Source organism: Echeneis naucrates, chromosome 14, assembly GCF_900963305.1.
Source record: "Echeneis naucrates chromosome 14, fEcheNa1.1, whole genome shotgun sequence".
In the NCBI taxonomy this organism is placed as follows: Eukaryota; Metazoa; Chordata; class Actinopteri; order Carangiformes; family Echeneidae; genus Echeneis; species Echeneis naucrates.
The window spans coordinates 7,900-276,830 of NC_042524.1; the positions used below are offsets into that span (position 1 = coordinate 7,900).

Here is a 268,931-nt window from a genome sequence, read left to right on the forward strand (position 1 = left end):
ACAACAGTCCCACAATATTTTTCCCCTTCTACCCACTTACGGACTCCGCTACAACAAGACTTGGGCTCTATCTCAGAACAGCAATCTGGTGGCGCGCCGAAAACATGCATGACTATCGCACGGGAAGTTGGGGTTCAAGTACACCCGCCTCCACAGGCTACCCCTCTTCATATCAATGACTTAGAATCCATTTCATTTACTTCATACGCTAAATCCAATGTTGCCACTATTACTAACGACTCTATTTCTCCTTTTTCTTCTCAATCAGAACCGAATAACCACACTACTGGACCGGCTGCTATACTCTCACCCGCTAACCAAATTCAACAGAATCTCAACGTTAATGAAAAAACAAACCAAACGGTGGACAAACACATGATGATAGGGTTGGATGAGGCCCAGCTGGCCCCCCTAGAAACCCTTTCTGAGCCCACCCAAAATAAATTAAATATACCTCAGGTATCCAACCGGCTTGAAACACAAGCAGCACTTTCCATAACACCGTTAGATTCACTGTCTACTCTGCATAACCAGCCTAGTCCCTCTAAAACTTCCTCTCACGCATCTCCCATTATACAAAGCTACAAGCCAACCTATCATCTGGTTAGACCACATAGGAAGCTTACGGATTGGTCTTTTAAACCCCGTAAACCCATAGTCATTTTTGGAGACTCAAACGTGAACCGTATCCCTCCCCACAACAATTCTGAAATTCAAATCGACAGTTATCCCGGTGCAAATTTTTATCACTTCCTTAAAATTTGTGAAAAGACACCAGTCAATTCAAGCACCAAAATACTCATTCTCTCCATTGGCCTAAATAACAAGGATCAAGACCCCAAGCAAACTTCAATAAAACAACTTAAAGCTCTGTACAAAATCCTCCGTACCACATTCCCAAATGCGGACATTTATTTCCCCATTGTCAACTTTTCAAAACAACTTACGCAAACCCAACAAAACAACTTAACTCTGATTAATAATACCATTGCTACTTATTTTCCGTTTTTGGCCGAAATCCCCCACGATACATTTAAAACTGAATCTGATAACATTCACTGGACCCCCGCAACTGCTAGAACTATTTTCACATACTGGTGCACGCAACTGAATTTAAAATTTCAATAAATCCTAATCCGGAGAAATCAAAGCATCCTCAGTTTCCCCCGGCCGTTAATAAAATCATCTCCGTGGGTAAGACTTCTGCATCGTCCAGTCCTTCTAGTATATTTACACAATCCCCCACCTTGATAGAATGCATTAAACTTCAATTGGACACAGATTCTAACGTCCTCAACCTGTCTTCTCTGTTAACACTTTCAATTTCCGAAAAAAATCTATTGGAACGCGGACTCTCATTTATTCCCCGCCCCCATAAATATGACTGGGAGGAGCTCCGTAGGGACATCCACAATTACCATAGACGCATTAAAATTTCGGATTACTTTCATAACAAACCAGCTCAGAACTCTCAATTTTTCACCGATCCTTCGAATTGGGAACCCGCACTTACACAAATCCACCCACAAATACAAAACTTAATTTTACAGGACCAGAAAACGCTCAACCGTTATCGACCACCACCGGACACTAAGGATAACTTGACCAAATTAGAACGTGTAGCACTAAAAAACCTTATCAAGAATCCTAATATAATAATAAAACCAGCCGATAAAGGCTCTAAGGTGGTTATAATGGACAGGCATCAATATTTAACTGAAGCCAATAAACAGTTATCTAACACATCTCATTATAAACCCATATCAGATACTATTCAAAATAACACTCAACTCCAGGTACGTCAAATCATTCAAACATTATACTTAAAAAAATTTATTTCCGCCAAACAACGGAATTTTCTGTCTGGTCCTAATGCTCCACGACATAGATATTTCTATCTCCTTCCCAAAATACATAAGGATCCTGCTACATGGACTTGCCCCTACGAAGTTCCTCCCGGAAGACCGATCGTCTCAGATTGCAATAGCTCCACCTACAATGTAGCCCGCTACATTGAACACTTCCTTTTTCCCCTTTCTATCAAACATCCCAACTTACATTAAAGATACATATCATTTCCTGGAATTAATTAGACCTCTTACAGTTCCCAAAACGACTTACTTATTTACAATTGACATTGACAGTCTTTACACTAATATTAACACCGATTTGGGCGTTCAAACCATCCAATCCATCTTCCAAAAATATCCAGATCCCAAGAGACCCGATGCAGAACTCCTACAATTACTAACTATTTGTCTCAAAAATAACGATTTTATTTTCAACGATCAACATTATCTACAAGTGCATGGCACAGCTATGGGTCAACGGTTTGCACCATCTTATGCCAATATTTACATGAGTGAGTGGGAGCAGGGAGCCCTGGCCAAATGCCCCTTAAAACCGCTCTTCTTTTTCCGTTACTTAGACGATATCATAGGCGCTTGGCCGCATAACCTAGATTCCTTTTCAGAATTTGTTCATATTCTAAACAATCATCATCCCGCTATCAAAATCAAATCTACAATAGATTTACACCAAATAAATTTTCTAGACACAACAGTCTTTTTTTCAGATAATAATTCAAACTCTAAACGATTGATGACCAAAGTATACTTTAAAACCACAGATACACATGCACTTTTACATAAAACAAGTTACCATCCGAAACACACTTTCTCAGGGATTATAAAATCACAAATAATCAGATTTCATCGGATCTCCTCCCTTCCACAGGATTTCGAGCGTGCAGTACACACTCTATTCACTGCCCTGAGAAAAAGACATTACTCAAAAAGATTTCTAAGGAAAATCAAAAACTCAACCTTGGCCTCCCTCGCTCCCTCTCACTCATGCTGCAATAATTCCATTGAGACCCCGAACTCTACTCCTCCATCCTTAACCACTTTAATACCCGTCAATCGCTCACAATTCCAACCCCCCTTCCGGAAACAGGGTCTGTACTCATTCCCTCTTCCCGCTTCTTCGGTTACGGTCGAAGTTCCCTCAGACTCCTTGAACAATGGACCACAAAAAATTCTCCCCCTAACTTCAACCTTTTCACACAGAATAATTGGCCTCCATAGACAGATTAAACAAAACTTTAGGAGTATACAGCAACACCATGCACCTTTTCTTAATCACAAAACAATCTCGGCTTTCAAAAAAAACCCCAATCTTCAAAACCTCTTAGTTAAATCTCTTTTCAGTTCACACAGGAAACCGTACACACTCCCAGAACTTCATCATTATAAGAACCGGAAATTCATTCACAATCCTCATAATAATAAGTCTTCTCCATCTTATGGCTCCTTTTCATTACAGGATTCTAATATTATTTACATCATTACGTGTACTGTTTGTCAAAAACATTATATAGGGGAAACTCAGAATGCTTTGGTTGTTCGACTACAACAACATCTCCGCAATATTCGTCTGAACAATATTAAAACACAACTGGTCTTACATTTCCAAACTCACAAACCAGAGAACCTGATCATATCGGGTCTGGAGACCGGTCCCCTCTGGACCTCGGGACAGAGGAAATATGCTGAACGTTCTTGGATCCAGAGGCTGGGAACACTGACACCCTATGGCCTGAATGAAATTTGTTAAACCTACCAATATGTGATGATTCTGATTTGATTTAACAGCCTTCCTTCCCTTTTTTTTTTTTTTTTTTTTTTTTTTTTCTCCCCCCTTATATTTTTCCTTCTCCCCTCCCTTCTTTAAAACCCCCCTCCCCACATTCCCCATTATTATTATTATTATTATTATTATTATTATTATAATTCTTTTTTTTTTTTTTTTTTTTTTTTTTTAATAATAACTTGACCTAATCTCACAGTCCTAATCTTAACTTTTTTGACATGAATTTGAATTCAAATTTTACTGCACCCCTAACCTTAACCCGCAACACCTTCCTGCCCTAATCTTAACTTTCCCTTCCCCCCCCCCCCCCCCCTTCCCCTCTCCTACTACCCGCCATCCTCACCCTCTCCTAACCTTAACCTCCCTCCTTCTCTCAACCTTAATCCTTTCCACACCCCTAACCTTAACCCGCTCCTCCTCCCAACCTTAACAGTCTCCCTTTCTTCATCTAAACCCCAACCCCCAAAAAAAAAAAAAAAAAAAAAAACCCTCCCCTTCCTTCTCCTAACCTTAACCCCTTTCCTTTTCTCCAAACCTTAATCCCTTCCATACCCCTAACCTTAACCCTTTCTTCCTCCTCCTAATCTTAACCCCTTCCCCCTCCTAATCCTAATCCTAACCATAAAACCCCCCCCCCCCCCCACTACCCCTTATCCTTACCCTCACCCCTTCTCCCTTTCCTAACCTTAACCTCCTTTCTCTTTTCCTAACTCTAATTCTTTCTATACCCCTATCCACAACCCCTTCCTCCCTCTAATCTTAACCATCTTCCCCTTATAAGCCTAACCCTAAAAACCCCCCCCCCCCCCCCCCCCCTTTTTTTTTTTTTTTTTTTTTTTTTTTTTTTTTCTCTTCTCTCTCCCTCCACCTTTCTCTCCCACGGTGAACACAGGCAACTCTAATAACTGACTCAACGACACCAAGACTGAAAATCGGACCATAACAAGATTAATAAATAAATAAAGTTTTGGATCTGACTGTTCTTGCCTTGCCTATGCCTGTGTGACTGCTGATATTGTATGGCTTAACATCTAGGTTCTCGGAGCTCCTCTCAGACTCGGTATCTACCCAAAGTTTTTTATCTCCCTTAATCTTATATAACTTTTATATCTCCCCTCTACTCTTATGAAATTTTAATTTAATTTGATTTCCTCTTTATTTATTGATTCCATTAAATATAATTATTTTCTTCTACACTCATTCCTTTAAACATAGCTCCACGCACACATAGGTACACACAAATTATTTCTTTTACATATCTATATATATATATAACTATATATATACATATACACACACTAGTTATTTATTATATATAGAGCCAACTAAATTTATTCTGGTGTGTTATTATTCTTGTACCTTCCGATTGTGTGTGTTTAATAGCTTTTTATCAGAGGAATATTGGAATGTCTTTGTTTTCTGTTTGATTTGCACTTTCTTATTATACATGCTCCCATTAAAAACAACTTGTCGGAGCCTCTGCATGTCTTATTATAATTTGCATGATTCTAATAATTATTACTTAATTTTAAACTTTCACTTCTTAAATGTATTGCAACATTTACCCAACCTATAGCACTTATACTCTTATACTTAATTTTAACCAGTGCTTTTCCTAGTTTGATACACAAATATTAATATTATTATTATATTTTTGTTATTTAATTTTCCTATTTCTCTTTATTTATGTTGATTTCTAAATTATTTATTCCTCCCCTTCTTTTTCTTCCCCCCTTACTGTTACATTACTGCATAAAACTCGGCCATTGGAGAGCCCAACTTTGGGTGCTGTGGCTTCTGACCGTCCGCCATCGTTCAGCAGTCACACTGGACATGTGTTCCTCCTTCTTCTCCTTTGTCCCCTCCTGGACTCGTACCCTGGGCCTCGGCAGGATGGTCCTTCACCTATCCTGCTTGGCTACAAACACAGGACTATTTGTCAACTGTATAGTGTCCCCCTTTTAACCTTTATTTCCCTGACATTGCCCACATAAAATAGAGTTGCTCTTGTTTTCCCTTCTTTGGGCTGTGTTTTTTTTGTCCTGTTCCTGCCGGGTTTCGATCCCTGTTCTCTTGCTCCTGGGGCCGTTGTGTTGCCACTGGTCCACAGGCTGCATAGATCTCATTGCATATAATGTTAACATAATCCCCAATTCTTTTCTGGATGAAAAAACCCCTCTTTTTCTTCCCCCCCTTTTTTTTTTTTTTTTTTTTTTTTTTTTTTTTTTTTTTTTTTTTTTTTTTTTTTTTTTTTTTTCTCTCAACTATTGCAGATTATGAAAAATTCTTTTTGGTAGGCCCGTGCAACTTAAATCATACTCTGATTTACAAACCCAAACCCTAACCCAACCCTAACCCAGCCAGTGCCACCAAATGGAGGTTTCTTTCTCCACAATCATAATCTTTAGCAAAATAGGAGTTCTCTTTTCCCCTTTTTTTTTTTTTTTTTTTTTTTTTTTTTTCCACCCTCCCCCTACAAATAGAAAAGCTGGGAGCTGATGTTCACCTCGCTCCCGGCCTGGGGCGTGCTGTTGGATTGTCGGGGGCGGCGGGCCTTGAGCCCTGGACTTCTGCTTCAGGTCCTGGAGCTAGCCGCCTTGGCTATTGTTCCACCCAGCAGCATGGCTCACTCACTTACACCACTCCACTTATTAACTTACTCAGGCCTGCTCCCATTCCCTAAACCAATAGGAACAGCCCATGTATTTTCCCTCCAGATTTTGAATTTCACACACCAATGGAATTCCAACAAACCAATTCCTCCCTCAGGATTGGCTCTCTGGATCCCAAAGGTGTATCCTTCCCATCATCCTTTTGAAACCTATATATACACCCTGGCTGTCCTTCCAGGCTTCTTATGCCTCTGATGAAGCAACAAGCTTGCGAAACGTCAGGCCTTTTAACTTGTTTGCACCTCGGTCGGTTCTTTTTATATTTTTAACTGCTTAACCCCTTTGGGTTTAATATTGATTTTATGATCTTAAGGAATAAAGACAAGATTTTAGCTGCTTACCAGGTAGATAGCCTGCCAGTCCTTTAACCCTTCGGCCTCACCGTTTTACAACCTTACCTCCACCTGGAGAAGGAGATATCTTTTTGCCTTTTCAAACAGGATTATACAAAGATTGGACCTCTCCGGACTTAACAGAGAAGCGAGACTGCCTCAAACCTTCTTTGAAGAATGGATTTTCAATAACTATGAGGACCAACGAAGACCAGAACTGAGACCTGCCCGACCCCAGGACTCAGGTAGGCCCTCTCCTTGTTTGCCGCTAATTCTTGTCTCCTCTTTTTCAGGAACCCACCTCTGCATACAAGTTAAATTAAATGGATGGACAGCCAACTCATCGTTCACACATACACAATTATGCACCTAGGCCTCTCATGTCTTTGTCTTTACGTTCCACACCCAGACATACATACACACATACACATACCACACAGACCTTAACCTTCTACAGGCCCCATTAGACATTCTCATACAACTCCACAGATACCTTATGAACCACCCACCCCAGAAACACGCAATTGCAGTAAACTTTATTTTAAGCTTTTTCAAGCAGTACATCACAAACAAATAATTGATAAAGCCTTAATTACAAAACAGCCTCCATTGGGAATGATGCGACAGGTGACCCGACTAACAGACTTTATAAAACCAGCTGCCCCAAATCAATTAACCCGCTCCAAAGTGGCAGACAATACTAAACAATGGATGGAAAACAATATGCAGATTCTTCAGGACCATTACTCGGATATGATTGCTAGTTCAATTCCCACACACCAGGACCAGACTGCCTTTCAAATAGCAACTGGCTGGGCTAAAAAAACGTTATGGCCCTAGACTTCAGGACACCACAATACGTACAGTGAGCCAGCTACTCGGTTTCCCGTTACAAGATTCTTTTCCCAGTAATAATTCTCAATCTGCAAATCCAGCAGGACTACAAACTGCCCCATCTCTTCCTCGACTTGTATCCAAACCAATTTCTAATCTAGTCTCCCTTCCTCCCGCTCCAGAAGGGGTCACAGAGGTTGACTTCCCGTCGCTCCCACAAGCATCAGCACCCCATAAACTTTCTCTATATTTGGGTCCGCGAACCTCTATTGTCGAGGAACTTGCATCTCACAGACAAACTAATCCTGATCCACCTCAAGATCCACCTGCTCTAGAATCCACGAATAACCCCCCCCTTTTGGATCATATCTCTGGTGATACTTTTCTATCAACCTCAATACTACCAAAAAGAGCACAAGCTCATATTACTTCGACTACTCAACTTGGTATTGATTCTGCTCCTCACCCTGTGGTTAATATGCCTCCACTCTTGGAGACCCTGCTCTCTGTGGACCAAGATTCCGGAGAGATTAATACTCGGCCTGGACCAGGGACCCCAGTTACCTCTGGATCTGGGACGTTAATTCCCAGTCACCCAATTTATCCTTCTACTCCTGTTACTAGTAGTCAAACTTCCTCTCCTACTAATATCCCACCAAAACAGCCTAATTTGGAGGCCGTGACCTTTCCCTCTCTTTCTCTCCCCCTGACAGCTTCCACTCCCCGAATTCAGGTTCTGGGGGAATGCCAGGTCTCCAGACCCTCAAGGGATCTACAATCATATGATCGTAATTCTGCTAAATCTCAATCCTCACCGGCTTTTCCAACTATACTCAAAAAAACAACAGTCCCACAATATTTTTCCCCTTCTACCCACTTACGGACTCCGCTACAACAAGACTTGGGCTCTATCTCAGAACAGCAATCTGTTGGCGCGCCGAAAACATGCATGACTATCGCACGGGAAGTTGGGGTTCAAGTACACCCGCCTCCACAGGCTACCCCTCTTCATATCAATGACTTAGAATCCATTTCATTTACTTCATACGCTAAATCCAATGTTGCCACTATTACTAACGACTCTATTTCTCCTTTTTCTTCTCAATCAGAACCGAATAACCACACTACTGGACCGGCTGCTATACTCTCACCCGCTAACCAAATTCAACAGAATCTCAACTTTAATGAAAAAACAAACCAAACGGTGGACAAACACATGATGATAGGGTTGGATGAGGCCCAGCTGGCCCCCCTAGAAACCCTTTCTGAGCCCACCCAAAATAAATTAAATATACCTCAGGTATCCAACCGGCTTGAAACACAAGCAGCACTTTCCATAACACCGTTAGATTCACTGTCTACTCTTCATAACCAGCCTAGTCCCTCTAAAACTTCCTCTCACGCATCTCCCATTATACAAAGCTACAAGCCAACCTATCATCTGGTTAGACCACATAGGAAGCTTACGGATTGGTCTTTTAAACCCCGTAAACCCATAGTCATTTTTGGAGACTCAAACGTGAACCGTATCCCTCCCCACAACAATTCTGAAATTCAAATCGACAGTTATCCCGGTGCAAATTTTTATCACTTCCTTAAAATTTGTGAAAAGACACCAGTCAATTCAAGCACCAAAATACTCATTCTCTCCATTGGCCTAAATAACAAGGATCAAGACCCCAAGCAAACTTCAATAAAACAACTTAAAGCTCTGTACAAAATCCTCCGTACCACATTCCCAAATGCGGACATTTATTTCCCCATTGTCAACTTTTCAAAACAACTTACGCAAACCCAACAAAACAACTTAACTCTGATTAATAATACCATTGCTACTTATTTTCCGTTTTTGGCCGAAATCCCCCACGATACATTTAAAACTGAATCTGATAACATTCACTGGACCCCCGCAACTGCTAGAACTATTTTCACATACTGGTGCACGCAACTGAATTTAAAATTTCAATAAATCCTAATCCGGAGAAATCAAAGCATCCTCAGTTTCCCCCGGCCGTTAATAAAATCATCTCCGTGGGTAAGACTTCTGCATCGTCCAGTCCTTCTAGTATATTTACACAATCCCCCACCTTGATAGAATGCATTAAACTTCAATTGGACACAGATTCTAACGTCCTCAACCTGTCTTCTCTGTTAACACTTTCAATTTCCGAAAAAAATCTATTGGAACGCGGACTCTCATTTATTCCCCGCCCCCATAAATATGACTGGGAGGAGCTCCGTAGGGACATCCACAATTACCATAGACGCATTAAAATTTCGGATTACTTTCATAACAAACCAGCTCAGAACTCTCAATTTTTCACCGATCCTTCGAATTGGGAACCCGCACTTACACAAATCCACCCACAAATACAAAACTTAATTTTACAGGACCAGAAAACGCTCAACCGTTATCGACCACCACCGGACACTAAGGATAACTTGACCAAATTAGAACGTGTAGCACTAAAAAACCTTATCAAGAATCCTAATATAATAATAAAACCAGCCGATAAAGGCTCTAAGGTGGTTATAATGGACAGGCATCAATATTTAACTGAAGCCAATAAACAGTTATCTAACACATCTCATTATAAACCCATATCAGATACTATTCAAAATAACACTCAACTCCAGGTACGTCAAATCATTCAAACATTATACTTAAAAAAATTTATTTCCGCCAAACAACGGAATTTTCTGTCTGGTCCTAATGCTCCACGACATAGATATTTCTATCTCCTTCCCAAAATACATAAGGATCCTGCTACATGGACTTGCCCCTACGAAGTTCCTCCCGGAAGACCGATCGTCTCAGATTGCAATAGCTCCACCTACAATGTAGCCCGCTACATTGAACACTTCCTTTTTCCCCTTTCTATCAAACATCCAACTTACATTAAAGATACATATCATTTCCTGGAATTAATTAGACCTCTTACAGTTCCCAAAACGACTTACTTATTTACAATTGACATTGACAGTCTTTACACTAATATTAACACCGATTTGGGCGTTCAAACCATCCAATCCATCTTCCAAAAATATCCAGATCCCAAGAGACCCGATGCAGAACTCCTACAATTACTAACTATTTGTCTCAAAAATAACGATTTTATTTTCAACGATCAACATTATCTACAAGTGCATGGCACAGCTATGGGTCAACGGTTTGCACCATCTTATGCCAATATTTACATGAGTGAGTGGGAGCAGGGAGCCCTGGCCAAATGCCCCTTAAAACCGCTCTTCTTTTTCCGTTACTTAGACGATATCATAGGCGCTTGGCCGCATAACCTAGATTCCTTTTCAGAATTTGTTCATATTCTAAACAATCATCATCCCGCTATCAAAATCAAATCTACAATAGATTTACACCAAATAAATTTTCTAGACACAACAGTCTTTTTTTCAGATAATAATTCAAACTCTAAACGATTGATGACCAAAGTATACTTTAAAACCACAGATACACATGCACTTTTACATAAAACAAGTTACCATCCGAAACACACTTTCTCAGGGATTATAAAATCACAAATAATCAGATTTCATCGGATCTCCTCCCTTCCACAGGATTTCGAGCGTGCAGTACACACTCTATTCACTGCCCTGAGAAAAAGACATTACTTCAAAAAGATTTCTAAGGAAAATCAAAAACTCAACCTTGGCCTCCCTCGCTCCCTCTCACTCATGCTGCAATAATTCCATTGAGACCCCGAACTCTACTCCTCCATCCTTAACCACTTTAATACCCGTCAATCGCTCACAATTCCAACCCCCCTTCCGGAAACAGGGTCTGTACTCATTCCCTCTTCCCGCTTCTTCGGTTACGGTCGAAGTTCCCTCAGACTCCTTGAACAATGGACCACAAAAAATTCTCCCCCTAACTTCAACCTTTTCACACAGAATAATTGGCCTCCATAGACAGATTAAACAAAACTTTAGGAGTATACAGCAACACCATGCACCTTTTCTTAATCACAAAACAATCTCGGCTTTCAAAAAAAACCCCAATCTTCAAAACCTCTTAGTTAAATCTCTTTTCAGTTCACACAGGAAACCGTACACACTCCCAGAACTTCATCATTATAAGAACCGGAAATTCATTCACAATCCTCATAATAATAAGTCTTCTCCATCTTATGGCTCCTTTTCATTACAGGATTCTAATATTATTTACATCATTACGTGTACTGTTTGTCAAAAACATTATATAGGGGAAACTCAGAATGCTTTGGTTGTTCGACTACAACAACATCTCCGCAATATTCGTCTGAACAATATTAAAACACAACTGGTCTTACATTTCCAAACTCACAAACCAGAGAACCTGATCATATCGGGTCTGGAGACCGGTCCCCTCTGGACCTCGGGACAGAGGAAATATGCTGAACGTTCTTGGATCCAGAGGCTGGGAACACTGACACCCTATGGCCTGAATGAAATTTGTTAAACCTACCAATATGTGATGATTCTGATTTGATTTAACAGCCTTCCTTCCCTTTTTTTTTTTTTTTTTTTTTTTTTTTTTTTTTCTCCCCCCTTATATTTTTCCTTCTCCCCTCCCTTCTTTAAAACCCCCCTCCCCACATTCCCTATTATTATTATTATTATTATTTTTTTTTTTTTTTTTTTTTTTTTTTTTTTTTTTTTTTTTTTTTTTTTTTTTAATAATAACCCGACCTAATCTCACAGTCCTAATCTTAACTTTTTTGACATGAATTTGAATTCAAATTTTACTGCACCCCTAACCTTAACCCGCAACACTTTCCTGCCCTAATCTTAACTTTCCCTTCCCCCCCCCCCCCCCCCCTTCCCCTCTCCTACTACCCGCCATCCTCACCCTCTCCTAACCTTAACCTCCCTCCTTCTCTCAACCTTAATCCTTTCCACACCCCTAACCTTAACCCGCTCCTCCTCCCAACCTTAACAGTCTCCCTTTCTTCATCTAAACCCCAACCCCAAAAAAAAAAAAAAAAAAAAAAAAAAAAAAAAAAAAAAAAAAAAAAAAAACCTCCCCTTCCTTCTCCTAACCTTAACCCCTTTCCTTTTCTCCAAACCTTAATCCCTTCCATACCCCTAACCTTAACCCTTTCTTCCTCCTCCTAATCTTAACCCCTTCCCCCTCCTAATCCTAATCCTAACCATAAAACCCCCCCCCCCCCCCCACTACCCCTTATCCTTACCCTCACCCCTTCTCCCTTTCCTAACCTTAACCTCCTTTCTCTTTTCCTAACTCTAATTCTTTCTATACCCCTATCCACAACCCCTTCCTCCCTCTAATCTTAACCATCTTCCCCTTATAAGCCTAACCCTAAAAAACCCCCCCCCCCCCCCCCTCCCCTTTTTTTTTTTTTTTTTTTTTTTTTTTTTTTTTTTTTTTTCTCTTCTCTCTCCCTCCACCTTTCTCTCCCACGGTGAACACAGGCAACTCTAATAACTGACTCAACGACACCAAGACTGAAAATCGGACCATAACAAGATTAATAAATCAATAAAGTTTTGGATCTGACTGTTCTTGCCTTGCCTATGCCTGTGTGACTGCTGATATTGTATGGCTTAACATCTAGGTTCTCTGAGCTCCTCTCAGACTCGGTATCTACCCAAAGTTTTTTATCTCCCTTAATCTTATATAACTTTTATATCTCCCCTCTACTCTTATGAAATTTTAATTTAATTTGATTTCCTCTTTATTTATTGATTCCATTAAATATAATTATTTTCTTCTACACTCATTCCTTTAAACATAGCTCCACGCACACATAGGTACACACAAATTATTTCTTTTACATATCTATATATATATATATAACTATATATATACATATACACACACTAGTTATTTATTATATATAGAGCCAACTAAATTTATTCTGGTGTGTTATTATTCTTGTACCTTCCGATTGTGTGTGTTTAATAGCTTTTTATCAGAGGAATATTGGAATGTCTTTGTTTTCTGTTTGATTTGCACTTTCTTATTATACATGCTCCCATTAAAAACAACTTGTCGGAGCCTCTGCATGTCTTATTATAATTTGCATGATTCTAATAATTATTACTTAATTTTAAACTTTCACTTCTTAAATGTATTGCAACATTTACCCAACCTATAGCACTTATACTCTTATACTTAATTTTAACCAGTGCTTTTCTTAGTTTGATACATAAATATTAATATTATTATTATATTTTTGTTATTTAATTTTCCTATTTCTCTTTATTTATGTTGATTTCTAAATTATTTATTCCTCCCCTTTTTTTTCTTCCCCCCTTACTGTTACATTACTGCATAAAACTCGGCCATTGGAGAGCCCAACTTTGGGTGCTGTGGCTTCTGACCGTCCGCCATCGTTCAGCAGTCACACTGGACATGTGTTCCTCCTTCTTCTCCTTTGTCCCCTCCTGGACTCGTACCCTGGGCCTCGGCAGGATGGTCCTTCACCTATCCTGCTTGGCTACAAACACAGGACTATTTGTCAACTGTATAGTGTCCCCCTTTTAACCTTTATTTCCCTGACATTGCCCACATAAAATAGAGTTGCTCTTGTTTTCCCTTCTTTGGGCTGTGTTTTTTTTGTCCTGTTCCTGCCGGGTTTCGATCCCTGTTCTCTTGCTCCTGGGGCCGTTGTGTTGCCACTGGTCCACAGGCTGCATAGGTCTCATTGCATATAATGTTAACATAATCCCCAATTCTTTTCTGGATGAAAAAACCCCTCCTTTTCTTCCCCCCCCCCCCCTTTTTTTTTTTTTTTTTTTTTTTTTTTTTTTTTTTTTTTTTTTTTTTTTTTTTTTTTTTTTTTTTTTTTTTTTTTTTTTTTTTTCTCTCAACTATTGCAGATTATGAAAAATTCTTTTTGGTAGGCCCGTGCAACTTAAATCATACTATGATTTACAAACCCAAACCCTAACCCAACCCTAACCCCTAACCCTAACCCTAACCCTAACCCTAACCCTAACCCCTAACCCTAACCCTAACCCTAACCCTAACCCTAACCCTAACCCTAACCCTACCCCAAAGCACCGGCACATCCTTAGCTACAACTCACCAAGTCAACCATGACATAACCCTAACCCAATCTGAGCCATCGCCACGACCAGCCAGTCGCCACCAGGGGGCCTCACTGCCAAGCCCAAGCCCCCAAAGCACCGGCACATCCTTAGCTACAACTCACCAAGTCAACCATGACATAACCCTAACCCAATCTGAGCCATCGCCACGACCAGCCAGTCGCCACCAGGGGGCCTCACTGCCAAGCCCAAGCCCCCAAAGCACCGGCACATCCTTAGCTACAACTCACCAAGTCAACCATGACATAACCCTAACCCAATCTGAGCCATCGCCACGACCAGCCAGTCGCCACCAGGGGGCCTCACTGCCAAGCCCAAGCCCCCAAAGCACCGGCACATCCTTAGCTACAACTCACCAAGTCAACCATGACATAACCCTAACCCAATCTGAGCCATCGCCACGACCAGCCAGTCGCCACCAGGGGGCCTCACTGCCAAGCCCAAGCCCCCAAAGCACCGGCACATCCTTAGCTACAACTCACCAAAGTCAACCATGACATAACCCTAACCCAATCTGAGCCATCGCCACGACCAGCCAGTCGCCACCAGGGGGCCTCACTGCCAAGCCCAAGCCCCCAAAGCACCGGCACATCCTTAGCTACAACTCACCAACAACTGGGACCCCTTAACAACCGAGGAAGAAACCCACCCTACCACCCTTCGTACCCTAACTTCTCCCACCATACCACCGGTTATCACTCCCCCTTTATCTCAGACCATGAAGACCAAAAAAACCATAGAAACTGTAGCCCAGATTCACCACCCTACCACTCAGTCCCCCAACTCATGGACATTGCAACCCATCAACCCCATCACCCACTCGAACGTTTCAGTACAACTATCTGACAATATCTCTCCCATTCCCACACAGGTTGATGTTGCTGGTGCCGAGGAGGACCAGGCAAGGCAGTGGACCCCCCATGATTCAATGGCACTCATGATGAAAGGGTCAAATAAAGTCAACCATGACATAACCCTAACCCAATCTGAGCCATCGCCACGACCAGCCAGTCGCCACCAGGGGGCCTCACTGCCAAGCCCAAGCCCCCAAAGCACCGGCACATCCTTAGCTACAACTCACCAACAACTTCTTGCACCCATTTCTCCCTTCCCCATATTCTCTACATATCCCCAACGAGACATCCAGGACTCACCTCTCCACTTATACTCATCTGACCCTACGTGCTCCACTGAGGGACATCCTGCTGCAACCTTAACCCTGGACTCGGATCAACCTACCCAGCTAGACTCCTCCCCTCCCCAAGAAACCCACAATCAATCATCATTCACCACCACCAGCCCTTCAGCCTCAGCCCCCACTACTTATCCTCCCACCTACAAACCAGTACATCACATCGCCCGTCCCAGTAGAAAAATCCAAGACTGGCAATTCAGATGTAGAAAACCAATAGCCATCTTGGGAGACTCCAACATAAACCGCATCCCTGGACACAACAACCCCATGCTACAAATGGACAGCTACCCCGGAGCCAACGCCTATCATTTTTGGAAAATCTGTGAGAAGACCATCCCTCAACCTACGGTAAAAACTCTCATTTTTTCCATTGGCATTAACAATAGGGATCAGGACCCCAGACAGACCACCCTTAAGCAGTTGAAGGCCCTTTTCCGACAAGCTAAGTCGACCTTCCCCAACGCTGACATTTACTTTCCATTACTCAACTACTCATCCCATCTCACCCCGACTCAACAAAACAACCTCAAGTTAATTAACAACACCATGGCTACTTACTTTCCATTTCTCACAGAAATTCCCCACGACACTTTTAGGACTGAAAAGGACAACATACATTGGACAACAGACACTGCTAAGGCTATCTTTTCCAACTGGTGCCAGCTATTAAATTTACAATAAACAACACAAACAACCTGGACGACTTACTAGCACAACCAACCTGTACCTTCTATGGACTTCCTAACTCCTATCCCCTTTTTTTTCAAAAAAACAAAAAAACCCCCTCCCCTTTCCTCACCTTAACCTCACCCCTTCCTTCCAATTCTAACCTTAACCCCCTCCCTTCTCCCAATCCTAACCCTAACCCCTCCCTTCTCCCTAATCCTAACCTTAACCCCCCTCCCTTCTCCCAATCCTAACCCTAACCTTTCCCTTTTCCCTAATCCTAACCTTAACCCCCCTCCCTTCTCCCAATTCTAACCCTAACCTTTCCCTTTTCCCTAATTCTAACCTTAACCCCCCTCCCCCTTTCTTTATTCTTTCCTCTTCTTTCCCCAAAAGCAAAACCTAAAACCCTCTTTTTCTCAGGACTTTGGAGCAGAGCAGGAGAGTGAAGACATTGATTCCACAGGCCTGGGCCCACCGTGCCGGGAGACCCTTTAAGATAACTCTATCCCCTCCTCCCTACACGGTCTTCTCAAGCTTGTGCCTGTACTTTTCCCATCGCACGGATCCCCCACAAAACCTCGGACCCACTAATAGCTCACCAGCTAAAACCCATGCTCTGCCCCTGGCAGACCAGGGTTCGATTCCTCATGAGGACAAATAAATTCTTATCAACTCACAGGAGACTCATTTCATTTTTTACTAATCTTTTGCATGTTCGTTATTTTCTTTATATTATAGCACTTATTTGCATGTTTTTTATATATTTTATATCCTTTTATATCTTTTATGATTGTTGGGAACTCCCTGTTTTATAGCACTTAATTTTATGGTTTGTTTGTTTGTATTTTTAAGCACTTATATTTTAGCACTTTACTAACAATTTTAGCACTTACACCCAATAGTTTATTTTACATCTCCTGTCTTAAGTTAAAATAGAATATTATTTAAATATAATCCTAATCTCCTCACTAGGATCCGTGCGATGAAGACTGGGATGTTATCCACCTACCTTAACTTCACTCAGGACCCATCCCAGTAAACTTGCTAAACTTCTCCCGACAGGTTCCTCCTCTTGCTCTGCTGACTTGCTCTGTCTGGGGTTCGAACCCGGGTCTCTCGAATGGAGGTCAGCTCCCCTTCCCGCTCCACCACCTTTCCGCAGGTCAGTAGGCCAGTGCACCTTAGTTTAATCAAAACACTTAACCCTAACCCAACCCCAACCCTAACCCTAACCCTAACCCTAACCCTCATCCCTATTCCTAACCCTAACCCTAACCCTAACCCTAACCCTAACCCTAACCGCCATAACCCTAACCCTAACCTTAACTCGCGCCATAACCCTAACCCTAACCCTAATTTGGCTCTAGTTACTAACCCTAACTAGTTATAACCCCAACCCTTTTTCGAAAACGACACTTCAAAATAGGTACCAAATGACTCCAAATGCTCCGAAACGTGCTCCTAACCACTTTCTACCTGGTGGATTTTGGCCTCCGCACTTGGTCAAATTTTCCTTACGCTCGTATCCCATTCGTTCCCAATGGGAACGTCTAATCGTCTGTAACTCCGGAACCGAACGTCCTAGACGCTCGGGGGTGGCGTCCGCCAGACATAATTCGGGGGCGCTGAACGCGCTGGTCCTGGTCCCGTGTCTCTACGACCTTCCGTTCCCGAGATATGACCTTGTCGTAACGGGAAGTGACGTATCTCCCGAACGGAAGATCCTACGGACTCGGGGGTGGTACCGTTGGAAAGGGCGTACCCGAATTAGTGGGGATAGAGCTTGGTTTCGTGTCTCTATCACCTTCCTATCAAAAGTTATTCAAGAATGTCTAATCCTCAAATGTCTAATCGTGGTAATCATCCCTATTCCTAACCCTAACCCCTAACCCTAACCCTAACCCTAACCCTAACCCTAACCCCTAACCCTAACCCTAACCCTAACCCTAACCCCTAACCCTAACCCTAACCCTAACCCTAACCCTAACCCTAACCCAACCCTAACTCTAAACCCTACCAATGCCGGTGCCTGCAGTCCATGTGAGGCGTCATCTCTGACCCCCCCACGCCTATGTGATCAAAATTCCTTAATTATCAATATTCTCTCTATTTCAATCAGACGGCTTATTGCCCTAACCTTAACCTGGTCATCTCCTTGACCAAGCCCAACCCAGTCACTTATCCTAACCTTAACCATTTCATAACCCTGGCCCTAACCTTAACCCCATTTTATTGTAACCCTAACCATAACCCCATCTGACTGTAACCCTAACCTTAACCACATTTGACTCTAACCCTAACCTTAACCCCATCTGACTACAACCCTAACCTTAACCCTATTCTACTGTAACCCTAACCATAACCCCATTTGACTGTAAACCTAACCATAACCACCTCCATCTGTAACCCTAACCTTAACCCCATCTCACTGCAACCATAACCACATCGATTTACGAATCTACCCCTAACCCCACCTGACATTTCTGGGTTCGGCTTGGTCCCCTGTATTCAGATCACTCAATCCAGTTCCAGTGTTTAATGTCTTTTTCATATTGTCACCTCATATTCTTGTATTATGATGTTCAACAATCATTGTGAAAAATCTTTTTTGTATTTTCATTCATATGCTAATATAGGAACGTCAGAGTGATCTGGTACAGCATTATTATGAATATTTTTCTGCATAATTATCATCATTCAGTTCAATAATGTCACACTACAGATTAATTTCAAAACACTTTATTTTTTTACAGACAAAAAAACGGGAATACTTACCACGACCCTACATAATTTCTATACTTACCTGTTTAATTTATATTTATGAGCACAGTATCTTCAAATATTCATTTACAATTTTTTCCTTACCTGTTCATATTTTACAAAGCCAATTATTACTCACCTGTATATTGTTTTATCGTCCCTCATGTCCATATGCAATGTTGTACCGGGAAATGTTGTTACCCTCCCTTCCACCAGACGGCAACAATGAGTTTCTTTACTCACCTTTAACCTCCCTGACGCCGCGGCTTTTAAAATTTAAACACCGCCGGCTTTATTAGTCTCATTCCTCTTCTCTCCTGCCGATCTGGAAACACGGGACAACATTCCTGATGACAAACCTCCACATTGTATAGGTCAGAATTCGTGTTCTATTGCCTGAAGAAGGTCTCATTCTATGACCGAAACGTAGCGCATATCCTGTACGTAGTCCTATTTGTTTTTTGTTTTATTTTTGAATAAATACTTTTCCGAGGAGAAACCTTGTCCTCGCCGGTATTTACTTACCTTTTTTAGAGTGTTGTACATTCTCCCCCGCTATTCGGGAAGACTTTTCACACTCATTAAGACACGTACGGAATGTTACAACACGAGAGGGACGATCTCTGGACCGTAGTCCGTTACGGTCGCCGCAAACGACTGCCGCAGAGCGCCGCGGCCGCTCAACGCTCCGGCTCCGGCCAACGGCGGATCTCCAACGGCCAACTCCGCCCGGACCGCCACTTCATTCAAGTCTCCGCACACCGGACCGAGAGCCGACACCGGATTCCTGGAACACAACAACACACACGGGAAGCGGTTCGGCCCGCACACAGAATCCAATCAGATGACCCGGACTTCACAACTAAGGTCCGTATTCTCCATAGGGTTATTATTGCAACACATCATCTGGTCAATATTTCAACGGATCAGGCTCCACCCACCATCAGCCGTATGACACAGACCTTGGCCGCATTCATCAGGCCGGCGTTCCCCACGGAGTCTACGAACCTCCTCATCCAGGGCAACGCCATGAACTGGGAACACACGGCACTCCTGATCCTGAAAGAACATTATAACTCAATTATTGAAAAAGAAATTAATGACCTGATGTTTTTCAAAAATCTTGACTGGCACGGCCCCTTCCAGATCGCCTCCATTTGGGCCAAAAGGAGGCTGGGCCGCCGCCTAAGGGCCGACACCATCCCACAGGCTGAGGCCATCATCCTGGCCCAGCTCTCAGACCAAGTCCCACCAACACAATCCATAACCACAACACACAACAATAAAGTCTCTCCCCCCACAACCAATAACAACCCACCTGCTCCAGCTTCCACTCCACCCCCCAGACCTTCCAGACCTCCCAGACCTCCTAGACCTCCAAAAGCCCCAGCGCCTCCAGCACCTGCATCCTCCAACAGAATTTCTGTTGGCACCTCCACTCCTCCTCCAAGACCTCCCCCACCAGCATCAGCACCTCGTCCTAAGGGAAACAACCACCACCCCCCTCCCTCATGCCCCCCCCTCTTACCTGGAACCCGTCCTGCTGCTCCAACGGCGGCTGCTCCACCTGGTCCATCTCCACGTCCTCCTCTGGCTCCTTCACGGCTCCTTTCTTCCAACTCACCTGTTCAGGTTTCCAAACACCGACCCACCAGGCACATTCACACCACTAAAAAAATGAGGGACTGGGGCCTCACAATCAGACAGCCCGTCCTGATCATGGGGGATTACAACCTGGCCCGTTGTCCCTCATTCAAACACCGCGATTTGCAGATTGACAGTTATCCGGGGGCCAACTTCAGACACGCAGGGGCCATCATCTCTAAAGCTACCTGCTCCCAGGCCCCACACACAATCGTTTTGGCCTTTGGCCTGAATCACAGGGCCCAAAAAACCTCATCCTTTGCCACCAAACAGCTCCAAAGGGCCCTGAGAGCTACGAAGAGGCACTTTCCTCAGACCCGGATCAAGGTGCCTCTGATTAACTTTTCCCAAGAGCTCCCACAAACACAGAGGAAGAACCTGGAACGTGTGAATAAATATATTGCACAATATTGTGATTTCATTCCTCAGCTCCCAACCTCCAGGTTCAGCACTGAAAAGGACAAAGTGCACTGGTCCAAAGAAACGGCAGAGGCCATGCTTCACCACTGGGTGGAGCACTTGGACCTAAAATAAATGTCTCTTGTGACCTATTGTACATAATTCCTTGTATTCTGTGTTTTAAGTGCTACTTTGTGATGACCTTGTGATAACCCAAATTTTTCTACTATTTGGCCCCAAATTGATACCTTTTCAGGAATACAGAACACCATTAGTTGTCTGTAATTATCTCTGCCTTAAAACACAATTCGGCCTTAATCAGACCCCAAGACAGAGAACAACGGGGACCCTAATTTGTAGATTTGGACATTTATATCCACAAGGCCTTATGGGGGATAGGAGGGATGCTTCGCGGGACTGTATGGAGTGTGCACACAACCTTCCCCTTCCCCTTTCCCATTTCCTTTTTCCCTACCCCAACCCAACCCTAACTCTAAACCCTACCAATGCCGGTGCCTGCAGTCCATGTGAGGCGTCATCTCTGACCCCCCCACGCCTATGTGATCAAAATTCCTTAATTATCAATATTCTCTCTATTTCAATCAGACGGCTTATTGCCCTAACCTTAACCTGGTCATCTCCTTGACCAAGCCCAACCCAGTCACTTATCCTAACCTTAACCATTTCATAACCCTGGCCCTAACCTTAACCCCATTTTATTGTAACCCTAACCATAACCCCATCTGACTGTAACCCTAACCTTAACCACATTTGACTCTAACCCTAACCTTAACCCCATCTGACTACAACCCTAACCTTAACCCTATTCTACTGTAACCCTAACCATAACCCCATTTGACTGTAAACCTAACCATAACCACCTCCATCTGTAACCCTAACCTTAACCCCATCTCACTGCAACCATAACCACATCGATTTACGAATCTACCCCTAACCCCACTTGACATTTCTGGGTTCGGCTTGGTCCCCTGTATTCAGATCACTCAATCCAGTTCCAGTGTTTAATGTCTTTTTCATATTGTCACCTCATATTCTTGTATTATGATGTTCAACAATCATTGTGAAAAATCTTTTTTGTATTTTCATTCATATGCTAATATAGGAACGTCAGAGTGATCTGGTACAGCATTATTATGAATATTTTTCTGCATAATTATCATCATTCAGTTCAATAATGTCACACTACAGATTAATTTCAAAACACTTTATTTTTTTACAGACAAAAAAAACGGGAATACTTACCACGACCCTACATAATTTCTATACTTACCTGTTTAATTTATATTTATGAGCACAGTATCTTCAAATATTCATTTACAATTTTTTCCTTACCTGTTCATATTTTACAAAGCCAATTATTACTCACCTGTATATTGTTTTATCGTCCCTCATGTCCATATGCAATGTTGTACCGGGAAATGTTGTTACCCTCCCTTCCACCAGACGGCAACAATGAGTTTCTTTACTCACCTTTAACCTCCCTGACGCCGCGGCTTTTAAAATTTAAACACCGCCGGCTTTATTAGTCTCATTCCTCTTCTCTCCTGCCGATCTGGAAACACGGGACAACATTCCTGATGACAAACCTCCACATTGTATAGGTCAGAATTCGTGTTCTATTGCCTGAAGAAGGTCTCATTCTATGACCGAAACGTAGCGCATATTCTGTACGTAGTCCTATTTGTTTTTTGTTTTATTTTTGAATAAATATTTTTCCGAGGAGAAACCTTGTCCTCGCCGGTATTTACTTACCTTTTTTAGAGTGTTGTACATTCTCCCCCGCTATTCGGGAAGACTTTTCACACTCATTAAGACACGTACGGAATGTTACAACACGAGAGGGACGATCTCTGGACCGTAGTCCGTTACGGTCGCCGCAAACGACTGCCGCAGAGCGCCGCGGCCGCTCAACGCTCCGGCTCCGGCCAACAGCGGATCTCCAACGGCCAACTCCGCCCGGACCGCCACTTCATTCAAGTCTCCGCACACCGGACCGAGAGCCGACACCGGATTCCTGGAACACAACAACACACACGGGAAGCGGTTCGGCCCGCACACAGAATCCAATCAGATGACCCGGACTTCACAACTAAGGTCCGTATTCTCCATAGGGTTATTATTGCAACACATCATCTGGTCAATATTTCAACGGATCAGGCTCCACCCACCATCAGCCGTATGACACAGACCTTGGCCGCATTCATCAGGCCGGCGTTCCCCACGGAGTCTACAAACCTCCTCATCCAGGGCAACGCCATGAACTGGGAACACACGGCACTCCTGATCCTGAAAGAACATTATAACTCAATTATTGAAAAAGAAATTAATGACCTGATGTTTTTCAAAAATCTTGACTGGCACGGCCCCTTCCAGATCGCCTCCATTTGGGCCAAAAGGAGGCTGGGCCGCCGCCTAAGGGCCGACACCATCCCACAGGCTGAGGCCATCATCCTGGCCCAGCTCTCAGACCAAGTCCCACCAACACAATCCATAACCACAACACACAACAATAAAGTCTCTCCCCCCACAACCAATAACAACCCACCTGCTCCAGCTTCCACTCCACCCCCCAGACCTTCCAGACCTCCCAGACCTCCTAGACCTCCAAAAGCCCCAGCGCCTCCAGCACCTGCATCCTCCAACAGAATTTCTGTTGGCACCTCCACTCCTCCTCCAAGACCTCCCCCACCAGCATCAGCACCTCGTCCTAAGGGAAACAACCACCACCCCCCTCCCTCATGCCCCCCCCTCTTACCTGGAACCCGTCCTGCTGCTCCAACGGCGGCTGCTCCACCTGGTCCATCTCCACGTCCTCCTCTGGCTCCTTCACGGCTCCTTTCTTCCAACTCACCTGTTCAGGTTTCCAAACACCGACCCACCAGGCACATTCACACCACTAAAAAAATGAGGGACTGGGGCCTCACAATCAGACAGCCCGTCCTGATCATGGGGGATTACAACCTGGCCCGTTGTCCCTCATTCAAACACCGCGATTTGCAGATTGACAGTTATCCGGGGGCCAACTTCAGACACGCAGGGGCCATCATCTCTAAAGCTACCTGCTCCCAGGCCCCACACACAATCGTTTTGGCCTTTGGCCTGAATCACAGGGCCCAAAAAACCTCATCCTTTGCCACCAAACAGCTCCAAAGGGCCCTGAGAGCTACGAAGAGGCACTTTCCTCAGACCCGGATCAAGGTGCCTCTGATTAACTTTTCCCAAGAGCTCCCACAAACACAGAGGAAGAACCTGGAACGTGTGAATAAATATATTGCACAATATTGTGATTTCATTCCTCAGCTCCCAACCTCCAGGTTCAGCACTGAAAAGGACAAAGTGCACTGGTCCAAAGAAACGGCAGAGGCCATGCTTCACCACTGGGTGGAGCACTTGGACCTAAAATAAATGTCTCTTGTGACCTATTGTACATAATTCCTTGTATTCTGTGTTTTAAGTGCTACTTTGTGATGACCTTGTGATAACCCAAATTTTTCTACTATTTGGCCCCAAATTGATACCTTTTCAGGAATACAGAACACCATTAGTTGTCTGTAATTATCTCTGCCTTAAAACACAATTCGGCCTTAATCAGACCCCAAGACAGAGAACAACGGGGACCCTAATTTGTAGATTTGGACATTTATATCCACAAGGCCTTATGGGGGATAGGAGGGATGCTTCGCGGGACTGTATGGAGTGTGCACACAACCTTCCCCTTCCCCTTTCCCATTTCCTTTTTCCCTACCCCAACCCAACCCTAACTCTAAACCCTACCAATGCCGGTGCCTGCAGTCCATGTGAGGCGTCATCTCTGACCCCCCCACGCCTATGTGATCAAAATTCCTTAATTATCAATATTCTCTCTATTTCAATCAGACGGCTTATTGCCCTAACCTTAACCTGGTCATCTCCTTGACCAAGCCCAACCCAGTCACTTATCCTAACCTTAACCATTTCATAACCCTGGCCCTAACCTTAACCCCATTTTATTGTAACCCTAACCATAACCCCATCTGACTGTAACCCTAACCTTAACCACATTTGACTCTAACCCTAACCTTAACCCCATCTGACTACAACCCTAACCTTAACCCTATTCTACTGTAACCCTAACCATAACCCCATTTGACTGTAAACCTAACCATAACCACCTCCATCTGTAACCCTAACCTTAACCCCATCTCACTGCAACCATAACCACATCGATTTACGAATCTACCCCTAACCCCACTTGACATTTCTGGGTTCGGCTTGGTCCCCTGTATTCAGATCACTCAATCCAGTTCCAGTGTTTAATGTCTTTTTCATATTGTCACCTCATATTCTTGTATTATGATGTTCAACAATCATTGTGAAAAATCTTTTTTGTATTTTCATTCATATGCTAATATAGGAACGTCAGAGTGATCTGGTACAGCATTATTATGAATATTTTTCTGCATAATTATCATCATTCAGTTCAATAATGTCACACTACAGATTAATTTCAAAACACTTTATTTTTTTACAGACAAAAAAACGGGAATACTTACCACGACCCTACATAATTTCTATACTTACCTGTTTAATTTATATTTATGAGCACAGTATCTTCAAATATTCATTTACAATTTTTTCCTTACCTGTTCATATTTTACAAAGCCAATTATTACTCACCTGTATATTGTTTTATCGTCCCTCATGTCCATATGCAATGTTGTACCGGGAAATGTTGTTACCCTCCCTTCCACCAGACGGCAACAATGAGTTTCTTTACTCACCTTTAACCTCCCTGACGCCGCGGCTTTTAAAATTTAAACACCGCCGGCTTTATTAGTCTCATTCCTCTTCTCTCCTGCCGATCTGGAAACACGGGACAACATTCCTGATGACAAACCTCCACATTGTATAGGTCAGAATTCGTGTTCTATTGCCTGAAGAAGGTCTCATTCTATGACCGAAACGTAGCGCATATTCTGTACGTAGTCCTATTTGTTTTTTGTTTTATTTTTGAATAAATATTTTTCCGAGGAGAAACCTTGTCCTCGCCGGTATTTACTTACCTTTTTTAGAGTGTTGTACATTCTCCCCCGCTATTCGGGAAGACTTTTCACACTCATTAAGACACGTACGGAATGTTACAACACGAGAGGGACGATCTCTGGACCGTAGTCCGTTACGGTCGCCGCAAACGACTGCCGCAGAGCGCCGCGGCCGCTCAACGCTCCGGCTCCGGCCAACAGCGGATCTCCAACGGCCAACTCCGCCCGGACCGCCACTTCATTCAAGTCTCCGCACACCGGACCGAGAGCCGACACCGGATTCCTGGAACACAACAACACACACGGGAAGCGGTTCGGCCCGCACACAGAATCCAATCAGATGACCCGGACTTCACAACTAAGGTCCGTATTCTCCATAGGGTTATTATTGCAACACATCATCTGGTCAATATTTCAACGGATCAGGCTCCACCCACCATCAGCCGTATGACACAGACCTTGGCCGCATTCATCAGGCCGGCGTTCCCCACGGAGTCTACGAACCTCCTCATCCAGGGCAACGCCATGAACTGGGAACACACGGCACTCCTGATCCTGAAAGAACATTATAACTCAATTATTGAAAAAGAAATTAATGACCTGATGTTTTTCAAAAATCTTGACTGGCACGGCCCCTTCCAGATCGCCTCCATTTGGGCCAAAAGGAGGCTGGGCCGCCGCCTAAGGGCCGACACCATCCCACAGGCTGAGGCCATCATCCTGGCCCAGCTCTCAGACCAAGTCCCACCAACACAATCCATAACCACAACACACAACAATAAAGTCTCTCCCCCCACAACCAATAACAACCCACCTGCTCCAGCTTCCACTCCACCCCCCAGACCTTCCAGACCTCCCAGACCTCCTAGACCTCCAAAAGCCCCAGCGCCTCCAGCACCTGCATCCTCCAACAGAATTTCTGTTGGCACCTCCACTCCTCCTCCAAGACCTCCCCCACCAGCATCAGCACCTCGTCCTAAGGGAAACAACCACCACCCCCCTCCCTCATGCCCCCCCCTCTTACCTGGAACCCGTCCTGCTGCTCCAACGGCGGCTGCTCCACCTGGTCCATCTCCACGTCCTCCTCTGGCTCCTTCACGGCTCCTTTCTTCCAACTCACCTGTTCAGGTTTCCAAACACCGACCCACCAGGCACATTCACACCACTAAAAAAATGAGGGACTGGGGCCTCACAATCAGACAGCCCGTCCTGATCATGGGGGATTACAACCTGGCCCGTTGTCCCTCATTCAAACACCGCGATTTGCAGATTGACAGTTATCCGGGGGCCAACTTCAGACACGCAGGGGCCATCATCTCTAAAGCTACCTGCTCCCAGGCCCCACACACAATCGTTTTGGCCTTTGGCCTGAATCACAGGGCCCAAAAAACCTCATCCTTTGCCACCAAACAGCTCCAAAGGGCCCTGAGAGCTACGAAGAGGCACTTTCCTCAGACCCGGATCAAGGTGCCTCTGATTAACTTTTCCCAAGAGCTCCCACAAACACAGAGGAAGAACCTGGAACGTGTGAATAAATATATTGCACAATATTGTGATTTCATTCCTCAGCTCCCAACCTCCAGGTTCAGCACTGAAAAGGACAAAGTGCACTGGTCCAAAGAAACGGCAGAGGCCATGCTTCACCACTGGGTGGAGCACTTGGACCTAAAATAAATGTCTCTTGTGACCTATTGTACATAATTCCTTGTATTCTGTGTTTTAAGTGCTACTTTGTGATGACCTTGTGATAACCCAAATTTTTCTACTATTTGGCCCCAAATTGATACCTTTTCAGGAATACAGAACACCATTAGTTGTCTGTAATTATCTCTGCCTTAAAACACAATTCGGCCTTAATCAGACCCCAAGACAGAGAACAACGGGGACCCTAATTTGTAGATTTGGACATTTATATCCACAAGGCCTTATGGGGGATAGGAGGGATGCTTCGCGGGACTGTATGGAGTGTGCACACAACCTTCCCCTTCCCCTTTCCCATTTCCTTTTTCCCTACCCCAACCCAACCCTAACTCTAAACCCTACCAATGCCGGTGCCTGCAGTCCATGTGAGGCGTCATCTCTGACCCCCCCACGCCTATGTGATCAAAATTCCTTAATTATCAATATTCTCTCTATTTCAATCAGACGGCTTATTGCCCTAACCTTAACCTGGTCATCTCCTTGACCAAGCCCAACCCAGTCACTTATCCTAACCTTAACCATTTCATAACCCTGGCCCTAACCTTAACCCCATTTTATTGTAACCCTAACCATAACCCCATCTGACTGTAACCCTAACCTTAACCACATTTGACTCTAACCCTAACCTTAACCCCATCTGACTACAACCCTAACCTTAACCCTATTCTACTGTAACCCTAACCATAACCCCATTTGACTGTAAACCTAACCATAACCACCTCCATCTGTAACCCTAACCTTAACCCCATCTCACTGCAACCATAACCACATCGATTTACGAATCTACCCCTAACCCCACTTGACATTTCTGGGTTCGGCTTGGTCCCCTGTATTCAGATCACTCAATCCAGTTCCAGTGTTTAATGTCTTTTTCATATTGTCACCTCATATTCTTGTATTATGATGTTCAACAATCATTGTGAAAAATCTTTTTTGTATTTTCATTCATATGCTAATATAGGAACGTCAGAGTGATCTGGTACAGCATTATTATGAATATTTTTCTGCATAATTATCATCATTCAGTTCAATAATGTCACACTACAGATTAATTTCAAAACACTTTATTTTTTTACAGACAAAAAAACGGGAATACTTACCACGACCCTACATAATTTCTATACTTACCTGTTTAATTTATATTTATGAGCACAGTATCTTCAAATATTCATTTACAATTTTTTCCTTACCTGTTCATATTTTACAAAGCCAATTATTACTCACCTGTATATTGTTTTATCGTCCCTCATGTCCATATGCAATGTTGTACCGGGAAATGTTGTTACCCTCCCTTCCACCAGACGGCAACAATGAGTTTCTTTACTCACCTTTAACCTCCCTGACGCCGCGGCTTTTAAAATTTAAACACCGCCGGCTTTATTAGTCTCATTCCTCTTCTCTCCTGCCGATCTGGAAACACGGGACAACATTCCTGATGACAAACCTCCACATTGTATAGGTCAGAATTCGTGTTCTATTGCCTGAAGAAGGTCTCATTCTATGACCGAAACGTAGCGCATATTCTGTACGTAGTCCTATTTGTTTTTTGTTTTATTTTTGAATAAATATTTTTCCGAGGAGAAACCTTGTCCTCGCCGGTATTTACTTACCTTTTTTAGAGTGTTGTACATTCTCCCCCGCTATTCGGGAAGACTTTTCACACTCATTAAGACACGTACGGAATGTTACAACACGAGAGGGACGATCTCTGGACCGTAGTCCGTTACGGTCGCCGCAAACGACTGCCGCAGAGCGCCGCGGCCGCTCAACGCTCCGGCTCCGGCCAACGGCGGATCTCCAACGGCCAACTCCGCCCGGACCGCCACTTCATTCAAGTCTCCGCACACCGGACCGAGAGCCGACACCGGATTCCTGGAACACAACAACACACACGGGAAGCGGTTCGGCCCGCACACAGAATCCAATCAGATGACCCGGACTTCACAACTAAGGTCCGTATTCTCCATAGGGTTATTATTGCAACACATCATCTGGTCAATATTTCAACGGATCAGGCTCCACCCACCATCAGCCGTATGACACAGACCTTGGCCGCATTCATCAGGCCGGCGTTCCCCACGGAGTCTACGAACCTCCTCATCCAGGGCAACGCCATGAACTGGGAACACACGGCACTCCTGATCCTGAAAGAACATTATAACTCAATTATTGAAAAAGAAATTAATGACCTGATGTTTTTCAAAAATCTTGACTGGCACGGCCCCTTCCAGATCGCCTCCATTTGGGCCAAAAGGAGGCTGGGCCGCCGCCTAAGGGCCGACACCATCCCACAGGCTGAGGCCATCATCCTGGCCCAGCTCTCAGACCAAGTCCCACCAACACAATCCATAACCACAACACACAACAATAAAGTCTCTCCCCCCACAACCAATAACAACCCACCTGCTCCAGCTTCCACTCCACCCCCCAGACCTTCCAGACCTCCCAGACCTCCTAGACCTCCAAAAGCCCCAGCGCCTCCAGCACCTGCATCCTCCAACAGAATTTCTGTTGGCACCTCCACTCCTCCTCCAAGACCTCCCCCACCAGCATCAGCACCTCGTCCTAAGGGAAACAACCACCACCCCCCTCCCTCATGCCCCCCCCTCTTACCTGGAACCCGTCCTGCTGCTCCAACGGCGGCTGCTCCACCTGGTCCATCTCCACGTCCTCCTCTGGCTCCTTCACGGCTCCTTTCTTCCAACTCACCTGTTCAGGTTTCCAAACACCGACCCACCAGGCACATTCACACCACTAAAAAAATGAGGGACTGGGGCCTCACAATCAGACAGCCCGTCCTGATCATGGGGGATTACAACCTGGCCCGTTGTCCCTCATTCAAACACCGCGATTTGCAGATTGACAGTTATCCGGGGGCCAACTTCAGACACGCAGGGGCCATCATCTCTAAAGCTACCTGCTCCCAGGCCCCACACACAATCGTTTTGGCCTTTGGCCTGAATCACAGGGCCCAAAAAACCTCATCCTTTGCCACCAAACAGCTCCAAAGGGCCCTGAGAGCTACGAAGAGGCACTTTCCTCAGACCCGGATCAAGGTGCCTCTGATTAACTTTTCCCAAGAGCTCCCACAAACACAGAGGAAGAACCTGGAACGTGTGAATAAATATATTGCACAATATTGTGATTTCATTCCTCAGCTCCCAACCTCCAGGTTCAGCACTGAAAAGGACAAAGTGCACTGGTCCAAAGAAACGGCAGAGGCCATGCTTCACCACTGGGTGGAGCACTTGGACCTAAAATAAATGTCTCTTGTGACCTATTGTACATAATTCCTTGTATTCTGTGTTTTAAGTGCTACTTTGTGATGACCTTGTGATAACCCAAATTTTTCTACTATTTGGCCCCAAATTGATACCTTTTCAGGAATACAGAACACCATTAGTTGTCTGTAATTATCTCTGCCTTAAAACACAATTCGGCCTTAATCAGACCCCAAGACAGAGAACAACGGGGACCCTAATTTGTAGATTTGGACATTTATATCCACAAGGCCTTATGGGGGATAGGAGGGATGCTTCGCGGGACTGTATGGAGTGTGCACACAACCTTCCCCTTCCCCTTTCCCATTTCCTTTTTCCCTACCCCAACCCAACCCTAACTCTAAACCCTAACCCTAACCCTAACCCTAACCCTAACCCTAACCCTAACCCTAACCCCTAACCCTAACCCTAACCCTAACCCTAACCCCTAACCCTAACCCTAACCCTAACCCTAACCCTAACCCTAACCCTAACCCTAACCCTAACCCTTTTCCCTAATTCTAACCTTAACCCCCCTCCCCCTTTCTTTATTCTTTCCTCTTCTTTCTCCAAAAGCAAAACCCAAAACCCTCTTTTTCTCAGGACTTTGGAGCAGAGCAGGAGAGTGAAGACATTGATTCCACAGGCCTGGGCCCACCGTGCCGGGAGACCCTTTAAGATAACTCTATCCCCTCCTCCCTACACGGTCTTCTCAAGCTTGTGCCTGTACTTTTCCCATCGCACGGATCCCCCACAAAAACCTCGGACCCACTAATAGCTCACCAGCTAAAACCCATGCTCTGCCCCTGGCAGACCAGGGTTCGATTCCTCATGAGGACAAATAAATTCTTATCAACTCACAGGAGACTCATTTCATTTTTTACTAATCTTTTGCATGTTCGTTATTTTCTTTATATTATAGCACTTATTTGCATGTTTTTTATATATTTTATATCCTTTTATATCTTTTATGATTGTTGGGAACTCCCTGTTTTATAGCACTTAATTTTATGGTTTGTTTGTTTGTATTTTTAAGCACTTATATTTTAGCACTTTACTAACAATTTTAGCACTTACACCCAATAGTTTATTTTACATCTCCTGTCTTAAGTTAAAATAGAATATTATTTAAATATAATCCTAATCTCCTCACTAGGATCCGTGCGATGAAGACTGGGATGTTATCCACCTACCTTAACTTCACTCAGGACCCATCCCAGTAAACTTGCTAAACTTCTCCCGACAGGTTCCTCTTCTTGCTCTGCTGACTTGCTCTGTCTGGGGTTCGAACCCGGGTCTCTCGAGTGGAGGTCAGCTCCCCTTCCCGCTCCACCACCTTTCCGCAGGTCAGTAGGCCAGTGCACCTTAGTTTAATCAAAACACTTAACCCTAACCCAACCCCAACCCTAACCCAGCCAGTGCCACTGACCTGCACCTTTCTTCAATACTTTACCTGGACCACCAGCACTAGCCTCCAACTCATTCTACTCATTCTGTTATCCCATCCGTCCCCTTCAAGCACCAAAACTAAATAAACTTCTGTTCTTCTAAATCATCATGAACTCTGTTAAAGTCTCAATATAAAAGGTTACCCTCGTCCGCAACTGCCACCGCCGGGACTTGAACCTCCACCTGCCAGTGGAAGACTCTGAGCCCAACCAGGTGAGCTATACTCCAGCCAGAACAACACAACATTACCACCCTCTTCTTCTTTTTTCTTCTTTTCTCTGCCAAAAAACAACCAATCAGATCCTATACCCACTTTCCCTCCAAAAAAGGACCCACCTGATCCCCTTTACCAATCAACACATGACACACCGTCTTGGGGGAGGGACTTACCCCCCCCCCTCCCCCAACACCATATATACACAGCAGGAGCCATTACTGAGTATCCCCTGAGGAAGCAACACAGTTGCGAAACGTCGGGACCCCGCTCCTCTGCGTAAGATTTCTCTCCTTTTTATTGACAACACCTTTATTGGTTTTTAAATTGTTTTATTTGACTCCCTTTTTTTTAATCATTAAAGTTAATTTTAAATTTTAATCATTGTGGAGGGTTCTGCCCAGCTTGAACAAGCTGAAGACCCCAATTTTCCACTTTTATTTTGTCCACTTTTTACTTACCTGGAACCATACCCGGACAAACATCAACCAATTCTTTCAAGCACTGGAGTTTGTTGCAAACCTCAAACAGGGACACAAATGGACTTAAAATAACCAGTGGCACTACAGCCACCGGTTACCAGAACTGCCTTTTCTTTCCTGTGGTTTGTTTCTTCTCTCTCCTACCAAGTTTCAGGTGGAACCTCCACAAAGCCATTTTGGACTCCACCTGTTAAAAAACAAGGACAACAGCTTCAACAAGGTAAGAACTCTCCACATTTATGTTTAAACTTTTTAGAGGGAATCCCACACATAGGAGCGGAGCTCAAAATGGCTCCTCCACACACCAACCACTTACACAACCACGTACACATAACACACATTTCACCCCCATACTCAACCATCCACCAGATCCAGAAACAAGGCAAACCAGCAAACAATATTTCAAGTTAATACAAGCTGTACACCACAAATCTATAATGGACACAGCTGAACAAACCGGCACATTCCCACCCGGAATGTTACGCCAGATCACCCGCCTAACAGACTTCATCAAACCATCTACACCCACACCAGAAACACGGCTGAGAGTACTAACTAATACTACTCAGTGGATGCAGAACATCATCTCCATCCTACAACAACATTACCTTTATACAATAATTAACACACACATAACTCATCACAACCCCATAGCATGGCACATAGCCACTGGTTGGGCCAGAAAGCGATATGGCTCCAGGCTGACAACAGACACCTTGAGGATTGCGGAATCCTACCTACAAGCACCCCAGAAGACCACCATCATCACCCCTCGGTCTGACGACAATAGGAAACCTTCTACGGCCACAGAAGAACAGTTTCCACCTCTGCCCGCGGCTCACCAACCTATGGACCAGAACAGCACACCACTGACCTCAGCTACCTCCACTCCAACGCAGAAGGCCCGCAGAATCACCTGGGACCCCTTAACAACCGAGGAAGAAACCCACCCTACCACCCTTCGTACCCTAACTTCCCCCACCATATCACCGGTTATCACTCCCCCTCTATCTCAGACCATGAAGACCAAAAAAACCATAGAAACTGTAGCCCAGATTCACCACCCTACCACTCAGTCCCCCAACTCATGGACATTACAACCCATCAACCCCATCACCCACTCGAACGTTTCAGTACAACTATCTGACAATATCTCTCCCATTCCCACACAGGTTGATGTTGCTGGTGCCGAGGAGGACCAGGCAAGGCAGTGGACCCCCCATGATTCAATGGCACTCATGATGAAAGGGTCAAATAAAGTCAACCATGACATAACCCTAACCCAATCTGAGCCATCGCCACGACCAGCCAGTCGCCACCAGGGGGCCTCACTGCCAAGCCCAAGCCCCCAAAGCACCGGCACATCCTTAGCTATAACTCACCAACAACTTCTTGCACCCATTTCTCCCTTCCCCATATTCTCTACATATCCCCAACGAGACATCCAGGACTCACCTCTCCACTTATACTCATCTGACCCTACGTGCTCCACTGAGGGACATCCTGCTGCAACCTTAACCCTGGACTCGGATCAACCTACCCAGCTAGACTCCTCCCCTCCCCAAGAAACCCACAATCAATCATCATTCACCACCACCAGTCCTTCAGCCTCAGCCCCCACTACTTATCCTCCCACCTACAAACCAGTACATCACATCGCCCGTCCCAGTAGAAAAATCCAAGACTGGCAATTCAGATGTAGAAAACCAATAGCCATCTTGGGAGACTCCAACATAAACCGCATCCCTGGACACAACAACCCCATGCTACAAATGGACAGCTACCCCGGAGCCAACGCCTATCATTTTTGGAAAATCTGTGAGAAGACCATCCCTCAACCTACGGTAAAAACTCTCATTTTTTCCATTGGCATTAACAATAGGGATCAGGACCCCAGACAGACCACCCTTAAGCAGTTGAAGGCCCTTTTCCGACAAGCTAAGTCGACCTTCCCCAACGCTGACATTTACTTTCCATTACTCAACTACTCATCCCATCTCACCCCGACTCAACAAAACAACCTCAAGTTAATTAACAACACCATGGCTACTTACTTTCCATTTCTCACAGAAATTCCCCACGACACTTTTAGGACTGAAAAGGACAACATACATTGGACAACAGACACTGCTAAGGCTATCTTTTCCAACTGGTGCCAGCTATTAAATTTACAATAAACAACACAAACAACCTGGACGACTTACTAGCACAACCAACCTGTACCTTCTATGGACTTCCTAACTCCTATCCCCTTTTTTTTTCAAAAAAACAAAAAAACCCCCTCCCCTTTCCTCACCTTAACCTCACCCCTTCCTTCCAATTCTAACCTTAACCCCCTCCCTTCTCCCAATCCTAACCCTAACCCCTCCCTTCTCCCTAATCCTAACCTTAACCCCCCTCCCTTCTCCCAATCCTAACCCTAACCTTTCCCTTTTCCCTAATCCTAACCTTAACCCCCCTCCCTTCTCCCAATTCTAACCCTAACCTTTCCCTTTTCCCTAATTCTAACCTTAACCCCCCTCCCCCTTTCTTTATTCTTTCCTCTTCTTTCTCCAAAAGCAAAACCCAAAACCCTCTTTTTCTCAGGACTTTGGAGCAGAGCAGGAGAGTGAAGACATTGATTCCACAGGCCTGGGCCCACCGTGCCGGGAGACCCTTTAAGATAACTCTATCCCCTCCTCCCTACACGGTCTTCTCAAGCTTGTGCCTGTACTTTTCCCATCGCACGGATCCCCCACAAAAACCTCGGACCCACTAATAGCTCACCAGCTAAAACCCATGCTCTGCCCCTGGCAGACCAGGGTTCGATTCCTCATGAGGACAAATAAATTCTTATCAACTCACAGGAGACTCATTTCATTTTTTACTAATCTTTTGCATGTTCGTTATTTTCTTTATATTATAGCACTTATTTGCATGTTTTTTATATATTTTATATCCTTTTATATCTTTTATGATTGTTGGGAACTCCCTGTTTTATAGCACTTAATTTTATGGTTTGTTTGTTTGTATTTTTAAGCACTTATATTTTAGCACTTTACTAACAATTTTAGCACTTACACCCAATAGTTTATTTTACATCTCCTGTCTTAAGTTAAAATAGAATATTATTTAAATATAATCCTAATCTCCTCACTAGGATCCGTGCGATGAAGACTGGGATGTTATCCACCTACCTTAACTTCACTCAGGACCCATCCCAGTAAACTTGCTAAACTTCTCCCGACAGGTTCCTCTTCTTGCTCTGCTGACTTGCTCTGTCTGGGGTTCGAACCCGGGTCTCTCGAGTGGAGGTCAGCTCCCCTTCCCGCTCCACCACCTTTCCGCAGGTCAGTAGGCCAGTGCACCTTAGTTTAATCAAAACACTTAACCCTAACCCAACCCCAACCCTAACCCTAACCCTAACCCTAACCCTAACCCTAACCCTAACCCCTAACCCTAACCCTAACCCTAACCCTAACCCTAACCCCTAACCCTAACCCTAACCCTAACCCTAACCCTAACCCTAACCCTAACCCTAACCCTACCCCAAAGCACCGGCACATCCTTAGCTACAACTCACCAAGTCAACCATGACATAACCCTAACCCAATCTGAGCCATCGCCACGACCAGCCAGTCGCCACCAGGGGGCCTCACTGCCAAGCCCAAGCCCCCAAAGCACCGGCACATCCTTAGCTACAACTCACCAAGTCAACCATGACATAACCCTAACCCAATCTGAGCCATCGCCACGACCAGCCAGTCGCCACCAGGGGGCCTCACTGCCAAGCCCAAGCCCCCAAAGCACCGGCACATCCTTAGCTACAACTCACCAAGTCAACCATGACATAACCCTAACCCAATCTGAGCCATCGCCACGACCAGCCAGTCGCCACCAGGGGGCCTCACTGCCAAGCCCAAGCCCCCAAAGCACCGGCACATCCTTAGCTACAACTCACCAAGTCAACCATGACATAACCCTAACCCAATCTGAGCCATCGCCACGACCAGCCAGTCGCCACCAGGGGGCCTCACTGCCAAGCCCAAGCCCCCAAAGCACCGGCACATCCTTAGCTACAACTCACCAAAGTCAACCATGACATAACCCTAACCCAATCTGAGCCATCGCCACGACCAGCCAGTCGCCACCAGGGGGCCTCACTGCCAAGCCCAAGCCCCCAAAGCACCGGCACATCCTTAGCTACAACTCACCAACAACTGGGACCCCTTAACAACCGAGGAAGAAACCCACCCTACCACCCTTCGTACCCTAACTTCTCCCACCATACCACCGGTTATCACTCCCCCTTTATCTCAGACCATGAAGACCAAAAAAACCATAGAAACTGTAGCCCAGATTCACCACCCTACCACTCAGTCCCCCAACTCATGGACATTGCAACCCATCAACCCCATCACCCACTCGAACGTTTCAGTACAACTATCTGACAATATCTCTCCCATTCCCACACAGGTTGATGTTGCTGGTGCCGAGGAGGACCAGGCAAGGCAGTGGACCCCCCATGATTCAATGGCACTCATGATGAAAGGGTCAAATAAAGTCAACCATGACATAACCCTAACCCAATCTGAGCCATCGCCACGACCAGCCAGTCGCCACCAGGGGGCCTCACTGCCAAGCCCAAGCCCCCAAAGCACCGGCACATCCTTAGCTACAACTCACCAACAACTTCTTGCACCCATTTCTCCCTTCCCCATATTCTCTACATATCCCCAACGAGACATCCAGGACTCACCTCTCCACTTATACTCATCTGACCCTACGTGCTCCACTGAGGGACATCCTGCTGCAACCTTAACCCTGGACTCGGATCAACCTACCCAGCTAGACTCCTCCCCTCCCCAAGAAACCCACAATCAATCATCATTCACCACCACCAGCCCTTCAGCCTCAGCCCCCACTACTTATCCTCCCACCTACAAACCAGTACATCACATCGCCCGTCCCAGTAGAAAAATCCAAGACTGGCAATTCAGATGTAGAAAACCAATAGCCATCTTGGGAGACTCCAACATAAACCGCATCCCTGGACACAACAACCCCATGCTACAAATGGACAGCTACCCCGGAGCCAACGCCTATCATTTTTGGAAAATCTGTGAGAAGACCATCCCTCAACCTACGGTAAAAACTCTCATTTTTTCCATTGGCATTAACAATAGGGATCAGGACCCCAGACAGACCACCCTTAAGCAGTTGAAGGCCCTTTTCCGACAAGCTAAGTCGACCTTCCCCAACGCTGACATTTACTTTCCATTACTCAACTACTCATCCCATCTCACCCCGACTCAACAAAACAACCTCAAGTTAATTAACAACACCATGGCTACTTACTTTCCATTTCTCACAGAAATTCCCCACGACACTTTTAGGACTGAAAAGGACAACATACATTGGACAACAGACACTGCTAAGGCTATCTTTTCCAACTGGTGCCAGCTATTAAATTTACAATAAACAACACAAACAACCTGGACGACTTACTAGCACAACCAACCTGTACCTTCTATGGACTTCCTAACTCCTATCCCCCTTTTTTTTTTTTTTCAAAAAAACAAAAAAACCCCCTCCCCTTTCCTCACCTTAACCTCACCCCTTCCTTCCAATTCTAACCTTAACCCCCTCCCTTCTCCCAATCCTAACCCTAACCCCTCCCTTCTCCCTAATCCTAACCTTAACCCCCCTCCCTTCTCCCAATCCTAACCCTAACCTTTCCCTTTTCCCTAATCCTAACCTTAACCCCCCTCCCTTCTCCCAATTCTAACCCTAACCTTTCCCTTTTCCCTAATTCTAACCTTAACCCCCCTCCCCCTTTCTTTATTCTTTCCTCTTCTTTCCCCAAAAGCAAAACCTAAAACCCTCTTTTTCTCAGGACTTTGGAGCAGAGCAGGAGAGTGAAGACATTGATTCCACAGGCCTGGGCCCACCGTGCCGGGAGACCCTTTAAGATAACTCTATCCCCTCCTCCCTACACGGTCTTCTCAAGCTTGTGCCTGTACTTTTCCCATCGCACGGATCCCCCACAAAACCTCGGACCCACTAATAGCTCACCAGCTAAAACCCATGCTCTGCCCCTGGCAGACCAGGGTTCGATTCCTCATGAGGACAAATAAATTCTTATCAACTCACAGGAGACTCATTTCATTTTTTACTAATCTTTTGCATGTTCGTTATTTTCTTTATATTATAGCACTTATTTGCATGTTTTTTATATATTTTATATCCTTTTATATCTTTTATGATTGTTGGGAACTCCCTGTTTTATAGCACTTAATTTTATGGTTTGTTTGTTTGTATTTTTAAGCACTTATATTTTAGCACTTTACTAACAATTTTAGCACTTACACCCAATAGTTTATTTTACATCTCCTGTCTTAAGTTAAAATAGAATATTATTTAAATATAATCCTAATCTCCTCACTAGGATCCGTGCGATGAAGACTGGGATGTTATCCACCTACCTTAACTTCACTCAGGACCCATCCCAGTAAACTTGCTAAACTTCTCCCGACAGGTTCCTCCTCTTGCTCTGCTGACTTGCTCTGTCTGGGGTTCGAACCCGGGTCTCTCGAATGGAGGTCAGCTCCCCTTCCCGCTCCACCACCTTTCCGCAGGTCAGTAGGCCAGTGCACCTTAGTTTAATCAAAACACTTAACCCTAACCCAACCCCAACCCTAACCCTAACCCTAACCCTAACCCTCATCCCTATTCCTAACCCTAACCCTAACCCTAACCCTAACCCTAACCCTAACCGCCATAACCCTAACCCTAACCTTAACTCGCGCCATAACCCTAACCCTAACCCTAATTTGGCTCTAGTTACTAACCCTAACTAGTTATAACCCCAACCCTTTTTCGAAAACGACACTTCAAAATAGGTACCAAATGACTCCAAATGCTCCGAAACGTGCTCCTAACCACTTTCTACCTGGTGGATTTTGGCCTCCGCACTTGGTCAAATTTTCCTTACGCTCGTATCCCATTCGTTCCCAATGGGAACGTCTAATCGTCTGTAACTCCGGAACCGAACGTCCTAGACGCTCGGGGGTGGCGTCCGCCAGACATAATTCGGGGGCGCTGAACGCGCTGGTCCTGGTCCCGTGTCTCTACGACCTTCCGTTCCCGAGATATGACCTTGTCGTAACGGGAAGTGACGTATCTCCCGAACGGAAGATCCTACGGACTCGGGGGTGGTACCGTTGGAAAGGGCGTACCCGAATTAGTGGGGATAGAGCTTGGTTTCGTGTCTCTATCACCTTCCTATCAAAAGTTATTCAAGAATGTCTAATCCTCAAATGTCTAATCGTGGTAATCATCCCTATTCCTAACCCTAACCCTAACCCTAACCCTAACCCTAACCCTAACCCTAAAGATAATTTTAATGTGGCCCTAACCCTAACCCTAATTTGACTTAAAATATAAACCTAACAGTAATTGGACTCTAACCCTAACCCTAACCCTAGGTGGTATCTAACCCTAACCCTAACCCTAATTGGATTCTAACCCTAACCCTAACCCTAATTTGGACTCTAACCCTAACCCTAACCCTAGGTGTTATCTAACCCTAACCCTAATTGGACTCTAACCCTAACCCTAGGTGGTATCTAACCCTAATTGGACTCTAACCCTAACCCTAACCCTAATTGGATTCTAACCCTAACCCTAACCCTAATTGGACTTCTAAAAATAAAATAATTAATTATAATGATAAATCCCCAAAATTTGAACTAACCCTAATTGACCTGTCTAGCTCCACCCAGATTCCGGACTCGAAGCCTAACTAAATTTGGACCTGACACTAACCCTAACCCTAATAGCACGCGAACCTGACCTATCAACCCAATTTGGATGCCCGCTGCCTAGTCATTCATTGCTCCTGGGATGAGGACTGCCCCAGTGAAGCCCAAATAGAGAAAGTAAAAATTGCCCACGGGAAGAAGCATACCCCGAATGAGGCCAAGTCGGACTATGGTAGTGCCGAGGCTAAGGAAAGAGGAGATGGCAGGATAGTGAAGCGAAAAGCGAGGGGGGACGAGGAAGAGAAGAATAAGGAAAGGAAGAAAGAAAAGAAAATGTAGTGGGATGGAAAGGAAGAAGCAGGAAGGAGAAAAAAGAGGGGAAATATGATTATAAGATGAATAATAAATATGATTAAAAATTAATTAAAAATTGGATATATATTAAAAACAGTAACTTGGTGATCTATACTCACCCGGGGACTCACCTAAAAGAAAAACAGAAAAAACAGAAAATTAATACAAATATACTTACCTGGAAACCTGTGAAAGAAAAATTAAAATAGAAAAAATTATACTCACCTGAATTAATTACCTGGATACTTACCTTAAAATTTACCTGAAAAAGAAGAAAAAACAAGTTAAAAACAGTTATAATTGGAATAAAATTACAAGTAAAACTAAGTAAAAATATAAAAAGGACTAAAAATTGGGTTAAAAAACTATGTATAAAAAATTATTGATATAAATATGAAAATTGATATTAAAATAAGGCCTAAAAATAATTAAAACTATAAATAGTATCATCCACAATTGATTTACATTAAAATTCTATAAAAAAATCTATTAAAACCATTGGAATACAAAAGAAAAAAGAAAAAAACTAAAACCGCAAATTGGAAACTAAAAAACACATTCGGTAAAAACAAAACTTAAGAAACAGCCAAAGTGGGAGGAGTCAGGAGCGTATATAAGGAGAAGCGGCTCCAGCTCCTTCATTTCTTTTTTGTTTTCGGGGGGAGCACACACCTTAGCCTGAAGAAGACCTAAATCAGGTCGAAACGTCGCGGCGGTGTGTGTTGGGAATGGCCTTTTTTTATGGGATTTATTTCTTTTAATTATTTTATTCGTTTTTTATTATGATTTAATTTAAGTTTAAATAAAATAATAAAAAAACAAAAAAACAAAACACGACTCAGTAAGGGGGACCAGGGGGTCCCTGGGAAGTGCGCGTGCACTAAGGGACCATCCCCCAGGGGATGGCGCCCTTCTCTTTCCCAAAACCTAACCCCTAACCCTAACCCTAACCCCTAACCCTAACCCTAACCCTAAACCCTAACCCTAACCCTAACCCTAACCTCCTCCCGCATTTCAGTAGGCCAGTGCATCCTAATTTAACACAAACCATAACCCTAACCCAACCCCAACCCTAACCCTAACCCTAACCCATTTCCCTTTTTTTACTCCTAAACTTAACCCCATTCCCCAATCTGCTCCTTCTCCTAACCTTAACCCCTCCCCACCCTGCACATCTTCTTTCATTTCTCAAATCATCTCCGTTCATAATCCTAACCCTAACCTTTTAACCCTAACCTCTCCTAACCCTAACCTCTCATTCCCCTACCCTAATCTGGGTCTGTATCCTTTTCCACCCCCCCACCCTAACCCTAACCTACAGGCCTCTCCCTCCCTTCACCCCAACCACCTTCCTCCTCCTTCTTATCCTAACCAGTCCTCTCTGTACCCGAATCCCAACCCTCACCCCCCTATCTCCGGAGACGGCCCCCCATCACACCGTATACACACACATACATCTCATCACTCTCTTCCTCCGTCACCTCACCTTATCCCCTTTGTTTCTACATTTTCACATAGAATCACAGCCCTACACCGTATTATCAAAAACAATTTCTCGACTCTCCAGTTACGACACCCGGCTTTTCACAGCCACAGAGTCATCTCGGCATACAGGAAGCACAGAAACCTCCAGTCTATTCTCACCAGAGCAAAATTTTCCGATCATAGACCCACACCATCATTACAACATTCTCACCATTATAGAAATAGGAAATTTATTCACAACCCCTACTCCAATGCCTCATACCCTACAACAGGTTCTCTTTCCATCGCCACCACCAATGCCGTTTACATTATCACGTGCACCCTCTGCAATAAGCATTATATCGGCGAAACTATGCACTCTATTCACACCCGACTCTCACAACATCTCTATAACATTGGGGAGGGCCGACTGGCCACTCCACTGGTCCAACACTTTCAAAATCACTCTCCAGATCACCTCATTATTTCTGGACTGGAAAACAAGGACTCTTGGAGCACCGGACAGAGGAGGAGAGCAGAGCGGATTTGGATCCGCAGGCTCGGAACCACCGCACCGGGAGGCCTCAATGCTGCCTGAAGCCCACCAGGCCTCAGGCTCCTGGTGCGATCGTCCCGAAGCCGGGCCCTCAGCTCTAGCCACAGGGATCCTATTTTTTTTTTTTTTTTTTTTTTTTTTTTTTCCTTTCAAATAAAACTCTTCTCAAAACATATCATGTCTGAAGATTATTCCATATTACATTCCATTATTGCTACATTGTTTTTAGATACTGGACTAGGACCATATCCTGACTTGCATGCTCAATTAATTTATTATGTCTTTTAGCACTTATTTTAATTACCTGCTCTTTTCTTTTATTATAGCACTTATTATATTTTGTATATATTTCTTCTCTCTATATATATTTTCTATAAATATATATATATATATATATGGATATGTGTGTGTGTGTGCCCAATTATAGCACTTATTTTTATTTTATTTATTATTAAGTTTTATTTTTTTTAATTTTTAAAAAAAAATTTTTTATGGCACTTACTTACCCCCCTTTTTTTTTTCTACTATGCATGTTTCTACTTTTTAGCACTTATCTTTGCATGTTTTTCTTGCACCTCATTTTAGCACTTACCTCCTTGCTTTCAGGATCATTCTCCACCGGTTCCTTATCCAGCTCCCCCTTTTTAGTCCGTTACACATCCTCCATTTTGTGCAAGCTCGTCCTCCATTTTCTTCCCTGTGGCCCAGGAGAGCTTAGAGCCCTGCGGTTACCCCCCATTGGCATTCATTTACATACATTCACCAGAATCAATTTTATTTTATTTATTCATTATTTTTTACACAGATACACAAACAATAAATTGTCTACGTTTCTGTCTTCTTCCCTCCCCTCTTCCTGGAACACCTTCCCCATTGTTGGCTTCGTCCGCTGTGTTGTCCTGCCCGGGGTTCGAACCCTGCTCTCCCGGTTGGGAGTCCTCGGCCATCCTCTTGTACCACGCCACCTGACCTCTGTTAGGTGGCACTACCATCCCACTTCATTATAATTTCTCAATTTTTTTTTTTTTTTTTTTTTTTCTTTTTCTTTTTTTCCTCTCGCTCAATCTCTTTTCATCACCAACCAGTTTAGTCGGCCAGCAACCTAAAATTAAATCCATCCTATAACCTTAACTACCTATTTCTACGCTCTTTATTCAGGATTACTTCCCACTGGCTGCTCTTCCAGTTTTGGAGCTCTCTACATTTCCTTTATTTTATACAAGTCTGTCCTCCTTTTTTTTCCCTGTGGTTTTGGAGATTTTGGATTCCTACCGCTACCCCCCATTAGAACTTATATACATTCACCAAAATTAATTGGTTTTATTTTTATCCTACTCAGTCTATACAAATACACACATAATAAATTCCTGGGGTTCCTGGGGTATCTTCCCCATCATGGGCCTCCTCCTCTTCCTCTGCAGAGTTGCTCGGTCTGGGGTTCGAACCCTGCCCTCCCGCTCGGGAGTCCTCGGCCTTCCTCTTACGCCACGCCATCTGATACCTGTTGAGCCTTCCACCACCATCTCATTCTCACCATAACTTCTCAGGAACCTCTACCTTCGCTTCGCCCCGCCCCCCCTCTTATTTCCAACCAGTTCAGTCGGCCAGTGCAACATAAATTTAATCCAACCCACAACCCTAACCCAACCCCAACCCTAACCCTAACACCCTAACCCCCAGGGGATGGCGCCCTTTTCCCTTCCAAAACCTAACCCTAACCCTAACCCTCCTCAATCGAGGACAGGCTCAGTTTTCCCGCCCTAACCCAAGTCTGAGTCTGTAAAACAAGCAGAGGCCATGATCTTAGGCCAGCTAGAGGACATAACACATAACACTCGGTCCACTAACACAGACCCACACACACTGCCCCCCTCTCCCCCCAACCACAACAGAACATCACCTCACTGCAGTCTCTTCCAGAGAGGGAATCCATAATCTCAACCAGACCAGTTCCAGGACCACCACCGGCCGCCAAAAGATCCGTGGGCACGTACACTCCTCCTCCACAGCCTCCTGCTTCCCGGCAGCCTGCTCCTCCAGCAACATCACCGGTCTCTAGCCTACTGCAAGCAGCACCAGAGTCCCTGCCGCCGACCAACAACCCACGCTCATCTGGCTATGAGTTACCTGAATGTAAGGCCTGCTCTCCACAGCCAGGTGAGATCAGCCCTGAGGACCGGAGCACACCACTCTCCGTGCTCCCACTCTTCACTCCATCCCCAGTAGCCACACCAGAGACCTACCAGACGCATGGTCACCCCTACAAAGATGAGGGACTGGGGCCTCAATGTGAAAAAAGATTCCTCATCATAGGGGATTCAAAGCTGGGGAGATGTCCTGCATTCAGGGACCAGGACCTCCAGGTTGACAGCTTACCAGGAGGCAGTTTCAGACATGCAGCATCCATCTTGGGTAAGACTAATTGTCCCACAGGCATAGCCCCACATGCATAGCTTTTGCATTCAACCACAGGGGCCAGAAAGCCCAGACCACAGTCCTCAGGCAGCTCCAGGTTGCCCTGAAAGCAGCCCCGAAGGCACACATCCTGGTGCCGCTCATTAACTTCTCAACTCTTTCCCAGCAGGACAAATTAAACTTGGACAGAATAACTAAATTCATTGCATTACACTGTGATATCACCCAGTGCAGGCCTCTGTCCTCGAACACAAGGGCTGGTCGGAGTGTGCACAGACAAAGCTTTGGCATGTCTCCTTACCCTTCTCCCCCTAACCCTGGTCTCTGTTTAAATGTAATAATGGTTAACGCTAAAGCTAACATTCTTTACAGACTGACAGAAAATCAGTCCCTAAGCCTATTACACCAAATTTCATGTAAAAATCAACCATTTAAAAACACACAAGTAACATTGCAGAGTGACAGAATGTTCTCTTTTCATAAAACAGCAGCTGGCTGTTCTAATGAAACATAACAAACTGGCTGCTGACAATATACAGAGTTTATTGGTCAGCAGGTTGACATCAAGTTATGGATGAATGTCAAAATTAAAAATTAAAATTTTTATAGCTTGACCTGATGTCTCTTTGCTGCTGTTAAGACGGAGAACACCTCAAAAGACTTTGGCCTGCAGTGGTAGTACTGGGAAGGAAATGAAGAGTTAATGAAACATGTTCATGTTTGAATCCAGATGTGAATGTTTAGCACATTTTCCTAGTATGCTATCAGTTAGCCATGTTAGCAATGATTGTTGAGTTTAACTTTGTGGACTTGATTGGGAGTTAATGTTCTGTGTTTAAGGTCTAACTTAAACACATACTGTGTTGAGTCACATTGAAGATGTATAACTGGCTAATGACTGACGTAAAACACATAACCTGTACATCTCATGTTCATGATCGCGGGCCACAAGCACGCCCTCAAAGTTTAGTTTATTACACCTCAGTCTATCTGTCTGTTAGTCACCAGCTTCCTGTTTTCATCTTTAGTAACTTTGTTCTCATCAATAAATTTCTTTGTCTTTGTTAACATGAACCCGTTCACAGCTACAAGGGAGAATTATGGACTCCTGTTCCTGAGTTTCATAGAATAAAATCTGGCCTACAGAAAAAAAGGCGATAGGGAGCTTCATCATCAGTTATTTCATCCATGTGACAAGCAGCTGTGTGGGTGTCAGAAAGACGTTGACCTGAACTCAGCCAGATGAATGCCAGGGACACTCAGTGAGGAGCCAGGACACAAAAACAAACTAAAATTAGTTCTCAATAGGGAGGACACAAACACCCCACCACCACCACACACACACAACAAATGGCTCCATCATTTTTAATCAATTAAATTCTTTAATTTTATGTTTCATTAAAGATGAAGAAAACAATGATTTATTCATTTATTCATCCTCAACATCAGACTGAGGCTTTCCTCACTGAAACAGAGAGATCAAGCTAAACCATTAACTGAACAACTAATGACATGAGGCCAAGAAAAACATTGTGGCGTGGGAGGGGGTCTTTTGACCACTGGACAGAAAAGAGATGACAGAGAGAGACAGAAAAAGAGGTGGTGCTGACTTCTTCTTAAAGTCACTTATTAAGTTCAGTCATTATTTTTTTGCTGCTCCACTTTGCTCTCCCTTCATCCCTCCACCTGTCCAGTCCTCCACCCCTTCACTCATCCATCAGCTGGCAGCCTGTAAGTACGTTTTCACTCATTTACTGTGAAAATCCTCTTTCATTCTGTTTTCATTCAGCCACTTTAATCCTTTAAGAACTTTCACCAGACCACCATTTATAGATTTCTGTGTAAAAGTGTAGCTGCTAACTCCAGCAAAAGGTGAGATATTAAAGACATATCACAGAAAACTGCAGATTTATCAGGGAATACTTATCAGGGAAGAAATTACATGAGCCTGGATAGTTTTGGAGAAAGTTTTGAGGAGATTTGAAAGCATTTCAATGTTTTACTCTTTCTCTTATCAGTATAACTGTTTACCTGTTGTTTGCTTTGGGTGGAATTGAAGCTTGAATCTTGAAAACATCTGATAAAATCCTCATTATTGTTTATGAAGTGAACATCTGTGAGAGGAAAACATGAACAAACTCTTTTAATTGTGAAGATTTAAAAGTTAAAATATCAGAAGGAAACTTCCAGAATCAGAAATGGGCTTCGCTGACCTGCTGGAAGAGGTAAGTCCATGGCTGATATTCTCTGTCATACAGTATGATTACCATGTTAGTCAAGTAGACCATGATGCAGCTGTCCCCTCCACCCCTCCCCACCAGGTGGGAGGGTTTGGTCGGTACCAATGGCTCCATGTCACCCTGATCAGTTTACCTGGTCTGATGTTGGCCAGTCAGAATCTGCTGAACAACTTTGTCTCAGGAACTCCCGTCCACCACTGCAGCCTGCCGGCCAATTTCAGCCTCTACAACCTGTCGCATCATCAGCTGCTGAACGTATTCATCCCTTTGGACTCTTCAGGAAATAGACTGGACCGCTGCAGGAGGTACAGGCTCTCTTTTCTCTCTGTGTTCAATGCATCAATTGATAAACTTGCACTGACATAATTTCCTGTTCCACCTGCTGCTGTGCAGGTATGCAGAGCCTCAGTGGCAGCTGTTAGCTGCTAATAACTCAGCTAACATCAGTCAGCTGCAAACTGAAGAGTGTGTGGATGGATGGACGTTTGACCACTCTGAGTTCCAAGCCACCACTGTCTCTGAGGTAGCCAGAGGGACCTTGGCCTGGTGCCCTCGGGTTAATTACGTTTACTAAGGTGATGCTCGTTACAGTTGCTTACACTGACCCTCTCCCTGTTTGTCCCCCTGAATGTGCCTGTCTGTCAGTGGAATCTGGTCTGTTCTCTGCATCCTCTGAAACAGATGATTCAGACCATCTATATGGGCGGAGTCTTGGCAGGAGCCATCATCTATGGCGGCCTGTCAGACAGGTAAGACACACCTTTGGTGAGCTGGTATATGTTTCCTGTATCCAGTCCAGTACAGTGTGTGTCTCTCTCTGTCCTTTAGGTTTGGGAGGCGCTCTGTCCTTATTTGGTCGTATCTGCAGCTTGGCATTTTTGGCTGTAGCTCTGCCCTCTCTCCCTCATACTCTGCCTACTGCATCTTTAGGTTCCTGAGTGGGATGGCAGTGTCTGGAATCATCCTCAATGGAGTCTCACTGAGTACCTGTCTACCTCCATATCTGTCTGTCTGGTTTCCTGTCTGTCTGTCTGTCTGTCCCTCATTGATCCTGTCTGTCTTTAGAGGTGGAATGGATCCCAACCAAAGCCAGGACCTTAGTGGGCACACTCACCTCCTTCTTCGTCACCTTCGGTCAAATGATCCTGGCAGGACTTGCCTATTGGCTGAGAGACTGGAGAAAGTTGCAGGTGTTTGTCTGTGCTCCACATTTCCTGTTCTTCGCCTACAGTTGGTCAGTGGACAATTTGTATAACTGCTTGCTCTCTGATTGTTCAGATCATTCTGACCTGTCTGCTCTCTTATTGGTCAGGTGGTACTCAGAGTCAGCCCGGTGGTTGGTCCTGAACCGTCGCTCCGAAGACGCTTTAAAGAATTTACACAGAGTTGCTCGGATAAATGGAAAACCAGAGATGATTGACAAGTTAACATTGGAGGTAACCTGCGTGTCTTGTTGCCTGTCCACCTGTCTTTGCTGCATGTATGAAGATGTATGCCAACCAATCAGCCGGTGAAATTGGTGCTATGTGACCTGCAGGTCCTCAAGTCCCACATGAGTAAAGAAATTGAGTCAAGTCGTTCGTCATTCACAGCGTACGACCTGCTGAAGTCCAGAGGGATGAGACGCATCTCCATCTGTCTGATTGCAGTCTGGTGAGAAAACAGACCGAGTTACATAAGTCACCTGATTCCACCAACTGTACTTACCTGTATCAGTTTATTACCTGCATTCATTCATTTTTTTTCTTCTATCTTTATAGTCTTTGTCATCACTTTTTCCAAATGAGCTTCACACATATCTCTACCTGCCCACCTGTCCACCTTTCTGTTGCCCATCCACAGGTTCTCCACCAGTTTTGCATATTATGGTTTGGCCATGGACCTGCAGAGGTTCGGGGTCAGTCACTGAGTTTTCATTATCATCAGCATTCATACATATTACACAACTTCCTGTCCACTTCAATCACCAAACAAACCTTCCTGTGTTTGTGTTGGGTGTTCCAGGTAAGTATCTACCTGATACAGATCATCTTTGGAGCCGTAGATCTCCCAGCCAAACTGCTGGCTCTGGGCATGCTCTCTTACCTCGGGAGGCGAATCTCTCAGGCTACCTGTCTATTTCTGTCAGCCATTATCATCTTTGCAAACATCTTGGTCCCTACAGGTGAGGAGTGCACAAAAATAATAACACACACACCCACACAAAAATCATACACCAAAATACACACAACAAAAATACTCACTAATACTTTTTTCTGACCTGAACTGCACTGGTTGTTTTTGATCAAACTTGTCAAAATCCAGAATTATGCAGCAAATAATATCTGAATAGCCTTTCTGACTGTAACCCTGGACCCCCACAGACATGCAGGCTGTCAGGACCACTTTGGCATGCCTTGGTAAAGGTTTCACCTCCGCATCTTTCACCACGGTTTACCTTTACACTGGAGAGCTCTACCCCACAGCCATCAGGTGAGAGTGTGGCTACTAGTTCAAATCCTGTTGACTGTACTAGAACAAGGCACGTAGAGGGGAATCTGAGCCACCGATGATGTGTGTGTGTGTGTGTGTGTGTTTCCAGGCAGACAGGAATGGGCTTCGTATCCACCATGGCAAGGGTTGGCAGCATGGCGGCACCTGCTGTTCTCATCCTGGATGAGGTGGGATCACTGATACAAATGTCCTGTTAAAACTCTTTATCCTCGTAATCCATCAACTCCAGTAATGTGAGTATTACTGGAGTAGTAATACAGAGCATCTTGTCGTAGCTGACAGAGTGTGACTCATTAATGTCATTCGGAGATAGCAGAAGACAGGAAGTATTACTAAAAGTCAAAATTTTCCAGGTATTCCCTGCTCTACCTAGTATTGTGTATGGGGGAGCAGCAGTTTTGGCTGGATGCTTCGCATGCTTCTTGCCAGAAACACTGAACATCCCACTACCGGACACCATCGAGGATGTGGAGGGGAAATGGTGAGTTTATGGCAACAGTTAGCTTTATTAACTCCTATTGTACAAGTGCAAGGGTTTCTTTTCTTGTTAGGAAGGAGAAAAATGTGGAGATTATAATTGTTCAGAATGTAACATGTTAGCTTAACCTAGCTAATCCTTCTTGAGTTTTAAGGTTAGCTGTTCACTGTAATATCCTGTCTCTCAGCAGCAGTACACTTTGGTTCATAATCATATTTCTACAAATCATTTTGTTTTTAACTGAAACAAGTTTGGACAATTGTAGGACAGTGACCCTTCCGGAGTCAGCCCCCCAAACTTTTTGATTGTTTTTGGAGTTATCAGGAGTGGTGGTGTGGCTGTGTCCATTTTATTAAAGACCCAGAAATACATCAAACTTACAAATAAATCTCTGTTTTGTCTTCTCAGAAGTACAGAATCAGAGACCTGGTGTTTGAATAACACTTAGAGAAACTTATTCTGGGCTTCAGAATAAGAATCAGTCGAGTAAATATATAAGACTGGTGTCCAGGAGCTGGACAGAGTTAGAACTCAATATGGTGAGAGATTCATTGTGTTGCTCTCCTGCCCCATGCTGGTCCTGCTGGAACTGGTTCCCAGTGCAGGAAACTAAACTTTAACTGGTTTTAACAAAAACTTCAAACCATCTTCATGGAATTTTCCTCTCCATTTAATCTAATCCACTATTGCTGAATTAAAGCATTGTTCAAAGTTATTTCATACAAAAGCTTCTCATGCTTCTTTTTATCCGTGAATATCATGTGCTCAACGAATACATTCAAATAATTCAGGTTTATAAAGATTTCTCACCAACAAAAACACAGTTCACCTAACGCTATAACTCACTGATCAGTGATAAATAACTGTGCGGTTTGTCTTGTAGGTCTGGAAGAAGCCCTGTCTCTCAAGATAAAGAGGGCATTTCCTTCCATGAGGAGGTTGTCGGTGTTTTGGAAAGGGGCGTGGCCTTGAAGGAGCTAAAGGAAACAGAGGCGACCGGCCTCAATGCCCTCTGACCTGTCAGACGCTGACTAGTCAGGCCACATTACAGCACCTGAGCCAATAGAGGACTGTGAGAACATTAACTCATTACTATGCTTAGTTACTGACCAATCATTTTGTTTAGATTTCAAAACACCCATATTACCCATGAACCTTAGGTCCTGCAGCTGTGGGGAGAGAGATGAATATGAGTTTGACTTTAGTTAAGATATCACTCAAGTAACTAAATTCACCACTGACCCAGAATTTAGAGTTGACAGACAGTTGTTCTATAGATTGTTAGTGCTGCCATACGGACAGCATCTGACTGTTTTTATTGGTTCATTAGTGAAAAGAATCATGGGAAATTATGAAAATATTTTCTGGATTTTGACTTTATCCCAACAGTTTCGAACAGAATTCAGGATCAACAAAAAATTAATGACGTTAGAATTGATAATGTTCATCGAATTTTTCAATAAAATACTACTGCAATGCTTTGATGCTGTGTTTACAGCTCAGCCAATCACAGTGCATGAGCGTGTGATGTAATAGCAATGGGACAGTATAACTGCAGAATTTAACTTCACTATTTGGATTAATTGATGATTAGAAACATGTAACTGACTCCAGACCCTGCAGCAGTTCAACCAGCCAACGGGAGGTGAACCTCACACTGCCCACAACAACAAAGGACAGCACCTTGCCCAACACAGCACAACAGGGGCCTGAGGTTTCTGAGCCCCAACTCAGTGGGCTTCATACTGATCACTAAGACACGACCAATCAGAAAGCCAGACTCAACCTCGACCAATCAGATAGGTCGACTCCCAGTGACAATCAGACAGCTGGAGTCATGGATTCTTAAACGTGAAGGTCTCTATGTTTAATAAGTTGAAGATAATCATCAAATATTATATTGATGGATCAGATCATCATTAAGTTTTAAAAGCTTTTCCTGTAGAGATCTGTCATTAATGAGCAATAATCAATCAATAATTTGACTGCAACACAAATAAAACGGATCAATATCATTCACACGTTGGCTGGGATTGGCTCCAGCACCCCCCATGACCCGGAAATGGAAATGAAATTCTGTGAAATAGTGCAATAAGTTGTGCAAAAATTAAGAGGGAATATGAATCTCAGCATAGTTGTTTTTAATTAAAAGCTACACCTTTTAGAAGTTAAAGTGCAATGAAAAGATATGTCAACATGACATATAAAACATAATAATAATAATAATAATTCATATTTATATAGTGCTTTTCATAGTACTCAAAGATGCTTGAGACATTGCCCACAGCTGCTACCTGTCAAAAGCCTCCAAGATCATCGCAGACACAACCCACCCCAACCACAGACTGTTCACCCTTCTGCCCTCAGTCTGCACCTCATCTTGAAGAGGTGGGATTTGAATTGAATTTAAAATGAGGTCAGTGGGTCGTAGTTCCGGATGTCAAGGGGCAGAGAGTTCCAAAGTGTTGGGGTGGCAATGGCAAGGGTTCTTTACATTTGTTATTTATCATGGTATAACGTATCAATTTCAAGCAAACCAGCTCATAAATAAAAAAACATTGATTTGAAGGTGACAAATGAGCTTAATCAATAGCCTTTCAACCTTCGACTGTGGAACATGCCCGGTTACTCCCGCTGACTTTGTGTCACTTATTTTTGATGCTTCTATGTTCACTTCCGTGTTGCTACACAGTCACTGAAGGCCTTCAGCCTTTCATGAATGCTTCATTAAAAAAATGCTGAATCAGTTAATAGATCTCATTCATTAAACATTGAACACACTCAATTTTTTATTTCAACTGCAATAAATAAAAGGTTTTCTACACACATCACATTTTCCTTTTACAAGATGCAATGTACAATTCTTGCTCAGAGACATGCCTTAAGATATAAACTGACACCAAACACCGTGAAGGGAGAACCTGCTCTTTAGTCAAGACTGTATTGAAGTCTATGGGAAAATGTCCCTCCTCCTCCGCAGTAAATGTTTTCCTGATGAGTTTACAGTCTCAGTCTGAAATACGAAATGATGTTTAATTTTTCAAATGACGCTCCATTTAGGGGGAAATAGACCAGGAAGGAAGGGAGGGGTTAGGGGGCGGGGCTACTGTGTAATTGACAGACTGCATCCCCCAATTGGGAGTACAGAGCAGGGCACTGAACAGCTGGAGGATGAGGCAGAGGAAGAGGAGACAGATTTTGAAGGTTGTTTTTGAGTCACCCATAAGATCTGATACAGTTTTATTTTTTCAATTATTTAGTAAATGGTGAATGCTCAGGAAGTAGTTTCTTTGAAAGTTCTAGATGTTGATATTTAACTGGATTAATGTCGCCTTTTTGCTTTCATCGTCTTATTGAGTACACGTTGATTAATCATATAATGATGAGCTGTGTATTGATCTTCACCGCCTTTGTTATTGTTTCTTGGAAAGGTAAACGCCCCCTGGCGGCGGCCTGCAGACTGACGCACTGACGGAATCACCCAATCAGAGACGAGGCTCTGCTTTGCTGTGTTTGATTGACACAGAATGCAGCCAACTGCGTGCGCCTGCGCAGAAGGCCCGCTGTGGGAAGGTGGGGCGAGGCGCCGCTCGGCAACACAGCGGAAGAAAATGGCGGCCGTGGCTGCAGAGCCAGGAGCTGCGGTTGTTCCGACAACAACATCACCCGCGAGGACGGACGACGAGGGTCCGTCAGATCCGGGCCCAGGTGGCCCCGGACTCCCAGAAGGCCTGATAGAGTCCAGCGGGCCGCAGGAGTCCGGGCTGACGGTGGAGCTAGTCGTTCCCCGGATGGAGGATGGTGGGGACGGGGAGGAGCGCCGCCATGTCAGGCCGGAGCTGGAGCCTCCGGCGGGAAAACCTCTGTGTGAAAACATCGTTACCGACGAACTGATCAACAACTTCCCCGTAGACCGGATCGGCATGGACCGGTTTTCGCCCGGGCTACCGGCGGACCCAGAGGGCAGCGGGATCGTGTCTGTGTACCGCAGCATCCTCCCAGACCCGCAGCTCTCTGCCGTCTTTCTGCACTCCTTACCGGCTCCGCCACCCGTCACCGAGGCCGGCCTCTCTTTGGCCGAACCGGCGGAACCGACCACCAACGTAACGACGGACCGGGCCGAGACAGCGGGCCGAGACAGGGGTTACACAGTTCTGGTCCAGCCAGAGCTGAGGCCCGGACCCACCGAAGACGCCATTTTGGACGGTAACGCTGACCGGCTGTCGGTTCCGGGATGCGCGGAGGGTTTGAACCCGGACACCGGCTACGCTAAAAACTCCGCGGGGACCGAGGAGATGCCGGGCCTGCGGGACTCGTCTCCACCCTGTCGGTCCCCCAAGAGGCGACTGATGGCGGACACCGTGAAGCAGGAGGAATCCTCCCGGCCTGAGCCCGGACCTGAGCCCAGTGATGATGCCCCTTCACTCGTGTCTTTTCAGGATCTGAGTCCCGGGTCTGAGGTCCGGGTGTCACTGGATCACGTCATCGATGACGCGCTGGTGGTTTCCTTCCGGCTGGGAGAGAAGGTCTTCTCCGGAGTGTTAATGGACGTGTCCAAAAGGTGCACCTTTATTCTAAGTTCAGTGAACAGTTTCTCATTGAATTAATTAAATTCTCTCTCGTAAAAAAGTTAAGAACTAACCTGTCCGTCAGGTGTCCATCTGTCCAGAATATTTAACTGTTGACTGGACAAAGTCAAACATGAGACACCTCCCCTGGCACACTGGGATTTAAATGTATTAAATTGTGATTTTTTTTTTATTTATTTTTTTAATATGGAAATTATAAAATCAGCTGATCAGTTAATTGTGACAGTGATAAATTGCCTCCATCCTGTTTGGTTAAATCAGTGCGGAGGTTTTTCCGGCAAAAGGAAGAGGCTCAGTTCGATTTTTGTGGAAAACAGTGTAGGGTGATTCTTCAAATCACTGAACGAAGAGCATGTACAGTGACCAACATGTGTTCTGTGGACTGAAGCAGAGTTGATGCTGGAATCAAGGTTCAGAATCATCATATCTTTTCAGATGTTTGTCCGCTTGCCCGCTTCACCCCTACAATGTTGATATGTGTCAGCAGTAGTTGCAGTGTTTCTTAGTGTGTGTGTGTGTGTGTGTGTGTGTGTGTGTTGTGTTTAGGTTCGGACCGTACGGTATTCCCATCACAGTGTTTCCAAGACGGGATGACCGGAGTCGACCTCAGATGTCTCTACACTCAGAGCCCATCACCAACGACAAACAGGAAGAGGTCACAGTCGGCTCCCAGCCCCCTCCTCAGCCCTGGACCTCCAAACCACCACCTCTATTCCAAGAGGGTGCGCCATACCCCCCGCCCCTCTTCATCAGGGACACCTACAACCAGGCCTTACCTCAGCCGCCACCTCGCAAGATCAAACGCCCAAAGCGGCGCTATCGCTGTGAGGAACCCACTTCCATCATGAATGCCATCAAGCTCCGCCCCCGACAGGTGCTCTGTGACAAGTGTAAAGGTGTGGTGGCATCAGGAGGGCAGAGGGAGGCACGGCGGGGCCAAGTAGATCTGAGGGGCGAGGAAGCATCTCGCCGGCGGAAGCAAGCTGACGGGCCTATCTCCTCTGAGGTGAAACGCCTGAGGAGCGATGACAGGGGAGGACGAACTACCACAGATAAACGCTCTACATCAGGGATCTGTGTGTCATCTTCATCCTCATCTTCCTCTCGTCGTGTCCTGAGAGGCGTCGCATCGTCTTCATCTCCGTCATCATCCTCATCCAGTCACATGCGTCTGAAGCTGAACTCTAAGAAAAGTCTGGCAAAAGGGTCTGCTGCTGATTGCTCCAAAGCACGGCAGGTTCTCAAGAAGCTGGCAAGAAGTTCACAGCCTCCGCATCGCCGGCCCAAAGACCAGAACCAGAGTCAGTCTCAGAGCCAGGAACGCACCAAGGCAGTGACCCGAGCCGCTGCCCTGCAAAACCACAACCAGAAGGTCCACTTCACCCGACGCCTGCAGCACCTAGCAGGCACCACCAGTTCAAGCTCCCTCCCACCGCTGCCACCCAGAATGCGCCTCAAACCCCAAAGGTATCGTACTGACGACAGCCAGACACCCACCACCCCCCAACCCAAACAGATCACACGCTCCTCACCCCAGAAATCTGTTTTAATGTCTGTCCCCGCATTGGGCCCAGTGCTGTCCACAGCCCCCCCATTTCCCTCAACCACAACTTCTCTTCCAATGACCCCCCCGAACTCCTGTGCAATAAGTGTCACTATTGAGACACAGGAGTTTCATTCTGCAGGGGAGGAGGGTTCGGATCAGGGGGGGAGGGGTGGTGAAGGGCAGGAAGTCGAACCGCCTCTTCCGCCATCCTCCCTGGATTCGCCCCAGTCAGAGTGTAGCTCCACAAAGACCTATGACCCCTCACCCTCCTCCTCCCCCCCTGCTCATGCACCACCTTCCTCCTCACTAGCTCTTCCCTCCCCCCCACCTGTGTCCCCCATCAACCCCCCCCCTACAGCTGACATTAAGGAGACACTGGCAGGCGGTGAGGAGGAGGAGGAAGAGGAAGGTGGCGAACTGAAGCGGCGTCGCAAGTCTTCCACATCCTCCTCCTCCTCCTCTTCGTCGTCATCTTCCTCAGTTTTCTCCAAGTCGGTGTCCAAGTGTTCTCTTCCCGACGGTCGGACCGTGTGTGTCGGCGACATCGTCTGGGCCAAGATCTACGGTTTCCCTTGGTGGCCAGCTCGTGTGCTTGGCATCACGGTGGCACGGCGTGGCGATACAGGGCTGGCCGTGCGGCAGGAAGCACGAGTTTCCTGGTTTGGCTCCCCTACGACTTCCTTCCTGCCGCTGGCCCAGCTGTCACCCTTCCTGGAGACCTTCCAGTCGCGTTTTGACAGGAAGAGGAAGGGACCGTACCGCCGTGCTATCGCAGAGGCTGCCAGTGCTGCCAAACAGCTTACACCCGAAGTTCGAGCTCTGCTCACACAATTCGAGACGTAGCATTCGTCACTGTAATCCCGCCCCCCACGCACACACATGTCTGTCTGTCAGAGACTCATACCGACAGATGAACAAGCTCTCTTCTTCCTGTTTGTGATGAGGGGGTGGTGCTTCTGTTTTACCAATCAGCATAAGAAAAGAGGCATTCATGGAGGTTCTTGTTGGTCCGTCAGCGGGAGCGTTTCCCCTCGCCATCACCTGTGGTTCATTACAGGACATCAGTGTTACAGCCCTGATGATGTCACAGTGATGTTTAGTTGACAGACGTGTGAGTGATGTCACTTTTACATCAGTAATTTAATTAACGAAATCGTAGAATCAACACTAAGATCAAGTGGTTGAGCTCAGGCTTCTCCTCCTCTGAGTCACATGTTCCTCTTGTTTTGATTGGATGATGTGTCAAGTTCAGTCCGACCTTTTGTCTTTGATGCTCCAGCAATGACGGAGTGAAAAGCTCATGTGTCCCTTCCTATTTAGCATCTTGGTTGTGCTTAACATCCAGACTGAGAACTTTTCTGTTTTTGAAAATTTCAAGATAAACTGTGAAACAAAGTGTTGACCAAACTGAGGCCGGAGGTCCCAAACAGGGTCCAGAGCTTAGTCAAAGAGGTCCAGACTGTTGGAGGGTTCAGGTTCAGCTCCAGGTCTGAAACCTTACAATGATTGGTCCATATTAAGTGAACAATACAGCAGCTGAAGTGTCCCTTGTTCTCCGATTGGTTCTGTGTCTTCTCTAACGCGGCCCATGCTGGACTGAAAGTGTCTCAGATCAAGTCCCTGTATTCCTGTCTCAGATCAGGTCATCGTTGTCCTGTTTTCAGTCTCTTTGAACCTTTCTGGACTCTTCCTCTTCATGTTTGATCAGACTCTTAATCACTGATAAAAGTCATCGATCAATTGATCGCCTTTCACCTGCTCAGGGTGTTTCATTGATTCAAAGTGACTGCTGCTGTCTCACTCTGACATATTTAAATACTGCTAACCTCAAGCTCATGTTATAGATGTTCTATGGAGACAAAGGTGCTGATGTCTCCTTTGCTCTGTGTTTTGACCCCAGCCTCAATTTGTCAACAGACAGACTGGTAGGACACACTGACTGTTAGACAGGACAGCTGCTGCTCTGCTCTCTGATGATGATGATGATGTTGATGAAGGTGGATTTTCCTCTCTGCTGTTTGTTGTCTCAGCTGTCAGACTCTTTTTACCGTCTGTTTGCAGATCAGAGATTCTGAACTAAGACTTAAGATAAAGCACCGTCTGAGTCGACCTGTGTACATGTTTTTCTGATGTTTTAAATCTATTAATAAACTGTCAAACTTCTCTTTGAATCATCGTCGTCATTTAAACTCTTCTGTGGTTTCACTGTAGTAGTGTCTTCTGTGGTGGTTTCACTGTAGGAGTGACAGCAGTGCCTTGCTCAGCAGCACGCTGGCAACAGACTTCAGATTTTCTCACCTGCAAACAGATGTTTGGTAAATAGGTCTCCAGTGTTGATTCACCAAAGCGTCACAGCACGTTTGAGATTTTACACATTTTAGACACAACCAACTAATGAATAAGCAAATGTCAGGAATCATCTTCATCCTCAGACCTGAGACCAGAGTGCAGACTGAGTCGTGAGTCCAGACTTGGACTCTTGGACAGACTGTTTTGCTGGGATGAGGTAAAAATAGACTAGGACTATTATCAGGGACTGACTGAATACCGAATGGTGAAATCAGGGATTGGCTCCCTGAAAATACTCGAGGGTACTACCTTAATACTGAAAAAATATAAAACCCCTAATCAGCTGTATTATGGAAAATGCAGACAAGAGGTGACCAGATCTAAAATCAAAGACGGTACCAGCGCAATCCTGGGACTACAGTCTGGCTGACTTCCTCTGGGTGGTCTTTGTCAACTGTGGTCATGTGACAGGAAGGTGAGTTTCACAGAAGAAGGAGCAGGGCTGGTTGACATCATGGGACAGGAACTAAAATCAGTTGTCCACTTTATTACACAGTGATGATGATGTAATTGGTCACTATTATTCAGATGACAGTGGATCATATTGATGATATCATCGGTGACACCTGTCTGTCTCTCTCTGCAGTGCATCTTTGAAGAGCTGCTGATGCTGAGGATCCTGGGATATAACTGGCTGAAACCCGAAGTCCTGGCAGCAGATGGTCGATTACATGGACTTGAATAATCAGCTATCAATTGTTGATCTGAAACGTTTATATTTCTAAAGACAAGGAAACATGTTGATCAGTTTGATCAATCAGTGTTTCCATGGATACCAGGTTCATGTAGGTGACCACGTGTTTGCGTCCTCCAATCAGTAATCTGATCAAGAACAATCTATCAGTGGTCAATCAGCTCACAGATGAAGTTTTTAGTTTTTACCTGGTCCACCTACAGGTGTGCCCTGGTCTCCATGGAAACAGGAAACAACTGTTGTCTCTCACTGGTCGATCTTCAGGAAGCTAGGGTCCAAATTAATTTTTACAGACTTTACTGCTACACCTGAACACGCCACTGATCCTCTGAAAACCACATGAAAGGACACACCTGAGGCTCTGCCCCCCCAAGGACACACCAATCTTGTGCAGTTTGAAAGTTTTTATTTGAGGACTGAGACATCAGTGCAGAGATGGGTAAGTATATGTTTGCCTAGCTTAGCACAAATACTGGTAATGGGTGGAATTGCTGGCCTAGCATAGCACAGAAGGATTGACAGCACGTTTGTTGCTTATTAATCATTCTTCATTTTCCTGATCACCTTTGAGTGGTGTCTGGGCCATCGCTTCAATGGACATGACCAAACACATGAACCAAGCGTGATAGTTTCCTCTCTGACCACATCAGACCTTGTGACCTCTTCCATTGAGGTCATAAGGATTTTGAAATCCAGTTTATTTACAACCGGTGGAAGATCCAATTGTCCTTTCACGGCAGCAGGAAGTGTTGAGAGAATATAACCAGTGGAGCTGAGCTATTAAAACAAGGAGGAGTCAAAATGAAAGACCAAGCAGAGGGCAGAGGTCACAGATTCATCTGTAGTGCGCCATAAAGTGGGAGGGGCTGCAGTGATAGTGATGATGATGATGATCTGAGATAAACACAGTTCAGATAATCAAAAGGATCAACAAACAGCTGCTTTAAATGTTGCTGCAACAACAAATTGTGAGATGGCTTCTCAAAGGTCTAGTGTTTCCTAAGGTAAAGGAGATAAGATAGGAAGCATGAAGGCTCCTTTCCTCAACTCTTGTCATAGCTTTTTCACCACAGGCCTGATCCTGGTTTTGGGTCTGATTCTTATAAATCAGAAATTATTTTTGGTGGGGAGTTTGGGCCCCTCCCTCAAAATACAGCCTCCAAAATAATAAAAAAAGCAAGCTCCACTTACACAAAATGATGGTAAATGAATTTATATTTATTTTAATTTAATCTGGTGAAGCATTCAGGTGAACTCAGGTAGTTCAGATTGCTCGTGATGATTAGATAGAATGCATCCAGAATTCATTGGCTTCACAGACCTGGGTTCAGGTCCAGGTTTAGAGACAGTCTCTGGTTTAGACATTGATCAGATGTAGTTTCCAAGAGGAGTTTGTATCCCAGAGGAAACGATGATAGCTGAAGGATAAAAAGTTGACGTGTTACATGAAAACAACAGAATAAAAGTGTTTTCTCTGTGTTGGTTCAACAATCTGAGGCCATGACTCAGCCTTCAGATAGTCAGAGGCTTTTATTCTAAAAGGACTCTTTGACTTCAAATTTAAACCCACTACCACACTGAGCACCTCAGAAGCAGGAGGTGTGAACAGTCTGAACTGGTCTGATCGGGTTTCTGAGGATAATTTGAAGTGTGTGTTATATATTTTTAGATCTTTAATCTGAAGCTGATGCAAATATGTTATTACAGAGAAATTAAAATTATTATTGTTATCATTGTTGTAATATTGTGTGCAAACCACAGATGATCCTTTCAATAAACAGGCTGCATGAGTGAAATAGTTATTTGATTGGGTTATTGTTCAGTGATCAGAAATTCTGGGAATTAGTTCACTACATTATTACATCAGTACTCAGACATTATTACTACATTATTACTTTGGTACTCAGAAATTATGTTATTACAGTAGTGCTAAGCAAAAATTACTACATTAATACTGCAGTACTCAGCCATTAATATTAGAAGTACAGAATAGTTATTAATGTATTATTTTTTCAGTATTCAGTAGTTAACCCTTAGCCTAAACACTCAGTAGTTAATATTACATTTTAACATCACAATCACCAACATCATCATCACCACCACCACCATCATCATCATCATGAGAGATGAAAGTCAGACTTTCTACCTTGGCAATAATCAGCAATTAATGATCAACAGTCACAGATTGCAAAACTGGGAACAAAGTTTCTGTCACGTTTCTGTGTGTGTGTTCGTGTGTTTGTTTGTGTGTGTTCGTGTGTGTGTGTGTGTGTGTGTGTGTGTGTGTGTGTGTGTGTGTGTGTGTGTATGTGTGTATGTGTGTATGTGTGTTGGTTAATCATCTGTTGTCCTCTGGACTTTTACCTCAACCCTAAACTCCTCTCTTATTCCCTCCTCAGCTTTCAGATGTTGATTGTTCAGACATCAAACAGCTGCAGGTGAAATGGAGAACAACCATCAGGTAAACACTACTATTGATTACTGATTGTTAATTGATAATTATCTCTGAAATTGGTAAGAAGTGACCTAACAGGTGATGGACAGGGAGACAGGGGACCCGGTTCCCTCATTCACAGTAAATTAACTATTAAAGAATGTGATTGTTTTGTTTTTTATTTGTCATCTCTAATGTCTGACCTCTGTCCTTTTAAGGGACGGGGCAAAGTGAAACATGACCTGTGTCATATTAGATCTGCTGCTTTACCCTCACACTAGGTTTTCAAAATAAAAGGTCCAAAGAACAAGTTTTAGAAATAAAGTATTATAGTGTGGACAGAGCCAGTCTGGTTGGTCTGGTGACATGATTACCTGGGACCTGACAGAAGCTAGTTAGCTCCATCGTTAGCTTCAGCGCTATAGAGATGAGGTTGACCAGGTGAGCTCAGGTTTTCACTCAGATCCACAGAACACTCTACATTTCTTTTTCTGCTTTTTTTAATATTTCATATGTTGCTGTGATAACACCTGTGTGTTTGTCCAATCAGACTCCTGATTACGTGGCAGAGAGGCGGACTCACAAGGCAGACAAGATCGACCTGCCAAAGAGAGATGACAGAAAAACTGCACTGACAATGGAAGTAAAGGGGGCAGGATCAGACATGATTTATACGATTGAAGATGTTCCTCCTTGGTACCTGTGTATTTTACTGGGACTTCAGGTGAGACTGGGATTATATTTTATTTAAACTGGGATTAGATATCACTTAATCTGTGAATGAACTGGGTCATTCGGGTTATCCTGGGATTGCTGGGTTTAAAACTGGTCTTCTTTGGGTCTTCAAATCATGTAAAGGTGTGGATGGACGCACAGCAGGTATAGGTTTGGTAGTGCCAATTTGGGGTTTGATGATGTCAACTGTGACCTCTGCCAATCTGTTGGCAGCATTACCTGACGTGTTTTAGCGGGACAGTAGCCGTACCGTTTCTTCTGGCTGAGGCAATGTGTGTTGGTCGAGACCAGAACACCATCAGCCAGCTGATAGGAACTATTTTCACCACCGTGGGGGTCACCACCCTGATTCAGACCACTGTGGGAGTCAGGTAAGGCAGACCTAATGCCGACTCCCAGATCTAGCTAAACACATTTTTCCACTTTTCTTTCTGACTTTTTTCTGTTGTCAGACTTCCTCTTTTTCAGGCGAGTGCGTTCGCTTTTCTCATCCCTGCTCAGGCCATTCTCAGTCTGGACCGCTGGAGGTGTCCGAGTGAGGGTGAGACAGGCTGTCTGTGTGTGTTTGTCTGTCTGTCTGTCTGTCTGTCTGTTCATAATGTGTTCATTTCCTTGTTTCAGATGAGATTTATGGGAACTGGAGTCTTCCTTTGAACACTTCACATGTCTGGCAACCACGAATCAGAGAGGTAATCAAACAGACGAATGGACAAACACACAGACAGACAGACGGACATAGACTGACGGATGGACAGTCAGACGCCTCTCTCAGAGCAGACCAGGCTTGTCCAGTCTGTTGTGAAAGAACCTGGCGGTCCTTGCAGGACCTGTTCAGTGTGCTGAGTCCAGATGGGATAAGGATGTTTTTATGTCCATCTTCAGGTTCAGGGCGCCATTATCATGTCCAGCATAGTGGAGCTACTGATTGGTCTGTGTGGGTTGCCAGGTTTGCTGTTGGAGTACATCGGCCCACTCACCATCACCCCAACTGTCTCACTAATTGGCCTGTCTGTCTTCACTACGGCTGGAGACAGAGCAGGGTCTCACTGGGGCCTGACAGCACTGTGAGTCCCCAGTCTGTCTCTCTGTCTCTCTGTCTGTCTGTCTGTCTGTCTTTCTCAATAAAAAATGTTCATCCTTGCAGGTGTATCTTGCTGATTGTGCTGTTTGCTCAGTACCTGAGAGAGACGTCACTTCCTGTTCCTGTTTACACACGAAAGAAAGGACTGACATTCACCAGAGTCCAAGTCTTCAAGATGTTCCCTGTAAAAATGACACACACACATACACACAAACAAACAAACACTTGTACAAAAGATAAACAGGTGATAATGTCATTGTCTCACAGATCATTCTCGCTATCATGTTGGTTTGGCTCGTCTGTTACATCCTCACACTGACCAACCTTTTGCCCAGTGAGCCTGGTCACTATGGACATAGAGCCCGGACTGATGCCCGTGGTGACATCATGACTTCGTCACCCTGGTTCAGGGTCCCCTACCCCTGTAAGTCAGCCAATCACAGGCCTGGAAACACTCTAAAAAGAAGAGACCATTTATCTCCAGTCACTGATCTCAAATTGGTGATCTCAAATAGAGCCGGATAGATCAGTCACTTCCTGTTCCTGCTTCCCCTGCCTCTGATAGGTCAGTGGGGGTTGCCAGTGGTTACAGCTGCCGGAGTACTAGGGATGTTAAGTGCAACCATGGCAGGAATTGTGGAATCAATTGGAGATTATTATGCCTGTGCTCGTCTGTCTGGTGCCCCACCTCCTCCTGTCCATGCTATCAACAGGTGATAAACACACATGCACACACACACACACACACACACACACACACGCGCACACCATAACCCTAATCCGTTTCAGGGGAATCTTCGTGGAGGGTGTTTGTTGCATCATTGCTGGTCTCTTAGGAACTGGAAACGGCTCCACATCCTCAAGTCCAAACATAGGTGTTCTGGGCATCACCAAGGTAACTGATGTTTTAATTGTTCAAGATCTCCAGTATTTGGTGAGGATGTTTGAATCTCTGACCCTGTGTGCAGGTGGGCAGCAGGCGGGTGGTACAGTATGGAGCTGCTATCATGTTCTTGTTGGGATCAGTTGGGAAGTTCACGGCTCTGTTCGCCTCACTGCCAGATCCCATCCTGGGAGGAATGTTCTGCACACTGTTTGGTGAGTCACAGGAAAGCATTGTCATCATCAGATGTGTGGGCCCCATCAAATTAACCCAAGTGTACTCCTCAGGTATGATCACAGCTGTTGGTTTGTCCAACCTGCAGCTGGTGGATTTGAATTCGTCCAGAAATTTGTTCGTTCTTGGCTTCTCAGTGTTTTTTGGTCTGACGCTGCCGACATACCTGGACTCACACCCTAACTCCATCCGAACAGGTGAGATCTGACAGGTTTAGATCTGAAAGGTGTAAATCAGTTGTCTGTAAGACCGTTCTGTGTGTTCAGGTCTGGTGGAACTGGATCAGATCCTTACAGTTCTTCTGTCCACTGAGATGTTTGTTGGCGGGTTTTTGGCTTTTTGCCTCGACAACACAATACCTGGTAACATATTCACACACTCACCTAATGTGAGCAAGTGGAAGTGTGTGTTGATATTTTTTTCTTCTTGGTCAGGTTCCAGAAAGGAGCGAGGTTTAGTTGAATGGCAATCTTCCTCTGCCTGCTCCTCCTCTTATGATCTTCCTCTGGGGATGGCTGTGATCAGACGGACTATATGGCTCAGATGGTTTCCCATCAGTCCCTCCTTCAGAGGTTTCAGGGCATCTGGCAACCCAACAACACCTGAAGAACAGGAAGGAGGAAGTGGCAGCGAGGCAGAGGAAGCTGCTGAAATCCACATGTCCAGCACCAAGGTGTGATTGTGATGTCATCAGCCACATCTATCAGGTGTCAAATGTTTCTCTTCAGTTATCGTTTTTCAAAGTGATCGGAGGGTCAAGCCCAGTCTGATCACATTGAAGCATCATGTCGCAGCCTGTCACCATGACACAAGACGTACAACATGCCAAATGGCTGTTTTATGATCCTTGTCATTTCAGTCTGTAGTCAAGACTGTCATGGAAACCTGACCATCTTTGGACCATAAACTGAAGGAACTGCTGTGCAGAACTATTCAAGTTTTTTGCCTTTACAAGTTTTTCATTTCCACTGTTGACAAGCATTGGAGGGATTAGTTTGGATTCTTTGATAACTCTTTAAAGAGTTTATTCTGGACCTGCTCTGTGTAAAGAGCCTCAATGTAACTCTGTTATGATGTGGTGCTTTATAAGTAGATTTAATTTGAATTGATTTGATTGACCTTGTCAGAAAAAAAGACATATTGTTGTGAGATGAAAGAAATGATGACAACAACTCTGTTAATTTCAGCGTAGTTTATTTGTTTGGTGAATAAAGATGGCTGCTACAGAACCACCATGTCAAACACCAGATTATCAGAGGTGAGGTCCACTCAACGACCAATCAATAATCTATAGAGATGGCATAGTTTCATGTGTGACTTCATTCATCATCACTATCAGGTGAACCTGTTACAATACAATGAGCTGCTAGATTGTTTGTTATTGTGTATTTACGTATCATCAGAGAGTGATGTCATCACACTGGCTGTCATGGTGCTGTGTATGTGAAGTCACCAGATGATGAATGCAAGGTGAAGAGGAGGGAAGGGGGCCGTACTGGGACGGGAAGGCCACGGTTGGCTGGAGTTTCATCACTGAGGTGAAATGGGTAGTCCCCATCTGTAACAGGGGATGGGGGGGGGTTATGACAACAGGGGTAGAGCTAATCCCCATATGTAGCATTAGGGGGGAACAGCCAGTTGAGACCCATGTCGTGGCGGAGACAGGGGTTTTAGCAGATGGGGCAGGGTTAGTCCCCATCTGCAGCATTGGAGGGGCTGAGTTCACAGCAGCTGTGTTGGGACCAACACTGGCTGTAGGGAAGAAGACTTGGATGAACTGACCAGTTTCTGGGTCCAGCAGCATCTTTTTTTGCAGCTGGGGGGGACTAGCCACACACAAGCCCCGCCCATAGTGCTGTTGAAACATCAAGTCACAGGGGTTGGAGCCTCTGAGCGCAGCTCCAGGTGCAACAGCAGAACTGCAAATGTCAACGAGGAAGTCACCTCCTACTTGTGCAGGTAAAAAACCTTGACACAGAAATGGCAGCTGCTGCATCGTCTGCGTGGTGAGGGTAACCATGCTGCTGTGTCCATTGTGGTCTCCTGTAGTCCTGGTCTCGTGAGGCAGTGGGAGACTCATATAGCAGTCTGGCTGATCCTGAGTGCTCCGGTTCTCCTCAGATCTCCGCTGGTGTAGAGACGGGGCAGGTAGAGGGGGCTGCAGCTGGATCTGAGTGGAGCTCAGGGGACAGTAGCTGACCCCCCCTGGGTAAGGGTGAAGGATGGGGAGGCACATGGAGGAGGGGCTGGGGGGTGCTGGGGGAAGCCTGATAGGTTCCACACAGGAGGGACAGCTACTCTGGGGCTGAGAGCAGAGGCTGGGGCCCCTGGGAATGGATGAGCACTGAGGGGGAGGAGAGGCCCCTGCCTGTAGATATCTCATTGACTCTGACTGGTTGACCGGAGAAGTGACATCATCTAACCTCCTTCGTGGGATTGGCTTGCCGTCTTTGCCTTGCTGTGGGTTGCTATGTTTCATGTCATGTGATTGGCTGTGAAATTCAGCAAGTTTTTTAACATGTCCACTGGGGGAATCAGTCTTATGGTGGCCTTTGAGCTTTACAGCCCACTGATATGAGCAAGGTGGGCTTCCATCCTCACCAATCACATCAAAGGTTGGTTTGTGGTTCTCAGGTGTTGTTGCTGTGGGAAACCTGAGTTTGTGGGTGTTTTTCACCAAACTCCTCATGTCTCTCACCACATGAACTGGGCCTTTAACACCCCCCTCGCCCTCCCCCAGTTCCTGCTGATTCTCAGGTGTGGGGGAGTCAGATTTCTTCTTCAGGTGTGGATTGTTGGTGCTACTCTGCTCCACCTGCATCTTCTTAGAGAGGACGCTCTTAATGATGCAAGACGCCAATTTAGTTTTTGTTTCATCCAGAGAGAAAGATTTTAGCAGGCGATTCCCTCCAGCTGGAAACCCTGAAACCACAACCAGGATCATAGCAGAGCCTCAGACCAGGTCAGTGCAGGTTTTCATTTGCAGGTGTTCTTACCTTGACTGGCCCCTGCAACCAGCTCCTTGTAGACCTTATAGCTGTAGACATCACCACTGTTGGTCAAAGGCGTGTGGAAAGAGGAGGGCATACTGTGCTGTCGCAACAAAACATCAGGGCGATGACGAACAGTTGGACAGAACAGCTCAATGCCTGACACCTCACTGTTTGCTCCTAACAGTTCAGCAGATTCATTCTTCAAAATCACCTGGACACACGTGAACAATGGGACAGAGAAAGAGACACAGGTGAAGGAATAGATATGAAAACAGGCCGCTGGACAGCAAGTGATAATACCTGCAGTTTCTCATTCTTTCGCTCTTTGCTGATGAGATCAATGTCCTTCCTCTTTCTCAGTTGTATCTGTCGTTTTGGAACCATCTTTAGCCCCTCCCCCTCATGACCTGACACCTGCAGAGGTGGAAACACAAGAAAATCTGAATAAAATGTTCCGTAACAGAAGTTTGATCAAAGGTTGTGCTCTGAAGCTGATGGTGATTAAAATCAGCTGAAGTCAAACAGCATCACATCAAATTAATTTGAAAATAAAACTCACCTTTGTTTCCATGGTAATGTCAACACACTTGAAGTTGCTCTCTGTCTCTGACTCTTCCTCTTCTGATGTGAGGATGACGGAAGGAGAAAAATGGAGGAAGAGATCCTCCTCTGACCAGTCACTTGCACTCCCCTCTTCTTCCTCCTCATTCCCCTCTTCCTCAGAGCCACGGGTGGAGGAGATGTCCAGATATTTGGCCTCTGATTGATTTGTACAAGTGAACTCACAATTCTTCTCTGCAGGAGCTAGTGAACGTAGCGGAGGGATTTGTGCCTCAGAGTCATAATAAGGCAGCAGGTCAACTTCAGGGCAACGGTGAGTGCTGAGGAGGATCTTCCTCCCTCCTCCTCCTCCTTCTGTGCCGCTCATAATTTGGTTGTTTTTGATTCCAGATTAAGTCCAGTCCCTGGAGAATAATCCATCAAAAACACAGTTGGTCAATTAGTTAGTTAGTGAAGATTTTGAAAGTCTTCTTACCTCAAATGATCTCAATGATTCATCCAACAGGATCCAGATTACCTGTCAAAGATGTAGTTTTAGAGATCTTCTTACAGAGATCCCAGCCCAGATCCTGTATCCAGGTCCAAAATAAAAGTTAGTCCACAACGAGGTCCAATTCAGGTATTTTGGTCCAGTTGAAAGATTCGGCCTACAGTTGTTATAGAATTTATTGTTGGTCTACGTTCTTCTGCACTGTTTTTGTATTCTAGTCCATTTAAGCAGGATCAGAGGAAGTCTGTGTGTTCTACTTGTTTCAGTCGAATCAACACCACCGTCAGTCTGATTAACACAGACTTTTTTGCATGAGAGAGTGGTCATATGGGATGAGTGTTGCTGATAGACTGCAGGTCCAGAGAGAGAGAGAGGCGGGGAAAGAGACACAGAGACACACAGGGAGAGCGAGTTGGTGTCAGACTGCAGATTTCTATTTTCGGAGGTGACTGACAGACAAGGCTGCAGCTGCACCAGGACTCCCTCCACCCGGAGCTGGACTGGGGGGGTGAGGGGTCTTTTGGTGGGTCCATGACACCAGATCGGACACGGTCCAGCCAGAGGACCTACATATATCTAAATCTAAAACAGAGTTTTACCGAATACAGAACCAGAACAGACCCAAACTCAAAACCAAAACCAGAATCTGAATCAGAACCAGAACCAGAACTAGAATCAGTACCAGAATTAGACCAAGACCCAGAATCAGAACAGAAACAGTCACAAGCAGTTGAGCAGCTTGTTCTTAAATCAGCACAAAACTGACGTTAAATGGCTGATCTGGGCTAAAACCAAGAGCAGATGGTAAGAAACTGGTCCTATCCAGTGGCCTGTTGTCCTCTTCTTCTTTGATGCTGTGGACTGCTGGTTCCTCATATATACGTTGGAAGGGCAGGGTGGGGGCAGTCTGCTCCAACAAGGCTGCTCAGATAAAAGTCGGTGAGGTTTTTCTGGACTCCTGTTGGTAGAAATGTGAGCACAAGATCTTAGACAGGTCACCAGGCCACTTCCTGGGACTCCCTGTGGTCTACCCGGGTCACTGATGACGTCACCTCACAGGTCTGCACAAGAAGAAACAAATTAGAATCAAATTAAATAAATAAAAATAATAAAAAATAAAAAATCCAACCATACACATCAGTTGAGAACCAGCAGGTGGCGGCAGCTCCCCGGACCGTCAGTCTGAACACCGGTGAAGAAGAAAAGGGACGCTGTGGCTCCTGTTGTGGGCAGTTCCTTTGGTTCTGGACTCTGTGGGTCCTACTGCTTTGAGAACTGGTCCCGGATCAGATGCCGGACTTCGGGTTCAGAGCTCCTGCGGTGAGATGTCAGTTTTTGTCTGAATGTGTAAGTTTTGTGCTGAGACCGTGTTGAAGCAGGTCTCGGGTCAGTCTGAATAAACTGCATTTCAACAGAAACCGGTTCATCCCTGTTTCCGTTAACCTAGTGTTCCCTCGTGAAGCTAGTTAGCCTTACGCAAAAAAAAGAAAGTTAGCCTCATGCTAATAGCTAGCAACACCGCGACGGCTGCTTTACGGCAAACACCCGTTAAATACGGAAGCGGAAGAGAATGAGAAGTGCGCATCATAAAACGGAGCTGAGCTGAGTGATCGACACTGATCGATGAAAAAAAAATACCTGAACCGTCTAGTCTGAGCGGAGGAGAGATGATTAGGACGGGCACAGAGCTGAGGATCATGTTTAGCCCGGGGCGCGTGCGTCTGGTCCAGGTAAACACTCACCTGTAAACAGCTAACAGCAGGTCCTGGAATGTCCTGGAAAGTTTGTGACGTTCTGATTTAAAAGGCCCCTTTTGTCGAAACGGTTGAAGTTTCATAACGTGGATATTGATGAGTTTTTATTTAATAAAGGTAAATGTGTGTTTAACTTCTTGTCTTCTGAACACCTGTCACACCTGTTATGGTGAACAGAGCCTTTATTGAATCTCACACAGAATAAATCAGTTGTCCTGCCTTTGGATCCAGCGTCATGACATAATCAGATCTGTGTCCACTCCAGGAGGAGGCTGTGGTCCCGGGTCTCAGGGTTCTGGTCACCGGGGCAACAGGTCTTCTGGGTCGAGCGGTCTGCAGGGAGTTTCAGAACAATGGCTGGTTGGTTACTGGGACCGGATACAGGAGGGCTAGGCCCCGCCTCCTCCGGTGTGATCTCACTGATGAAGATGCCATCAAAGGATTACTGCAAGAGTGCCAGGTAGGTACAATTTACTACACCATACTGTAGGGTTAGTGTGGGTCAGTCTGGGTTATACTGGATTGGGGTTAGTCAAGGCTAATTGAAGAGGCTAATTTTTCACTGCTGTAATTAATGAATTAAAGATTAACAGGCTTTAATGTCAAACGTGAAGTCAACCACGAGTCACAGATTTTCCATGTGATGTCTGATGTCATCGTCAACATGATGACAGGATGAGTACTTGACCTGGTCCTTGTTATCAGGGCTGTGATGTAGTCTGTCTCTGTCCCAGCCTGATGTCATCGTCCACTGTGCAGCAGAGAGACGTCCAGACGTGGTGGAGAGACACACTGAAGCAGCTGTCAATCTCAATGTACATGCCACAAGCACGCTCGCAAAGGAGGCAGGTGAGTGGTTACGTGATGCTACACCCGCTGCATTGGCCCAGAACTGACTCTCAGGATAGTAAGTTTAATTTGGTCCTGAACAGTCCTTGACAGGCATCACCACATAACCACCTGTCTGTGTGCAGCTCTCTGTGGGTCTTTCTTCCTGTACATCAGCTCTGACTATGTGTTTGATGGGAGGAATCCTCCATACGGAGAAGATGACAGTCCCAACCCCCTGAATGTCTATGGACGAAGTAAACTGGAAGGCGAGAGGGAGACAATGCGCCACTGTCCAGGTGTCTGTCTGCCTGTCTGACTGTTTGTCTGGTTGATTGTCTGTTTCTAACCCTACCTGTCTGTTTGTCAGGAGCAGTGGTGCTGCGTGTGCCAGTCCTGTTTGGGGAGGTGGAGTCGGTGATGGAAAGTGCAGTGACATCTCTGTGGCTGAAGGTCCAGGAAGTGACTGAGAGCTGCACTCTGGATCACTGCCAGCAGAGGTTTCCCACTGATGCCCGGGACGTTGCCGCTGTCTGCAGGAAGCTGTCTGAGCGAGCCAGACAGGTAGCTGTCTATCCATCTCACTGCCTTTCTGTCTAACATCTCTCACTGTCTCACTATCTGTCTGTCTCTCAGGACCCGTCTATCAGAGGAATCTTTCACTTCTCAGCAAAAGAGCAGATGACTAAATACGAGATGGCCGTCGCCATTGCTCAGGCGTTCAAGCTGCCATCCAATCACCTCATACCTGTAAACAATGCCAATCGATACATTCAGTAATATGTGAAAATATTACAATCAATACGTTAAGTTATATAATCATACCTTAAATAATTCTGTAACGTGGAAATTGTTAGTCATGCAGAGTGAAGTATTTTGATATTAATAATCACTGTCTCTGCAGCTGACAGAGCAACCAGCGGTGGCAGCTCCTCGTCCAATCAACAGTCAGTTAAACTGTTCCCGCCTGGAGCTACTGAACCTGAGTGTAGAGCCGCGACCTTTCACCTCTGCTGTCATCGACTGTTTGTGGCCCTTCACCCCTGACAAACGCTGGAGACAGACCGTCTTCCACTGAAAGGCTGGGAGTGAGGCAGACGGGCAGACAACCGTTAGCTCCTGAGTTTTGACTTTAGGCTCCAATCCGTTTGTTAATGTGGAGACAGATCAATATGTTCTCTGTATCACATATAGAAGGAGAAACTGTGTTTGCGTGTGTGTATTTGTATGTTCTGAGATCAGACTGTTGTGGCTTCATTATATGTTTATTTAAGTTCATTTATTTTCTAATCAGAGGTTGTTGCCTTGATTCTAATTGAAAACATCTTAAGTCCAATAAAACTGAAGTAAATGTGCCAGGACAGCATTTTTTTGCTGATTTTACTGAGATTCTGTTCTCATTAAACACATGAAAAATTGACTCTTTCCTCAGCTTAACAAACTTCAGTCTCAAGGACAGTAGAAACATTTCACAGCCTGCTGGTGTTCAGCCAAAAGAAAAATATCATTGATTAATGGTTTCACTTCTTTGTGAGGAAATGGTTAGGCAAAAAATGTGTATTTTACTTTTATTGATTCTTAATCTGAGGGACAGAAATAAAACACACCATCAAAAACTGCATTTAATTGGCTCATAATTTGAGTTCACTTCTTGTTGAGCCTCATTTTCCAATTAAACTAACCTGATAAATGCAAAGATATTATCATTGAATTATTTCCCTCCACAGAAACTACAATGAACTTTTTTCTACACTTAAACGATTCCTGATTTGGAGTAAACGTTTGATTTTATTATTGAAATGACATTCGTTTCCTTCGGGTGACGTCCGGCAGGAGGCGCTGATCGAGAGCACCTACCGGAAAATCGCATGAGAAAAAGATAACGCTGCACATGCTCAGTCACTGTCACGGCGAGCACCGTTGGTGAAGATGGCTGCCCCCATAGACCTGGAGCTGAAGAAGGTACAGTTTGCCTCTCCCTGTCCTCCTCACCTCCTAACTGCTCAGCGTCAACAGATAATTGTTATCACGGCCAGCTAACTGTTATAATTGATTGTTTCCCTGCCACGTGTAAATGGCAGTGTGTTGTTGCTAAGTGTTAGCTTCGGGTTGAATTGTGGGTTGTAATGGTCAGCACACAGGTAAATCACCCTGGTAGGGTTAGGCTTACCTAACCCTACACCTCAGCCTGACTACTACCCATTGACGTCATTCAAGAATACGTGAGGTCGGTTTCTTCTTTTAAAATGGCAGCAGATAACCCACTTATAGCCTTTCATGTGTTCGTCGCCTCTTCTTCCGCTCTGCTTCCTCTCTCTGCCTGCTGATTGTTGAAGTCTCAGGGTCAGGTGATCAGACTGGTACTTCCTGTCTCTCCAGGCCTTCTCTGAGCTGCAGGTGAAGATGATCGACACACAGCAGAAAGTGAAGCTGGCCGACCTGCAGATCGATCAGCTGACCCGCCTCCAAAAACATTCTAAGCTAACGATTACCGAGATCTCCGCGCTGCCCGACAATACGCGACTCTACGAGGGAGTGGGACGCATGTGAGTCTCAATAGCAGCCAGCATCTTTTCCAACAAGTGTCAACAGAAGATGTGTATACAACAGGTGTAGACAGGCGTGGAGAAGTGTGAGGCATGTATAGGTGCGAGAGTGTCTGAGACACTGATTTTTAAGGTTTCGCTTCAGTAACTGATCGATCAATATTTCGTGTCTCATTCAAGTGTCTGTGTTTCAGATTCATCCTTCAGTCAAAAGAGGAGATCAATAATCAGCTAACGGACAAACAGAAAACAGCTGATGATAAGATCAAAGAACTGGAGGTACAAAAATACAGACTGACACTGACAGCAGAGGTCATTGATCTACTCAGGAATGATGCACACAATCTGCTGCTTGTCCTGATCAGCGATCATTCATCAATTATTCACTACTAACTAATAAAGTAGCGGTTCAGATGTGTGTGAGAAACTGACTGTACGTTTTTGTTAATTCCAGCAGAAAAAGGTGTACCTTGAACGCAGCGTGAAAGAAGCTGAAGACAACATCAGAGAGATGCTGCTGTCAAGAAGAGCTCAGTAATCAATAATCAGTAACATCCCAGGGACTCCTGTTTTTTTGTTTGTTCCTTCCCATTAAAACTATTGACAAATGACCCAGACTCTAGATCCTCTATGGGGTTGGGATTTCAACCAATATTTTTTTCACCCTTTTCATCAGCAGCTTTATGAATCTGGCTCCACTCAGAAGGTAAACTTTATTTAATTTTGAAACAATAGCCTTTCGCCACATGCTGCTGTGACATCATCACTGTCTGCGATGATGTCATCTGTTGTTGTTGTTGGGGTTCTGGACAAAGTTGATGGAGTAGGAGCCAGTGTTCTGGTCCTGGTTCACCTGGAAGTTGTTGGTGGAGAGTCCAAATGGCCTCAGGATCATGTTCCCCAGGTCCTTCAGCTTACCTACGGCACATTATACAATGTGTTACTACATGTTACTACACATAATTACACATATTACATTACTATATAGTCAGATATGATGCACAACCCCAGAGACTCAACCTAAATAATTTCAAAGGAAAGTGTTTCAAAGTTACAACACTTAAGACCCTTGAAAACTGTGCTCTTGTTGTGAAAGGATAAGAACATGACATTTTCCCTAAAAGTTGTGATTTTTGAAAATATCTTCACATGTTCAGAATTGGTTCCACTGACTGAAGAAAGACACTCTTATGAGAGATACTCAGAAAAACAAGAACTAACTACAAACATGCTCTGAATGTTTCCTAATTTTCCTGATTAAAAACTGTGTAAAGCAGAATAACCAAAGAAAAGTTCCTCTCGTGTGTGGGTCGTTCTAGAGCTGATCTGAAGTTTCTGTCTTTATCTGATCAGGGGTTCTGCTCATTCTTTGGGGCAGTAATGATGAAAAATCAGCTCCAAAGCCTTGAATGAGGGTACGCAAGAGCTTATTTTTTAGTTTAAGGAGGGAGAACAGAAAGAAACCATTGACAAGGGTTAACAATCAACACATAGATTTTTGATTAGTGGTCATACTGATCAGTTCATGAGCTGTGGCAGCAAGAAAGTGTGTGGTGTGTTCAGGTATAGTACGCACTGATCATCTCCTCCTTCAATTTCTCATTTCTCTCCTGTATCTGCTGAGGTAATCTCTGAAAGACAAACCAGTAGAAGGGAAAGACAGATTCAGAGCTAGACAAACAGGCAGATCGACAGGTGGATATACTGCCGAGGAATCAGTGAACTCACCATGCAGGCCTGCCTGGCAGTGGGCTGGTTGGGGTCTTGGTCCAGAACATTCTTGTAGTCCTCAAGAGCTTCATCCAGCTTCTCTGATTGTTCATAAAGCTCCGCCCTCCTCAGCAACGCACGAACATAATTTGGATTCAGCTCTATTGCTACAGTGACCAGAAATAATGAACCAATACCATCATCAGTCCTGAACGAAAACTCTTCATTTAATTTCAGAACCCGAGTGTCCACATTACAACTATTTACGCCCATATCATGATCACATAGTGATTATTATTCATTTCATTTTGTTCAGTGTTACACTTTTCTTGCTTTAGGAATGAAACAGAAGAAATGCAATTCCTCACCTCTGGTGCAGTCAGAGATCGCCTGATCCTTCACTTCCTGATAGGGAGACACTGTTAGCATCGCGCTACTATCACTGTCAACATCCTGCTACTGTTAGTATGAATACAAAGTTTTACTGCTGGCATCCTGCTGTTATCACTGTTATATTTGTTAACCTCTATCTCAATCTGTGAATAATGTGGGCTGTTTTATATGTAAAGAGCCTTGTTATAACTTTGTGATGATTTGGCGCTATACAAATAAATCTGATTTGTTCTGTGGTTAGAGTGCTGTTAGCATGTTGTTACCAGGTGCAGTCTTGCAGCAGCTCTGTTGGAGAACAGGACTGCTCTCTCTATGCTGAAGCAAACAGGACACAAGTGCAGTGCTTCAGTGTAGCTGCTTTCTGCCTCCAACCAGTCTGCAGGAACACAGTTAATTTGTTTACACCGGTTCACATGGTGGATCATTTACTGGTCTACACTGATACTAGTCTATACATACCCCCAGATTTAAACTGGCTGTTTCCCCTTTCCTTCAGAGTTAGACTCTGCTGTCTACGACTCTGGAAATAACAGGAGACCAAGAAACAAGGTCACAAGCACAACAGGTGGCTTATAGGGACATTGCTCTGGATGTGAGAACATAATCAACAGAAAAGACAAAGACATTTACATTGACTCGTGTGAGACACCGCCTTCCAGATGTTGACATGTCAGGGAGTTTAGGACACTTACCTCCTTCTCTTCCTCTGTAAGATCCTTCTCCACCTCCCTGAGGTAGTCGTCATCAAACTCTACCTCCTTATTATTCTCCTCCTTTATCTCTGAATCGGAATCCTCTTGCGTGTCGCCATGCTCGTCCTCCTGCCGCCTGTCGCATGGCTCATCCTCCTGTTGCCGTGGACTTACTCTGACTGCAGTGTCTGTGTGCTCTCTTATGTCAATTAGTCTCTTGTTGTTAATGTGACATTGTTTCGACCGGTCTGCAATCTGTCGGGTCTCCTCCTCCTGCCCCCCTGTGGGGTCTGGAGGCTCCAGAGTCTCCTGGCAGTCATAGAAGTCCTCCTCCCTATCTTCGTGGTTTTCAGGGGCTCCGCTACATCGTTGTTCATCTCCCAGGCTGTTCATATTAAAGGCCTGCAACATAGAATCAGTACAACAAATCATAACTAAAGGGGCAAGACCAAGTCCTGAGACTTCAGGAGAGAGTCCAAATCCTGAGTCCTTTTTAATTCACTCTCACTACTCTTCAGTCTACCTTCGAAATCTCTGATTAGTCTGACCATCAGAAGATCGTCTTCACTTTACATACATCTCAGAGCCACATCGGTGCTCTCATTCAAACCAATGTTGAAGCGCTGGCGTTACAACAATTCTAAAATGTTCTGTCACTCTCTGCATTGATTTCGCTTGTTAGATGTCCAGATTATACTTCACCGTTGGGTCTATTTTTTCATTTAAGTGTCTCAAACTCAGAGTCTGCACCAACTGAGCCTTAAATCTGCAGAGTCTCAAAATTAGTTTCTGAAACAAATCAACGACCGAAACAGCTAACTGCTAACAAAAGCCAAAGATTAACAAATCATTCGTCACAAATCAGTATGACGTAGTCTCCGTAACTATTTAAACGAGGATGAAATGAGAGACACAATAAAAACATGAGATTTGTTTCCTCACCTGCTAACACCTTTAGCCGACAGCGAAACCAATTACGTCATTTCCGGGACGAAGACTCGCTTCTTCCTCTTTTACTGCTGTTTTTTTTTTTTTACTTAATTTAATATTAGCATAGATGATCTCACTGTGGAAAGCAATAAAGAAAGGTTTTTTATGTGTGAACTTACACTTGTGAATGTGAAATTTAGCCAAAAGAATGATGGGATTGATAATAAATGTTTCATTGGAGTTTGTCGTATTTCTATTAGTCAAAGAGACCAAACAGCACATCCCTCCAAAACAGTTTAATCAATATTGTTCAATATTGTTTGCAATAAAATTACAGATATCGATCCAAAAGCTTTGAACAATGGGGCAGTGCCAAAATAAACGAGTAACTGTTTCAACATTCACAGAACAGAAAGTGCATTTTACGTCAACGTGCCTCTGTATAAGGCCCTGCTATTATTGATGTGATCTGACTTCCGGCTCCACTGAAAAATGTAAACGTCACTTCTTCTTCTTCTTCCTTATCTTGTTTTACGGCGGTTGGCATCCAGCTTGATGGTGCATTACCGCCACCTTCTGCTGCGGAGTGTGGGTAGGACTGTAAGCTTATATTCTTGGTCCCCATATAGATAATTTAACACACCGTGTTACTGCTGTATCATTGTGATGTGGAAAAATTACTTCAGAAAGATCGCTAGCTAACGCGCTAATGCTAGCCGCGAGTGACGCCACTAAGTTAGCTCAGGTATATATTTTAGTGTAGCTGGTAAGATACCATGCTACCATCATATTTAATGAGCGAGATTAAATATGATGTCAGGTTGTAATGGTATTGTTCTGATCTACTTTACTGTGTACATAATGTCATTTATTTCATTGTGGTTATTTAAATACAGTTTTAGTTGATACAGTTTATTTACAGTTAAAAAGATAAATATTGAAAAGAAAAAAGCTTTTGAAAAATAGAAATACTGCTAATATAGACAAATAAATCTTTGTTGAAATACAAGTTCATGATGAATAATTGTGTTAAAATAATATTTTAAGTGGGACAGTGTGTACTGCATCTGGTAATGAATATGCAGAAAATCAGAGTAGAAGTAGAAAGTCATGTGATGAATATGGACACAGTAGTAATGGAAATGCTCCATCTTCTCATATAGAAGAAAGGGCACTCTTGCTTTATTTGACTTTTTATTTGAAGAAGCTCTGTTTGAATTTAATATTCTTTTATGAGTGCAGGGGGTTCATCTCTCCTGATGTCCTCTGTAGGCAGACTTTCAAACTGTTGATTCGTACACTTTGAACATTGGTTGTTGCAAGAGTCCTATTAATTCCTTGATATGACCATGGCATTCTTAGAAATATGTTTGAGTATCTTTATGTTAGCTTTGTGGTTGAATTCGCTGGGACATACTGTTCCAGTCAGGTTTGGAACGGTCTGGAAATTTGTCCATTTATGATTATTGATTGGATAGTGGAATGATTGATTTCAAATTGTGCTTTATATCTCCTCTCAGATTCACAGGCTTGGACCCTGTAATTGCTGCTCGCAGCTATATTTTATTTATTTATTTATTTATTTTATGAAACAAAAGAACACAAAGCAGCAACAAACCAAAAATAATACATTTATCCTTTCTATGAAAAACCAAATTCTCACCTTCTTCGATATTGGGTTAAAGTTGGGAATGTAAACTAAGAAACTCTACAAACATAAGGTTAGTACAACTGATACGATGATATAAGTGAGCACAATTTCTTAACTGCTTTTTACTAACCCTAACCCTAATATCAGTATGTAACATAATGATCATGTCAAGAAACGTATTACCAAGGCTTATTATTAACTGAATCACATGCTTTGTGGAAGTCCAAGAATAACATAAAATCATCATTATTAATTAAATAGCTATAATCAATGAGATCCAGCACCAAGCGGATATTGTTATGGATAGATCTCCCTTTAAGAAAGCCTGATTGTGTTGAGCTAATGATTTTGGAAATACCTACTTTAATCTTGTTGCAAAACAGTTGTAAAAGTCTGTGTTTAAGAGTAGTGGGTCTTACATTGCTTAAAAATTTCTTATCTTTTCTAAGTTTTATTATCAGTTTTATCATGGTTTGTTTCATTGTTGGCATTAGTTCTTTCTGATAAATTCATCCTGTAATAGCTTGTAACAATAAGATTTTTATATCTTCCCAAAAATTTTTATAGAGGTTGGCTGTTTGTCCATCTGGCCCACGTTAACGGTCAGATGCCTTCTTTTTTATTGTGCAAACAAATTCAGCAATCCTTAGCGTTTCACTACACATTTCCTTAAAATTTTCATCAATTGCGGGAATTAAATTACTTTTCTTGTCGAAGAAAATTGTGACACACCATTACAAGTATCAAGATTTTTTTAAGGGTTCCCTGTAAAAATCAAAAACTTCTTTTGTTAAGTGTGTGGGTTTTGTACATTCTTCTCTAAGTGATTTGATGGCTTTCAGTATAGTTAGTTAGATCGTTTCAGTTGATGCAGTTGTTTCTTCCTCTGGAGACATACCTTTTAATTTCTTGTCCATGTGTTTTCTTTCATGTGTATCTGTTGGTGCTGTCCCTCAATCCCATTTGTGTTTTGCCAGCTGTTTCCATGGGTGGAGCACAGTCATGCTCACTAAACTTTTCCTTGCTTGCTGAGCTTTCATACAAAAGGCAATGTAGAGTGGACTAATAAGCTAAGTGGACTAATTTTACATCGGGACTTTGTTGAGGAGCTCAGAAGAATGCAACTGCTTAACATGCCATCCCCTTACCTAAAGAAATTAATTCTGACAGATCTTCTGCTGAGTGACAGCAGTTACCAATGTCAGCCCATTTTGCTGACCCCTGAGTCTGAGCCATGCCCCCCACAGCACTTTAATGTGGCTCATTGCAGTAGGATTATAATTATTAATGAGTGTTGTGCCTGTGGTTATTGTTACTGTTAGAACTACAAAATTCCTTGGCAGAAATTTTGAGAGTGACTCGGGGGGCTGCTGTGGGGATGTCGATTCGGCGCAATTCCAGAAGCATGTATACCTGCCAGACTAATCTGAACAAGGCGTTAGGAATTGACGAAGCCCTTTGGATAAGAGGTAAAACGTCTTTGACAAAACATAAATCCTGAGTTCAGTTGCTTTCGATTCAATTGTTGGCCGGATATTACTATGACCTGTGTGAATGAGAATATACACAGACATATGTCTTTAGACACACGTCTATTTATTTCAGACATCTACTGTATTTCACACATACACCCTGAGACAATAGTGTAAAAACTTACAAGTGCTTTCTATCTGTTGTGTGTGTATATCTCTGTGTGTCAGCTGTTTCTGTTTATGTCTCTTCATGTGTTTCTGTGTGTAAATTTGTGTATCTGTGTGCATTTGCATTATTTGTGTGAGTGCGTCTGTATATATGTGTGTACGCATCTTCTGATAGTCTTTATTTTAATCAAAAACCCCTTCAAATGAGCACGTAAGCACAGTGCAAAGACAGTGAGATTGTTTTGAAAAAATCCTTGGATTACATTATGTTCAATTGGGACAGAAACAGGTGTTGCTGTCGATCTGGGCCCCTCCGTTTAAATTTGGTAAGGAGCTCACCTCTCAAAATCACATTTAATGAATCCAAAAAAAAAAAAAAAAAATTGCAAAAAAATGATTTGTCTCCTTTGTACAGTTTGGCCGTGAGCTCGAGTTTAAAATGAAAATGATGGTCATTTTTTCACGCTTCTATCACTCTAGTTAACGAGCAGCTGTGTGTCTGTATATCACTCTCTGTGTGTGTCTGTATGTCAGTCTGTGTGTGTGTCTGTATATCAGTCTCTGTGTGTGTCTGTGTGTGTCCTGCAGTCTAACACAAATGTCAGTAGTAACAGCTGATCAGCAGTCTGATGACATCACTGACTGCAGCTGTGTGTCTGAGCTTGGATTGCATCATCCTTCTCAGAGAGTCCATTGGAAAACAGGTTCATTTCTGTCGGAGAGCCTCTCACTCTGAGGCAGTTTGTGACAAAACGGTAACTCCTATCAGAAAACTGAGCAGACGCTGAGCACCACAGCGTGGTACATGGGGGGTAATAGGAGAGAGGAGGGGTGAGCATGTCCTTTAGAGGGGCACAGTTCAAATTTGGTTTGTCTGACTGTTAAAGTAAAGACATTTTTCAAGAGAGGACAAGAATCTCTACTACTTTGGAGAAAATGACGCGCATACCTTAAACTATGTGTGTGTGATAGTGATTTACAATTTTTTTTTTCAAGAATTATCAGGCCATCAACACGCTAACTGAAGTGTCCTCCACTCTAAGCCACCAACATTAATTACAATAATAATTACACAAAGAAACAAACAGTCATCAATCAATTTAAGTACAAGTTTTGATTCGGGGTTCATTGCTGACAACTAATCAGCTTCATCAGGATCCTGATTGGTGCACAGAATTCATAGACATCCACTTTATCCAGGTGAGCCCCGGCCACTTCAGAGAGAAACACCCTCATTCAGAGGATGAGGGAAGGTGAGGTGGCACGCCGAGTCTGGATGATCCAGGATGTGAAAGCGGAGACTCTAGCATAGACTCCGGGTCTCTGAGGACGTGCACAGCCAATACCAAAGGAAATGACACCTGTCAGGAGCCAATCAGAGAGCAGCATGTTTTCAAAAAGGGAGACTGATGGTCATGTCATCTGGGAGTACAGGTAGCTCATCTGTTGTATGTGTGCTCCACTGACCAATCTGAGTCCAGTGCCCATCATCCAGACACATCAGTGGACCCCCAGAGTCTCCCTTGAAACAACAAACATGTTGAAAAGTCATTCATTGAGCTGTGTGTTATCACTGCAGTCAATCGACAAATCAGACCACAGATCACACAGATAACTTCTTTCTGCAAATCCGGAAAATTGTCAGCCAAATATGAGCAACGGTGTTCTAACAGAAGGGTTAGGGAACCCTGACGATAGTACTCTGGCAGTTGTTCTGTTCAGTCCAGGTTAGTTGTTACCTGACAGGAGTCGATCCCTCCCTCTGAGTATCCTGCACACAACATGCTGGATGTGATGGTGTACTCAGGTAACTGACGCTGACACTGATCCTGAACCATTAGTGGGACTTGAGCCTCCTGGAGAATGTCAGGGAGAGAACCTGAGAGGGACATGGGCAGCAACAGACATGTAGAGCTTTGTGTGACCTTGTGTCTTTGAACAATTTTTTGTCTTTGTGTCTCACCCTGCTCAGCAACTCGTCCCCACCCTGCAATGAAACACTTCCTGCCTGGCATGATGTCCTGACCTTCAGCTGGTAGACAGACTGGCTGGATGTTTTCTGGAAGGCAAAAATCTCTTCGTGAGGACATTTCTGTTCTGTCCTTATCTGATCTGATGTCTTGGTTTGTCTCTGGAATGTGAGGCTTACATGAAGCTAGCATGAAACTTTTGTAAAGCCCAAGTGTAAAATCTTGGTCACACTGATATGATTATAATAGAACATTGGAAACATTTATTTTGTTATTTTGTGTGTGTGTGTTGTTACTGACTGGTGAAATTGACTGGCTGCTGCAGATGCATCATGGCAATGTCAGCCTGTTTGCTTCGTCTGTTGTATTCTCTGTTGATCACAATGTGATCTACTAGGCGGGTCTGGACATCTTCAGAGTTCATATCACTGTGAGCGTGAAGGCCGAGGACAGCAGACCAGAACTGGAGGTGAACGTTCTTCCTGCGGAGGAGAGCCTAAAGTCACTTTCTCTATGAGGAGCACAGCAGGTCATCACAGTCCACATCACATGATGATGTGGACAGGTGTGTGGGCAGATGGTGGCGAGGTTAAAGGTGCCCCGCTCAAACTCTGATGGGACTATATAAAAAACAATAAGATATCATTTGTGATTTGAGTCTCACCCATAGACACAATGTGCAGCAGTTAGCAGCCAGTCACGGCCAATCAGTGAGGCTCCACACACATGACGGCCCCGCCACTGAAGAGACACAATCCAGGGCCACGCTCCCTTTACAGCATCAGTGCCGCCCACCACCCGGACTTCACCTGACAGGTAACAACAAAACACACAGTAACTTGCCCCAAACACAAAATCGCGCCAGAAAACAGAATTCATTATCAGAATTCATTTTCTCACCTTCACCAGGTTTCCTCTGTTCTGATTGGTCAGGGTTAGGGCTAGGGTTAGGGTCCCTCACTCGTGCAACATTAGAGACTTGACCACAAGCTAAAACAGACAGTCCACTCAGTTTTGAATTTTCAACCGACTCAGTTCACCCAGTTAGGAACAATTTTTAAATTAACAGGAAGTTGGTCTGAGCTGTTCAGCGCTGTTTTATGAGTGTACTCACGTTGGTCGTTACAAGTCAATAAAATCACGTTGTCACAGGTTTCACTGTAAAAAAATCAGTCATTAAAATAAGTTACTGTGACAGTTTGACTGTTCTTGGGTGTAGCTGTGAATCTCTCTCTGGTTCTCGCTCGCTAGTCTCTGTGCTGGTCATGATTCTGGTCATAGCTCTGTGGTTGTGCCTCCTTCTAACTGTAGCTGAAGTCCTGGTTTTGAGAACATTACAGATCAGTTCCTGGTCCTATTCTTTGTTACCTGACAGTGGTTTCCAGGGTGCCGTTGTTGGTGACTTTGATTGATGTGAACGGTGAATCTGATGGCAGAGCTGGCAGCAGCAAGCCCATTCCTGTCCTGCAGAGAGCAGTATACAAGTGTGTGGACAGGTGTGTGGACAGGTGTGTGGACAGGTGTGTGGACAGGTGTGTGTCTACAGGTGCCTTACCTGTGTCCCAGGTACTGACAGGTGAAGTCAGACAGTCGATTGGTCCAGGTGTCGGCACACACAGTGAACAGTTCTGAGTGCAGCTGAACTTGAAGTCTTGATCCGTTTGCTTCCAACACAACTAACATACAAACACTGACTGTTGCTTGGAAAAAAACAAACAAACAACAACTGCTGCGCTGTAACTCACAGCAGCCATTCATCAGCCCAAATGTCGAAAGGCGCTCAGGTAAACGCATTACAATTCAACATGACACAATGTAACCACAACTTCCTGGGTGTGCTTATTGAGATCTTATTGATCCTAGATTGATTAACACACTCACCACAGTATGCTTCATCTGAGGCGTCTGGGCAGTCGATCACAGCATCACACTGACTGTTACCATGGATACAATTTCCTGTCCGACATTGAAACTGTCCAGCAGCACATGGAGCTATTCAGAAACCATAACAATCAATCATCATTAATATTAATTGACAACCCATTCTGACCTCAGGCCTACCTGGTGACCCCAGGTTGACCCCAGAGGTGAAGTTCGCTCTGAATCCTCGACCGTGACCAGAGTCGTCTGTGTAGAACCACACTGTCATTTGACTGGTTGTTGAGAAGAGGTCGCGGGCGTGGCCACTGTCTGTGAGAACAGCTGGAAAAAAGAAAACAGTTTAACCTGAAGATGAATCACAGTAACAGTTGAGGACATAGCAGAATAGGATTCTGGGTAATCACAATCTCACCCAATAAAGTGGAGTTAGGCCCTGCCCCATCCCGCACTTCTACGACATCAAAAGTTGCCTCAACATCAAAGTCCATGAAGTGGAGCTGGATGTTTAGACCTTCCACAGTGTGAAGAGTCCACAGACCTGCAGAGTATCATGAGCTATTGGCATCAACACACGGGTGACAGGTAAGGTTCAAACCAACAGGTGAACAAAAGAAGGAGGAGAGGACATGCAATAAAAATTGAAACAAAAATACCAGATCTGAGGAGTGATCAAAGTGACTAAATGGACATTAGTGAATATTAGCAGGAGGCAAACATAGATTTTTGGAGCAGAAGTTGCGATGGAGATGATCAACAGTGTTTAGTGGGAACTAATAGGAACTATTAAAGGGGCAGATAATAAGCAAGAACACAAAGCAGAGATGATTCAGCACCTACAGGATGAAGAGGGCAGGAGGGACAAGCCCAGACTACCAGAAAAAACAAAAGCAGTGACATATAATGTTGAAAAAAATTCCATAGAGACGGTTTGAATCAGTGATCACCTTCCTAGCAACAAACTTTCAGCCTGCTCTATGTGCCCTACAGATAATATCCAACTAGGTCAGTGAGCGGTGATAGCTATCATGTCTTTGGGGTCATCAGGTGGGAACCTCCTTTCACCGGTGTTTCGTCTAGTTAGGCCCACAACACCTCCAGAAGGCTAGACCGTGAACACTGGCGTCCCAGAGTCACCTCCTAATGCCAGCCATCACCACTCCTCACACAAAGACAACTATCTCAAACAGCACGACTATCACCTACTCTGACCTCTCTCCAACTGCACCAGTGAAAGCGGGGTGGGGATACAGACCCTGGTTCAGGTAGGGGGCATGAAAGTATAGAGGGTGCAGGAGGTGGAGGCAATACATAACAGTCAGTGCTCGAATTTACTCCTTTTGGTAATCCTTTTGAGACTTGATATTGATTGTTCTAATTTGGACATTGGTTCCTGGTAACAGGGTGGTGCCCCTGAAATTTGCTACCTCCAGTATATATATGCTTAAAAATCAATCAGTTTCATAATCATTGATATTAATTGCCAATCTCCAAATTGCTTGCACAAAAATTATACATTTTGAGTTATTTATTTACTAGCCTCAATTTAAGAAATGGAATTATATAGGTGCAATAGTAAACTTTTTTTTTTTTTTCCATTTATTTACATAATAATTCTGCACACTAATAGGTGCCCAATAACTGTGCACACATTGATATTCTCTGAAAGAGAAGAAAGGCTAAACCTCACTTTTACTTTCTTAAATATTCAGGTTTGGGGTTTATTAATATTTTGGATTGACTGAAAGCACATTAGTTATTCAATGATAAAATAAATTTTCCAAATAATTTGCCGAATAATTGTCCACACACTGTGGAAACTAACTTGGAGAGATTTGAAAGTGAAAAAAGATTCCAAAAACAAAGCAGTTGTTACAGTTGATTGAGAAGCGGCTGCATTTGATTGTGGCCTACTGTCAGTTGTAGGTAAAAGCTGTTGAATTTTGGCTCTGATTGTTATGATTTTATTAGTAAAAAAGCCCATAAAATCATTGCTGCTAAGAGCTGAAGGACTCGGTGGTTCCACTGAGCTGTGACTGTCAGCCTGGCTACAGTACTGAAGGAAACTTGGAGTGTTCTTGTTGTCTTCTATCAACAATGAATAGTCTGAGCTTCTGGCAACACACAGAGTTTTTAAATATGTTTTTAAGCTCTCTTTTTAGGCTAAGTAAAATTCATCTGCATCATTGGACCGCCACTTCCTTTCCCATTTTCATGGTGTTTCCTTTAAGGCTTAAATTTGAGGACTATACCAAAGTACCAGCCTCCTCTGTTTCATTACTTTCTTTTTCAGAGGAGCCACAGAATCGACATTTGAACACAGTGAGGCCATTGAGCTTTTCACAAGGTCATCAGACTGTGTAGGGGAGAAGTCCACTGACTTCAGTTGTGGCAGTTCAGCAATTGATGTCTGAATAGTCTCCTTAAATTTGGCCACAGCATTTTCAGACAAACATCTGCTATAGCTGAATTTATTTCCTCACAAGAAGTAAACAGTGTTAAGGCATTACAGTACTCACACTGAGCCTTGTTTCCGTAGGAATGTGGGTAGTTTGGTGAACTTAAAGTGGAGTTCGGCTCCCAGAGTTCAAAAGGTCCTCCACAGTCAGCTGGACCAATCAGAGCAGAGGGGGTGGAGTCAGCATCCAAATTATAAGTGTATTTACAAAATGACCACATTTGTTGCATGTTTCCAGATTTTTAAAACTTAGTCTTTCAAAAACAGGCAGAATAAACAAATGTATTTATTATTGCAGAATGAGAGGATCAAATTCCAGAGAGGTTTTAAAGGTTAGTTTTGATTTTGTCCTATTATTTGTATATTATTAAAGGGGGCATGGTCTCATGGCTCACCTGGTAGTGGGGCCATGGTTGTGGGAAGTGGAACTTTGGTTGGTTCAGGGGGGGCAGGACCACAGCTACCAGAAGTCAATGTGATGTCATCCAGAGCAATGTCATTCCTCAATCCTTCATTCTTCAGAGCTTCAAACACCACCTGAGGTCAGAGGTCAACTGTTAACAATCAATCACTGAGTGATGAGGGTCAATAAACTCAGTGGCATCACTGACCTTGGTCTCAGTCGTGAGGTTGAGGGTCACCTGGCCGTAGTTCCAGCTGTCACCATAGTTACCATCTCTTTGGAAGACCACAGCAGGAAGCAGCAGGATTCTGAGGCGGTGAACTTCCTCCCCAAACATGTGGTACCTGCAGACACATTTTCTCTCCTTTTATTAATTGATTTACAGCTTAATTTTCCTGTTCATATTTTGCTTCCGTGTTTATTTTTTGGTTATTTTTCTTTGCGTGTTTTTTTACATGTTAGCTGGTGTGTTTCTTGGTTGTTTATGTGTTTTTTCTGGTTATTTACCAAAAGCTCAGACACACGGGCTGCGTGGATGGAGTCAGGGGGAGACTGTAGATCCTGAAACTCTTGGTCCATTGGCCGGGACTTGGAGGTGTGACGATGTAGAAACCTGACAGATGGATCAATAGTATTGGTTCTGACATAGTGATTGCCTTACAACATGGCTGCCCTCTTCCTAAACCTACCTGAGCTGTTACCCAGCGTGTGGTCAGCGCTCGGTCCGGTGAGAGGAGGAAACGTGGAGCCGCTGGTTCGTATCCATTCTCCATCATCGTGGTCCCTCCACTGCCTCCAGAAACACATGCCTGGCTCAAAGGTGCAGGTCAGCTTCTCGTGGTCTGGAGGCAGGGAGTGAAAGAAACACCATCAGCTGCACGTTCACTCTTAACACCCGGCATTCTGTGCTGCTCTTACTAGTCAGGCTGGACATGTTGGCAGCACTGTAGGTGGCCTTGAAGCCAGACAAGTTGTTGATATCATCAGAGATAAACTCCACTGTGGATTGTTCGGTCAGCAGCCACACAGTCCCAGGAGGGGAGGAGCCTGAAAGCTCAACTATAAATCATATTCAGATGATTACATCACTTCCTGCATAGTTGTGGCACTGTGAATACGATTGCTCATTGCCCCTGATCCTTACACTACTCCTGATCCTGGTCATAATCCCGGTCCTGTGGACCTCACCTGTGAGCACTTTGAGGGCTCCAACTCCTTCATAGAGTTTCACAGTGTCAAAGTTTTCTTCTGTTTCAAAGTGATGGAAACTGATCTCAACCGAAAGTCCTGGATCAACCCTGAAGGCAACACAATTTACTTTAAGTGTGTTTGTGTGTCTATATTTGTGTGTGTCCATGTGCATGTACCTGATAATCCAACGACACATACTGCTGCTATTATACGTCTCTGAGTCGTGTGACCTGAACGAGCCTCTTGGTCCCCTCAGCACGAACTGTCCATCACATGATGTCGCTATGGATACAAGTGTCATGACATCATCAGTTGTTAGGAGGAGGAGTGGTGACCCTTATTGATGACATCACTGACCACAGCGAGCAGCATCTTCATCAGAGGTGTTGTCACAGTCATCGACACCATCACAGAATTGATTGATGGGAATGCACATCAATCCATCAGTGCAGGAGTCCTGATGAGGAGGACATGTGACTGTGGACAGGGGAGGCAAAGCCAAGACCATGAGGACAGATGAGACTGATGATGGTCAACATGAAGACCTGACCCATTCTCACCTGTGGGAGTGACCTTCGTCGGAGTGACCGTTGTCTCATCCAGTTTCTCTGCACCAGGACGTTCATATGTTATCCTTGAATTAATCTTACTCTGAACTGAGTGACCTATGACTTTATACATGCACATAAACACACACACACACACACACACACCTGTGATCTGAATACTGTTTCTGTCAATCACCAGTCCTCTGTCCTCTGCCGCCTGAAGCCCCGCCCCCAGCTGCTGCTCCACTTCCTTCACATCGATCAGCTCATTAAACCAGAGGTTAAAGGTCACAGCCACACTGCCTGGACTGAGGACAAGGATCAATAAACACATAAGGAAACATCAGTCGATCAAATGTAGCTGAAAGATAAATGTTCAAACTAATCGAATAATCAAACAGTCAACAGTTGTGTTGTTGGGAAACAGATGAGTCAGCAGTTTTTTGATGTTGTTGAGTCTTGATTTGTAACTTTGTTACAGATGAATCAATATGTTTTTGATTGATTAGTGACAATTTGATTATTTGGAACAAATATCATTGTAGGTATCAGACCTGAAGTTTGACACCTGACAGGACCTGTAGATCCACCTAAGGTCAGAGCGGGTGAGTGCCTCCGACACCTGTCAACCAATCAGAGGTCAGACTGCTCTGTGAAGCCATCAAAGTTGATGAAAGTGAGCAGATTAGTCACAGAGTTTTGTCCTCCAGAGAACATCACTTCTGGAGGTTGAGTCCTTCAGAATAAAAGCTGCTGACATAAGCAGGGGCAACGTGCTTCCTATCTTCCTGTTCCCTTTCAAAGTTAAAGTCTGATCTCACCAGTTGCTGGACATCAAAGGCCAAAGATTTGAAGGTCCGACTGCTGGAGTTCCTGAGCTGTTCTGAGAACTCGACCCCCTCTGTGATCCGCATCTGGCCCTTCAGCAACACTGGCTCAGCAGCACCTTGAACACAACCATCACAAATGATCAATGTCAGCTCCTGACTGAATCACACCACACTAGGTAAAGTCCAGCCTAGACCGCCAAACCAGACTGGACCAGATCTAGTCTAGTCAAGACGATATCCAGAATAGTTTCAGACCATGACTGGACGAAACCAGAGGAGATTGTAGGTTACCTTCAGGTCTCAGGCTGATCCATGAGACCACCACAAGTGCAACGCAGCAAATCAGTAACAGGCAGATAATGGTGCAGAAGAAGAACTCCAGGGATGACAAGCGGCGTCGCATACTGACAGCTGTAGGATCGATCCATTAGTCCATCAATCAATCAATCAAACAATCAACAGCTCAGAGCAGTAAAATCACCTGTTTGGTGTTTAAAGACACAACATACAGACCAGCTGAATCCAATTCCTGTAATCTATGAAACCACCTGCTGAACGATCAACACTAGGACCAGGATCAGGATCAGACCCGCTGCATTCAAAGCAGATCTGCAAAGTGAACTCCAGGACCTTGATCACAGCCCTCCGTAAGTTTCTCTGACCTGTGATAAGTTTTTATTGAGCTTAACATAATTAATGACTAATTATCCATGCAGCTGATAATCAGTTCAGGTCCTGTAGGAAAAAAACACATATGGAGTTGTCACATGTTGTTATGTTCTGTTGTAGTGTGTTGTGTTGTGGTGTAACATCATGTAGTTTAAGTTTGCGTGCTGACTCGAATACTCTGTTAAGTGTTAACGAGTTAACAAGTTAATTACAGCCTTGATGACCTCACCTGTCAATCAAACTGTAATAAATCTTCAAATAATAAACAGTTTATTGGGTCTCCTATCTTGTGCTTCTATCTTTGTTGGGACACTCCTCACCCTTTAACCTGAAACCGAGTCCGAATGACAGCAAACATACGTCCCCTCTTGTACCATTCACATGAACACACACACACACTGAGTCAGCTGTTCACTTCAGTGTAACATTGAACAACAGTTAACCTGTCAGGTGATCTGTCCCCACCCCCTGATATCACCTCCAGCAGGCGAAGAAATCAAACATAACACACTGATGAGGGAAACATTTATTACAACAACAAGATAAACAAGTAAATGACAGAGAAGCTTTGAATATCTAATCAAATAAACATTTTGATCTGGAGTAGACCTGATCTAATGTGATTGATTTGATTAAATCTGAATTGCAGAGAAATCAAGAATCCAATCCATGATTAATCTTTAGACTGTGAGCAAATGGCGTTCCTGTGCTTCATCTCCAACTGAAGCCGTTAAAGTGAGCAAACTGAAGTAAAGGGAGACTAAACAACATGCTGATTGAGGATGAACCTGCTCCACCTGGATGCTCCTCAGCCACGCCCATGTCTTTTTAAATAAAGGTTTCACTGCTCTACCTCAGCAACATCACATCAGCTCACACTTCACCGACTGATAAAGTAAAAGCAAGGAACAGCAGAATGGCACTAGGAAATGATTTTGATCAGACGAGACAGTCAAGACAGCTGGTAGATGTTCTTCATCATAGGCTCCTTCTCCTCTTCATCGTCACAGAGCTCTGAGGGGGTCCGAGCAGGGGGTGTAGTCAGGTTTCCGTATAAACTGTCTTAGCAATGATATCATCTTGGGTTTTTACCTTTCTGCTCTTCTCTCTTGAGGGTTTCTACTGCACCAAGCCCATCCCGCTGTTCCTCCTCCTCCTCTTCTTCTTCCTCTCTGTACTCATTGATGTTCCTGTACGTCCGCTGGCAACAGAAGACCATGGGACATTTTCATGTTCAACTGTCAATTTGGTTCTATTCAGCAAACTACTAGCCCAGGCTCAGGCCAGACAAACACTCTGATTGGTCCTCACCTTTTGGCTGTTACTTGTAGATGAGTCACTGGTGGAGGGGAAGAGCCTGTTGACAAGCTGTCCAATCATTTTGAAAGTCGGTCTGTCCGTTGGCTCCAGACTCCAGCAGAGAGTCATCAGCCGATACCTGACAGGACAGATGTGTTAGCCTCAACAAAACCTATGAACAATAAAACTTGTCTGTCTGTTGCCTCACATCTCTGCTGGGGCAAAATCCGGCTGAGCCATGTGGCGACCATCTTTGATCATCTTGTAGAAGTTGGTATCCACAGCAACATTTGGATATGGACTCTTACCTGACCAGGTAAGCACAAAGAGTCACTGGTGAGTACACTCAGAGATCTTTGCTGTCCTTGATTCAAATGAGATCGTGGAGGAGTAGGTGGGCGTTCACTTCAACAATAAACTAATGTACTTATAGTACTTGCATTTTTTTACTTGTACTCTTGTATTTTTTTATACCTGTGGTTCCTGCTGTGACAAGGAATTTCCCATACGTGGGATAAATAAAGTACGATCTTATCTTAATCAGCTCTGGATGCAGTGATCTCCATAACAACTCATAAGTTACTATAGAAACGCAACAGAACTCAATAGAACATGACTATATCAGTGTCTCATGTCATAATCAGTAATTAGTTTAATTGCTGTACTGTCACTGTCTAATTTGGTATGGTTACCCAGAGAAAAGATCTCCCACAGTAGGACTCCATATGACCAAACGTCGCTCTGGACGGTGTACACACACTGAAAAATGCTCTCTGGAGCCATCCACTTCACTGGCAGACGAGCCTGTCAAAATAAAACCCACAGGAAGTGTCACAAAACCTACATGAAACGGGGGTCAGTGTTGTCGTGTTTTACTGTTACAGAGTGTTGAGACACAGACGTTTCCCTGAACGATGTAGCTGTCATCATTGCAAATATCTCGTGCCAAACCAAAGTCGCAGATCTTTGCAACGCAATGATCAGTCAGCAGGACGTTTCTCGCCGCCACGTCTCTGTGAATACACTGATAAACAGGTAACATCATCAGGTGAGATCAACAACTGACAACAGTTACGGGTTCTTGTGTTATCTTGTGTCCTTTCTCAATTGTGAGGATGTTGCTGCTCGTTATGTTTACTTACATTTCTGGTGGACAGGAAGTCCAGACCTTGAGCCACTTGGTATGAAAACCTCACAAGGTCACCAACAGATAGGCCATCTGTCTGGACACCTGAGAGAAATACTGAGAGTTAGAGAGGAGTGAACCAAGCTCAGTTGTCCAGGTGTGTTCAGGTGTGTTCAGTGTTACCCTGCTGGGTTTGTCCTGGGCTCAGAACTGTCATCATCTCCTGATACTCTGAACAGCATGAGATCCCGCTGTCACTGAAACACATGATTGGACATCAGCAGTCAGGTGGAAGATGAACAGCTGATGAGGGATGATGTCATCATTACTCTGTGTTGATTATACAACAACTATAAACTATACATGGTCAGTGGTAAAATTAGATCACGCTGTTATACCTTTTATAAAATTATGATCATTTACATCATCATTACATTTACATGATCATTAAACTATTAAACTAACATTTGAAACTATTTACTGACCAAAAAAATCATTTAAAAACTTGATTTATGAGTATTTAAAATGTCTGAAAAACTTTTATTATGTGGTAAAATAATGATGACTTCAGACCTCCTAAGCCGGCTGCTCTGAGCAGCCACGTTCTTGTAGAAAACCTCCTCCTCCACCACATCCACAGTCAAAATGGACGTCATGAAGTCCTGAGCATGAGCCCGCAGGAAGTTCAGGAGGTCGCCATGGCTACAGTACTCTGTGATCATCAGCATAGGGCCTGGGGGTGAAAGGTTAAAGGTCAGAGGGCTCAGTCTGTTGATTCAGGACATTAATTTAATTTCATGGAATTACAAAGTAAGATAATACATCTTCATTAGCGGTGATGTCACAGTATCTGCAGGGGGTATGTCTGACCAGTTCCACCTGCACTGATTAATGTTATCTATTAGAGCGTCATCACCTCCTCGAGTGCAGGCTCCTAGCAAGTTGACAATGTTGTCATGGTAACCAAGATGACTGAGGATCTTCAGCTCCGACATCAGAGCTTCACGTTCCTCTGAGTGAGCGCTTGCTGTTAATGAACACATAATGCCATCTCGTTAGAACAGTAGAATGTCACGTCATGATGCCGATGAAGATGATGATAACGAAGGACTGACGTTTGAGCATCTTGACAGCCACTCTGGTGACATTGTCTTCCCTGCCCAATCCGTATGCTGTCGCCTCAACGACCTTCCCAAATGCCCCCGAGCCCAAAACAGCACCTAATTCCCAGAGAGGTCAAAGGTCATGGATGGAACACAGACTGTTCACCTGAAGGATAGATGGTGTGTTTGTTTAACAGACAGTGTCTGTTTCTAAAAATGAGCTGAGTGAATGTACATCATGGTCAGATTTGGGATTTGTACCAAGGCGGAGTTTGTCTCGAGGGAACTCCCACTTCTGGTTGTATGGCAGCTGGACAGGGTCAACAAAGCTGTAGTTGTTTCCGTCTGTGCTCTCAATGATTTTCCAGCGAATCTCATATCTGGGTTTCTGCAAGAAGAAGAGTGAGAACATTTACCATTTGGGGCTACATCATCAATGATCTCTTCATCCCTTGTGTTTTAATTTTTCAAAATGCCTCCACATATTCAGAATCAAATAAAAAAAAAACTCAGAACAGCTTCTCACTCTGACAGCTCAAATCTGAACTAACTTTATGCATCAACGTATATATATATATATATATATATATACAGTACAGGCCAATGTTTTGGACACACCTTCTCAATCAAATGAATAGGAAAGTGTGTCCAAACTTTTGGCCTATATATATATATATATATATATATATATATTTATATAAAAAAAGTTATGGCGGTACCAATTACATTGTTTCAATATACTCTAATAAAGTATTGATACTAATTAATAAATGGAAATAGAAGCTCATGTGTTACTTCCAAAGCTTTTACTGTAACTTAGTCCAGGGTTTTGTGCTCTCTCCAAAAGACAATGCTGCATACTAATGCTCGCATTTGCTTTGTACTACTGGCCGCCATCTTGGACAGCAGTTTATAGCAAATCCGCTTGGACAAAACTTCATCATTGCACTGCCCTGACCCTGCATCGCCAGAGACAGGGTTTTACATCATGATTTTCAGACCCATTAATTGTGTAAACATTTTTACGTAAATTAATCATGTAAATGAATTAATCAAGATGAACTCATTCATTTTGACAGCCCTGCCATCAACATTAGGGCTGAAAGATCTGATTCTCCAGTTTGAGGAAAAACAGGAAGACCCATCATGGAGGAATAAAAGCTCTGAAGACCAGCTGATGGAGAAGCAGGAGATACTCCCTGTCGGTTCACAGTTTTAATGTGGATCTAGAAATGATGAATGAACTAAACCAAGTACGTAAAAACCTGAATGACCACCAGGTTAGATACCTGAAGCTGACTGATCAGAAACAGGATGGACTGTCATGGTGAAAGAGAAGGCGTTCACTCATTAGGAAGGTCTTACCCGTTTCCACAGGTAGGAGACAACCAGCAGCAGCAGGAGGACAGCGGCAGCGCTCAGAGCTCCAATCAGAGGCAGAGTGAAAAAACTCTCAGGTTCTCTTCTAGAACCTGGAAACACAGCCACATGAAGCAAACTGAGGAGCGTTTCCAAACAACCCTTTACAAACAATAAAATGTCTTCCTACTTGACGCACGCGGTCTGAAGACATCACGTGATTCTCCCATCTTATTGTGGGCGACACATTCCACAGTGACATCATCACCGGCTGACAGTGGGAGGTGTTTGATCACCTCTTCTACATCCTCCTCCTGTGTGGTCACATTAGCCACCAGATAGGTGGAGATGTTTCCACACCTGTAAACAAAACACTGAAGGTTAGAAAATGCTCAGGACAGAAAATGCACTGCTTTGCCATTTTGTGGTACATACGTGTCTTGGACCCCTGGGCAGATGTACCAGAGGATTGTGGGTGGTGGATATCCAGAGCTTGTGCAGATCAGAGTGTCATTCTGCCAACTGACCTTAGCAGTTGTTGAACCTAAGGGAAGAACATTAATTTAGATATTTTTAGATATTTTATTTAAGAGGATGATAGCAGATCATTTTAAATCAAATCAAATTTTATTTATATGGCGAACAAAAAAATCTTTGGTCTAAACCAAACTCCCTCGATACACTGATTTAAAGACCTTGAAGAAGTTCCTTTTACGGATCACATGATGATCGCTGAGGAGGAGGAAAAATAAAAGCTGGTTACCGTAGATTCTGAGGTCAACACTCCGGTAACCGCTGAAGTACAAGTTTGAGAAGTGAAAGGAGTATCGACCTCGATCCTCTTGACGGACACGGTGCAACAGCAGGCTTGCCTCTGACCTAAAATATTAAGAATATCATCTTAACTACTTAAATTCATGTTAAATTCTTATTGCTGGAACCAGTTTATCCAACTTGTAATCATGATAACGTCTGTTAATATAATTATAATGATATAATTATAATATTAGTCTGTAGTGACTATTGTGCTTGTCTCTAGTTGTAGGGTGTTAACCTGTAGCCATTAGCAGTGTAGCTCTTTTGGTACACTGTGTTGTTGTTGTTAGTGTGTGTTGTTGTTGTCCAGTCCTGGTTCCTGATTGGAGGATATGCCTCTATCACAAATGTCATCTTCACATCTTGGCCTTCATACGCTTGCACTGTGACACTGCTGGTGGTGTTCTCACTGCTAGCACCAATTAAATCTGCTTCTTTGGTGTTGAGCACATTAGTGTTCTCATCCGAGGAGCCACTGCGAATGTCAGCGCCTGCTTCTCCATGCTCCTCCAATGGCATGTTGCTCACATTAGCAAACAGGCCCTTGATCTCAGTGGGTTTGTTGTTTGTATTCGCATCCTGTATTGGTTTCAGATAGATGATCAGGTACGGCCGTTCTAGTGAGGAAAAGAAGCGAATAAATAAACTTATCATTCTGTTCATATTTTTTGTTAGCTTGCTCCAACAGCTTTACATTTTCTTTCTTACTGACTTAATATCATAAATCCATATCATGTCCTCACAAGTTAGTTTTTGTTTTATTAGTTATTGTCTTGTTTTTATGTGTCTTGTTGTTAGTCCTCTAGGTCAAAGTTGAATCTGGACTAAGCAGACTTGTAAATTCATGACATTCAAGACTTTTGATGTCTCATCCAAGAAGCTTCATCATTGTTGACTGATTGCGGGGGACAAGGAATTTACCCCAGCAGGATGGTTAGCAAGAACATTGATACCTTGGGAATTTTCATCTTGTCTTTATATTAGATCAGACTTGTGTTTTCTTCTATATCGAAAAAAGGTGTGTACATGTTGTTATCTTGACAGTTTCGATGGTAAACTTCCATCTTCTTCAGAAGCGTCTCACAACGTCACATGTGACGTGCCTTAATTGGAGATCTTCCCAGGCACAGCCGCTGGTCGCTGGAGCAAGGTAACAACAAGTACACACCTTTTGTCCGATATAGAAGAAAACACAAGTCTGACATTGATAGCTGATTGATTGATACCAGTTTCTGTCATGGTTTGTTGCTGGTTTGAAGAAAACGGGGATCTGATGTTTGCTGTAGTTTCTCTGATACTCCAGACACATGAAGAAGGACAGTGCTGATCAATCTGGTCCTCCATCAATCACTGTGGTGGCCATTTCTGGATCATGTGATTTCTATCATGAAGCCTCTTGGATGAAATGCTTTCAAGAATCAGCAACTAAATCCAGTTATTCTAGTTTCAGCTTTTTTACAACCCTAACCCTTTTTTATTATTTGATTGTCCTGATTATGCCTTATGATCTTATTATCTTCTTTTTTATTTAATTAGCTTGTTTTAATTAGAATCATGATTTAGGACCATATCTTACGTAGAACTCTGAGATGTGTTGTTCCCATGGCAACTCCAGCTTCGTTCGTGGCCTTACAGTTGTATTGTCCACTGTGGTTCAGACTAACAGCAGGAACAGTCAGAGTATGGTTGATGAACAAGCGGTCGTTTACGTAGTGATGGCTTAAGGACACATTCAGTGTCTGAAATGAACAAAACAATTACGAACATCAAACGGTTTGTAAGGATGACAGACACACAGATGACCTCTGATGTCTTACCTTTATATTCAGGTGTGTCCAGGTGACATAGTATAAGTGAGATGGGTTACTTGTGAAACAAGTGACCTCAAACCTTTCTCCTTCCAGACGGACAAATTCATCCTGAGAGACAGAAAGGGAGGGAGGACAGTCTGCAGACAGAAAGGTGGACAGACAGGGAAAAAGTCAGATGGAGGCAAGTAGAACAGGCAAGTCAGAGAGTGAGACAGGTGGGCAGATCTTACTGGGTAAAACCAACAGTTGGACAGCTTTGGATCTAAACTGCATCCCATCCTTCCAGCCCGAACAGACATAATGTCCCTTGAATGATGTCTGCAGGTCCTGGATTAGGGCTCCTGTCCGGGGGTCCAGGGTCACAGTCATGCCCTTGGGCAGGGTCTGCTTCCTGTTCGCTGCTTGGAGGGTGAGGTTTCTCACAGATGGGTCAGTCAGCAGACACTTGAAGAGGAAGTCCTGGCCTTGTTTCGCCTGGAGGACACCATAAGGAACGACGAATACACTGTTGGGGTCGGCCTCATCTGACAGAAAGGGATCACTGTTAACAGGTGAGTCCTTAACATCTACCTGTCAGAACCTTCAGGTGTTTTTCCACAAGATTAACCTAAAAATAAAAAAACTATAAACTACCTTTGACATACAAGTGGATCCAGGTCTCCAGGTGGTCCAGGTCCTGGTCAGAGTACCTACAGCGGTAGGTCCCAGTGTGTCGAGGGACTGAGCTGTTGACCACCACCGGGTTTGGTAGGTTGTCCTGGTGAAGACGAAACGCGGTACTGGACCAATGGATTGACTTGTTTCCATAGCAACTGAGGGAGAAGGTGGAGCCAGCTTCCAGAACCACCTCAGCTTGTTTTGGTTGGAGTACGGAGTTCAGAAGGATTGATGGAGCAGCAGGAACATCTGAAACAAAGGAGCATGAAAGATAATTTCAACAACAACAGTGAAACACAACAGGATGAAGGAAATCAGCACTGAAACACACAAACAAAACACACTGGATAGAGGATACACAACTTTATTTAGAGTCGAATTACAAAATCAATAATATCCATTTGATTGACAACAGAATGAAATTAATGAAATAAATCAAACTGATTGGATGTGAGACATCCTTCAGAAGAAGTGTTGAATATCAGCACAATGCAGATCATTCTGATTGATTTACTGACAACATGTCTTGTGTTGAAGAGTTGACAACAGTCAACTAAACCATAAAATCACAGGTGAATAAGTACAGATTGGTTACATTGGCAAGCTCAATACACATTTCACTGCCATTACAAGCATTTGATTGGCTGCCAGACAACCTCCAGATCTCATTGGCTGGTAGTAGCAGGTTTCTTGGTTATGTCTTGCAGGTGAGTGGCAATTCGGGATGTCTGCAGGAGTAAAGCCTGATGGTTCTCAACCAGCAGACTCTGATGACGAGCCACATTCTGCAGATCCTGGATCTGCTGGGAGCTCTGGGGACACAAGATCCAAGTGAGATCAGTCAAAGCAGGTCTGACAAGTCACGGTCATCTTTCCAATTCAAACTAAGTTTTGAATGGACTAAACAAAAACCAATCTACACTAAACTAAACTAAGCCTTGGATAGACAGAACCAGTCTACATTAAACTAAATTAAACCTTGAATAAAAAAAATCAAATAACAAAACTATTCAATAAACTATACTAACTCTTGAATAATCTAAACCAAACTAAATTAGACTGAATTAAAACAAACTCTACTTAACCAAACATTTAATTAATTAAACTAACCCTGAAATAGAGTAAACTAAAACAAACTGACTAAACCACATGAAACTGGACGAAATCAAACTAAACTCAAATTTAAAATAATCTAAGATACATTAAACCAAAGCTAGGATGTATTAAAATAAAGTTGACTTACCTGATTTCCTAGCATGCCGAGCAGATAGACCACCTGGACCTGATGCTTTGCGACCTCCTTCTGGGTCTGGACCAGCTGTGTGAGCAGATCCAGAACCCTGTTCCTCCATGTGGTCTCTGACTCCTGGTCCTGGACCAATAGCTCAGGCACAGGGCTCATATTAGTGTGTTCATCATCTGATTGGATGGGAGACTGGGCAGCGCCCATTGTCATGGCAGCAGGTGGATTGTCATGGTGATCACCTGCGGTGAAGATGACTGAAGTCAAATCTTCAGGTTTTACACACACAGGATTCCTGTTCCTGTGATTTTCACAATAAGAATTGGGGTGTTTTTGGTCTGATTGACGATTGAAGAGTATCAGCCAATGACTGAGGCCACACAACACCTCGGCAATATTTGTAGTCCTGTCCTCCAGATAACGTGATTCAGTCCACCCAAAACTTTGGTCCAGATTGAACTGTGGGTCCAGTTTCCCACAACTATTGGATGAAAAGAGTGGGAAGCCCTGAGCCTATTCTTTAATGATTGGAAACAGGCAGAAAAGAGAAGAAGAATAGGAAGAAAAAATAGAATCAATGATGTTATGAGCATCTGATCAGATTATGTTCAGCAGTAGACTGATCAGTGTGTTGATGATCGCTGATTTGTTGAAGCCTCATGTGACAGTTGAATATTCAGTTTCTGAGAAAAATGAGAAGTGAAACTGCCCGTGTGTCTGTGCGTGTCTGTGTGTGTGTGTATCCGTGGAAGTGTGGGTTTCTTTGTGTGTGCATGTGATACTTTAACTACACAGGATACTCTTACTGTGTAAATGTAGGAAGTAATTTTATTCTGATACTTTAACTGCAAAAAGTACATAGAAAGTTTTAACACCAATAGGTCTGTGTCTGGTTTAGAAAAGATTCCTGTGTGTGAGGGGCCAACCTCAGAAATTCAGGAAACACATTTTCTACCACAGACACACACACTCTGGGATAATGGGTTTGAAGGGTCTTTTCTCCCACTTCCTCATCTCACTTCTTCTTTGCCGGTGACTTACGGCACAGTGGAGGAACTGGTTACCATGGTAACACTTTACAGCCACTCTAATAGCATCTACAGTGGTGGTGTGATTAGCTGATCTCTGATGGGGGGTCACAGAGCAGCTGATCATTGCTGTTATTTCTATTGTTATTCCTAAAGGCTGTTGTTGCAGTTTTATTTACGGTGGGTTGTGTTTTCATTATTTCTGATGATTTAAGCAATTCACCACCAAAACAGATTTTAAAACCTCAAATCTTCAGGAGGAAGCTCACAATGACAGCTGTTCATAAACACAGTAAATGTTAGTAACACTTGTTACTGTTTGTGTTTGACAGATGTTTGAGCTGCTGATTATTAATGATGATGTCGTTAATGCCAGATGATGTAAACCTGTTAATGACTATGATTGTGTTATAATACATGATTATAATTAATATCATTGATGATTGATCCTGAGTCAGACACACTGTAGCCTTCAGTTATAGTCATTGATATTTTATAAGATCCATCATACCTATCACAGAGAGCAAGTAAGAGAGAGAGAGAGAGTAAATAAAAACAGTGAACTGTTTTCTGACCGTTAGCGAAGCAGCAGCAGCAGCTGAGGGCGATCGACAGCAGCAGAGAATGGACCAACATCTCTCTCTCTCTCTGTTGTTGTTGTTAGGGTTGAAGTTGAACTGAATCTGACTAAAGAGACGAACTTCCTCTTCTCTACAACACCCTGACCCCCCAACTCCTCCCACTCTGTCCTCCTTCAGGTCTCTGATAGCTTGACATTCATCAAGAAACACTTTGTTTTATTGTGATGTATTGTTATGTGTCTGATGGAAGGTTATGTAGAGTTATGTTGTATGTTGTTGTTAAAGTTGTGTTGTTGAGTTGCAGCTGGTTGGCTCAGTGGGAGCCACCTGACTTGGAGGTGGCAGAGAGGCTACACTCTCAGTCTGAGGGTGGCAGGAGGAGGGGGGTGGGGGGTTGACTCAGAAGGAAACAGATGGAAGAACATTTTCAGACAATCAGCAAATTTTTCTGTTTCACAACAGGCTGGAAGAAAAACTGGGCAGAAATACTTTAGAGGAACCTGACAGGGCGGAGCTTAGTGAGGACACCTGACAGCTTCATCAGATTTGGCCAGAGACAACAGAAGTGATGTCCACTTTTGGATGCGTTGCCTCTGAACCCAGATTTTGGAAACAGACTGTGACTTCGAGCTGACAGATCAGAGATACAGTAAAGTCCTCCTCCTTCTTTTACATCATTTCCAGTCTGTTTGTCACTGATTGGTTTTTGCTTTAAACTGACAGATCTGAGCTCATCGGGTCTGAAGATTCTGTCTTTTCTGATTTTCATCACTTTGTGTTTATTGTTTCTAAAAATGTCACCAACTCTACTCATCTTCATCTGAATCAGTTCAGACTCTGTTCTCTGTAATTGATAGAAGCCCAAAAAACAAGAAGTAAATAAAAACACACTGAAATATTGAGATAATAACACCAGAATAACCAAAGAAAAGTTCAATACAGTTCCATGCATGTGTTTGGCTGTGACATCACCCACTAGAGCCAATAGGACCAATCAACGTAGAGACCTGACTGTAGATGTCACTATCAAAGATGGAGGAGGAGAATCAAGAGATAGAAAGACAAGATCTTCAGAGGATCTTCACCATGTTTCCTGATGACACCAAGCAAAGCAGTGACCTCTGACTCCTGGTCTGATTAATCTATTTACTGAAAATGGACAAAAAAATTACAAACTCAAACTACTGCATTTTGTTTATTTGTCTAAATAAAGTTCAGTTTGTTTATAAAGAGTCTCGAAGAAACACAAAGCAGAAAAAAAAGACACACAGAGATGTTTACATTCCAATACAGGACTTACTGCTTCAACAGGAAGAAGAAAATGAAGAATAAACTTTTCTGTTTGTGGTCAAGTCTGGTTTAAAAATAAAAAACCTGACAGTCTGTACTGAGGGAAAACTCATCAGCCCAAGTCATTCTGTCAGACATCTGCAGCCTTCACAGGAAGCTCTCCTCCTCTTCCTCACGACTGCAGGATGAAGCAGGAGACTTTTCCAGGTCTGGTGATGTCACTTCCTGTCCTCCTGATGCTTTCTGAGAGATGGCATCAGAGGGAGGAGCTGAGTGGGGGGGGCTGCAAAGGAATCATCATCATCATCATCATCGTCATCAATCTACTCACTGTATCTGTGTGTGTGTCTGTACACGTTTCTGTTATCATACCTGACTGCGTCCAGCGCAGAGTTGCTGCTTGTTTCTATGGTAACATCAGAAGTTGAGATTATGTAAGCATTGTGGGAAGGGTCTGTCTCCTCTGGCTCCACTTCCAACTGGTGAACTTTGACCTGAGGGATGGGACTTCCTGTTCAGAAAAATGGGCAGGGTTTGAATTCAATTTGCTTCATGTTGTGTGTTTATGTGAGTGTGTTCTGCAGATTTTGCACTCTGTATGTTACCGTGTGTGTCCTTCTGATCCTCAGCAGCTCGGAATTGAACAGCAGCTGGACTGTAACCTCTCAGGAAGCTTTCTGTCAGTTGGACGTAACGCTAAACAACAACAACATAGATTTTTTCTTATATTTGCTTTGTCTATTTTCTGCATTTTTTTTATGTGATTTTATTTAATCTGTACTATTCTATTGTTTTTAATTGACTTTGACTCAGTAAAGTATTCTTGAATATTCTTAAAACCATCCTAGAAATAAAAGGTATAATAGTTTTAATAATCATAATAATCATTATCATTATTTGGTGTTATTGATATTATTTGGTGGAACATTATTAGATCTTTACCTTTTTGTTTGCTTTGTGCTTTTGGCTCCAGTATCTCAACATTATTGTGTTAAAGTGTGATGTGTAGCATCAATGTTTATATGTTTATACACATGAAGACAAGAAGACCAGGGGGGTATTCCAGGTAAGAGGTTCAACAAACTCTGAGTTGACCTACTCTGAGATGGGGAAACTCTGAGTATCCAGTTCAGTCAACTCTGAGTATGTTCACCTTGAGTTGCGCATGTGCACAACCTCTATAAAAAGCCATCATCAATGGAGCCCCGATACCATAAGTCACCATGACAATCAAGAAAAAAAATAGATCTAATTATTTCAACCCAATGGAGTTGGACGTGTTAATGCAGGCCTATGGAGAGTATGAGCACTGTAACACCTCCGCAGCAGCAAAGGAGAAACAGCATGAGAAGAAATTACTACCCGAGCCAACGCATACATTTGGATGGACTCTTCCATTGATTTTACATTTAACCGTAAGAGATGATAACTCACAGTTATAAATATAAATGGGAATAAACCCATGAACACATCATAAATGTTTACCCATTTTTATTGAAGTAATTCAAAAAGTGACGATGCATACACGAAAGAAATAAAATCTACTACTTTAAAAAAAGAGATTAACATATGAATTCTGCTGAGCCAACAGAGAGAAGGCAGAGGCCCAAAAAAACGAGTGGAGCCGCCACCACCTCTGACAGAGGCTGAGGAGCTGAGGGCACCCCCCAGGACCACATCAGATGCAAGTGTACACTTGTGTCTTTTAAAAAATAAAACTTATATAAAAAATAAACTTATATATATATATATATATATATATATATAAAACACTTCTTGTATATATATCTCCGCCCCTCCAACAGTTCAGCCTCCGACTGAAACTATTGAACACCCGGCAGCTGTAAGTATTCCAGACTCAGATCTGGCCTCAGATGGCTGTTCGAAATATTCTGAAACATCACAGGAGGAAGATGATGAAGAAGAAACGCTGTCTGCTGCCACAGGGAGAGCACCAGAATGTAAATCATTTAAAATAATAGAATATAATTTTTAAATCCTGTTGACTTCCTCTTTGATGTTTCTTACTGGTTTGTGTCCCGGAAAACAACATTGGGAACAGAGTTACTTTTCTCACAGCTCGACACACCGTCATTTGTGCTCTCTGCTGTGCTCTGTCATCTCGTGTGTTGTTTCCACTGTTCTTCTGCTATTATTTCCTAATTCACTCGATTAATCAGACAGCAAATTATTTTCACACCAACACTATGTTTAGAAGTCAATATCTCCCCTTTCTCCAAAGGTTATAACCGGTTCTGCTCCTCCGCTAATCAAACTACCCGATTAGCAATGTCCTCTAGCTCTCTGTCTCCACTCTCTGTTCCTCCTTCTCCTCCTCCTCTCCTCTCCTGTTCTCTGTGCCTCATGTGTAGTTATTCTTCTGCCTCCTTTTATGATAGTACCTCTTATCATAGATTTAGGATGATGGTAGAAATGGAGGCGAAAATTAATGAGTTAGAATCCCGGCTCCGCACTTTAGCTAGCCCCCCCCCCCCCCCCGTAGCCGGTGCGGGCCAACCTAGACGAGCTCATACGGCAGCTAAGATAGTTCCCCCCCCCCCCCCAGTGGCTCCCGAGCAGCCGGGATCTAGTCAGGGCGGCTGGGTGACTGTCCGAGACAAGAGGCATAGTCGTAGGCAGCAGCCCCCGGTTCACCTCCAACAGGTTCTCCCCTCTCAGCGACACACCCGCCGAAAAGCTGACGCTAGTGAAGGTGATTCTATTCTGAGGAACGTGAAGTTAGCGACACGGGCGGCCATAGTGAAGTGTATCCGGGGGCCATAGTGAAGTGTATCCGGGGGCCACAGTGAAGTGTATCCCGGGGGCCACAGTGAAGTGTATCCCGGGGGCCACAGTGAAGTGTATCCCGGGGGCCACAGTGAAGTGTATCCCAGGGGCCATAGTGAAGTGTATCCCAGGGGCCATAGTGAAGTGTATCCCAGGGGCCATAGTGAAGTGTATCCGGGGACCAGAGCAGGCGACATCCAGTCTTATCTGAAACTGCTGGCTAAGGGTAAACGTAAATATGATAATATTGTTATTCACGTCGGCAGCAACGACACCCGACTTCGCCAGTCGGAAGTCACAAAAATTAATGTGGAATCGGTGTGTACTTTTGCTAAAATGATGTCGGACACTGTAGTTTTCTCCGGCCCCCTCCCCAATCGGACCAGTGATGACATGTACAGCCGCATGACGTCATTTAACCGCTGGCTGTCGAGGTGGTGTCCCGAAAACAACGTGGGCTACATAGATAACTGGAAGTCTTTCTGGGGGAGACCTGGTCTAATTAGGAGAGATGGTGTCCATCCCACCGTGGACGGGGCCGCTCTCATTTCTAGGAATATGGCCAATTTTATTAGAAATCCAAAACCCTGACAATCCCGAGTCGAGACCAGGAGGCAGAGCCGCAGTTTAACACGCTCCTCTGCGCCTCAGTCAGAGCGGTCATCTGCCGAGAATAGAATAGAGTCTCTGTCTATGTTTAGGTCTATAGAAACTGTGTCTGTCCCCCGACCACCTAAATTTAGACAAGTTAATAAACCCAAATTAAACAGAAGAGGAGCTAAAAACAAAAACCTAACTGAAATTAAAACAGCCACAAAGTCAGTCTCAAATAACACTGCGATCAAATGTGGACCGTTGAACATTCGATCATTATCATCAAAATCTCTACTAGTTAACATTCTCATAGCTGATCACCATATTGATTTATTTTGTATAACTGAAACGTGGCTGCAGCAGGATGAGTATGTTAGCATTAATGAAGCTACACCCCCCCATGTTAACTTTCATATTCCTCCTACCACAGGTCGAGGAGGGGGGGTGGCTGCAATATTTCAGTCAAGCCTATTAATCAACCCCAGACCAAAATCTGGCTGCAGGTCTTTTGAAAGCCTCACTCTTAGTCTCTCCCACTCGGACTGGAAAGGTGAAAAACCAGTTCTGTTAGTTACAGTATACCGTCCACCTGGTCCGTACTCAGAATTCCTATCAGAGTTTTCTGAGTTTATATCAGAGTTAGTACTCAGTACAGATAAAATCATTATTCTGGGAGATTTCAATATACATGTTGATGTAAAGCGGCAGCCTTAGTTCTGAGTTTCTTTCCCTACTAGACTCAATTGGCTTTTCCCAGCATGTGAATGAACCCACTCACTTTTACAATCATATCCTTGATGTTGTTCTAACATATGGCATTAAAATTGACAAGTTAACAATTCTTCCCCAAAATTCTCTCCTGTCTGACCATTACCTTATTACATTTGAGTTTACTTTAATGGGCTCCACAGCATTGAGGAATAAATTCAGCTATAGAAGATGTTTATCTGAAGCTGCTGTGGCTAAATTTAAAGAGAACATTTGGTCATCATTCCCAACAATGCCATATCTAAATTCAAATGAGGATTTCTCCCATACGCAGGTTGATGACCTTGTGATTAGCACTATGGCCACACTGTGTTCGAATCTCGACAATGCCGCCCCTCTCAAAAAGAAAGTATTCAATCTGAGGAGGCTTGCTCCCTGGTATAGTTACCATATCCGTGCCTTAAAGCAGACATCAAGGAAATTAGAAAGAAACTGGCGTTCCAGTAAGTCAGAAGAGTCTCACAGAGCCTGGAAAGACAGCCTAAAAACATATAAAAAAGCTCTCAGCAGTGCTAGAAGTTCATATTACTCAGCACTCATAGAAGAAAACAAGAACAACCCCAGGTTTCTCTTCAGCACTGTAGCCAGGCTGACAGAGAGCCATACCTCAGTTGAACCAGTGATCCCCTTAGCTCTAAGCAGTGATGATTTTATTAACTTTTTTACAGATAAAATTCTCACGATCAGAGAAAGAATTTATCAGCTCTTGCCTACGTTAGATAAAAATCTTCTACTGAATACAGCAACTCCTGAATCAGCTGCAATGCCTCTTTTACATCTGGAATCATTCTGACCTCTGAATCTCTCAGAGCTAGCTTCTATAGTTTCATCATCCAGACCGTCAACCTGATCCAGATGTTTTGGCAAACTATAGACCCATATCGAACCTTCCATTTATTTCTAAAATCATTGAGAAAGCTGTAGCAAAACAACTACATGAGCATCTGGATGGGAACAGTTTGTTTGAAGAGTTTCAGTCAGGATTTAGAGCCCATCATAGCACAGAAACAGCGCTGGTTAAAGTCTCCAATGACATTCTAATGGCCTCAGACAATGGATCAGCCTCCATACTTCTCCTTCTAGATCTTAGTGCTGCATTCGACACCATAGATCATAATATTTTACTACAGAGGCTGGAACATGAAATTGGAATTAAAGGAACTGCACTAAGGTGGTAGATAGACATCAGTTTGTTCATGTTAACAACAGCTCCTCCTCATGTACTGTAGTCAGTCATGGAGTCCCGCAGGGTTCGGTACTTGGACCAATCCTCTTTATGCTTTATCTGCTTCCTCTAGGCAACATTATCAGGAAACACAGCATCAGCTTCCACTGCTATACAGATGATACTCAGCTGTACTTATCAATGAAGCCAAATGAAGTCACTCAGATAGTCAGACTGCAGACATGTCTTGAAGACATAAAAGTCTGAATGACTGGAAATATTTTACTTCTCAACTCTGACAAAACAGAAGTTATTGTACTCGGTTCTAAGCACCTCAGAAAAATACTAGGAAACTAGGAAAAGAGATCACATCTCTCCTGTTAGCCGCTCTTCATTGGCTGCCAGTAAAATATAGAGTAGAATTCAAAATCCTTCTGTTAACATATAAAGCTCTTAATGGCCAAACTCCATCATATCTCAGAGAGCTCATAGTTCCTTACTGTCCTAGTAGGCCACTCCGCTCTCTAGATGGAGGTTTACTTGTGGTTCCTAGAGTCTCCAAGAGTAAATCTGGAGGCAGATCGTTCAGTTATCAGGCTCCTCTTCTGTGGAACCAACTTCCAGCATCGGTCCGGGGGGGCGGACTGTTTAGTAATTTTCAAGACCAGGCTTAAAACTTTCCTGTATGACAGAGCTGATAGTTAAAAAGTTAAAGTCCTCTCCTCTTTAGCTATGCTGCTGTAGGCCGAGGCTGCTGGGGGAAGGACTGAGCTTCTCTCTCTCTCTGTCTCTTTCTATGCGTTGATAAGAACCATCCTTCTTAAAAAACAGTTTCACCCAGTTCTAAGCATTTATACTGCATTTACTAACCATGTTCTGCCAAAGTCTCTGTCTCTCCCTGTTCCTCTCCTCTCTCTCCCTGTCCTCATCCTGCAGGTGGTGACTCATCACCATCCCATGTTCCTGCAACACCTGCTGGTCCCATATTTCATGAATTCTGTACTACAGCTCAACTCCATGAACTTCATGCAGCAACATGTTCCTGCCTACACCCCCTTTCCTGCTCATCGGGGGATCTGTTGGGTCTCTTTAAATAAATTTATAAAGAGTTTGGTCTAGACGTGCTCTATATGTAAAGTGCCTTGATGTAACTTTGTTATGATTTGGCGCTATACAAATAAATCTAATTTGATTTGATTTGATTTGGTTTGATTTGACTGTTGTCTTTCCAAAGTGCTCTGCATCACTGATGTTGTAAAGACAATTACAGTTTCAAAAAAAAAAAAAAAAAAAAAAAAAAAAAACTTCGCCTCACATAAAATGTGCTGTGATTTGATTACACGTCCACGGTGTGTGAGGTTGGTGATGTGTGGCCGGAGAATTTTATTGAGATAAATGACAGATACTCCTCAGGAAATGCCAGGACATCTAATCTTGACACGTAAAGCATTTCAAATTACTTGGCTATAGATATCAATCAGATTGGGAATGAATGGGCAATCCAAATCCAACAGCTGTCTTTGTGTGGGAGGAGACAGGTAGAAACTCGGTTTCATAAAGAAAACCTGCCAGCGAGCAGGTTCTGTTCACAGAGTCTGTTATCATGGTGATTGACTCAGAGTTTCAGATACCCCTCTTTCTGGAACCAATAATTCAGAGTTTCCCTGATCTCAGGATTAACATACTCAGAGTTTTCACATGACCCGCTTTCTGGAATACGCCTCAGGTCTGAGGACAGTTTGTCCCCTGACTAGCTCAGGGAGTCCAGGACTAGGAGAGAGATGCTGATGGAGGGAAATAAGGACAGATGACAGAAGACTGCTGCTCACATTAAAGGACAGAAATGAGTTTGTACCTTCTTGATGTTGTCAGGCAACATGTTTCCAATGGAGACGACGAGCGACGAGAAGGAAGGTCGAGATTCCGGGTTTTCCTCCCAGCAGCTTTTCATTAGCTCGAAGCTGCAGACAGAAAACAGTCAAACACTTAGGCTATGTACAGTGTTAAATACCTATGTTGCTGTGTTGGGTGTCACAGGTTTTTGTGCCATACATGTTATGGGGAGCGCGCTCAGGTTGTGTCATCCTGTGGCCTCTTTTCAGGGCAGAGTAAAATTTCTGGGTCACTGGGAGGTCGGAGTATGGGCTGCCACCTGGGATAAAATACACAGTGTTTTATTGCACTGATGCAGATACAGACTTGTATTTGTCTCCGAGTTGTCTCCTTGATCCCGGTTCTGCCTGAGGTTTCTGCCTCTTAACGGAAGTTTTCTCCGCTCATGGCAGATCTGTTGGGTCTCTTTAAATAATCCAGGAGTGGTGATGGCTGGCATTAGGGGAGTGCCTTTGGGATGCCAGTGATCTCTGTCTAGCCTCCTACAGGTGTTGTGGGACTAACTAGACGAAGGGTTAGGGTTAGCTATCACTGCTCACTGGCCTAGTTAGATATTATCTTTAGGACATATAGGATAGGGTGAAAGTTTGTTTTTAGGGAGTTAGTCACTAAGACTGGTCCATTTTTTTTGTAGCACAAGTTTCCTCTGAACTATTTGTGTTTATGTGGATGTATACTGGGCAGACCGGTTTACCCAGAGAGAAGATCTCCCACAATAATACTCCGTAGGACCAGACGTCACTCTGAGGGCTGTAGATGTTCTGGAAGATGCTCTCTGGTGACATCCATTTGACTGGCAGGAACCTCTGAGCAACAACACAAAGTATCAGCATCGACAACATGACCTTGCTAACTGTCACAGTTCATGAACTGATTTAACTTTTTAATTTACGTTTCCTCTGGTGACATAGTCCTGGTCCTTCGTCAGGTCTCGAGCTAATCCAAAGTCACAGATCTTCACCAGCTTTCCCTCACAGACCAGAACATTCCTCGCTGCCAGGTCTCTGTGGACACACTGAGAGACCCAGAACACAGGAATCGATCGATCAGCTGATCCAACCGCAGAAACGCACAGAATTTAATAGTGGCTCCTACGTTTCTAGAGGAGAGGAAGTCCATGGCCTGAGAGGTCTGGTAGGAGAAGCTGAGCAGGTCACTGAGACTAAGGACAGAAGAGTCACTAAGGAGGAGAGAGGATGCCTCCTGCTGGTCTACAGGAGAAACGCAGGACAAGCGATGTCAGTGAAGCAGCTTATTAATACATAATACTAGGTATAAATTATTAATACAAAGTGTTGAGCAGATTAAGATGTTTTTAAAATGGCAATTCAGTCATCTGACTTAATTCCAATTGAGCATTTTTGGAAGGAACTTTGATAATTGACTCTGGAATAATGGATATTTCATTAATGTCTGTATTTCTTGAGTTAATACCAAAGTTTGATTTGAAAAAAGCTCACTGAAAATAACTAAAATGTTGCCGTGTTTAGGACTTCCTTGTAAACAGGGCTACAGTAAATATCTGCTACAGACATGACTTGTCCTGTCTCTGTCACCTGGTGGTGCATACAGTGTCTCGTAAACTGCAGGTTCATTGTCAGCATATCTGAGTTCCTGCATGGCGATGTACTGAGCGCTCTCCTCTTTGGTCATGTCCATGTAACCTCCATCACTGTCACTGCAGGGCGAGAGAAAGCCACACTCAGTACGGAGAGAGAGAGAGAGGGGTTCACGTCTGGGCAGAGGTGTGTGTTGTCACCTCTTTGTGTGTCTGTCACTCTGCTGGAAGGTGTGTTTATTCCTCTGCAGGTACATCACCAGGTTGCCATGGCAACAGAACTCCGTGATCAGATAAACAGGGCCTGGCCAGGTAGACATGTAAGCAGACAGATAAATGGTGAACCCTTAACATAGTGAATGTAGAGTTCAGCAGCAGGATTAGTTCACCTCCTCTCGTGCAGGCTCCCAGCAGGTTGACTAAATTCAGGTGAGGACCAAGATGAACCAAGATCTTCAACTCCGACATCAAAGACTGAACTGCTTGGCTGTTTGCTACACAGACACATGTTGCGAATAGCCAATAAAATATAGCCAACAAACTCAATCAGTCAACTGAGGAAAAAAAAACATTCACGCCTCAGGGACTCTCTTCAGACATTAATCAGCTGTAACACGAAAAACTGATCCAACACTCCAATATTCACTCTCAGGTTGAGACAGACAGGTTCTGACCGATGAAGTCATAAGGAGACAGACAGGTACATACGTTTGACCATCTTCACAGATACTTTGGTTGTAGAATGAGAGTGGCGCAGACCAGAGACGTTTGCTGCCACAACACGACCAAACGCACCTGAGCCCAACACCTGCCCTGGAAATGGGAAGATAGCAAGGAGTGAGACAGGGAGGGGTGAGATGAGGAGAGGATGAGGTGTATTACCCAGTACTATGCTGCCTCGGGGTATTTCCCATGTGACATTGTAGGGTAGATGGGTGGGGTCGAGGTAGGTCAACTGTCCATCGGGCTTCATAGACTCAATCAGCTTCCAACAAACTTCATGATGAGGTTTCTGACCAACAGGAAGAGATGAATAATTCCTCAGGTCACCAAAAATAAAACACCCTGGAAGTCACACTCTCATGTAACCACACAACTGCAGTACTGACTTTCCTCCAGAGGAGGATGAGGATGATGAGGAAGAAGATGGCGATGACAACCAGGACCAGGACTGCTGCTAAGACTGCAACCTGAGACAGGAGAGCTGGATATAGGTAGAGAGACCGTGAATGTTATTTTATAAAGCACAGAATACCATTTCATGATGTAGATTGTAATACAGACTGTTGTTGTGTTTTGACAGTACCACAGCAGTGTTGTGGTTTTGCAGTAGTTGTTGTACTTACGGGGTTTCGGGACTCTGAGGTCTCTTACTTGGCGTCCTGCTGAGTTATTGACTTCGCAGCGAACAGCTGACAGAGAAGAGAGAGACTGGACGATCAACACACTATTTACCTGTACAGGTGAGAGAGAGAGCAGCTTACTTCACTCATAAAGACCAGAAGATTTTCATGACATAAATAAATAATAAAAAGGGCTACTAGGAAAAATACTGGCTGTGTTAGTACGTTATAACGTCTAATCTATAATGTTGACATGTGAAACTTCTAAAATCTGACTGGCTCATCATGTTGACACGTTCCTGACAATGACATCTGTGTTCCTTAAATCAACGGTGATGTCATAGAGTCACATTCTGTATCGATGCAGTCATCTCATGTTTCATGTCCAACGTCCTACTGGATCACAAAGCTCTCTGCTCTGTCCTCAGATGTCCAGTATCCTCCATTTTCAGTCACTGTGGAAGAGCTGCAGGGTTCTAGTTCAGGTCTGTGGTTCATGTCTGGGGTTCAGGTCTCTGTATGCAGTTCTGTCCTGAGCTGACGTAATGACAGTGTGTGGACCTCTGAGGGTCTCTGGACTCGAATGGCTCTAAAAGCTCTCAGATGGAGCTCAGTCTGTCTTATCAGTCAGTTTGTTTCATACAGAAACTTCTCTGAGGGACCGAACGAGTTCTGTTGGTCTCTGAAAATTCTTTGTCTTCTGAGGATCCTTTGACACTACACTCAGAGCTCCATGATGGTTGGCCTCTTTTCTGAGAGCCCTGATTGGTCAGTGGGTGTGGCTTTTATACTCAGTGATCTCAGTCTCCAGCATAAACTGCTCTGGAGCAGGTTGGTCGTTCAGCATCAGTTACCACGGTGATATATTCTGATATGTGATCCAGCTTTACAGAACCAGAAACCCAGAAAGCCAGAATTTAACCTGAGTTTAGCTCACAAACACTAAACCTTGCTTTGTAGTTCAAAACCTCAGTGAGAGAGAGATTACCTTGTATTAACTCTCCTAACCTCTAATGATGTCAGTGATGACATCACTTTTTACCTGGGTGACTCCTCCCTCTTCATGCTCAGTGATGTTCTCCTGCAGGGATATGCCCTCCGATGCTGCTGATAGGCTCCTCCAGCCACCAGTCACATTACTGCACCTGTAGGAGCCAATGTTACTATGGCAACACATGTATTTGTCAAAGTGTATTTACCTTTGTGCGCTTTTACCTGCGTGAGCTGTGACAGGTGTACCAGGTGACAGAAGGGGGCGGAGCTCCTTCACTGACACACAGCACTGCCTTACTACTGACCTCTGACAGAGATGTAATCCTTGGGGGTGCTACACACACAGACACATGTAAAAACACACATAAACAGACATGCAGGTAAACACACACACACTGTGACATCTGTCTCTCTCTGACCTTTGACCTCCAGTTTGAAAACAACTTCATCAGTGTCATCATCGTTGAAAACAGCTGCAGTGTAACTTCCTGTTTGATCCAACTGGATTTGAAGCAGCGTCAGTGTGCTCACATACCTGCACATCAGTCAGTCAATCAATTCATGTATTAACCCTTGACCTGAGCTTGATCTCCATCTTGACCTCTGACCTACCTGCTGCCGGTCAGGTGTGTGGTGCTGATGGAGGTGGTTTCCGTGTTAACAGTCTGGTTGTCTTTGGACCAGAGGACAGTGGGAGCGGGATAGGCATCAACCTCAACACTGAATTCCACTGTGTGGTGGACGAGAGACGAGACGTTGGTCTCACCTGAAGGCCAGAGGTAGACATAACCTCGATCTGCCGAGAGAGAGAAAGAGAGGGCTTGTGTTTCAGTGTGTGTCTTTATGTGTTTCTGTGCGTGTGTGTGTACTCACCCAGTACTGTCACTGTGATGTTCTTTGTGACTCTTCTTCCCTCCATCGTCTCCTGAACTGCACACCTGTAAGGACCTACAACACCATCTCATCACATCACCATGGCAGCAAGCAGACACTGAGCTGATGTGGTTCATAGTAACTGATAAACTTTAATTCATCTAACAATCAGATGGGGGGAACCTGAGTCTGCCACTGTTGCCATGGAGATGTTAATGAAGGATCGAATTTGTTTGGGCAGGAAGTCAGTCAGTGGTTCAATGTCCTGTAAGACAGGTAAGAGTAAAAGCAGACAGACAAACAGACAGAGCGACACACACACAGAGAGAGAGACCGAGAGACAGAGACAAAGAGAGAGACAGATAGACAGACAGAGAAGTACCTGTCTGCGGGGAAAGTCCCAGGAGAAGAACACCATGTCTGTGTCTTTGACAGTGCAGTTTACAGTGAGAGCTTCTCCCTGTTTGAGGACACTGCTGGATGCTGTCAGGTCCACATCCATCACTTTCGGAACTGAGACAGAGACAGGTTTATCTAATCTGATCTAATTTAATCTGATCTAATCCAAACTGATTGGAACAGATTTTACCGACGATGCTGAAGACATAATACACCTGGGACTCCCTTTCCTCGCCATCACGGGCAGCCAAGCACACATATGACGTGTCATTCAGTCGTCCTGTGAAGCCGCGGCCCGGTTCATATGTTGTCCCAGTAACCAGCGTCCTGCCAGGACGTTCGTACAGCGAGACACTGACCATCGGATCCGACACCACACAGGGGATGGTAGCTTCCTCTGCCTCCTTCATGACCACACCTGAACCAAGCGGGAGGAACCATTCATCTGGACCTGGGGGGACAGGTGGGACACATCAGGAAAGGTCTCACAGGTGGGACAGACATAGCACAATACATCATAAAGATTGTGACCTTGTCCAGGAATAAACATGTCAATGTGTCTGCTCTGGTCGGACGATGCCTCCTCACAGGTGTACCGTCCAGAACTCCTCCAGGTGACGTTTCCCAGCTTCAGGACACTGATGGAACCCTGATCCTCCACAACAACCCCCTCCCCCTGAGAGTCTTGGGGCAACCGCCACGCCACCTGACTCCAACCCGAACACACCTGAGGACATGCATGGACCTGAATACACCTGAAGAGACAGACAGGTACCTGAACACACCTGAAGAGACAGACAGGTGTAACTAACCACAGTGAAACTGGAGGTTTCATTCAGGAGAACTTCAGAAGTTGAAGGCATGAGCTCAAGAGCAAGGTCACCATCAAGATGAACCAGGAGCACACCTGCAGACAGACAGGTGGACAGAAAGACAGGTTGACAGATGGACAGGTACCATTCTAATTTAAAGCCAATAAAGTTATTTGCCTACCAAACAGGAAGTGGAGCAAGTCCAGACATCCTGCCCCATGCATCATGGCTGCTGGTCCTGACAAATGCAAACACAGAGAGAAGCGATTTCCAGATTGAAGTCCGTACATTTTAACTAAATATTTTAACTCCACTACTATGAGGAACAATTTCAGCTGCTGGTCGCTTGGTAGTGCTCTGCTGCAGCACACTGAAGTGTCTGTACTTTAAGTCAGTGCTGAGTCTTCGTCTGTTTCTGAACTTTGATGGTTCAAACAGACATTAACACACATTTGTGTGTGTGTGTGTGTGTGTGTGTATGTGTGTGTGTGTGTGTAATGTGTGTGTAATGTGAGTCGACCACTGAAGAAAAACAGCGAGGTATTTCCTGTGGGCAACATTGAGGATGACGGCCTCAACCAATCACAGCTCAGCTGCTCTGAGGTCAGTTACTCCTGCAGGACAAAGTAATGATGTCATTGATGATGTTCCGGATCTGAGGCTGTTCTAAAGTTTGTACTGACGACATCTCATCCCGTTCACTGGACTCTGAGGACCTGAAGACCACCTACAGACCAGGCTGTAGGTGAAGGCTGTTTTCTGTCTCCTGACTGGTGATGATGTCAGTGACCTCTAACTTTCAGACTGAGACAGAAGATGAAATTAGACTCAAAAAGGCTCAGAAACCCAAAGACCCAAAAACCCCTTCTCAAGACTTAAAGACATAAAGACCCAAAGACTCTGCACGCAGACCTCAAAGATTCAAATTCAGGAATTAATTCCAGTGACACAAGTTGAATCAGCAGAATTTTTTCAGACGCCAGCTGCTACAGTAAAAATTACTGTGCGAAATGAAGAAAAGACATCCATTTTGTTCAGACCTGCTGATACGGCTCCTCTTCCTCCTCTTCTTCTTCTAACGGGTTTCCTCTCTGCTCTCTTCTCCTCTTCTTCATTCCAGACAAACAACAAATGGAAACCAACAGACGGACTCACAGTGGGAGAGAGAGAGGGAGAGAGGGAGAGAGAGCAGTCGTCTGTTTTCAATCTGTGCCCCCCCGCCCCCACCAGGAAGTGAATCAGGTCCAACACATAAAAAAACCTGTGGAAACTCTTTAAAGGTCTTGTATGTGAGTCTGTATGTGTGTGTGTCTGGGTCTGTGTGTATGTGTGTTTGTTGATATTGTAATATTTACCACAGACAAACAGACCTTTGGGGCAGCTCATGAACCAGCAGAGTTAAATATATTGAATTAAGTTAACCTAATTATTTTAATTAAACACATTAAACATTTCATAGAATTAACTAACAGACACACAGAAAAACACACTCAGACACACACTCCTACATTCCTGCAGCAGGTTCAACTGGTGACATTTCTCTGACTTCACTGTAAAAAATGTTTTGTTAAAACATTTTGACATTAAAGAACATTAAGTTTCACTGGACCACACACACACACACACACACACACACACACACACACACACACACACACACACACACACACACAGAGACAGACAGAGAGACAGACAGACAGACAGACACATACAGTGTTGATTCTACAGTGTCATGTTTATGAGCAGACATAAATCGGAAGCAGGAAGTTCAACATGTGACTCAGAAGCAGAGAAGTTTCAACAGAGAAGACGACAGGTGAGACCACAGACAGGTAAACAGGTTTACTTTATAGTCTTACAGTGTAAAAGGCCTTTCACATTGAGGTTCAGACTGATCCCGATCATACCACAAGAAGTATTCAATAGTGATTACTTCCATCTTTAGTCCATTTAGCATTTTGTGTTTTCAGGAGCCCTCCACACTGGGACTTGTGTCAGGTCCACCTGTGCAGGTGTCAGCCTTGGGGCCTTTCTGTCCTGGGTGGTGGGGGGCCCGGCACTGTGCCGTAGAATTGGTTCTCTGCTGTTCTGGTGTGGGTTAGTGTGGCAGCGCTGTCTCATTGTGTTGTATTGACTTGTGTGTTAGTGTGAATGTGTGGGCAGTTTTTTTCTCTTTATAATTTTACTTGTGAAGCACTTTGCTTTGCTTACTTGCATGAAAAGTGCTGCATCAATAAAGTTTGGTTTGAAGGGCCATCCAGTGTCTTGTGACCTGATTGGTCAGATTATTGGTGATACATTAGTGATTAGTTATTAGTATCACATCAATTAGCTTCCACCAAGACCCTGAAAACTGATTCATGTCTCTTCACAGGATGACTCCGCCTCCTCCTGTCCCAAAACCTCGAGCTCGATACATCAGGGACAGTCTGAGCTCCACTCCCTCTCTGGACAGGTGTGTTCACACACACACACACACCCACACAATCCCACACAGACACTCTCAAAGCTTGATGGGGACACTGTTTTTGTGTTTCAGAAATGAAAATATTCAAGTGGATTCTTCTAATGACATTCACCTGAGCACAGGTATACACACACACACACACAGACACACAGGTAAGGGGTCACCATTCTTTGGCTGACCTTTACCTGCTGCCTGAGTGACTCAAAATGGCGATTATTTTGACAGCTGTCTGACCGGTTTGTTCCAACATGTTTATTGCTGATGGTTTAAAACCAGTTTGACTGATGACATCAGCGGACGTCACCAGAGTCTCTCACTCACAATATCTTCATGCCGCTTTTACTCTGGAGATTGTCTGTCAGTGACTGTTCTCAGGCTTTTATTGTGAATGTTTCTCCAGTAAGCATACAGTTATTATGAAAGCTGTGTTGGTTGAGGGCATTTTGAGCCCTGGTTTAGTGTTAAGGACACTAAAGGAATTGTTATGTGATGTCTGCTGATGATGTCACTGTATCCTACTCTTCAGATGAAGGTTTTCCTCCTCTTCCTCCTCCCTCTGGGCCAGGTGGGGGCGTTGGCTTCCCAACTCTGTCTGGTGTCACTGACCTCATTGCTAACAACATCCCATCACTTGCTGGAGTTGTTACCACCATCAGAGGCGCAACCCCCCAGGTTTCCACCACCCCCTCTGCCCCCTCCTCCATAGACAAAATGGCTAACATCGTAACCCACATACCTAGCTTGGTGGATGCTGCTAGCAGTGTGGCTAGCCCTGTGGCTTCTACGTCTGCTACAAGTCCCCTCTCATCCACCACACATGCAGCCGCAAGCACTGTTAGCTTAGATAGCATCCTTAGCTCTCTCGCTAACATACCCAGTTTAGCAGAGATGGCTAACACTGCTACAAGCTCATCCCCATCAGTCCTGCCCCCTCCTTCCAGTAAACCCCACCCACAGTCACTTCCACAAATTGATCTTGCAGGAAACCCTCATACAGGTAAGTCCATCCGTCCATCACTATGAACTGAGCCACGATACCACTTATGTTTAGCTTTGTTTCTAAAAACCAACACAAAGTAGATGTCCCTGTGACCTCCATTACCATTGAAACAGACACACTGACTCCTGATTTTCTGTCTAACACGTCCAGATATTCCGGTGCTGTCACAGCTGGTGATTTCATCTTTGGGCCATAATGCAGGAGCTTCCTTTCCCCCAGGAGGGGAAGCTGCAGACAACAGAGATCCAGGTACAAAAGCAGTCCAAGTCCTGATGGTCTATGTCCAGGTGCCAGTTTCTGCTGGTCTCAGTGTCACTGCTATGTATTCCTTATAGAAGATGACCTGTATGTCACCATGTTGGCTTGTTGGACAGCTGAGGAGCCTGACACTGACTCCTCCAATGAGGAGGAAGAATCAGGGGTTGGCCCCACCCCCTCCAGAGTAAATGAACCAAAGGAGGGAGACCCTGCTTCAAACTTAAGGATAAATCCTAACAGGTATGTGAACAGTCTACAGAAATACAGAAGGTGCTGCGGGTGCTTCTGCTAACTGACCTCATCCAGTCCTGCAGATCGCATCCTCCCCACCCGACCAGCCCCGCCCCCTCCTCGTCCTCCTGCCCAGTCACAAAAGCCTGGAAAACATGTGATAAAGAAGACTCCAAGGTATGATACACACCAATACATAGTCTGTTCTGTTCATATCTGGACTCGTCCAGGCCACACATCCATTTGTTTTACCCAGGATGCATATTGTCCACACTTTGACCATCTAGTGTAGCCTCCAGGACCAGCTGCATGGTCAAAGGTCAGATCAAGGGTCACTGTGGTTTGTTTTCGTTCTGCAGAGCTGCCACAATCAGAGTGTCGAGGAAAAAGGGAAGCAACATAAGTTCCCCCCCACTGAGTGCCGTGGTTCGGTCTGGCTGGTTGGATGTCTGGAAGGGTTTCAGGTAATGCCATCATCTTCGTCATCACCAGAAACCCTGATAATGGATTGCTGTCTGATGGGTTGATGATGGGTGGATGATATCCTGGCAGATAAAAACACAAATCTTTTGTCTCTAACAGACACAGTGTTTTATGGGCAACATTGGACGGACAGTTGATGTCTCTGTGGAAAAAACGAACTGTAAGTGGACGTCTCTCTTGCTGTTTTTCTGTCTACCTGGATGTCTCACTGATTGTCTGTCTGTCTGTTTTCATTAGGACCGGTTCAGTGAAGTCTTATTTCATGTGTCCAGCATCACTAATGTGAGGAAACAAGACAAAGGAAGATTTTCCATTTTCTTCAGAAAGAAACATTATGACTTCATGGCTCATAATGATGGTGAGATTTCAGTTGTCCTCTGCTGTCCCCTGCTGCCCCCTGCTGCCCCTGCTGTCCCCTGATGTGTCCCCTTGTGTCTCTGGTTTCTCAGAGCTTCAGGATGGTTGGGTCACATCTCTGGTGGCTTCCAGGGGCCAGCCAGGCCCCGCCCCCCCAAAACTGCAGGGTCAAATCACCATGAAGGACCCACGGAGCCGTGTCTATGCCGCCATCTGGGGTCAAAACCTCTGGATCTACCCCAGTAAAGACAGCTATCAGTTGGGCGTGGCCTCTTTCTCTGTCCCCCTGAACGTGGCCTCAGTCAAAGTGACAGGAAAACACTCGTTCAGCCTCATCACTCCATTTAAGAGCTTCAGGTACGTATCTGTTTCCTTGAGGTTTCCTGTCTGTATCAGCATGATGTGAGATGAGCCTTCTTCTTTCAGCCTGTCTGTGGACTCGTCCAAGGACCTGTCCCTCTGGTTGGACAGTTTGTCCGTGTCCATCCAGAGTGCTCTGTCCTGTAGCCAAGTGGCAACACGTCTCTTGGAAAACCCTGACAACAAGGTGTGTGGGGACTGTGGCTCAACCAATCCTGAGTGGGCTTCAGTCAACCTGCTGCTTGTCATCTGTCAGGCCTGTGCAGGTACAGGAGCCTTTAATCTGCATTCTATATAAAGCCTATAAGGGGACGAGTCTACTGGTTTGATTAATAAGTTAGATTGCAATGAAGTCTATGGGGAAATTTTCCCTCAGACCAATCAGACTGAAACAGCACTTTATCATTTTATAGCATTTTATTTTATAGTATTTTATCATCGTCACAATGTCCAGTGATACCTGGACACACCACAGGAGGAACTGAGCCTGGGAAAGATAATCATATAGCATCTCTGAAATGCTAACATTGCTAAGGCTGCTAACAGGGTCTGTTCTCAGGTCAACATCGATCTCTGGGCAGTAAACTGTCGAAGGTACGCAGTCTGATGATGGACAGCAAGGTCTGGACTGAACCACTGATACAGGTGAGGGGGGACCATTGATGAAGTTGGGGGAGGGGTCACTCATGCAGGTGAGCACTGATGGAGATATCCCTTCAATCCACCAGCTGTTTGTTTTGTACGGCAACCGGCTGGCCAATCAGGTGTGGGCTGCAACAGTGCCAGCAGCAGAACAGCTGCTTCCTGATGCATCTGATGAAGAGAGGTCAAAGTTCATCCTCGACAAATACAGCAGGGGGCGCTACAGACGAGTCCACGCTCTGACATCCTCTGCCTCTCTGATGGACCAGGTGTGGTTAGATCAGTGGTCCACAATGTTTTCTGTTATACCCCCCTACGAAGCGGTAAAAATACCCCCTCCTCCCACGCATACACTACGAAGTATCGTAGCATAGTATTTTTTACTGGCAGCCAGTGAAGAGCAGCTAACAGGAGAGATGTGATCTCTTTTCCTAGTTCCTGTTAATATTCATGCAGCAGCATTCTGAATCAACTGAAGGCCTTTTAGAGATTTGTTTGGACATCCAGATAGTAATGAGTTACAGTAGTCCAGCCTAGAAGTTACAAATGCATGGACTAGTTTTTCTGCATCATTCTGAAAAAGGATGTTTCTGATTTTCCTAATGTTTCTCAGGTGGAAGAAAGCTGCCCTCCTGACTTGTTTTATGTGAGAGACAAAGGACATGTCCTGGTCAAAAATTGCTCCAAGGTTTCTTACAGTGGAGCTGGAAGCCAAAGTGATGCCATCCAGACTGATTAAATGATTAAATAGCGTTTCTCTGAAGTGCTTAGGGCCAAGTACAATAACTTCAGTTTTGTCAGAGTTAAGGAGTTAAAAATTTTCGGGTCACCCAGACTTTTGTCTTCAAGACACGCCTGCAGTCTGACTATCTGAGTGACTTCATTTGGCTTCATTGATAGCTACAGCTGAGTGTCATCTGCATAACAGTGGAAGTTGATGCTGTGTTTCCTGATAATGTTGCCTAGAGGAAGAAGATAAAGCGTAAAGAGGATTGGTCCAAGTACCGAACCCTGTGGGACTCCATAACTGACTACAGTGCATGAGTAGAAGCTGTCTATCAGATAAACTGATGTCTATCTGATAAGTGGGATTTGAACCACCTTTGTGCAGTTCCTTTAGTTCCAATTTCATGTTCCAGTCTCTGTAGTAAAATATAATGATCTATGGTGTTGAATGCAGCACTGAGATCTAGAAGGAGAAGTATGGAGGCTGATCCATTGTCTGAGGCCATTAGAATGTCATTGGAGACTTTAACCAGCGCTGTTTCTGTGCTATGATGGGCTCTAAATCCTGACTGAAACTCCCCAAGCAAACCATTCCTATGCAGATGGTCGTGTAATTGGTTTACTACTTTTTCAATGACTTTAGAAATGAATGGAAGGTCCAATATGGGTCTATAGTTTGCTAAAACATCTGGATCAAGATTTGGTTTTTTAAGTTGGGGTTTGATGTCTGCAGTCTTAAGAGCCTGAGGTACATAATTCAAAGATAAGGTCGAATTAATCAGATCTAGAAATGGCTCAATTAAATAAAAGATCTCTTTAAAGAGGCTAGTTGGTACTGAGTCTAATAGACAGGTTGATGATCTGGATGATGAGAATATAGAAGCTAGCTCTGAGAGATTCAGAGGTGAGAATGATTCCAGATGTAAAAGAGGTGTTGCAGTAGATTCAGGAGTTGCTGTATTCAGTAGAAGATTATTGTTTAATGTAGGTAAGAGCTGATAAATTCTTCTTGTAATTTTATCTGTAAAAAAAGTTTATAAAATCATCACTGCTTAGAGCTAAGGGGATCACTGGTTCAACTGAGCTATGGCTCTCTGTCAGCCTGGCTACAGTGCTGAAGAGAAACCTGGGGTTGTTCTTGTTTTCTTCTATGAGTGCTGAGTAATATGAACTTCTAGCACTGCGGAGAGCTTTTTTTATATGTTTTTTAGCCACAAATTTAGCCACAGCAGCTTCAGATAAACATCTTCTATAGCTGAGTTTATTCCTCAATGCTGTGGAGCCCATTAAAGTAAACTCAAATGTAATAAGGTAATGGTCAGTCAGAAAAGAATTTGGGGGAAGAATTGTTAGCTTGTCAATTTCAATGCCATACGTTAGAACAAGATCAAGGATATGATTGTAGAAGTGAGTGGGTTCATTCACATGCTGGGAAAAGCCAATTGAGTCTAGTAGGGAAAAAACCCAGAACTAAGGCTGTCGCTTTCTACATCAACATGTATATTGAAATCTCCCAGTATAATGATTTTATCTGTAGAGTATTAACTCTGATATAAACTCAGAAAACTCTGCTACACTAGCATAGGCTGGGCTAGCTAAGGTTTGGAGCCGTGACTCTAACTCGTTAATTTTCACCTCCATTTCTACCATCTTCCTCCATCTATGACAAGAGGTCTATCTACGACAGACAAGTTCTCATCTTAGCCGGTCTTGACTACCCTCCCTTGGAAGAGTTTGTTCTTCTTCCTTCGGGGTAGAGATACAGGTGCCCCAGGATTAAAAGCAACAGATTTAAATTTGCTTTTGTTCCCAGTGCAATAAATGTGCATAACTTGCATCAGTAACTTGTACAGTAGCACTTTATTGCAGCAATTTACTGACTTAACTGCACCAGCACTCTATTCGGGCTTGCACTTTTTTGTTAATCGGGGAAATTTTATTTTACTTGACGAACAGATGTATTTCATTCATTTATTCATTCATTCCACTTGACTCATTTCCGCTTGGGACAGTAAAAAATCGGAATCGGAATCTCAGTCTAATAATTAGACATACTTATGTTACTGTGGTTATTGTGGACACATATGCAGATTTTGTTTTCACTTGCTACTTTTCACCTGTCCAGCTATGTGATGATGACACTATTTGTTCCAGAGGCTGTGTGAGGTTGTCTGTGGTGATGACATTGAGGAAACAATGTCCCTGATCTGCTCAGGCGCCAAGGTCACACAAAGACACACATACACACATGATCACAGCACAATAACACTTTAAATGATGGAGCAGAGTCCTCCTTTACCCACACAGTCTCATTGTGTGTGTTACCTGAACAGGTGTGTCAGTCAGACCTTCAGAGCCCCGCCCCCATCCTCCTGGCTGAGAGGGCAGGTCAGGCCCTGCAGACAGAACTGCTGCGCCTCAACGAGTACACAGGTACACACAGAACCACACACACACACAGACGCACACGTGAGCATACAAGGATAACAAGCATCTCTTTATCTTTTCTTTTCAGAGTTCCCACGTCACCAGCCCCAGTCAGCCATTAGGAGACCAAGCTCCACCCCCTCAGGTAAGATCCCCTGGATTTATAGTAATACCAGATCCTGCTCAGACTAGAAGCTCACATGCCAGGTCGGGTCAGGGGTCAAAGTTCAGGGATCGCAGTCAGCTGCTTTGTTTGGAGCAGATTGCGTCCATATTGTCTCTCTGTGTCCAGGTGAGGAAGAGGAGGAGCTTCATGGTAAACTGGAGGAAGATCGTTTCCTGTTCTCATTAGAAAACGATTCAGCAGCTTGTGACGTCCTCGACTTGAGGGAGATTCTATCGGTGTTCGTTAGGGATGGGTCAGTACCATGACATCCCGACACATCACCCTGAGATGTGGGACATCACGATCACTGAAATGACATCACTTCCTGTTCCTTTTTTGTGTTCAGGCCGGCTCATGAGTTTGAGATGGTGACGCTGAGTGATCAACTGATCTGTGCCGCTGATGACAGGGACGCTCTGCTGACCCACCTGATTTACATCCTGAAGGTAAACCTGACTCACTAAAGGCCAGGTCCAGGTCCAGGCCTACATCGAAGTCTCAGTCCAGCTCCGGCTCAGGTAAAGGTATACCTTAGGGTCAGTATGATTAAAGTTCTTTTCCAGGTCATTCTCCCAGGGGGCGTGTCCTATGCAGAGGTGTGCATGTGTTCTGCAGTCAGTAAAGTGTGTGTGGTAGAAGTGTGTGTAGAAGTGGGTGGAGCCTCGAGTGACTCTGATGCCTGGTTGTTACTCTGGGAGGATGGCGTCAGCGTTCATCCAATCAACAGACACTCACAGATGATTCTGAGGATGGACCTGAGTGTGCTCTCTCACCATGGTAACATCAGTCCAACTGTTGGTTTCTACGGAAACAATTCTCGATCCCAATGATGAGTCACCAGGTGTTTGTTTTTTCTTTGTCAGAGATGGCCCTGTCTGAGAATATCATCACCATGGCAACAGAAAACAGGTAAAATGAGTTAGTGGGAACAAATCAGATGATGTGTCCTTCCCTCTGATTGGCCAAATGCCTCCTCAGGAGCATCTCCTTACGATTTGAGGAGCCACACAGCTGTCAGTCCTGGTTCCGTCACCTGCGGATGGCTCTGACCAATCAGAGCTCAGCTCCACAACGTCCACCTGCAGCCAATCAGAGACCGGCTCGTCAATCTCTGTACCCGTTGATGGACATGGGGTCCAGGGGTTCAGTGCCACCTGGCATCGAACGCTGTATTTCCCACATCACAGCCCACGGTCAGAGCAGCTGATATTCATAGATGAGAACTGTCATCATGGTAACTGGTCTGATTATTGAAGATCGAGGATATTCCTGATTGATCTCTTGCCTCTAAAATGTGAAACAAATTTAACCACAAGCTCTGCCCACCAGACGACCCTGTGGGTTTGCTTCCTAGTTGCTTTTTTTTATGTGTCTCAGGTCTGACGGTGGAGGGTGTATACCGCCGTTGTGGCCTTACTGCTAAAGTGAACCGATTGGTTGATTATTTGATGACATCACCAAACTCCGCCCCACTGGAAACTGATGAGCAGGGTGTGTTGGATGCTAGCTCTGCCCTCAAACAATATGTCCGCCAGCAGCAGAGTTTAATACCGGACATACAGCCCTGGCTGCAGGCGGCAGGTCAGTCTCCTCTGTAGGACAGAGGACATGTTGGACTGTAGGACAGACAGGACTGGTCCTCTATAGGTGGAGAGGGATTCACACTGTCTATGTCTGTCTATCTCTCTCTGTCTATCCATCTGTCTATCCATCTGTCTCTCTGTCTATCTTTCTGTCTGTCTGTCTGTCTGTCTCTCAGTGATTTCAGATGACCGTTTGAGGTTCAAAGCGTACCAAAGGTTGCTATGGCAACTTCCTGATGACAACCGAGCTACCCTGAGTGCTCTGTTTGGACATTTCTACATGTAATACACACACACACACACACACATGTAAAGCTGGTGCTTGTTGTCGTTGATCAGTCAGTACCTCAGGTCTGGTTTCCTCTCCTTCAGAGTCCAGAAGTTCTCTCAGGTGAACAAGATGTCGGCTCAGAATCTGGCTGTGGTTCTGCTCCCGTCTCTTTTTCAGACTTTGAACCAGGATTTGCTCAGACTGACCAGAGAGTTTATCATCCACCACACACTGCTGTTCCTGGTAAATCCCTACAATGTTACACACCTCAGACACACCTGTAATATACCTGTAATGATTGTTTTCTGATCTGACAGACTGAGGTATCAGCGGGGGAAGAGGATCAGGTCACAGTCTTCTGATGAAAATTAAGCTGATGTGATCACAGATTCATCAACACATCAAATTATTTGAAGCAGCAGATGTTAATCAGATGTGTGAGGGTGTCTCTGATCACTTTTAATCTGTATTTGTTCCATTCAATGATTCCCACTTAAATCACTTAACTAAATGTTTAACCCTTAAATCATTAAATCACTTAACGGTAGCAGGGGTGGATGAGCAGTTGGTGCGTTTGCTGCATTGTTGTGGCATCTAGGGAACCCCCCCGTCTCCCTGTTTCCACCATGACTCGTCAAAATAAAATCTTAAAAATGAATAAAGGAGTAAATGATGAGATCATTGCCACTGGAAGGATAAGGCGTTTTATTGGTCAGATATTTGTGGTTTGAATCCCAGTGACAACAAAACTGGTTCCTCCGAATGAGGCAGTGTTTCCTATTTGTTCTGGGTTAGGGTTTCTTTTGATCGGAAGAATGGCATAAAACTGATTAGAAACAGAAAATGAATGTGCGTGGGTCTAAACACAATGTACTCGTCTACATGATTTATTCAATTGATAAAGTTTCTGTTTTTGTAACATGCTGAGTCAGGTGTTTTTCCAGCTGAGCTTTCCTTGGTCATCACACATAGATGTCTTCTGCCTCCTTAGGTGTCTCCTCCTTGACCGATGTCTCCATAGAAATAGGAGGATGACAAGGAACTGAGGAGAGCAATTAACTTTTGTTAGTGTGTGTGTGTGTATTTGTGTACGTGTATGTGTGTGTGTGTGTGTTTGTGTACGTGTACGTACGTGTGTGTGTGTGTGTGTGTGTGTGTGTGTGTGTGTGTGTGTGTGTGTGTGTACGTGTACCATAGGCAGGCTCCTCCTTGTTGCTACGGTGACTGTGCATGAACACATAAACATTTTCCTCCATTGGATCTACCGCCAAACAAAAGTAGCAGTCATCACCAAACCCAACATAAAGCAGGTGTCGGACCTCAGAGTCTCTCCGATTTGTTATTACCTGTAGTCATCGTCCTCTTCCTCAGGATGAAGAGGATGATGAATAGCGGCAGCAGGAAGAGGAGGAACAGAAGCCAGGCGAGATGTGTCTGTGTTTTCTCTGCAGACAAAGACAGTTATCAGTCAGGCCGTGGTTGATGATGTCAGTTGGTGGTTGATGGACTCACCTTCAACCTTCAGCAGGAAACCCTTCTGGGTTTCTTGTTTACCACTTTGGTCAAACACCTGGACTGTGTATTTTCCTGCGTCTTCGGCCTGGACTCGACTGAAACTCAGCGAGCCATCACTCAGCAGCTTGCAGCGTCCATGGTTACAAGTTGTCTTGTTGGACTTCAGAGACAAGAGCAGCTGGGGGTGAGTCCACCTGATGTCCCTGCTGATGTTGCTGTGGGTAAGCTGTGTCCCCAAGGGCATCAGGACACTTTCACCAGGAGAGACTGTAATGACCTCTGCTGAGGCAGCTAGGGTCAAAGTTCACACAGTGACAGATTATTTTACAGCACTCCAGGAGAACATGCTACAGGACCATGAGCTCATCAAGTTCACCTGTACAACCTAAAAACACCTGTTGAAGCTCCTAATGATGCTCTAACCCAGCGGTCCCAAACCTTTTTTGCACCATGGATAGGTTTTCATAGACTGGCCTTTAAGGTGTGGCAGATAAATGCAACAAAATAAAATTATATGACAGGCATAAAAACTGTGCTATTTTCTAAATATAATAATAAACGTGAATCCACTTTGTTAGCAGCGCCCTCATAACAGTAGTAAAATGGAAATAATGTATGTTATTTATTCTTCCTGTGCGGCTGGGTACCAAATGACCCCCGGATCAGTACCAGTCCAGGGCTCGGGTTTAGGGACCGCTGCTATAACCCACCTTCACTCGTCATCATCATCATCATCATCACAAACTGGACAACAACGAGCATGGCTGCCACTGGCAGTCGTCTCTACAGCCACAGGACTCTGCTGACTCCGCCCCCTCAGCTGTCACTCACTGTACGAAGGAAACACACACTTTCAGTGGTGGGTGTGTGTGCGTGTATGTATGTTGTTTTTTAGACTCTTACAGTTTGTGACATAAGCTCAGTTTTAGATTCAGTCTCATTAGAATGTTAAAAAGCAGCAGCAAAGTCATGTGGTCATAAAGTGCGTGTTCCTTGACCCGGGTCCAGGTCTCAGGTGTGAACCCTGGCACAGGTCCAGGTCTTAGATGTGGTCCTACCTGTCCGGGTGAGGTGCACCTTCACCTGCAACAGAGACCTTCTTCCAAGAAAAACCGAAGAAACAGATGGAGACGATATAATGGCAAGGCAGATTCCATCAAATGGACTGAAGTAGGAAGTGAGAAGAGACGCTTAACCAGCCCCCCCAACCCCCCACCGCAGTTTCCATTGGTTCACATGAAACTGAAAAGACTCACAGAGCAGCTTCATCTGTAGACCAGTTCCCCTGTCAGTCCGGAATGCTTTCTGACTCCTTTCTGCAATTTCCCGCCTGGGATAAATAAAGTATATCTATCTATCTATCTATCTAACTAACTATCAAAATCTGCATTAAAGTTTGTGACTACATTTCCAGGTATTTACTGTAATGTATGTTAAACATACATTTATAGATAATGTGGAAACATTCTCTCCTGGAAAAAGGTTGTGTATTTATGCAGTGTGTGTATATGAAGCTCTGCATACTCTATCTGTCAGATTGTAGTGGGGTTGTTGGAACGTCAGTAAGTCCCCTGTAGGAGACAGACAGACAGACGGAGGGAGGGAGGAGACAGACAGGAGGAGGAGACAGACAGACAGAGGGAGGAGACGGACAGGAGGAGGAGACAGACAGACGGACAGAGGGAGGAGACATTGACTCAGAGGAGCAGAGTCTGTTAAAAAGTTCACTCTGTTCAGTCAAACTGACTGTCTCTGTCTCTCTCAGCCTGTCTGTCTCTCAGTCAGGATGCTGGAGTTTCATTACGGATTATTGATTTTTGTGCTTCTGCAGATCAACTGTTTACTCTCAGTTTACATCAGTGACGACAAAGGTGAGACAGTACTGCTAAAATACAGATGCTAAATTTCTGCCGCTAGCGTCTTGCTGCTAACATTAAAGGTACTGTGGTCAGTGTTAATGCTGCAGTGACAGTTCCTTTCCTACATTTAATCCTCTGACTCCTTCTGTGGGAGTTGTCTCATCATCCAGACTGTGACCTCTGACCTCTGCATTAGAGTTCAAGGTGAAACACAGCAGCAGACTGAGCAATCACTAAGTAGCTTTGTGTTCTCTGTTTACCCTCCCATGGTTCACCATCTGTTCTCTGATGGTTCTCAATTGTTCTTAGGTGGATCATTGCTGTCATGATTCTCTATGTCTTTTCTGTTTTTGTAATTGTTCTTTGACTGATCTCCAATGATTCTCCATCCTTTCTGACAGCTCTGTCTTTTGTAAGGCTGTTCTCTAAATACGGATAGCGGACTGGTTCTCTCTGTCTGACTCAGGACACGTTCTTTACACATTTTTCCCATAAATCTCTTTGTTTATGTGTCTCTGGCGTTTGGGGAATGTGAAGGATTCAGATCACATTTCATAAAAATCCCTGTGTGTGTCCAAGAAAGGAACCTTTGACCTCTACGACCTCCAATTTTAAATGATCTCAGATTCTGCTCATTGTTTATGCCATTCTTACACACATCAGTTTTTCATTCAGTACTTGTGAGGACGTGACATGTTAGATTCTCTTGAAACCCAATTCTAACCTGAACAGTGACAACAAGTCTGAACCCCGCCATCATCTGAAGGCCAAAAGGTCCTCACAGCACAGAAAGGACCAAGGTACAACGTAGAAATATCACTGAGGTCATTAGTGATGAATGTGTCTTCAGCTCTGGTCTCCAGCTGGCATCATTCAGGTCTTTGTGATGAAATTGTTGTGTGAAGAGTTAAACACTGAAGTTCTTCTGTCTGTCAGATTCTCTTCGTCAGATTCTGTCAGAGTTCAGTATTGTTCATCCAATCAGAACTGACTCAGACGGGCGTTTCCTGTCAGCGTTGGTCTCCTCCCACCATCTGCACCGCAACAAAAGACACGCCCACCACACAGATGATGCACCCGCAGATGTGGATGATGTCAGAAAACAAAGAAAATCTCAGACTGACACACCTGCATCACATCTGGCCCTGCCTACAGAAAGATCATCATCCAACCAGAAAGATCACATCAACTCAAGGGGGCGGACTCACTGGGCTGAGGAGGGGGAGCTTTACTACAACCTGACAGTGTTTGGTCAGGAGCTCCACCTGCGACTGCGTCCAAACTCTCGTCTTGTTGCTCCCACCGCCACCATGGAGTGGGAGGAGTCAGGACAGTTTCACTCTCAGCCCATAGGAGACACCAGCTGTTTCTACAGAGGGGAGGTTTCCAACATGGAGGACACATCTGTCGCTATCAGCAACTGTGATGGACTGGTAGGTGCCACCCCCTCCAAAGAAAGGTTCCTTTGACATCACCAAGAGTTCATCTGCAAGGAAAATAAATAAGTCATTACTTAAATTAAACTTATCATAATGACACCGATGACGTATTAGTCAGGATCTGACCTGATCCACTGACTGACATATACCCAAGGTGACCAGGAGTCCTGCTTCATCCGGGATTGCACAGCATTTTTCTCCCTTTTTCTGCGTCCCACATATTGAGATGATGTTCTGCGTTTTGATTGGCTCTAGTTTTCAAAAGTCAAATCACTGCCACACAGACGTTTTTCTAAAATCTGGCTTTTGTCCAGTGGCTGTGAAGAAAGCAGGGAAGGCTGTCATCACGAGGCTGTTTGATGCCAATCAAACTGGGCACAGATGGGGCCAAGTGCAGTTTAACTTTTCACTGTCTTTGCTGCCAAGCTATGCCCAACAGGGGAAAACTGCGAGGCACCACGAAATCACAATGCACATTTAGGCGGAATTAATATGATGGACAGTGACCAAAATGAATCAGTTGGACAACAAAGACTGGGAAACAACTTATAATTGGGTGAAGTTGGTGTAAGGCAATGCTGTGAGTTTCTCTGAGTTATTTCTCAGTTTCACACGGAGGGGAACAGCGGAACCAGCACAACCAACCAACAGAGATGTCAGGACTTAAGCAGCAGAATAGAACTGTTTATTTATTAAGGTAGATAGACATTATATCAACATTTTAGACTACCTCGTGTCCCACACTGTCCCACATTTGGTTTGTTGGGATCTGGTCACAGTCTTAAAACTTAATTTTCTCTACTGACCATCAGGGGCGACTCCATTGGTCTTAAAGTGGTCAGATAATATTGAAGTCTATGGGAAAATGTCCCTCCTCCTCCCTTATGTTGAAGTCTATGGGAAAATGTCCCTCCTCCTCCTCAGTAAACGTTTTCCTGATGAGTTCGTGGTCTCAGTCTGAAATACAACATGATGTTAATTTTTTAGATGATACTCCATTTAGAGGGAAACAGACCAGGAAGGAGGGGATGGGTTGGGGGCACCCAATCAGGACAGAGCACAGAGCAGGTCAGATCCACCCCTCATTCTTCTGTAGCTCCACCTTCTCTTCCAAAAACTTTTTTACTGACTTTATTGACTGAAAAAATATGTCTGACAAACAAAGCAGCCAATCAGGTCATTGACAGCGGACAGGTTTAACTGGTCAATACAGCCAAACTACGGACCAGAAAATGACCTTCACACATCATCATTATACCCCTCTGTGAGGAAGCTGGTGATGCTGATGATGTTTGAAAAGCTGTTGTGTCTTAAGAGCAAAGACACAGATGGAGTGTGACAGGAAACAGCTGCAGAGCTGCAGCTTCTCCGTGTTTACATTTATATGAATATTAACATCTGCATGACGAACAAAGGTCAGAGTCACATTACTGCTTAGTTTAAAAAAAAAAACCTTTAACTTATCAAAATAAAGGACAACTTAAGCGTTTACTCTTTACTATGAGCTCACAGCCTCTTTTCTTAAAGTGGGGGAGGGGGAGGGATGATTGAATCCAGATGTGCAGGACAGATCAGGACGAGGAGGAGGAGGAATATTTTCCTGCTGATCAGGAACATTAACTTTGGTCGCTGCAGCTTCAAGTTTCCCCCAAATGGATTTTAGGGTTTATCTTGTTTTTTCCTAAGGGAACTCTTAAAGTCTGTTTACCACTGTGAGAAAATTCATGTTCTGTCTCGGACAAGTGACGAAACAACACACCTAAGAACAGATCACATGACCGACACCTTCACTGAGCATGTGTGAGCCGGTGTAAACAGGGAGCAGTTTCAGGAACAGTAGAAAAAAACTTTAATTAATTCTTCCTGAAGTCTCCGTTCTTGATGCTGCTCTCTCTCTCTCTCTGTCTGTCTGTCTCTCTGTCTCTCTCTATCTATCTGTCTCTGTCTGTCTGTCTGTCTGTCTGTCTGTCCTCTCAGGCAGGGATGATCCAAACAGGCGAGGGTGAGTTTTTCATTGAGCCGTGGGATCAACGGGCAGATGATGACCATGAAGATGAAGAGGAGGGAGGACGTAGACGGCACATTGTTTATCGTTCCTCAGCAATCAAGAAGAAGACAGCTGTCAGTCAAACAGAATCTGCCAATCAAACTGTTGATGACTTCTTCCGAGGTGAGCGGACAGGGCGGTGCAGTAGTCTGGGCATGCTCAGAGTAGGTGAAGGCCATGTTTCATATCATGTGGCAAGAAACACCTGGTCTGGGTGAGGAAGACACATCTGTCACAGGTTAAAGGAAACATGGATGCAGCGTTCAAAACCAGTTCATACCAGCTCAGAGGTTCTATGTAAATCCAGCAGTCAGATGAAAGGTGTAAATAAGGTGGAATCAGATGTTAACAAGGTAACATCAGGTGTAACAAATGGCTTCTTGTGTCCAGGTTCTCTTTTAGGTTCCCTAAACTGGAGCCAGGATCTGTCATCAAAGTCACCTCGACGCCGGCGTTACATTGAGGAGGCAGAGCTATTTAACATCGAGGTTAGTCAGATGTTGAATATCCGTGACTGTTATCTCTAATCAATAACTGTTGACCTGACACCCTTCAACCTTTGACCCCCAGGTTCTGTTAGCAGTGGATTACTCAGTTCTTCTGTTCCATGGAAGAGAAAACATCCAGAAATATCTCCTGACCCTCATGAATATAGTAAGTAAAACATGGTTCTTCTGAGGGTCCAGACAGGTTCTGAGTACCCTCTGATAGTCTGCTCTGAGCTCCATGGTTCTCGAACAATTATATCATTTTCTGAGAGACTTGATTGGTCAGCGGACGGGGCTTTATACTTAGTGGTGTCAGTCTCCAACATAACCTGCTCCAGAGCAGGCACTTTAGTTGCTCCAATGATTCAGTGTTCTGGCCTCACATGTGGGCTGAGTGTTGATCAGCTGTCTCTCTTCCAGGTGAACGAAATCTACCAGGATCATTCTCTGGGAGCCAACATCAATGTGGTCGTGGTCAGAATCATCATGCTATCACCAACAAAGGTAGGAAATTGCAGACCCAGAAGGTCGGAGGCTGTGAAAGGACTGTGTTCAGACCAGTAGAACCCAAAGTGTCCCTGGTTCAGTCCCAGGAGCTGATCTCTGTGGGGAACCCTCAGAGAAGTCTTGAGAACGTCTGTGGATGGTCCTACCTGCAGCAGAGGGAGCAGAGAGACGTTGAACACGACCACACCCTCTACCTGACCCGGCAGGAGTTCGGCCCCTCTGGGATGCAGGGTACCACCGCTTCCTGCTGACACTGCTGTCTGCCCCTCTGACCTCTAATGACCTCTGACCTCTGACCTCTGCTCTGTCTCCCAGGATACGCCCCTGTCACAGGAATGTGTCACTTACATCGAAGCTGCGTTCTGGTCCTGGAGGATGGCTTCTCCTCTGCCTTTGTAGCTGCACATGAAACAGGACACGTGTGAGACACACACTCATAACACAGTCTCACACAGACACACAGACATAACCACAGAAACAGTTTTTCATTCCCCCCCTCCGACCTCACAATCCCCCCCCAACCTCCCTATCCCCCCCAGGCTAGGTATGGAGCATGATGGGGAATCGAACGCCTGTACTGACGATGTGCCACTGGGCAGCATCATGTCTCCACGTGTTCAGGCAACTTTCCACAGATACCACTGGTCCAGGTGTAGCTGGAGGGAACTGCAGCAATACATGCAGTGAGTACTACACTGTACTATACTGTACTACGCTGGTCTGTACTGCACTGCACTGTACTTTACTACTGTATACTATATTCTACTACTCTCTACTACTCTAACTGTCTGTCTCTCTGTCTGTCTATCAGCACCTATGACTGTCTCCGTGACGACCCGTTTAACCCTGATTGGCCAGCTCAGCCTGCATTGCCCGGGTTTCAGTACTCAATGGACCAACAGTGTCGGTTTGACTTTGGCCCCGGATACAGCCTCTGCACCGCAGTATGTCAGTCTGTCATGTTTATTGGAGGTGACCTTTGACCTCCGCCCTTCCCTCTATCTTAGTTACAGTTTAGGTGAATTTATCACTCAAAGCTGCTAATAGACCCCTCCCCAAATGGTACCTCAGGAGCCCCGCTCACCGATGATGATGATCGCTTAGGCTCGGTGTGGGGGATTTGGTGACCCTTCCCTCTTCTTTGTGTGTGCAGTACACAACCCTTGAGCCCTGTAAACAGCTGTGGTGCAGCGATTACAACAACCCATTCTTCTGTAAGACGAAGAAAGGTCCGCCGCTTGATGGGACCAAGTGTGGCCCGGGGAAGGTAAGGGCACATCCACAGTTGGGATGTTGAATTTATCTTCCTCTTGGTTTAGATCTTTGTGCTAAGCTAAGCTAACCACCATGCTTGGCCTCAGTGATGTGACACACATCACCATAGTAACTGTCTCTGTTGAAGCACTGCTTCAAAGGTTTCTGCATGAAGGTGACCCCCGACCTACTCAGACAAGATGGTGGTTGGGGAACCTGGAGTTCATACGGCAGCTGCTCCAGGACTTGCGGGGGTGGGGTTAGGTTTCGGAGCAGACGCTGCGACAACCCAGCGTGAGTGAGTCATCAATCAATCTGTGACATCACCGATAACAAGCCCCAATAAGAGACCTTAACCCTTTGCTGTTCCTAGTCCAGCCAACGGGGGAAGAACCTGCTTTGGGAACAGCTACGAGTTCCAGCTGTGTGACAGAGAGGAGTGTCCCCCCCTGACGGACTTCAGGTAGACAAATTTATTAAGCTCTGCTGCGTTCTCCTGTGTTTTTCATGGCCTCACCTCTGTTCTCTGTCTTTTAGGGAGGATCAGTGTAAAGTCTGGAATCCCATTTTTGAACATGAAGGAAGGAAACACCACTGGCTGCCACATCAACACCCTGACCGTAAACTCACACACACACACACACACACACAGCGGAGATTTTATTGATTCAACATGTCAAATGTTAAATTCATCACAACCTTTTTTGGAGGGAAACTTTTCTTCCCTTTAACTCTTTGAAGTTTGTTGATGTTCCACCTGTGCAGCTGATGAGCGCTGTCGTCTGTACTGCCAGTCGAAGGAGACATCGGCGGTTGTTTCCTTGAACAGAATGGTGCATGATGGGACACCATGTTCCTACGGCGATGACTACAGTGTTTGCGTCCGAGGAGAGTGTGAGGTCTTTATTGTGTTTGATTCTCCAGCTGTTCTCTTGTTCTGTGGACTGAGTCCAGATCAGTGCTAAGCTAATTCACCAAATGTAAAACTTGCCATGCTAAAAGCTAATTAGCTTAGCATCCTGTAAGTTCATTGGTTTGAAATGAGGGGCTTGGTTGAGTGCTCTGACATTAATGTTCTGTAGCACTAGGCAATTTCCTATTCTTGTTCTGAATCTGAATTACTGATTAAATGGTTTTAACTTTGTCTCATTAATCATAAAATGAGAGATGGTCAAAACTTATTCCCTTATTCCCTGTCATATGCCCTTGTCTCTCTCTTTCTCTCTCCTGCAGTATGTTGGTTGTGATGGACAGATCGCCTCAGACCAGCAGGAAGATCGATGTGGAGTCTGTGGAGGAGACAACTCCAGTTGCAAGATCATCAAAGGAAACTTCACCCGCAGCACCAAGAAACAAGGTCAGAGTAAGACCAGGTTCCAGTACAAAGTCCCAAAGCAAGTCCAAGCAAACTTGGTTCCAGAACAAGGTCTGACGAGAACATGGTTAAAGAAGGACCACTGAGATCCTCATCATTCCTGTCCCTGTAGTAACTTGTTGCCATAGAAACAGAGACCCATGGCTCTGTGAACTGTGCTTATGTTGATCCAGCTGGTTTCACATTCAGAACAGTTTGTCTGATTCAGAACAGCTGCTGATTCTTGACTGACAGTTGTTGATCCAGGTTACCTGAAGATCCTGGAGATCCCGAAAGGAGCCCGACACCTGCTGATCCAGGAGCTTAAGGGGACTCCTCACACCCTGGGTAAGAGGCGATAGGTGTTCCTGGTCCAGGCCAACGCCAAAATCTTCTCTACTTCTTAATTTCTTTTCTTCTGTTTTGATGCAGCGGTGAAGAATGTAGAAACAGGTCACCTCTTCCTCAACGATGAAGACGAGCTCCCAGAATCCCGCGTGCTGATTGAGAAGGGTGTGGCATGGGAGTACAGCAACACTGAAGAGCAGGAGTCCGTCCAGACCACAGGACCGCTGAAATATGGGGTCTTGCTCATGGTTAGTCCATCACTGATGAAGACCAGGGGTCTGAATGGTGGAGCACAAAATTCTGATCCCTTTGATCCTCCACTACAAGTAAAAGTTGATGAGTCAAAATTTTATGAGTTAAAATGTTCGAGTTCTGGTTTTAACACAAATCCACTAGAATGAAAATAAAGGAAAGACTTGAGAACTAAAAGCACTCTATAAATTTTGCCTATTATTATTATCACTATTATTATAAATGACATTGTTCAGTTGTGAATACGACACAGTCCATCCCAGATGCCAGTGTTTTTATTACAGATAAATTTAGCTGGGTGGATGAAATAAGTGGAATCTTTTCAGGTTCAGACAAACCTTGGTGCTTCCTAACAATTGTGTAGTGTGGATTTCTTTTTTTTTCTTTTTTTTTTTTCAATTTTTTACAACTCCCTCACCCAGCTGATGGCTGCCATTCTACTACTTACACCAGCTTACTAACCTTAACTCACTTAGCTGGTTAATTATCATAGTTTTCATTTGCTAGTTTAATGGCTAACAGAATAAAAACCTATTGTAACCAGCAGACGTTGAGTAATAAAAGCCAACATATTTGCTGAGGTCTCAAGTGGCCCGGTTTTCCTGTTAAATTGTGTTTCTCCTTTGATCCTGCAGAGAAAGGTGACAGCTTGTTAGCTCAGCTTCTCAGTCATTATCTAAAGCTCCAGGAAAACACAATTTAATGGCAAAAACAGAATCTGGTCCACCTGCTGTCTGTCGCTGCCATTGTTTCTTGCAGTTCAACCTCTTCTTTTATTAGTGTGTCACTTTTATTTATGCTGGATTATACATTTCCTCTTTCATGTCAAACTCAATTGGGACACTGATGAGTTTTCCTTCTGTGAGGAATACAACATGTGGCCAAGTGAGTTTGATGAAGGAAAAATCAGCAGCTGACTTTAAGGATTATCATGAAAGTAACAAGTGCTAAAAGCTAGAAAAAAATGTAGTAGAGACAAAAGTCAAATATTTGTCTTTAAAATGAAGTTAAGTGGAAGTTCTGAGTTTCTCACAAAACAAATACTCCAGTAAAATACAGACACTGAAAAAAAGTAAATGTAATGTGTTACTGTGTACCACTGGGTCTGAAATAATTGTTGTTCTGTACGCCAGGTCCGTTCCCATGGCGACTCCAAAGTGACGGTTTCCTACAAGTACGTCATCCAGGACCAGCTCCACTCCTCGTTGGAGTCCAACCTGGTGCAGGAGGATGCCATTTTCTATGAATGGGCACTAAAGAAGTGGTCGCACTGCTCCAAACCCTGTGGTGGAGGTACATGACTATGCTGCTGGTTGGGTGCCTTGGTTACATTGGTAACACAAGCATGTTGTTAACCACAGTCTCTGGTTGCCAGGGAAACAGTATACACGGTTTGGCTGCAGGAGAAAGGCTGACGGAAAAATGGTTCACAGGATGTTCTGCTCCAACATCAACAAACCAAGAGCCATCAGCCGTACCTGCAACACTGACACCTGCAGCTCTCCACGGTAACTGGGTCACTGTCACCAAGGCAACATCTTCTATTATTTGTCCACCTGATTCAAATCATTGAGGGAAAGCGGCACAAACCACGGCCTGCAACACAACTAACACCTGTTTAACATACTTTGCATGTTATAAAAACTTAGCAGGACTTAATGAACCCTGAAGACGAGAAACTAATTATGAAGTAAAGAAAAATGCTGCAGCACCTTTAGTCCAGAAAACATGGCTCATTCAAGAAATCTTGATGTCTGTATGCCCTCAGTTGGGTGACGGGGACCTGGGAGGACTGCAGTGCCTCCTGTGGTCAGACTGGCTGGCAGCGTCGCTGGGTGAGCTGCCAGCAGGAGTCCAGCAGGGGGCAGCAGCACTCAGTGCACAGCAAATTCTGTCAGACCGACCGACCGGATGGTAAACGCACCTGTAATCGCTTCCCCTGTCCTGCTGTGTGGCGGGCTGGGCCCTGGACACCGGTATGTCCTCAAACTGAGGTGGCACTTTTGAGGTTTCTCTGTCAAGCAAGAGTTTGGACTCTCTGTCAGGGATTTCATGCCTAGGCTCTGCATCTAATCTCTTTGTTCAACCTTAAACTGTTTCATTTGAACTACCTCACTCCCATCTCTGAACTTCCTCACTTTAAATGTTTCTGGGCCAACTTGACGTCCCTTCTTCCAGGACAATCTTGTCTCTGTTCTTTTGGACTTCCTATTTGGAATACCACATAACTTGGACAATTGGGGAAACAAAAGTCCGGATCAGTAACTGATCTCACAATCTTTCTGTTTTTAGTGTTCAGTATCTTGTGGAAACGGGACTCAGGAACGTCAGGTTGCATGTTCGAATCCTGAGGGTTCAACTGGAAACTGTAGTCATCCTCAACCAATCACAACCCGTTCCTGCCAGGCCCTGTCCTGCAGCGGTAGGCGTTGCCAGTCACAGCCCATACATCTGTTCATGGAGGAGAAGAGAGAGGGATGCTGGGTTGTATTCTGTGTTTTCTGTCTGTAGTTTTCTGTGTTTTTCTGATGGTGTGTTTGTTCCCCAGCAGGTGATCAGAAGAACACAATTGTCCAGTGGCTGTCCAGGTCCAACTCAGACTTCCCAGCTCTGAAGATCTCTTCCAGTAAACCACCTCCTGGTTCCCCCTCTTCATCTTCCTGCTGCCTCTTCTTCCTCCTCCCCTTCTTCTTCCTCTTCCCTTCAGAGATGATAGTGAATGTCCTCAGATTCTTGAACCACTGGTTTTCAGATTGGCTGGACATCCTGGGATGACAACTCCTCAATTCTGCCTCACCTGGTTCTGATGGCTGCTCCTGTCTGTCCTCAGGGCAGCGTTGCCGTGGTGATCGGTCTGTGTTTTGTCGGATGGAGGTGCTAAGTCGTTACTGCTCCATCACTGGATACCGGCAGATGTGTTGTAAATCCTGCAGTGAGGGAAAATTCAGCCACTCTGAAAACTCCAGCAGTACAAGTCTGCCCAACACCGACAGCAGGTAACTGAAAGGACAAGAAGACGAGAGGTCTGAAACAAAAAGATCCACAAAGGAACTAATCGCTTCTTTAAATTGTCTCCTAGCTCAGGGATTATAACTACGGAGACAATGACCACAGCCTCCACCTCTCCTGGGCCTAACAGCACAGACGTCACAACACTGAGTGTAACTCCACCCCCCACCAGTAGGAGCAGTACTGACTTCATCTATGTGGACTATGATGATTATGATGAGTATTCGTCCTACGAGGAACCTTCAGTTCCCACTGACACAATAGTTACCATTACCAGTACTGCTCTTCCTCTTCCTCTTCCTCTTCCTCCAACCACCACAAGACATCCTAGGAAGACTGTTCCACCACATTTATTCAAGAAGGAAACGACAACTCCCACAGTGTCCACAGGGAACTCTCTTATGGTAACCAGTGATGATCCAACACTGTTGCCATTCTTCCCCGTCACACTATCTGATACAGATGACATCATCAATGCAACATCATTACCAAACAATTCTTCATGGGAGAAGAGTCTTCAAGCTAAAGTCAATCTCTCTGAACTTGAAGCAATGGCGACTTCTGTGTCATCCTTCTTCCCACTCTCGAAAAAGGAGAACAACTCAGTGGATGAGGTCCCATACCAGATTGTAGGCCTGGATGGGGACAGCAGAGGACAGCAGAACTACTTTGTGCCAAGGATGCCGCCATTTCGAGAGCGAACACAAAACAAACGTATCCAGGAGCTTCTGAACGAGAAACGACAGCAGGACCTTCTGAAGAGGACCATCAGGAACAGACAAGTCCGGACTGACACTGGACCACATGGACCCTGAGGTCTTCCTGGACTACCTGGACCCAGGGGTTTACCGGTGCTGTTTAGTCTATCATTGTCGCATGTGCAGCTTTCTCCCTTTCTGCTAACGCTAACAGAAACAGACTGTGGAGCTGAGGCCACAACGAAATGGTGACTCGTATTTTCCTGAAGGTCACAATTCGAGACCCCGACAGCTCCCGGTCCAGTGTGGTGCGAGACCATCATGGCTTCACCTTCCCAGTCTCTTTGGGTTCCACTGGTTTTCATGTTTGTACCAAATAATCCTGTTTTTAATAAAGAGTCATCCAGCAGCTGATGTCATTATGACTCAACAACATCTGGTCACAATATGGGTTCGAGAGAGAGTCTCTGGTCCTCACAGTCCTCAACATCAAGGTCCACGAGGATCCTGGTTCAGTCCAGGTCTGAATTCAGATGTTGTGTTGGAAGTGTAAACTTCAACTCAGAACTTGGGAGAAGGTGAATTTATAATATCCTTGTTCCTCTTCTGCTCTGTGTGCTGCTTTAAAATCCTCCAGGTCCTTACAAGACAAAAATATCAATAAAGTTTTTATATATTAATATTATTTTACATTTTCAGTGAATTAATTTTCATTTCAACATCTTAATGAGCCCAAATATTCAATAATATTCAGAATTTTAACCCTTTAAATCCCACAGTTGTATTTTTTATGGAAAAAACATAAAGTAATTATTTTACATATTAATAAGAAGTGGATTTTATTTGGATTACCAATCAATCTTGCTCTCAGATGGCTCCGCCCACTCTGAGGTCTCTGGCTCTTAAAGGAAGTGTTTCCCTCTACTCCAAATGTGGAGTGGAGGAATGGAGGGCTTTGTTGGATATCTTTAAATAATAGTATAGAGAGTTTGGTCGCAACCTGCTCTGTGTAAAGACCCTTGAAGTAGCTATCATAATTTGGCACAATATTAATAATTTCACTTGATTTAATTAGTTTGTAGAGGACAAAGAACTCTGCATCAAAAACTCAATAAAAATTTGATACATCACAACAAGGGAAAAACACTGTACAAAAAAAAAAAAAAAACTTCATATGGTCTGCAGTCCAGGTTCTGATAGTGTGGCTGATGATGGAAAAACTAGGTGACAATATTAAATCGTGTTTGTTTGAACGCCATGAATATGGCCTGACTGGATCCAAATCAGATGTGTCTGAGATCCACATCCACAACAGTCAGAGACCAAGCAGAGGTTCATTCGTCTTAGCAATATATATATATATATATATATATATATATATATATATTATAATAATGTAAATAATGACAAGTATAAAATCTAATAAAACCAGTGCTTTTTAGCTAAGGGTTATTTACTCTGCTCTAAAATATTTATTTTCAAAGAACCATAAGAATAATAATCAGACTGAGAGTAATATTGTTCTATTTTTATGTGTTGTGTTTAGTTTCATGGTCCTGGTCTTTACTGCCTTTAACTGGTTTGTCCTGTAGGAAATGATCAAAAACTAAATAGTAAATAATAATATCAACCCTGTTTGTCGCCTCGTGCCTGTGAGGACAGACTCAGGTATAAGGTCTTCCTGGCAGGACAAACTCCGGGAATAATACCCACAAATGTCCTTGACGGGCAGCAGTTAGCGAAGATGGCGGCCGCAGCAGTCCGGACGCTGGGCTCCACGTTGGGCAAAAACCTCCGAGAAATCCGGGTCCACCTCTGCCAGACCTCTGCGGCCAGCAAAGGGGCCAGGTAAGATCAAAAGCGGCCTTCTGTTAGTCCAAGGGCCGCCTTGACGGCGACCAAACCCCGTTAATGTCGAAGAGCACCGCAGAGATACACAACTAACTGCTAGTTTCTAAATGCTATCGGCTAACTGATCGCTGTTGGTGTTTATCTGGTGGCGTTTGTTTATTTTGCTTCAGTTTTCGTCCTGATGTGTTCAACTCTCTGAGCCATAAACAGGTCCAAGAGATGGAGCACAATAATCTGAAGTGAGGTTAAACAGAGACCTGTGGCGGGGTTTAGTTTATTTGTTTACTTTTCGACATTCGTGTTCAGACTTATCCGTCAGTGACATTACTTAGCAGCTAGCGACTAGCTAGCTTAGCCTCAAACACAGACAAAACTTCATTTTCATCCGAGACACTCGGTCGATCTACAGGAAATCAGTCAACTGATGGAGCATTCACGTCCCTGTGACAGGTGTGTTTAAGGCCCGTTTGCTGCAAGGAGGGGGATGCAATTGAACAGATGATTCTGTAGTAACTTTATTTTAGATTGTGTTTAGTTTAAGTCACAGATTAGTTTTCCCTGAATCACATTTTATTTTTATACAAAGTCTGTTTTCTTTGTTTTTCTTTCATAAGATTAAAGAAATTCTCATGATTAATTGTTTTCTTTGGGTTTTGGATCATATGTCCTGACATTACCCCTTCAGTTACCTCAAAGGTCACAGTTCAACCTTGTTCCTGTGTTTACAGGGACTTTGTGGAGCAGCACTATGTCACTCTAAAGAAGTCCAATACAGATTTCCCGATCCTGATCAGGGAGTGCTCTGGAGTCCAGGCTCAGCTCTGGGCCCGATACGGTCAGTCTGACTGCACATCTTAACACTAACCAGTGCAGAGGGTTAGGACTCTCTTGGTCAGTAAGATCCAGCTCTGATACAAGACCAGGGGCCTCATTTATAAAACTGTGTGTGGGATTGTTACTAAAAGTGAACTATGCCCAAAAGCCAAAGTTTGCATATGCCATAAAATATTCGGATTTATAAAACCCTGCGTATGCACACTTAAAGCAAACTTTGGTTTATAAATCACGGCCTTGACTACAAGTGTGCGCAGCTGTGTGGGCTCCATGTCACACCCCATACATGCCCATTTTCAACCATGAATGGTCAATGCAAAGCACCTCAAGAATATCAAATGAGACTAAGATACAAGTGTCTTGTTGTAACTGATGGCAGATACAGGAAGAAAAGATATTAAAAAAAAAAAAAAAGTAAAAATTCGGAGGCGGAAGTGGAGATGCTTGTTGGTGAGGTGGGGCACAAAAAACAATCTTTTTTTTTTTTTTTTGAGGTCAGCACCAGAATCAAAATCCAAATGAAGCAAAGCAATGCTCCTGATGACTGCAACTGGGGGGGACCCAGTGCTCCTGAACTGATGCCAATGCACACAAAAATTGCATCCTTAACTGGCATCATTCTAGTACGCCTGCAAGTGGTTGGGTGCTGACCAATACAGTCCTGCAGCTACAAAGGGAGACAATACAAGCAATCAACAACCTGACAGAGGAGTTAAGGCAAATGAGAAATGAAATGGTTGAAATAGCAGAAATATTAAAAGGCAATGTGCCAAAATGAACCTTTAATTACAGGACATCCTGACGGAGTCTTGCACCCTGTTCATATCCCGCTTGTCTTGAAAAGGGCTCTTGATCCAGGTCATCATGCTAGAGGGGGGGGGGTACCATTCCTCTGTGCCACATTGTGTAACACCCTCTTATAATGCGGCACACTTTGGCAGGATGGTAAAGAAGCCTGCCCTCCGACGCATTCAAAGCACGCCACCAGCACTTCAGGAGGCCGACGGCTGCTTTACCACTGACCGTACACGGGAATGGACCTCATTGAAGACGAGTTCCTCATTTTAAAATGGGGTGAGAACCTCTATCTGCACTGGGATGGCGTGGTTCCAGCATGCCGCCCTCTTTAATGGTGGGCCCCATTCAGCACATAGAACCAAGAGCAGTTCGCTACTGCACCCTCTGTTGCCAATTCCCCTTTTCCTCCAAACTGTGCATACACATGGGTCAAAGTACCCATTGGTGTGCGCACATTTTCCCGTCAAGTCTGGTTTTTTTGGGGGGGATTTTTTGGGTTTTTTTTAAATAGATCACGACCTTTGCGTAGAAATGACGTACACAAGTTTTAGGCCCGGTTTTGTGTGTGTGCAAAGTTTATAAATGAGGCCCCAGATCCTGTTAGTCTGTTCTTCAAACCATCCTGGTCTCTAATATCACTGAGTCGGAAGCTAGTCAGATAGGGCATGATGATGATGCTGATGCTGATGATGATTGTGATTGTGATTGTAATTGTAATTGTCACTTGCTCAGACTTTGGTAAAGAGAGCAGCATCTCCGTGGAGAACATGTCCGCTGATCAAGTGGCCAAAGCCCTGCAGACCCTGGTTCAGTCCAAACTGTAACCACCCCCCCCCCCCTTGCTGGAAGTGGTTCAGTCCTGGATGGACGCCACCGTTGTTCAGTCTGTTTGTAAATTTAATGTGATGATGTGAATAAACATAAATCTTATTGTCACTGTTTCTGGTTTTCTTTTCCATCTTTTATCAGGGGGTTTTTACGTAATTTTAGTTGCTTCTGACCTTGTTTCTTGATTAAAAGCCAATCTAAAATGTGAAGATTACCAGCTGGTCCTGGAGGGCCTTCACAGGGGGAGGAGCAGTGATCCATGTGGTCTGCAGGGGGCAGTAATGTACCATGGGACAGTTCACAGTCTAGTCAGTACTTGTCAGAACAACTGATCATGATCTTTGGCATGAGGAGGTCAAGAATCATGCAAATCATTTCATCTTTTGGTCTTCTCCATTTCTCTTCGCTGGGGGGAGCCATTTATCTGTCTGAGTGGAAACTGAACAGGAAGTGTTTTTTTTTTTTATATATATATATATGTATGTGTGTGTGTATATATATGTATGTATGTATATGTATATGTATATATATATGTATATGTATATATGTATGTATATATATATATATGTGTGTATATGTGTATATATATATATATACATGTATGTATGTATATATATATATGTATGTATGTATGTATGTATGTGTGTGTGTGTGCGTGTACAATTAGACTCACTCTGTGTGGAAGTAGTCAGTTTAGGTAGAAAATAAATATATAATAATAAATTCATTAGAATTATTTTAAATACTTAGTACTATCCTTACCAGTTAAAAAGAAAATATGTTTTGTGTGATTACAATGACGCTGAGGGAAGAGATATTTATCGTATCCAATCTCTCATAAAGCTAAAGAGATAACATTTAAAATATTACATGATATATATCCATCTAACCCTTCCGACATGAAAGATTAAATTGGAACAACAATTTATGTGGATTTTGTGAAAATGACATTGAAATGGTAGAACATATTTTCTTGGAATGTAAGCATGTTGGAGAATTTATTCATTCCTCTTCAACCACTTTATCCGTTTCCGGGTCACGGGGCTCCTGGAGCCAATCCTAGCTCACACTGGGCGACGCGTGGGGTACACCCTGGACAGGTCGCCAGTCCATCACAGGGCCAACACACAAAGACAAATAGAGACAAATAACCACTCACATGCGCATTCACACCTACAGTCAATTTAGAGTCGTCGATTAACCTAGACGTGAATGTCTTTGGATGGTGGGAGGAAACCCACACAGACAACATGCAAACTCTGGACAAAAAGGACACAAGCCGGGAACCGAACCTGCTACCTTATTGTGGGTCTACAGCGCTAACCACTACACTGACGTGCTGCCCATTTTGGAGATTCTGGACTGTATTTCAAAACTGGCTGTTATCTAAACAAATAAAAATGCACAGGTCAATTTTAGTTGGAGTACAGTTAAAGGAAGTTTAAAGTTAGACTTCTTGGTAAACAATCTAATCTCACTGGGGAAACATTCACAGATGTAAATTTCTGAAGGTAAAACCCACAACAACAGATGGATGGACGATCTAAAGATATATAAGAAATCCTTGTATACATGATGAACAAAAAGGCAGAGAAGTTATTTTCTTTAGTTGACTTATTTTCCCTTATAGAATGAGACCCTCACATTGTAACCCACATTGAAAATACTGTAATAAAAAGAAGGAAAGTTCGATTCCCGATCACTCCAAACCAGTCGGTAGCGGTAATGTATCCATTTGCCATAAAACGCCGAAAAGAAGAGGAACAGGAAGTGACGTCAGAGTCTCTGCTGTCGCACGCTAATTTGCCGTCAGATTGTCTGCGGTGGAACAGACCCGTTTTTACCGGGAAGGAGAGAACCGACCGTCCGCCGAGATGCCTGAGAGTAAGTCGTCCCTGAAACACGTTAGCTGGGGAGCGAATAGATCAAAAACAGGAAGTCCAACCAGCTGTTAGCCGCCGTTAGCCGCTATTAGCCCATGTTAGCCGCTATTAGCCCATGTTAGCCGCAGGTAGCGGCGATAAAGACTTGAATATAGAGAGAATAAAGTTTCACACTGCAACTACACACGAAATATATCAAAAAGAGGAGTCAATTGTGCTAAAATGAAAACATGGAGCTCTTAAATTGTAAACTAAATTAACTACACAGCGATTCAGTGTACAATTAGCCTAGCTTAGCTCTCCTCGGTGTTTGAGTTAATTAATGGTGTAATATAAATTGTTTATTCTCATTATAATCTGACGTTTTATGACTCAGTCAGTCAGTGAATAACTTAAATGAATTAATTTGATAGTAAAATCAACTTTTATTTATATAGAACCAAATCATTGCAGTGTTACGGCTCTTAGAGCAGGTTTAGGCCAAATTCGTTACAAAGACCCCACAAATCCTTCCAGAAGGAAACACCTGGTGAGGATTTTAGCAGAAGAAGTGATGATGAAGATTATTATTAGTGTTGAATGAGGAGTAATGGAAGCTTTTGCTGCTGTTGTAAGCAGAATTAAACCTCCATCTAAAGAGCAAAGTGACCTCTTGGGACGATCAGAAACTCTGAGCTCTCTGAGATCTGATGAGTTTGGTCATTCAGAGCTTTGTACGTTTAGGAGAAGGATTTTAAATTCTGTTCTGAACTTTACTGGGAGCTGACGAAGAGAAGCTAACAGGAGAAATGTGATGTATTTATAAATATAATCTGTAATAATCACCTGACCTACATATTCTTCAGTTTCTGTTCATTTAAATGTTGCTCTTGTGTGAGAGATGATTGCATTGTGCCCCCCTCAGTTGTCAGTGTGTTCACATCCTGCCTGTTTTCTTTATCCAGCTGAGAGTTACTCCAACCCTCTGGCCCCTGAGGGCCATGAGGTTGATGACCACAGAACTGCAGCTCAGTAAGTACTGCTGATCAGCTTGTTCATTTGTCTTTTACCTGACTGTGTATTAACATGTGTTTTCCTTCAGATCAAAACTGACCAACGATGACTTTAGGAAGTTACTGATGACACCACGGGCAGCGCCCTCCTCAGCCCCGCCTTCCAAGTCCAGACACCATGAGTGAGTGACGAAAGAGAGGAAACACGACTGGCATTTAACTTTTTTGTTGGAGAAATTACTTATGAGAGTGATTATTTATTATTTCTTTCTTCTGTTCTTTTCCCAGAATGCCAAGGGACTACAACGAGGATGAGGATCCTGCTGCAAGAAGAAGGAAGAAGAAGAGGTGAGTGTGCAACGAGTGTGTTCTCATTGTTCACAGACATCATTTAATTTATTTATTATCAGCAACTCAGTTACATGTCAATAAAGTATTGAATCTTGAAACTAAAGTTTGTGGAATCGTTAACTCTTTTCACCTCTTGATGAAGTGATAATGCCCCTCTCTGAGTCTGAACCAAAACTGACCCAAATGTGTTGTCGTTTCCATTTGTTTGATTAAATTCAATTAATTACAAATGTCTAAAGGGAAAACTGATATGAAATGGACACTGAGTTAATGTTAAAGTGATAAAGTACATCACCAGCTGCACTTCAATCACCAATAACATTAGATGATTGTGTCATTGGTTATTAACTATTGCATATTTTGTTGTTGCAGTTATTATGCTAAGCTACGTCAGCAGGAGATGGAGCGTGAGCGAGAACTTGCTGAGAAGTACAGAGACAGAGCGAGAGAGAGACGTGATGGTGTCAACAAAGATTATGAGGAGACAGAGCTGATCAGCACCACAGCAAACTACAGAGCTGTGGGACCCACAGCTGAGGCGTGAGTACAACGTTTGGTCCACTAGGGAGGTGGATTAGACCTGCTCCTGCTGTATTTATCTCTGCCTCTGCCATCATTCCTAATTTCACAGTGGTACCTTGTATTTTCCAGAGATAAGTCAGCAGCCGAGAAACGTCGCCAGCTGATCCAGGAGTCCAAGTTCTTGGGAGGTGACATGGAGCACACTCACTTGGTGAAAGGTCTGGACTTCGCTCTTCTGCAGAAGGTCAGATGAGTCTAATGTGCTTTTTCTGTGATCATTGGTCCTCTGAAGATATGACTATTCTGCTTTTTTACTGTTGCCTGTGTCACAGGTGAGAGCTGAGATCACAAGCAAAGAGAAAGAGGAAGAAGACATGATGGAAAAAGTCCAGAAGGAGGCTAAGTAAGAAGCAGACCACAGTTGTACCATTATCACTGCCTACAGCTCATTGTGATATGAACAGTATCACCTTCAGGATTAGACTGTCTGACCTTTGACATCCCTGTCTGTGTGTCAGGAAAGACATGGAGCCAGAAGAGAAGATCGAATTCAAGACTCGTCTTGGTGAGTCTGATTCTGGTTACAGTAGGATGACGCTCCAGAGGTGCGTCTGGAGCCTGGTCAGACCCTGAAGCCTGCCTAATTCCTTCCTCCCAGGTAGGAACATCTACCGCGTGGTGTTCAGGTCTGGTCTGGTGGAGAGGAACGAGCTCTTTTTGCCTGGTAGGATGGCATACGTGGTCGACCTGGACGATGAGTTTACTGACACTGACATCCCAACAACTTTGATCCGCAGCAAAGCTGACTGTCCCAGCATGGAGGTACAGACATCCCCCCCCCCCCCCCCCAGCCACATTAACCCAACTCATTGCAGCTCTTGAAATGTTCCAGTTATGTTTCTGTAGTTAGATTTATTTATTTATTTATTTTTTTGTCTCAGGCACAGACGACTCTGACCACCAATGACATCGTCATTTCGAAGCTGACTCAGATCCTCTCATACCTGAGACAGGGAACACGCCACAAGAAGATCAAGAAAAAGGACAAAGGTGACACACTCAGCTGCTGTGTGTTGAGCCTATTTCAGTAGTTTGGGGCATTGTGAGTGATTTAGGGTATTGTTGTATTTTTGTGTTTAACCATGCTGGTCTCTGAACTCTAAAGGCTGATCTGTGTCAATTTCAGGGAAACTGGATGATAAGAGAGCACCTGAGGCTGATTTGAGGTCAGAGGAGTCAGAAAATGGTCTGCAAGCAGTCACTAAACAGTCTGTACACAATCTTAGTCAGTGTCTCTTTCCTCTATCAGTATCTTTGATGACATTGGAGACTACATCCCGTCTACTGCAGCGTCCTCCAAACCTCCCAGAGAGAAAGACAGACACAGAGACAAGGAGGAGGATGGCAAGAGCAGGAGACACAACTACTTTGAGAAACCACGAGGGGACGAACACCCGGTGAGACGGGGGAGACAGGTGGAGACAGACGAGGGAGGCTGTTATTTATGCTGCTGACTTCTCTAACAGTGTTATTTTGTGTGTTTAGGTGATGGAGGTGGACACAGGTAAGTCTGTGTAATCAGATTGCTCCCTTTCCTGCAGATCAATCCTCTGATCACTGAACAATAATCTTTCCCAGGTCCTGGATCAGTCAGAGAGCAGATCAAGATGATCAATGAGAAGTTTGCTGGAGCAGCAGGCAGCCAATGGCAGAGCCAGGAGCCATATCCCTGTTTTCTGTTGTTTGGAGGGGAGAGGGTGGGGCCTGCACAGCTGTCTGCAAAAGGCTGTAGTCATTGTACAAGTGTTTTAGTAATGTTGTTGTATGGTCATAGTAGTTTTGTTGTGTAGTTTCTTTAACATGGCACTGGTTCTCAGAGAAGAGACTCAAAAGAGCAACTGGGAGATTTTTTTGGAGGATCCAACTCCTATGCTGAGTGTTACCCTGCAACGTAAGATACACACACAGACGCACACTAAGTGCTAAGTGTATGACAATGGACTTTAACCTTTGTTTGTGTTGTCCCTGTGTAGAATGGACGACCTGGCTGTGGACAGCGATGAGGAAGTAGACTACAGTAAGATGGACCAGGTAACTACAACTCCCAGGATGCAGTAGTGTCATTGAAAATGTGTGGAGTGGCAGGAATGATGTCATCAGTGATGTTGGAAGGGTGCTCTCCAAATGTTGAACAGCTGTTTTATCCTTTTCAGGGGAACAAGAAAGGGCCGCTGGGCCGCTGGGACTTTGACACTCAGGAGGAATATTCAGACTACATGAACAACAAGGAGGCCCTGCCCAAGTATGTTCACCCTGAGCACAGACTGTCAGGCTGACAAAGTGCACTTTGATTTTGAGCTCTGACTGAGGTTCTCCTTTCAGGGCTGCCTTCCAGTACGGCATCAAGATGTCTGAGGGCAGGAAGACTCGGCGCTTCAAAGAGACCAATGAGAAGGCAGAACTGGACAGACAGTGGAAGAAGATCAGCGCAGTGAGGACACACCCACACCCATACATTTAAACTCAGTGACGCAATGTATGTAGCATAAAGTTTGTGGACACTAACTTTTGTTTTCTGTCAGATCATAGAGAAAAGGAAGAAGATGGAGGCTGATGGGTGAGTTGTCGTCATAAACGCAGCCAATCAGTCTTATTTAGATATAAATAAGTATCTTTTGATTTTTCAGGGTGGACGTGAAGAGGCCGAAATACTGAAGCCCCCCCCCCCCCTCCAATTCTCATCATGGAGAGACTTGAGTGTCATTATTGATCTGTGGATATTAACGCTAACCCCTAAAATAACTTTAAACTGCTCTGTGAATAAATGTTTGGTTTGAAACCATTTAAATGTAACGTGGACAGCTTGAGGTCAAAGGCTGCAGATGATCAATCAGCTGATTGTATTTCCTGTACTTCTTTATCAGTGACTTAACGCATTTGTCAATAAAGTTGACATCAGCTTGATTTGTTTTATTAAACTCATCAATGAACATGAACTTAGTTTGCCTCAAAGTGAAATTCAACCAGATCCAACAGAACAAGCTCTACTAGGATTCCTCTAGTCTCTCCTCCTGTGATCTTCAGAGGAGTTCAGTATTTTAAGTTTCTAATTTAATGAAGATCTATAATTTTAGAAATTAAAAATAAAAATTAAGAAAGGGTGACCTTAAGGCACACACACATCTGTAAATGTATTTCCATTGATCAGTTTCTCTTCAAATCTAATTTATTTCTATGGCTCCAAATTATAAAGTTATAGATACTATAGAAAAATTGTTATAGAAAAAAGTTATAGTTAGAGAGCTGAGGGGTGTACTACGAAGACAAATTAGTGCTTTATTGAGCTATGTTGAGCCTAAAGTCAGAATTTTCCGTATCACAAAGGCGGCTCTCTTTGAAGCTGTCTGTATCACCATGGTAACTGATGCTGCCAACATAACCTGGTCTGGACCAGTTTTTGTTCCGACTTTCAGCTTAAAGTCGGCTGTAAAAAGCGCTGACTTCACCAATCACCCTCCCTGAACATGAGTTCACCGTTTGTCGAAGATCCGGTGGATTCAGGAGCTCTTTGGAGGGAGAGAGGTTTTCCAGACCAGAGTGATCTGTTGGTGTTTTCTGACGATATACTCTCTGAGCAATACAGATTCTCAGCTGAGGAAAGATGTTGTAATCTTGTTGACCAGATGGAAGTAATGGGACCAAACGAAGCCATGCATTTACAGTAATGCTACCATCAGCAGCAGTTTTTCACCCAATAAAAAAAAACAAACACCAATCTCAGGATGTCTTTTATTTATTAAAGTTCTGGAAAAGGAAAAGTCACAATTGTAAAATGGCAATCATGATTAACAAAACATTTTAAAGAACCATTTACTGCAGTACCTTCTTCTCATACTCCACTTGCTCGATCTCAAGTTTTAGTTTCTTCGTTTCCAACTTTTTTCTGTTATCAAGCTCTAGATTTCATTTATAAAGGACCCTCACATTGTCTGCTCCAACATGTATTAATAGGACATCAGGCAACAGAGATGAGTGAGATAGACTTTTCAGTTATGTTGGCATACTGTGTTCATCATTCACTTATGTGTTCTTGGTAAGTATTACTTTAAAAAGTAGACATAGGACTGAAACGATAAAACCCTTACCCCTTGTTTGTTTGTTTTTTTTTTCCTGTGGGCCTACAGGTGGAGGCCACAGGCTGAAGGGAGGGTTGCACAATGTCCTCTCCCTGTGACATTAATGAGTAAGAAAATTAATTGTTTCTATTTTAAAAGGATGAATTAAAATTTTTAGATTAAATTCTTAATCTTCTTAACCCCAAATGTGCATCTGAATACACCGAAAGTGTCTCCTCCACCTGTGAAATAGTTTAGAGAAATGAATAAAGTACATTCAACACAGCAAACAAGGATGAGAGTACATGGAAACTTTGACAGTTACCTCTGTATGGGGGTCACCAAGGGTGTGTGCTGGCAGCTTGAACAACACTAATGTGTCTCCTTCAGCTGTAAATTAGATTAAGACTTTTCTCATCTGAGAAACAATAACTATGCCTTTAGTATTTTACCACCAAAGCACTTATACATCCCCTGGACAGAGAACAGCTGCTGGGAGCTGCCAGCTCCAGGGTCTGACTGAATATCCCGTTGTATCCCCTCCATGATCGGCAGCCCTTCATTGTTTGCCCCCTCCAGTCTTTCTCCTCTCATTTTTCTTCTTGTTTGCTTCAGATAATATTAACACGTAATATGTTACGCATCCATATTCCACTAAAAGAGTGATGAACATATATCACTTTGGATTATATTTTTGTGCTTGGTCTGGATTTGCTGCCAAGACTATTTTGAACTGCTGGCACTACAACTAATAGAACACCAATTAGAAAATAACTTATCACAAATAAGACAAATCAAACAAATCTCACTTTGATTTGGCCCTAATCTAAGTGATTTTTCCATGTGTTCTTCATTGTGAGACAATGAGGGCAAGAATTAAAGTTATATAATGATATATCAGCTGTATTAACCTACATAATCTGAATTTTTTTTGTCAGGCTTCCTCTCTTGCTTTGTTTGTAGAAACTTGTTAACCTCAGTTGTTATTAAGTTGTTACTTCTCCTGGGTAGGATTAGGATTAGGGTTAGGGTTAGGATCAAAGGAGAATTAACAATTTAACCTCAAATAACTCTCAACGATTATTGTTCACCAGAGGTACTCCATACCCTGATGACTGTCGTTCACATGAGACCACGACAATGGTCAAGTGAAAGTAAAATATCTGGGTCTCTCTCAACTGTGTTTGTCAGACTAGTGCAGACTAGTAGATCAACAAGCATGAACTGATGAAGCCCCTTGGATAAGAGGCGAAACAACTTCATAGACAAATACATGTCCCGTTGTCTACGAATCAATTTTGAGCGAGACAACACTCCCAGCACCTTCAACCCCTCCTTCCCCGACTCAAGCCCTCCAGGCAGACTGGGCACAGTCCCACCAAAAAGCCTTTTCAGACAGTGACAGGGTGTCCTGCAGACACTCAATATCTCCCTGACCACAGACCAAAAACATTCATGTCATCTACAGAAACAGAAAGAGCAACAGGATGGTCAAAACTGAAGGAATCTGGCAATGACAGCCTACCGAGCCAGGTTTACATCCCAGACTCCCATTTTTAAAAGCTCAGTGTGTGTGTGTGTGTTAGACGTCACAATTTAAAAATGGGCTGGGCTTTTGACATAATTTAAACAATAAATGTTTGTTTGTTTTGTACAAAAAACGTGATGGACGAGTAACAGAGCGAATTAAAATATATTTCAATATATAATATCGATTAACAATAAGAAATATTGACCCCCTGACTGACGGTTCCCTTCACGTGACTGTTTCCCAGTTAACAACATGGCTGCCGAGGACTTGCCGTCTGAATTTGACGTCGTCATTCTGGGCACAGGTAAACACACACCTGGCTGTTATCACGTGTTCTGACCCGGTCCGTGTATGTGAGCTCGTGTTTGTTGGATCTGACAGCAGCTCAGATCGAAGAGGTCCCGAAATCCCGTTTGATCCGGATTAAAGGCTAACGTTAGCTTGGTCGTTAGCTCGCGGCTAACAGCCCATTAGTTGTCAGTTACAGTGGTGACCGGCTAACGCGGCTACTCTCTTAGCTCCTGGACACAGTGTGTGTGTGTATGTGTGTTACTGTACAGCTATCACCATAGCCCAAACCATTCAAACATTCACCCTGTTTAGTGTGTAACTGGTAACAGCACAAACACACACTTTGTGCTCTTAGTCTATCCCTGGGTTGTGTTTACTTGGGGCAGGTAAACCCCTGGGCTTCTTTGGGGTCACGTGACTTGGCTCTGAGTGCTGATTGGAGCATTATCTGCTGCGATCACAAGAGATGAAGTGTTTGTATCAACAGTCAAAGTTTGAGGTGATTGATCGATTGACACTGGATTGGTTGGATTGTGTGTGCAGGTCTTGCTGAGTCGGTCGTAGCAGCAGCCTGTTCCAGAGTGGGACAAAGAGTCCTCCACCTTGACAGGTCAGTCCTGTAAATCTCCACATTCACTGTGTCTGACAAACGCACAATAATGAAGATACAGACCCCTGCAGCAGTTTGTTCCTGCCAGGCTTTTATTGTGAAAGGTCCTTCCTCAGGGTGGAGTGACAGCTTCCTGTTTGTTTTCAGAAACAGCTACTATGCCGCCAACTGGGCCAGTTTCACCTTCAACGGCCTACTCACATGGATACAACAGCATCATGTGAGTATGATGCTGCACTCTGATTGGCTGCTGTGGACAGCATCATGTCCCTGCGAATGACCTACAAACATGGAGGATTTACAGCAAGCAGAAGGTTTTAGCATTTAGGTCCAGTGACTGCTGGATGACCAATCAGATGATTTGTGTGAGTGTGTGTGTGTGTGTGTTTGTGCACACTTGTAGGAGGAGTCTCAGCCTGAGGAGGTCCAGGATTGGTCGAGTTTGTTGGAGGAAGGGGAGGAGCTGATCTACCTGTCCTACTCTGACTCCACCTCCATCAGTAATTTGCAGGTTTTTTGTTTCACCAGGTAAATGGAGATCTTGATTGATTATTTTTTAAGTGCTTTTAGTGTGAAAATCTTTTGCACAAAGTGTTGCATCAGATCCGTGCATCATGTGACTGATGATTGACAGCAGAAGACCTGTCAATCTTCATGAGTAACCTGCTGGTGTTATCTGTTTTAGTGAGGAAGATGAGGGGGAGGAAGCTCAGAGTCCTGATCCCCCGAACACCACAGAAGAAGAAACAGCAGCGAATGGTGATGAAGATGCCGTTAAAGCAGCTTCAACAGGTTCGGTTCACATTAGTTATTGATTTATACCTGAGCCTCTTCAGTCTGAACAGTCACATTTTAATGGTCCCAGTTTTTGTTACAGTCTCAGTCCTGGATCCGTACCAGTTCTGGATCATAGGAGGAGAATCATTTCACTTCTTTTTATTCCAGACTCAACGAATGAAGATCCAAAGGACAAAATAAAGGAGGTAACTGATGGTGAAGGGGAGGGGCAGGTAAGACAATTTGGCCAGTCAGAGTACAGTTGGGCTTTATCAAATATTGTTTATTGATTGAGACCTCATATCTGATCACATTTCTATATGTTGGGTGTTTCATCCAATAGCAGACTGCTGACTCAGAGGGGGTGGAGCCAACAGCAGATCTGCCACGCCCCTCTGCTATTCAGGGCCAATCAGAGGCAAGCAGGAAGAAGATCAGCTATGCTCAGCTGGTGAAGGAAGGACGCCAATTCAACATCGACCTGGTCTCCAAGGTGATCTTTCTATCGTAACACGACAACAATAATCACACTGACAACAACATGACTGCATGAGGCAACAGAGCAGGCTGCGTGACATCCTGACCTTTGGGCCAGTTGTATTGCACTGCTGTCATTAAATAATCCAGAATCTGTTTCTCCCTGTTTCCATGGGAACACCGTCCCATGACTGCTCCTCTTATCCAGCTGATGTTCTCCCGCGGCTCATTGGTCGATCTGCTCATCAAATCAAATGTTAGTCGGTATGCAGAGTTTAAGAACGTCACTAGGATACTTACCTATCGTCATGGCAACGTGGAACAGGTGTGTATAAATTGCTGTTTTTCTGTCTGTCTCCAGACCTGTTTGTCTCCTGACATGCCTATCTCTGTACCTGTCTGTCTCTCAGGTGCCCTGCAGTAGAGCTGATGTGTTTGCAAGTCGTCAGCTCTCTGTGGTAGAAAAGAGGAAGTTGATGCGTTTCCTCACTTCCTGTCTGGAGGAGACCGAGGAGCAGCAAGGTGAGATGAACATTGTCTTCTCACTGGCGTCAGCATTTGTAGCACTGAATCAAAACCAGAGCATTATGGGTAATGTAGTCTTGTATCAACCCCACCCACCAGCTTATAATGGTCGACCATATTTGGAGTTCCTCTGTGACCAGCAGCTTGGAGACAACCTAGAGCACTTCCTGCTTCACTCTATTGCCATGGTGACAGAAGACACGCCCACAGAAGTTGGGCTTGCCTCCACACGTCACTTCCTGCGCTGCCTGGGTCGCTACGGCAACACACCCTTCCTGTTTCCTGTCTATGGTCTTGGAGAGATACCCCAGTGTTTCTGTAGGTAAGCACTAGTCTGTCTGTCTCCTCAGGATGAGTAGAGATGGCAGTGTCAGATGGTAGTATCAGTAGTAGTTTTAGTAGTAAACATGTCTGCTGTCATGTTTTGGTTTCTTTGGTTTTCTCCAGAGATAATCAGCTGGTCGTCATGGTTGCACTGATTCTCATTAGAGCAATATGTGAATATTAATGAGCAAGGTGCCGTCGGTTCAGCTCAGAAATTACTGCTCATCTAATTTCACTCTCACACACACACATAGAGGTTATCTGTTCACTGGCTTTAATGATGGACTGCTTTGTGGGAAAGAGACTGTCAAAGAAAAAGTCCTGATAATTAATATTATATAAATTTGATCAATAATCACTTTATTCTGTTTTCTTAATTATTTTTTATAATCAAAATTAGAAAAACAAAAAGTGTCAGTAATAGAATCAGTAAGCCAACCCTTACAGATCTGGTTTCCACTGAGCAGTCCGGTTCGGTTCGATACACTATTATTAGCATTTCCATTGTCATAATCTGTGAATGGTAACGAAACAGCGGACTCGTACCAACCATTATGATACCAGAATGTGGCATGTAGCGTGCAACTGGACCTGGCATTTTTAGATATACTGTGGGGAGAAACAGCTGAAGCATCCATCTTCAACTGCTTATCCAAAGTCAGCTTGCAGGGGTAGCCTTCCTTTTCCCCGGCAACCTCGGCTAACTCTGACTGGGGGGTCCCTCCCGGGTAGGAGATATAATCTCTCCACCTGGTCTTGGGTCTGCCCCGAGCTCTCCTCCCAGTTGGATGAGCCAGGAACATCTCCCATGGGAGACACCCTGTTGGTATCTTTATCAGATACCAGAACCACCTCAACTGACTCCTTTCCAAAGGAGCAGCGGCTCTACTCCAAATCTCTGAACTTGAACTCATCTAAATTTTAAAATGTCAAAGTAAAAAAGAGAGATTGTATCAGCGAGCCGCCTTTTACGGTGATCGGCCCAGGAGCTGCGTGACACCCTGCCGACCAGTGAGGCTACTGTTAGCATGGTGTTCCATTCTGAATTGACCAAACCACTCAATGGAAACACAGTTTAAGAGAACCCTTACAGAACCTTGTTCTATGGTTCTAAGATGTCATTAACTGTCATTGCTCCTGCATGCTGATTGGATGACGCCTCTGACCTGTTTCAGGATGTCCGCCGTGTTTGGAGGCGTTTATTGTCTGAGACACTCAGTCCGCTGTCTCCTGGTGGACAAGGACAACAGGTACTGACTATGTGTGTCTGTCTGTGTGTGTTTGTATCCATGTTGATGACCTAATGATCAGCTGACTGGTAGTTTGTCACAGATGACATCACAGCTCTGTCTGTTCCAGGTGTAAGGCAGTGATTGACAGCAGGGGACAGCGAATCAGCTGCAGCCACTTTGTGGTAGATAGCAGCTACGTGGCGACGGAGCAGAAAAAAGTGACCACACCCACCAGGTGAGGCCCGACAGCTAGATCTGCCAAGCTGCAGGTTTAAAAATGGATGAGTCACCCAGAGTGGGTGTGTGTCCCTCCAACCTGACACACCCACTGATGGCCACATTGCTGAGACGTCAGATTTAGACCTGGTCGAACTGTGATCAGAACCTGGTCCTGCTGATGTCTGGATTAATGATGGTTTGTGCCTTCAGGTTCCTCAGCCGAGCCATCCTCATCACCGACGCCTCCATCCTGCCCTCCAACTCAGGCCAACAGGTGAGTTTACCTGTTCCCTCCACCTGACTCCTGCAGTTAGCACCTAACACATGCTTCAGTCACACCCGTTTCCGTCAGAATGGCCTTTAGTAAATTCACTAAGTGTAGTATGATTTTATTTTGTAGTAAAGCAGGAATTGAACAGTGCAGGTAAACCCACCTCTGCTGTATCATGGTGATGTCATCACTAACCACTTGGTTGAACAGTCTGATGCCTAAACTGGTCAGAGATCTGTGTGTCCTTCAGCCTCAATGCAATATGGGACAGATTTTAATCCATCAAAACTGGAGTAGAAGAAAGAGACAAAGGGGGTGGCACTTTAGAGCAATCACGCAAGAGCAAGATAACATTAGCTAACATTAGCTTAGAAACAGGCAGATGGATGGACTGACACCCTCATTAGGTTAGTTAAATGTTGAAATATTGAAATAAGCTATAAGAATTATATTTCAGTGTGTGTGGGTTTGTTTTTTGTGTTTTTTCATTAATGGTCATTAAAGGTTTTTCATTAATGAATTTTGTCTCTTCTTGTCTTCCTCCTCAGGTTTCCATGGTAACAGTTCCTCCAATAGCAGCAGGCTTCCCAGTCGTAATGATGGTAGAGCTCTGTTCATCCACGATGACCTGCTTGCCTGGAACCTGTGAGTGTGATCTGCCAGGTGTCATCTCCTGGTCCTGGATGTTCAGTTTGTATCTTCATGTCATCTTCTCTCCCTCTGTCAACCCAACCAGTGGAGGCAGATACCCACTCCTCTGTCTGTCTGCGGTTGGTCTCTTTAACAGCTCCAAAGTTTGGTCTGGACCTGTTCTCTGTGTGAAGAGCCTTGATGGAACTTTATGATTTGGAGCCTTACAAATAATTTAGATTTGATTTGAAGAGAAAGTGATCAATGGAAATACATTTACAGAAGGCGTGTGTGTGTTTTTCAGGTTGTTTGTTGTTTGTTCTTGTTTTTTTTTTTTTTTCTTCTTCATGACAGAACCACAGTTGTTGCCATGGAGATGGCAGCTGACAGAACTCAGACTTGAGTGTTTCCTGTCTCTGTAGATCTGGTCCACCTCACCTGTCAGTCAGTTGGCTCCGCCTTTGATGACTTGTCACCAGTGGTCACCAAGATGTTCCATACGCCAGAGACAGATGACCAAGGTAACACACACGTACGTTAGTTTTATTTTTTCAAGGTTGTGTCTCTAACTAATCCGAGCTCTTGTCACTGTAGAGACTCGGCCATCCGTCCTCTGGTGTCTCTACTTCAACATGGCTGACGGTTTGGATGTGGAGGTCGAAGGTCACAACCTCCCATCTAACGTGTACCTGTGTTCTGGACCAGATGGACATCTGGGCCATGACCACGCAATCAGACAGGTGAGACGCAGGCCAGTCAACTGATTGAACCTGCCTGGTGCCATGGTTACTGGACAGTAGTATACGCTAGGCCACGCCCACCTGATTACATTAATTGTCAGTTAACTGGAGGTCAACTAATTATTTTTAGGTTTTCATTATTTTCTATTAAATTATGTTTTCTAATTGTTGTTCAACTAAGTGTGAGAACCAGAGTCACTTGACGTCCCGCCATACCATGGATCCTCTCTCCTCAGGCTCAGCTGATCTTCCAGAAAATTTTGCCGGAGGAGGATTTCTGTCCCCCAGCCCCGAACCCTGAGGATGTCCTCTATGATGGAGAAAGCCTGCTCCCCACTGGGGGGGGGGGGGGGGACAACAGCGGGTGGGGGGAGAAGGGGGAGGAAACCAAAGAGAACCCTCAAACTGAGGAGTAATATAACTCATCTCCAAACACAAAACTCCTGCAGTGGATTGTGGGTAAAAGTTGCTTTCAGTTTTTATTTTTCTGCTTCATTTTATTTAAAACTGTAAACTGACAAAACCAATAAAAGTTAAACTGTAAATTACATCTGACAATGTTTTTGATGGTTGCATCAAAACACTGGTGCATGATGGGACTCATTTAAATATCACTTATTTTGAAGGTCTCCCCTCTTGCTCACGAGCGTTTTAAAAGACCCAACAGCAAGAAAACTAGTTTTGGATATCGGCCCTGAAAATGACAAACAGTTTTTCCTTTTCGTTCTGATTGAACAATTGTTGTTAGATGCAAGTTATAAAGCACCTTAACAGTAAGTCACATGGATTGTGTTGTTTTTCATAGATTATTTCCTGTCTCCATTGGTGATGATCACTGAACACTAATAAACATTACTGAGCCAATTTAACTTAAATCTTTTTCTTCAAACTCAGTTTTCATTCAGTTAAAAGACTCATTAGCATTTCCTGCTTGACATGACATTGTAACGAGATTGAACCTTCAAGTTATTAACGAAAAAATACTGGAAACTTACTTTTAACCTGGGGAAAAAAAAAAAAAAAAAAAACTTTTCTAAAAGTTCTTCAAACCTGACATACTGACGCTGAGCGATTATCGATCAATTTAAAAATGAATATAGTCTAACTGATCAGGGCTGCCTGATGAGATTATTGAAATTATTATTGAAACTTAAGAGGGTTAGGAGTTGATGTATTGATCAGTGAACAAAGACTAAAAGCTCAGTGTTGGACTTGAATCTTTTATTGTGGTGACTCTTCCTGTGATTTACAGACGGCGTCCACGACGTCCACCCTTCCTCCTGGTCGAGTCTGATGGGATCGGAGTGACGTCCTCTGAACACACGAAGAAGAAACAGGAAGTCAAACAAACATTTTTAAAGACTTAGTTCAAAATAAAACATTTCATCCAGTGAGATGATTTTCTGAGAAACTACTAAACTGGCTTCTATGTGCATTACCAATGCGTCCAATCTTCATGCCAGACCGAGCCAGCGCTCTCAGCGCAGACTGAGCTCCAGGACCTGGAGTCTTTGTCCTACAACAAAGAGGGAGAAGAACCTTTAAGTCTCAACCTTTCCAAGCAGAGTGTCCTCCAGGTCCAGGACCTTGGTCAGGTGAGCTCACCTGTTCCCTCCGGTGGCCCTCAGCTTGATGTGCAGTGCTGTGATTCCCAGCTCTTTGCAACGCTGAGCGACGTCCTGAGCAGCCAACATGGCAGCATAAGGGGATGACTCGTCTCTGTCAGCCTTCACCTTCATTCCGCCAGTCACACGGCAGATGGTCTCCCTGGAAACAGGCCAGACCAATCAGAGTGAAGAACAGGACTCAGCTAATCAAACTGTTTACAAGTAGAAACTCATCCAGATCACAGGAAACATGCGCCTACAGGCACTTCATATTGATCTGATCACAAGCAATAGCCGATTCAACACAGTGATGTCACATGAAACAAAGAACAGGCACTACAACTGCTTTGAAGGGCACACACCAGAACAGAACCAGAATCAGCTTTGGTCAATGAATGAGGTTTAATTGGATCAGCACAATACTGAAAACCCCCAACCCATAATTTGATTAATGAATGCAATTTTCAATAATTGAAATTAAGAAATACAAATGATCCCAAAATGTCCGGGATAAGAAAAATTGATGCAGATGGAAGGCGAATACATGTGTTCTTCTAGGAGAAAAAAAAGGTATGTCTATTGTGCTATGAGGCGGGGTACAATCTACATTGGCATTGTGACAAACACGGAGCTAAGTGTGGCAAAGTTAGCCTTTCAGAAAAACAACAAACTGTCACAATTGCTGGTTGTATCGTTATTCTGCCCCCCTCAACAGTGACAAAAAAAGTTTTGAAAGTTAATAATAAATTTTATTTAAAGGCGCCTTTCTTGACACTCAAGGTCACCGTACAACACATAAAAACTTTATTTAATTTCATAATTGGTGTTGGATGATATTTTTCTTTGCTCACTTGGATAGTACGTTGATTGATGGAGTAATGTGGGTTTCTTAACCTGACAAATTAAATGGATGTATGTTATAATAAAGCAACTAGCAAATATATTTTTTGGGTGGGTCTATGCAAATGCATATGTAATATTTGTCTTTGAAAGTAATACATTCAGAGTTATTTAAGGAGTAGTTACATTTATTACACATTACATTTGGTTCCATTTATACTGTCTTGCATGTGGCCCTTTAAAGGCAACCATTATGCTGGCCCTTGATGAAAATGAGTTTGACCCCCCTGCTCTCAACTGATCACTTACTTCCCGGAGAGGTCTGTGACGTGGACAAACGTGTCATTGAAGGAGGCAAAGATGTGACAGACACCAAAGACGTTTTCTCCCTCAGCCACCTGAGGTCCCAGACTGATGACCTGCTCCTCCTTCTTCTCCTTTCCTTTACGAGGAGCCATCGTCTGAGGAAGAGGAGGGTGAAGAATTAGACAGCCACCAGTGAATCTGGCCACAAATTGACCCATGATCATCAGCTGACAATAACAAGAGAAGAAAAAACAGCTGCCCGTCTGACTAGTCCAGGGTGAAGAGCATCATGGGTAACTCCATGTTGTCAATGGAGCCACATGGACACACAACTGCCTTCCCTAGTCACATGATCACAGGTCTAATTCACATGGAGCAGCAGAGACCTCTGTCCAGATTCCGGACGTAATCTGGGCTCATTTAGACCAGATTCACCATCATCCGGTCACATGGTGCCTCCAGAGCCGGGACACCACAGGTACTAGCCTGCGGTGTCCGGGAAGACCCGGGCCGGAAAAACAAAACAGAAAAGGACTGATTCAAACTGGACAAAGATCCTAAACGGAAGAAGGAGACTGAGCCTTAGAGCTACGTTAGCCTGTTAGCTTCTGGTCCAGATTCAGATGCATCTTGAATCAAACGGCTCGGAGTCTCCTCTGAGCTGTTTGTGAGGATAAACTCGGATTCTTTTATTTAAATCGATTCATTTCCAGCTGATGCTTCCCTGCTCGGCAGCTAAGATGGCGTCGTCCCGGACAGACAGAATAACACCAAATATCTGACGTTTAGCTTCACACAGAAAAGCAATTTAACGGCCAACAGACCAGAAAATCTTCTCACACTCAGCACAGACGCGTTAGAGAAGCAGACGGCCTCCTAAAATCCGGATTAAAGAGGATGGACGCGGAGCGGGACTCACCGATGTGTCTCTTCTTCAGGCAGAAACTAGAAAGGAAGGAACTTCCGTTTCCGGGGACAAAGTTGAGCGGGAAGCAGCTGCTGCCGCCACGTGGTCTTTCACGAAACTTTCTTAATTCATTTTAAAAGTATTTAATTAAAATAAGTCACAAAGTCCCAAATAAGTCCCAACTCAAAATTTGAAAGAAAATTACAAAGTATTTAAAATGTTAAATATCATTCACATGTTCATAATTATTCGTGTTAGTATTATTCCTACCGTTATTTTTTATTAATGAAAGAAATCGGCTTTTCAAGTAATGTTTTGTATATTTTTTAATTCTTGATATGCACATTTATGTGACTATATCCTAGTGTTTTTTTAAAGGAAGCTGTCTCACTGACTTCACTCCAGTTTAATTTGATAATTTGGTTTTATTGGATAGAATATATAATGATCACTGAGAGTGAAACAGTCCAATCAGACAGCAGCTTTTCACCACCTCAGTTTATTTACAGGAACACTTTCGACACAATGCAGAAGAAGAAAATACTCAAGAAACTACAAAAGAAAGGAGATTAAAAACACCCCCCCCCCCCCCCCCCCCACACACACACACACACACACACACACTGTTGCACTCTGGGCATGCAGAATCACACAATATGACAATATCCACCACAGTAGAGAAAACTTAGTGCGCATGAAGGAGCTGATTATTGATCATTAATCATTGATTTGTTAAGTGAGATGATTGCGGATGGGAAACAGCAAAGTCCCAGTTTGTGTGACCTTTGACCTCTTGAATTCTCTTTCATAAATAGAAATTAAATGTTTTAATTAATATCAGAGTTGAAAACAGACTCAGGATCAGAGGAGCTGCAGACAAAACCCAGATCCTGTAATTAAAGTGAAAGCCGTTGGTCCGCAGGTTCAATGTAAAACATTGACTTCTTGTCACGGTTTCTAGGCAACAGATGGCGACACAAAGAGAAGATCATCTGGAGACCAAACCTTCATAGTCTATGAGAGACCAGATCTCTGAAGGATACAGAGGGATCTGCACAGGGTTAGCTCACTAGCTAATCTTAGTATAACAATCTGTTCCTAAACCAGATGGAAGTCTGGGTCTTAATAATTACAAGAATAATAAATATTCTGATTATTATCATATAAAAAATAACAATAACTTTACAAAATCCAGATCAGTACAACTTTGTTGTTTGTTAGCCTGTAAGGATTATTAGCACTTCAAACCACCCTCCACCCTTGGGTTAGAAGTTAGGGTAATGGGCCCTCAGGTAGCCAGAGGTTGGAGGTCCATGTTCTGGGCTCAGAGCTGCACCCACTGAGGTACAAACACAGGAACCATTGGAGCATCTGTTCAGAGAGTAATGTGATCAAATCTGAAGGTTCAAGCAAAACATCTAAATATTTGTAGAAAATGGCATATCTGTCCCAGGACCATGTCAGTCCAGAACCATGTCAGTCCAGGGTACTCACAGACATCTACCGATAAACGATGTATTCAGGTGCATTGAAGATGGAGCTGTTTAAAAACACACTGATTATTCTACTGTAGGAACACTCAGCTGGTGCCGTTTGGCATCTGAACGATCAGCTGACCTTTCTGTTGTGGGCAATTAAAGGTAAACACATGAGCATCTGTAATCCTGCCTCCACCCTCCACCTTTGACCTCACGGTCAGAGTCCTTCATGAGCCGAGACGCCACACGGCACCAAGATGTCCAGTAAGAAGAGGCGACACATTCAGCAGCTGCTCAGGAAATTGATGCATATGATAAAATAACAGCTGATAGAAGACAGAACTGCAGTACAGCTCTGCAGGTTAAACATTATAAAGCTCTTAAATATGATATATGCCAAATACTGAGAAGAATAATATCATCATCATAGTAAGAATCTGATTGTACAAAGTTCTACATTCTCTGACGGTAAAAAGCTGCTTGAGCCTCTGACACAATCACAACAGGTCAAAAGTCGCAGAATATCAAAGTCAGCCCCGCTGGTGTTTTGTCAGTAGGCATCTCGTGGTGCCAAACACTCAGAACTGTAGTCCACCGACTTCCTATTTATACCCCCTCAGCCGTCACCAGCTAGATCAGAGGTACAGACTGCAGTTGTTATATGAACAATCTAAAAGATTTGTATGTGGACAGATCTGTTGACATTTCTCTGTCCAGACATCACAAAGAGGGAACGGGAAGTGGACTACAGTTAGTAGAGTGTGACTCCCAGTCAGAAATGCTGACTAAACAAACATGTTGGAGTCAAAAGTGGCACAGAGAGAAACACAGCGTAGACTAAAGCCAAAACACAAAGCACAAAGTCAGGTCTGGCATGCAGCAAATCACAATGTTTTACAGGAAGTAAACACCGTCACCACAGAAGAAGAAATATGAGTTGTCCATTCAGAAAACCACCGATTTTAGAAAACATTGCTGCTGGTCCTGAAACAAGCTCCTGCTGAGGAGAAGTTCACTTATTACATCATTAAGGCTCTAAAAAAAAAAAAAAAAAAAAAAACATTGAGATGAGGTTTCACGTAGCAACCACGCCGCGAGACCAACAGGCTGGGGACATCAGAGTCAGGCTGTCCGGAGTACAGAGGCTCAGAGGAGACAAAAAGCACAAACTGCTTCTGTTAGACAACAAAGAAACTGATTATCTGGCTCATCTAATCGGTATCACTCAGATTTCCCACTGTATTTGAACTCATCACTGAATCATCACAAGTGACCGTTGGACACTTCGATGACCTCGTCTGTGACATCATCTGAATGTCCTTCTGGGACTGTGTACTCATGAGCTTTGATGGGTGACTGTGATTGGCTGTTTGAGCACTGACTCTGAGACCAGACCAGGATCCACCTCCAGGAGCCCTCAGCACCGGTTCTTCATCTTCAGCATCATCATCATCTTCTTCTTCATCTTCATTTTCATGGTTTTGTTTTCGAATCAGTTGAATCTAATTAAATTTGGGGGGATTTAAATCGTTAATCACTACTCATGTTTCCTTCCCTTTGTCCTTTTCTCTCATTTCCTTCTGAAGCTTTTTCAATCTTTCCTTTATGTCTTTTCCTTCCCTCCTCCAGCTTTTCAGTCAAAGACAGTTAATGGCACCTCTTTCGGGTCATCTCTGTATGGACACCCGGTGGGGGGGTGAGGTGGTCAGCTGGTTGGAGAGGGGGCGTGGCTGTTCATGGAAGATCGCAGGACGGAGAGTGGTGGAAGGTTGCAGACTCTCCGAGCCTGATGGAAGCAGAAAGATGAGCGTCTCTCATCAGAAGCTCAACGTGGTCGTCGTGGTCACCATGGTGTTTAGCCATGTGACATAAAACTAGCCTGGACCTGTCACTTCCCGTGCAGAGGCTCACAGCTGCTTGATTGTTAGGCCCAATCATCTGGTGATCAAGCGATCAAACCTGAGATCACATCCTGTTTCTGTGGTGCTCAGAAGATTCAGCTCACGGGGTCACATGACATCAACAAAATAACACTAAAAATAACTGGAGATTCTGATGTTGAACTTTCTTCTTCAGGTGATATGTTTGTGTTTACGTGTTTCAGCCCATGATCAGAAGACAATGGGTCTAAATCATCATCAGTAACCATAGCAACTGCTAGCCTCGGTCCAAAAATATATATATTTAGGTCTATTCTGGTGGAAACTTTGTATCTCAGGCTTGTAAACGTTTCCTCTTCAGCTGTTTTATGGTCAAGATTAAAATTACAACTCAGTTGATTATTGATGATTATTATTATAATAATTAATGTGAATGAATTGATCAGGAGGTAAATAAAACCAGCTGATGAGGCGTCACTACGGAGACACCAGGTTTCCACACATTCTCACTACCTGCACTCTGCAGCTGATTGGCTATTCACAAAGGGGCGTGGCTGAAGCAGAAGTCCAGACAAGCTGAAAAGAGGAAGCTGATTGGTTGGTTGATTGATTGATCGATGTGCAGGTCCATACTGGACTGGTTTAGTGAAGCCTCTGGTTCTGTCCCGACTCCGCCCCCGTCCCCTCCTTGTCAAACCTCTGAAACTAAATCCTGAATGTAGGTGTCAGACACTTCCTGTCAATCAATCTGTTGTCAAGGTGACGGTGGCCCATCAAAGACACGCCCCTCTGGAAGTTAACTGGAAAGAGGAGAGAGAGAGAGAGAGAGACAGGTGATAAAGAGAGAGAAAGTATTGGGGGGAGTGGGGTAGCCTGACCTTTGACCCTGATCTTACTTGCTGAGTGTGGAGGCAGAACCTGAACGGTGGAAATGGACGATCTGCCACTTCCCATCACGACGGTGCCACACTCGGGTCTCCTCTGATTGGGCGGTGCGAGGCGTCCCATTGGCGTCGATGTACTGAGTCACTCTGATGTAAGCGATGCAGGCGGCTTCGTCCCCCACCAGGTGGATATGAGGGTTCAGGATGGTGGTGTGGACCGGTTTACTGTTTTTGGACCACACTACAGACAGGCAGAGACAGTTAACTGGAAAGGTAAGACAGCCAGACCACGGCAGCCGAAGTCCAGGGGACAGGTACATGATGACATCAAGTTTGGGTCAACTCACAATTTTCAAAATAAAAGCGGTGGAAGTCGAGGCCTTCCACTAGATTTCCCAACGCCTCGGGTTCAAACGCCGTCACAGCCGGGTCACACATTTTACTGAGAGGACATATTTACAGAAAGGACAGATTTACAGGGGACGGATTTACAGAAAGGACAGGTTGTCACAATAAGGGTATTTTACATACGTGTAGCTCTCAAAGTCTCCGTTGCTGATCGCCTCAATCAGCTGTTCAGTGACTTTAATGATGTCCTGTTTCCTCACTGGAGGGTCAGGGGTGAGGGGACAGAGGATGGTATAATCATTGTATTTGTCAGCAAATTTGTCTCACTGAGACAATAAATGTTAGTTGTTTATCTGTTTGTGTGGCGTTTTGTGTGTTCACCTCTGGTGTCTTCGTCCTCAATTGTTGTGTTTGTGCTCTCAGATGATTCCTGCAAAAACCAAATTTTATATAGTCTTGTCTGATGTGGTATGATCTGGTCTGGTCTGGTCTGATGTGGTCTGATCTGGTCTGGTCTGATGGGGTCTGATCTGGCCTGATGTGGTCCGATGTGGTCTGATGTGGTCTGATCTGGTCTGATGTGGTCTGATGTGGTCAGATCTGGTCTGGTCTGGTCTGATGTGGTCTGATGTGGTCCGATGTGGTCTGATGTAGTCTGATGTGGTCTGATGTGGTATGATCTGGTCTGGTCTGGTCTGATGTGGTCTGATGTAGTCTGATGTGGTCTGATCTGGTCTGATGTGGTATGATCTGCTCTGGTCTGGTCTGATGTAGTCCGATGTGGTCTGATGTGGTCTGATGTAGTCTGATGTGGTCTGATGTGGTCTGATGTGGTCTGATGTGGTCTGATGTAGTCTGATGTGGTCTGATGTGGTCTGATGTGGTCTGATGTGGTCTGATGTGGTCTGACCTTTACTCCGTCGGTCTTCTTGTTGCCACCTTTTCCTCCTGGACGAACAAGAACAAAGAGAGAGAGCAGCAGCAGAGTGAGGCCCAAAGGAACGAAGGCAGAGAGAAGAATCCACGCCATCGTCCCGACAACTGACCCCCCAGGCTCTGGCTGACACCTCCTCACAGTGTGAGCTCAGTGGGAGGGGCAGCCACTTCCTATGTGGGCGGGCTGAGTTGGGCCATTTTTAGGATCAACTTGAGATAGTTGAGGCGAAGCTCACATTCCTGCTGGGGTGTCTGCAGATCTACAGGAGTCCAGTTGTGCTGGACGCCCCCCACCCACACAAATCAGCTGTTCCTGAGCTGGTGGGGGTTATCTTTATTATTCTATGAGTCTGTTGAAAACTATTGGAACAAACACACAAACAAATTAACAGATAAACAAACAGACAGACAAACGTTCAGTCATTCAGGTTTAACTCTGGTGGTTTCCCTGATAAATATAGATCCTGAACAACTGCTGCACACACACAAACGGACACACACAGACAGAGACACACACACACACACACACACACACACACACACACAGTGTTAACTTGTTAATCATCAGTAAACCTGCAGCTGATTGGTTGAGCCTGTCTTTAACCTTCAGTTGCTGTAAAATAAATCAGCAGGTCAAAAGTCAAACATCAAATTCGTCACAGGTCACATGACTGTCAGACAACCAACAGGAAGTCCGCAAAATCAATTTTGCGTATCAAAATGTTAATTTGACAGAGTGAATGACCTCTGACCTCAAACAGGAAACAAACAAGCTGCCGGTCTTACCAGAGAAATTCCTGGTGGCCAACATGGTGGTCAAGATCGCTCCCTGTGGGGGGGGGATAACGATTAGTCCACAACATTTCCTGTCTGCCTTCAGTAAATCTGGCCTTCAGTGATGTCATCATGATGTCTCTCTTTCAATGTGTGCTGCAGCCCATTTCCTTGGAGCTTTTTTGTGGAAGGATATCACCAGGAAGTGACATCACTGAATCAGTTATTGTTTAGCTCTTTGTAACTAGATAAAAAATAATATCATTATTGTTGTATAATAAACAACAATAAATTAATATCATAAGTCATTATCATTATTATTATTATTATCAATCAAACAAATTGGAGCTGGCCCCTGACCCCTGACCCCAGCCTACCTTCAGTTTCCTCCTGGCATTGAACTTCTTCAGACATTCGACTGTTTCCTGTCTGTGCATACAGGACGCCACCGTGGAGCGATGCTGGGAGGAAGAGTACATATCATCATTGTCATCGTCATCGTCATCAGGATAAAAATGAGCCAGTGTGATGGTGTAAGTCTCACAGAGATCCACGGATGTTTGAGCGCCTCCGCTGCTGTGATGCGTTTGGACGGGTTTATGGTCAACATCTTGTTGATGAGATCTTTGGCCTCAGGCGTCACTGTGTCCCACTCTGGAGAAGGAAACTGGGCCACAAGGAAAGGAAGGAGGGAAAGGAACACACTCTATTTTTTGTGAGGAAGACACAAACTCTGTGTATGTGTGTGTGTGTGTGTTGAGGGGGGTGGACAACTGCCACATTAGACAGAAGACACATGACCTACATCATACGCTCCAGCTTTGATCTGCTGGTAGAGACGATGCTGATCTTCGTCCCAGAATGGAGGATAACCGACCAATAGGATGTAGAGAATCACACCTGAGAGAGAACGACAGTAAAAGGCACCTGAGAGAGGACGACACACAGTAACAAAGTTACATAAAGATTCTGTCCGAGTAGAGACAGCAGAGACAACATAGGACGTCTGACCACAGGCCCAGAGGTCCACAGCTTTTCCATATGGGTCCTTCCTCAGAACCTCAGGAGACAAGTAGCCTGGGGTCCCCGCAAAACCTGTAAACACACACATATACAAATAATATATAATATATAATATGTATGTGTTAGGTGTTATATATTTGGTTTTTTTTTGTCTAAAAAAGTTCTCAAATCCTCAAATGTCAAAGTTGAATGATGAAATAAATGAGTAAAATAAAAATATCTAAAAAATGTCCCGTTGAGGATTAAGATCAGGATCAGGATCGGAGTTCTTACCGAACCAGGCCTGCTGGTCTCCCTCCACCTCGATGGCAAGGCCAAAGTCAGCCAGTTTGACCGCCGCTCCTTTAGACTTCGATGCCAAGAGAAGATTCTCTGGCTGGAGACAAACAGCACTTGCTAACATGCTAATTCTCTCTCTTTGCTCTACATTAGATATGCGAACAAAGTTAACAGGATAAAGTAATCATTAGTCCTGCCGACTGACTCACCTTCAGGTCTCGGTGGACCACGCCCATCTGGTGACAATGTAGCACCGCCTCCAAAATCTGCTGGATACAGTGACTGCACACAGACAGAGGTCAGAGGTCAGAGTTGAAGACCAGTATGTACTGGATCAGCAGCAAACGTCAAACGCAAACATGAGTCATTGCTTCCTACCTGGCGTCAGCTTCACTGTAATATTCTCTGGCTACAATGTCTTCAAATAACTCTCCCCCTGTGACCCTGGGGGGGCGACCACAGATAAGAAAATGTGATTGCACAACAACATTTTAATGTATTATGCCACAGTGAAACAATAAAACAAAGTAATATAATTATGTGTTTTTATAATTCAACATTGTCCAAACGTTTTGACAAATGTAATAACAATTAACAATTTAATACTGAAACTGCTCTCGCCTCCAATGAATTAAATAAAGAGATTAACTCGTATCAATGATCGCACAATGCTGGTCAAAAAAATCACAATCACAGTTTTTACATACAGTCCATGGTGGCCAGTCAACCTGGCTCTCCTCTCTCTTTATCAAATCAAAACATAGCCTAATACTATCTCCTGGCCTTGTCTGCATATCTTCAACCTGTCACTTCCCGATCATATCTCCTGTCTGAGTTGATGCTGGTGCTTCATGCCCAACTGGAAATCCCAAAGGTGTCAGCATTAATGTTTTTTGGGCCTCCTGGTAAACAGTGGAACCAGAGAAATATGCTAAAAAGTGGGTTCTCACAAGAAGGTCAGCTGATCACACAGCCTGTCCAAAAAGAAAAGATGTGGCAATCAAGCATGAGTACCAGTAAAGATGGGAGCTATTTTGACTGCAGGCCACTGTATGAACGTAGCCACATTATTCTTTGGTTGTTGTTATTGTTATGCTTTATGATTCAGTGTTCCATATTGTGGCAATGTTTGCATAGTGCCATATCGCTGTAGATGGACTGAAATAAAACCATTACATGTCAAGCAAATAAGTAGTTTGATACTTGGAACGACAGTGACACTATTTTATCCGAGCATGGTGAGTCATATTTCTTTGTAGCGCCAACACAAAATTAGAGGGTTCCCCCACCAAATCCTACTTTAACCACTGATTATAATATATAATCATAAAAAAAGATCAACATAAAACAACATAAACCAGAACAGTAAACAACAATGTGACTTGGAACATCACCTCTCCACATGTTAGCATCATGAGAACATTCAAACTGGACTAGACCAGGACTCACAGGTCAAAGATCAGGTAATGATGCGCCTCCTCTGAGATGCTGTCGTGGAGACGGACTGAAAGGAAAAAAAGATCAGAGTGATGACAGGAAACAGATCAGCTGCTTACTTAACAACAACAACTTCCTGTTGCTCAGAGACTTTGGAACCTAAAAATTTGGTCTGTCTGAAAAGTGCAGTACAACTGTTACAAAAGCCAAGACTGAAAACTCAACAGGCATAAAAGTCAGCAGATTTTCAGCAGACTGAAGTTTTACTGTTTGTGTTTCAATTTTGTGGTTTAACAGAAGATGCTGCCCACACACACACACACACACACACACACACACACACACAGATGAAGCCGGCTGCTGCAGTGAGGAGGAGTGGATCAGAAAAACTGATTTCTTTCTGAGTGCTCTCATATAGGTACAAGTGTATGTGTGTGTGTGTGTGTGTGTGTGTGTGTGTGTGGGAAGACGGAGGGTTTTGCTGCTTTCACCTTAGGACACTGTTGCCTGGCAACACGCACACACAGAATTACATTATGTAACACCTTCAGTATCTGTAGAGCATCACCTGCCCACACAGAGCTCTGATTGGACGTGTCTTTAGGCTGCAGTGCTCTGATTGGCCGGTTGGGCCCACGTGAAGTCATACCTAAACATCTGGTTCAGTTTTTCGCTCCGTGGCCTTTAATGTGAATTTCTACAGGAAGTGGGAGTTGAGGTCATCAGGATGTAACCAATGGTGGCCTGTCCCCGAAGAGGACACAGTCTTAAGTCCTCAGTCCTCGGTTTTCAGTCTTCAGTCCTTCGTCATTGGTCTTCAGTCTTAGGTCTGGATTATTTTATGGGATCCTGGATAATGTTTGTGGTAGAAAACTAATATTTCTGCTGCCAATCAGATCGAAGCATTGGCACAACCAATCAAAAAATGGAGATTTAATTTTAAACTCTGAGAACATGACACTTCCTGTTCCAGGAAAACAGAAGCCCTGGGAAACTGGGATGTGTGAGAACCCAATTTGTTCCAGATTCAAATCTGATCCGGATTAAAACCAAAGCTGTAGTTCAAAATCACTGGGTCCTACATTTCCCTTGATGCACTTGGATAGCATCACTTCCTGTCTTTGTACTCACCGATGTTGGGATGTTTCAGAAGACGACAGATTCGAGCTTCACGGTCCAACTTCTGATGATCTGACAGCAGAGAGACAGAATGATTATTGATCAGATATTTTCATATAGACCAATCAGGGATCAGGACCAGCTTGACCCACCTCACGTCACACACATTCTGCACCGTCTCATCCGGTCAGGCGGGTTCTGCTTTTATTGTCCCAAATCCAGGAACTGTCTGGACCTGATTGGACATGTTGGGACCTGCCAGGTCTGGTCCTTCGTGATTTGAAAGGCTGATGAAATCAGAGTGGACCAGAGACCCCAATCTGGTCCATCCGAGCATCATCATCCAATTCTTCATTATATGATGATGATGATGATGATTATAGTTATTATAGTTAGCGTGCTGACATCACACAGCTATGATGTAACAGGGATCTGTTAGTTTGCTGCAGTGACATAAACACATGCACTTCTTTGTCTACTTTGCACAGTGTTGCTAGGCAACCGAAGGAAGTCTCAGAACCAGAATAGAGATCTAAAAAAAATCAACCAAAATGAAGAAATAGCCAGCATCTTTATCAGAGAACTGAAATAAACACATTGACGAGTTGAGACGAGTACAGAGGGATCTAATGTTCTAATGACTGTGATGTGTTTGGTCCGGATGAAAAGAACCTTGAGGGAACTTTGTTCAATGATAAAATTTGATTCGATTTTTCTGTTCCAGTGTTCTAATGATTTCCTATTTCAGAGTTCCTCTGTACCAATGTTCGAATGTTCCACAGTTCCACACTCATGTTTTACTGGTTCACCGTGTCGGACCTTCACCTGTCTGCTGTAACAGCAGCTGAGGTTCCTACAGTTTTGAGGTTCTCCATGTTTGGATGAACATTCCTCTGTTTTACTGAGACAGTTCTGTGATGTGGTGTGTCTTCCTTCAAGTTCTCACCTCTGGCAGACAGCTTCTTAGTGTTGATGATCTTGGCGGCGTATTCCTGACCAGACAGAACCTTGACACAGCGGCGCACCACTGAAAATGCTCCCCTGGAAATGCAACGAGTCACATTTTCAGTCACATTTTACAGGCTTGTTTTCTTGTTGGAACAAGATCTTTATTAGAACAAAAGGCACAGGCGTTAGTGCTAATGCTCATGCTAACCAGAATTCCCGGGCGAAATTTAGTTTGTTACAAGCACACCAGGAAAATTGAAATAGAAATCTCACTAGAAATAGTAAAGGACCAATTATTATGGGTTACTTTTTATATCGTTCACTTTCTGGTCTGTGCAGGAAGGCAGAATGGAAAAGCAAAAACAAAATGTGTGGAAAATAAAAATAGGTTGGTAGATAGTATTGTATAAACAGATACATATTAAGTTATGATTAATAATTCCACTAATACCAAAGATATTAATACTGCTAATATTTGTTTTACTGTTACTGTCAACCGTAACCTTTCATACCGAAGTCTGCCTTGGTACTGTTAACGTTAGCATTGCTAAGTAACACGTAAAGTGATAAATAAAAAATTCCCTGAATGGTCTCACTGGAACTGAAGCTGCTGAGTTTCAAAAGAAAGATTTCTGGGTCTGTTTCTTCTGAAAGCTGCATCTGCCACCCACCAGCACATTATGTAAGAAACCTGGCATTATGTGTGTGTGTGTGTGTGTGTGTGTGTGTGTGTGTGTGGGCCGTGAGTGGGATGAGGTCAAAAAGGTGTTACACTATCTATCTATGTTGATCAGATATTGAGCAAAAATAATGACAATGTTTTTTTTTCAGTGCTTCTTAATTACTAAGTGTATTCAAATTTTTATATTAATTTGTTTAAATTAATGTACAGCTGTAGAAATTGGTCATGATGAAAAACCAATGTAAAGCCTAAATTCATTTAGAAAATTAGGGAACTAAATTCAGTAAATATAATAATATAATAACTTCAGTTTAGTAGATTCAATCAAAAACAACATTAGCATAAACACAGAACATGAAATATAATGATGGTCATGCTATTCATTAATAATCTGGCATTAAATATATATATATATACATGTCTTATTAACATATATTAATTAAATTACAGTTTTGTAAATAAAGAATATTAGTAATTACCACAGTAGTTGTCTCTGTTTGTTCAGATTAAAGGACGTCGATGATGAAGATGGTTATACTCACTTGCCCAGCTCCTCGTACAGCTGATACTCTTCGGTGAATCGAGTGCAGATGACTGTTGCCATGGTGGCCCGGCGGGGCGAGGGTCAGGGGGCTCCCTGTCTCTGGTCCTCAGAAGATGATGATGGTGGTGATGAAGGCCAAGAATTAGCCCTGCCTGTGTGAGGGGTGGAGGAGAGAAGACAGATGGAGAAGAAGGAAGATGGAAGGAGAGAGAGTTCTGGTCCGAGGAGGAAGAGGAGGATGGAGGGATGGAGGACAGAGCAGTGAGGAGAACAGCGTCTCTCTGTCCTGATCTGAGGGACTGAGTGACGCTTTCAGATGCTCAACCTGCCCGCCCACTCCCACTGTCAGCCTATCACAGGCCAGGACACACACACACACACACACACACACACACACGGTCGTCATGGTAACTGAACCCTCTCTGTCTGTGCTGGAAAGTATGACTGTGAGCGCTGCCAGATCCAGAGTCCAGGACTCAGACTGCAGATATTCTGGTTCTGAGTGGCTGAGCAGAAACCGAAGTTGGGGCAGCATTACTGCTGTCTGTCCTCCAGACACCAGGGGGCGCCTGAACCCTTCTTGAATTTTCATGGACAACTTTGTGCAATTTTTGGTCATTTAGCATTGACAGCTGTGACAGCTCAGGGGTCAGACTCTGGGAGACGTGGGTCAGTTTTGCCCTGAGGTACTGAATACTCCAATTTTTAGGGGACCACTGATGTGGATTCTGTCCTTGGACTGGATCAGGAGTGTCTACTCTGGCACTGACATTGTGGCATGATGGGAGTTTGTTGGACTGAACCAGGTCTGATCTCTTCTGACTCAGTTTATGGTCTTGAGGAACAGGATTTAAAGATCTGAGCTGCTTTGTGAAGTGACATCGGTCAGGACCTGGTCCAGCATTCTCTGTCTCTGCTTTCCTCCTCTTGTTCCCTGAGCATTGGCTTCCAGCTCCACTGTAAGAAACCTTGGAGTAACCTTTGACCAGGACATGTCCTTTGTCCGTCACATAAAACAAGTTAGTCGGGCAGCTTTCTTCCACCTGAGAAACGTTAGGAAAATCAGAAACATCCTTTCTCAGGATGATGCAGAAAAACTAGTCCATGCATTTGTAACTTCTAGGCTGGACTACTGTAACTCATTACTATCTGGATGTCCAAACAAATCTCTAAAAGGCCTTCAGTTAATTCAGAACGCTGCTGCACGAATATTAACAGGAACTAGGAAAAGAGATCATATCTCTCCCGTGTTAGCTGCTCTTCATTGGCTGCCAGTAAAATATAGAGTAGAATTCAAAATCCTTCTTTTAACATATAAAACTCTTAATGGCCAAACTCCATCATATCTCAGAGAGCTCATAGTTCCTTACTGTCCTAGCAGGCCACTCCGCTCTCTAGATGGAGGTTTACTTGTGGTTCCTAGAGTCTCCAAGAGTAAATCTGGAGGCAGATCGTTCAGTTATCAGGCTCCTCTTCTATGGAACCAACTTCCAGCATCGGTCCGGTAGGCGGACTGTTTAGTCATTTTCAAGACCAGGCTTAAAACTTTCCTGTCTGACAGAGCTGATAGTTAAAAAGTTAAAGTCCTCTACTCTTTAGCTGTGCTGCTATAGGCCGAGGCTGCTGGGGGAAGGACTGAGCTTCTCTCTCTCTCCCTCCCTCTCCCTCTCTCTCTCCCTCCCTCTCTCTCTCTCCCTCCCTCTCCCTCTCTCTCCCTCCCTCTCCCTCTCTCTCCCTCTCTCTCTCCCTCCCTCTCTCTCTCTCCCCCCTGCATGCACTGACAATAACCACTCTTCTTAAAAATCCCAGTCTCTCCCAGTTCTAAGAATGTGTACTGCATTTACTCACCATGTTTTCCTGAAGTCTCTGTCTCTTCCTCATCCTGCAGGTGGTGACTCATCACCATCCCATGTTCCTGCTGCCTGCTGCTCCCATGTCTTCATGAATTCTGTACTACAGCTCATCTCCATCCTGCCTACACCTGTTTGAATATCCCCTCTCCTGCTACCCTCATTCTCACCCTACACTACACCCCCCATGCCTTGCTCTCTCCCTCCCTCCCCCTCTCTCCCCCTCCCTTTCTCCCTCTCTCTCTCTCTCTCTCTCCAACTGGTCGAGGCTGCCCCTCCATCCTGGTTCTGCCTGAGGTTTCTGCCTCTTAAAGGAAGTTTTTCCTGCTCATATAAACAGTTTGGTCCAGAACTGCTCTATATGTAAAGTGCCTTGATGTAATGCCTTTGTTATGATTTGGCGCTATACAAATGAATCTGATTTGATTTGATTTGAGTGGAAGTGGAAGTGGATTGCTACACCCTCATAGTCTCCATCAGAGTCACAGCAGGAAGTCCAACAGAAGGTCCAAGACAGCTGACTGAACATGACCTCCGGGAGCCTTGAGGGGGCGTCGCCATCTAAGGAGGAGGGTGCTGCTCTTCATCACTGTACACTGGAGGGAATCATTGTTTAATCAACATTATTAACTTTTATGTTTTTTCGTGTTTTGTGTTTATGTGTTCTCTGAACCACTCTGTGTGATTTTGTTTTGGTGATAAAGTTTTGTGAGTTGAATTTCATCACTTCCTGTCATCCTCCACCTCACTGACAGACATATGCACTTCCCTTTACACTTCACAATAAAAGTCAACTCATGTTTTGCTAGTTAAATGCTTTTATTGTGAAGCAGCAGCATCTTGATTCAGACCAGCCTCATCCAGGGATGAAGACCAAGCACCTGGAACAGGGACCGACATTATCAGCTTTCTGCTCCAGACTCTGGGATTCTGGGTATTTAGGAGCATGTGGTAGTTTAGGAGGGTCCCAAGTCCAGAGTCTCCAGAATTAAGAGTTCTGAGTCTAGAATTCAGAGAATTCAGAGTCCAGGTGGAATTGAGCTCAGAACTTAACTGACCTCCTGCCTGTTCCTGACCTTTGACCTCTGCTGACAGGTTTCTTTCAAGGACACGAGGGAAACCTGTCAGCAGAGAGTTCTGCAGGACTAATAGACTCATCAGTGGGGAACTGGATCCTGTACTATTTCTGCAGATTTCTGAAGTGGTTCTAAGAGTTCTGGACTCAGCTGTCGGGTCTCAGCAATGAGTCGCTTGACACCGACCATCCATTGGCTGACCTCAGTCACATGATCGACCATCAGGGAGCGATGAATCTCATCAGCCATGTCCCAGTGACCCGACTGCAATGCTGAGAGGGTGACAGGTCAGAGGTCAGCGTTCAGGTATGTACAGAGGCAGGTGAAGAGACTTGTGTGCCGAAGGTGTGAGATGAGACAGATCACCTTGAACCAGCGTGTCCATGCGTCTCCTGACAGGAAAACTCAGTCTACCTGACCTCCAGCTGTCCTCCAGGAGACGGAGCCTCTTTGCTACATCATTACACACCTGATCCTGCAGGGAGGTCAGAGGTCAAAGAGATGACAGCGTCAGCAGTCTACATTGAGTCACTGAGCTAAAACAACATTGGCCTTTGGATCTTTCACACTCAGTTAGTCCAGACCACAGGACCAGAACCAGGACCAGCCAGAGGACGTGGACTCACCGTAGCTGTCTGTCTGCAGGCAGCCAACGCTCGATCCAATGCCAATACCACCACGTCCACGTCAGGGGCAACCTCCGGCTGCTCCGATTGGCTGCTGTCTACCTCTCTTTGACCTCTCATTGGCCCTGAGGGAGGTGGGGTTGTGGCAATGCAGCCAGGTGGAAGACAAGCTGTGGGGGTTCAGACCCTTCATATGAAGTGAGGCGACACTGGCACTCTGCCCTGAATTATGAAAACCTGTTGCTTACCTGGCTGTCCAGGAGGTGGGGTGGCCAGAGGGTGTGTGAGGGGAGGGGCAGAGGGCGGGCCTACTGCACCTTGATACCAGATAAACAGAAGATGTTTGCAACATACACAGACAGACAGGACAGCCAGGTGTGTTTTGTTCTCGTACCTGCAGCAGGTGGAGCTGCTCTCTGGTTCAGGAGGGTCCTCGGTGGTCCACGGACCTTCTGTAGACCGTACGAGAACTGAGGAGGGTCGTTCCACCCTCGCTCCTGGTTACCTTGGCAACAGAGTCAGGGGACAGTTATTTCTATGAAATCCTCACAGCTGTGCTCATTTCTCCTGGAGCCTGAACGCATCATCATTTTAAATGATTTTGACATGTTCGTCCGTTTTGTCGAGGACAATGAAGCTCTCACCGTCCAGCCAGAACCCAATAACCGTATTAACATTTCTGATAATCTACATTATTAACGTCATGATCAGCAGCTGGTCCATGAAGGCAGCTCACCTGGTTTAATGTACATGTCCTCCATGTTGGACAAATATCTGCTCTTTCCCGGACAGGAAGCTAAGCTAACGGCTAACCGGAGCGTTAGACTTTTAGTTCGTAACTATTTAACTAACTATTTAACTATTTAACAAAGTGAGCGTGGGAATAATCCGGCTCGGTGTTTCCTGAATATCAAATCAACCACAGGAACAAAAACTGCACAAATAACTTCCGCCCACATTTCAAAATACGTTTTTGAAAATCATTTAAAATTGTATGCAGACTGATTTCCGCTTGTTTCAGAGATTAACAGTTCAGAATGATCTTAGTAATTTATGAAGTTCTGAATCATTGACTGACCTATAGCAACAACAACTATAATAATTATAACAATTATAGCGTTAAACATAAAGCTTTTACTTTGTTGGACAACCTTCTCACTTCCTGTGATGTTATGGAACAGAAGTGAAAACATTTCCGGGACACGTGGCTGCAGTGTCACCTCTCTTCTGACGTCATGACCTCTGGAGAGTTTCAGGTGAGACTGTTGGTGATTAAAATTCCTTCACATTAATCAATTTTTTTATTTGAATGAACCGTTTTGATTCTGGATATTAATAAATATTTTAATTCGATATTAAATTAAACTAAATGTGAAAAAAGAGTCTGCTTCATCAACCATTACATTCTGTTTCTTTTAAAGCTGTTATCTTCATCATCCACACTAGGAGCCAAAGACAAACAGCTCTCAGGTCTAAGGACCCAGATCCTGGACCCCGGACCTGAGACCTGATCAGTAATCTGTCCATGATTCATCAGTGACATGAAATCAAATCAAAGATCAAACTCTGCTGCTTCACTGGAATAAATGTCATATTTTTACTGTGAAGGGCAAGTGAGGCAGGAAGTGAGAGAGGGAGGGGAGAGATGACATCATCGGGGGGAGGAGGGAGGGAGGGAAGCAGCATCAGCATCAGACAGAGAGGAAAAGGAGAGAGGACGGGAGAGGAGGGACAGATGAGACGAGACAGAACACACCAGGACAAGAGACAAAAAGGAGACTGATGTCCACTGAGAGAGAGAGGGACGAGAGACCCTGAGACAGACAGAGAGAGAGAGAGAGACAACAGCAGGAGGACACTTTAAGCCTGCTATCTGGGCCTGTGTGTGTGTCTGTGTGTGGGATCAGCTGGTTGGAGCACACTTGGTGGAGGGTGGAGCCATGATGGGAAAGGATTATATGTTGGCCATCATTATTGTCAACTATGACGGTAAGACATGCACAGACAAACACAGACACACAAATTGTTGCCATGGTGTAATCCTGGGGCTGGACCAGGGGTCTCGATGGGTCTAGGTCTCAGAGTCCTGGGGACAGAAGACAGTTGGGCCTGTTTGTCCTCTGTTAGTGTCTCTTTTGATAAAGTTCATGTTCAGACAACATGACAACAGGAAATGACACATGGTCATGTGGCCACGATGCTCTGACCGACCAACAGGACTGTAACTTCAAGACCGATGGGGTGAGGGTCTCTGAACAGGAAGTTCAGATTTTAGACACCTTATAAGTTTGTGTCATCATGGGCCACAGGAGGCTGATCAGGTCCAGTCAAATAGTAGGACATCAGGAAGCGATGGTCAGGCATGAAGGACCGCCCCCGGCTCGATTAGCTGATTCAGCAACTCATTAATTATTCAAGACGCTGTATCATCTTTCTGCACGTCCAGTAGTTTGACCTCTGAGGACACAATGACACAACAACAACAACACAACAACAATTCTTCTCTGTGTTGATGTCATTTCACTTTTTCTGTTCGGTTTCTTGTCTGGACTTGTGGACAACAGATGTTGACAGTTCCTTTGTGCCTGTAGACAACATCTGGACTGACCAGAACCTGCTGCTGGACCCAGACCTTCCCTCAGGCTGGAGGACCATCAAAGACTCCACAGGGACTTACTACTGGCACGTGCCCACAGGGGCCACCCAGTGGCAACACCCCCGCCTAACTGGGACGCCCCCGTCTCTGGACACACAGGTCAGGACTCAACAGAACATGTTTATGAAGTGTTGGTGCACATAGAGCCCAGCAAGAACCCGGCTGTTCTGGGTTAGCTTAGTTTATTGTGGCAGCTTAATTTAAACATGTTCTTGTCCCTCTCTTCTTCTGTGGTGTTTTGTCTCAGCAGGCAGAAGCTGGACAGCAGAGCACCTGCAGCAAGACGAATGGACCTGTAGAGGACAGGTACCGTATTTATCCTACAGCTGTGGGGACACTCAGTGACATCACACTTCACCAGGACAAACTCCATCCTCATCAGGCAATCGTATCTGTCCCTGTGCTTCCTGGTCGCTTATGAGGACGTTGTTGTTGACACTGTGTTTTTTTTCTCAGGTCTTCATGGCATGAAGACTATCTCACCAACCATGATCCAGACTCAAAGGTATGGCCACTGCTAAGACAACAACAACAACCACAGTAATAATAGCTTTAATGATTAACCATTAACTTTGTTACCTGTTCTAAACAATAAATCAAATTAAATTACTGAGCTGCACGCTTTTTATGAAGAAAGAGAGCAGCATCCATCTTGTTTATAAAGGTGCAGCGTACCCCCTGTGATATTAATGAACAGGAGATATCACATCATGAAGAGAAGATGTCAAAATCAAATAAATAATGGAACTCTCCTCTCTCTCTCCAGATTTGTGTCTACTTCTCTCGAACACTGTTTTATATTAATCTGTGGTTAATCTGATTTAATCTCTCTCTCCCTCCTTCCCTGTCTGTTTCGTGTGTCCTGATTTCCATGTTTGTCGACTCACTGACCATTCAATCTCCCCGTTGGTCCCACAGTGCTTTGCAGTGCGTTCACTGGGCTGGCTGCAGGTGGAGGAGGAGGACCTGTCTCCTGGTCGCAGCAGTCTGGCTGTCAGTAACGTCATCCAGCAGCTGTCTCACTGCAGCAGCCCAGAGCAGAGAGACAGGCTGGAAGCCTCTGGAGAGGTGAGGTGGCCGTGACAGCTGAAAACCAGCTGATTACTTACAAGCTAACATTTAGCACAATAGAGCTATTCAGACTGTCAGGATCTGGTTTAGACCTGAAGCTGGACCGGTCCGTCTGTCCGCAGGGTCAAGAGATGATGCTGGTTCTGAAGAAAGACACTCTGACCCTTTTGGACCCTTTAGATCACACCCCCCTCCACTGTCAGCCAATTGTCAACATTCGTGTCTGGGGAGTGGGCTACAATAACGGCAGGTAAGCCAATTAGATGAGGGCTTGTACTTTGTTACCATGACAACTGGTCTTCTTTTTACCAAAAGTCTGCTGGTGTCATGGATCAGGAGACACTTCTGCATGCTGAGATGAAATCAAACTCACCTTTCAGTTTGTTTCCTGTTCGCACTAACACTGTCACTCTCTGCTTCTTTGACACGCCCCCCCATCTGAACAGGGACAGGTAAATCACCTAACCTTTACCTCTCCACACTCATCCTGTCCGCCTCCTCCATATGTCAGGGTCATTTAACCTGTTGGTCACATCAGCCCCCTCCCGCTAGTCGACCACAGCCATATGACCATTGTGTGTGTGTGTTCAGGGACTTTGCCTTTGTGGCGGGAGATAAAGACAGCTGTATGCTGAAGTGTCACGTGTTTCGCTGCGATGCTCCGGCCAAGGCCATCGCCACCGCTCTGCATGAGATGTGCTCCAAGGTCAGTGGGATTGTCCAGGAGGTCAGAGGTCATATTCACAGGTCAGGTCACTGAGCAGTTCCCCCACAGACCACTAGAGCCCAGCAGTGAGTCTGTCCCACAGGCTTCCATTTAAATGTTCAACAGCACAAATCAACCTGTTTACAGTCTGGAACAAAACTGGTCTCCAGGTTGATTCACCTGTTCACGTGTTCGCAGGTGAACAAGTGAATCAACCTCAGTTACTGACAACAGCAAAGAGTAAATCTGTAACTCTCTTCCTGTAGATGATGTCAGAGAAAGCGCTGATGAGGCCGTCTCGCTCTCTGACCATGGAGAGCATTTCACCTGAGGACCTGCCCAGACAAGGTAACACACCTGTTCAGCTCCTCCACAACACTGCTCTCTGATTGGTTCTTCAGTGGTAATTTGTTGTTTCAGTGGAATTTCTGGAGGCCATGAGGCAGCAGGTCCAGAAGTTTGATGTCCAGTACATCGGTAACCTGCCAGTGTCCAGAGCAATGGGTAGGACAGAAACACACCTGATACACCTGAACACACACTTAAACACATCTGAACACGCTCCGGAACACACTTAAACACACACCTGAACAAACCTGAACACACATCTGAACACATACCAAAACACACTTGAACACACACCTGAACACACACTGGAACACACCTGAACATTGTGTATTAATCTAATTTGTCATTCTTGATTTCGAAGCACTTCCAATACACTTTGGACTGCAGCCTCCTTAATGATAGAACCGAGAAAAAGTGGATAAACAATCATAGAGTTGACCTTGACCTTGAGCTTGACCTTGTGTCTGCAGGGATGGAGGTGTTGAACCGAGCCATTGAGAGCATCATGAACTCCACCGACAGAGATGACTGGGAGCCGACAGTGATTCACGTCACCGACAATGTCCTGTCTCTGTGGAAGGGAGAGGTACCATCCTTGCCTCTTCTTAGTCTGCAGGTCAAAGGTCACCACCACACTGTTTAATCTTTGTTACCTGCTGCCAACAGGAGGGGGAGGAGCCATTATGGGAGTGTCAGGTGCGATTTCTCACGTTTCTGGGTGTTGGCCACGACAGCCACACCTTTGCCATAATCATTGATGGCGGCACGCAGCGATTCGAGTGTCACGTATTCTGGTGTGAGCCGGATGCAGGAATCATCTCTGAGGCTGTGCAGGCTGCGTGTATGGTGAGCTCCACACCCACAGTAATGTTTTTGTCCTGACTCTGATTGGTCCCTGGTTTCATGACATCATTTCCTGCAGGCTCCTCTGACCGTCCTTTCCTCTCAGGTCCAGTATCAGAAGTGTCTGGTGGCACAAACACCTCCTCCAAGGTCCAAGTCATGGCGTGCAAACTCTTCAAAGGTCAAACGGGCCAACTCCATGGATGGTGCCGCCTTCCCTCCTCTAATGTCCCGTTACCATGACAGCACCACCGCCATGATGACACCAAGAGTCACAAAGGGCAATGGCAGCAGCAGTGTGAGGAAGGGGATGATGGCGTTCTTCGAAACCTTCCGCAACAAACAAACCGCCACTTCCTAGTGATGGGGGCGGAGCCAGAGCCAGATATTAGCAGAAGTGAGAGAGACAAGAACATGTTTGCATGATGGCGAGGACACGACTGAGACCGTCGCCCCGTGGCTCTGGTAGTCTAATTCTGCCGTCTCATCACCAGCGACGCAAAACACACATGAGGTGGTTGTCACGACAACAGATCACCAGTCGCTGCCACACCCTCAAGGATTCTGGGAAACAGCATGTCAGGTGACAAGCTGCAGCCTGAGGAGGATTCTTCTGATACTGGACCTGGACCAGGACCTCATCAGGACCAGGACTTGACCTGGGAACACCACTACAGTCCTGATCCAGATCCAGTCTGGTGCTGATGCATGACTCAGCACAGAACAGGTAGTGTTCGCTGGACCTCAGTCACAGGAAGTGACATCACATCAGGTCAATTAAGACTCAAACGAGTTCACATCAATCTCATGGCAAGGAGCCCTTAAACGACCTCTGACCTCTGACCTCTGATCTCAGAGAGAGAACAATAACCTTGTTCCTGTTGACCAGCGGCAGTGACAGAGTCTGGTCACATGACAGGAGGCGGTGATGTCACAGGTTCCCATGGTTGCAGCTGTCAGCAGAGAGACCAGAAACAGGAAACATGTCAGAATAAAGTCCTAATATTTCAGATTATGATGTTTCTTCGGTAGTTTATAGGGAGCCTGACTGCTCCTGAACGCATCCTGAACGAGGTCAGTGAACACAACACAGACCAAACTTAATTTAAACAAAGAGACAGTTGGCAAAGTCAGGAAGACAGACAGAGACACACAGGGACACACAGAGACACACAAACAGACACAGAGACACACAGACATAAACAGCTGTGAGCCACAATGAGTGTGTGTCAGTGAACATTCATGTCTCTGCTGTTAATTGATAAATGAACGAACCAAAAATAAAGAAACCGATCGTTTGTGTTTTGTTGTTTTTCAACACTAAAGTTGATCGACCAGGAATCAACAGGAAGTAGCTTCATTTCAACAGAAGACACCAGAAACATCTTGATTAAACAGTAAAATAATGTTAAAGGTCTAATAACTGACAGGACATCGGGGGGCCTCTCTTCTGCTTTCATTTTGCATCATCCGTTGTTTTGCTGTTGTTTCAGTTTCAGTTCAAACACTGCGGGTTGGGGTGGTGGAGCTAACACGGAAACCCACGCAGCCCCCCCATCAAGTCTCCGTTCCAGTTTCCATGGTGATCAGCAGGAAGCACAAAGAGGCACATGCTCAAAGTGTCCAGATCCAAGCTGGTCCAGATCAGGTGCTGAAGCAAAAAACTGGATCCTGTAGGTTTCATGGTTTTTATTTTTGAAATAACATGTGACATTCATTCTTCATCCATCTGTTAGCCCAGCTTAGCACAACCACTGGAAGCAGGGGAACTCAACAGTTAGCCTAGCTTAGCACAGACAGTTGAATAGATCCTCCATAAAGATTCGGAAGCATTGTCGTCAAGAAATATAAATATGTACAATTACAAAGGCAGGAAGTCACATGGGGAATACTGAAACTGAACAGCTTTTCAGAATAAAATCAAAGAAGTATTGCGCGTATACCAGTAGCAGCTGAAGTTCCTCTGAAGGTCACCAGAGGTTATTGACAAAATCCTGTATATGAACAACCAGTTCCTACTATCAGATACTTTCACAATAGCAGTGAGCAGCTTCTCGGGAGAGGACCCATTACTGTCATCAAGGGAAGAATTTCAAAATAAGAGTGCTAGGATGATGGCTGACAACCAAAACACAGATGTGTGATAGAGTAATAATTAGAGTAATAAACATAAGTTAAAATACTTTCTACTACAACATTTATCAAATTTGATTCTCTTTTAGAGTATCTGAATTATTTTGACATGTCTAAAATGTTTTAACTTATTTCAGGAATTTATTTGTTATTATTAAATATTTCTAAAACAGTTTTGCAGAAAAAATAATGAAAAAAGAGAAAGATTAAGAAGAATGATTCAAAGCCCATTTCAAGATAATGTAGATTTTTTTGCAGCTTAGTTTTCTAATTATTTTTTATTATTTAATAATCATTTAGGTTTATCTACAGTTTGACCAGGAGCTTTAGGAGCTTTATTGATTTCATAAAATCTTTTACAACTTTTTTGGCGTTTTAGCAAAAAAAAAAGGGAAAAAAATTTATCCGTTCTGCTTGAGTTTTGTAACTCACAAAATTTTTTCTGTTTATTTGTTGTCATTTGTTTTGAAATTGCTTTTGCTCTGACACATTCACATTGCTCTCAAATCTCTCTCTCACTGGTCAGGTGTTAGCGATGGGGGTGGAGCTTTTTAAAAAGAATCTTTGAATTTTATATTTTCCTGTTGTGTTCATTTGTGATTGAAATGAACTGAAATAAATTTTACAGATGTTTTGTGTTTTAGTTGTTCATCCTGGTGTGCAGGAAACATCAGAAATGTGCAGATGTTGCAGCGTTTGGACAACAGCTGATCCAGGTGAGAAAGTCCAACATGTTCCTCAGGTGTGTTACTAAAGCTGAACAGGTGGCGGGAAACGTAGGAACCTCCTGAAAAGTCCAATCAGGAGCCCTGAGTGATGTCAGAGGTGACACCTGTGTTAGAGCGCCGCCTCCTCGCTCTGTCACAGTCTAGAGGAAGGCTCATTTCTCTGACCATTCATTGCAGCCCCTTGTCCTGCCCTCAGTGCTGTCCCATAAGCCTTTGTGAGCGGGGATATCGTGCCCAGCTGCCCTCTCATCACCGCCCCTGGGAGGAGACCTTGGTCAGAAGGAGCCGTGGGGGCCCAGGGCTGGGGTTGGAGCCTGGAGGCAACGCAGCGTGGGCTGGGGCTGATGGAGGACAGTGTCTGCTGGCTGCCGCTCAGGAACGATGAGGCGTTGGAGCCCTGCGGGCAGCGGTAGTTATAATAGGCTTGCCAGCCTTGACGCTTCCTCTTCCATTGACAGCGCAGGATCCGGATGAAGGCCTGATGACCAGAAACACAAACTCATCAGCGGCACTCAATTCATGTGTGTCGCTATGACGATAGCATGAAACATTTGACAGACCCACCGTCATCAGCTCTGCTTCCTGTTTCACTGAATTAGCCCCTCCCCTCTCTGTGTTACCTACTGTCTTCTATGTGTTGGCCCCTCCCCCCAAACTGACTCATCATGCACCTGTTTGAACTCGCGGCTGTAGCAGGGGTAGATGATGGGGTTCAGGCAGCTGTTGAAATATCCCAACCAGAAAATCACCTTAAAACAGGTCTCAGGGGGACGAAGGCTGCTGTTGAACGAACCTGAGGGCACACAAACAAACACATCAACACATGATCAGCTGGATTTTTAACCCGAAACTTGAAATTATGTTTTTTCAATCAGAAATAGAAAATAAAAGTTGTTCTGTCAAAGTTTGAACACACACACAGCTGTAACTCAGACTCTCACCACTAGGGAGCAGTGATTCATTAGTTTTCTGAGACCAGGCTGCAGACAGCATTCATCCTCTTCATCATCATCACCACACACTCTGAAGGTCTGGATTCAGAGCCTGAACCTTAAAAAGAGCTGTCAGGATTTCTGGGACTTTGTGATGTCACAACAAAGCAGTCAGCATTTAACTTCAATTTAATATTTATCGTATCGTATGATGAAGGAGTAACTTCCTGCTGGTGGTAAAGGTCTAAGAGCTTTTTACGGACCAGGAGGGGCCTTTTCTTCCTCGTTTCCTTATCTCATCTCCTCTCCTTGCTTACTTGCCTTGCCTGGGTTTATGGTTGGAGGGTCCTGGAGAATCTCTGAGGATTTGCTGAAGGTTTAGAAGATCTAGATAGAGTTCTTCTTCCTGCGTCAGATGGTGTCTGACATGCATCAGAGGCCATCAACCTCCATGGCAGGTTCTCTGATTGTGTCTGTGTGTCTCTCAGTACAGACCAGAACCAGACCAGCATTTTAGACGCACACCAATAGATCACATGATCAGTCACTTACACTGAGCATGTGCAAGTCAGTGTCAACAGGAAACAGTGAATCAGTTACAGAAACAGTAAAAAACAACTTCAACACCTGGAAAGGGGGCGGAGCCAACTCAAAAAAGGATCCTGACGGTTCATGTCTTTTCATTCAGTCATCAGTCCTTAACGACTTGCGACAAGGATCAGAACTACCTGGGACAGGAACCAAGTGGGATAGGAACCAGCTGGGACAGGAACCAGGTGGGACAGGAACCAGCTGGGACTGGAACCAGGTGGGACAGGAACCAGGTGGGATTGGAACCAGGTGGGATAGGAACCAGGTGCGACTGGAACCAGGTGGGACAGGAACCACCTGGGACAGGAACCAGCTGGGACTGGAACCAGGTGGGACAGGAACCAGGTGGGGTAGGAACCACCTGGGACAGGAACCAGCTGGGACTAGAACCAGGTGGGACAGGAACCAGGTGGGACAGGAACCAGATGGGATAGGAACCAGCTGGGACAGGAACCGGCTGGGACAGGAACCACCTGGGACAGGAACCAGGTGAGACTGGAACCAGCTGGGACAGGAACCAGGTGGGATAGGAACCAGGTGGGACAGGAACCCCCTGGATCAGGAACCAGCTGGGACAGGAACCAGGTGGGACAGGAACCAGGTGGGATTGGAACCAGGTGGGATAGGAACCAGGTGCGACTGGAACCAGGTGGGACAGGAACCAGGCGGGACTGGAACCAGGTGGGACAGGAACCACCTGGGACAGGAACCACCTGGGACAGGAACCACCTGGGACAGGAACCAGCTGGGACTGGAACCAGGTGGGACAGGAACCAGGTGGGGTAGGAACCACCTGGGACAGGAACCAGCTGGGACTAGAACCAGATGGGACAGGAACCAGGTGGGACAGGAACCAGATGGGATAGGAACCAGCTGGGACAGGAACCAGCTGGGACTGGAACCAGGTGGGACAGGAACCAGGCGGGACTGGAACCAGGTGGGACAGGAACCACCTGGGACAGGAACCAGCTGGGACTGGAACCAGGTGGGACGGGAACCAGGTGGGGTAGGAACCACCTGGGACAGGAACCAGCTGGGACTAGAACCAGGTGGGACAGGAACCAGATGGGATAGGAACCAGCTGGGACAGGAACCAGCTGGGACTGGAACCAGGTGGGACAGGAACCAGGTGGGACAGGAACCCCCTGGATCAGGAACCAGCTGGGACAGGAACCAGGTGGGACCAGACCCACCTTTTCAGTATGTTCAGTATTTACAAACACAGACAGTATCTTTTTACAGACCAGTCAGAGTCAAGGTGTAATAAATCAATAGATATTTTCCCACTCTTTATCTGAGACAGAGGTCAGAGGTCATGGGGGGGGTCATGTCCTGGGAATTCAGGAAGCTGATTGGCCGGGGACATAGAGGGCATTTCTCAGCAGCATCTTCATCAGTCATCATGATGATGATGATGAGGATGGTGATGATGGGACACATACATGACTCACACGACTCTACTGGTTCATCCCAACATGTTTGATCACAGTTCTGATCCGACACTGATTTTAAAATCTTAACCCACCACCTGAGGAAACAGACTGAGACAGGTGAGGACGTACCGATGGGCAGGACGAGGAAGAAGGGCAGCCAGCAGAGGATGAACATGCCCACGACCACACCCAGGGTCTTCGCTGCCTTCTTCTCTCTGGAGAACTTCAGCAGTTTGACGGACAGTGTGCTGCGTCCCGGACACAGCTCCTGGATCTGCTGATTCCTGCAGTGGATCCTCAGAGTCAGCTCGTTGGAGTCCTCCTGGGGATCCTTCATGACGCCAGCCTCCAGGTTCTTGGTGGTGCGTTTGGCCACGATGTAGACGCGGCAGTACATGGCGAGGATGACGGCCAGTGGGATGTAGAAGGAGCCCAGCGAGGAGAAGAGGGTGTAGAACGGCTCCTCTGTGATCTGACACTTGGTGTTGTCCTTTGAACGGGAAAACATCATCACCTACTCACCATGGTAACGAGTCTGTCCACCAGGGGGAGGAGCTAAAGCTGCAGCAGGTGGTCGACACTTTAACAAACCTACAAACTGTTAGTTGCTGACCTCGGTGTCTCTGTCACCATGGTTACTCTGCTCTCTGAGACGCATGTGTTTTTAGATTATGTCATTATATATGAAGGTGAAGTGTATTATGGGAAATGTATTTCGCATGGGGAACAAGAGGAGCTTTTTCTGAGCTTCTGGGTCAGACAGGAAGTAAAAACCGTCCGAACCAGTTTACCTGTGACGGCGGCTGCTTCCAGCCCAGCAGGGGGCCGATGGAGATGACGAAGGCGAGGATCCAGACGGCCAGCATGGCGAGGAGCGCCCGCTTCTTGGTGACAATCAGCGGATACTGAAGCGGGTAGCGGACGCCGATGTAACGGTCGATGGAGATGACGCACAGGGACATGATGGACGCCGTGCAGCACAGGACGTCCACCGCTGCCCAGATGTCACAGAAGATCCGACCAAACACCCAGTAATCCAAGACCTGCAGAGAAAGGAAGCACCTGAGACCTCCGAGGTGGTTTTCTGTGTCTTTGTGTTGTCATTTATTGCTCCTCTCCTCCTAAATCACTTTGAAATAAAACCAATGAGACAGTTTGTGTTTCTATCCTCCCCATGATTCTTTAAAAACTGACCTCCAGGGTGGCGGACACCGGCAGCACGGTGGTCCCCAGCAGCAGGTCAGCCATGGCCAGGTTGATGATGAAGCAGTTGGTGGGGGTCCGCAGGTGTCGGTTACAGACCACCGACAGGATCACCAGGATGTTCCCGACGATGGCGAACATGATGAAGGAGCCGAGCACCATCCCCACTGGCACCGCCCGGCTCAGGTCCAGCGGGGCGGCGTCGGTCCGGTTGGAGAAGTTGGAGCCCCGCAGAGAAGGCTCCGTCCAGGCGGGGGGGTCCGCGGAGGAGCCGTTCGTCCTCAGACTCATGGTGGCTTCACAGCTTCACCGAGCCGGGGGGGCTCCTTCTCGGGTCGGACCGCTGAAGGAGTCCCGGGTCACCGATCTTTGTCCTTTTATGGTCCAAATGTCGAATGTGGGAAAGTTTCAGAGAGAGAGAGAGAGAGAGAGAGAGAGAGAGACACTGACTCTGACAGAGATGGATGTCTGAATACAACACTGAGCATCAGCAGTCTTTTCATGTTCCTGAACACATCATATTGAAGTCAATAGGAAAATGTCCCTCCTCCTCTCTTATGTTGAACATTATGGGAAAATGTCCCTCCTCCTCTTCAATAAACGTTATCCTGATTAGTTTATGATCTCAGTCTGAAATACAACATCATATTCATTTTTTAGACGATGCTCCATTTAGAGGGAAAGGGGAGGAGTTAGGGGGAGGGGCTACTGTGTGATTGAGAGACTGGACTACCCAATCAGGATAGAGCACAGAGGGAGAAGGTGTTCTGGCTCAGTCCTCAGATCCTGGTCTGCTTCTCAGTGGGTGGGTGGTAAGACTTGACATGAATATGAAGTAAATAATAATAATGTTTTTAATAAATAATTTTCTGAAGATGTCATCTGTCAACCTCCTGATGTAGATCCAGTTTGACCTGGTTCATATTTCATATAGTGACATTGTCATTACATTTTCCACCTTGAATCAGTGAAACAGATTGAGACCTCAGGGACCATTTCTGTGGACTGATGGGGACAGGGGAGGGGCTAAACACACCTCAAACCCTGACAGTAAGCAAGCCAGAGTTAGCATAGCACAGTGTCAGCCTCTACTTCGTTCATTCATTCCTCTGTTTCCGGGTCACAGGGGGTTCTGGAGCCAATCCCAGCTCACCACAAAGACAGGCAGAGACCAACAACCACTCAGATCTATGGACAATTTAGAGGCCCCAGGCCGGGAACCCAACCAGGACCTTCAGAGATAACCACTGTGCTGCTATGCTGCCCAACTGGCTAACAAACAACAAAAAATATAAGATGCTAACTTCTGCTGTCTGATTCTGGCAGAGCAGATGAACTTCAGACAGTTTTAGTGATGAAGTATGTTAGAAAATCTGAAGCAGCAGATTTCAGAACATGAAAAAGAACTTGATATTTTGTGGAAAGTGCTGCTGAGACAAAATGACTCAGACTTCTAAAAGTAGACCTCCTCCTCCATCAGAGTCACAGTCTGTTCAGTTTGTCTTCATCCTTCTGTTAAGAAACTCAGAGCTTCAGAGCTGCTTTCCCTCCTCCAACTGTGATTTCACACCATCACATGACCCGGTCCGGTCAAGGTCAGTCCAGTCCAGGTGGTGGAGGTGAACCAGTGTGGACAACTTTCAAATCACACACATGTACCCAGGACAGCAATAACCTTCTGTTCATGTGTCGTGAAAGAGCGACAGTCAATCACAGTCCAGATCCTCAGGTGGGCAGAGGAAGATTAGACTAGATCACCAACTGGGCAAACTGGGCCCCAGACCTTCATCACCATCACCATCACCATAATCATCATCATCATCATTATTATAATCATTATCATCATCATCATCACCATCATGAGCACCATCCTCTTCATTATCATCATCATCATCATCATCACCATCACCACCATCATCACCACTACTTCCACTGAACTTTTCTGAAGAGCGGAGCTATTAATATGCAAGCTATACTAAGATTAGCCAGCTACTGATCAAGTCAGTCTCAGTCTTGTTCCCAGTCCAGTTGGGTCTGGTCCAGATTCTGTCCTCCCACAGTGACAAACAGCTGATCCAGACTGAACTCTGGAGGTCAACATCAGAAAACACTGCTCGTCCTGTTTCTCTTTCATCATCCTCTAAATCTTTTTTCCCATCAGCCCCTTCATCTTATCTCTGCGGTCTGTGCTTCAAGGCTTTAGGGCTCTGAGAGGAATTTAAAGTCGACTATGACACGAGAAAGGCCCATAAAGAGTCAGAGTCCAGTCCGCAGCACCAGACGGGATTACTCCGCTGTAGAAAGTAGTTCCTGACAGGTGCTGTTTATTCATTTACATAAAAATGTCTGGTTGTGTTATTCAGACAAGCTGTTACACAAATGATAAAATTATTCTTTTACTGTCTTAATGCAGAGCTCAGATTGGGTTTATGTATAAGACCTTCAGACCATGTGGACCTTTAACCCTTTCATGTGTGAGGATGGTCTTGTCTTGCTGTGTACTCAGGTGTTTGTTGACCAGTCATAGAGCTGCACTGGCAGCAGGTCCATCTTCGTTTTTAGCCTCGTCATGAATGAGCTCGAGGCCAAAACATGAAGCAGCATCAGAGAGAGGAGTGACTGTGTTTAGCAGCTTTATCGCTTCGATGTCAGCACATCTGAAGACGAGCAGGCTGATTAACAGCTTCAGCTCTGGGACCAGAAACACAAAGTCCTGCTCAGAGAAGAAAAAGAATTATCCCAACAACATGATGTTGAAAAACATCTGAACTGGACAGAAATGACGTAGATCCTTAGAGCTGAACTTCCTCTGCTGAAGATCATATTTTTAGATTCTCAAACATCTGAATTATCCTTTTAATCCACAACACAAATACATGAGATGAAGTTTTTGAGGAGATCTGCTCCTTCCCATGACCCTGTCATCACTACGTCTCACACACATCAACACACCCACTGTCTACTTCAATACATGGGGCAGCAGTGACCTTTGAGGGGCCCTGGGGCAAACATTTGTTGTGGCCCCCCCTCGCCACTGTATATGTAAGAACATTATTACCCCAGAAATCAACTACAGCTCCAGACCTGAGAGAGGACAATCAATGATTAGTAACTTCACTGTTAGAACATTGTGATTATCTTACTAGCACCATGCTAACAGCTCAGCTGGTTATCATGCTAACATTAGCTTATTAGCAGCGAAGTGATGGGAACATCATCAGAGTGATTCATTGTGATCCATCACTGAAACTGCAACAACCATGGGTTTGGATCTGTGTGTTGGGGTCTGACTGTTGGGATTCACCTGTCTGGACGCCAGCAGTTTGCTGAACCACTTCCTATTCAAAGAGCAGCAGCTGCTGTCTGGACTTCCTTTGTTTGCTCGGGCTGTTTGGATTTCTTCTTTCTCAAGTTGTGATGATCAGAAATTTAAAAAAAAGATGATATCACTGAGTGTGATTCCCTGTCCTTAGTCTGTGCATTTTCCCAGAAGGGATTTTATCTTCCTGACATTACCTGCAACACCAAACATTCAGCAGACACTTTATTTGACTAAACTTCAGCTTAACAAAAAAAAAAACAACCTTTGACCTTCAGCACATTTGGCTGTTGTTATTTTCATACATCAAATGCACTACAACTACGTAACAGCTGCTGCTGTTTGTTTTTCTGATACCAGCAGCCTCCCACAATGCACAGGGGCAGGAAGTGTATTCAAGACACTACTGGGAAAAACACCAAAGTCTAAAATGACCCACATCAGGACAAGGACTCTTTCAGGTCTGAGAACAAAACAACATGCGATGAAACAGATCAGGTCAACAGAAACCACAGAGAGTCAGAACACAATCAGAGACGGCACTTCACCTTCTGATCCGATACAAACTGAAATCAGTCCACAGGAGGAGTCTCCTCCATCAGCTGCTCTCTGATGCTTCTTCCTGTTTCCTCATTAAACTGATCAGTTACGGATCAGTCTGACTCCTTCTGTGTGTTTATCCATCCATTCTCATCCTCCATCTTTGACAGTGACGTCTAGAGTCACGTCTCTACATTACCAATGGCAACCCATGGTGACTGTTTAGTAACTGATGAATGCTGATGTATGATCTTCAGTGAACCATCTCAGGATATTTTCACTGTCAGTACATTCAGAAAATATCTGTGTTGTTTCCATGGCGACTTATTCCTGAAGCAGTAGTTTCCTCCCACAGGAGAAATGCACCATCACCAAATTTGGAGCTGCAGCCTTTTCAGTGGACACCAATAAAATCCCTGTTGGTATTAACTGACTTTAACTGCAGTGTTGGCCTGCGTTCACTGAAGAAGAGGAAGCTCCACCTCTCAGGGCACTTAGTCCTCCGCTCCAGCTGGAGCTGAGTTACGGCGGCCAGCAGCGAAAGATGAGAGGCGAACGGCAGCTGCTCTGACAGGAGCTCTGGTGGGAGCCGATGGATGATGAAGAGGAGGAGAGTGAATGAATTTGAGATGAATTTATTAAAAAGTGAAGAAGATGGTGAGCAGGTGGAGGTCAGAGGTCAGTCATGATAATGATAATGAGGAAGGTGAGATTTGGCTGGATTCATCATAATCTGAAACACACACACACAGTGTTTATGGTTCAGACTATTTTTAACCCCCTTTGAGATATCTGAGAGCGCCCATTTCTCTCTGTTTCTCTCTCTCTCTCTCTCTGGGGAACAGGTAACTTCCTGTTTGTCATGTGACCACATTGTTCATAAACTCAGTTTGACTGACACCAAACACACTGACCTGTGGTGTGTCTGTTTGTCTGTGTGTGTGTCTGTATGTTTGGTGTTTCACTAAAAAACTTCGATCCATCGCATCTTTGTTTATTTAAAGAAGCTGCTGCTCTCTGATTGGTTCTCCAGACAGTGACTCAGAGTCCGAAGACCAATTAACTACGGAACTAACTATCTCAGATTAGCATCCAGCTAATGCCAATGCTCATGTTGTTGTGATGTTCCTCAGTCTGTCCTCCTGAGACAGGAATCAGCTGATCGAAATCAACCAGTGTGACATCATCAGACATCTGTGTCTCTGTCCTGATGATGACGGGTCATAGGACACGCTGGGTGGCAGCTGTTGTCATGGCAACAGCCAATAAAATGACATCAGCAAGACATCAGCAAGACACCAGGGTAATTTCTGTTTGTCTGTGATGTCAAAAGGTCAGCTAGCAACCTGTAGGACCTTCATCCCTTCACCTCCTCCTCTTCCTTGTTGGTCTTGTTAACAGGATGTTCTGGACCACAAATAACAGTAACGCACTGTTTAGTATTAAGAGAAGAAGTGACGCTTCAACCTGACAAACCCACACACACATACACTCTCTCTGTCTCGTCCTGATCAGGTCTGCCCTCTGGTGGACAGATGGAGGAACAGCTGTGAGCCTCAGACAGTTAGCTCTAGCTAACATTTCAACACGTGTGAAGTGCTGTTGCCTGTGACGTTCCTAATGAGCGATGACGTCACCTGCTACAGCTGGTCGTATAGCTCCCATTTACTTACCATGTTTCCCTGAAGTCTGCTGCTCCAACATCTCTATGAACACGCAGCATCATGTTCCCGCTCTCGTTCTGTCGCTCTCTCTGTCTACCCAACCGGTCGAAGCAGATGGCTGCCTAACTCTATCCTGAGGGCTGTAGGGACGGATGTGTGTCTTTAAATTCGGGCCGGACTCCATCCAACTCTGTCTCCTCGTTAGTATAGTGGTGAGTATCCCCGCCTGTCACGCGGGAGACCGGGGTTCGATTCCCCGACGGGGAGGTAGAGTTTTACTTCCTGATCATGTCAACAATCAGCTGTTTATCAATAACATCCTGTTAACGTTTATTTTTTCATGACACATCACTGCTTATCCAAACTAATTGAGTTAAATTTTAGTCAGTCATGTTTAAAATGAGGAGACCTCGGTGATGAGTTCACTAACACAGTAAAACCAAAGTGATGTTGTAACTTATTTCATCTCATCTTTTCAAACCACCACAAAGTTTCTGTTCCTCTGTGTGTGTGTGTATGTGTGTGTGTGTCTGGTGACTCAGTGTCAGCTGCGTTTAATGTGGTGTGTGTTTGCGTGTGATAACAGTTTGTCAGCATTCATTATGGGGATCGCTCTGTTGCTCGCTTTGTTCTCAGGTATGTCAGTGTTATAGTTCAGTGATCAGTGTTGTTGATCACCTTAATGGGGTGTGAGTTGCAGACCGGTGATGTGTTTTCTGTCTCCACAGTTGCGTCGAGTGATGGCAGCAGGTTTTTCGGGCGAACTGGTGAGAACATCACTCTGCCCTGTAAATATAACAAGGATTACTACGGCGCTCTGTTCATCTGCTGGGGACGAGGAAAAATACCAAACTCAGGCTGCAACAATCAGATCATCTCCACTGATGGACACAGAGAGACCAACAGAGTGTCCAGCAGGTACCAGCTGGGACAGCTGGAGGACGGAGACGTGTCCCTGACTATCCTGAACCTCACAGACTCAGACGGTGGACTCTACGGCTGCAGGGTGGAGATCCCTGGATTGTTCAATGACAACAAACATCAGTTTGAGGTCACTGTCGAGAGAGGTGAGACATGTCTAAGGTCTGAGTCTGAGTCTGGGTCTAGGTCTGGGTCTTGGGCTAATTCTGGGTCTGGGTCTTAATCTGAGTCCGGGATAACTCGTCTGTTAAACTCGCTGGAACTCTTTCTGACTTTAGAAATTCACTGTGTTACCCCGACCACTGACCCCTGTCCTCGATATTCCTGTTTCAGCTCCACAGACAACAACTTCATCAGACGTACAAATGTCTACACTGCAGACAGCAGGGGTCCAGACTCCAGGTACGCACACACACATCGCTCCAAGACGTCACTTCAGGTTGTGATTGTGTTGACCACATATATATCTGCTTTCACTTCCTTGTTCTGCAGGTTACATGACAACCATCAACTTTCTGACTTCCTCGCCCAACATCGGTCTCACAGCCGAGGTGACACACACACACAGACACACACAGATGGCATCCTGATGATGCCTTTGCTGTTGTGTGTCTTTTTGACATTGGGTGTCCATGTGTGTCTCAACAGCAGGAGACCAGCAGTATGTATGTGGCTCTGTTGTGCGTTCTGCTGGGGCTGACCATTCTGGTTACAGTGGGCGGTGCCTTAATTCTGGGTGAGTGTCATTGGCTGATCAAACCATGTGATTTCATCATCATCAACTGATCATAGAGATTATTAATGAATACAGCTGATTAATTATTTTTGGGTCTTTGGCTCATTAACATGTCATGTTTCTCTGCAGCTGCAAAATGGAGGCGACAAAACAAAATGTAAGTTTCTCCTTCCTTTGTGGGGGCAGGGGGGTTACGCCACTTCATCTTCATCATCTGAGCGCTCAAACCACACTTTGATCGCTGATTGTTGAATTTCATCCACTGCCTGTCATCAAAAAATTAAACCACAAACTTCAATCTTCGGTTCAGTTTCACACAATCTGACTCAATACGTCAATATGTCAGGAAGTGATGACATCACGTGCAGACGTGAAGCTCCGCTGGCGAGCTAACGTGTTAAAGCATGATTCAGTGGAAACATTCTGTTGTGGTTAAGGACAAACTGTTGCATGTGTTCAGTGTGGATTAGCTTGATCACTGCAACCAGAGGGAAACATTAGCATTGTAAAAAGTCCACATCCATAATTCCAATATGTTAGGTAGCTGCAAGTTTGCCAGTTTGTTATCTTAGCCCTACAGCTTCCGTTCACCAGCAGAGTAAAGAGTGTAATGTACTGGAGAAGTGTTGCTTCTACACAAAAGTCAACCCTCAACAGCTAACTTAGAGCGTCAACTGCTAAAGTCAACAATTAGCTCAGTTAGCATTAGCATTTAGCAGATATATAATTGAAGTTTTAAAATGTTAATCACAGATGTTATGGTAGCCAGCAGTGCAGAAATGAGCATTGTGTAAAATTTTAGCTTGTGCTAAGCTAGCAAAGCAATAACCCTCAGCCAGTGTTGTAAGTCTTTGTCTTTGATGGGAAATTAAAACTTTTTTTTACAATGAGGAAAAACCTGAGGTTTCCTGTGTGACATTCAAACATGCCATTGAATGCCTCATCATAAATGTCAAAGTCTGAGGCGAAGCATCAGCAACCTCAACACTGAAACTCGCCCCTGATCAAACATGTCCCCCCCCTCCCGTGTTTCAGGCCTCCGCAGCCTTTAGCTTCAACTCTGCAGCTGCAGACTCCGACATCAGCCGTCGAGAACATTTATCAGATGGATGAAGGCGGAGACTATGAGTTCTGTCCTTGAATGAGAAGCTCCACCCACATGTATGGACACAGACATCTGTCACCATCAGAGACTTCAATATCATCTCCTGTAACTAACGTGAACAACCAAGAGCTCTGATGTCATGGCGACAACTGCTGAGGCCCATGGGTACTGAGGATTCAGAGCCCCAGAGACTCACACTGAACATTTACTGATGATGATGCTGTCACTTCCTGTCCTTCTTCTTAATATTGAAGTCTATGGGAAAAATGTCCCTCCTCCTCAGTAAATGTTTCCCTGATGAGTTTATGGTCTCAGTCTGAAATACAACATGGTGTTCATTTTTTAAATGATGATTTCAAATTTAATTTCAAATTGTATTTAAATTAAAATGCAACAGGCCAACAAAACCCCAAAGAAAGAATCAGGAAATGCCCCCTCCCTCCCCGACAGGGAGGACAGATAAACTGAGCACAACTCAATGCACGCAACGCACACAGATGACGCCACACAAAGTCTCCAGGGTGAAACCTTTCAACAGACAACTGTATCTGGCGGCCCAGGTAACACAGCACTGAACTGTTCTCACTAATCAGGGTTAATAGCTCAGAAAATAAAAACACACTCTGTGAATGTTTCAGAATGTTTCCTTCTTCTCCTCTCATGTGTTTGGGTTGTTTCTATCTTTATCTGATCAGGAGTTCTGCTCTTTATTTGGAGGAGTAATGGTGAAAAATCTAATTGCCTTTATTCTGTCACAATAAACTCAGACCAACTTTTGGAAATCCAGGAAACTTCATGTTTAGTAGCTTTTCTTTATGATGCAGCTCAGCAGTAACCAATCAGAATATAGATGTGCACAAAACTGTAAACATTGGCTCACCTCTAATTTTAGTTCCTGAGCAGTTCCTGTTCTCTGACATTGTCTGGTTGGGAAATAAGTAGGAACTTACTGCTGACTGCTGTAGCGGAAAAAGTTTCACCTGATCTGTTTATGGATCCTTTAACTGTGACCTGATGACGAGTGGAGACGTGTCCCTTGAAAGTCGCACAGTGCAGGGCAGCCACCGAACTAAAGGTATGCTCATGATATCCACTCTGATTGGCTGAGATCATAAAAGAGAATCAGGTGATCAGACTTTTAGACTTTTATAAATATAGAGGAGGAAAGAAGGAAATAAGGAAAAAAGATTCAGGGCTGCAGGCCAATGATGGACCAATGTTCTTTCCAGGCCTGAGAAACATCGCTGCCAACCGTAATCTTCTGCTTTGTCCTCATTGTTGTTGTGGCGCTGACGGTTTTCCAACCAATGGCTGTTGGAGCCATCATTGGTCTTCTGACAAAGTTGATCTGAGGGGACAAAGTCACTTTTCAAAGCTTTTGACCCAAAATCTTTAGAAAGCTCCTGGTGTCGTTCGGGATGAACAGAAAATCTTTTGTGAGGTTTCATATCATTTAGTTTGTGTGAGTACAGCAGGATCAGGCTGAACCTGCAGTCCCTCTACAGACCACCGGAGGCGTCCCGACATTCACTTTCTCTCAGCGTCTTTTATTCTGAAGGGCCAGGTTGTTCAGCCTCCGGGCCACCGGGGGCGCTGTGGGCACCGAAGACCGCCCAAACACGTGCTGTTTCCGGGCGGACAGACCCGATCAGGACGATAGCAGATTTTCTGATCAGACTTTCAGACCAGACATGACGAAGGTAAAGAAGGAGAAGGCGGAAGAGGACGAGTCCTCCGGAACGGAGCGGACCTACCAGGACCTGATCGCCCACCTGAACCCGGTGGCCCAACCGCTGGCCTCCCGGAAACTCAGCAAGAAACTCTATAAATGCGTCAAAAAAGGTGACGTTCAAAACAAAGCTGTTTCTTATCCGGTCCGCACTCTGGGGTTTAAGGGTACACTTTGATCTGGTCCTGCTGGGTGGACCGATGGGGTCGGTTCCACGTGGTTCCGGACCCGGACGATCCAGGTCAAAGTGTTAAGTCAGAGCTGAGTCCTGTGTGTGACTTTCTGTGGGTGCTTATCATTATTATTACTAATATCATTAATTTTATTATTAATGGTGTGTTCTGAAAAGGTTTCAGGATTAATATTCTGAAGGTCAAAGCTGATTGGACCAGCTCCAGCAACTTCCTGTTGACATCACAGCTGTTGTGTTTGAGGGTGTCATGTGTTTTGTGTGATTCCAGCTGCCAAAGTGAAGAACATCCGAAGAGGAGTGAAAGAAGTTCAGAAGTTCATCAACAAGGGGGAGAAAGGGTAAGTTGGCGGCCATCTTTGAATTTTCTCACTTTAAAGGGCCACTTCGTTCCTTCATGACTATGACTGATGACATCACAGAACTGCTGATGTAACAGAGTCTTTATCCGTCTCTGCAGGATTGTGGTTTTGGCTGGCGACACACTGCCCATCGATGTCTACTGTCACCTGCCAATCATGTGTGAGGACAGGAACCTGCCATACGCCTACATCCCGTCTAAAGTGGTGAGTGCGCCACTGACAAAGGAAGTGATGCGATCAAAATAGTAAACACACCCTGGAAATCACTCAAAAAGATTCCCAACAAGGGAAAGAAAATATCTTCATCATTCTCATATTTATGTTGTAATTTATTTGGTTTTAAATGCACCACAAGGTCACATGACCTGCTAATCAGTACGAAGAGAGAAAACTGTTAGCTAATACACACTAACATCTCTTTTTGACTTTGTTAGCACAACGTGACATGTTTAACTGTTATGGTAATGCACACAAGGCATGGTTCATCACTTCCTGTTTTGATAACACAAAGAGTCTCACTGTGTTTGACCAAGCTATGTCTCCCTTCAGGATCTAGGTTCATCTGCAGGATCCAAGAGGCCGACCTGCGTGATCCTGATCAAACCTCATGAGGATTATCAGGACGCCTATAATGAGTGTGTGCAGGAGGTGAGCTGCCTGCCCAAGCCGCTCTGAGTCACACCAGCCAATCAGGGAGCAGCTGTGATTTTTTCCACCCCAGTTTAAAGGAGCAGCTCTTGAGTTTCTGCTCCTGCACCTGATCATGCTTAGCTAGGCTACTGGTTTTCCTCTGTTTCCATTGTTTATGCTAAGCTAGGCTAGTTATAAGGTGGAGAGGATTTACAGTTTCATTTTTTCTGAAAACAAAATGTAAAAAGACTTATTCATATTTCCTGTTTTGAAGGACCTCCCCCTCAGCCAGTACAGCTTTAGTCTGATAGGTTAAAATTCTCAAGCATCTCATCAAGAACCAATTGGTCTGTTCTGGTTTCTTCATTTTTGTTGTCTGGCAAACAGGAAGTGGACTGCTGCAGAAAAGGTGCTGGTCTGTTTTGTTTTGGTTTTTTTTTTCGTTTGTTAGTTGGTTTGTGGGCGAAGGTGAGACCATGTGTCAACAGGTGAGAGTGAAGCCTGTTCACTGAGCTTTTAATTGTAATTTGATAGTTTTCTGCTGCTGTCACACTTTGATTAAAGTTTTTTTTTTTTTTTTATAAATCAGGGTTTGTTTGTTTGTTTGTTTTTTTTTTAAGAGATGTCCTCTTTATTGGTTTGGATCAGGACATGATAAAGAACCTATTTCCTGCTCTGTTTCCCTCTAAATGGAGCTTCATTTAAAAAAATGAACACCAAGTTGTATTGACAACTAAACAAGAGACTGAGACCATAAACTCATCAGGGAAGAGGGACATTTCCCCATATACTTCAATAATCCAGTCAAATAAAACTTTATTCACATCGCCCTCATTTAGTGACAGATCACCAGGTGGACAACACCAGTGTTACCATGGTTACAGACACCATGTTTAATGGGCCGATTCTGAATGGAGACTGTTCGGTGCTGATGTCACTGGATGAAGCTCTGTTGTCATTACCATCCTCCAATCACATCAGCTGCTTCCTGGATCTGATTGTAGATCAGCCACCCCACCCACCACCTGCTGGCTCCAGATGAAACAGACAGATGAGGACGAGAGACACCAGGACCAGACATCAGGAGAAAGATACCAGTTTGTGCGATAAGTGGTTGACAAAGTGTGTGTGATGGCGGTTGGAGGCAGACAAAACAACAAACAGGCTGGGGGGGGGGGTCAACTGTAACTGTAAGAGAGATTCAATGATCTGAACACTTCTGATGTTTCATTCTAAAAGAGTTTTATTGAGCTCAGCTAACGAAACATTCTGACATGAATATCAGTTTGAATGAGCGAAACACAGAGACCAACATTTAGCTCTGAATACAGCAAGTATCTGAAAATTCTGAGGAGACAATGAACTACAGGCTGCTGTTAACTGAGAAAAAAATAAACAAACCACAAAACTAATTCACAAAAACCTCCATCCTTTGTCCAGAGGGAGACTTAGTTGGAGACTTTGACAGTTGTGCCTGAGTTCGGTTGATCTGGTTCAATCTGGTCCAGTCAGGACCAGGTCTGTCTGCTCATGTAGGATCCAGCCGGGTCGGAGAGGAGACACTGATTCTGCTGACTGGAGCTCCGATTCTTTGCATTGATGAGGAGCAGCGGACACTTTGAGTAATGAGCGATGATTTCACTGACTGAAGGGAAAGACTGGACACACACAGACAGACACACCGACACACATTAGCCTGATGTTAACTGGATGGAACTTCGCCTTCATCCAGGTCGCTCTTTCAGGTAAACAGATCTGCAGGTTTCGTTAGCTCGTGAAATGCTCCTTCCTTCAGTAACACGACTGTGGACAGACAGTTAGCTGGACATGTCCACATGAGACAAAGACGGATGAATGAATTCAACACACTCAGGTGTGTATGTATACCTCCTGGGCTTTGAGGCCGGTTCCCAGCAGGAACTGCTGGTGCTGCTGTCTGATCTGGATGTTGTAGACTTTCTCCTGGTAGAAGACCATGAGGGTGAAGGGCTGATTGGCCAGCTGTCGGGTGCTGTCCCTCACCAGGTACGCCCCATCCTCGACAGAGACACACAGACACCGTCCTGGTTATTGACAGAGACAAAGGTGCAGGTCCTGCAGCTAAACCTCTGAGGATATCAAACAAGAGGATTTTCTCAGGAGTTCTGCAGCCTGCAGGTTTGTCTGGAGTTTCATTGTGGAGGGACATCATCAAGAAGTGATGTCACATGAGATGTGCTCATTGACTCACCGTGCTCAAATGTGTCTGACCTGGACCTGGACTCTGGACTAAGGAGTCTTTTGAAAAATTAATTCTATGTAAAGACTGTCAGGAGGCAACTCTTTTTCTTTCTCCCTTTCTTTTTTCTTTTTCTTTGATTTGTTTGGCGTTTTTGTTGAGATTTGATAGAATCACAACAACGTTTCCATCATCAGTGTTGAATAAAGGGATGTCCTAGTTGACCATAATATTTTATTTTAGAGACTGAAACATGAAATTGGGATTAAAGGAACTGCACTAAAGTGGTTCAAATCCTACTTATCAGATAGACATCAGTTTGTTCATGTAAACAACAGCTCCTCCTCATGTACTGTAGTCAGTCATGGAGTCCCACAGGATTCGGTACTTGGACCAATCCTCTTTACGCTTTATCTGCTTCCTCTAGGCAACATTATCAAAAACATCCTTTCTCAGGATGATGCAGAAAAACTAGTCCATGCATTTGTAACTTCTAGGCTGGACTACTGTAACTCATTACTATCTGGATGTCCAAACAAATCTCTAAAAGGCCTTCAGTTAATTCAGAACGCTGCTGCACGAATATTAACAGGAACTAGGAAAAGAGATCATATCTCTCCCGTGTTAGCTGCTCTTCATTGGCTGCCAGTAAAATATAGAGTAGAATTCAAAATCCTTCTTTTAACATATAAAGCTCTTAATGGCCAAACTCCATCATATCTCAGAGAGCTCATAGTTCCTTACTGTCCTAGCAGGCCACTCCGCTCTCTAGATGGAGGTTTACTTGTGGTTCCGAGAGTCTCCAAGAGTAAATCTGGAGGCAGATGCTTCAGTTATCAGGCTCCTCTTCTCTGTCCGGGGCAGACTCTTTAGACCAGCCTAAAAAGCTTTCTGTATGACACAGCTGATATTTTTAAGAAGTTAAAGTCCTCTACTCTTCAGCTCTGCTGCTACAGGCTGAGACTGCTGGGCGAAGGACTGAGCATCTCCCTCTCCCTTTCTCAACCCAACCAGTCGAGGTAGATGGCCGCCCCCCCTCAGCCTACTTCTGCCTGAGATTTCTGGTTGTACCATTATACTTTTACTGATGACACTTTTGCGCATTTACACCAGCAACATTTTATTCTAAAGATATTTTAGATTCAGCATTTGAAAGAATCATCAATCTCAGTTCTTTTCTTTTTTTTTTTTTTTTTTTTTTACTGTTGGCTTACCTTGTGGACTTGTTTCAAACATCCTTCAGCCTGACCCCTGGTCACCTTCCCCACATACCAGAGAGAGTCCAGCTCCTGCATCACAGACACACACAGTATATGTTGTATCTTTGTTAAAACACCAGGTCAACAGCACCACCTGCTGTTTATCACACTGAAGGACAACACTTCTGTTTTTCATTGTAGCTCACTAACTAAACACTCAAAGGAATGTTTCCTTCTTCTCCAAAGAAAAGTTCCTCTCATGTGTTTGGGTCGTTTCTCTCTTTATCTGATCAGGAGTTCTGCTCATTAATGATGAAAAATAAGCTCCAAATATCTGATTGTCTTTATTCTGTCAACACAATAAACTCAGAAACATACAGGACTGATCCAGAGACTCTGATTGGCTGTGACATCACCCACCGGAGCCAATAGGAGCATACAATAGAGACATGTCCCTAGAGGTTACTATCAAAGATGGAGGATGAGAATGGATGGATGAAGAGAAAAAAAAGAGCTGATTAGCTAGTTTGAGGAGACAACAGGAAGAACCATCATAAGGAATAAAAGCTGTGAAGAGCAGCTGATGGAGGAGAAACATCCTGTGGACTGAAGATGGTTAGTGAATAATTGTTAATCAGAATAATTATATTTTCAAAACTTTGACTTTGATTTGAATAATTTTAGTTTAAATCGGGAATGAGTTACTTCTTCTATTGCTTTAATGTCCACAGATCATTAGTTATTAGTGTTGGCCTCCAAATATACACAAAAACCAACCTGTGTGTGTGGTGCTGCCGCCGGACGGAATGATGCTCGGTCTGATCTGCCACTGTGTTCAACAGCTGTGCGTGCGCACACACACACACACACACACACACACACACACACAGTAAATGACAAAACGCCACTTGCTGTTTCTACATCATACAGCTTAAATAAAGTTTGGCTTGAATGGTCTGTAATTCATGTCGTTCTCTGCTGCTGGGCATCAGAGCTATGCTTATAGTCTTTATGCTAAGCTAACAAACACAAGGCTAACTCTCAGATAGAAAAACAAAGAGATGGTTTCCCAGAATGCCGAGTTGTGTGTGAGGTCTTACCAGAAAGTTGTTTGGGGACGCCGAGGGGGAGACTGCAAAAAGACAAAGAAAACACAAACAGATTGTTCACGTTCAACACAAAACCATTCAGACACAGATACTGAGGTTTGGAGCATTAAAGTCTAACCGCAGCTTTTGAGCTCAGGCCTGTGAATAAAGATTTATTATCTTTGAATCTGTAGTCTTGTATTTCAACATTTTCATACTGTTTATATTTTCTTCCACATGCATTACTAGTAAAACTAAATTTAAACATTAGAGCCTTTTGTCGGCACGGACAGATTCAGGTCCTTCTCATCAACATCAGGACTTCCTACTACCTGAAGTGTCCCCATAAATAAAACTGTGTGTCACATCTGATGTGAAGCAAACTTCCTGTTCCTACAGCCACTTCCTGCTGATCCCACCTGTCTCCGTGGCGTGGGGGGGGCCCAGGAAGTCCAGAGCGGGGGGGCAGACTTTTACTGGGGAGGGGGAAGGTGTTGTGTTTAGGAGCTGGAGGAGAGAGGCAGAATTTCAAAAATCATTCCAGAAATCACGATACAGATATAAAATAGCAGCTAAATGCATTCTGGGATATTTTGGTCGGCTCCTGAGAAATAAATAAAACTGAGCACAGTAAATAGAAAGGTTCAAAATAAAATACATCAATTTAATTTAAAAATAAAACTAAATGAATAATGAATAAAATATAAGTCTCACCTTCATCATTTGGTTGCTGATGAAAAGAAGAAAGGTCATAGTTCTGCATTAATTCTCCATCGTAATAAAAAATATTCAAATGTAAAATGGTTTTCCATCAAAACACTTTACTTTCTTCTCTCTTCAGTGTTAGTATTTTTTCTTGCTCTCCAATTGTTTGTGTATTTATCTTTGTATTATGATTTTAAACTTGTTGACAAAAACTCACCTCTCTCTTTGTGTCAAACCTGTTCAATGAAAGGACAGAAACATCAGCTCAGTCTCAGAACATGTGAAGAAAACGTCATGCGATGGTGGCTGAGATCTGACCTGGTGGGCAGAACGCGGGCAGATGAGTTGCTTCTGTTGATGGCACTGGAAGACGGAGGAGGGACGGGAGGTTTGGACCAGGTGGGACCGTCCTGGACATCCAACTGAGGCCTGGACCCAAAGAACACAGAAGAGCTGAGAGATTAAAATAAATTCCAGTCATCCTGCAGATTTACAGGTGACAGTTTATAATTCAATTTAAGGTGGACCCGTGATCTTGGAAAAGACCTGGATACACCCAGAATCCAACTTCCCTTCAATCATCAGTTTTTTTTAGTTATTAGTCAAATGCACTTACTTCCAAGACTGCGTCCCCGGCTAGAAGGCAAAGAAATACAGTTAAAACCATGTTGGACAGACATAAAGTCCACAGAGTCCTGGTCCTGATTACTTAACTTATTCAAGTTATGTTCAGTCTTTACAGCTCAGCAGGTTCTGATGAGTCCAGTATGAAATGTAGTTTTCTGTTACGTGTTGTTGAATAAAGTTTATTGAATGAAACACTCACCGTGTTGCGCTGAGGTCCTGTGATTGAAACAAAATCAGGTTGTTAAAACACAGTTTTTTTGTTTGCTACAGAAGCTTTAAACTACTATGAAAAAAAATTGCATTGAACTGTTTGTTATTTTTGTTTTACATTTTAAAGTTTAAAGGGTCCCTGAACACATCACAAGCAGAGTTAACGTGAAAGTGGATACTTAAATGAAATTAAAGGGCAGGAAGTGGATGATACACCTCGGATGGGGGAGGAGTTGGATCCTGAATCTCTTCCCGGTTTGTTGCCACGAAAAATCTGTGGCGGCTCTGGAGGCGCTTAAGGAAAACAAAAGCACAAAATTAATGTGACAAACGGCGTCACGTGACTCGACATACCAAACTGAAACCGTCCGGCTGAGAGAACTGTCATTATGATGTCACAACAATTAGTTTAAACTCTGCTTTCATCTTCACCACCAGGCGGTGAAGGGCGTGGTTGTCATTATGGCCCGACCGATTTATCGGCCGATTATAGCCCGTTTGGAATAATCGGTAATCGGCCAAAATTCGCCGATTGTCTCTGATATTTTCAGAAATAAAATGCGGGGATTAAGACTCGGTTTTACTTTGAAAAGACTCTTCCTGCAGGGTTAGGGTTAGTCTCTGCAACCAGAGACGGATCTGGAGGAGAGAGGTCCGCCTCCGCGGGAAATAGTTTCCATTAAACCAACTTCACGATCTCGGTCTTCTCGGTCACGCTGAGTTAACGTTTAAGCACAATGCAATATGCAAGCTAAAGTTAGAATTAGCCTTGCTACACATATTAGCCGTGCCATTACGGAATCAACCAGCTACTTCTCTCACTGAGACAAGACAGGAGAGGAGGGCGGCCAGTCGGTGAAAACGCTTCTCTGGTCCTAGTTTGATTCATGAGGAATACGTGGAATATTACTGAAAGATCAGATGATCAGTCGGTCTTCCTGTCGGCGTGAAGAGCAGTAGCCTACGGTATATTGAGCGTTCCTGATTATTATTATTTTTTAAAAGCTAATGGTGCCTAATGTTGGGTTAGGGTTAGGGTTAGGATGGTTGTCATGTCAATATGCTGCTTGATTCAGCAATAAGAAGGATTTGAAATTAGTTTTCTGCCTTTAATTCTTTGTAGAAGAGTGTGAAAGGCTCAGAAGCAGTCATTTGTTCAAAAAATAAGTAAATGTGTAGATATATTACTTAAATAAAAAAAAAAAAAATCTGCCGATTAATCGGTATCGGCCCTAAAAAAATCCACATCGATCGGGTCCTAGTTGTCCTGGTAACAGAGTTACAGCATCAGTCAATTAACATGTGACTTTTACATCAGCAGCTGACTCACCTTTTCCTGATGGTCGTCCGCTAACGTGGGGGGAGGGATCTCTCCTGAAGGCATCGCCCTGCAAACACACACCAGCTTCATTTAACACCAACAGGAACCTGACTTCAGTCCAAACACTGAAGCTACGACAGACTCACCATCCGGGGGGACGGGGCCGTCAGGGACGAGACGGGGGGCCGGGGACTGACAGCAGGGGGTGGCCCCCGAAACTGGTTATCCCTGTTATCTACAAACACACAAAATGAACATCATGTTGTATTTCAGACTGAGACCATAAACTCATCAGGAAAACGTTTACTGAGGAGGAGGGACATTTTCCCATATGGAGTGGAGTCAGAGTCCAGGTTCAAAGTTAAAATGAAATCCTCTTGATCCAGTTTAAAGGTCTGATCTGGTTTGATCGGATCACGGTCCTGATCTCAGTCGTTGGCATGTTAGTTGGTTTTTAAGATGTCTCACTGTGACATCATCGTTATTGTCATGGTTACCGATGTATTCCCCGTCTCCAATGGGCTGCGTGGGGCACAGCAGGTGGGGCAGGTCCTCCGGGGGTTCAGAGGGCGGGGGCTCGTAGTCATTGGCGTCCACGTCGTCGTTCGGAGACTCGTAGTCTCCTCCGCTGCCATCGTCATTGCCGCTGTTTGGACTCTCATAGTCGTCATCAAAATCTTCATCGTCCTGATGGTCCGAAGGAGGAAACAGAGAGGTGGACAAACGACATACAAATGAAACTACAGAGAAACTTTGGACATGCATTTCACCAGGAAACATGACATGAAATTCAGGAAGTAGTTCAAATGAGATCAGACTCACAAACTCGTCTTCACCCCAACCCTGAGCGTCCACACCGGCATCTGCGGAGAGGGGGGGGGGGGGGGGGGTTACACATCAATGAATACACAAAGACGAATACACACACACCACGTCCTACCTGGCTCCGGGTATTTGGGTGTCGTTCTGCAGAACAGAGAACAAACATCAGTTCTTTGAACATTTCAGCAGCAGCCATTGAGCGCATCACTTCCTGTTGTGTGGACCTACTTTTTCCCAAACAGGCCCCTCTTCTCCTCCTTTCGGCCGATCTCACAGCTGATCTTCGAAATCATCCTGAGGAGACATAGAGTAGGTCAGTCCCGAGTCAAGAGCTTGATCTGGTCTGATTGATCTGACTGTTTCTAAGGAAACAAAGGATCCCTTGGATTGATCACCAGGGAAACCAAACTTGTTGCTGCATGTAGTCCCTCCCTCAGAGCCTGATTGGTTCAACCACAGTCTGACCTCATCCAATAATCACTAATCAAACCTCCAACAGCTCAAACATTCATTAGTTTCAATAGCTTCATTAGCTTGAAACCTAATTTAAAACTTCACTGATGGATGACAACATGACCTTATGCATCATATGGGGGGGCGGGGTCATATAACCTCAGACCTGTAGGCGGAGTCAGGTTGAGGTCAGTACTCACGGGGCAAAAAGCTTGGGGAACTTCTGAAGGTCATTATCACTCAGGTTCTGCAGAGGAACAGAGAACGTCAGGACGACCACACCCCCTACATTAGACCTCCTCCCCCAGGTGTGTGTTGACTTACCACAAATCTGGAGCCGCTGATGTTGTTCTTCATCACCACCTTATCACAGCCAGACAGATTCACCTGGGGACAGACGGAAGGAAAGGAGGAAGGGAAGAAGGGCAGGAAAGATGGGAGCAAGGAAGGAAGGCGGGTAAAACGGAAGGACACTGTTGGTCTCACACTTCATCTCCTACTAACTTTTCCTACCTCCTTACCTCCTTTCCTTTGCTTCACCACTCTTTCCTCCCTCTGCTTCCTGGTTTTGTACATATTTGTATATTTTCCTTAACACTTTCTTTTTACACTGATGCTGGTGATGCTCTAATCTCATTGTGCTGATGTATTATGACAATAAAAGCATTCTATTCTATTTCCTGGTTTCATCCCCCTCTTTCCCTACATCCTTTCCTTCCCTAAAATCTTCTTCTGTTTCACAGATTTGCACATGCTCAGTGCAGTTGGATGGTCATGTTACCTGTGTTTTTGCGTAATGTGTTGTGTTCAGCTTATGTAGTTTTGTTCATGTTGCTGTGTCACATGACCTGTGATGTCACAGCGTGTCCAGGTCTCACCCTCTTCAGGTAATCAGCCAGCTGCTGCGGGTTCCACCCCATGACCTCTGACCTTGATGGGACTCGGTCCGAGCTCATCTTGCATCACAGACCAACCAGTGACCAGCTGACGATCACCTGACCTCTGCCTGACGACGGCGTTCACTTCCTCCTTGCAGCCTTGTGGGTCCCTGAGAATAGACTCTGCTGGTCCTGGTCCAGCGTCCTCCTTGCTCCTTTCTGGGTGACTCTTCGAGACAAAACCGCCTGTTGGTTCAGCGCCTTCAGACAATTGAACTTCCTGTCCACGCCGTGTCAGTTAGTCAGAGGAGAACAGGGAATGGCAGACTTGTCACCGTGGAAACAAAATGGCTTCCTTCTATCTTCGTCTGTGCCTGAATCTGTCTCTCTGTCGTTGCTCGTCTTTCCTCCCCCCTCCTCCTCCTCCTCCCTCCCTCTCTCTCTCTCTCTCTCTGACAGGAAGTGATGGGGGGGGGTGAAGAAGGGTGAAGGCAGCAGCCGTGACCACAGAGCGGAACAGACTATAGTGCCACAGAGGGGGTGGAGCCCTTTAACTGTTGCCTCATCGCGATGCAGACGACTTTAATGCTTTACCTCCACAGAGTTAAAGGATGAGGGCAGTAACTGCTTTGTGATATCACAAAGCAGTTACTGCCCTCATCCACGTCCCCAAATATAAGCCCCATCCACCTGTTGGTCCCCAGTTCAGAAAAGGTTACAGAGTGATGACGACGACTATGGGCTCGGTGGTGACTCAGACACCAAAATAAACTTACCCTTTGCTGGCAGTATTTACGGTAACTGCGGCGCAGTAGCGTGAAAATGCAAATAAGATTTCAACTTCTCTTCTTCAGTGAACTAGAACGTCAACAGGAAGTTCCTCCTCTGGTCCACCGTCCAGATGCTTCCCCAGACATTAATGCACCACAGTCATGCTGTCAGTCTCCTGGAGCCAGGCCTGGAGAGCCTGTGGTTCAGCACCAGGACTGACCCGGACTGATCCAGTGACATCTGCCTCTGACTTCATCAACAAGGAGCCCTCGCCTATAGAGGCTGTTACCACGGTAACAACCATGTGAATCATAACTTCCAAAGTCAAGATCTGGTCAGACACAGGTCTAGTTGAGCTCTGGTTCTGATGTGGTGAGATCATCAGTTGAAACAAAGGTGTTCTGTTTGTGGAGCTGTACTGAGCATGTGTAGATGCATCTGCTGCAGTAACAGCAAGTCATTAATCAGCAGAGTGAACTTCCTCTTCTTGTTGATCATAGTTACACATCTCCTCAGGCAGACCAACAACATGAAGATGATTACTGACCTGAACTGGTCTGAATGTCTTTCTTCAGGTTCTGTCAGGGCTCATCAGGTCTCAACCCACTATCATGGTGACATCACACCTGGTCCAGGCCAAAGAACTGATGGAACCATATGACAATGTTAGAGCTCAAATGACAGATTCCAACCCACTGAGCAGTCCTCGAAGGCATCACAAGACCCCTGATGACAAGCACCATGTTGGTGGTGCATTCACTGACTGGCAGAAAATGCAGTAGCATCAACCGGAAACAATTAACATTCAAAAGGAAACTGATCAAACTTTTCAAAATAAAATTGTTTTATTTAGTGTTTCCTGAAGACGCAAGGTTCATTGACATTCTGCTTCCTCTTTAACTTCATATTACAACTTTAATTTTTTAAAATCAGGAAGGAGGAAGAAACAGTTTCTGGTATATATATATATATATATATATATATATATATATATATATATATATATAAAAAAAAGGGATATTTTAATGATTTTGTCTTCAGGAACTTAAACACATCACTGTCAGACTCTTCACCATCTTCATGTTACAGGAAACATACAGTCGTCCACCGTTTCTCGCAGCTTCCTCTCCTGGCATCACTCTTTTTCACTCACTGTGACAGGAAGCTGCCGCAGAAAACGTCATCAGGACAGTGAGTGATGGAGAAAGCTACCAAAATAAGAGCTGGTATGAAGTAAAAAAAGTAAAAGCCTGAACCAGGACAAAGGAGGAAAGTCCAGAAGACGGCACCTGCAGCCCTGTCAGTGCAGTCTGAAGAGGGGGCGGAGCTAACACCAGCCTCCAGTACCGTTGCAGTGCGGCCCTTGGCTCGGAGCCTGGGTGCAGAGCGTCAGTGACTCTTCTTGGATGATCCAAAGCCTGAGAAACCCATCACTGCCGCCATCTCGTCATCCTCCTCAAAATCCACATCCTCCTCCGCCCGGCGCTTCCTCTCCTTCTGCTTCTCCTTTTTGTAGGCTTTCGCCTTCTCCTCCTGATGACATCACAAACACAGGTGACCTCAGCTCCTCTACAGCTCAGTGAAGGCTGTCCCTACAGGGGTAACGTGATCAGTTGACCATGATTTGTGACTGGGGGCGTGGCCCCAACCTCACCTCCTCCCTCAGCTCCTTCATTCGCTCCTCGAAGTCGTACTCCTTCTGCTTCTCCTCCAGCTTCTTCTTGTTCACCTCAAAACGCTTCTTCACCTGATCCAGAGACGAGCGCTCAACACGCATTGACATGCCCAGATTCCTCTGATCTATACACACACACACACACACACACACACAATGAAGTAACCATGGAAACAGCCGTAATGCCATCCTGCAGCTGGCCTCTGAACTCACGTTTCTTCCCATTGATGTGATCCAGGAAGTTGATGGAGTCCTTCACGACACAGTCACAAACATTACAGTAATACCTGAGAGAAGATGAAAAAAGCCAATAAGAGGGACAGGGGAGGTGACACAACCCCCCCACACACACACACACACACACAGTAATAATTACAGAATTCAGTTGTATCAGAAGAACAACTCAGACAGACCCGCCCATCTCAGCCTGAGGTGTGGTCTTCGTGATGACAATGGTCTTCCCCAGTTTGGACTCCAGGTCCACTTTATAGTCCCTGTGACGGAGGAGGTCCCGCTTGACTGGGGGAGCCGTTTTTCCTGGGGGGTGGTGAGGCAAAGACACACACTTTAGTCTTTGTGAGTCACTGAGGAAATTAAGAAATAAAGCAAACCAGGTCCAGAACCACGTTCTCACCATCTCTCCTCTCCCGATCTCGCTCCTCTGCCAGCCGTTTCTGAGCCAGATTCTCGTACTCATCTTTGTCCCACTTCCGACGGAAGTCGTTCTTACCGGACTGGAGGACGAACAATGTCCAGAGTCAGCGAAGAATACACCACCTCAGTTAGACACTAAGACATGTGACCACAGAGCAGGACCAGGAGGTGGTCTTGTCCTCATGGAGTCTGGTCACATGAAAAACCTTCCTCTTTATTTAGATGGAGGACTAAATAATACATTAACCAGAGAGAGGGGAAAGAAAAAAAAAAAAAAAAAAAAAAAAAAAATATATATATATATATATATATATATATATATATATATATATCTTTGTTTATCGCCAGTTTTATGTTCCTGTTTTAGGAGGATGTATCTCGGAATTAAAACATTTTAAAAATAAATTAAAGTTTCTGTTCATGGACTCGTGTTTTTAATTTGAAGGAAGCCCGGAAGTGTTAGTTATTACTGTTGTTATTGTTAGCGGGGCTCGTGCCAACAATTAACAGAAGACCAAACTAAACAAAGCCGGTCAGCTGTTAGGACAAATAAAAATAAAGACAAACAACGTTAGAAAACGCCGTAAAGTTTAACAAAAAACCGAAAGCCTTTAGCGTGTTAGCGGGATATCTCCGGTTAGCCATTAGCTGCCGTCCTCGGACCGGACGGGTTCCCGGTTTAAGAGACTCTAGACGGACCCAGTTCGGCTCGTAGATCAATCTGATAACCAGACAGACACACTGGGACCCTACAGCCCAGCAGAGCCCAGCGTTTATCTTTTTACACACAAAAAGAAGCCAGAAGCAAACCAGAAGCTGAAACTCACCCCGCTGCCGGACGCCATCTTGTTTCCTTAGTGACGAAGGAGTGGGAGGGGCTGGGCTGGGTTGTTTGTGTGTGTGTGTGTGTGTGTGTGTGTGTGTGTGTGTGTGTGTGTGTGTGTGTGTGTGTGTGTGTGTGTGTGTGTGTGTGTGTGTGTGTGTGTGTGTGTGTGTGTGTGTGTGTGTGTGTGTGTGTGTGTGTGTGTGTGTGGAGGGGGGGGGGTTATTGGTAACACCTGAAGCTTTTAAAAACGTGACTCCTCCGGACGACCTCAGCCTCAGGTGTGTCCAGGTACCGGAAGGACAGGGCGAATGACAATGACCTGTTTCCGTCTTTAAATTATTTACAATGATCGAAATGAAGAAACTTAAAGGGTCAGTCATTTTATGAATGAAGTTTTTTTCAGTGATGGTTTTACAATAAGTACATATATTATAATATATATTGCTATTTTCAGATTTTCTTTCAAAAAAGTTCATTTTTATAAAACAATATACAGCAAACAAAGTTTAAAGTAAATAATGTAAGAAGTGAACATGTAAGTAAGCAAAGCACCAAATTATTTATTATTAAATATAACTGTCTGTGAATTAAATGATATAAACATCAGATTTTTACTTAGTAGAGTGAGCAGAGGATTATCACAATTTTATTTCTATTCATGACATTTGAATTATGTTTTATATTTCATAATTTTTAATCAATAAAAACAACAAAGTGTTTATCTGTGCGTTTTGTGTGCTTGGGATTTATGTTATGGATATAGTTTGTAAAATTAATTAATAATAGAACTCCTTATATTGAGTAACTGAAGTGAGGAGGAAAAATTGAACATTGAAGTAGTCGACCAAAGTAGAAATACATCATATCGTCACAGCAGTTGATATGCGGCACAGGTGATCCGGCAGGCCCCGCCCCCCTCAGGTGTATCTCATTAAAAAGCTGTGAAAGCAGATCAATGGCGTCTGTCCGTGTGAAGTGAAGGCGCCAAACGTTAACTGCAAAAATGTCAACGAGTGGACCGGAAACTGCAGCTCAAAGCCCGCTACTCCACAACAGGTCGGTACCGGGAATCTGGGCTTTACACGGCACGGTGACCGGACGAGTGTGATCCTCCGGTGTCCGGTCGCAGGTGCACCGTCGGTCTTGGAGGCTGTGGTATCCTCCGTGTTTATGGTCTCAGGGGATTCCAGTAGAGCTGCAGGTCTGAACAGGGTCTGTCTGTTTCTGCTCTTATTTTTGAAAATGAGCCTCTGTCTCATGATGTCATCGTGATGCCACTGTTGAACCGTGATACAGATGGAAACAGGAAGACCTTTTGAGGAGCTTTACTGTGAAGGACTTTAGAGACAATGACCTCAGCAGGATGTGAGGTCACTGGATGTAAAGGTATTAGTTTAGACTCCCCCAGCAGACATGAAGTCACTCAGCTCAGATTGATGCAGGTTTTTAGTTCAGTTACTTCCTCTTTCAGATGTGATGTCAGCAGGTGGTCATTGGTTCACTGAGGTCAGCTGATGGTGTCCAGATGTCCATCCCTCAAACCCCTCTGGCCCCGCCCCTGTGAATGAACATGATTAGTCTTGGTGTGGGTTGTGGTCTGTGGGTTTGATCGTCTTGGGGTCCTCAGCTTCTGTTTCAGCCCCTGGTCACGTGTCTGCATGAAGGGCTGGTCGGCCACTGTGTGGAATGGCCTCCCTGATCCGCTGCTGGCCACTGGAACGTCAGGACGCTGCGCCCCTGAGCCGTGGCTCCTCCCCGGATGCAGCTCGGTCTATGACAGCCTGGTCAGGTGAGACACACCTGTTCTCGGCACAGGTGGTGCTTTTGCTGGTTATGTGGTCCTGGTCTCTGGCTGGAGGTCTTCCTTGTCTCCACAGTAATGTCTCCACGGTCCCATCTCCTCCTCCTGTGAGCGGCATGCAAGGACGAGAGAGAGTTGTCAGCAATAAACCTCGCAGGTTTGTTCAGACTCTAAGTTTTTGGGACTTGGGGACTTACCCCAGATCAGGATCTGGTCTGCATGTGGTGCTGAAGTGAACTTACTCCAGAACTGGAAGAACCCTGGTTGGTAAATCCTCCAGTGTCAGTTGGAGCTGCTTCAGGCCAGGTCTACTCAGTCCTGGGTTAGAGGTCAGAAGTCACGGTTTTCTGGTATGCTGGTCTCATTCAGGAGATCTGACACATTTGTCTCCTCAGGCCGTCCATCCTGGAGCGCTGTATCCTCAAAGTGTCGACCAGCAGCGTTGCTGTGGGGACAGATGACCTGGAAAACAAGAGGTTAGTACAGCTGAAATTAAGTCAGTCAGAACAGTTACCTCTGATTTCCACCCCCCCCAAACCCTCGCAATGTTGCTGCAGGTCCCCTCTCGGTCGCTGCCACCTCCGACTGCCAGATCCAGCCAACACCGAGACCAACGCTGCCGTTCTGAAGAGGCGGCAGAAACAGATTCAGTATGGCAAAAATACAAGTGGCTACCAGAACTACCTGCAGCAGGTCCCCAGGTGATGTACACCCAGGGGGGTTGGGGGGCGCACACACACAGGCTGGGGGTACAAACAGGCATGAGGGATGGCATCACTCTCTCTGCCCTGTGATGTCATCAGGTAACATGTTGATGATAGACCCCCTTCCTCCTCAGACACCTGCGGGACCCTAAGCTCCACCCCTCCACTCCCAACAAATACAGGAAGTACAGCCGGCGCTCCTGGGACATGCAGGTGCGTCTGTGGAGGCGAGCGCTGCACCTTTGGGACCCTCCAAGCGACAACCACTTGGACGCTGCCAACACACCGGACCCGGTGGAGCAGCTGTAAGTGGGCCTGAGTCTAATTATTGCTCCAGAGTTGGTCAATCACATCTTTTCAGGTTAGGATCAAAGATCAGAACTGAAGGTAGGTAACCGAAATCACAAATGACTATCAGACTGACATGATTATGAGGCCGTTTACAACTCAGCGTTTAATTCTGTATAAATTTATGTAAAGATTAGATTTTTAGTTTCTTAAACTTTTTTTTTTTTTTTTTGGGATCAGCTTTGAACAGAACTGATGTCTCACAGCTGCGTGTGTGTGTGTGTAGGCAGAGCCAGTTGGAGAAGATGACCTCTGACCTGTGGGAGGACAGAGGAGAGAAGCAGAGAGAGAAGGAGACTCCAGCAGCCTCTAAAGCCTCCTCTGTGTCTCCTCTGTCCCTGGAGCTACCTGGACCCTGGACCGTCTCCCCGGTAATGCTGCCAAGTTGATCGCTGATCTGAAACTAATGGTCATCTTGTCCATCTGTGGCTAGGCGTGATGACAATTTTGTGTTGTCAGGAGGCGGAGTCAAACCTTCGGCCTCTCCGCTCTCCTCCCGGACTGAGTTATTCCCTCCGGAATCAGCTGACCACTGATGACAGCATGACTGACTGGCTCCGCCTCCTGCTGGAGACTGATCACACCCACGGTGAGGTGGTGCTGCGTCGTTCCTCAGTGTTCTCGACTTCAATGTGCTTGAAGTCGAGTGGAGCAACGTCTTTGTATTCTATTATAGTTCCCTGTTTGTTTGTCACCAGAGCTAAATGATTAAAGGTCCATTTGGCCTGAAGGTAGATGTTTATACTTCATTCAACTGCTCCATTTTCATTGGATCAGTCAGAATTGTCAGCCAATCAGAAGAGGGTCAGATGCTCATTGAATACTAACTACTGATGTTTGGCAGTATTTAATCAGGTGTGTTGTTGAGGCTGAAACCAACAGGTTAAACTGGCAGGTCTGACAGGAGCTGGTCCAGATCCTGAGTCTGGAGCTCCAGTCTGATGCTGCTTTGTTTGTTTCCTTGTAGATTTGGGCTCTGATGACCAGCAGGTTCCCGTGTTCTCAGACAAGCTCCTGTGGAACCCATACTGACGGTCTCTGGACCGTGTGTGTGTGTGTGTGTGTGTGTGTGTGTGTTTTTAAAGATCACTGAAGATGTACTATGACAGCAGTGATGTCACAGGGTCTTGAATGGAGTTGGTCCTCTATGATCTTTTCACGGAGGGGGGGGGGCAATCCTCACCTACAGCCAAGGAAGTGTAATTTCCTGGCTGCTCATGAACGCCTCCTGTACTTAGCACTGATTGGTCACCTGTCACCTGAGCTAATGGAAAGCTGCTAGTTGTCACTTGTTCTGTTTTACTCCTGTTCAGTGTCACGTTGTCATCCACATTCACTCTCATGCTCCATCTCAGGCCCCTCCTCCACCTGTCTCCCATGTTTTTTCTCAAAAACACACACTGATCATTGGAGGGAAAACTTTAGCACTTTGCGTTGTTGTGAGTTTTCTTTTACTTTTTGTGTTAATGTATCTTTGCTGCTTAACTTTTGAGATCAGAGGTGGAAAAATGTGATTAATAAAGATGTAAATAAAGTGTTAACTTCAGACTAAGCTCTGGTCTTATTGAACTATTGGATGAATCCACTGGTTTGGGGGTGGGGGGAGTCACTGTACTGAAGTCTATGGGAAACTGTCCCTTTTCAGTAAACGTTTTCCTGATGAGTTTATGGTCTCAGTCTGAAATACATGATTTTGAAATGATACGCCATGTAGAGGTGAGGGGTTAGGGGGCGGGCTACACTGTGACTGACAGACTGGACCACCCAATCAAACAGAAAGCACGTGCTCTGACTGAGCTGACTTAATTTCTGTGGGTTTGTCCGTTAAACAGGCACCGCGGCAGACCGGCTGCTGTAAACAAGCTGCCGGGAGCGGACTCCATCTCCCATCAGCCCCCGCTGTCGGGCAGACGGCGGCCCGGTTGTTTTCGGTGGTTTCTGTGCGGAGGACTGAGCCTTCCCGCGCTGTGGACGTGCTGAGAGCAGCTGAGGTAAATAACGGACAGGTGATGCGGTGAGGCCCCGCCCCCTCCCGGACCCTTCCTGTTATTTATGAACGTCCGCCGCTCGTTATTATGATGTTTAGATCACCGGGAGCCACCGGACGCTGATCTTGGGCCGGACCCGGACCCGGATCGTGGGCTGGTCCCGGACCCTGCGGTGCTCGGATCCAGGCTGGTGGATACGTTCTTGGATCAGTACGCCAAGCTCCGCCGCTGCAGCCCGGCCCCCGGACCTGCTGTCCGCCGAGGTAAGAGTGCCACCCGCGGAACTCGGAGCCAAACGACCGCTTGTTTGCTGCTAGCCTGTTCGGGCTCCTCCGTCCCGCAGCGGCACGCCGCTCACAGGCCGGTCAGACCTGAGGCTGGTTCTGCCGGGAGTCGGCCCGGAGCGCTCCAGGTGTTGTCAAGAGGAAGGTGTGTGAGCGGCCGGCCGGAGGAGGCGGAGAAGCCCGGACGGCCCCCCTGATGCTCCGGTTGTTTTTGTGAACCTGCTAACGCTGCTAGCCGGTCCGTTAGCCGCCGTTAGCCGGTCCGTTAGCTGCTGCTGCTGGCGGCCGCCGTCGCTCCTGTTGGCCGGGCCGGCAGTCTGATGCTGCGGAGGGGGCTCAATGTTCAGCCGGTTAGTTTCAGAGCAAGATGGCTGAATTTATTGTGCCGACCTTGACAGAAATAACATGACATATTATTTATAGGGAGCTAACGGCAGCTAGCCCCGGATGGAACAGGGACCCTCGGGAATTGCATTTTTTTTTCCCGGTAAATGTCAGAAATTCAACATTTCTTCAAATATTCTTCGCTGAAACAGAGAAGACGCTGGACAGGCGTGCTAGCATCCCCCATTGAAAACAATGGGATGCGTTAGCCACAAGCTAGCAGCAGCCGGGGATGCTCAGCGGCCTCAGCCGCCCCGGAACTAGAGAGGCGGCTGTGAGGCCTCCGCTGCCCGGACCCCCCTCACCGGGAGCCGGGTCTGTGGCCCCTGACCTCCTGTGAATCAGGTGCCAACTGTCAGTCAGTACAGTGAGTGGTTTTCATGAATGTGACTTTAAATGTCCACACTGCAGCAGCAGTCCACCCTGTGACCTTTGCTCAGCCCAGATGACATCATCACCTGTTTCCAATAAGATTCCTCCTTAGTCCTCCAGAAAACAAAGATCTGGTTCCATCCTGGTTCTGATCCATCTGCAGAGATCTGACACAGAATTGTACTCCAGCCAGTGAGAACTTTGGGAGTACAGGTGAAGGGCTGATTTCTGGAAAACAGTGTGACTTTGCTGCTAGCAAAGTGTCTTGTTTTGGGGGCGGGCCTGAGGGTATTGACTGCTTTGTTGTGACATCACAAAGTCCCAGAAGTTTTAAGGCTTAATTTCTGAATTTGGACTGTGAAAGTTTCTGAGGTCTCAGATCTTTGAGACTGAACCATTCTGTTTTCTGGACTTATCAACATGTGACACTCACCTACATCTCCCTCCTCTCCAGGTGCGTTGCCAGGGGCAACTGCTGGCTGACTATGTCCTTGTGAGAGTGGGTGGGGCTACCTGGCCCTGAATTGGTAAGGTGGAGGAGGATTCTCAAGCAGCCCCCCGCCTCCTGTGACGGACGGACGGACGGACACACAGACGGGTGTGGCTCCCCTCCTCCTCCCTGTTTTCTTTTCCCTTTCCCACCCAGCCCCTCGTACCCAGCCCCCCACGTCTGCTGCCACCATGCTGTGGTCCCGCTGCTGGTGGAAAGCCTGAGGAATCAGATTCTGGAGGGCGACCCTGCTCAATCGGGGGACTTCTACCTGGTGAGTATAGGACACTCAGATCCAGATCAGATTGTGGACGCAGATCCCAAATCAATCAGTCCTCCTCCTCCTGCAACCCTGAGGACGGTGGTGATGCACCAGCTCCAGATTGAGACCTGACTAAAACTAATAGTAGCTGAGACCAGATTTTGACTAGGCAGCATGAGGAGGAGGTCCTGATCTTTTTCCTCGTTTTTAGCACTTCTATGAAATTCCATGACAGTGCAGTGTATGAACTGAAGTTCTTTTATGTTTTCCACCTCCTTTCTGTTCTCGTTGGTGGAGTTTCATCAAGGTGATGATGTCCTGAGATATCGGGTCATATCTGCATATCTCATATCTATCGTCAGCAGCAGTTGCTCATCATTGTCACACTGTTGTCATCATATGTGATATTGACATGACTTGTCTCTGTCTCCCAGTCCCTGCTGGACCCGAACAACCTCATAGAGTGCTGGCCCCCAGATGGCTTGATGCCTGGTGAGTTCACCTGGAGTGCCATATCCTGACCGTTGACCCCTGGATCAGTAAAAGAGTTATTCATACCTGTAATGTGTGTGTTCACAGAGAGCAGCTACTGGCAGCTCTGCCCTCCCTCCAAGTCTGGCCTGCAGGGGGGGTTACTGAGCTCTAGTTTCCCCCCTGGCCCTGTGCCCCTTGTACCCCCAGATGCCCACCTGCAGGAGGGGGGCGACCCCCTGGACAGGACCCCCTCTCAGCCACCCCAGCACCGGCCCCTGGCACCCAGCACCTCAGCATCGGAGCTGTCCCTCCCTGGAGCAGTGGCAGCACCTCCTGGTCCTGGTCCCCCTCCCCCTCCTCCCCCACCCCCCAAACGCCACTGTCGTTCACTGTCGGTGCCGGAGGACCTGTCGCGCTGCCGCTACACCTGGCGGCCCAGCGCCTCTCGGGTCTGGACTCCTGTCAGCCGGCAGCAGTGCCACGGGGGAGCTGGTGTTACAGGTGGGGGGCCAGGGGTTGGAGGAGGGGTTATAGGTGCAGGTGTGGCAGGGGGAGGAGCCTGTCCTCTCCGAGCCCCAAGCTCCTCTCTGAATTCGTCGCTGCACTCCTCGTCTAGCCCAACATTCTTCAGCCTGGCGCTGTCTCCGGACTCCCCACTGCCATGGAGTTTCCCCTGGGACCCCAGCGAGGCCGCAGCAGGGGGAGGAGCCTGCTGCTGCTTCTTCCCGTCCCCCTCCTCTTGTTCCTCCTCTCCCTCTCCCCTCCACCCACCTCCTCCTCCTCAGAGGCGTTTCTCTCTCTCCCCCGTGCTCATCAGAGACTCAGCAGCCTCCACCTTCCTGCCTCCACCCCCCGTGCAAAGCCAAGCGATGGCGCCTCCACCGAGCTGCTCAGCCACAGCCGGATCAGCTGTGGTAGCAGCAGGTGGCCCGGTGCCCGCCTCGCCCTCCTCAGCCTGCAGCACGCCGTCCTCTCTGAGGCGCAGTCTGCCACCACAGCTGCCGCGCTGCCACTCACAGCCCTGTGACCTGCTGCTGCTCAAACCGGGTCTGAAGAGACGCAGAGACCCGGAACGACCATGCGCCCGACCTGTCCTCGACTTCACCAAGATGACTCAGGTATGACATCATAAGTTCTGTTCCTGTAATTCCTTCTACTGTCTGTCAACACAACCACAATGACAATGTGTAAATGAATGAAGTGAAGACATCACTGACAGAGTCGTCTCTGGAGTCAAATTCCTAGTATGTTGTTTACACATACCTGGTAATAAAACTGTTCCTGATTCTGTTTCCTCTCCCCTAAGACGCGCAGCATTGACCCACAGTGTCTGGAGCGTGGTGGCAGCAGACTTGCCTGTGGTGGTGACATCTGCATGGGCATGGAGCCCTTCATGGGTGACTTCCGGGGCTCCTGTTCTCCAGCCGAGTGTCTAGGCCGCAGCAGCATCGGGCCACTGAGTGAGAGCGACGAGGAGTGCGGTGAGGATGATGATGACGACGATGGAGAGGAGGAGGCAGTCGAACGTGATGCGGCGCAGCAGTCTGTGTTTGAGCGGGACTGTACAGAACTGGACCTGAACCTCATAGAAGAAAACTGAGCTGTTTGTAAATGGGAGGCTGTTCTGTTTCTATTCATTGATTTTTATTTTGAAAGGATCTGAACCCCTTCCTGGACCACCGTCAACGCAATGCACCTCCTTCCCGCCAATCAGCAACGCTCTCAGGAACAACCTTCTCTCATTGGACGAGCTGGGTAAAGGAAGCTGCCTGATGACAGTAATGATGTGACCGCCCACGGTGCCACCTCTGAACCAGGATCTCAGGCTCTGAGACCCCGATCACAGTCTGGACCAGTTCACACCAACAAGCCATTGTCCGGGCCCCGCAGAGTCTAGGTGTCTTCCAATCTCTGTAACACAACTGTCTGATACTGCACTACGGCAGCATTCTGAAACATCATCACACAGGTCACACACACAGATGCACAAGTGTGTCCCTTTAACACTATAGTGACCTCAGTGTAGATCAGGGAGGCTGCTGTCATGACGACCAGGCTGGAGCGTCTGATCAGGAGTATTTATTAGTGATCACAGCACGTCAACACAAAGAGCAGAAGTTGATCATGTATTAATGGACTGACAAACTGTATGAAAATGACAGTCAGTCATGTGACCTGGTCCTGGTGATGTGGTCAGGATTGCTGGTGTTTTGTGGCGTTGCTGAAGGCAAGTGGTCGCTGATGCTGTCGTTCTCCAGAGTGTTCAACATTCCCGTGTGTGTGTGTGTGTGTGTGTGTGTGTGTGTGTGTGTGTGTGTGTGTGTGTGTGTGCGCGCGCGTGCGTGCGTGCGCGCTTAAAGTCCCACAATGTGACTCGTGTCCAGCTTGAATCCAGACTATAGCTAGCTCCTGTTCAGTCGGCCCCTGACAGGAAACTGTTTCTCAGAGAATCAGTTCCATGTAACAGCCCATATTTGTCCCCCGTCTGTGAAATTGACGTCTAAAGTCATGTGTTCACATCGGCCGCACCTATTTGCTCCAGTGGGTGATGTCACAGCCAACTAGAGTCTCTGGATCAGTCCTGTATGTTCCTGAGTTTGTGTTGACAGAATAAAGACAATCAGATATTTGGAGCTGATTTTTCATCATTAATGAGCAGAACTCTTGATCAGATAAAGATAGAAACTTCAGAGACATTAAAAAAAAATAAGCAAAACAAAAGAAAGACTCTGACTCCAAAAATGAACTAATTACTCATCTTAATCAGATATTGTGACCTTGTGATGAACATCAAAGTCCGGTCTGGACCTGGAATTCTTTCACCTGATCTAGATTAAAAGTTGACACAGCAGCTGCTTAGACCTTCGAGCTGAAACATGAAACCTACAAAAAGAACAAACCTTCACAGTAAAGATCTGAACCTTTTCCTGCCTCACTGCTGCAAAAAGGACCATGTCCTTTCACATCTGTAATATTCTTGGCCGAGACTTTACATTTCTGTTGATCATTTCAAATCAGCTTAATTTTCTCTTTTTGGGTGGCCATCTTGTGTCTGTAGCTGCAGGAGATAATCCATCGCACCCAGTTAGATGAGGCTTTAGTTCACGTGGTGATGAGGGTGGAACCAAAAAGTTGCTTTAATGAGTGTTGATCACTGCTGGGAAACATCTAGAAGGGAAATGAAACACAGAGGAAAATATACACACAACGATCCTGTTAACACAAAGTCCCAGTAACCGTCTTCTACTTACACTTTGAACACCATGAGAAATAACAACATAGTTTAAGGAAAGTAATATTTGTTGTAGGACTCTGATATTGAAATGTTCCTGAATGTGAGTAAATGAACAATGATGGTGTGTAAGTGACAACTGGCTGTGATGGATTCTGTCATGTGACGACTTCCCTCTATAATTTTCAGATATGTGATTTGAACAGAGAAAAATACAGTCATGAGGTCATGAGGCTGTCATGAACTGCTCCTCCAGGTTTCAGTTTGTGATTTCTAATTGTTTGGTGTCAGTTTTCATCACAATGTTGTCTGAATGGAGAAAGTAGTGAACGGAAAAGTTCAACATTTTGGGAAATGTTGAGGTGTGTAATGTGAAGAAATGAGTCAGGAGGTTTGCCTAGCATAACATAATGAGAACAATAAAAAAGCATCCCTGCTGGACATTAGCATGCTAATGTTAGCCACTGGCTCAAAGCACCGCTTCTCTTGTCTGTTGTAAACAAACATGTTTCTTGGAACTCTTGGTTAACGTCTCCCTGTTTCCTTATGCTAAGCTAGGCCAAACACCACGTCCCAGTCCCATATCCACACACACACAGGAGCTTTGGGAAAATCCCTCACACAAAATTACTACTGACTGTTTTTCAAAATGTTGGACTATAATGTGAAAGCTTGCTTTAAGCTGTTAGCTATTAACTAGGAGCTAGCTTGTAAGCTTAATGTGCTGTTAACTAAACTCTGACTGGATAAGTAACCAAAGTGGAAAAGAAATGTCTGAAGGGTCAATTCAACCCAAATTTAATATAAAAAATATGTCCAGAATGAATGTTCCCGTAACAGGCACACACACAAACACACACGCAGTCCCTGTACACACTCTCCTGGTTTGTTGATTTGTTTCTGTTGGTCGGTCCATAACACTCAGCATAAGCCTTAACTAAACATATTCTATTATTCTGTAAATCAAAATGTTAAAAAGAAAAAAAGGAAAAGAAACCTAATGGAGAAGAAGTGGAAATGTGAACTGTAGCTGTTAAATTTTTAGTCCTTCTGTTCATTATTTTCTGCTGTTTTTTCTTAATATTTCTAATCTGATGTCTGAGTGCCGTAGTGATGAACGCATCATGTGTGAAAAAATAAAAAGCTTCAGAGCGGAGGATGGGTGTACAAAGTTAGCAGAGAGACTCAGACTCATCTCGTCTTTTAGAAATGTTTTTTATTGTATGTGGTTAAAAGAAAAACAATGAAATGGCAATTTGAAAAGCAGTTTGTGAATAAATTAAGTTTAATGAGAATTATTTTACAAAGAAAGGGGAAAACTGGCGTCCTGTCTTTTATTATCATTAGCTGCTTTTGTCACATTAAAGGTCCATACTTTATTTTTTTAAAGTTGAGATTCCATAGGTCTGATGGACATTTTAAAGGTCTGTATTTTATTCAAACTCCTTTACTAGTCTCAGCAGGGAAAGCATCTTTTACTTTGAAAAGTACCACTTGATGGGTCTAAGTAAGACTTGGGCAGTGCTTTGGGGCACCAGCTGTTTTGTTGTGACATCAGAAGTCCTGTATGCTGTGTGTGTCAGTCTAAATGCAGGTGAACAGGTGTGTTGTAATGATCATGTGACTGCATCTCCTCTGACTCTATTTTAAAGCAGCATCAGATTCTCAGCTGTTTTCATGTCAGCCATTAACAGTTCAACCAATCAACAGACTCCAAACTTGTCTGTGAAGAGTAGTTATGTTGTCTAGGTTGCCAGGCGACAGGAGTCATGACAACCGGTGCCACAAAGAGACGAGCTGAACCTTACGAAGACCACAAACAGGACCGAATAGATCCAGAGTTCTATGCACAGGGTCAATGATGACCACGAAGGGGTATGACCAATTTAACCGACCACAAAAGACCATCTGTTGGACCGTGGGCGGTCTGGCTCCAGGATCGACCTAACTACATGTCAATAACTCAACGAAAGACTCAAACCTGAAACATGATTAAATGTGTTTATTATAAACAGGAACTATTAAAATCAAAGTGCAGGTGAAGTTGGCCACAGCCTCTGTCCAATCAGGATGGATGAACAGGTGAGATGTACCGATCTGTTGCCCCTCAGTTTTTCTCAGGGGGGCCACCTTCTGAGGAAGTGGCCTCACAGCCCTCCACCCCCCCGCCACAGGAAGAGGAAGTGACGGCGGGGGCTGAGGTGACACTGATGGGGACCACCCTCTCTTTCCCGTCAGTCAGCGCTCTCTCCCGGGGCGCCTGGATCTGCAACCGGCCTCCTACCAGGGAACAGGTGACGGTCTCGGGGTCAACGCCGTCCGGCAGGTCAAAGTCCTGCCTGAACTCCTGACACCTGTAGGAGTAGGAACCTTTCCCATCATCCTGCTTCTTCTCTGTCCGGCCGCTCACCCTCAGCTTCCTGCCCACTTGTTTGACGGACAGCTCCTCCGGGGAGAAGTCCTTGGTGTCCAGGCTGAGGGCGAAGCTGCTGCCATCCCTCCCCAGGTCCTGGAAGGTGATGGGCTTGAAGACACCAGAGGAGGAGGAGGACTGGTCGATCTCATCAAAGATCTTCTGGTGCAGCCTCTCCATGAACTCCATGTTCTGCCTCATCTCCTGCATGTGGCGGATCATCTCCTGTTCCATGTGGTAGAAGAGTGGCCTAGTCTCAGGCCACAGGCTGCGGATGGGCCAGTGCAGGTCCACCAACGGCCTCATGGAGATGGGGGACGGCTGGAAGACACTGGGACACAACATCCTGTCAAGAGTTTCTGGAGGTCTGGAGGTTTGGTTCCAGATCAGTGTTGGTCTGACTGTCTGATGGCCTGCTTTTTATATACAGAGACGAACCCTGACGGAAAGTTCCAGCAGCATTCCTGAGTGTGTCTGTGTGTGTCTCTGTGTGTCACAGTCTAAAAGCAGCCTGGTATTCCTCAGTCAGGTGTCGCCTCTCAGTTTTGTGTTATTTGTGTTGTTCATTCTGTCATCATCTTTAAACAGCAACGACAGACAGACTCAGGAAGTGAGCTTTGATACAAAATATGGACCTTCAATAGTCATAAATATGATCAAATAATATTGTATCAATAATGAATTAATATGAATAAATATTCTACATCCTGTGAATGTTTCTGGACTAGTTAAAGGTTGAACGGCTCCTGATCATCAGGTGGCATGTGACAGGTGTTGGACAGACTGGGATCAATGCCGCATCCTCCAGACCTTTTGAGTCCAGGCCATCTTGTGTACTTCATCTTCTGCTATTTCACATGAAAACTTCATGTTAAATGTCAGAGAGGCAAAATAAGATGGACCTTTCATATAAAATATACTTCTAATGACAGCTGTCAAACCCCACAAAATAACCAAAAAGTACAAATTAAAAATGGCTCACTGATGAGCCAAAAGGAATTAGCAGCAGAGGAATTCAAATATTTTATTTGTAATAGTTAGGGTAAATTAAAATTCTTTAGTAAACATTGTGTTACCAATTATACTTGATTTGAAATTAATTTGAAAAGGCAACTTCATAAAGTCATTTTCTTTGATTCCCATTCAGCATCTGTTGGTGAGAATTGCTTTAATTTGTTAATGAGGCCCAAAAAAAAAACTGTTGTGAGGTTTCATCAAGCCACCTGTTCGATATTTACTGAAAAAAGTGCAAAGGTTCTTCATTTGGATTTGTCATAATTAAAAAAACAAAACAAATGTTAAACGTAAAAATTAACCTCCTGTCATTTATGTTTCTATTCCAACAATATGCAGCAAGAATGTGAATTTTGGCGATTAGGGTTAGGGGGTTAGGTAATTAATCTGATGAATCCACAGCTACCCTAAAATTTACCAGACTCAAATTAAAAGATACTGACAGTCTTCCTTTTAATGAAAAAGATGGGCCTAAATCTAAAATGGTAAATTATATTAGAATAATATTCACGATTCTCTGCCTTAGTCCAATATCAATTCTCTGTCTATTATTCTGAAATATTAATAATTACGATGCAATCACATTTTTCTGAAGTGTAGTGAAGTGAAGTGAAGCTTCACGTACAGATTTAAAATCGACCTTCACTTGTTTTGGTTCTCGGCTTCATTTGTGTCAGTAAAATGTTGAAAAGTAAAACTCTTTGGTCACATCCACATTTCTACCTCATGTTCATGAAAAATGTGGCAAAACAGTTCATGTTCAACAGTTCATAACTAGTTAATTTGGTTTCCAAACTGATACCAAACTATCTAAATATTAGAATAAACAGCTGTTCTCCTGCTTGGTGCAAAGTCAATGTGTCTCACCTGACCGGTTCCGGGACAGGTGATTTTTGGAAGTTTTGCCCCGCCCCTTTGTATCACAGACCGTGTCTGCTGATTGGCTGCTGATACAAAACTCATTTTGACTCATTAAATTCAGTTTAACCTGATGACAAACACTGTCTGACTTAATCTCCGATGGTCCTGACCGGAAACAGCTGGACAGCAGCCCGAGCCGTTTTTAGATGTTTCGGTGTCGATCTGCTGGACTGAACGGGCCCCTGGTCCGGGACCAGCAGTCCGACAGGAAACCGTCCAAATAAGGTCTGGGGAAGTGATGACGCCGCGGGAACACCCCATGTGACGTAGAGCCAAAAAAAGAAAGAAAACCCGATCGGAGCCGTGACGTGTCCGCGGGGTTTCCGGCAATGGCGGCTGGCTCCGTTCCCGCTCTGAAGTTCACCGGTTCGGGGTCGACCCGCCCCGAGCTGGACCGGACCGGAACGGACGGGACCGACCGGGACACTTGCACTCTGAAACCGGAGACCGAACGGAGCCGCGGTGCTTCCGCCTGCAGTCACTCCGCGCGCTCACCGCTCGGGCCAAATATGGGCTTCCTCTGTGCCATAAATGGGGACGTACGTCACGCAGGAGTCTATATAAAGCCGCAGCTTCATTGAGAAAAACTCGAGTTCACTTTCAGCAGCAGCAACACGTGGAAACACCCACCGGAAGTAAACATTAGGGTCCCTGCCCGCTGATTTAGCAGCTTCACTTCCGGTCCACAGGTCCCGGACCCGGACCACGGAGCTCTTGACCCTCCAGCATTGGCTTCCTCCGGGCGCCGCAGCCCCGAGCGGTACTCATTGCAGCCCGGAGCTCCGGAGCTCGAAGAGCGGCCGTTCTGCTCGCCTGCTGCCGCCTCTGACGCTTCCTCCTCCGGGGAGATGGCCAAGGCGGAGCTGCTTCTGTCCGCCCTGCAGATCTCGGAGCCTCCGCCTCCGTCCCCGCTGGAGGAGCTGCAGCTGCTGCTGCAGAGCGGAGGCCCCGGACTGATGAGCACCGAGCCCGGGGAGTATGGAGGTGAGCACCGGACCGGACCGGACCCAAACTAGAATAATGTTAACGGGAGTGGAGCAGCTGTTTCCAGATGTTCATCAAGTCAGAGAATGAACAGCTAGAATCAGAATCAGGGGGACTGAAGTCCTTCAGGGTCAGTGTCTTGATTGTTTCTGGTTTCCTGACCTGCTCTTCTTCTCCCCCTCTCTCTCAGACTCTCTGTTGGAGCTCCCGGACCTGCAGGGCCTCACCCCTCTCACCCCACACCTCCCCCTTCTGTCCTACAGCGGCCGCTTCACCTTTGAGCCTTCGACCTCGGGGGGTGGACTGTGGGCGGAGCCTTTGCTCAGCCTGCTCACAGGGTTGGTCAGCATGGCGAGTCCTCCCCCTGCATCGTGCAACGTCTCCTCCTCTTCACCATCATCATCCTCATCCTCCTCGTTCCAGCCGACCTTCAGCTGTGGCTCTGCTGATGTCACGTCAGTCTTCTCTTCCACGCCGACCTACACTTCCACCGCCGGCTCAGACCTCCTCCCCTCCGCAGCCCCCCAACCCTTCCAGCTGCAGCCCGCCCCCCCCTCCTATCCCACCTCCATTGCCCGGCTCGGCCTCTCCCAGCCCTCCCTCGTTCCCGTGCTGCCAGACTACCTCCTTTCCCAGCAACTGGACTCTGAGCTGGACCAGGACCAGAAGCCCCCGCTGATGCAAAGTTTGAACCCTCCTCTCACCCCGCTCTCCACCATCAGAGCCTTCCAGACCCAGCTCACCAAGTCCAGCCGGGTCAGGAAGTCCCAGAATAAGATCCCCCCCCAGGAGCGGCCGTTCGCCTGCCCTGCCGAGGGCTGCGACCGCCGCTTCTCCCGCTCCGACGAACTGACACGCCACATGCGTGTGCACACTGGCCAGAAGCCATTCCAGTGCCGCATATGCATGCGGAGCTTCTCACGCTCCGACCACCTGACCACACACATCCGCACGCACACCGGGGAGAAGCCGTTCGCCTGTGCAGACTGCGGCCGGAGGTTTGCCCGCAGTGACGAGCGGAAGAGACACAGCAAGATCCACCAGAGACAGCGAGACCGGAGGACCAACAGGAGTGGCTCCTCCTCCATCACCGGAGCCTACACCCCTCCCCACCTCTACTCCTCACCCAGGGGGAGTCCTCAGGTGGAGCTCCCCGCCCCCCACAGCTCCAACCTGTGCTGACACAGGAGGTTCACCTGCCCCAGGGTGACCTTTGACCTCAGACTAAATGCTTTCTTCCTTGACTTTTGTAGTGAAAAGGTCAAAGGTCAGCATGGATACATGTTGGAGCAGAAAACGCTGAACCAATGTTCAAACAGGAAACAACTGATTTTAGAGACTTACTGTCCATGTGAGTGTAAATATGTCCAGAGTTGTGTTTCCTGTTGTGTTACCTACTGTGTAGGTTTGTGTTTGATTTCATACTTCAGGTGTTTCCTCTACAAAGAGAATTAAACTTCCTGTCAGGGCCTTTACCTGAGTGATGTCATCAAAAAACCACAAAGGACAAAGCCTGTGATCAAGGCACACAAACACACACACACACACACACACACACACACACAGACATTCTGTCTCTGCTCTACAGGAAAAAAAACAACTTAGCCCAAATATGGTGTTTCCTGTCTCTCCAGTGGAAGTACTGATGTCCATATTTGGAGGTTCCCGCGTGCTCCCAGACTGTGTTTTGTGACGTAAAAAGGATGGGCAGGAACAGCAGCCTTCCCCTCCACATGTTGAAGCAGCAAACGGGACTCTGCCCTGTTCTGAACCCGGAACCCTGCGACAACATATCTATACGTCATCAACAGGTCCTCCCACCGCAGGGGCCGGCCTCCTGGTGTCGTGTTTCTGTAGTGTAGTGGTTATCACATTCGCCTCACACGTGCAAGGTCCCTGGTTTGAAACAGATCTTTGGCTCTTGTTGTTTTGTTTTTTTTAATCAGGTAGAACTCCGGCTCTGGGCTGGTCTGGATCTGAACCTGCACTCTGGTTTACATAGAACACAGACAGCATTGGGGGTGGGGCCACAGTTGAGTGACAGATTTAGCCCCATACCTGTCAATGTTTCCACATTAGTATAGTGGTGAGTATCCCTGCTTGTCATGCGGGAGCCTGGGGTTCGATTCCCCCAGGGGGAGGACAGATTTTTACTTCCTGATCAGACATCCATTCACAGAATTTTATTCAGCTACAGCAGGAAGCACTCAACACGGACCACATGGTTCCTGAGCATCCAGATCACTGAACCGGGGTTCAGTTCTCTAGTCCAGGGTGTAGATGTTCTCCTGGACCGGCCTCCTCATCCGGATCTCATAGATGATGTGCGGAGGCTCCTGGAAGGAGAAGCTGAAGGAGGGAATGACAGCTTTTATGTTCTACACATTAAAACACACTAAAATTACACATAACGCACAAATATTAAAGCTGACAGCTGACAGAATCAAAGTTCAGCTCAGGTCCCTGAAACCTGATAAATGCATAAAAAGATGGGCTCATTTTTCCAGCTGTGGATCCAAAAGATCTCCAGGTCAGTGATCACTGTTTGAATACTGCGCTGCATTTGGCAGCAAGTGTGTGTGTGCTGTGTGTATTTTGCTCTTTCAGGGTGTTGTTCTGTCAGTTGTGTAGAGTCTGACGAGAAAATGCCCCAAAAAATCCATAAACACTGTGAAAGGTCTGATCCACCAGACTCCACTAACTCCAGGGAGACGCTGGTCCAGGTCCTGGTCCTGGTCCAGGAGAAGGACCAGCAGCTGCTGTGCGGTTCGGTATCTGGACTCTGGCAGATCTGATGTAATGAACAAAATGAACAAAACCAGTTTCTCACCAGCTGTTCTTCAAGGCTCCTCTGTGAAGTCCACCTGAGGAAGACCAGCACACAACAATCAGCTGTGTGTGTGTTTGTTTGTGTCATCGTGCGTGGTGTGTGTCTGTGTGTACGTACGTCTGCAGGCCAGAAACAGTGTAACTGACGTCAGGACCATCAGCAGACTGACAGACAGCGAGAGAACAGGAACATTTATCTGAAGAGAGAGAGAAGGTAGAGAGTCCTCTACCTGGGGAGGTGGTGTCTTCTTCATCATCATCATCATCATCATCATCATCATCATCATCATGGTCCAGTCAGGGGGCGGAGCTACTCACCAAGACAGCATCAGGGTGCAGCGGTCCAGAGGTGTTCATCCTCGGCTGGTGTGGACGAGACACCACAGCTACACACAGACACACACAATGTGAACTGAGAGCTGACAATGTGGTCCATAAGTCCGTTCAGGAGTCCTCACCTGTGGCGGCCAACAGCTCCGTCACGTCTGTCGCTGCCGTTGTTGTGGATGTTGATGGCGGAGAACTGGTGACCGGGGCTGAGGAGGAAGCCCAGGTCTGACTGAGTCTGATCCAGAGACAAAACCAGGACCAGGACCTCTGATCTCAGTGGACTCACCTTTGACGACTCTCAGGTTCATGATGACCTTCTTGTCGTTGAAGATCCCGTCGATGTCCACCCTGCAGCAGTACGGCCCGCTGTCTGTCCGCCGCACGGCCACGATGTCCAGGTCCATCTGTCCGTCCAGGACGTCCCCCGTCAGCCGGTACCGGTCGGACACCTGCAGCAACGGGGAGAGGAGACGAAGCTGACATCACCGTCATCATCACGTTTCATCATGTGGGCGGTGTGTCCACAGGGTGACTGGCTGTGATGTCACTGACCTTGGAAATGACGCCGTGGTCGTCGGTCTGGATCAAGATGTTGTTGCACCAGAAGGTCCCACAGCTGCGACCCCAGCAGACCCGACTGAGACCGAACCGCTTCACGGAGTACTGACAGGACAGGGAGGCCACGCCCCCCTCCGCCACTTTAAAGGAGGCAACGGACCCAAACTGTTCGACTGCAGGACAAACACACACAGAGAACACGTGTCCACAACAACCACAACAACAGGTCCTGGATCACCGTGACAACATTAACTGCTCCTGTCACATGGGAATCGAACACAGCTCTCATGTGTCCTGGACTCAGAGACAGATACTGTCCAGATCCACATTCAGATCCAGACCCAGAGCAGCTCAGAGTGATGACATCAGTTTGGGTCTTACCTGACAGGAGGAAGAGGACGATGGAGGTCTGCAGTCCCGAGACGGCAGCCATCCTGTTTGTGAGTCTGGTTGTGTTTATTGTCCAGTCAGACAACAACACAGTGTGACTCTGTGATGGAGCCGAGATGGGGGAGTCAGGGTGAGAGGGGGCAGAGACACACTGTCCCTGTGTCCATTTGTGTGGTTCAGTGTGTCTGTGTGTCAGTGTGTCCTCATCACACACAGTAACACAAGCATCTCTTTGTTCTCATCGAATTCATTTTTTGTTTTGTTTCTCCCAAACAGAACCCGAGGCTTTTAATTTGAAAAGGATCACATTCATTTCACTACAACGCGTTTTACTTTCAAATATAAAATATAATCAGAGTCCCAACAAACTAATGCTGTTTGTTTGTTTATTGATCATTTTAACTGATTAATAAAGTTCTGATTCTGGTTTACAGAGTTTGCTCTCATCATCTTTACAATCATTATCATCATCATCAACATGGTGAACCCGGTGTTAACCTGGAAGTTACCTCGCTAAACTGAAATCCAGCTTTGTGATCCTGTGTCTCTGGATCCATGGGTGGCCTGAGGAGACACACCTACACCCCTGAAATATTCTGATTACTGAGACATTAAGGCTAAGGACCAAGACCGGGGTTTTATAACATCTCCAGGACCAGGACCAGGTCTTTTGAGGAGACGCCATGGACTTCTTTTAATATGACCCTCAGCTTCCTTCAAAGAGTCAAAGTTGTCACGATACACAATCTCGTCCTGCTCACACGGTGTCACACTCAGTTTGTCAGGATCAAACTTCAGCACCTGAAAAAGCCAGAGACCACAAGAAGAAGAAAAGGGTTAGCAGATGCTAGCTGAAGAAGTTCAGGAAACTCCTCAGGTCTGAAGAACCTTAGGCTGACCTATATCTGGATTCGGGACTAGACTCAGGACTTGTCCCTGCATCTGTCTGGTAAGGAGAAACTGGGGGAACTCACTTGATCTTTTTCCATGTGCAGAGCAATGGCGACGTTATCCCAGATGTAGTAAATTCCGCGGTTCAGTTTATCAGCCCTGAACTGGTTCTCCTCAGGTATCTTGACCAGCTCGTATCTGAAACAGTTCGGGATCCTGAAAATCCTCATGTTGTTTACAGGAACACAATAAACACTCAACATTTAGTGTTCATCTTCAGGACCACACAAGTCCTGAAGACTAGACAAAGACTGACCCTTACAGGCTCCTTAAGGAGGTGACCTCTGACCTTTGACCTGTGACCTGGAACCAGGCAATGAGTCAAGACATTTCCCCTAGACTTCAATATATTCTGGATTTTTCACAGCTGGCAGAATCGCCCCCTGATGGTCAGCAGATACAATGAAGGTTTAGAGGCAGTCTGTGGTCTTACCTGTGTGTACTACACATGGCCTGAGCCGTCCAGATGAACTGTCCATCTCTGTAGTAACAGACGGTGCCCGGGTCGTCCCCTAGGAGAGGGTAGTCCTCATACTGCTGATGGTCCGGGCTGTGGACCAGAACCACGTACATCACTTCTTTTTTGTACAGGATGGTCTCAAACGCCCGCAGAACCGGAGCAGCACCTGAGCAGAACTGGAACCAAGAAGAAACTTTTAATGGACGACTCAGTGACGTCACTGACATCACTGACTCACCTGGACAAGAAGCAGGAGCAGCAGGAGCCCTAATTGGCTGTCATGATTCAGTCATTCAGTTATGAAATGAGGTTTGTGTTTCTATATGTATGCATGTTTGTGCATATGTGTGTGTCCGTGTGTATTAAAATGGCGTTGTGTTGCTGATGTCTCCACAGACTTCTATTATCAAAGTATTTCTAATTCTGATTCTCTCACTAATCAAGCTTAAGCAGACAGTTGGACAACTGATCCTGGGTGTGACTCAGTTATCAAACTGTTGTTGAGTCTAGTTTCAACAGGAAAGTGAAACAGAGCTGTTAATGCTTCGTCACTCTTTATGGACCGACTCACTGACTGGCCCTACCTGCTGGCTGTAGGCGTTCAACACATCCTCCACTGAGACAGTGAAACGGTAAGAACCCAGCCTGGATGTCTTCAGGAAGGCAGGAGAGGTGGCAAAGTGTTCCAGGAACCTGGCTTCAGCCTGGGCCTGAGGCGTAATCAGGTCTGGGTACTTGTTCTGCAGGAACCTGGCCTCGGCTGATGTGATGTCCTCAGGTCTCAGATTCAGACTCCACCACACCAGAGGTGGTCTGTCCTCGGTTATGTTTGGGTTCCTGAAGCCACCATCCTCCTGGATCTTCATAAATGCAGTAAGATGTGTGTCGTGTTTCAGATGAGACACATGAAACTCAGGCTGAGGATAAGACGGGACATCATTGAAGATGTAATTTTTAGTTTGATTTTCTCCGGTCCTGTTGAAAAGACAAGCTTGAACTGTCAAATCCCTCCGGCTCAGGTGTAGGCCCCTCACAAAATATTCATTTGGAAACCTGACATGTCGATGTTCCATTATCAGATGAGCCATGATGTTGATTCAAAGATCAATAAAACGTCCTGACTGCACTGACAGAACAGACTTTGAGCAGGAGGTGTTTGGGTTAAAACTGACCCCGCCCTGAATGAAGCCACATCCACATCAGGGAAACATCACATGCTTTCGTTTTTGGGGGAAATAGAAACGCATAAATACCAAGACAGAAAAAAAACTGTTTAACTATGACAACATTGAAAAGAAGAACTTTACATCTTTAAATGGTCTAACCCGCCGTAGAGTGAATCTCAGTTAATATTATGATCATCTCTCAGGTTAGTTTGTATCATAAATTATGAGCTGTCTCCATGTTAACAAAAGACTGGCATCTTTTATTTTTGTAAATCAAATTTTAGAAACATCTGAGTGAGCAGTTTTTACTTTCCTGTGTCTTTTTACCTCATAAATGAAAATACAATCAGAATCAGAAATATGTTATTAATCCTCAAGGGAAGTTTGGTTCCTCACATCCAATCCAGAATAAAAACAGAAAGGTGTACACAATTAAGAGCTGTAATATAGAATGCAAACTGAATGTTGTTTTTATTATCATGTATGGTAACTAGACATATTACCAAAGGGACTTTTACTCTGAAAGTTGTGGTGACCGGGAGCTGCCAGCCGGAAGTGGAAGTCACGGACTAAAGTTGTGTCCGTTCGTCGGTAACTGAAGAAAACGGAGATTTAAAGTGTTGGTTAGCTTAAAGCAAACAGAACCAGAGACAGAACCGAAGAGAGAACCGGAGAGAGGACTGGAGACAGAACCGGAGACAGAACCGGAGAGAGGACCGGAGAGAGAACCGGAGACAGAACCGGAGAGAGGACTGGAGACAGAACCGGAGAGAGGACCGGAGACAGAACCGGAGACAGAACCGGAGAGAGGACCGGAGAGAGGACCGGAGAGAGGACCGGAGACAAAACCGGTGCGAATCATTGAAAGCTGCTTCTTACGTGTCAGCCACCGGAAATCCGTAGTTAATGTTAGCTAACGTCAGCTATGCTGCTACACCTGAGGAGCTAATCCTGTTAGCTTCGGCGCCTCAGGTGAGACGGCGACACCTGGAGGAGGACACAGGACAGGTGAGGGCCTGCCGGGTCAGAACTCCGATCCAGACCCGGATTAGTCCTGTATGTTTCTGAGTTTATTGTCTTGACAAAATAAAGAGCTAATTTGTCATCATTAACGAGCAGAACTCCTGATCAGATAAAGACAGAAACGACCCAAACACACGAGAGGAACCTTTCTTTGGAACAGAAGGAAACATTCAGAGTCTGAACTGATCAGAGAGAATCAGCTGAGTTCTAATTTGAGGAGACTTTTTAAAAATGGGAACAGAAAAGAAAGCTTCAGTTTGGATTTGAGTTTTTAATCTGAGAGCTGCCACCGATGATGTAGTGGTCCAATTTCCTGGAGTTTGATCTCTGACAGCTGAAGAACAAACCTTGTTGTGCGTCATCGTGTGCTCTGGTTGGAAGTGTCTCCTGCGTTGGTCCAGGATGCTCCAGGGCCCGTACAGCAGTCTGGACCGGGATGGGCTCCTGATCCGGCTGCCTTTGATCAGCTTCGTCTGGGGGACGGTGCTGCTGCCTCTGATCGGCCTCATCATCTGCCTCTTCATTTCACTCATGTACCACTTTGAAGATGCCACGTACACACATTGCCAGGTAACACATGGACACACACGATAACCTGTTCATCCCGCGGAGGACGATTTGACTCTTTACTGTCTGTCACTAAATTAAAAACAACTCTGCTTTTCAAAGTAAAACTCTATGTTAACGAGCAGAGGCATGACCAAGACGGCTGTTTGTTTGTTGTTTACCCTTTTAGATCCACAATGAAGCTTCTTAAAGATTCAGTTGTCGTCAAATGTCAACAATAAACTCCTGGCCTCTGAAGGAGACAGTCTGATTGGCTGTGACGTCACCCACAGAAGCCAATCGGAGTGTCCGATGTAGAGACGTGACTCTAAATGTCACTATCAAAGAACGGATAAACACACAGAAGGAAAGCAGCAGAGCTCCAGTCAGAGTCAAATCTTTAATCTTCTCTCTTGTGTCTTTTTGTTTGTTTTCGCTCTTTAGGTGTCAAACTTCCTCCCGTCTATCAGCTCCGCCATCAGCCGCGTCCCTGAGCGCTATATCTGGCGCTGCTGTATCGGTTTGCACTCGGCACCGCGGTTCCTTATTGCCACGGCGTATTTCAACTTCTACCGCAGCCGCTTTGCAAACCGGCTGCTTGAGCTGCTGCTGAGCGGGCTGGCTCTGGTCTGCAGCATGGCCGAGAATAGCGGCCTGCTGCTGCTCACCTACGTGTCGTCCACAGAGACTTACAGTGAGTTCCACATGATGCTTGATGTGTGTCAGTGAAGCTGCGTCTGGACGTTCTCGATGTGAACATGACGAGCTCTCTGCCTTTGCAGGTGTTCATAAAAACAGTTTCATCGTGTTCATCGGCAGCTCGCTGCTCCACATGCTCATCACATGCTGGCTGTGGCGAACCATCAGGCGATACTATGTGAACCCAGAGGTGACCCTGACCACTTACAATTCACCAACCAGTCTGAAGGGAATAACGCAGATTACCTGGTTACCATGGATACCTGTCAGGGGATGGAATATGTCTGGTTTCCATGGATACTGATCAGCTGGTGGCTGCTGGTGTTCTTGATATATTCGGTGCTGTATTGTTTGCTGTGGACGGGGGTGGGATGAACCTTAAGTCTTCAGTGCTGTTTAAGGCCTCCACCTGCAGAGGGTACTGCAGGACTTCAAATCCACCTCATCAGACATGATGAAAACCAAAAAAAGACTCTAAAGAAGTATGATTCTTCAGGAAGTTTTAGTGGACTCTGTCACTAAATTAAAAACAACTCTGCTTTTCAAAGTAAAACTCTACGTTAATGAGCAGAGGCATGACCAAGGCGGCTGTTTTTGTTTGTTGTTTCTTTTAGATCCACAATGAAGCTTCTTAAAGACTCTAAAGAAGTATGATTCTTCAGGAAGTTTTAGTGGACTCTAGATAAACCGGTCCCATGCTCTTGAAGGATTCCTGTGTGTCGTGACTTTGGTCTTAGTGGTCCTCAAAGACCAAATTAATGGCTCTTTGTAGGTCGTCTGTGGGGAGGTTTGTGGGTAGTTCTTAGGGAGCTGGTGGAGTTTTGGTTTCTGTGAGTGTTTCAAAATGTTTTAGAGCTTGAGGAAGAATCCATTTTTGTCAAGGATGTTCTGAAGGTCATCGAGGAGGCTTAACTGATCCTTTATGTGAAGGTTTTGAAGCAGTGCAAAGTTTGGGAGAAGATGCTTCGGGTTCTTAGAGGATGTTCATAGCTGAGTTCTAAATCAAGAACAGGATCCTGTTTTTAACCCAAAGAGCAGGAACCTGACTGATTATGCCTGTTTGGGTCTTGAGCAGAAAACCTATGAACAAGTTCCAAATTTAACATCTGACTCAAACATTATTTTGGTTGTTTCCTCTTTTATCAGCTCAGTGACCCAGAAACTGCTGACAGAGTCATTCACAGATCTTTATCAGCTAAATTAAAGAGGAACCACTAAACTAATTTAATCCCCAGTTTAGAAGTTATCACCAAATGGTGAACTGCGGTCCGAGCACAGACTAGGTGACGTTTCTACCTGAACCTGTGACAATTCTAATATCAATGAAAAAAATAAATCATTCGTTGTTATTTTGCATGCGCAACTAATCTAGTTGTGTCATCAATAGCCAAGCCAATCAAATTGATTGATTACTTCTCAGCACCAGAGCATGGCGGAAGAGAGGAGATGAAAGAAAATAGCTTGATCAAAAGTACACAGTGAAAACCAAACTTCAGGTTCACCACTGAGTCCATTTAAGCCCAGATTCAGACTGCTGGCAGAACAGTTACAAGCCCATTCCCTCTCCTTAGGAAAGGAGGGAGGAGAAAGGGAGCTGCTTAAAGCTTAGATGAAAATGTAGGTGTTATGGTGCCTATATGTTCTTTATTTGAAAAGGGGGTGGGCAGTCCTGATTCTAAAGATTCTGAATGTTTTTACATTGCTTAAAATGTAGTAAAGACAACTACAGTATTGTTTTCCATTCAAGTTCAGACTTATCGGTGCGTTCAAAGTTTATTACTTCAGAAACACTGAAGTAATAAACAGTAAATGACAGTAAATGATGTAGAAATGTATTTGTTTATATCAGGATAAACATATAAGATTTGGACCTTTGCTGGGAGGAATTTTAGGAACTGGACCTCTTTGCATTTTAATTGAATACCCCTGAACGAGAGAATGAGCTCTTTCTAACAGGTCCTGATCCTGAAGGACTGGACTCCTCAGGACCTCTGAAGCCGAGCTGTGAAGCTGTGAGGTGGAGCCTCTGTGGAGCTGGATATATCCAGCCAGATTGAGATCTAACCCTTAAACTGGTTTTTGTTCTTCAGACCACCTTCTTCTATTCTGGTCCAGTTTTGATGCTCAGGTTTCCATTGTAGGAGGGGTTTTTGGGTAGGTCCTGACTCCTGCAGTCCAGGAACAACCCACCCACTGGGCGGTATCCATGGTAACAGGTAGCAAATGTGTTAACTGTCACAATGTTTTGTATCGGAAGAAAAATCTGGTTCATCTGTAAATGTCTTTTACACGGGCCTTGGTTCCTGTCTCAGTGATGTCATCACATTCACCTGCTCTGGGCGCCTGGTCCTCATGCTCATATTCTCTGTCTCTCAGGAAGTGATGTCATATCGACGGAAGGTGCAGCTCTTCCTGTTTAATGCCATCTGTTGCCTGGCAGCATTATACTTCTTCAGACGTCACAACAATTACTGTGAAACAGGAGGTACAAGTCCAGGTCTGAGGTCTGTCTGCTGCTGGTCTTAGTTTGTCATTCTGATCTGTCCTCTGCCCCCCCTCCCAGTCTACACCCTGTTCGCCATCTCTGAGTACATGGTGGTCTTCTCCAACATGGCCTTCCACATGACGGCCTACTGGGACTTTGGCACCAGAGAGTTGATTGTGGCGACACCGCCGGAGGGCAAACGATACTGAGCAGCTGCTGCAGGATCCAGGATCTGGATTTCGGTCTGAAGTGGACTCCGTTGGGCTTAATGAACATTACATGAGAATTGTATTTCAACTGTAGAGTCCAGCAGTGAGTCAGTCCTGTTGACTTTCATGTTAAAATGTCCAACTCCAACAGAAATAAACCTTTTTAGAGTCTGGAACTAAATCTGCTCTGGTCTGACTCACCTGTTCATGGGCCGATCTTAGCCGGTCCATTCTGGTCCTGGAAACCAACCAGCTCTCCAGACCTGAATCCTTCAGGTAGTTCAGCTTTGTCAGTTTTCTCTGAGGCTGGACCAACTCAGTCTGACCTTTTGTGTGTTCTGTCCCTTTAAACAGAACACGTTATTCGATGGTTTTATCAGCTGACATCATCGAGGCTCTTTCATGTTTGGGGAAGTCGTTTGTCTACAGGTGATTTTAAAAACCACTTCCTCAACAGCAGGTCACATGTCAGACTGTCTCACCTGTCTGCATGATGTAGTTAGTGGGGGATCAGGGTAGTTAGTAGGGGACGGGGGTAGTTAGTGGGCGATCAGGGTAGTTACTTGACAGCGATGGAATTAGACACATCAAACAGATTGACTGTTTCAGATGTTTAAAATTTTCAGCACATTTAAATAAAAATCCACTCAGACCAACAAGAATCAGATTTTATAGGAAATGATGGGACGAGCAGCTGAGGCCGAAGAACTGAGGGGCAACAAACAAAAACAAAAAACGCTGTTTACATTCATGTTTCTTCTCTGTGGCCTCTCTCTCTCTCATTTATTTCTTTGACTTCCTTATTTTTGTTTACATCAGTTTGTGACTAAAATAAAGCCCGCCCCTTGAGTTTGAAGTGCAGGCTACTTCCTGTTTAATTAGGACACACCGCCGTTGGGAGTCCTTGTTTCCTCTGAATCTCTGAAGCTGATGCTCCTGATGTTCCAGATGTGCTTGATTGCTCTGACCTTTGACCTCTGACCTGTCTGTTCCTCCCACAGTCCTGTGCACACAGCACATTTGTAACCACATCATAATTTCGCTTCAGTCATTTCCTAAAGGTTGTCATTAATGCCCTGCCCCCAGACCCCTAAATCCTGTCCCTTTTACACACTGAGCCCAGTTCCATCCTTTCAAAATAAAAGAAATATTCTGACCAAATAGTAAAATACATTTTAACATAAACTTTTCAAACTGTTTCTCAGGCAGGTGCCACAAAATCAGGTGAGAGGTCCTGGTTCTGCTTCTACAGTAGGATGCAGGGCCTCTTGCTGACGGTGGGCTGTGGGTTTAGGAAGGCCCTCACAGCCTCGGTGAACACGTCCTTTATGCCGTCCTGGTTGAGGGCGGAACACTCCAGGTAGCGGACAGCCCCGATATGGCGGGCAAGGGTGGTGCCCTGATGGTGGCTGACGGGCGCTTGGTTCTGATCCTTCAGCTTCTTCTGGATCTCTGTGTCGTTTCGGAGGTCGCTTTTTGTGCCGACCAGGAGGATGGGAACGCCAGGACAATGGTGAGACACCTTGGGAGAAAAATCGTCTTCAGTAAAGACTGAGCCTGCTGTTTGTCTCCTGACCATTACAGACAGAATAGTTTATCAGTAGTGACCTCTGACCTCTGGGTGCCACTTGTGCTTGACGTTTTCATACGAGGCGGGGCTCGAGATGGAGAAGCAGATGACGAAGACGTTGGTCTGCGGATAGGACAGCGTCCTCAGGCGGTCGTACTCCTCCTGACCTGCTGTGTCCCACAAGTTCAAACTGATAATCCTGCTGTCCACTGTCACCTGAACGCAACACATACAGAGGGAATGTAGAATGTGTCACTTACGATGTCATGATGACCTTCAGGACTCAAGAACACACACACACACCTGACTGCTGTAGTTGTCGAACACCGTGGGAATATATTCTTTGGGAAAAGCTCCGGTTGTGTAGGAGATGAGGAGACAGGTTTTCCCAACAGCACCATCACCCACAACCACACACTTTATTGTCTGCATGATGACCTCTGACCTCTGAATCCTCAGAATCCTGCAATACACAGACAATACTGCTGTTAGTGGCGACTCAGTTGGAGGAGGGAGGGGTTATTTTGTGTTTATGGAAATGATCTGTCCAAAAGGAAGCAGTCTCCAAACAAAACAGAGATGTTATCCTGCAACACACACACAGATTTGAATGTCAGTGTGACTGAACAAATCCACTTCATTTCAGCTTTATTTGCATCTTTGTGACAGGAAGTTACTTCTCTTTCCTCTTTCGTCAGCAGACAGCCTTCGTACAGTTGGTGTATTGGTGACTGACTGACTGTTTGACTGTTTAGAGATGAAACTTTTCCCAGTTTAATCTCCAGAAGCTCAATAAAAACCACAGAAGGAGATGACAGCTCCACGCTCAGTGTCTGTCTCCAGATGTTTGGAGGGGGAGTGGTGAGACGGGTCGGCCCAGACTCTGGGGACGTTGACCCCATCCTTCCCCTCCCCCTCTGGGTGGGTCAGCTCATTTCACTGTTGGAACCTTCCCCCTCTCTGTTCTAAAAATTTCGGACAGGTTTTTTTATAATTAGAAAATCTGAGTTTTGTTTTGCACATTGATGTGAACAAATGTTTGTTGTGACATTAAGAGTCACAATGTGTTTGCAGTTTCTGTCAAACACAGGAAGTTGGTGTCGGACAGTCAAACAGGTGTTCAGACACAGAAGAAGAAGTGATGAGTCTCCAGTGTGGAGACAACGCCCGTCAGTCAAAGAGGAAGTTTCAGAAGAAGCTCGTCTTTGTGGTTTCATGTTGAAATGGATACGAGGAAACAACGTTCAAACAACCCAGAGTCCAGCAAATATGGCTGCTCTACTCAGGTGTCCTCAGGTGTCTGGTTTATCCTCTGGGGTCTTTTGCTCGACCCGCAATTGAAACTGATCAATTAACTAACTAATCAGTGACAAAGAGAAACGGCGGCGGGGGTCCAGACCAGACCAGGCCCTCACTCTGTTTTTTCAGGGTGGACCTGGAGAAGACAGGATCAGTGTGAGTCTGGGAGTCCAGATCCTGATCCTGGTCCCGGTCCCGACCTCAGTAATTTTTCTCCCCTTCAGTTTTCCAGAGACTTTGACCTCTGACCTCCAGTTGGAGGAAATGATGATTCACCCAGCAGAGTTTCATGAGGGGTATGATGGGAAATGTGGTTTAATTTTGTCCTCAAAGAGACGCAGTCTGAGTCTGGTGGTTTTTTCGGTGTTTCAGGAACTAACGCCATCAGTTTCATCTCATCAGCTGCATTTTTTTAAACATAGAGGTTTAGGAAGTCTCCGTCCACAGAGGAACTGAATCCTGCAGCTGGAGATCAGACGGGACGGCGTCCAAAACTGGAGCTGCAAAGGTTTTATCCACAAAACGCTGATCTGAGGATGGACTACGAAAACAACTGATGGACAGAGCGGATGAAGCCCTGAAGGATGGTCCACAAAGCAGCGACAAACTGGGAGGACAAGAACCAAACCAGGACTAAAAGACCAGACAATTCTGGACCAAAGTGAGTCCTGTTGTCATCAGAGTTTGACAGCTGGATTATTCAGGCGTCAGCTGTAACACTTCTCGCTTCCTAAAACTTCCTGTGTCTTTCTGGTAAACCTAAAAGTGGCCATCATGACTGATCTTCCTGATGCAATTTTGAGCACATGTAGCTGCCCTCTGTGTGATATGATGACACAATGAGTACATGCCTACAAAATCCCATTGATGCCAAAGTGCAGACACACAAAACAACACAAACTCAACAAAGCGGAGATGGATAAAACATGTGACCTGTAGCCTGACAGTCCGGACTGAGGGCCGAGCCTGACAGGAACCCAGATATTAGAGGATAGGAAGGGGCTAGCTGTTAGCATGCTAACTCCCCCCCACATTTAGTCTATACACACTTTTATTTTGAAAGGATCCTGTCTTGTTTTGGAGGCTTCCCATGTTTCCTCTGTTAAAGCTCATATATAATGAATTATTCCCTTATTTAATAATGAAGCGGTTGTTGTTAAATCCTAGTAAATATTCAAATTAATGTACTTTTACTCTACGATTATTTCACAGCCAAAATTCAGACGCATCAGTTTTCAGTTTGTTCATGAACTTTTCTCCATAATAATCTGGATCAGTGCCATTCATGTGTTTCTATCAGGATCCACCTTAAGACACCAGATTGACCTCATAGGAAACAAACACACATCAACCTGCAGACTCTGCTCAACTTTATCTTCTATTAAAGTTCAAAACTTAAAATTAACTGAAGAAAAACACAGAAGTCGCACAGACATACAGGGAGTGGTAGCACTTCATCTCAGTGTGAACAAACACAGTTACTGATCGATCAGCTGACAAGAATTGGAGCAGCTAGATCAATAACCCGCTAAAAGTTTGGACACACACGGACACACACGGACACACACGGACACACACGGACACACACACAGCTGAACGCTGTCGGCTCCGGGCGGATGAAGCTCAGACTCACCGGTCATCAGTCCTCCTTCCCGGACACTCCGCTCCGCTGAGTCCCGCCTGTGCGTGAATGTGTTTGTGTCTGTGCGGGAGGGGCTCCGGGGGGCGGAGCTAATGAGGAGGAAGTCCGAGGAGAGAGAGAGGAAGTGGTGGAGCAAGTTCGAGGAAGTTTAGTGTGTGTGTGTGCGCGCGCGCGCGCGTGTGTCCAGAGTTGAGAAACAGTAAAAAAAAAAAAAAGTTACATGTTTCTGAAACACATTGTTGAACCAATCAGACATCGGCATTGAAGCCTACTGGAAGCCCCGCCCACTGTTGGATTGGTTGATTGATTGGACAGGAGGGAGTTTTGGGGCGGGTCACTTTAAATTCAGGACTTCTGGGACTTTGTTATGTCACAACGAAGCAGCGGATGCAGGCCCCGCCCACCTGGACCTCTACCTGCACCTCGCGCCACTGGCCACGGGGCGGCGCCACGACGCCACAGCAGCAGACAGACGTTGCCTTCCGGTGATGTCGGGAATTTAAGACTTCAAGCAGAGACCAGGATTCAGGATTCTGATGCAGGTTCTCTTTCAGATCATCCAATCAGTGTGGTTCTTCAGCAAAACACGAGGAGGGTCGTAAACCAGGACCCAGTACCAGGATCAGACCCAAAGCCAGACCAGACCTGGACGAAAGGAGAACGCTCAAAGTGTTGAAATTGAACGTGTGATGTCTGTTTTTTCGCGGATTCCTGAACGCAGCACAGGCGGACCCGCCTGGTCCTGGTCCCGGATCAGGTCTCAGGATCACAGACCGCTCATCTCCTCGAACGGAGCGGCGGCTGATCAGAACGGATCGATGGATTAAAGGAGCAGCTGCTGCTTCGGTAGGTGACGACATTAATCAGTCTGTGACGTCACGCTGTGGCGCGTTGTTTCTGCTTCCGGTGGGTTTTTGGTGAAGTTTGTTTGATGTTGGTGTGAACCCGAGCAGCTGTGTGACCTCTGACCTCCAACCAGTCCATAGGACCACAACCCACGGTTCGGAGTTCACGGGAAGTAGATTAAATGGTGCACGAGGTTGTGATGACGAGACACTGATCAATACATTATCTATCTCTCCGGGTGACGTCAGCGACTTTTTTTAAAGGTCGTTCACTTTGATAAAAGTTCTTATTAATCTCATTACCGTGAAATTTGCAGGGTTCGTGAACGCATCAAAGAGAGTATCAAAGTGTCCGTGTGGCGTTCATGAGCGTCTGTTTCTTCTGGTTCTCTCTTTGAATTGGGGTTGACCCTGATTTTGAGCAAGAAGAAGAAAAACAGCCTGACTGAATCCAACAGCACAGTCCTGGTTCTGGTCCTGGCCCAGAACATGGTTCAGATGTTTGAATGGTACATCCATTCGTATGTTACAGTCATCAGTCAACGAGGTTCACTTTGTTCTTGGATTGTTTTTTCAAGTGTATTCAAACTGGCGTTAAAAGTGACTGCACACGCAGATATTAAAGGTCCAAAAGCTCTAAAGGTAGACCTCCATGTGGTCTTTGACTCTAAACCAGGCCCAGTTAAAGTCTCATAGGCCTCAGTCCACCGAGAACCCCTCACAGTCTGGATTAAGAAACTGAACCCTAAGACCAGCCAACAGGACGTCTGAGACTTTGTGATGTCACAACAAAGCAGGCCCCGCCCTCTGCGACCCCTGTTGTACCTGGAGCTCCCCATAGGAGACATTTAACCACACTGAGATTATTTTGGTTCCCAAAACCACAAGTGTATGGAAATCCGCCCTCCAAAATAAAAGAGTAGATGAGTGAATTTGTGGACTTTTAATATGGTAAGATGTTTGAAATACAAACCTTATTTTAATTCTGACTGAATGGATGTCCCTCTCTGTCCTCAGACATGGAGTATGTGTGTGCCTTGCTGATGTGTGTGTGCACATTAAGTGTGTGTGTCGAAGCTGACAGCGGATTGGACAGAAGTGACCACGCCCCCCATGAGCACCCACACCATCATGCAGCTGCCAACACAGCCTCAGGTAGAGATGCCTCCTGTGTGTGTGTGTGTGTCGGTGACCGGTAGTTATAGTGTGACAATCAGCTGTTAGCTTCTCGTCACCGGTTCCTGGTGATGACACATTGACGATGTCACAGGAAGTGTGCTGACAGAAACGCACTCATCTTTCTTTGAGAGAGGAGGAGCTATTGGCTCCACCCACTCAGCTGCATGATGAGCAGGAAGTGGAAGTGGCCTGCTGTGTTCAGGTGTTTCTATCAGCATAGTAAAGTACAGCTCCACAACCAGTTAGCTAACTAAGGAGAGAGGGGGTTCTTTAAGGTGACCAGATCCGGCTGACAGACAGTCCCTCTCCCTGATGTTTATCTGCTGCATGAGGTGCCTGATGCGTAGTGAAGTCTGGTGTCGTTGGTGTCGTGTTCAGAATGACCCCCCCCCCTTTAATTCTATTATCTGCGTATTTCTGTCACAACAGCTGCTGGAACTAAAGACGGATCTCACCTGGTTTTCCTCTGACTGACCTGAGGGCCCTCTGGGGGCCCTCTTCAGCCCCCAGAACCTCCCAGTCTGTTGTAGATACTGAAGCAGGGTGTGTTTTGCACTGTGTCCCCCCTGCAGCTATGATCTCCACGGCCCGACCCCGGATTATGGATGGACAGGGACCAGGTCTGAGTTCGTTCAGGCAGAAACTTTGAGGTTGAAATGACCTAATATAGCCAGGAAGCTCCGGCTGCGCTCCATCGTCATGACAACCAGCCATGTGGCCTCATGGTTGGTCATGGATGCTAGCTGCAAACGGGGGGTTCTAACAAAAGACAACAAGAGCTGAGAAGACTGAGAAAACACTGAGCTCCGTCTCCTGGTTTCTGTCCTCTGTCATAGATCTGTGCGACATCGACCAGCAGCTCTGTCAGGATGAGAACTCCCTGCTGAGTTTCGAGGCGATCTGCAGCATCCACAGACTGATGGACGACGACGCAGATGGGACAGTGGACACGACCGAGACGGATGAGGTGAGACAGAACGTGAAATACACAGAAAAAGCTTCACTCAGATGGTGAATAATCATGTTAGTAACCCCTCACTCCCCACAGTTCCTCAGGGAGGACCTGAAGTATCACGACCCCAAAGCCAAACACAGCAGCTTCCATCGAGCCGACCTGCACATCAGCGTGGAGGACATGTGGACCTCCTGGAAGAGCTCTGAAGGTGAGTCCACCTAGTTATTTATCTGTTTACTCTGTAAACAACCTTCACACCTGAACTGGACCAGACTTTAGTCAGAAAACCACACATTTGATGTTTGTGTTGTTTTAAACAATCTGTTTAAAGAACAAAGAAAATAAACCAGAACAGGCAGGACGGGAAAGAAAAAGAGGGCCGAATGAAAGGATGGAAAAATGTCCTGCTTCATTTGTTCCTGAGATGAAACTACAAACAGGACAAAGTTTATTTTTAGGAAAAAGCCCAGACTGAGACGACGGAACAGCTGCTGAGTGTGTGTGTGTGTGTGTCTGTGTGTGTGTCAGTGTATAACTGGACAGTGCAGCAGGTTGTCAACTGGCTGCTCATCAGCGTGGAGCTCCCTCAGTATTCAGACACCTTCAGGAAGCTGCAGTTGAATGGCAGGTCGTTACCAAGGTAACAGACATCAATAATTAATAATCTGTTGCCTTTCTCAGTCACAACTGATTGATAATCAAATGTTGAACAGTTTTGCTGTCACAATGAAGTTCCTGATGTCAGAGGGTCGCTGAACACTCAGTGTCAGAGATTCGATAGTGTTTCTGAGTTCCCACTTCCTGTAGTCCTGAAGTCTGCGCCTTCTCAATACACCCTGCTCTGACTACCCCCTCTCCTCTAATTACCCACCCCCCCGGGTAGGCTGGCGGTGAAGAACACCACTCTGATGCTGTCGGTCCTCAAAATCTCAGATAGAAGTCATTCACAGAAGCTGCAGCTCAAAGCTCTGGACATCGTGCTGTTTGGACCACCAGGTGTGTGTGTGATGACCCATTTTGGTTTGAAACCACTTCAGCTTTAAATATAAGCAACTATGTCTGTCTGTCTGTGTGTCTGGAGGTCGCCAGAACCGCTGGAAGGACCTGGTTCTGGTCTTGTCACTCCTCATGGCTTTGGGGGGTTGCTGGTTTGCCTACATCCAGACCAGGAGGTCCAGAGACGACCTGGGGAAGCTGATGAAGGACCTGGAGGGTCTTCAGAGGGCCGAGCAGAGTCTGCTGGACCTGCAGGAGAAGTGAGTCCTGCCCTGAGACTCCTGGACCTGGTCTGGGTAGTTCTGCTCCTGGTCGCTCAGCACTGAACTGATAAACAGACAAGAAGGAAATAACTCATCTACTGTCAGTGTGTGTGTGTGTGTGTGTGTGTGTGTGTGTGTTTGCAGAAGTGCCCTGTCTAAGGTCCTTATATGGGCAAAGAGTAGCCAGCAGCTCACACACACACAGTAACACAGTGTTTCATACTGACTGCAGTACTTGTCCTGCTACCATGGTTACCGTATTACCACATGTATTCTACTCACCACTATGTTTCCATGGTTACCACACTACAGTATGACAGTGTTGTATAGCTGCTGCGTTCAGAGACTGTAAATTCCATTCAAACAGGTGTTTATGTTGAAGGACACACACGGACACACACAGTTACACACAGGAGTATGCAAACACAGAAGGTCCGTTGGGATGAATTGAACGTTAATACCAGTTCCTTCATTTAATCCTCAGCCTGTGTGTGTTTTACCTCAGCTCTAAAAATAGGACACACACACACAGATGGTGTCACAGCTCCCTCTGCCGGCACCAACATTCATTGGCTGTGAGATTGATCTTCAAAAAGCAGTAAGCTGAGATGGAGCAGTTACTAAGGCACAGCTCAGCCCCAGCTGATTGGACTCAGAGTTTTGAAATGTTTCCGGTCTTGTCTTCCTTTTTGGGCAAACTCACCTGTGACCTTCTGCTCTGTGATTGGACGCAGGCTGCAGCAGGCTCAGGAGGAGCAGCGCTGCGTCCAGGTGGAGAAGGTCAAGGTGGAGGAGGAGCTTAGGCTTGAGATCGACTCGGCCAAAGAGGAAGCTCAGCGGCTGCGAGATCTCAGAGAGGGGGCGGAGACCGAGAGGAGCCGGCAGAAATACGCAGAGGAGGAGCTGGAGCAGGTGGATGGTGGCGTTCAGCTGCGACACATTTAACCATCTGATGTCTGATATCCTGGAACTGTCTGTGTGTGTGTGTGTGTGTGTGAATGCATTGCAGGTCCGTATGGCTTTGAAGAAAGCGGAGAGGGAGCTGGAGTCGCAGGCTCACTGGGCGCCACCGGAGGCTCTGCAGAAATGGCTGCAGCTGACGCATGAAGTCGAAGTTCAGTATTACAACAACAAGAAACAGAATGCAGAGCGACAACTGCTGCAGGCCAGGGAGGGGGTGAGACAACTACAACTACACAACAAGTACACAACAAGTACACAAGTGCACGCCAGGTACATAATTAATACAGCACTACCAAACTAAGATACTACAGCAACAATGAAGATGAAAGAGATGGTGATGATGATGATGATGATGATGTTTCAGGCAGAGAAGATCAAGAAGAAGAGGAGTTCTCTGTTTGGGACCTTCCATGTGGCTCACAGCTCTTCGCTGGATGATATTGACCATAAGATCCTGTCTGCTAAGTGAGTGACCTTTGCCCTTTGGCCCCCGCAGTTTAAAGAGTTTGAGTTTGAAGGCTCTTGCAGATTCTAACCCCCCCCCCCAGACAGGCCTTGGCTGAGGTGACCACGGCTCTGAGGGAGAAGCTCCACCGCTGGCAGCAGATCGAGTCCCTGACCGGGTTCTGTGTGGTCAATAATCCGGGTCTGGGAGCGCTGGCTGCTGCCCTCAATCTGGACCCGTCCTTCCTTGGTCTGCGACCTCCGACCCCACATGGCCTCCTTCTCTCTGATGACCTGGACGACATGGACGAGGACATCCTGTCTCCAGGGACGCTGCAGTGTGAGTCTGATGTGTTCTGCTGATTCACTCCAGAACCAGCTGTGTGTTAATCCGCTGCTGAAAATAGTCCCGTCTTGTTTGTGTGGGTTTATGTCACTGAGGACAGAGGAGCTCACCTGTGGCCCTCCCGTTGTCTCCGCCCCCCTCCTCTGATTGGTCATCCTTTCTTGGTGTATCTCTCGTGATTTCCTCCAGATGCAGCGTGGCAAATGGACCGGCGAATGAGCGACCTTTGGCCCCTAAGTGGCATCGCAGACACCCAGTTACCATGGAAACGCTCCGGTTGGCCCCTCTCTTTCTCTGCCTCCCCCTCTCTGATTGGTCCACACCACTGCAGCATCACCGTTAAACATTCTCTTGTTTGTGCTGTTGACCTTTAAACCTTTAACACCTCCTTTTACCATGTTTTCCTGTTTCTGACTTACAAAATAAATGTACTATCTCAGTCATATTCCTGTGTTCTGTCGCGCAGCTCAGAGTCTGATGCCCCTGCGACAAAGGATGGGAGACCCCGCTCTGGCATTCAGCTCTCAGAGGTTGGTTGAAGGGCGGGACTTAGCTCAGGTCGAAGGGCATGGTTCGTCCACACAAACCCGCCCACCCAGCGGCCACGCCCGCCAGAATCGCAGCCGCTCTATTGGCCAACTGGAATTCCTCCCAGTGCCCCCCCCCTCTCTGTCCTCTTCCCTGTCTCACCCGTCCATTGGCCCTGCCTCCCCTCCTCCTTCCCCTGTCCTTTCTTTTTTTGCTCCTCCCACCAGCTCTTCCTCTTCCTGCTACGGTGAGGGCACCACCCACATTTCTGCTCTGCTCTTTCAGTCTTCCTATTTCCGCTCTCTGGAGGCACCATCTGGCTTCCCGCCTTTAGGTGGGACTGTGACGAGCCAGCAGCGGCGCAGTAGCTCCGACAGCTTTGGGTATCTTCCCCCACATATTTCCAGAGATACTGACACACTAACAGAAACAACTAAACAGGAACCAAACAAAGCGCTTTCTTTCAATTCTTTTTAAAAAAGCTTTTCTGAAGAAACATAGATTCATGGTCATCTTAGTCACTCTCTGTCTTCTCCAGCTTCTCTATAACTGCTTCATTTTCAATCCTGAATGTTGAACATCCTCCCATCGCCCTCCTCCCAGTCGCATGACTCCATTTATTATCAATTCATATGGAGGTAAAAAAAAACCCACACATTTTCTTCTATGCTAATTGACAAACATTAGCATGCTAACAGGCTGAATGAGCATGTGTGGAGCATTATATGCTGACATGGAAACTGAAAAAGCTGACATTAGCATTGTTGCTAGTTCACTGACGTTAGCATTGAGGTCTGTTGTCTTGCTAATGTCAATCTCTCCTTCCTTGTCAGCGACATTTTGAACTGGTCGGACTCTGACTCCTCCCCATCTCTCTCTCATGCCGAATCACAAGACCTTTACAGCTCTAAGCCCCTCCCCCTGAGATCCAGGCCCCACCCCTTGGAGGGTCAGTGCTCCGGGCCCACAGGAGGAGGTGGAGGCCTAGAGAAGAGCTCCAGCCTCGGGGAGCTGAGGAGCAGTCCAGAGGTGCTCACCGCCTCCTGTTCCACCCGCTCCCTTTGCATCACATCGGACACCACCGACGGTCCTGCCATCCTTTTGTCTTCACCCCGGTCCAGCTCGCTTGGCGGCGGTCGGGGGACAGGCCTCCAGATCCCAACGAGGAGGAACCTGGAAGGGGAGAAAGGAGGCGAGGAAGCTGAGTCGTCAGGCAGCCGCAGGAGAAACGCCTTCAATAAGATCTTCAAGAAGAAACAGGGACGACACTGTCTCTGATTCAATCTGAGACTTTAATCGTTATCGTCATGAAACTGTTTTTCTATTCATCTACTTTTATTCAGCGCTCCCAAAGAAATAGTTTGATCTTCTCTGATGAGCAGAGAAGAAAATATTCACCTACTGAACTCAGAAACTCTCTTTCTATGGATCTGTGTGTGTGTCTGTTTGTGATCAGTCGGTCACAGGTTTAATTCCTGCAGCAGAAACAAGTTCTGATTGGACGTCATTTGATAGCATCAGCTGAGCTGGTTGAGGCGTCTGACAAGGATGCTCTCAGGATCAGACAGGCCAATAGGTTTTGTTCAGAGGACAAGGTGGAGCTGAGGTGGGGGTCTGACCTGCTCTGGACTCTTTGTGATTGCTTCCAATTTAGTCTGACATTGAATATGTGGTCAGGCTTAGAATCAGGTGGAATCTCTGGAACCTGTCAATCATCAGAGTTCAGAAAGAGTCATAAAAAGAATTTTGTTCAGTGCTGCAGTTTTGTCTGACGTCTGTTGAGTGTTCAATATTTAACACGTTGGAGTTTAAATCAACTTAACTTTATTGACTGAACAAAAATGACAGTCACAGTTTATCAGAAGACTTCAGCTGTCAGAGTTGCTGGGTGAGGACTCCATTACCCAGAAATCCTGTCCAATGGTGCCAGTAAAGTTAATTAAAAATGTAAAAGCAGCAATAAACAAAGATTTGAGCAGATTTTTCTTTTTGTCACATTTTAGTTTTTAAACATCTGTCGAAATAATAAAAAAGGCTGAGTTTTGTTGCTTTAAAGCAACATCGTAATTTGATATTTACTGTTTGATGAAAGAAAGTAAGTTTATTTGAACGCATCTTTAAAAAGCATTTAAAAGATTCATGTTTTTATGTTGTGCTGAGACTGGTGCATTCACTGACTTGTCATGAAATTTTCCAGTTTAACCTGCAGGTGGAAGTAAAGAGCAGGTGAGGAGGAACATCCAGTCAGGACCCGGGTCAGGAGTCAGGCGTGAGTTAATACTCAGCTGATGTTTGACTGATGCAGGATGTGATGTTGTGAAATGTCACATTTCCTGTGGCGTTAAATTCACCTTATAAGGTTTCCTCTTTCATAATGCAGTGTTTCTCCTTGTGGTTGACTCCTCCCCAACAGACGCTTCCTGTGTAACCACTCAGCAGACAAACCGCTGCTTCTGATTGGTCAGAGACAAACTGAGAGGAGAGGAAGAGTTCATCACTTTAATATTCACGACCTTCCTTTTTCTCCTGAAAGTGAAATCCTCTGTTTGATCTCGTCAGAGTCTGAAATTCAGCACAAACTTCTGAAGCAACCAAACGTTTCAGCTCCAAAGCAGAAGTGAAGAAGCACAAAAGGAGAAATTAAAGATGAAATTTTGGTCTCTCGGGTGGCACAACTTTGAACAGTTTCTGAGGTGTTTAAGGTGCCATGTTTCATTACAAAACACATGCAGTGCATCACGGTCTACAGATGGAGGCTGAAACAATCAGGAGTCATGATATCTGTTCATCCATCATCATCATCCATCCATCCATCCATCCATCCATCCATCCATCATCATCATCATCATCATCATCATCATCATCATCATCATCCATCCATCCATCCATCCATCATCATCATCATCATCATCCATCCATCCATCCTCATTATCATCATCCATCCATCCATCCACCATCATCATCCATCCATCCATCCATCATCATCATCATCATCATCATCATCATCATCATCATCATCATCCATCCATCCATCCATCATCATCATCATCATCATCCATCCATCCATCCATCCTCATTATCATCATCCATCCATCCATCCACCATCATCATCCATCCATCCATCCATCATCATCATCCATCCATCCATCCATCATCATCATCCATCCATCCATCCACCATCATCATCCATCCATCCATCCATCCATCCATCATCATAATCATCATCCATCCATCCATCCATCCATCCATCCACCACCATCATCCATCCATCCATCCATCCATCCACCATCATCATCCATCCATCCATCCATCATCATCATCCATCCATCCATCCTCATCATCATCCATCATCATCATCCATCCATCCATCATCATCATCATCATCATCCATCCATCCACCACCATCATCCATCCATCCATCCATCCATCCATCCATCAACATCATCATCTTTAGCTATGCTGCTGTAGGCCGAGGCTGCTGGGGGAAGGACTGAGCTTCTCTCTCCCTCCCTCTCCCTCTCTCCTTCTCTCTCTCTCTCCTCCCCCTCTCTCTCCCTCTCTCTCCCTCTCTCTCCCTCTCCTCCCTCTCTCTCTCTCTCTCCCTCCCTCCCTCCCTCTCCCCCTCTCTCTCCCTCCCTCTCCCTCTCTCTCTCTCTCCCTCTCTCTCCCTCCCTCTCCCTCTCCCTCTCTCTCCCTCCCTCCCTCCCTCTCCCCCTCTCTCTCCCTCCCTCTCCCTCTCTCTCCCTCTCCCTCCCTCTCTCTCTCTCTCTCTCTCCCTCCCTCTCCCTCTCTCTCTCCCTCCCTCTCTCTCCCTCCCTCTCCCTCTCTCTCATTCTCACCCTACACTACACCCCCCATGCCTCGCTCTCTCTCTCTCTCTCTCTCTCTCTCTCTCCAACCGGTCGAGGCTGCTCCCCCCCATCCTGGTTCTGCTCGAGGTTTCTGCCTCTTAAAGGAAGTTTTTCTTGCTCATCGGGGATCTGTTGGATCTCTTTAAATAATTTTATAAAGAGCTTGGTCCAGACCTGCTCTGTATGTAAAGTGCCTTGATGTAACTTGGTTATGACTTGGCGCTATACAAATAAATCTGATTTGATTTGATCATCCATCCATTCATCATCATCGCCATCATCCCACACCTGCTGTTGATGGACATCAATGTTATGATGATGTAGTAAAAAAATCATCTGATGATTTCACATACAATCAGCTGCTAATTAAAGAAACCTAAGTGTTAAAGAATGAACAGGAAACAGAAGGAGAGAAATGATCATCATGTGACTGAACATGACCCCTCCTCTCTCTGTCACATTTTCAGTCCTGAATCTGGTTCTATATTTAACCTGCAGCTCTCTCTCTCTCTCTCTCTCTCTCTCTCTCTCTCTCTCTCTCTCTCTCTCTCTCGTCATAAACAAAGTCTCAGACGAAGAGCAGGATGGAGGTAAAACTCTTCTAACTTCACTTTGTGTGTCTTTTTGTGTAGTTGTGTAGTCACTTCTTTTTTCAATCGTTAAAGAATGTCAGCTCTTCAGTTTCCTGGTCAGAACATTGTATTTTCTCTTGGTTTTATTTTAATATGTGGTTCATTTCTATATTTTTCCTGCCCATGAACGCACACAGTCAAAGTTCAGACTTATTGGGTGAGATTGATCAGAAGATCTGAATCCGGACATTGGAGCTTTCAACAACACTAAAACACATCACGTGTTTGTCCCCACAGATAAAATGATCGCACACATGAAACACGACACACAAACACTTTAAATGTGTGAAGTTCATGTTGGGTGTGTGTGTCCACTCACTGGAAGTTACTACAGGTCACAGGTCACCTGAATGGACCTTCAAACCTTCATCATCATCACAGTGAGGTGATGATCATATTAAATCTTAAAAGCTGAAAGAACTGTGAGCCTGAACGCACACACTCATACACACACTCACACAAAGAGGAAGTGGTGTAACGGTTGTTTTTAATCACTTTCTGTCTGCAGAGGTCCACCAAACACTGGAAAAAAGAATGTGTGTGTGGTAAGGATGGTCCTCGCAAAGATAGGAGTGCAAGTATGTGTGTGTCCCAACTATGTGATTTCATTATCTGTTGAATGTCGACAATGTGACACACAACCAGGTCAACCACACATCAACAGCTGTCTGTGTGTGACTGTGACAGAGGACCTGGTCCCTCCGTCAATCACAGACAGGTGAGACATGTCGCCTCTGACTGTCTAATGGCATCACTCACGTCTCCTTCCTAATATGGTCACAACAGTGTCACAGAAAGGAAGTGACCTTGGAGCCACCAGCTGTAGTTCTGGATCTGGACCCCAGCACATGTCTGTATTTCACTCTGTGTTTTTTGTATTCACCTTAATATCCTTTCTTTCTTCCTCAGAAGGAGGCTCCTTCCCGACACTCTGTGGCCAAACTCGCTGGAATATTTACGGACTCTGGTCCCCATGGTGCTGCTGGACAAGAAGCAGTGAGTTCAGTGGCTGAACACACACCTTTAATCTGAAATATGGACTTTTGTTCAATCATGTTGTTTGTTTATCAGAATAAACCGGTCAGGAGACGACCTCCGAACTCACTGCGGCTCCACATGGCACAGGGAGACAACCAGGAGGTGAGTGAGTGAGTGAGTGAGTGAGTGAGTGAGAGAGAGATTTTATCATACACTTAAAAAAAGGAATCACATCAACGTTCAGCCCCTCGTCTATTTTTCTCTTTCGACTCACATAAACCGCCATCTTGGCCTGTCCTAACAGAAAGTGTAAAAGTCGACATTTGTCTTTCTGTGGGCGCGTGTATTTAAAAACAACGATAAAAACCTGTACTGTAAAAACTTCTCCATATTTACTAAAAGGTTGCCCCAGCAGTCCCAATGGAGGTCTGAGTCATGCACATTCATAAAAACAGTGGAAGACGGTCTCTCTGTTGCTGCAGAAGGGACAGCTCTCCTGCACCAACCTGTTGACTACAGATATAAAAGAGTTCACAGCTAAAGTCCCATGGAGGATCCTCCACTGCAGGTCCCCAACTCTCTTTGTCAGAGGAGGTTTGAATAAAAACCTCCAGGCCGGCTTCACACTGGGACCCAGGTCCATGTAAGTCCTCCAGGGGGCATTGCTGCGGCCATTCAGTGTCCTGCGGTTCAAAGTCTTTACCATCATCTTGTAGAAGGACTTTCCTGAGGTGCCCTCCATAGAAACCCCTCCAGAGTCAGCATCTTCCAGCAGAGGTCCAGAGCAGTCTTTAAAATCTGGGAGCAGTTTGAGGGCAGGAAAAGGGTCAGAGCCATCCGGCAGCAGTGTACCGTTGTGGAAGTCAGTCAGCAGAGAGCGCTGATGCCCGGTCATCTGTGACTTCCAGTGCCCCAACAGCTGACCAACAACCCGCACAGACCTCAGTCCCAGCTGAGCAGCCTGTTTACCAGGGTCCTCGAGCCGAGGTCCAGCCAGCTCCACCACCTGCCCCAGCGTGGAGACTCCTGCGGCGTTAAGCCTCCTGGATAGGGTGAGGCCCCCCCAGACAGGACAGTCCAGTGGGCCTCCAAACAGCACAGGTTCCCTGAGGAGCCATGACAGCGAACTGGCCTGTTCCAGTCTCTGTTTCCTCAGGAGAGTCCATACAGAGAAAACACTCCTGTAGAAGGGTGGCAGGGATGATGTTCCAACCTGGTTGGAGTTCATGAGGAACAGAGGAAGATCCAGTCCCAAACTGCCACACCGCTGCAGGATTAAACAGGCCAGTCTCTGGATGAACTGCAGCCGGAAGGTGGCGGACCAGGACCAGGCCTTGTCCCACCTCCTCCTTAGATAAAAACAAAACCCCCTGAGGAACCCAGTGCAACACGTCCCAGAAAAAATCTATTAAGACATGCTGAACCTGTGACAGGAGAAAGGCTGGAGGATCAACACAGGAGAGCCGGTGCCACAGAGCAGACACAAGATTATTTACGATGGGAACACACCCTCTAAAAGACAGTTTAGGTAAAATCCACTTCCACTTTGTTAGTCGACCTTTGACCCTTTCTAAAACAATGTCCCAGTTTTTCTTTAAAAAAGTTTCATCACCTAAAAACACTCCCAGATATTTCAGCCCCCCAGTTTTCCACACTAACCCTCTAGGCAGCCTGAGCCGATCCCTCAGCCTGTCCACCACCATGACAGCCTCACCCGTCTCCCAGTTAACTCTGGCTGAGGAGATAAAACCAAAATGTTTTATATTATTTACAAGAACATCAATGTCATTTTTGGAGTTAACAAGGACAATAAGATCATCTGCGTAAGCAGACAGTTTGAAAGGAACATTACAACCAGGAAACTGCACTCCACTCAGGTCAGCTCTCAGCTTGTGCAGCAGTGAGTATAACATGCCAGACAGGGGGCAGCCCTGCCTGACCCCCCTCTGGACACTTAACGGATCACTCAGCCCACCGTTGATTTTTAAAACGCTTGCAATGTCACTGTACAGTGAGGCCATGAAACCCTGGTTGAACCCAAAAGCAGCTAACGTCTGCCAGAGGTACTTGTGTTCATCCCGGTCAAAAGCCTTCTCCTGGTCTATGGAAATAAGGCCAGTGTCCATGTCCAATGAGCCGGAGAGCTCCAAAACATGCCGAATTAAAGTGACGTTGTCACTTATGGTCCTGCCGGGCACACAGTAACTCTGGTCCACATGAACGACCTCGGCCATCACCTCTCTGAGCCTCCGGGCCAGAGCTTTGGCCAGGACTTTATAGTCCCCACACAGTAAGGAGACCGGCCTCCAGTTCCTCAGGTCCTGCAGGTCACCCTTTTTGGGGAGCAGGGTGATGACAGCTCTCCTGCAGCTCTGAGGTAGCAGTCCAGTCCTCAGGCTCTCCTGGAACACCTGCAGCATGTCTGGTCCCAGCTCAGACCAGAAGGCCTTATAGAAGTCCAGTGGGAGACCGTCGATTCCAGGAGCTTTCTGCTGGCGAGGCTCATGAGGGCTGATCCTCCTGAGCATGCTCAGAACATATGTTGATCAGAAGTCTGTATTCCCAGCATATGACAGTTCCACATATGTGTGTGTGTGTGTGTGTGTGTGTGTGTGTGTGTCTCAGTCTCAGCTGTCTCCAGGCGTCACCTCACCTGTCAAAACCAAGAGGAACTCTGCTCTGATCGAAAAGCTTCAGGTGAGTCCAGGTGGAATGAAAGCTGATATCACTCTGACATCACTCTGACATCACTCTGACATCACTCTGCCCTCTCTCTCTCCATGCAGGCCTCTCTCTCCCACCCCCCCTCAGGGCAGGTGTCTTCTCCAAAGAGTCCGGGCTTCGGGCTGCTGCCTTTCGCCTTCACCCCCAGCTCGCCAAGCTCTGCCACAGTAACCACAGTAACCACCCCATTGACAGTGACGCCCACCAGCGGGGTTACAGCCTGTCCAGTCTCTGAAGAGGAAGGCCCCGCCTCCTTTGAAGACGCTCCCGCCGATGGCTCCATCCTGCTCAGCATGAACAAGGTCAGACGGATTTAAAGGGCCGGGTCAGTAGACACTGCATCACCGCCATCTTGGACCGGTCACCCGCCCCACGTAGTGTAATCTGAGCTACCAGCTACGATTTTGCTGGTGTCCATAAATACAGAGCAGTAAAATATTCCATTCTCAAAAGTACAATCTTACTGTTTTCGATGGTCCTCCGATTGGAACAGAAACATGCTGCACAGCACTCCGGCATCTTTCTCATTTCTTCTGTTGCTGGCTCAAGATGGCGGCCGATGTCTACTCTCTATATGTCTGTGGTACGCTCCAAAGTCGCGTGATGCACCTAAACCTCACCTGTCCGTCTCTGCTCTGATTGGTTCTTCTCCAGAGCCGAGCTCGTCATTCCATTCGCCGACGCCCTCCGTCCCGCCGCCACAGGAAGTCCAGCAGTGGGGACGGGGCTGGTGTTTCCGGTGATGTCATAAACAAAACAACAACAACAACAAGAGGAGGAGGAGGGGGAGGAGAGAGGGAGGAAGTTTTCGAAAAGGAAGGAAAAAGTGACAAATTGACGACAGACAAAACAAACACTTGTGTGTGTCCTGGAGAAGATCAGCCCAAAACTGGGGAGGAGGACGAGGGAGGACGATCTTCATCAGGAGGACAGGAGAAGGAGGACGAGGGAGGACGATCTTCATCAGGAGGACAGGAGAAGGAGGAGGAGGAGAGAAACCAGAGAGAAGAAGAAGAAGAGAAGTGACCTTCTCCGCTGCTCCTGAACACATCACACTCTGCAATCATGACGCATTCAATTACCTTATTATCACTCAAACTTTCATTTTAAAAGCCTTTCAGTGATTTCTGTTGGCTTTTAATTTGAAAAATCAGCAGGTGTTAGTCAGTATTTCCTGTTCCTGTCAGCGAACTCCTCTGATGTTAAAGGTTCACGCAGTCTCAAAGTTTAAACTGAGCCTTAAAACCAGCAATCAGGATGTCTGGAACTTTGTGATGTCACAAAGAATTAGTCACTGCTATCAGACTGCGTGGACCTTTAAACCTTCAAAATAATGTCTTCTTCCTGTTTTCTGGCTGTTTGTGCCTTCAAAGCTGTGACTAAAGAAGATGATGATGATGAAGATGTGTGGTTTTTTGTGTTTATTTAAAGCGCTGACCTCTCCAGTCGTGTAACAAGATGTTCAGCGTCCACATCAATAACAGGCTGAGGCCCAGAATCTGGTCCTGGTTTAACGTTGAACGGGTCCCTGGACCTCCATGAACCTTCTCCACCTGGTCGGATGGAAACCTGAATCCTCAGTTTCTTTTGAAAAACTGGAAATGTTCTTTGCGCCTTAAAGTCTACAGCTGAAATAAAAATCCACATTTTTGCTAAATGTTCTTTTTCTGCTTTTTAATTTATAGTTTTGTTTTCAGAATGAAAGTATTTTCTTCCACAGCTGCCAGGTCTCAGTCTCAGGCCTGATCCAGGTCCTGGCTGCTGCTGCAGTGACGCCTCAGTCTGGATTATCTCTGATCAGCGATTCTACAAATAAAACAGATCAAGACTCAGACCTGCAGAGCATAGAAACCCCTCAGGACATGAGTCCTTCTCTCAGTCTCCATCCTAGACTTTTTATTCAGGATCATTACTTTTCCTTTGGAAATGGGTCAGACTTACAGTAATTTCCCAGAATCCTCTGCAGTTGAGATTCTGGTTTAACTGGCTCATGATCAGCCAATTAGAGACTGTCGCTGAATGCAGGAGGTCAAAGGTCATAAACTGAGACCCTCCATTTTTGAGTATGACTTGAAATTAAATAGTGTTGGGAGCTTCATCTCTGAGCCCAGACCAGATCATTTGACCTGGTCCTCAGTCAGGTCCAAGACCAGTCCATACTAGTTCATCTCTGGAACACCAGGTCCTCCTCCACTGGAAATGTCCTGTGTGGGCGTCACATGGTGGAATCTGTGCACTGGACCTGGGAGGTCCAGGTGAATCTCTTACATAACCCACCTGTTTCAGGTCTGGCCCGGGTCCCTCAGCCATCATTGGCAGGTAAAGCCTCTTGGCGCTGCCCCAGGTGGTTCTTGCCTCCGGCCTGATCCCATTAGGAAGTTATTTTAGGTGTGCCCTTGACTCTTCCTGCCAGACCTAAGAGGGTTAGAGTCCTGAGGTTCGGTCTCTGGCTGCAGAGTCATTCAGGTCTGGATGCTGGCCGGTTGCAGTCTCCCGCTGCTGCAGCCTGTTGGCCTTGCCGCCAACGCCGTGGATATTTAACGTTCCCAAGGGGCCGAGCCAAGGACTGTCACCCCTCCCCGAGGCTCAAAGGCAGACTACTGTTCTGCTCCGGTCTCCATCCTGTCTTTAAATCAAGCCTCCGTCTGTCTCTGATGGGAAACCACGGCTCGAACCTGGACGACATCTTGGCCGAGGACATGCATCACTGGTACAACAAGTTTATGCGTGA

General features: G+C 45.2%; 35 protein-coding genes and 1 non-coding gene across 68 annotated transcripts in view; 21 read left to right on the forward strand and 15 right to left on the reverse strand.

Annotated features, from left to right (window-relative positions):
• The first annotated feature begins 48,104 nt into the window (after window positions 1-48,104).
• oatx (organic anion transporter X) lies at window positions 48,105-52,133 on the forward strand. Its single transcript, XM_029520061.1, has 14 exons — window positions 48,105-48,131; window positions 48,228-48,451; window positions 48,540-48,669; window positions 48,792-48,895; window positions 48,975-49,129; window positions 49,212-49,380; window positions 49,459-49,582; window positions 49,684-49,799; window positions 49,989-50,043; window positions 50,151-50,310; window positions 50,510-50,618; window positions 50,728-50,806; window positions 50,993-51,120; window positions 52,001-52,133. Exons 1-14 carry the CDS (start codon window positions 48,105-48,107, stop codon window positions 52,131-52,133), a joined length of 1,713 nt encoding a protein of 570 aa, XP_029375921.1.
• A 2,560-nt stretch (window positions 52,134-54,693) lies between these two features.
• On the forward strand, window positions 54,694-59,415 carry pwwp2a (PWWP domain containing 2A). The gene is made up of 2 exons (XM_029520057.1): window positions 54,694-55,678; window positions 56,253-59,415. The coding sequence occupies exons 1-2, from the start codon at window positions 54,729-54,731 to the stop codon at window positions 58,093-58,095; spliced, it is 2,793 nt and encodes a 930-aa protein (XP_029375917.1). The 5' UTR covers window positions 54,694-54,728; the 3' UTR covers window positions 58,096-59,415.
• Window positions 59,416-60,205: 790 nt separating this feature from the next.
• slc23a1 (solute carrier family 23 member 1) lies at window positions 60,206-66,935 on the forward strand. 2 transcript variants are annotated; one of them, XM_029520060.1, is made up of 15 exons: window positions 60,206-60,734; window positions 62,695-62,756; window positions 63,280-63,453; window positions 63,678-63,835; window positions 63,917-64,005; window positions 64,086-64,153; window positions 64,347-64,528; window positions 64,609-64,729; window positions 64,813-64,969; window positions 65,111-65,258; window positions 65,335-65,440; window positions 65,514-65,643; window positions 65,716-65,859; window positions 65,929-66,024; window positions 66,097-66,935. In XM_029520060.1, the coding sequence occupies exons 2-15, from the start codon at window positions 62,739-62,741 to the stop codon at window positions 66,339-66,341; spliced, it is 1,836 nt and encodes a 611-aa protein (XP_029375920.1). In that variant the 5' UTR covers window positions 60,206-60,734; window positions 62,695-62,738; the 3' UTR covers window positions 66,342-66,935. The 2 variants fall into 2 exon arrangements, with proteins under 2 accessions (XP_029375920.1, XP_029375919.1); XM_029520059.1 differs by having other exon boundaries at window positions 65,929-66,935.
• Window positions 66,862-71,008, reverse strand: LOC115054715 (uncharacterized). Its single transcript, XM_029520058.1, has 6 exons — window positions 70,841-71,008; window positions 69,734-70,767; window positions 69,215-69,620; window positions 68,956-69,069; window positions 68,659-68,866; window positions 66,862-68,584 (listed from the first exon to the last, which is right to left on the reverse strand). Exons 3-6 carry the CDS (start codon window positions 69,581-69,583, stop codon window positions 67,062-67,064), a joined length of 2,214 nt encoding a protein of 737 aa, XP_029375918.1. The 5' UTR covers window positions 69,584-69,620; window positions 69,734-70,767; window positions 70,841-71,008; the 3' UTR covers window positions 66,862-67,061.
• Window positions 70,898-73,909, forward strand: mat2b (methionine adenosyltransferase 2 non-catalytic beta subunit methionine). Of its 3 annotated transcripts, none has more exons than XM_029520064.1 (7): window positions 70,898-71,026; window positions 71,726-71,920; window positions 72,195-72,309; window positions 72,393-72,587; window positions 72,659-72,852; window positions 72,925-73,038; window positions 73,193-73,909. In XM_029520064.1, exons 1-7 carry the CDS (start codon window positions 70,997-70,999, stop codon window positions 73,364-73,366), a joined length of 1,017 nt encoding a protein of 338 aa, XP_029375924.1. In that variant the 5' UTR covers window positions 70,898-70,996; the 3' UTR covers window positions 73,367-73,909. The 3 variants fall into 3 exon arrangements, with proteins under 3 accessions (XP_029375924.1, XP_029375923.1, XP_029375925.1); XM_029520063.1 differs by lacking the exon at window positions 70,898-71,026 and adding an exon at window positions 71,268-71,436; XM_029520065.1 differs by lacking the exon at window positions 70,898-71,026 and adding an exon at window positions 71,268-71,436 and having other exon boundaries at window positions 72,435-72,587.
• A 197-nt stretch (window positions 73,910-74,106) lies between these two features.
• Window positions 74,107-75,445, forward strand: pfdn1 (prefoldin subunit 1). The gene is made up of 4 exons (XM_029520067.1): window positions 74,107-74,250; window positions 74,668-74,834; window positions 75,029-75,113; window positions 75,289-75,445. Exons 1-4 carry the CDS (start codon window positions 74,218-74,220, stop codon window positions 75,370-75,372), a joined length of 369 nt encoding a protein of 122 aa, XP_029375927.1. The 5' UTR covers window positions 74,107-74,217; the 3' UTR covers window positions 75,373-75,445.
• Window positions 75,446-75,484: 39 nt separating this feature from the next.
• Window positions 75,485-78,617, reverse strand: ttc1 (tetratricopeptide repeat domain 1). The gene is made up of 8 exons (XM_029520066.1): window positions 78,572-78,617; window positions 77,630-78,031; window positions 77,397-77,457; window positions 77,201-77,313; window positions 76,913-76,949; window positions 76,563-76,711; window positions 76,411-76,465; window positions 75,485-75,752 (listed from the first exon to the last, which is right to left on the reverse strand). Exons 2-8 carry the CDS (start codon window positions 78,020-78,022, stop codon window positions 75,616-75,618), a joined length of 945 nt encoding a protein of 314 aa, XP_029375926.1. The 5' UTR covers window positions 78,023-78,031; window positions 78,572-78,617; the 3' UTR covers window positions 75,485-75,615.
• A 4,396-nt stretch (window positions 78,618-83,013) lies between these two features.
• On the reverse strand, window positions 83,014-91,531 carry tmprss15 (transmembrane serine protease 15). Its single transcript, XM_029519686.1, has 27 exons — window positions 91,420-91,531; window positions 91,120-91,244; window positions 90,853-90,920; window positions 90,464-90,606; window positions 90,311-90,358; window positions 90,108-90,227; window positions 89,927-90,032; window positions 89,748-89,857; window positions 89,478-89,618; window positions 89,249-89,401; window positions 89,067-89,172; window positions 88,768-88,903; window positions 88,552-88,693; window positions 88,218-88,307; window positions 86,114-86,239; window positions 85,882-86,022; window positions 85,702-85,812; window positions 85,376-85,496; window positions 85,189-85,284; window positions 84,935-84,978; window positions 84,721-84,810; window positions 84,485-84,629; window positions 84,121-84,302; window positions 83,814-83,909; window positions 83,590-83,729; window positions 83,318-83,372; window positions 83,014-83,211 (listed from the first exon to the last, which is right to left on the reverse strand). Exons 1-27 carry the CDS (start codon window positions 91,529-91,531, stop codon window positions 83,087-83,089), a joined length of 3,072 nt encoding a protein of 1,023 aa, XP_029375546.1. The 3' UTR covers window positions 83,014-83,086.
• A 774-nt stretch (window positions 91,532-92,305) lies between these two features.
• Window positions 92,306-102,875, reverse strand: csf1rb (colony stimulating factor 1 receptor, b). The gene is made up of 22 exons (XM_029518716.1): window positions 102,815-102,875; window positions 99,945-100,217; window positions 99,542-99,835; window positions 99,318-99,448; window positions 99,077-99,239; window positions 97,739-98,117; window positions 97,448-97,563; window positions 97,120-97,228; window positions 96,884-97,044; window positions 96,691-96,785; window positions 95,587-95,713; window positions 95,338-95,442; window positions 95,139-95,249; window positions 94,796-94,955; window positions 94,406-94,479; window positions 94,239-94,327; window positions 93,998-94,120; window positions 93,789-93,900; window positions 93,305-93,404; window positions 93,109-93,235; window positions 92,890-92,998; window positions 92,306-92,811 (listed from the first exon to the last, which is right to left on the reverse strand). Exons 1-22 carry the CDS (start codon window positions 102,873-102,875, stop codon window positions 92,750-92,752), a joined length of 3,081 nt encoding a protein of 1,026 aa, XP_029374576.1. The 3' UTR covers window positions 92,306-92,749.
• Window positions 102,876-103,996: 1,121 nt separating this feature from the next.
• On the reverse strand, window positions 103,997-118,523 carry LOC115054702 (platelet-derived growth factor receptor beta-like). Of its 3 annotated transcripts, XM_029520033.1 has the most exons (27): window positions 118,336-118,522; window positions 117,477-117,533; window positions 117,296-117,390; window positions 117,015-117,210; window positions 116,674-116,934; window positions 116,467-116,597; window positions 116,268-116,349; window positions 116,085-116,159; window positions 115,824-116,007; window positions 115,631-115,746; window positions 115,434-115,545; window positions 115,261-115,363; window positions 114,222-114,330; window positions 113,985-114,079; window positions 113,758-113,887; window positions 113,584-113,688; window positions 113,265-113,369; window positions 113,077-113,179; window positions 112,874-112,995; window positions 112,413-112,528; window positions 112,210-112,332; window positions 112,012-112,123; window positions 111,477-111,576; window positions 111,280-111,385; window positions 104,716-104,806; window positions 104,483-104,621; window positions 103,997-104,393 (listed from the first exon to the last, which is right to left on the reverse strand). In XM_029520033.1, exons 2-27 carry the CDS (start codon window positions 117,520-117,522, stop codon window positions 104,258-104,260), a joined length of 3,093 nt encoding a protein of 1,030 aa, XP_029375893.1. In that variant the 5' UTR covers window positions 117,523-117,533; window positions 118,336-118,522; the 3' UTR covers window positions 103,997-104,257. The 3 variants fall into 3 exon arrangements, with proteins under 3 accessions (XP_029375893.1, XP_029375892.1, XP_029375894.1); XM_029520032.1 differs by having other exon boundaries at window positions 113,584-113,887; window positions 116,268-116,597; window positions 118,336-118,523; XM_029520034.1 differs by lacking the exons at window positions 113,265-113,369; window positions 113,584-113,688 and having other exon boundaries at window positions 116,268-116,597; window positions 118,336-118,523.
• A 518-nt stretch (window positions 118,524-119,041) lies between these two features.
• On the forward strand, window positions 119,042-129,185 carry LOC115054379 (arf-GAP with Rho-GAP domain, ANK repeat and PH domain-containing protein 1). Of its 6 annotated transcripts, none has more exons than XM_029519586.1 (26): window positions 119,042-119,111; window positions 119,670-119,750; window positions 119,835-119,884; window positions 120,289-120,759; window positions 120,913-121,011; window positions 121,098-121,260; window positions 121,327-121,428; window positions 121,611-121,715; window positions 121,834-121,894; window positions 121,972-122,092; window positions 122,184-122,448; window positions 122,518-122,717; window positions 123,011-123,096; window positions 123,180-123,362; window positions 125,974-126,042; window positions 126,153-126,252; window positions 126,335-126,391; window positions 126,539-126,665; window positions 126,759-126,858; window positions 126,976-127,189; window positions 127,276-127,321; window positions 127,391-127,605; window positions 127,790-127,993; window positions 128,172-128,277; window positions 128,368-128,509; window positions 128,584-129,185. In XM_029519586.1, the coding sequence occupies exons 2-26, from the start codon at window positions 119,671-119,673 to the stop codon at window positions 128,626-128,628; spliced, it is 3,411 nt and encodes a 1,136-aa protein (XP_029375446.1). In that variant the 5' UTR covers window positions 119,042-119,111; window position 119,670; the 3' UTR covers window positions 128,629-129,185. The 6 variants fall into 6 exon arrangements, with proteins under 6 accessions (XP_029375446.1, XP_029375445.1, XP_029375449.1 ...); XM_029519585.1 differs by having other exon boundaries at window positions 119,059-119,127; XM_029519589.1 differs by having other exon boundaries at window positions 119,064-119,127; window positions 128,597-129,185.
• A 2,343-nt stretch (window positions 129,186-131,528) lies between these two features.
• Window positions 131,529-143,445, forward strand: LOC115054026 (A disintegrin and metalloproteinase with thrombospondin motifs 2-like). Of its 4 annotated transcripts, none has more exons than XM_029518993.1 (25): window positions 131,529-131,652; window positions 132,577-133,073; window positions 135,057-135,249; window positions 135,517-135,614; window positions 135,697-135,780; window positions 136,035-136,118; window positions 136,202-136,352; window positions 136,437-136,542; window positions 136,661-136,804; window positions 136,933-137,065; window positions 137,275-137,388; window positions 137,524-137,669; window positions 137,749-137,838; window positions 137,913-137,995; window positions 138,141-138,274; window positions 138,609-138,732; window positions 138,985-139,077; window positions 139,162-139,325; window positions 140,463-140,622; window positions 140,705-140,837; window positions 141,098-141,305; window positions 141,622-141,751; window positions 141,878-141,955; window positions 142,160-142,325; window positions 142,409-143,445. In XM_029518993.1, the coding sequence occupies exons 1-25, from the start codon at window positions 131,568-131,570 to the stop codon at window positions 143,151-143,153; spliced, it is 4,143 nt and encodes a 1,380-aa protein (XP_029374853.1). In that variant the 5' UTR covers window positions 131,529-131,567; the 3' UTR covers window positions 143,154-143,445. The 4 variants fall into 4 exon arrangements, with proteins under 4 accessions (XP_029374853.1, XP_029374854.1, XP_029374855.1 ...); XM_029518994.1 differs by having other exon boundaries at window positions 141,881-141,955; XM_029518995.1 differs by having other exon boundaries at window positions 138,997-139,077.
• A 1,307-nt stretch (window positions 143,446-144,752) lies between these two features.
• On the forward strand, window positions 144,753-147,458 carry ndufa2 (NADH:ubiquinone oxidoreductase subunit A2). The gene is made up of 3 exons (XM_029519749.1): window positions 144,753-144,884; window positions 145,616-145,722; window positions 147,252-147,458. The coding sequence occupies exons 1-3, from the start codon at window positions 144,781-144,783 to the stop codon at window positions 147,341-147,343; spliced, it is 303 nt and encodes a 100-aa protein (XP_029375609.1). The 5' UTR covers window positions 144,753-144,780; the 3' UTR covers window positions 147,344-147,458.
• A 1,653-nt stretch (window positions 147,459-149,111) lies between these two features.
• ik (IK cytokine) lies at window positions 149,112-154,059 on the forward strand. The gene is made up of 20 exons (XM_029518763.1): window positions 149,112-149,231; window positions 150,175-150,241; window positions 150,312-150,404; window positions 150,511-150,570; window positions 150,946-151,113; window positions 151,225-151,339; window positions 151,428-151,498; window positions 151,614-151,660; window positions 151,754-151,917; window positions 152,037-152,145; window positions 152,282-152,321; window positions 152,405-152,552; window positions 152,641-152,659; window positions 152,734-152,818; window positions 152,963-153,046; window positions 153,129-153,186; window positions 153,309-153,397; window positions 153,478-153,586; window positions 153,678-153,712; window positions 153,783-154,059. The coding sequence occupies exons 1-20, from the start codon at window positions 149,222-149,224 to the stop codon at window positions 153,808-153,810; spliced, it is 1,599 nt and encodes a 532-aa protein (XP_029374623.1). The 5' UTR covers window positions 149,112-149,221; the 3' UTR covers window positions 153,811-154,059.
• Window positions 154,060-156,982: 2,923 nt separating this feature from the next.
• On the forward strand, window positions 156,983-163,253 carry chm (CHM Rab escort protein). The gene is made up of 17 exons (XM_029519687.1): window positions 156,983-157,045; window positions 157,576-157,642; window positions 157,790-157,862; window positions 158,046-158,170; window positions 158,328-158,434; window positions 158,588-158,652; window positions 158,763-158,912; window positions 159,105-159,221; window positions 159,307-159,418; window positions 159,521-159,743; window positions 160,921-160,995; window positions 161,105-161,212; window positions 161,407-161,470; window positions 162,016-162,112; window positions 162,520-162,618; window positions 162,692-162,837; window positions 163,074-163,253. Exons 1-17 carry the CDS (start codon window positions 156,994-156,996, stop codon window positions 163,251-163,253), a joined length of 1,860 nt encoding a protein of 619 aa, XP_029375547.1. The 5' UTR covers window positions 156,983-156,993.
• A 784-nt stretch (window positions 163,254-164,037) lies between these two features.
• Window positions 164,038-166,551, reverse strand: rps14 (ribosomal protein S14). 3 transcript variants are annotated; one of them, XM_029519094.1, is made up of 5 exons: window positions 166,510-166,551; window positions 165,594-165,745; window positions 164,443-164,604; window positions 164,277-164,353; window positions 164,038-164,151 (listed from the first exon to the last, which is right to left on the reverse strand). In XM_029519094.1, the coding sequence occupies exons 2-5, from the start codon at window positions 165,740-165,742 to the stop codon at window positions 164,084-164,086; spliced, it is 456 nt and encodes a 151-aa protein (XP_029374954.1). In that variant the 5' UTR covers window positions 165,743-165,745; window positions 166,510-166,551; the 3' UTR covers window positions 164,038-164,083. The 3 variants fall into 3 exon arrangements, with proteins under 3 accessions (XP_029374954.1, XP_029374955.1, XP_029374956.1); XM_029519095.1 differs by having other exon boundaries at window positions 166,431-166,547; XM_029519096.1 differs by having other exon boundaries at window positions 166,415-166,511.
• Window positions 166,552-167,135: 584 nt separating this feature from the next.
• Window positions 167,136-178,947, reverse strand: camk2a (calcium/calmodulin-dependent protein kinase II alpha). 3 transcript variants are annotated; one of them, XM_029520249.1, is made up of 18 exons: window positions 178,828-178,947; window positions 177,602-177,696; window positions 176,668-176,727; window positions 175,549-175,603; window positions 174,478-174,543; window positions 174,309-174,381; window positions 174,094-174,196; window positions 173,809-173,892; window positions 173,603-173,697; window positions 173,342-173,464; window positions 173,175-173,258; window positions 172,810-172,852; window positions 171,998-172,032; window positions 171,469-171,517; window positions 171,271-171,346; window positions 171,087-171,181; window positions 170,752-170,980; window positions 167,136-170,655 (listed from the first exon to the last, which is right to left on the reverse strand). In XM_029520249.1, exons 1-18 carry the CDS (start codon window positions 178,887-178,889, stop codon window positions 170,652-170,654), a joined length of 1,431 nt encoding a protein of 476 aa, XP_029376109.1. In that variant the 5' UTR covers window positions 178,890-178,947; the 3' UTR covers window positions 167,136-170,651. The 3 variants fall into 3 exon arrangements, with proteins under 3 accessions (XP_029376109.1, XP_029376107.1, XP_029376108.1); XM_029520247.1 differs by lacking the exon at window positions 167,136-170,655 and having other exon boundaries at window positions 170,748-170,980; window positions 171,469-171,577; XM_029520248.1 differs by lacking the exon at window positions 167,136-170,655 and having other exon boundaries at window positions 170,748-170,980; window positions 171,998-172,035.
• Window positions 178,948-181,488: 2,541 nt separating this feature from the next.
• On the reverse strand, window positions 181,489-183,307 carry sra1 (steroid receptor RNA activator 1). Its single transcript, XM_029519766.1, has 6 exons — window positions 183,118-183,307; window positions 182,776-182,886; window positions 182,630-182,698; window positions 182,382-182,551; window positions 182,122-182,230; window positions 181,489-182,027 (listed from the first exon to the last, which is right to left on the reverse strand). Exons 1-6 carry the CDS (start codon window positions 183,140-183,142, stop codon window positions 181,837-181,839), a joined length of 675 nt encoding a protein of 224 aa, XP_029375626.1. The 5' UTR covers window positions 183,143-183,307; the 3' UTR covers window positions 181,489-181,836.
• Window positions 183,308-184,116: 809 nt separating this feature from the next.
• apbb3 (amyloid beta (A4) precursor protein-binding, family B, member 3) lies at window positions 184,117-189,206 on the forward strand. Of its 2 annotated transcripts, XM_029518915.1 has the most exons (13): window positions 184,117-184,370; window positions 184,973-185,136; window positions 185,285-185,343; window positions 185,494-185,542; window positions 185,956-186,105; window positions 186,231-186,358; window positions 186,555-186,560; window positions 186,700-186,814; window positions 187,081-187,162; window positions 187,235-187,318; window positions 187,633-187,748; window positions 187,829-188,008; window positions 188,112-189,206. In XM_029518915.1, the coding sequence occupies exons 1-13, from the start codon at window positions 184,322-184,324 to the stop codon at window positions 188,364-188,366; spliced, it is 1,437 nt and encodes a 478-aa protein (XP_029374775.1). In that variant the 5' UTR covers window positions 184,117-184,321; the 3' UTR covers window positions 188,367-189,206. The 2 variants fall into 2 exon arrangements, with proteins under 2 accessions (XP_029374775.1, XP_029374774.1); XM_029518914.1 differs by lacking the exon at window positions 186,555-186,560 and having other exon boundaries at window positions 184,117-185,136.
• Window positions 189,207-190,826: 1,620 nt separating this feature from the next.
• Window positions 190,827-196,021, reverse strand: LOC115053979 (alpha-1A adrenergic receptor-like). The gene is made up of 6 exons (XM_029518917.1): window positions 196,004-196,021; window positions 195,017-195,211; window positions 194,614-194,865; window positions 193,952-194,312; window positions 191,538-191,659; window positions 190,827-191,344 (listed from the first exon to the last, which is right to left on the reverse strand). Exons 1-6 carry the CDS (start codon window positions 196,019-196,021, stop codon window positions 191,000-191,002), a joined length of 1,293 nt encoding a protein of 430 aa, XP_029374777.1. The 3' UTR covers window positions 190,827-190,999.
• Window positions 196,022-200,743: 4,722 nt separating this feature from the next.
• On the forward strand, window positions 200,744-200,815 carry trnad-guc (transfer RNA aspartic acid (anticodon GUC)). The gene has a single exon. It is a non-coding gene; the product is annotated as a tRNA-Asp (tRNA).
• A 300-nt stretch (window positions 200,816-201,115) lies between these two features.
• Window positions 201,116-203,993, forward strand: LOC115053980 (hepatitis A virus cellular receptor 1 homolog). Of its 2 annotated transcripts, none has more exons than XM_029518918.1 (7): window positions 201,116-201,184; window positions 201,277-201,615; window positions 201,803-201,871; window positions 201,962-202,020; window positions 202,118-202,205; window positions 202,335-202,362; window positions 203,241-203,993. In XM_029518918.1, the coding sequence occupies exons 1-7, from the start codon at window positions 201,151-201,153 to the stop codon at window positions 203,344-203,346; spliced, it is 723 nt and encodes a 240-aa protein (XP_029374778.1). In that variant the 5' UTR covers window positions 201,116-201,150; the 3' UTR covers window positions 203,347-203,993. The 2 variants fall into 2 exon arrangements, with proteins under 2 accessions (XP_029374778.1, XP_029374779.1); XM_029518919.1 differs by having other exon boundaries at window positions 202,121-202,205.
• A 912-nt stretch (window positions 203,994-204,905) lies between these two features.
• On the forward strand, window positions 204,906-206,815 carry nhp2 (NHP2 ribonucleoprotein homolog (yeast)). Its single transcript, XM_029519540.1, has 4 exons — window positions 204,906-205,152; window positions 205,501-205,570; window positions 205,690-205,795; window positions 206,141-206,815. The coding sequence occupies exons 1-4, from the start codon at window positions 205,002-205,004 to the stop codon at window positions 206,264-206,266; spliced, it is 453 nt and encodes a 150-aa protein (XP_029375400.1). The 5' UTR covers window positions 204,906-205,001; the 3' UTR covers window positions 206,267-206,815.
• A 628-nt stretch (window positions 206,816-207,443) lies between these two features.
• Window positions 207,444-216,137, reverse strand: lcp2a (lymphocyte cytosolic protein 2a). Its single transcript, XM_029519539.1, has 21 exons — window positions 215,743-216,137; window positions 215,189-215,251; window positions 215,065-215,111; window positions 214,640-214,705; window positions 214,530-214,555; window positions 214,412-214,452; window positions 214,087-214,276; window positions 213,736-213,824; window positions 213,599-213,656; window positions 212,485-212,562; window positions 212,258-212,274; window positions 212,048-212,067; window positions 211,750-211,860; window positions 211,649-211,667; window positions 211,441-211,456; window positions 211,146-211,233; window positions 210,739-210,770; window positions 210,416-210,480; window positions 209,654-209,728; window positions 208,109-208,258; window positions 207,444-207,879 (listed from the first exon to the last, which is right to left on the reverse strand). Exons 1-21 carry the CDS (start codon window positions 215,818-215,820, stop codon window positions 207,730-207,732), a joined length of 1,479 nt encoding a protein of 492 aa, XP_029375399.1. The 5' UTR covers window positions 215,821-216,137; the 3' UTR covers window positions 207,444-207,729.
• A 1,345-nt stretch (window positions 216,138-217,482) lies between these two features.
• On the reverse strand, window positions 217,483-219,719 carry zmat2 (zinc finger, matrin-type 2). The gene is made up of 6 exons (XM_029519530.1): window positions 219,670-219,719; window positions 218,823-218,922; window positions 218,602-218,725; window positions 218,402-218,475; window positions 218,168-218,313; window positions 217,483-218,046 (listed from the first exon to the last, which is right to left on the reverse strand). The coding sequence occupies exons 1-6, from the start codon at window positions 219,685-219,687 to the stop codon at window positions 217,903-217,905; spliced, it is 606 nt and encodes a 201-aa protein (XP_029375390.1). The 5' UTR covers window positions 219,688-219,719; the 3' UTR covers window positions 217,483-217,902.
• Window positions 219,720-220,671: 952 nt separating this feature from the next.
• slbp2 (stem-loop binding protein 2) lies at window positions 220,672-223,553 on the forward strand. Its single transcript, XM_029520072.1, has 9 exons — window positions 220,672-220,724; window positions 221,296-221,457; window positions 221,546-221,626; window positions 221,865-221,945; window positions 222,027-222,170; window positions 222,308-222,478; window positions 222,748-222,892; window positions 222,981-223,110; window positions 223,489-223,553. The coding sequence occupies exons 1-9, from the start codon at window positions 220,672-220,674 to the stop codon at window positions 223,551-223,553; spliced, it is 1,032 nt and encodes a 343-aa protein (XP_029375932.1).
• An 827-nt stretch (window positions 223,554-224,380) lies between these two features.
• fam53c (family with sequence similarity 53 member C) lies at window positions 224,381-229,134 on the forward strand. 3 transcript variants are annotated; one of them, XM_029519722.1, is made up of 6 exons: window positions 224,381-224,512; window positions 224,608-224,772; window positions 226,004-226,313; window positions 226,736-226,793; window positions 226,881-227,893; window positions 228,082-229,134. In XM_029519722.1, exons 4-6 carry the CDS (start codon window positions 226,787-226,789, stop codon window positions 228,373-228,375), a joined length of 1,314 nt encoding a protein of 437 aa, XP_029375582.1. In that variant the 5' UTR covers window positions 224,381-224,512; window positions 224,608-224,772; window positions 226,004-226,313; window positions 226,736-226,786; the 3' UTR covers window positions 228,376-229,134. The 3 variants fall into 3 exon arrangements, with proteins under 3 accessions (XP_029375582.1, XP_029375584.1, XP_029375583.1); XM_029519724.1 differs by having other exon boundaries at window positions 224,477-224,772; window positions 228,090-228,116; XM_029519723.1 differs by lacking the exons at window positions 224,381-224,512; window positions 224,608-224,772 and adding an exon at window positions 225,520-225,544.
• A 2,860-nt stretch (window positions 229,135-231,994) lies between these two features.
• Window positions 231,995-232,943, reverse strand: hspb9l (heat shock protein, alpha-crystallin-related, b9-like). Its single transcript, XM_029519725.1, has one exon. The coding sequence runs from the start codon at window positions 232,763-232,765 to the stop codon at window positions 232,115-232,117; it is 651 nt and encodes a 216-aa protein (XP_029375585.1). The 5' UTR covers window positions 232,766-232,943; the 3' UTR covers window positions 231,995-232,114.
• A 1,986-nt stretch (window positions 232,944-234,929) lies between these two features.
• On the forward strand, window positions 234,930-236,814 carry LOC115054352 (early growth response protein 1-like). The gene is made up of 2 exons (XM_029519538.1): window positions 234,930-235,339; window positions 235,530-236,814. Exons 1-2 carry the CDS (start codon window positions 235,204-235,206, stop codon window positions 236,519-236,521), a joined length of 1,128 nt encoding a protein of 375 aa, XP_029375398.1. The 5' UTR covers window positions 234,930-235,203; the 3' UTR covers window positions 236,522-236,814.
• A 501-nt stretch (window positions 236,815-237,315) lies between these two features.
• timd4 (T cell immunoglobulin and mucin domain containing 4) lies at window positions 237,316-239,549 on the reverse strand. Of its 2 annotated transcripts, none has more exons than XM_029519582.1 (8): window positions 239,438-239,549; window positions 239,051-239,229; window positions 238,785-238,947; window positions 238,627-238,704; window positions 238,487-238,554; window positions 238,287-238,365; window positions 238,170-238,203; window positions 237,316-237,688 (listed from the first exon to the last, which is right to left on the reverse strand). In XM_029519582.1, exons 1-8 carry the CDS (start codon window positions 239,487-239,489, stop codon window positions 237,604-237,606), a joined length of 738 nt encoding a protein of 245 aa, XP_029375442.1. In that variant the 5' UTR covers window positions 239,490-239,549; the 3' UTR covers window positions 237,316-237,603. The 2 variants fall into 2 exon arrangements, with proteins under 2 accessions (XP_029375442.1, XP_029375441.1); XM_029519581.1 differs by having other exon boundaries at window positions 238,287-238,398.
• Window positions 239,550-239,868: 319 nt separating this feature from the next.
• On the reverse strand, window positions 239,869-242,953 carry LOC115054690 (uncharacterized). Of its 3 annotated transcripts, none has more exons than XM_029520016.1 (5): window positions 242,527-242,953; window positions 241,442-241,774; window positions 240,831-241,033; window positions 240,421-240,535; window positions 239,869-240,247 (listed from the first exon to the last, which is right to left on the reverse strand). In XM_029520016.1, exons 2-5 carry the CDS (start codon window positions 241,721-241,723, stop codon window positions 240,047-240,049), a joined length of 801 nt encoding a protein of 266 aa, XP_029375876.1. In that variant the 5' UTR covers window positions 241,724-241,774; window positions 242,527-242,953; the 3' UTR covers window positions 239,869-240,046. The 3 variants fall into 3 exon arrangements, with proteins under 3 accessions (XP_029375876.1, XP_029375875.1, XP_029375874.1); XM_029520015.1 differs by having other exon boundaries at window positions 241,442-241,832; XM_029520014.1 differs by lacking the exon at window positions 242,527-242,953 and having other exon boundaries at window positions 241,442-241,961.
• On the forward strand, window positions 241,955-247,374 carry pgap2 (post-GPI attachment to proteins 2). 3 transcript variants are annotated; one of them, XM_029520017.1, is made up of 5 exons: window positions 242,390-243,616; window positions 244,037-244,286; window positions 244,375-244,481; window positions 246,668-246,776; window positions 246,855-247,374. In XM_029520017.1, the coding sequence occupies exons 1-5, from the start codon at window positions 243,449-243,451 to the stop codon at window positions 246,983-246,985; spliced, it is 765 nt and encodes a 254-aa protein (XP_029375877.1). In that variant the 5' UTR covers window positions 242,390-243,448; the 3' UTR covers window positions 246,986-247,374. The 3 variants fall into 3 exon arrangements, 1 of the variants encoding a protein (XP_029375877.1); XR_003841620.1 differs by lacking the exon at window positions 246,855-247,374 and having other exon boundaries at window positions 241,955-243,616; window positions 244,375-246,507; XR_003841621.1 differs by lacking the exon at window positions 246,855-247,374 and having other exon boundaries at window positions 241,955-243,616; window positions 244,375-244,773; window positions 246,668-246,766.
• Window positions 247,375-247,581: 207 nt separating this feature from the next.
• Window positions 247,582-251,571, reverse strand: rhogb (ras homolog family member Gb). Its single transcript, XM_029518587.1, has 4 exons — window positions 251,488-251,571; window positions 248,859-249,018; window positions 248,601-248,771; window positions 247,582-248,507 (listed from the first exon to the last, which is right to left on the reverse strand). The coding sequence occupies exons 2-4, from the start codon at window positions 248,985-248,987 to the stop codon at window positions 248,232-248,234; spliced, it is 576 nt and encodes a 191-aa protein (XP_029374447.1). The 5' UTR covers window positions 248,988-249,018; window positions 251,488-251,571; the 3' UTR covers window positions 247,582-248,231.
• A 633-nt stretch (window positions 251,572-252,204) lies between these two features.
• Window positions 252,205-260,069, forward strand: stim1b (stromal interaction molecule 1b). 5 transcript variants are annotated; one of them, XM_029519977.1, is made up of 14 exons: window positions 252,205-252,342; window positions 253,359-253,496; window positions 254,357-254,487; window positions 254,569-254,683; window positions 255,004-255,115; window positions 255,359-255,471; window positions 255,557-255,731; window positions 256,469-256,646; window positions 256,744-256,911; window positions 257,062-257,162; window positions 257,246-257,481; window positions 257,677-257,763; window positions 257,954-258,017; window positions 258,849-260,068. In XM_029519977.1, exons 2-14 carry the CDS (start codon window positions 253,361-253,363, stop codon window positions 259,291-259,293), a joined length of 2,061 nt encoding a protein of 686 aa, XP_029375837.1. In that variant the 5' UTR covers window positions 252,205-252,342; window positions 253,359-253,360; the 3' UTR covers window positions 259,294-260,068. The 5 variants fall into 5 exon arrangements, 4 of the variants coding, with proteins under 4 accessions (XP_029375837.1, XP_029375840.1, XP_029375838.1 ...); XM_029519980.1 differs by having other exon boundaries at window positions 258,911-259,064; XR_003841615.1 differs by having other exon boundaries at window positions 257,677-258,017; window positions 258,911-258,961.
• Window positions 260,070-262,055: 1,986 nt separating this feature from the next.
• dub (duboraya) lies at window positions 262,056-267,857 on the forward strand. 3 transcript variants are annotated; one of them, XM_029518695.1, is made up of 6 exons: window positions 262,056-262,456; window positions 263,408-263,494; window positions 263,570-263,638; window positions 266,102-266,173; window positions 266,263-266,502; window positions 266,855-267,857. In XM_029518695.1, the coding sequence occupies exons 1-6, from the start codon at window positions 262,451-262,453 to the stop codon at window positions 267,224-267,226; spliced, it is 846 nt and encodes a 281-aa protein (XP_029374555.1). In that variant the 5' UTR covers window positions 262,056-262,450; the 3' UTR covers window positions 267,227-267,857. The 3 variants fall into 3 exon arrangements, with proteins under 3 accessions (XP_029374555.1, XP_029374557.1, XP_029374556.1); XM_029518697.1 differs by lacking the exon at window positions 262,056-262,456 and adding an exon at window positions 262,463-263,216; XM_029518696.1 differs by lacking the exon at window positions 262,056-262,456 and adding an exon at window positions 262,463-262,883 and having other exon boundaries at window positions 263,007-263,494.
• A 997-nt stretch (window positions 267,858-268,854) lies between these two features.
• The window catches only part of guca1d (guanylate cyclase activator 1d), a 2,558-nt gene continuing 2,481 nt past the window's right edge, over window positions 268,855-268,931 (forward strand). Inside the window, exon 1 of the mRNA XM_029519688.1 lies at window positions 268,855-268,931. This exon is cut by the window's right edge and continues 118 nt beyond it. Within this exon, the coding sequence (XP_029375548.1) occupies window positions 268,855-268,931 (77 nt within the window).

Excerpts from the sequence above, each read along its gene's own strand:
- LOC115054715 (XM_029520058.1), bottom strand. The coding sequence starts at position 69,583 with ATGAGCGGCACAGAAGGAGGAGGAGGAGGGAGGAAGATCCTCCTCAGC. Across the intron at positions 69,070-69,214 it reads ACATTACCATGGAAACAAAG|GTGTCAGGTCATGAGGGGGA; the intron begins GTGAGTTTTATT and ends CCACCTCTGCAG. Across the intron at positions 68,585-68,658 it reads GGTTGCAGGGGCCAGTCAAG|GGTTTCCAGCTGGAGGGAAT; the intron begins GTAAGAACACCT and ends TTGTGGTTTCAG.
- LOC115054026 (XM_029518993.1), top strand. The coding sequence starts at position 131,568 with ATGCTGGAGTTTCATTACGGATTATTGATTTTTGTGCTTCTGCAGATC. Across the intron at positions 135,781-136,034 it reads TCCTGACCCTCATGAATATA|GTGAACGAAATCTACCAGGA; the intron begins GTAAGTAAAACA and ends TCTCTCTTCCAG. Across the intron at positions 142,326-142,408 it reads CTGCCCAACACCGACAGCAG|CTCAGGGATTATAACTACGG; the intron begins GTAACTGAAAGG and ends ATTGTCTCCTAG.
- nhp2 (XM_029519540.1), top strand. The coding sequence starts at position 205,002 with ATGACGAAGGTAAAGAAGGAGAAGGCGGAAGAGGACGAGTCCTCCGGA. Across the intron at positions 205,153-205,500 it reads CTATAAATGCGTCAAAAAAG|CTGCCAAAGTGAAGAACATC; the intron begins GTGACGTTCAAA and ends GTGTGATTCCAG. Across the intron at positions 205,571-205,689 it reads ATCAACAAGGGGGAGAAAGG|GATTGTGGTTTTGGCTGGCG; the intron begins GTAAGTTGGCGG and ends CCGTCTCTGCAG.
- LOC115054379 (XM_029519586.1), top strand. The coding sequence starts at position 119,671 with ATGACTCCGCCTCCTCCTGTCCCAAAACCTCGAGCTCGATACATCAGG. Across the intron at positions 119,885-120,288 it reads TGACATTCACCTGAGCACAG|ATGAAGGTTTTCCTCCTCTT; the intron begins GTATACACACAC and ends CCTACTCTTCAG. Across the intron at positions 126,859-126,975 it reads ACCTGATTTACATCCTGAAG|GTCATTCTCCCAGGGGGCGT; the intron begins GTAAACCTGACT and ends GTTCTTTTCCAG.
- timd4 (XM_029519581.1), bottom strand. The coding sequence starts at position 239,489 with ATGGCTGCCGTCTCGGGACTGCAGACCTCCATCGTCCTCTTCCTCCTG. Across the intron at positions 238,399-238,486 it reads TGCACCCTGATGCTGTCTTG|GTAGAGGACTCTCTACCTTC; the intron begins GTGAGTAGCTCC and ends CCACCTCCCCAG. Across the intron at positions 237,689-238,169 it reads GGAGCCTTGAAGAACAGCTG|CTTCTCCTTCCAGGAGCCTC; the intron begins GTGAGAAACTGG and ends TCCCTCCTTCAG.
- ttc1 (XM_029520066.1), bottom strand. The coding sequence starts at position 78,022 with ATGAACAGCCTGGGAGATGAACAACGATGTAGCGGAGCCCCTGAAAAC. Across the intron at positions 77,458-77,629 it reads TTACAGAGGAAGAGAAGGAG|AGTCGTAGACAGCAGAGTCT; the intron begins GTAAGTGTCCTA and ends TGTTATTTCCAG. Across the intron at positions 75,753-76,410 it reads ATTGAAGGAGGAGATGATCA|GTAAGCTGAAGGACCTGGGG; the intron begins GTGCGTACTATA and ends AATGTGCCGTAG.
- csf1rb (XM_029518716.1), bottom strand. The coding sequence starts at position 102,875 with ATGTTGGTCCATTCTCTGCTGCTGTCGATCGCCCTCAGCTGCTGCTGC. Across the intron at positions 95,714-96,690 it reads TCTCCTACCTGTGGAAACGG|AAACCCAGATATGAGATTCG; the intron begins GTAAGACCTTCC and ends TTCTTCTTGCAG. Across the intron at positions 95,250-95,337 it reads GGCTGTCAAGATGCTCAAAC|CAAGCGCTCACTCAGAGGAA; the intron begins GTCAGTCCTTCG and ends GTTCATTAACAG.
- LOC115054702 (XM_029520032.1), bottom strand. The coding sequence starts at position 117,522 with ATGATGCATGGGGCAGGATGTCTGGACTTGCTCCACTTCCTGTTTG. Across the intron at positions 113,888-113,984 it reads TCATCCTCCTCTGGAGGAAA|AAACCTCATCATGAAGTTTG; the intron begins GTCAGTACTGCA and ends CCTGTTGGTCAG. Across the intron at positions 112,333-112,412 it reads ACTTCCTCTCCTCTAGAAAC|TGTGTCCACAGAGACCTGGC; the intron begins GTAGGAGCCACT and ends TGGGTCTCTCAG.
- chm (XM_029519687.1), top strand. The coding sequence starts at position 156,994 with ATGGCTGCCGAGGACTTGCCGTCTGAATTTGACGTCGTCATTCTGGGC. Across the intron at positions 160,996-161,104 it reads CTGGTGGACAAGGACAACAG|GTGTAAGGCAGTGATTGACA; the intron begins GTACTGACTATG and ends TGTCTGTTCCAG. Across the intron at positions 161,471-162,015 it reads CCTCCAACTCAGGCCAACAG|GTTTCCATGGTAACAGTTCC; the intron begins GTGAGTTTACCT and ends CTTCCTCCTCAG.
- lcp2a (XM_029519539.1), bottom strand. The coding sequence starts at position 215,820 with ATGAGCTCGGACCGAGTCCCATCAAGGTCAGAGGTCATGGGGTGGAAC. Across the intron at positions 214,453-214,529 it reads ACCCAAATACCCGGAGCCAG|ATGCCGGTGTGGACGCTCAG; the intron begins GTAGGACGTGGT and ends CCCTCTCCGCAG. Across the intron at positions 213,825-214,086 it reads TGGAGACGGGGAATACATCG|ATAACAGGGATAACCAGTTT; the intron begins GTAACCATGACA and ends GTGTGTTTGTAG.
- hspb9l (XM_029519725.1), bottom strand. The coding sequence starts at position 232,765 with ATGTTGTGTCCCAGTGTCTTCCAGCCGTCCCCCATCTCCATGAGGCCG.
- slbp2 (XM_029520072.1), top strand. The coding sequence starts at position 220,672 with ATGTCAACGAGTGGACCGGAAACTGCAGCTCAAAGCCCGCTACTCCAC. Across the intron at positions 220,725-221,295 it reads AGCCCGCTACTCCACAACAG|CTTCTGTTTCAGCCCCTGGT; the intron begins GTCGGTACCGGG and ends TGGGGTCCTCAG. Across the intron at positions 221,458-221,545 it reads GTCTATGACAGCCTGGTCAG|TAATGTCTCCACGGTCCCAT; the intron begins GTGAGACACACC and ends TTGTCTCCACAG.
- apbb3 (XM_029518914.1), top strand. The coding sequence starts at position 184,894 with ATGTCATTTCACTTTTTCTGTTCGGTTTCTTGTCTGGACTTGTGGACA. Across the intron at positions 186,815-187,080 it reads TGCATGAGATGTGCTCCAAG|ATGATGTCAGAGAAAGCGCT; the intron begins GTCAGTGGGATT and ends CTCTTCCTGTAG. Across the intron at positions 187,163-187,234 it reads TGAGGACCTGCCCAGACAAG|TGGAATTTCTGGAGGCCATG; the intron begins GTAACACACCTG and ends TTGTTGTTTCAG.
- slc23a1 (XM_029520059.1), top strand. Across the intron at positions 64,006-64,085 it reads CTGGAGGTGTCCGAGTGAGG|ATGAGATTTATGGGAACTGG; the intron begins GTGAGACAGGCT and ends TCCTTGTTTCAG. Across the intron at positions 65,860-65,928 it reads CCCTAACTCCATCCGAACAG|GTCTGGTGGAACTGGATCAG; the intron begins GTGAGATCTGAC and ends CTGTGTGTTCAG.
- ik (XM_029518763.1), top strand. Across the intron at positions 151,661-151,753 it reads CGAATTCAAGACTCGTCTTG|GTAGGAACATCTACCGCGTG; the intron begins GTGAGTCTGATT and ends CCTTCCTCCCAG. Across the intron at positions 153,398-153,477 it reads AACAAGGAGGCCCTGCCCAA|GGCTGCCTTCCAGTACGGCA; the intron begins GTATGTTCACCC and ends TTCTCCTTTCAG.
- fam53c (XM_029519722.1), top strand. Across the intron at positions 227,894-228,081 it reads ACTTCACCAAGATGACTCAG|ACGCGCAGCATTGACCCACA; the intron begins GTATGACATCAT and ends CTCTCCCCTAAG.
- stim1b (XM_029519977.1), top strand. The coding sequence starts at position 253,361 with ATGGAGTATGTGTGTGCCTTGCTGATGTGTGTGTGCACATTAAGTGTG. Across the intron at positions 254,488-254,568 it reads ACACGACCGAGACGGATGAG|TTCCTCAGGGAGGACCTGAA; the intron begins GTGAGACAGAAC and ends CACTCCCCACAG. Across the intron at positions 257,163-257,245 it reads CATAAGATCCTGTCTGCTAA|ACAGGCCTTGGCTGAGGTGA; the intron begins GTGAGTGACCTT and ends CCCCCCCCCCAG.
- rps14 (XM_029519094.1), bottom strand. The coding sequence starts at position 165,742 with ATGGCTCCTCGTAAAGGAAAGGAGAAGAAGGAGGAGCAGGTCATCAGT. Across the intron at positions 164,605-165,593 it reads GTCACAGACCTCTCCGGGAA|GGAGACCATCTGCCGTGTGA; the intron begins GTAAGTGATCAG and ends GCCTGTTTCCAG. Across the intron at positions 164,152-164,276 it reads CATGAAGATTGGACGCATTG|AGGACGTCACTCCGATCCCA; the intron begins GTAATGCACATA and ends TCGTGTGTTCAG.
- LOC115053980 (XM_029518918.1), top strand. The coding sequence starts at position 201,151 with ATGGGGATCGCTCTGTTGCTCGCTTTGTTCTCAG. Across the intron at positions 201,616-201,802 it reads TGAGGTCACTGTCGAGAGAG|CTCCACAGACAACAACTTCA; the intron begins GTGAGACATGTC and ends TTCCTGTTTCAG. Across the intron at positions 202,363-203,240 it reads TGGAGGCGACAAAACAAAAT|GCCTCCGCAGCCTTTAGCTT; the intron begins GTAAGTTTCTCC and ends CCCGTGTTTCAG.
- oatx (XM_029520061.1), top strand. The coding sequence starts at position 48,105 with ATGGGCTTCGCTGACCTGCTGGAAGAG. Across the intron at positions 49,800-49,988 it reads ATCTGTCTGATTGCAGTCTG|GTTCTCCACCAGTTTTGCAT; the intron begins GTGAGAAAACAG and ends GCCCATCCACAG. Across the intron at positions 50,311-50,509 it reads AAACATCTTGGTCCCTACAG|ACATGCAGGCTGTCAGGACC; the intron begins GTGAGGAGTGCA and ends GGACCCCCACAG.
- dub (XM_029518695.1), top strand. Across the intron at positions 263,639-266,101 it reads CACAGGGAGACAACCAGGAG|TCTCAGCTGTCTCCAGGCGT; the intron begins GTGAGTGAGTGA and ends TGTGTGTCTCAG. Across the intron at positions 266,503-266,854 it reads TCCTGCTCAGCATGAACAAG|AGCCGAGCTCGTCATTCCAT; the intron begins GTCAGACGGATT and ends GTTCTTCTCCAG.
- tmprss15 (XM_029519686.1), bottom strand. The coding sequence starts at position 91,531 with ATGCGACGCCGCTTGTCATCCCTGGAGTTCTTCTTCTGCACCATTATC. Across the intron at positions 90,359-90,463 it reads AAACAGTATTCAGATCACAG|AGAAACTGGATGAGACAACG; the intron begins GTGTGTGTGTGT and ends GTCCTGGTGCAG. Across the intron at positions 85,497-85,701 it reads CTCAGATGAAGCATACTGTG|TTGTGTTGGAAGCAAACGGA; the intron begins GTGAGTGTGTTA and ends TTTGTATGTTAG.
- mat2b (XM_029520063.1), top strand. The coding sequence starts at position 71,374 with ATGATTAGGACGGGCACAGAGCTGAGGATCATGTTTAGCCCGGGGCGC. Across the intron at positions 71,921-72,194 it reads GATTACTGCAAGAGTGCCAG|CCTGATGTCATCGTCCACTG; the intron begins GTAGGTACAATT and ends TCTCTGTCCCAG. Across the intron at positions 72,853-72,924 it reads TGTCTGAGCGAGCCAGACAG|GACCCGTCTATCAGAGGAAT; the intron begins GTAGCTGTCTAT and ends TCTGTCTCTCAG.
- pgap2 (XM_029520017.1), top strand. The coding sequence starts at position 243,449 with ATGCTCCAGGGCCCGTACAGCAGTCTGGACCGGGATGGGCTCCTGATC. Across the intron at positions 243,617-244,036 it reads CCACGTACACACATTGCCAG|GTGTCAAACTTCCTCCCGTC; the intron begins GTAACACATGGA and ends TTCGCTCTTTAG. Across the intron at positions 244,287-244,374 it reads GTCGTCCACAGAGACTTACA|GTGTTCATAAAAACAGTTTC; the intron begins GTGAGTTCCACA and ends CTGCCTTTGCAG.
- rhogb (XM_029518587.1), bottom strand. The coding sequence starts at position 248,987 with ATGCAGACAATAAAGTGTGTGGTTGTGGGTGATGGTGCTGTTGGGAAA. Across the intron at positions 248,772-248,858 it reads TCGACAACTACAGCAGTCAG|GTGACAGTGGACAGCAGGAT; the intron begins GTGTGTGTGTGT and ends TGTTGCGTTCAG. Across the intron at positions 248,508-248,600 it reads AGCACAAGTGGCACCCAGAG|GTGTCTCACCATTGTCCTGG; the intron begins GTCAGAGGTCAC and ends TTTTCTCCCAAG.
- sra1 (XM_029519766.1), bottom strand. The coding sequence starts at position 183,142 with ATGGAGGACATGTACATTAAACCAG. Across the intron at positions 182,699-182,775 it reads AGCAGCTCCACCTGCTGCAG|GTGCAGTAGGCCCGCCCTCT; the intron begins GTACGAGAACAA and ends TCTGGTATCAAG. Across the intron at positions 182,231-182,381 it reads CCTGCAGACAGACAGCTACG|GATCAGGTGTGTAATGATGT; the intron begins GTGAGTCCACGT and ends ACCTCCCTGCAG.
- zmat2 (XM_029519530.1), bottom strand. Across the intron at positions 218,726-218,822 it reads AGATCGGGAGAGGAGAGATG|GAAAAACGGCTCCCCCAGTC; the intron begins GTGAGAACGTGG and ends ACCACCCCCCAG. Across the intron at positions 218,047-218,167 it reads TGAAGGAGCTGAGGGAGGAG|GAGGAGAAGGCGAAAGCCTA; the intron begins GTGAGGTTGGGG and ends TGATGTCATCAG.
- pwwp2a (XM_029520057.1), top strand. The coding sequence starts at position 54,729 with ATGGCGGCCGTGGCTGCAGAGCCAGGAGCTGCGGTTGTTCCGACAACA. Across the intron at positions 55,679-56,252 it reads TTAATGGACGTGTCCAAAAG|GTTCGGACCGTACGGTATTC; the intron begins GTGCACCTTTAT and ends TGTTGTGTTTAG.
- LOC115053979 (XM_029518917.1), bottom strand. Across the intron at positions 191,660-193,951 it reads CTTCCTCGTCCTGCCCATCG|GTTCGTTCAACAGCAGCCTT; the intron begins GTACGTCCTCAC and ends GTGTGCCCTCAG. Across the intron at positions 191,345-191,537 it reads ACAGCCGCGAGTTCAAACAG|GCCTTCATCCGGATCCTGCG; the intron begins GTGCATGATGAG and ends TCTGGTCATCAG.
- pfdn1 (XM_029520067.1), top strand. The coding sequence starts at position 74,218 with ATGGCTGCCCCCATAGACCTGGAGCTGAAGAAG. Across the intron at positions 74,251-74,667 it reads TAGACCTGGAGCTGAAGAAG|GCCTTCTCTGAGCTGCAGGT; the intron begins GTACAGTTTGCC and ends CTGTCTCTCCAG. Across the intron at positions 74,835-75,028 it reads TACGAGGGAGTGGGACGCAT|ATTCATCCTTCAGTCAAAAG; the intron begins GTGAGTCTCAAT and ends TCTGTGTTTCAG.
- LOC115054690 (XM_029520014.1), bottom strand. The coding sequence starts at position 241,945 with ATGGCTCATCTGATAATGGAACATCGACATGTCAGGTTTCCAAATGAA. Across the intron at positions 240,536-240,830 it reads GCCATGTGTAGTACACACAG|ATACGAGCTGGTCAAGATAC; the intron begins GTAAGACCACAG and ends GAACTGTTTCAG. Across the intron at positions 240,248-240,420 it reads TGCACATGGAAAAAGATCAA|GTGCTGAAGTTTGATCCTGA; the intron begins GTGAGTTCCCCC and ends TGGCTTTTTCAG.
- camk2a (XM_029520247.1), bottom strand. The coding sequence starts at position 178,889 with ATGGCAACAGTCATCTGCACTCGATTCACCGAAGAGTATCAGCTGTAC. Across the intron at positions 175,604-176,667 it reads TCTGAAACATCCCAACATCG|TCCGTCTCCACGACAGCATC; the intron begins GTGAGTACAAAG and ends TTTTCCTTTCAG. Across the intron at positions 174,197-174,308 it reads TGGTCCACCGAGACCTGAAG|CCAGAGAATCTTCTCTTGGC; the intron begins GTGAGTCAGTCG and ends GTTTGTCTCCAG.
- ndufa2 (XM_029519749.1), top strand. The coding sequence starts at position 144,781 with ATGGCGGCCGCAGCAGTCCGGACGCTGGGCTCCACGTTGGGCAAAAAC. Across the intron at positions 144,885-145,615 it reads GCGGCCAGCAAAGGGGCCAG|GGACTTTGTGGAGCAGCACT; the intron begins GTAAGATCAAAA and ends CTGTGTTTACAG. Across the intron at positions 145,723-147,251 it reads TCAGCTCTGGGCCCGATACG|ACTTTGGTAAAGAGAGCAGC; the intron begins GTCAGTCTGACT and ends TCACTTGCTCAG.
- LOC115054352 (XM_029519538.1), top strand. The coding sequence starts at position 235,204 with ATGGCCAAGGCGGAGCTGCTTCTGTCCGCCCTGCAGATCTCGGAGCCT. Across the intron at positions 235,340-235,529 it reads CGAGCCCGGGGAGTATGGAG|ACTCTCTGTTGGAGCTCCCG; the intron begins GTGAGCACCGGA and ends CCTCTCTCTCAG.